This window comes from Myotis myotis, unplaced genomic scaffold (genome assembly GCF_014108235.1).
Source record: "Myotis myotis isolate mMyoMyo1 unplaced genomic scaffold, mMyoMyo1.p scaffold_m19_p_2, whole genome shotgun sequence".
NCBI classification, from domain to species: Eukaryota; Metazoa; Chordata; class Mammalia; order Chiroptera; family Vespertilionidae; genus Myotis; species Myotis myotis.
Window position 1 is genome coordinate 84,296,998 of NW_023416324.1, and position 261,610 is coordinate 84,558,607.

The 261,610-nt window shown below is 41.7% G+C and overlaps 1 protein-coding gene and 1 non-coding gene across 11 annotated transcripts; one reads left to right on the forward strand and one right to left on the reverse strand.

Annotated features, from left to right (window-relative positions):
- The first annotated feature begins 36,369 nt into the window (after positions 1–36,369).
- Positions 36,370–149,806, forward strand: LOC118676466 (androgen dependent TFPI regulating protein). 10 transcript variants are annotated; one of them, XM_036350448.1, is made up of 9 exons: positions 36,374–36,582; positions 56,026–56,118; positions 56,785–57,034; positions 68,305–68,439; positions 69,908–70,009; positions 98,322–98,437; positions 112,374–112,525; positions 148,467–148,504; positions 149,626–149,806. In XM_036350448.1, the coding sequence occupies exons 3-9, from the start codon at positions 56,882–56,884 to the stop codon at positions 149,665–149,667; spliced, it is 738 nt and encodes a 245-aa protein (XP_036206341.1). In that variant the 5' UTR covers positions 36,374–36,582; positions 56,026–56,118; positions 56,785–56,881; the 3' UTR covers positions 149,668–149,806. The 10 variants fall into 10 exon arrangements, with proteins under 10 accessions (XP_036206348.1, XP_036206347.1, XP_036206341.1 ...); XM_036350447.1 differs by lacking the exon at positions 56,026–56,118 and having other exon boundaries at positions 36,374–36,615; XM_036350446.1 differs by lacking the exon at positions 56,026–56,118 and having other exon boundaries at positions 56,770–57,034.
- LOC118677975 lies at positions 96,977–97,096 on the reverse strand. The gene has a single exon (XR_004974674.1). It is a non-coding gene; the product is annotated as a small nucleolar RNA SNORA28 (small nucleolar RNA).
- Positions 149,807–261,610: the final 111,804 nt, after the last annotated feature.

Sequence of the window (261,610 nt, forward strand, 5' to 3'; positions counted from 1 at the left end):
AGTACACAACTAACTCTAACTAGAGTTAAGTAGTATTTAACAATGATAGTCATTCTTTTTAGGCAGAATTTTTGATGTTGTTTTGCTTTCAATATGTTTAAATTAAGTAGATCAACTTATAGAAGATGAACATCCACATGACAATATGAATGAGTAGTGTCAGTTTAGTTTGATAATTTATGAGTCAATCAACTAAGAATCCCATGACAATTTATGTTACTTAACCATGAGCACTGTGACCCCTGTTCTTGTTCTTCCAATTATCTCTTCCAGACACAGACACATATAGTCTGCTCCTACATCCACTTGCAGAAGGAATGTTTGGCTGTGTGCAATCGAGGGAGGTAGAATGTGCATACCATTGCCATTTTGGCTGCACCCATTTATCCATTCTGAGTAGCTATTATGAGTAGTGCAGAACAGCCAAGGGCAGAAAAGGCACTGGGGACTCAGACCACATCCCTCTGTCATCTCTTGCCACATACAGAATGCTGTAGGCAGGGACCTCCATGACACTTTCACCTTTGTATCAGCCACACCTTACTTTGTGGAGTAGAGGTCCTTGTCCTTTTGTCTGTTTGATTTCAGAGACCTTCAGTGGGATCACTCTCCTCAATACAATGAAAATCTTGGTTTACTGAAATATCCAGATCACCAACTCACACTCCCCCTCCACACCCATTCTTCTGAACTACACAAGGACAGTTTCTTTCTTGTCTAAACTGCATCCTCAGCACCCAGTCCAATACTTGCCGCAGAACAGCATTGGGTGAACAGGTTTCAACTGGATGATTTGCATGAGCTGTTAGGTAGGGGCAAAAAACCTGCTGTATCTTATTTCTACAACTGCTAAAGTTCACAGTTGCCAGGCTCTTAAGCTTCAAGGTCAGTCCTGGAAGGGCAGCTGGTGGAGGCTGCAGTATTCCCTGAGGCTTATACTTAATCTTTGGCCATTCCCTCTAAGCCCATTGCTAAACGCAGTTCCTTCTGGTATCTTTCACGGACATCAGTGCAGTTAGACTTGCCCAGTGCTTTCTGGATTGATGCCTGTGCCTAATGTGAAAACATGGCTAAATGTCAGCTCACATTTACTTTTCATTTTAACATGACTCAGGACCCTCGTGGGAGTTTACTATTCTGTGACTTTGCTAAAGTTAATTGATTTTGATTTTCCTCTCTCTTTCCTACTATACTACATTAGTGGTGAGTGGGAGATATTTGCTCATTCATACCACTCAGGCCAGGCTAAAAAACTCACTTTGATTGTGTATAAAGCTACACTACTAGTACAAATCCTGAAAAATTAAAGTCAAAATGTGTCTTTTACTATGTACAAGTATTTATGTGTAATTTATATGAGAAATACTATGGAGCATCTCTCTAGTGGTTAAATTGGAGAACGGAAATGAGAGAACTATTCAGTATGGGCTCCAACCCATAGAACTCTATGAAGAGCACTCTGTCCTGTTGCTAAGTGAGAACACAGTGCCTTGCACAACGCCTGGCCCATAACAGATGCTCAGGGAATCAGTTAATGGGTGCTTGGGATGCTCAATATGCCTGACAAACCTTCCCTTACTCTAGACCAGCGGTTCACAACCTGTGGGTAGCGACCCCTTTGGCAGTCCAACAACCCTTTCACAGGGGCCGACTAAGACCATCCTGCATATCAGATATTTACATTACGATTCATAACAGTAGCAACATTACAGTTATGAAGTAGCAACGAAAATAATTTTATGGTTGGGTCACAACATGAAGAACTGTATTTAAACTGTGTTTAAACTGTATTTAAAGGTCACAACATGACCCAACTGTATGGTTGGGTCACAAGATGAGGAACTGTATTTAAAGGGCCAGGAGGTTGAGAACCACTGCTCTAGACAGAGCTCAGAGTTTGTTTACTCAAACAAGTTTTTATATACATACATATGTCTGTCCAACACTTTTCCCCCCTTGTGAATAAGAAAAAAAATTGAAGTAGTGTAAATAGGCAAACATAGACATCAAACAATAAATAACAGATTCAATTGTTTTTAATTGAGTGCAATCAAATTGTTTCTCACTGAAATCGGAGAATGTTTCTTACCTACTTGGCAGTCACTTTTAACATTTCAGAAGAAATGCCTGGATTGACAGAAAGCATTTTAGAGAAATGCATATGGAAATTAAATAACTGAACACCGTCATATCAAATTGACTTAAGAAACCTAAGTGCCCATTCTTTCCTGTGCTCTGTTAATTTACTGTTCTAATTGTCTAGAGTGTGGCATCCAGCAAATATCAAATACCTGCATGTGTCACAGGCTTCATTTTCCCCCACACTGACCTTGGATTAACCCTTCATCTTTCATTCTACAGCTAATTAAACTCAGCGACATTTCAGTGAGACATTCTTCACTGAAATATTTAGTGAGGGTCTTAAATTCCTTCCTACTTGTCCCAGCAGCTATGCCTGTCTTCCCATCATACATCTGCTTCAGTGTCACAATATTTTGTCAAAAGACTACAGCACTGCCATGGTAACATTATAAACCCGTCCCTTGCCCAACTATTCCAGGAGTTTATAAAAATCCAACTGTAAAAAATGGCCATAGGCTGTATGAGCTGGTTGTTTTATGTGTGGTAGTTAACCTTTTTCCCCCTTTCTTTCCTCATCGCTCCCACTCCAAAACCAGTCATTCAAAAATATTTACAAAGTAATTTAACATTTATTTAGCCATCAAAGAGGAAATTGGAGTTGAGCTCAAGTTGACTTTTCTTACTTCTCTGCTGCTTTCTAAGGTCAAAATTGTCACTTATTTTTTTTCTTTTTGCCATCTGGGTGAGTTCAGCTGAAATCAGAACTTCACTTTTCATCCCCATCTCATTTCCTCCAGCTTGGAAGTCTTCACTTCCCTTTTGAATTTAGTAAGAACCCCATATAGAGGGAAAATGCACAGGCATTCAGGAGGAAGGGGAGGGACAAATCATTTCAGCACAGTTAATCTCCTTTTTCAACTGGAACCCACTTAACTCCACTTGAAATGGGGTGAAGTTGTTTATTTTTTTCTTCAAAGATAAGTTACATAAGGTATCTGTCTCCATTTTTTCCTAATGGTTAGAGTTGTGTTTCCCCCCTCTCCCCCGCCACCCCTTTTCACTGGTTTGGGTGCTTGTGCTGAAAACCCATATATCTTTATCCTAAAGATTTAGATAAGGTTGGGTGAGGTGACATCACTCATGTAGATGGTGGAATTGACACAGGATGAAGGAACTCTGCATCATGTGAGGAAAGGGAGATTTTCAAGTTTGCTTTTTTAAAAAATAAAATTAAATTTGTTAGCCCAAAAGGGAGAAATCAAGAATCCAAGAAAGAGCCAATCCATATATATTGGAACTATTTTGAGTTAGAGTCTCTGACAGAATGTAAATATATAAGTACAGATATGTTAATTGTGTGACATTTGATAAGTTAGATGTCCTTGAGCAAAATTCGTATGGAGGTTTTGATACAATTATCACTTATGCTAATTTACCTCAGGACAAACGCAATCTGTGTGTTATTATATAATTCCTGGTGAAAGGAACCTGATGGTCAGAATTGTATATCTAAGTTGAAAGTGGAGTTAGTCTGATTCTGGATGAACATGCACAGGGTCTGTTCTGAGGTTGACAAGCTCAGGTGTGTGTGTCCAGGACGCACATGGAGTGATTCTGAGTGGAATGAACAGGCTCGCCCAGGCATACTCATTACACTGGTGAGGCCAAGGACTTCTCTTTGGAACCTTTCTATCTTTCAGTAGCTCTCTCTCTCTCTCTTTCTCTCTCTCATCTCTCTCTCAGGTACCGATATTCAATCTATATGTCCTATATACATGATTTGATTTTACTCCTTTCATTTATTTTTTTAAGTGTGTTTTCCTTTTTATTAAATTTATTGGGGCGATGTTGGTTAATAAACTTATATAGGTTTCAAGTGTACAATAATGTATCACCTGCATATTGTATTGTGTGCTACCACTCCAGATTAAGTCTCCTTCCATCACCATTTATCCCTCCTTTAACCTCATCTACCTCCTTTCTCTCTGGTAATCACCTACTGTTGTTTGTGTCTCTGAGTGTGTTTTTTTCCCCTTAATTCCTCCATCTTTATCACCCAGCCCCACAACCTCCCTCTCACCCCTTTCATTTCTAATTAGTAATAATTAGTAATGTATTACCTCCTGAACTGTGTAATTATAGCTAAAATCTAGAAAGTTATGGTATCTTGAAACTGTTCACCACAGCCCAGCAAATGAACAATTCAGCTCAACCTAAAAAAAAAATCCCCTCTTCCACATTGGCAGTGTGTGGTCTAATGGTCTCAGAGTCCTTAGCCCTACATACTAGTCACAGAATGTTTGCACTGTAGATGGTTATCAGTTAACTTTTAAAATTATTTTCATGCACTCTGCAACTTGGAATTTCCCTCTTTCCCTGACACCTTGATGTCAAGAGGAGCTACACATGTGGGTGACTTCTCTAAGGGCCACACAAGTTCATCTGAGGTCACCCTGGAAATTCCCTCCTGTGAGTGTAATGGTACGAGAATAAGCGGTGAATTTACAGGGTAAATGTGTTTCAATACAGCAGCTATTCTGAACAGAAAAATGGATAGCACTAAGACTGTTTTTCTCAAAGTCTAATATGTTCCAGGGAGGGACAAATACATGGAGAGATCAAGTCAACAGTTCTGATCTACAGATAAAAAACTGAGTTTTCTCTGTACAATTGGGATGAAGCCATGTGGATGGATGAGCTCACCTCGGAGTACAGTATAAAGTGAGAAGTGAAGGACTCAAGGTTAAAGTCTTAAGGAACTCCAAGATTTCATTGTTAGAGAGTGAAAATGAGACTCCAAGAAGTGGTCCAAGGAAAAAAAGAAAAACACTAGGAGCCTGTGGGGGTTCTGAAAACCCAGAGAAGAGAAGGTTTCAAGAAGGTAAGTGTGGAATAAACTTTTGAATTTTTATGTAAGGTCAAGTAAAATAAGCAAAGAGAAATATTACTTAGCATATTATGGACTGAATTATACCCCTCAAAATTCATATGTTGAAGCCCTAATGCCTTTATGTAACTGTTTTTGGAGATAGGGCCTTTAAAGAGGTCATTAAGGTTAAATGAGGTCATAAGGGTGGAGCCCTATTCCAATACGACTGGGGTCCTTATAAGAAGAGACACCAGGGATGCATGCATGGAGCGGAAGGGCCATGTAACAGCACAGGGAGAAGGTGGCCAAGGAGAGAAACTAACCTCAGAGAAACCAACCTTGCTTGTACCTTGATCTTGGCCTTCCAGCCTCCAGTACTGTAAGAAAACAAATTTCTATTGTTTAAGCCATTTAGTCTGTGGTATTTTGTTATGGCAGCAGTAGCTGGCTAATACAAGCAACAAGGGGTCATAAATAACCAGTGATGAAGTTGTTTTGAGGAGTGATGGGAGGTGAAAAACTGTAATGGAGCATGTTGAGGAATAAATGGGAGATGAGTAGAGACAGGGAGTACAGCTAACTCGAGAAATTTGAATGTGAAGAGTGAAAGATAGAGTGATAAGCTGGAGAAAATGTGGGATTTCAGGATTATGAGGATTCAATTAGAAAATTAGCAAATAATGAATGAGATAATATATGCAAAAGCCACATTGAAAAGACAAAACAGCCCTACCTGGTTTAGCTCAGTGGATAGAGCACCAGCCTGTGGACTGAAGAGTCCTGGGTTCGATTCCAGTCAAGGGCACATGCCCAGGTTGTAGGCTGGATCCCCAGTGTGGGGTATGCAGGAGGCAGCCAATCAATGATTCTCTCTCATCATTGATGTTTCTATCTCTCCCACTCTCTTTCTCTCTGAAATAAATAAAAATATATTTTAAAAAGAAGACAAAACATCTCTCAGAATAAAGAACAGAATTAGAATTCCATCCTAACATCAACAATAATAAAAATAATAATATCATTTTTTTGAGCAACTAATATAAACCAAGTTATGAGTGTCATACTTTATATATTTTACCTAATTTTATTTTCACAACATCGTGCCTGGAAACAACCAGCTTTTCAATACATATTTACTTACTAAATAATGAATGACTCTACAATATAGATACTATTATCCCCAATTTATATATGAGGAATTTAAGATTCACATAGTTGTTTTTGTTGTTGTTAATCCCCACCCAAGGATATTTTTCCATTAATTTTTAGGGAGAGTGGAAGAGAGAGGGAAAGACAGAGAGAAACATCGATGTGAGAGAAACACATCGATTGGTTGCCTCCTGCACGAGCCCTGACCAGGGCCAGGGCCCAAGGACCCTGCAACCAAGGCAAGTGACCTTGACCAGAATCTAACCTGAGACCCTTTGGTCTGCAGGTGATGATCTATCCACTGAGCCAAATGATTCACATAGTTTAAATAACTTATCTGAGGTTTATGTGGCTCTAAAGCAGCAGTTCTCAACCTGTGGGTCACGACCCCTTTGGGGGTCGAATGACCCTTTCACTGGGGTCGCCTAGGACCATCGGAAAACACATATATAATTACATATTGTTTTTATGATTAATCACTATGCTTTAATTATGTTCAATTTGTAACAATGAAAATACATCCTGCATATCAGATATTTACATTATGATTCATAACAGTAGCAAAATTACAGTTATGAAATAGCAACAAAAATAATTTTATGGTTGGGGGTCACCACAACATGAGGAACTGTATTAAAGGGTCGCGGCATTAGGAAGGTTGAGAACCACTGCTCTAAAGCCTTATCAATCCTGTAGACACATCTAAAGACAGAATGTGTTAACCAAAGGAAAATTCCCTAAATGAAAATACAAAATGAGAAGTTACAAAGGCAAAAAGGAAGTGCACTTTTATATTACTGTCCAATGGAATGCATATATCAGGTCAGTGGCACTATTGGCCTTGGAGAGTACAACTAGCCCTTGAAAAAAGGTATAGGCGGCTTTAGTAATTAAAGTCTTTCCAGCACTCACCCCCACCCACACACTTGGGATCTGGGCATCCGATTGTGGACCTTGTAGACCCTGTAAGAACTCTCAGGAAGATGGAGAGAGATAGGAGAGTTCTAAGCAGAGGAATTTTATCACTTCATATATTAGGTTGCTAGGGCTGTCATAACAAAATACCACAGACTGGGTGCCTTAAACAACAGGGATTTATTTTCTTATAATTCTGGAGGCTGGAAGTCCAAGGTCAAGCCACCAGCAGGGTAGGTTTCTCCTGAGGCCTTTCTCCTTCTTGCTGTGTGCTCACATGGTCATCCCTCAGTCTCTGTATTGTCTGTGTCCTGATTGCTTCTTCAAGGAAACCAGTAATATTGGATTTACCAGAAAAACTCTTTATATCTTAATTACGTCTTTAAATGTCCTATCTCCAAATACATGCATTTAGTCACATTCTGAAGTACTGAGGGCTATAACTTCAATTTATGATTTTTTTTGGAGGATGTAATTCAGTCACTAACATTCCTCCCAAATCTGTGCTTTTCTCACATGAAAAAAAAAATTATCTCATTCCAATAGCCCCCAAAATCTTAACTCTTAACTTGTTCCAGCACCAACTTTAAGTCCAAAGTCTCATCTCAATATCATCTAAATCAGGTATGGGTAAGACTCAAGATATGATTCATCCTAAAGCACAGTTCCTCTCCAGCTGTGGACCTGTGGAACCAGACAAGTTATTTGCTTTCAAAACACATATGGGACAGGTGTAGGATAGACATTCCCCTTCCAAGAGAGAGAAATTAGAAAGAAGGGTGATGGGTCTAAAGTAATTCCAAAACCTAGCAAGAATTCCATTAGATTTTTAAGTCTCAAGAATAATCCTCTTTGGCTCCATTCACTGTCCTCTGAGCCCAAAAGGGGAATGGCCCACCTTATGGCCCCACTGTAATTGTTACCCTTCTCCTCTGGTCCTGGGCAGCAGCAGCCTGTTCTGCTGAAACTGAGGAGGTGGCCCCGGCCTCTGGAATTGAGGAGGAGACAGTCTCACCACCCCCTAACCCCAGTGCCCTCTGGGTATGTGGTGGCAGTTGCAGCCTTGCCTATCTCTGAGTTACCTTCAGGGTCATTTTTCCACTCTCTTGAAGGATAATACATGTTTGCAACTGGATAGCTCTATTGGCCTGTCCTGTAAATTCCAGAAGTCCAATAGCCTTCCTCTATTTCCTTTTGCCCTTATCCCTGTAGTCCAAGCTGGCAGTGTTCTACTGACATGTTTGATGGGATTCATGAGTCACACCTGTAGTCTCTTTAACAAATGTATGTTCAGCCAAACTGTTGGTGCTCTCTACACAACACACTTTTATTTATTTTTTAAAAATATGTCTGAGAATTTTCCGAATCTTCAAGTTCTGGTTATTTTTTACTTAACAATTCCTTCTTCAATTTATCTCTCTTTCCTCCCATTTTTAAAAATATATATATTTTATTGATTTTTTTACAAAGAGGAAGGGAAAGGGATAGTTAGAAACATCGATGAGAGAGAAACTTCGATTAGCTGCCTCCTGCACACCTCCTACTGGGGAGCTGCCCGCAACCAAGGTACATGCCCTTGACCGGAATCGAACCTGGGACCTTTCAGTCTGCAGGCCGATGCTCTATCCACTGAGCCAAACCGGGTAGGGCTCTTGTCTCACATTTTACTATAAACGGATACCAGGCCAGACCTTCAACATTTTGCTTAGAAATCTCCACAGCTAAACATCCAAGTTTATCATTCACAGGTTCTACCTTCCACAAAATTTTAGAATAGAATGTGGCCCAGTTCTCCGCCAGTTTGTAACAAGGATTGCCTTTTCTCCAATATTCAGTAACATGTTCCTCATTTCCATCTGAGACTTCACCAAAAGCATCTTTAACATCCTTATTTCTACCAATAATCTCTTCAAGGTAATCTAGGCTTTTTCTAACATGTACCTCCAAACTCTTCCAGTCTCTCCCCACTTCCAAAGCCACTTTCCACTTTAGCTGTTTGTTATAGCAGCACCCTACTTCTAGGTACTAAAATCCGTATTAGTTTTCTATGGTGGTCATAACAAAACGAAGGCCTCTCTCCTTGGCTTGTAGATGGCCATCTTCTCTCTGACCTCACATGGTCTTCCCCTCTGTACATGTCTGTGTCCTAATCTCCTCTTCTTATAAGGACACCAGCCACAATGGATTAGGGCCCACCCTACTTACTTCATCTTAACTTAATTAGGTTGTATAATTAAGCTAACCTATATAAGAAACACATCTTTCTGAAGGACTGAGGGTTAAGGTTTCAACATATGAATTTTGGGAGCATACAACTCAGCTCATAACACTTCACTTAGTTTTTGACATGATCACTGAGCTGCTGTTATAGGAACAGATTGTGGGGCTGTAGGGATACCAAGGCATAAGAAGAGAGAGCAATTAGGAGGCTTTTGCAACAATTAGGTGGCTCAGTCCAAGATGACAGTATGCTTGAGGTGGTTATAAGAATTTATACTTGGGAAATATGCTTAAAGTTGAGCTTCAAAAAAATTGCCTTAGAATTGAGTACAGGCCACAAAAGGGAAAACTTCAACAATAACTCAAGGGGTTTTTTTGGCCTGAGCACCTGAAAGGATGGAGTTGATATTACCAGAGATGAGCAGATTATGAGACAAGCAGATTAAGCTGAATTGATTAGAATCCTGTTTAGGACACATTGTTTGAGATGCCTATTAGACATCTAAATAGAGATGCCAGGTAGGCATGTGAACATGAGTCTAGAATTCGGGGTAGAGGGATGGACATTTAAATTTTAGAGTCATTATTATATAGATACTAGAGGTCCAATGCACAAAATTCGTGCAAGAGTAGGCCTTCCACTAGGTAGAAGGGGTCAATGGGGATAAAAGGGGATATCTGTAATACTTTCAATGCTAAAGATAAATTTAAAAAAAAAAAGAGTAGGCCTTCCTTCCCCTGGTTGCCAGCACTGGCTTCCCTCTGGCACCTGGCACCCTGGCTTCCCTCACAGCCCTGGCTTCGTCCGGAATATCATCTGGAAGGACATCCGGTCTAATTAGCATATTATGCTTTTATTATTATAGACTAATAATGCATGAAAATTTGTGCAAAGTAGGCCTTCCTTCCCCCGACTGCCAGCACTGGCTTCCCTCTGGCACCTGGGACCCAGGCTGGCTTCCCTCCAGCCCCGGCTTTGTCTGGAAGGACGTCTGGAATGACGTCCAGAAGGCTATCCAGTCCAATTAGCATATTACCCTTTTATTATTATAGATTATTAAGAGGCTGTTGCCTGACCAGTGTGGATCAGTGGTTGAGTGTCAACCTATGAACCAGGAGGTCACAGTTCAATTCCCTATCAAAACACATGCCCAGGTTGTGGGGTCGGTCCCCAGTGGGGGGCATGCAGGAAGCAGCTGATCAATGATTCTCTCTTATCATTAATATTTCTATCTCTTTCTCCCTCTCTCTTCCTTTCTGAAAGCAATAAAAATATATTTAAAAACCAAACAAACAGAAAACAAGAAGCTGCATAAAACAGCTGAGTGGAGGGTATATAGAGAAAAAAATGTCCAAGGCTTAAGATCTGGAGTGCTGCAATGATAAGAAGTCAAATGCATGAGAAAAAAACCAGCAAGAGACAATAATGAGTGGCCAGGGAGGTAAGAGGAAGTAAGTGTGGTTCTTGGAAGTCAGGTGATGATGTTGTTTCAGGGCAGAGAGCATAATCAATTGTGTTTGCCAAATGCTATAGATAGTTCAGTAAGATGGGGGCTGAAATCTGGTTATCAGGTTTAGTAATGTGGAGATCACTGGTGACCTTGAATATATGAATCAGTTATTAAGAACCTGATCAATTTTGAGGCACTGAAAAGTTGAGTTCATGGATTAAACTGTAGAGGGAGCAATGCCAAGAAAAATATTTCCTTCATGCCTAAGTGTCTAGCTACCTTCTTTAGGTAACCTGCTGCCTCTTTACTGATCAAACCACAAACAACCTATCCTTATCTCAATGATAAGGTTAGAAATGCAATCAACACAACTTGGCCTTTGAGTCTCTGTAAACCTCAAGTTTTGTTGTCATTAAATGCTACCAAAGTAGAAAACCAATAAATATCAAATGAATAGATTACAAATGAATGTTGTTGGGTAAGTAGGTATCAGTAGTTTCCTTCTTCTATTCTGTGTTAGTCTGAACACTCCAAGAAAGAGACCCCAAGAGATTAGCTATGCAAGAGGTTCATTAGGGGAAATGTCTTTGGGGGAAAGATAATAAGGGAAGCAGAAGGCATTGGAAGAGTCATTAGACCTTGGGGAAGATAGGGAAGGGTAGTTAAGTGGAATCATCTTAGACTGAAGTACAGTTAAAAATGTATTGGCAAAGCTGATAGGGAGTCCTTGAGTCCAGGAAAAGGCCTGCTTTATAACCCTGCCACACTCAGTCACTGACTGGGGGCAGCCCATAGGAAGCATGGCTTTGGAACCAATGTGGTAGAGTTTTTCAGAGTGCAATAGCTGGCGCTGTTGTTCAGTTATACCACCGGTGGCCAAGATCTGGGAGGCACTTTTCACAGCCACCTCATCTCTCATGTCTATTTTAGCTTCCTATTCAATAGTTTATATAAATGAGTGAATATAAATAAAAGTGCCAAAAGAAACCTGAAAAATGTCTTTTTCAGACTCTAATTAACTACCTGAATATCCATAACACTACTTAGTTAACTAAGTCAACCAATGGCAACAAACCATAGTCCAGGCAACTTAGAAATGTTAGAAGATAAATCTTTTATTATAAAAGTCTAACACATTATCACTATCTCATAAAATGGTTTCATATCTTTTAACAGACAAGATAAGTAAAAAAGACAACACTCTCTCTGTTCTGCTTCCCCTTCATTCTCTTGAATCTGCCCAGACCCCAGCTTGTCCCCTCCTCTTCCATTCCAGTCCTCTCCTTACAAAGTTCATATCAAGATTACTCCTTAGGTTGCTGGTTAGCATCTACCCCAGAAAGCCAAATAAAGTCACTTGCCCTCAATATATTTTTCAAAGGAGCCATTCCATCCATGAATGGATACTTGTGTTTTTATTAAAATGTGACTCAACAGCCATGTTCCAAGAACACAGTTTTTGCAAAGATGGGTATCGTTGAGTCAAAAGTTAATAATTTTTAATAAAGGAAAGCCTGAAGGGAAACATCTGGCTTGCTCTTCTCAACACTGTGTGCTAAGATTTTCATAATATAATGTGTTCATTTTCCATAGCAAACTGAGTCATGAGATAAAGAATTGCTATAATTTTATACTTCTTTGTGAGTTGATGCCAAAGTCAGAAATCTTATATTAAATTCTCTAATCCTGCACCACACTCAGTCACTTACCTTAAGATTGCACTACTAGAGGCTGAGCAAAACAGTACCTGAAAATCATGCATTGTGTGTGCATGAGAGGATAAATAACTACTTTTGAACCTGAATATTGACTCTTCAGTGGTCTGTCCTATTAGACAAACCATTTTACTTGAATGAAGCAATTTATTTCCAGTATTGCAGAGGGGGAAAATAATAGCTACAGGACATATTTTCCTGACTCTTAGTAAATAGTTACTTAATGAGAACTTCTGTTTTTAATTTATCAGTAATCACATTAGTCCTTGCTTTTATCATTCTCCCCAGTGATATCTATGCCTTTAGGGTTTAGTGTAGGTGTGGGAAAGAGAATCTTAGATGAAAAGAAAATGGGGTTCTTTTTTTTTTCCCCAGGGTGAAGAAAGCAAGAGATTAATACATATATAGTGATGGATTTTGTAATTGTCCCCTTTCTCCCAAGGATTGAGAGCTCAACTGCTCTATCCATGTAGCACATCTTCTACTGTTTCTGAAGACAAAAAAAAAAAAAACTCTGTAGATGCTTATTCATCTTACTTAAAACATTCATTTATTGGGGGTTTTAATTATTCCATGCTATGAAGTTGAACAAAACAATTTTCTCAGGTCTCCCAAAGACCATTCCTATTTTGGAGCCTCAAGGTCAGTTGTAAACTCAGAGTCCTAGAAAGGTCCCTAAGATGTGTCACCTACTATTTTGTTCAATACAGAAAAGGTCAAAACTCAGCTTGAAGATAGCAACAGGAGGAAAATGGCTACTCTAAATTCTGGTGATTAGATGTAATACTATGTTCCTTAAATGACTTGATATGAAACCACTACTCTTAGATCTATGAATACTGGAAGCACCTGTCAATTTTATTTTATAGAATCAATTACTATTTTTTTAAAGTTTGGTTTTGGTCAGTAATGCTATTGAACTCTGGTTCCCACCCTTAATAGGTTTGGTTACACTCACTGAAATGCTATATTCAGAGTTGGACCAAGACTTCATGTATAAAGGAAAATCTATATAATCTTTGGACTAGTTTACAAAGACCTCGGAAAAAGAGGTTATGCGAGTTTTGTTCCAGAGAGTTCTTTCCCCATTTTTTTTCTTTTTTTCCCCTCAATGATTCTTAGTCCTTAAAAGCTTTTGTTCTGCTTTTTAAAAAATACTCATGAGTACTGGGAGTAGCTTCTCCTCCACCATTCCAGGCTACAACCATCATGGTTGTCTTATGCTTTACTCAAAGGTCTTATATCACAGGCTTAAATAACCCAAAAGTATTTCTTTCCATTTATTCATGTCATAAATTATTTGGGCCCACACTGAGTGCAGTTGACACAGATCTGGAGTCTCCAGGGCAGTGGCACATGGCCCCAAACTATGTAGGACACTCCTCTGTGCTTGTTTCAGCTTGGCTTCCCCTCTTATGTGCCTTTAATCCTTATATTGTTAGCAAAGTAGAGAAAGAAGGGGTGGGGGAGGGCTGCCTCCACCACTTTCTCCAACCCTCCTCCTCCTTCTCCTTCTCTTCCTCTTCCTCCTCCTCCTTCTTTTTATTTTATTTTTAAATATATTTCTATTGATTTCAGAGAGGAAGGGAGAGGGAGAGATAGAAACATCAATGATGAGAGAGAATCATTGATCCGCTGCCTCCTGCACGCCCCCCACTGGGCATCAAGCCCGCAGCCCAGGCATGTGCCCTTGATTGCAATCGAACCTCGGACCCTGCAGTTTGCAGGCCGGCCCTCTATCCACTGAGCCAGACCAGCTAGGGACTTCTTTTTCTTTGTAGAAGCAAGTAAATTTTTTTCTAGCAATCCTCCAGAGCTTTCCCCTATTTTTTCACTAGTTAGGATTTAGCTCTAAGACCATTTCTAAAACTATCACTAATAAAAGATTGGGATTACTGTGATTGGCTTAAGCTAACTATTTCGGATGGACTAGATATTGAAAAATCAACCAGAAAAGTTATAAGAGCAGACAGGTAAACAAATCACAAAGCACAAGATAGGAACTGTTGAACATAAAGAGACATAACTGTGTTTTGGGTGTTAAACCTAAATAACTTATTTCCAGCTGGGGATTAAGAAAGAACTGACTTCTGAGTTAAAGACTGGACTTATGTGCAAGATGAAAAAGGGCTTTTGAATTTGCCAGTCAAGAAAATGAAAAAGAATGGGACATATATAATGTTAACAGCTACATTTGGCTGAGATAAAGATATATGAAGATATACCAATTAGCTTTTGCTGTTACTCTAAGCCCAAATATCAGAGGTTTATAGTAGTTCCCCTTATCTGTGATTTTACTTTCCATGGTTTCAGTTACCCTGTGGTCAACCCTGCTCCAAAAATATTAAGTGAAAAATTCTAGAAATAAGCAATTCAAGTTTTAAATTGTGTGCTGTTTTGAGAAAAATGATGAAATCTCATGCAGTCCTTCTCCATCCCACTTGTAACTACAAGAAAGAAATAGTTCAATAATATATTTTGAGAGAAAGAGAGACCACATTCATACAACTTTTATTACAATATCTTCTATAATAATAAAAACATAATATGCTAATTAGACCGAACGTCCTTCTGGGTGTCCTTCCAGACAATCTTCCAGATGAAGCCACGGTGGCTGGGGCTGAGGTAGAGGCAGCCCCCGCGGCAGGTAGGGCCAAGCCCCTTGCACAAATTTCATGCATCGGGCCTCTAGTATTGATATAATTGCTCTGTTTTATATGTAGTTATTGTTAATCTCTTACTATGTCTAAGTTATAAGTTAAACTTTATCACAGGTATGTGTGTATAGGGAAAACATAGTATATATAGGATTTGGTACTATCCAGTTTCAGGTCTCCAACCGGGGGTCTTGGAAAGTATTCCCTGCAGGTAAGAGGCGACTACTGTAAACACAACTACTATCCTGCTCAAAAATCTGCTGATTGTCTGCAGCTCTGTTTGGCCCTATTCTACCTGTCTTCTTATTCTGGAGCACCAGGCTGGAGGAGCAGCTTCTGTCTGGGATATGCTCCTCGTGTGGCAGAGAGCAGAAGCCCAAACCCATGGTGAAGTTTCTAGGAGCCCAGTGGTCTGGGGAATGTTGAGGTATTCCTTCTGAGATAAATCCAAAGTTGTATCATCTTGCACCTCTTGCCACTAAGGAAGAGGCACAGAGGCTGGTGAGACTCTGGATTCTGGAAGCATCACATGTCATAGTTAAGCGTGCTGTTCTATTCGCTTTACCAAGTTATCTTTATGTTGTAAAGTTTTGCAAGGTGTTGAGATTAAAAGAAGGATCTGCAACAGGTCCAGGCTGCTACATAAACTGCTCTACAACTTGGGCGCTTTGATCTAGAAGATCAGAGGGTGAGTGAAGTCTTTGAAAGCCTCAGGAAGAGAATCACTATGCAGACTTTTGAGATTTGGATACATTGTTGTGCCCTCTTCTGAACACTAACTACTGTTCTCCTTGTGAATATCGCCTCTGCATTTGCTACTGGTAGAGAATCCATCATAGACCATGGGAACCAAATTACCACCAGTCGGACTACAACTGCCTCCACAAAATAATGGCTTTTCCTTCTCTCTTCCAAATCTTGTGCAAGGAGCTCATGTTGACAAATTCTAACCTGGAGCGATATGGACGAAGGGATTGGGGAAATGTAATCCCTGGCTTCTCTGCAATAGAGAACCTAGAAGAGGTAGTGATGCCAAGTTGGCAAAGGAAAATGAGATTGGAAAGAGAGACAAGGACTCACTCATGGAGGGCCTTCAATGCTACCCCAAGAAAAAGGCCAGAGGGAGTCATTTAAGGTTTTAGGTAGAAGAGTTGCATGATCAGGGATTAACCCTGAAGCTCTTTCAAGTGCTCTCTCTATAGGTAGAAAGGTCACAGGTGGGCCCAGCAGTTAAACACTCTTTAACTATTTTCCTTTGTGCCTGGTACCGAAATATATCCTTTTGTTTAATTTTCATACTTAAATCCTCCCTCCCCCCTTTTAATCCTTTATATGTTATCCTTGCAAGGTAGATTTTAACAACTCTATTTTTTAGGTAAGGAAACTGAAATTTAGAGAGATTAAGAAATTTACTCAACTTCCTCCAGCTAAGAAGGTGTAGGAGCTATTCCTAAGTAGGTTTTCCTAATTCCAGGCTCCAAACACTTTGACTTTGTTAGGCTGTCAATCCTTGTGAACTAAGGCACAGTGATAGGAGCTCTATAGCTAGAGACGATGTACGGGATGCACACTTCTGAAGGGCTGAAATCTCTTTGCACTCAGTCATTTATTTACTTCTCTATTCAACAAAAAACTAAAAGTTAGAAGTTAGGTAATTCTGAAGAGATCTGAGGGGCATTATTTTAGCATGTCTTTTTTTTTTTTTAAATTACCATTTTTTTCTTTAATAAAGTAAAAACTGTTAATGATTATATACATATAGATTGAATACTGTTGTTGTTGTCTCCAGTATACCAGTTTTCTCCAATAAACCACTTGGCTTTCTTCTTCTCTGATTTTTTTTTCTTTTTTTATTATTAGTTAAGGTATTACAAATGTGTCCTCATCCCCCCCATTAACCCCCAACCTCCCCCCCACACACACTCATGCTACCATCCCCCTGTTGTCCATGTCCATTGGTATGGCTTATATACATGTATACAAGTCCTTCGGTTGATCTCTTCCCCTTACCCCCGCCCTCCCCTACTTTCCTTCTGGGGATTGATAGCCTGATTGCTGTTTCTCAGTCTTTGAGTCTGTCCCTTTTCATCAGTCTATGTTGTTCTCTATAATCCACAAATGAGTGAGATCATGTGGTATTTATCTTTCTCTGACTGGCTTATTTCACTTAGCATAATGCTCTCCAGTTCCATCCATGCTGTTGCAAAAGGCAAGAGTTCCTTTTTTTTTTTACCGCAGCATAGTATTCCATTGTGTATATGTACCACAGTTTTCTAATCCACTCATCTGCTGACGGGCACTTAGGCTGTTTCCAAATCTTAGCTATGGTGAATTGTGCTGCTATGAACATAGGGGTGCATATATCCTTTCTGATTGGCGTTTCTGGTTTCTTGGGATATATTCCTAGTAGTGGGATCACTGGGTCAAATGGGAGTTCCATTTTTAGTCTTCTGAGGTAGCTCCATACTGTTCTCCACAGTGGCTGCACCAGTCTGCATTCCCACCAGCAGTGCAGAAGGGTTCCTTTTTCTCCACATCCTCTCCAACACTTGTTGTTTGTTGATTTGTTGATGATAGCCATTCTGACAAGTGTGAGATGATAACGCATTGTCGTTTTGATTTGCATCTCTCGTATAATTAGTGACTTTGAGCAGGTTTTCATATGTCTTTCGGCCTTCTGTATGTCCTCTTTCGAAAAGTGTCTATCTAGGTCCGTTGCCCATTTTTTTATTGGATTGTTTATCTTCCTTTTGTTAAGTCTCATGAGATCCCTGTAAATGTTGGAAATTAAACCCTTATCGGTGGTATCATTGGCAAATATGTTCTCCCATGTAGTGGGTCTTCTTGTTGTTTTGTTGATGGTTTCCTTTGCTGTGCAAAAGCTTTTTATTTTGATGTAGTCCCATTTGTTTATTTTCTCTTTAGTTTCCATTGCCCTAGGAGCATTATCAGAGAAGAAATTTCTTTGGCATATGTTTGCGATTTCGCTGCCTATGGATTCCTCTAGTATTTTTATGGTTTCCCGTCTTACGTTTAAGTCTTTTATCCATTTTGAGTTTATTTTTGTGTATGGTGTGAGTTGGTGATCTAGTTTCATCCTTTTGCATGTATCTGTCCAATTTTCCCAACACCATTTATTGAAAAGACTGTCTTGACTCCATTGTATGCTCTTGCCTCCTTTGTCGAATATTAATTGGGCATAGTGGTTTGGGTTGATTTCTGGGGTCTCTATTCTATTCCATTGATCTATATGTCTGTTCTTGTGCCAGTACCAAGCTGTTTTAAGAACAGTGGCTTTGTAATACAGTTTGATATCTGGTATTGAGATCCCACCTACTTTGTTCTTTCTCAGGATTGCTGCAGCTATTCGGGGTCTTTTTTTATTCCAGATGAATTTTTGGAACGTTCGTTCTAGATCTGTGAAATATGCTGTTGGTAATTTAATGGGGATTGCATTGAATCTATAAATTGCTTTGGGTAGTATGGACATTTTGATGATGTTGACTCTACCAATCCATGAACACGGTATATTCTTCCATCTGTTTATGTCTTCCTCTATCTCTTTTTTCAGTGTCCTGTAGTTTTCAGCATATAAGTCTTTTACCTCCTTAGTTAAGTTTATTCCTAGGTATTTTAATTTTTTTGGTGCAATGGTAAATGGGATTGCTTCTGTAGTTTCACTTTCTGTAAGTTCACTATTGGTGTAAAGAAATGCCATGGATTTCTTAGCATTAATTTTGTATCCTGCTACATTGCCGAATTCATTTATTAAGTCTAATAATTTTTTGATGGAGTCTTTAGGGTTCTGTATGTACAGTATCATGTCATCTGCAAATAAGGACAGTTTTACTTCTTCTTTTCCAATCTGGATGCCTTTTATTTCTTCTTCGTGTCTGATCACAATGGCTAGTACTTCCAGTACTATGTTGAACAGGAGTGGTGAGAGGGGGCATCCCTGTCTTGTTCCTGTTTTTAGGGGGAATGGTTTTAGTTTTTGCCCATTGATTATGATGTTGGCTGTGGGTTTGTCATATATGGCTTTTATTATGTTGAGGTATGATCCCTCAATTCCTATCTTGCTGAGAGTTTTTATCAAGAAAGGGTGTTGGATTTTGTCAAATGCTTTTTTCCGCATCAATTGATATGACTATGTGGTTTTTCTCTCTCAATTTGTTTATGTGATGTGTCACATTTATTGATTTGCGGATATTGTACCATCCTTGCATCCCTGGGATAAATCCTACTTGGTCATGGTGTATGATCTTTTTGATGTACTGCTGGATCCGATTTGCTAGGATTTTGTTGAGGATTTTGGCATCTATGTTCATGAGGGATATTGGCCTGTAATTCTCTTTCATTGTATTGTCTTTATCTGGTTTTGGGATTAGGGTGATGTTGGCTTCATAGAATGAGCTGGGAAGTGCTCCTTCCTCTTGGATCTTTTGACATAGTCTGAGGAGGATAGGTTTTAGGTCTTCCTTGAATGTTTGGTAAAACTCCCCTGTGAAGCCATCTGGCCCCGGGCTTTTGTTTGCTGGAAGCTTTTTGATTACTGCTTTGATTTCCTCCATAGTTATTGGCCTATTGAGATTTTTAGATTCTTCCTGGTTAAGTTTTGGAAGGTTGTATTTATCTAGGAATATGTCCATTTCCTCCAGGTTGTCTAGTGTGTTGGAGTAGAGTTGTTCATAGTATTTTCTAACAATCCTTTATATTTCTATGGGGTCTGTTGTTATTTCTCCTCTTTCATTTCTGATTTTGTTTATTTGGGTCCTCTCTCTTTGTTTCTTGGTGAGCCTGGCTAGAGGTGTATCAATCTTGTTTATCCTTTCAAAGAACCAGCTCTTGGTTTTGTTGATCTTTTGTATTGTTTTTTTGGTCTCTATGTCGTTTATCTCCACTCTGATCTTTGTTATTTCCTTCCTTCTGCTTACAGTGGGCTTTTTTTGTTGCTCTCTTTCTAATTCTTCGAGTTGTAGAGTTAGGTCATTTATTCTCATTGTTTCTTGTTTCTTGCAGTAGGCTTGTAGAGCTATGAACTTCCCTCTCAAGACTGCTTTTGCTGTGTCCCATAGGTTTTGGATTGTTGTGTTTTCATTGTCATTTGTTGCCATGATGTTTTTTATTTCTTCTTTGATCTCACTGGTGACCCAGTCGTTGTTTAATAGCATGCTATTTAGTCTCCATGTGTTTGATTTTTTTGGATTGTTTTTGTTGTAGTTGATTTCCAGTTTTATGCCTTTGTGGTCTGAGAAGATACTTGATATGATTTCAATTTTCTTGAATTTGAAGAGACTTTGTCTGTGACCCAATATATGGTCTATCTTTGAAGATGACAAATGTGCACCCGAGGAGAATGTATATTCTGTGACTTTGGGGTGAAATGTTCTGAAGATGTCAATTAATTCCATCTGATCTAGTGAGTCATTTAGGATTGATGTTTATTTGCTGAGTTTCTGTTTAGAGGATTTGTCCAGTGGAGATAATGGGGTGTTAAGATCCCCTACTATGATTGTATTGCTGTCAATCTCTCCCTTGATCTTCTCCAGAAGATTTCTTACGTATTTGGGTGCTCCTATATTGGGTGCATATATATTTACCAGAGTTATTTCTTCTTGTTGGACTGCTCCCTTTAGTATTATGAAGTGGCCTTCTTGATCTCTTTTTATGTCCTTCACTTTGAGATCTAATTTGTCAGATATAAGTATTGCTACCCCGGCTTTTTTTTCACTTCCATTGGCCTGAAAAACCTTTTTCCATCCCTTCACCCTCAGTCTGTGTGCATCTTTTTTTGTGAGGTGGGTTTCCTGTAGACAGCAGATATATGGGTCATGTTTTCTTATCCACTCATTTACCCTATGCCTTTTGACTGGGGAATTTAATCCATTTACATTTAAAGTTATTATTGATAGAAACTTGTTAGTCGCCATTTTTGTTCTTTACCGCTGCGTTCCTTCTTTGTTTCCTGTTTTTTCTATTTACAGCAGACCCTGTAGCATTTCTTGCATTGCTGGTTTGGTTGTAATAAACTCCCGTAGACCGTTTTTGTCTGTGAAGCTCCTGATTTGACCCTCAATTTTGATTGATAGCCTCGCTGGGTATAGTATTCTTGGATTCAGACCCTTCCTTTGCATGACTTTGTATATTTCATTCCATTCCCTTCTTGCCTGATGTGTTTCTGTTGAGAAATCGGTCGCTAGTCTGATGCGGGATCCTTTGTAGGTAACTTTCTGTCTCTCTCTGGCTGCTTTTAAGATTCTTGCTTTGTCGTTGGTGTTTGCCAATTTAATTATTATGTGCCTTGGTGTCGGTCTTTTCGGGTTCATTTTGTTTGGGACTCTGTGAGCTTCTTGGATTTGTGTGAGTTTTTTCCTCCCTATATCAGGGAAATTTTCTGTTACTATTTTTTCAAACAGGTTTTCTATTCCTTGCTCAGTTTCCTCTCCTTCTGGCACCCCTATTATTCGGATGTTGTTTCGTTTAGCATTGTCCCAGAGTTCTCTTAGGCTCTCCTCCTGCTTTTTAATTTTTTTTTCTAGAAGCTGTTCTGTTTGGGTATTTTTTTCTACCTTGTCTTCTAGCTCGCTGATGCGGTCCTCTGCTTCTTCTAGTCTACTGTTGATGCTTTCTATTGAGTTCTTTATGGCAGTGATGTCGTTTTTCATTTCTTCTTGGTTTCTCTTCATTTCCTCTTGGTTCTTCTTCATTTCCTCTTGGGTCCTACACATATTGTTGAATTGGTCTTCCATTTTTTTCATCCACCTTATGGCCATTACTCTGAATTCTTTCTCTGACAGGTTGCTTGCCTCCATTGCCTCCATTTCGTTTACTTCCTTTTCTGATGATGCCTGTTTTTCTTTCATATTTGGGTTGGTTCTTTGTTTCACCATGATTTCTCTTCTCAAGGTGTTTGGTTATGTAGTTCTCTCTCTGCTGCGCTGATTCAAAGGCACAAAATACAACACAACAAGGCACAACGTACAAGGCAACAAACTAAATGCATTCACGATATTAATAACCCCAAAAAAAGGTGACCCCCCGAGCGAAGAGAATTAGGGGATATAGAAGAAAAAAGAGAAAAAGATTAAAGAGAAAAATAAAAAACAAAAAGGAGTGCCGAAATGAGATTGGGAAAAGGGAGAGAAGAAAAAAAACAAAAATACAAAAAAAAAAAAAAAAAAAAAAGTAAGAGAATGAAATAGAGGTGGGGAAGAGGCTATTTGTATGGGGAGAGCGAGGGATTGGAAATTAGATATATAAGTAGGGTGAAATTTAGACAGTGGTTAGAGAGAAGGAATAGGTAAAATCCAAAGCAGGAATAGGGTAAGAGAAACAGGACAACAAAAGGGGAAAAGTGAGGAAGAGAGTTTTGGCTTAAGGGTAAATGTGAGCTAGAGAGAAATGATGCTAAAGGAACGATGAAAATAGTGTGTATAACACTAATCCCAAAATAAAATAAAGAAAAATTAAAAAAATAATAAAAAATAAAATGACACTTGAAAAAATGGTAAAAGGATAGCAATAATACTGGTTAAAAAAATGTAGTAATTAAAAAGGTAAAATCAAGTGATGAAAAAAATAAAAAATAAAATAAAATAAATAAAATAGGTTCTTAATGAAATGGTGAAAGAAGAATTTAAAAAAAAATATATATATATATATATATAAAAATATTCGGAAGTGAAGGTGCTTCAGATCTTCCACTCTTCTTTTTGGCACGCCTCAGTCCTGCCAGGCATTCAGGGGAGTGTTGAACTTCCCTGTGATACACTGTCCCTCCATGCAGTAAACCACAGACCTGATTTTAAGGCAGCTTGTATTTGTTTACCAGACTGCCTTTATTTGTGATCGCAGAAGAGACAGTTCGTGGCTCTGCCTCTGGGTGGCAGTGTGTCTGGATTGACCTCCGAGGCTATAAGTCCTCTCTATCAGTAGGGTTTTTTGTCTTTTTTTTTTTCCCTCTGTGGTATTGGGAACTGATTCAGGAAAGACCACTGCCCAGAGCTGGTTCCTTGCCACTGCCCGCTGTTTCCCAGGCTCCCCAAAAAGAACTTTCCCCTACAAGCTCTGTGAATGACCCCAACTGGGGAATCCCATGCACTGGGTTTAATAATCAAATGCACGGATCTAAGGGGAACTGTAACAAGAGCCTGATAGTTGTGCGAATTCGCAAGCCTCCACCTTCCAGGTCAGCGCACAGTCTCTGCACGCAGTCTCCGCGCGCGCTCACTCGCCCCTGGCACCAAGCAGCCAGCAGATTGGCAAAGTCCAAGGCTGCTCCCTTACATCCAGTCCAGCTATGGGCTCATTTTTCGTGTTCCCTTCTGCCAGCAGCCCTGTGGGGCCCCTTCCCCACTCGCGGGTCACGCTGGTCCCAACGGCTGCAGACTCTGTGGGGCGCAGATTCCGCCCCGCGCGCGCGCGCGCGAGCTCGGTCCTCCCTCCAACCCGAACTTCAAACCGCACCTTTAGGGGATGTCCAACCTTTCCGTGAGAAGAAGCAGAAGCAGTGCTCGTCTGAGTTCAGGCAGTCACGCAGCTTGAATCCCTTGTTTCCAGGTTAGTAGCTGGTCTCTGGATGCCGGCAACAACCACCCAAGATGGCGCAGTCTCCGCTGCTTAGCTGGCGCACCAGGAGAGGCTTCAGCCGCAGTCTCCAACTGTCCTTTTTTTCCTGGGGGTTCTCGGTCTTTCCTAGCTGCAGACAGTCTCTCAGCTGAAAATCCTCTGCCTATTCGGGCTGCATGTTACCCGTTTCAGCTGCTCACCCTTATCTGCTCCAGGACAAGGCACAGGACACGTCCGTTTATACCGCCGCCATTTTTTTCTTTAGCATGTCTTAAACTGTGGATCTCTGATGTTGTGTTTAACTTGGGTCCAGGTGAATTAAACTCAATTATAATTACTGACTTAATTGTCATGTTCTCTATTACCATCTAAACTCCAAGAAGGAAGAACTAGGTCTGTTTTGTATTTCCAGTGTTTAGCATATAGTAATTGCTCAATAAAGATTTGATGAGAAATGTTGGGATGACTGAGTGACTGGCTGATAGAATGAGAAGATCCACACAGAATTTACTTCTACTATGGTAATAAGAATTAGCCTGTAGGTTTTTATTGCTGATGGACAGGTCCTTTAAACCTGCAGCATGAGCTCTCCCTCACACATTCTCCAGGTTGAGAGCAAATCACTTAATAACTTTCTTTCCACCTCTGTCTCACTTCCTGCTATCCTTTGCTACAAGGTTAAGCATCTAAAACAGACATGTTATTCTCCCAATGATGAACCTCCAAAGAGCCTCCATTTGACTTCAAAGTTTAGCGTAATATGTAAGGCTCCTTTGAGAGTCTTTCTTCAGCCAATCTTCTCAGCTTTCTAGCCATCATTTACCACCAGCTCCATCCCCACCTCCTATCCAACCCTCAAGACCCTACACTCTATCCATACACAAGACTATTTGCAATTCCTTAAATACTCTAAGCCCTCCTCCACTTCTCCACCAGAACTCCAACTAACCCTTCAAGGTTTTTTGACAGTCACACCTCATCCAGAGTTAGTCAGACCTTCTGCTGAGATCAATGACACTTTGTTTAAAGCTCTTCCATAGCTCTTCCCATTCTTTATTCTCATTATGTATTTCCATATCTAGCTCTTCCCAGACTTAGGAAGAACTCAGAAGTAAGGTTTTTTTTTTTTTTTAAATATAATTTATTGATTTTTTACAGAGAGGAGGGGAGAGGACTAGAGAGTTAAAAACATCGATGAGAGAGAAACACTGATCAGCTGCCTCTTGCACGCCCCCTACTGGGGATGTGCCCACAACCAAGGTACATGCCCTTGACCCGAATCGAACCTGGGACCCTTGAGTACGCAGGCTGATGCTCTATCCGCTGAGCCAAACCGGTTAGGGCAGAAGTAAGGTTTTATTTGGCTTTGCTTGGATGGTTCCCGGAGAGGTGGCCAGTAAGCCACAGGTGTTCAGATGTTCAACAAATGGTGGTTGGGTGAATAAGCCTGCATAGTGAGCGACTAAGATGCTTCCCCATTGGCTACAAGGCTTTGATCCAGGCTTCTTTGCCTGGGTGTTCATTCTGGCTACAGAGGCTCCATGGCCCTGTGTCTGCCACCACAAGCAAAGGAGAAACTTTCCATACATGCTCGGCGGTGAATAGGTCATGTCTTCACAATCACAAAGCCATCCTCCATGGGTGGGAGGAACCTGGGTGGTGTCTGTAACCAGGGAAGGACCCAGGACATTTTCTAACAAAAGAAACTGAGAGGTTGAAATCTGAGATGCTAGCCTTTGCATCAGCCTGACCCACTTTCCCCCTGGCTCTGTTCTGATTAATTTGCCTTGTAGTGCAGGCTACTTTATGAAAAGAGAAAACACACTTTTGGTGATTTTGTGAAGCTGGTTCATGTGTGCATTTCATCAAGGCATTTTCTCAAAAAGGGGCAGATATAATGTGTGTGTGTGTGTGTGCGTGTGTTTAGTTTGGTAATGTTGAAGATATGACCAAACATGCTCCCTTTCAGCTGAAAAATATTCCCTTTTCATTTGTAGCAAGTATGAGGATGGCGGCAAACTTTCATCTTTTCTGACAAGATAACTCAGACATTTTCCTCAGGGAAAGACGATTGATCATTTGGTTCTGCTCAAGAACAACGTGGAGTGTATAAAAGCACTCACAGGGCTTCATTTTTTCTAGCCACCTCCTTTGAAAACACATGAGAACACAAAGGCTGTTCTTCATTACACAAGGAGCCCACTTGTGATTTTTATTTCTAAAGACTCTTGAGTACTGGGAGCTGCAACAAGAGGCCATTTCTGCTCCATAATGCAAACCAAAGAGCTCCTCTCAGCTCCCCAAACATGCCCCTAACCTAACTACTTTTGTCGATATTCATCTTGCCACTCTCTGAACTCCTAAAAGCTATTTCTGCCCGAAGCTTTCTGCAGAACATTTATTATGGATTACATTGGGTCATGTGCTCTCCTCTCATGCTTTATATTGCTTTAGGTAGATTTAAAACTTCTGAAGGACAGGGGACCTACCATATGCTTCTCTGGCAATCCCTAGAATGCTGAGCACAACGCTGAGTACATAATTCATGCTCAACAGTAATTTGATTGATATGCTCCCCTGAGGAAGAGGGTAAAAGTGAACTGTGAGAGAAGAGTGATCATATATGTCATCTTCTTTTTAGGCAACTCCATAAGAAGCCATCATCAGTTTGTAACTGAACATTATTTCTTTTTGTGACCTGGGTAACAGTGCTCCATGGCCAGTGACACACACAGTTCCCTGTCATCATGGAGCTGCTTCCGTAGCTCCTGCTAACTTGGGGCTGGTTTTTAGAGACAGGATTACTAACTCCTATCCTAACCAAGATACATCTACCTGAGGAAGTCCGAGACGCATTCTGTTCTCATACCTTAAAAATGGTAATTGAGAGCTACAGAGACCTGCGGGAAAGCATTTCAAAGAGGAAAGTAATTGGCTGCATTTTAGGAAAATCAATTGACATACCAGAATTACTTTAGACTCCAGAAAGGCTGGTAAGAAATATAAAGTTTATAAAATAATGAAGATAAAAATAGATTGACCATGGAACTGCCTGCTAAATCCTGTAATTCTACCACCTAAAGACACTTGGCAAACAGCAGGCTTGGAGAACTTGTTTACTGATCTTATAATTAAAGATATAAATATATAGGACTAGAATGAATTAATGGTGCACAGAGCCATAATACATTATTAAGTAAATCAGGAACATTTGGGGTTCTTGTGCTGAAAGGCAAACTACCAAGCCTTCTGGCAAAACTCTTGACAGATTGCTTTATCAGACCCACACTACTGAGAGCATGAGGGTACTGGGCTTCCCTATTATTATATGTGTTAAATGCTCATCTACAGTCTGAAATTATTTTTTCCTGTCTTTGGATTCCTTCAGACTTTTATCAGCACCAATAACATAATCTGTGTACTTTCTGCCTTCTATTACAAATATGTGCATGCCATTTCTCTTACTGGGTTTAAGCGTCCTTAACTAATGACAGAAATAATGATAAGGATGATAATGATGATAATAAGAGCTAACATTTATTATGTTCATAGCATGTGCATGCTTTACTGGTCTTCATTGATTTATAGTCACTTAATCACATTGCATATTCATCTTTGCATGTTCATTAGGCCTAATGGCATTTGAAATAAAGTTATCTGTGAAATTAATAAATGATCAGCAAGTTCAATGGTTACTTTTCCCCTTGAGTAACCTGGGAACATAAGCAGATCAAGATCCAAATACATGGCTGATTTTTCTTTCCCTTTATCATTTTTCAGAAGCCTCTTTACCAGGCAGGGAGTCATACCTTCTGATGATGTATTCCCTTGCAGTCCCTAGGGCGGTGTTATCTACCTCATAGGTTCTCAGAAAATGTCCGTTGACTTCTATATATTCCACAGCCACAATTATGAAAAGTGATTTGGCATAAGTAATGACATAGGTTGGGGACATCCCCGTGGGTCACATACAATGAACACAATACTTAATTTGAAATGGAATAAACATGCTGTGTCTCATGAAGATCACAGAGTATATGTGTGTATGTGTGTGTGTATGATATTTATATATAATCCTAGGAGAAAATTTCTCCATCTGTCCCATAAATCCATTGATTCCAATTTTCAGTAAAAAATTCTATTTTCTCTTTAATAAGATATTCTATCTATCTATCATCTATCATCTATCTCACATATTCCAGATAAGTTCTGTAATGATTTTGAGAGGTCCCGGTGTGTTTCTAACTACATCTAAGAAAGTGGGTAGGCTCTAAAATGCCTAGGATTGAAACATTTGAAAACCATCCTATCTAATAGAAGAGAAACATGGTAATTAGCCATACATCTGCTACCCTTCCCATTGGCTAATCAGGGCGATATGCAAATTAACTGCCAGCCAAGATGGTGGCCGGCAGCCAGGCAGCTTGAAACTAACATGAGGCTTGCTTGCTTCAGTGACGGAGGAAACCAACGTTCCCCGCCTGCCTTGCCGGCCTCTGAGCTTGAAGTTTGAAACATAGTGACAAATATAGAAGCTAAACAAAACCCCAGAAACCTGCTTTCAGCGAGCTGAGCCGGGATCTCAGAGCTGGAGTTGATACAGTGTTTCGATTATAGAACACAAACAAACCAGATACCTGCTTTCAGCAGCAGCGGCCTCAGAGCTGGAGTCAGAGCTAAAGCTGGCCCAGAATAAAAAGAAAAAAGAAAAAAAGGAGCAGTTGGGAGCTTCAGTCACTCGCCAGCCTGAAAACAGCCCTCAGCCCCTCACCCAGACTGGCCAGGCACCCCAGTGGGGACCCCCACCCTGAAGGGTATGTGACCAGCTGCAAACAGCCATCATCCCTTCACCCAGGCTGGCCAGGCACCCCAGTGGGGACCCCCACCCTGAAGGGTGTGTGACCAGCTGCAAACAGCCATCATCCCCTCATCCAGGCTGGCCAGGCACCCCAATGGGGACCCCCACCCTGATCCAGGACACCCTGCAGGGCAAACCAGCTGGCCTCCACCCAGGCACCAGGCCTCTATCCTATATAGTAAAAGGGTAATATGCCTCCCAGCACCAGGATCAGCGGAGCCGGGAGGCCTCCTGGCACCGGGATCAGCATGACAGGGGGCAGTGCCCAAACCCCCTGATCGCCCTGTGGCTCTGTGTGTGACAGGGGGCAGGGCCACAACCTCCCTATTCGCCCTGCTCTGTTCGTGACAGGGGAAGGTGCCCCAACCCCCTGATCAGCCCTGCTCTGTGACTGATAGGGGGGGGGCTCCCCAACCCCCTGATCGCCCTGCGGCTCTGTGTGTCAGAGGGTGCGGCGCCCCAACCTCCCCCCCCACACACACACGGGCCCTGCTCTGTGTGTGACGGGGTAGAGCCATAACCTCCCCATTGGCCCTGCCCTGAGTGTGAGAGTGGCAGCGCCCCAATCCCCTGATCCGCCCTGCTCTGTGTGTGACAGGGGGCGGTGCCCCAACTCCCCTATCGGCCCTACCCTGAGTGTGACTGAGGGTGGCATCACAACCTCCCAATCTGCCCTGCTCTGTGCATGACAGGGGGAGGCGCCCCAACTCCCCAATCGGCCCTGCTCTGAGCCCGACCAGGGGCTGCACCTAGGGATTGGGCCTGCCCTCTGCCACCCGGGAGCAGGCCTAAACCAGGAGGTCGTTATTTCCCGAGGGGTCCCAGACTGCGAGAGGGCACAGGCCAGGCTGAGGGACCCCCCTCCCCCCCGAGTGCACAAATTTTTGTGCACCGAGCCTCTAGTGAAAATAATAAAAGAGAAATTGCAAGTGTTATTCTAAGGCACTAAAAGGCTTAAAAATAAATTGCAAACATCCTCAAGAAACTCCCACTCTTGGGAAAATTATTAACTTGTGAGTAATGTGAAGACGTTCTCAGTAGATTCCCAGTTACATTTTCGTGGTCTTAATTGTTTACTCTTTAATTAGAGTGAGACTGTCTCATATTTCTTGTGGGCTCCTCAAAACATAAAATAGCACAACTAAAATCCTTTTTTTACTCCCCTTTCTGTACTTCCCTCATATCCCTTCTAGTTCTAATTTGGAATTTTCCTGAAGTTACAGTCTTCTGAGGGAGGTTGCCCTGGGGAAATGAAGGTTGGGAGGAAAGGGGCGAGGAGGGTCTGAGAGTAGGAAACTCTGGCAACTTTGAGCTCCCTCATTACCCTGAAGAGTTCCGAAATGGCCTGTCTTTGTAAAAATCTATGGAATTTGTCCCAAAAAGAAAGTTGGATCCTGTAGAATTTTCTTCTTTTCTGATTAAAGGAATATTAGATTCTGGCTCTTAAAATTTGCTAAGTTTCTTCTCGGTGGTGGGCGGTTAGTCAAGATGGCGAAATTCCCAAGCTTTCTGGATCTATGTGAAAGTGTTCAGCCTCTACCCAAGCCTTTTTCCTTGCCAAGTGGTACAATAAAACTTGCGAGAACAGGTTTTCCTTGTGAGGTAGCTAATGCATCTGCATCTATTTCTGGCAGAAAACCAAAGTTAAAAAAGGATTTGGAGAAGCTTTACAGAGCGTCATAAGGGGGTTGATATAAATTGGTTTTAGGAGTTTAATAATTGTTTAATAATAAGGGAATATTATTTTTGTTTGACCTTTACCCAAGCAGGTTTTCCCAAGCACAGTACTGATAATCAGCTAGAACCCAGCCTAACCAGCCAGGACACAGGTAAGCCACTTTTACTTGAATGAACTATAAGACTTTTACCAATTAAACATGATCAGCATATGGTCTAGCTCTAGCAGGTCTTTCTCAACAATGAAACTCCACAGTAATAGAGCTGGCTTAGAATTTTGTACGTATGAGAGAGTTCAAACACTTTTTACATGAGTTATAACTTTTTTTTGAGTTATCACTTTTATTTCTAGGAGAGAATTGCTCCATCTGTCCCATAAATTCCTTGATTCCAATATTTCAGTAAAAAAAGTATATTTTCCATGCTTTCTCTTTAATAAGATATAAAATGAAAGGGGAAATGTGTCCTTGGCTTTCCTTCAGAAATGAAGAGGGGACACAACTAACTGTTGCTCTCTGTAAGGGGCTGAGGTCTCAACTAACTGGCCCCTGGTGGTGTCACTAGAATCAGTTTTATCTTTGCTAATCCCTCCACTTAGACCCAAGGGAGCAGCCATGGGGACTATCAGTCACCTAGAAGCTGGGCTCCCCCTACCTTTTGCTGATGTGAGAAGCTCAGAGATGTTCACTACACACTTGGTGGAGAATCCAAGCAGGTCTCAAGATCACCAACTGTCCAGCTAGTGTGGCTCAGAAGTTGAGCATTGACCTATAAACCAGGAGGTCATGGTTCGATTCCTGGTCATGGCACATACCCGGGTTGTGGGCTCAGGGGCGTGCAGGAGGCAGCTGATCAATGACTCTCTCTCACCATTGATGTTTCTATCTCTCTTTCCCATTCCCTTTCTCTCCGAAATCAATAAAAAATATTTTTTTAAAAGATCACCAACCAATATAGATTTATAAAATGCTGTACTGGATATCCCATTGAATGTTTAAAACAGTACTTTGGGGCAGATATTATTACTTGTCATTTCATAGATATAAAATCAGAATTTTAGTGTGATTAAGTAACTCACACAGTCAGGCAGAACTTGAATTGAACCCATGTCTTTTGACTCATTGACAATTTACCACATCCTTGTTATTCAAAGCATGTTCTGCAGACCAGCAGCATCAGCATCACCTGTGATATTGTTAGAAATGCAGAATCTCAGGCACTCTCAGACCGACTGAATCTGCATTTTTATCCAGATCCCAAGTAGTTTGCATGAGCCTTGAAGCAGGAGAAATGCTGATCTCTAGCCAACGGGAAGTTCAGCTGAGGCCTCACATGCAGAGATGGACATGTCCCTAGGAGAAACATTATGTCAAGTTTACTCCAATTTTGTGTTATTCATCTGCAGTTAATATCCAAATTTAAATCTCTTCGGTTCTTCCAACTCTAAAGAAACAGACTCCCAACATCCATGGGCCAGACAGATCTCTGCTCAGTACCTCTTGGGGGGTGATCATTATTTTCATGTGAAACTTTTTGAAATTTCCTAATGAAAATGGAATCATCATTCCCATTATGTTGGGAGTCTTAGCTGATGTGGCTTGTGAGAAAGCCTATTTAGCTTGGACACTACTGTATGTACTCATAGGTAAGCAATATTGATTTTTGCTTGAACAAAAGATAACTGGTAATTATAGGGGATGGGAATGGGTTGGGGAAGAGTGTGCTGAGCCAGCTCAGCCAAAGGTTCAAAAGCCTGAGTGAGGGCGGTGAAAGGATGAAGAAATGACAGACAGAGAGAATAAGCTGGGTCTAGGTGAATCTTCCTGTGCCTGGCTGAGGCCACAGAGAGAGATCCAGAGGCAAGCTGAGCCTTTATTTTATAGCCAGAGGTAAACAAGGTAGTGGTCACCATAGTTACAATGTTCTTGTGAGTTTCACTTGTTTTGGCAGCACTTGCTACATCTCCCTCAGCCCATTGGCTACCCAGATAAGATCTAGGGAGAATCATAAGGTCAAGCCGAATTATGCTAAAAGGACTGTGCCCTCTAAGCTGGGACTTGTTTGTGGCTTTGCCAACAGGTCAGTCCGAGGCTTAACCCTATAGCCGCGCCCAACAGAGGAGAAAACTATAAAGACCCCCAGAATAATATGGAGGAAATCTGCTTCTTATTTCAATACCCTGCCCACAAAGCCACTCCGACAAGGAGGAGTGAATAGGCCACTCAGAGCTTGTCTTTAAGATGCCATTATTCAAATTCTGGATTCTTTTCACCTTCCATCCTTCCCAATTTTCCATAAGAGTGGTCAGGAAACCAAATTACACGATTTCAAAGACTGGGAAAGTCTAGTAATCCAAGATACACCTCATCCCCCTCCCAGCATCTGCCCTCCAATACCAACAATTTCATTAATTAGTTATTCTGTTCAACGGATGCTCATTCATGTTCTAGAAACCTGAGGCAGTTGATTAAGAGCCACAAGTCCTACTGCATATAAATGATACCTTTGGAAAAAGATTATATCCCCCAAACTTAACCTGTTTGGTTTGAACACTGAGACTCAGAAATCCAGACTCTTCTTGAGAAAATGATTTCTGTTTCTGTCTCCCATCTTGAATCCCCTAGGTCTAAGTGAAACCTAACCTTATACACAGATGCAATTCTTCTCTTTTTGCACGGGCTAAACATCTGGGATTTATGGCATGATTTAGGCCACTTATATAACCCTATTGTTAAACAAGTGTGTGATAATTTTAGTGTCATCTTTCTCATCTTTATTTAATTTGATGAATTGTACATGAGTTTAAGTCCCACATACATTATTTCACTTTTCTGTTCTAGAACAAATATAATACCTTTAACCACAGTCTGTCTAGACTCTAGTCCAACTTGGCCTGTAAGAATCCAAATCAAAAGTGTCTGTTACACTGTTCAAAACTCATTGCACCCCTTGGATTTTCCATTATGAGTCTCTAAATGTTCCAAATCTTCTATGTTAATCTAAAGATTAACTCTCTGGCTTTTAATTTCTAGTTCTGCTTCTGGGACCAGTGGCCTCAGCATCTCCACGGTAATGATAATTTTGTTCCAGCAAACCTCTACTCTGAAAAGCATCTTTGTTTTGAAAAGCATTTATTAAGGTAAGGAGTTTATTATGTAAGCAATGTGGAACAATTGGTGGTTTTAAAACAAGAGATATATGACTTGACCTGTATTTTAGAAAGCTCACTTTGAAACAGCATGTAGAAAAGAGCAGAAGAGATGATTATGGAAACAGATTTCAACCTCAGAATTAATTATATCTCTCTCTCTCTCTTTATTCTAGCCATGAAATTTACTAGAAGTTATCAAGTCAGTAGTAAAGGTAAAGGATTAGATAAATGAGTGGTGTGATCAAATTAAAACTGGAGTCTCTCTGGAGAGTGGGGGGCACATTTCTCAGATGGAGAAGACAGAATCTTGAGGATGTTATTCACGCCTCTGATTCCCAATTGTCTGTCTTCTTGTCATAGCTTAATGTAGGATTAGTTTTGTTGGATCTGAACCTGGACAGAAAGAACCTTTTCAAGCATCTTATTACAATGAATTCTAGAAAAAAAAAAAAAAAAAAAAAAAAAAAAAAAAAAAAGCCGGGCACAATGTAAAACAGACTGGGGGCCTTATTGGAGTGAGAGGCAATAATGTGATTTGTCTGTTGACATAATATAAAATTTATTTATTTATTTTTCCTTTAAAAAATTCTTAATTATGTAAGCATCTTCTGGTAAGCTTTTTTTCAAGATAGGGAAATGTTCAATGTCTCCAAATTTCTGGATAGGGCTTATATCTTACATAAATTGTGACAATGATGAAGTCTGGTCTCTTGCCCTCCATGACATAGAGTGTCTAACACAAGCTTTCTACTTGGATTCAATGGTCACCTTTTGGGGATTACTTGACCAGGAGTAGCAAACACATAGTAGGCATTCAGCAATTGTTGTTGAGTGACTAATTGCATGATTGCAATAGACATGACAAATCAATTGGATATTCCAAGTCTCCCCATCTACCCCCAGCTCCCACCTTACACACACATACCTACCATTTGAGTTGCCTTCAAGAATCCAAGAGACTATAACCTGCTCTGATTCCAGGGCATTTCAGACCAAAAGCTGAATGTTTCCTAAATCAAAACCACACAGGCTGTGTTCATTCAGTCTACTGCTTTGGAACAGTTGCTTTTCATAGCAAGACACTTAGCAGTTGTAAGTAAGAAATAGGGCTCAAGTGGAAAATATTTATAAAGGGAACAAAAGCAAATGGTGTTGTGTTTGCCAATGACATCTTAGAGAACCAGTGGGTATTAAAAGGGAAAACAAAGAGGCCTGATATTATAACATGCCTTTCTTTCAAGCACACACATACAACCAAAATAAGGCAAGCCCCTTTCAGGGGAAACATTTCTGGCAGAAATAATTACTCTATACTTATTGCTGCTGGAGTTGTGGCCCAACAGGGGAATAGAAGGTACAAGGCAATGAAGTAGAACTGCTGGGGCAGGGGCGGGGACTAACGGGCATTGAGCAATTTACAAAGAGCTCGGGTTGTTCTACCTGGAAAGAGGCGTGTATATTTTAAAATATCACATTTAATTAATTAACACTTGAAGAGAGGAACCTAATGGCTCACACCAGTGATTCCAGGCAGTTTTTTTATGAAACAGATGAAAGGGAAAAAAACCTGATTAGGCACTGGCCTTAAGCACAGTTTCCTTGGATTTCCTTTTTTCTCTTTATCGTATAATAACATGGATGAGAATTAGTTCTGACAGTTAATCAGAGTGAGTGGCTCTTTTTATTTCTTGAGTGGTTAGCAAGTGCTATGCATTGTGCCAACACATTATAGGATATAGGAAGGGAAGAACCGATTACTTATTTCATGGCAGGCAGCGCTGTACCTCCCTTCAGGTGAGTTAGAGGGATTCTGCGGTCCTGGGGCCTGTTATGTGCTGCGGACAGCCTCTCAGAATGTCAGAATCCAGCTCTGCTAATATGATGACTTCTCCTTCTCCCTACTGGCCCTCATGTGCCTCCCTTCCCCCCAGCCCCCAGTACCTCTCTAATGCCTCCCACTCACAGTTACTTTTGCTTTCATGGCACATTGGAAATCTGGGCTGTAAAGATGGAGTGTGGAGCTAAATTTAGGCTGTTGAATAATAAAGCAGGAAATAGCTAGAGACAGAAAAACAAAATAAAATCCAATTCTCTAAAAGAATTGCTTGGGACCCAGGGGGTTGGCTCAGAACAGGAAAGTATTGGTGTATAATGGGCAGATGTGAGTTAAGGTCATCCCAGGTGAATAGGTATGTGCTTTCCTCCCCAAAGGGTGTTCTTTACTTGGTTGAAGGGAGTTAGTTTGCCTCAGCAAGAATTTTGTTTTTCTAGTATGGGATGCAAGAGAATGGTCATTGCTAAAAGGCCTGTGATGGAATGGAATGGATGCAAAGATCTTTAAGACTCTCCATGTAAAGGCTGTGCAAAGGGATATAATAATTGCCCCACCAATTGAAAATCATAGCACCATCCAAAGTGGCCAAAGGGATGGTATCTGGGCCAAACATAGCCCACGAGATTCTAAACTTGCCCTAGAGCTGGGTTTCATTTGAAATTCTAAGGAATATCCCTGAGACTACAGCTCCTGACATGTCCCCTTTAGAGGGTAGAAAACTTGGGGGAAGGATTCTGGATAATAGGGCAACATGACAAGCCACAACCTGAAGTGTGGCAGCTCCCACTTAGCTGAGAGTAGCCCTGTCCAAGCCAATGCACTGGGGCACTGGTGGTGCCCCAGCAGACCCTTGGCTGGGCGCCTGGAAAATCTCCTTTTTAAGTTGTCCTTTGAGGGAAGAGTGGACACTCAGATTCTCCAGGCAAATTTTCCTCTGTTCTTTGGAGAGATATACCTCAACAAAGCTATTTAAATAAAATAGAAAGGAAAACTGGTTCTCCGCTTCATTGATAGAAATCCACTGTGCTGCGTTCACACACCATACCCTCACATTTTTCCTCTATGCCCTATTCCTACACACTCCTGCCAGGCGGTTGATGCCAGTGTGGAGGGAGTGAGGCAACTCCCTCTCACAAAAAAAAAAAAAAAAAAAAAAAAAAAAAAAAAAAAAGAGTGCCTCTTGCCAGCTACCACTCCCACACTTTCTGGCAGTCATGACTATCAATTCATCAGTCAAGTATGCTGCCTGCTCACCTTTGATAGCATTCTCACAGTCTGCCAGCCTGAGAGATCTTCCAAACCAAGCCTTTTTTGTTCTTTTCTTTTTCAATCAACAAAATGAATTACCACCAACAAGCAAGGGAGACCTTAGCTCTTCATCATCTTCAGTCACAATGACCATATTCAGGCAGAGGGTCATTCTGCAGAAACCACAGGTGAGGCCAAATCTTAAGGAAAATAGCTTGCAGGTAAGTGTCTGCTCAGCCTGATGATTACTTGGAGAAGTGGCTGTGTGGCCAGGTGAGAGGGCAATTGGGTGAGAGGGCAATGGGGTGAGAGGGCAATGAGGCTTCTGCGTCCTCATAACATGTCTGATCTTGACACAGGGGGTCTCACTCAGCAGGGCTGTGAGTCGGCATCTGAGGTTCATCACTGTGTGAAGGTGAACAACAGTTACAGAGAGGGAGTGTGTGGGCAGGGACATAGACTTGTGTTGCTTCTCAGAATTGGGTTTCTGAACATGGATCCTGTGTGTCAACAGACTGTCGCTAGTGTGAAATCAGATGAAGAGGTCTAATGTCGTTTATTGCTTTGGTCAGAGAAAACGAGGGGATGATGGGAAAACTTCCTACCCACTTGGTAAAATGGGATCAGAGAGCAGAATGTCTTTTAACCACTTCTAGTTTCCTCCAACCTCAGCACCACATGGGACATTTTGTTTTCTTTTGTTCTCAAGAAATAGCCAGCTGACGGTGGGTATTTAGCATCCAGATTCCTATAGTGTAAATGGTGCTTCCTGGCCCTATTAGACACTGACTATGACAATTTGGCCCTAAACAACCTGCAGAGAGAAACTGCAGAGAAGGCAGGTTTCAGCAGGATATATTTTCCAAAGCACTAAAAGGCCCTTCCCAGTGACTTGCCCAGGTACCACTCCCCTTCTCTAATCTAGCCAAAACTTCCCTAAACTTTAAACAGTTAACGTCACTAGTATGTTAGCCAACCACTATGGGCTCATGCCGCCAGAGGCCCTGGTAAGATACATATGGCACCACAGGCTCAGCTGCTGAGTGACCCCTCTCTGGAAGACTCAGACCACACAATTTCAACAAAACAGAGATAAAAGCAAGCCCAGGTGTGTCCTGCCACTTGCTGCTTAGGTGTGCACACCCAGGCTGGGCAACACCCAACTCACCTATCCAGAAAAGCAGCAACGGGTCCCCAGGCACCAGCCGTTTCAGCACACAGTGAATCATCGAACATTTGGTGCCCTTTCCCCCATCCTTTTTCCTTTCAAAACCTAAGGTTTCTTTAAAAAATAAAAAATAAAAAACAACACTTAGGAGTTTAGCTGTCATTTGCTCTCCCGCCCTTTTTTTTTTTATGACTGGGAAAACTTTCCTATGTCCTGAGAAAGAAAACAAACTCAGAGGAGTTAAGTCCTGCCCAGCCTGCATTATTTCCTAGCATCTCAGACATATATATATATATTGGTGATGAAATTTCCAGCTAGGGAAGGCAGAAGGAAAAAGGGCATCCCTACACACACTACAGGCTGATGGGAAAATCACTGGCCAGTGTGTTGTGCCACTCAGTCAAGCTTAGTAACTATCTGCTACCCCCATCACAGTTCCCTGGCCTCTCCGCTTACCAGGAATTCGTTGATAGATACTTGGTAAACACTGAAAACCATCCTGAAGAGAGGGGAGATGGATTTGGTGGGGAAGCACGATAGCCCTGGAAGGAAAGCAGTAGAATGAGGTGCTGAATGTAAAGCCTCTGTAACATGCTGTGTCCTTACTGTTAAGGGGTGCCTTGGCTGTTGGATCTTCCTATTGAGCCCAACTAGCAAATGTCAGGGATTCTGGGTCAGAAATCCCATGGATTTTATTTCAAATTATCTCCAGGATACTTTTCTCTCAGAACTGACAAGATTTCAATGAGCAGCAAATGGATTTACACTTGAGGCTACGCCTTCTGTGAAATCAAAAAAACAAGAAACCCTCCTTTCTCACACCAGGGGGGTCTCCCTAAAGCCCTCCTGCAGCTCTGAACTTTCATAACATGGGCTGTAGGCAGCATTTTGAAGGGACCACAGTGCACAATTGTATACAATGGGTCAGATATATAAACTATGTTTAGTGCAAACATGCTCGCTAAATTACCTATGGCTTACGAAATTAATTCCTAGAAGCAAAGAGAAAGAAATTCAATAAGTCTAATTATGCTTATTGATTTAAGGTCATGACTCAAAACAAAGAAATGAAAATGGTGAAGGTTTAAAAATTATAATAAAACTTAATGAAGAAACTGAATTTGAAATTATGCTTTCCTTCTATATATACAGCAACTATCATTCTCTTTATCAATATCTAGGGTCCTATCTTCAGAACAATGTCGTGTGTTCATGCTGGGAAATAGACAGGTCTAGACATGATTAGGATCTGAGACACAGGCTCACCAATTTAGGGCCTATTTGCTGAGGCTTCTTGTTTCTAGGAAATAAATTATACATCTACCATCCCAACCCAACTACATAACTAATCTGTGACAAAGAGCAAAATGTACAGTTGGATGTCATATGATGCTAGTATTCTTTTGATGCTCCAGTAATAGGTTTACTTGAGGACCAAGATTCACACCTGACCTAATTTTCATTGTTAACTATGCACCCAAGACATTCTGTGATCTTACTTCTGAGCAGTGGTCACCATGTAATACAATCAAGATTGTTTTACCCAATATGAGGTTGCATTAGTGATCATTCATTCCTGCTCTCTCCTCCAGTATTCCTGGGGAGAAGAGTACAGCTTGATCATGGACTGCTTGCATGGAAGTGGGGGAAAGCTGATTCTTGACCTTTCCCCACATCTATTGAAGCAGAATCTTTTGTGGGGAGAAATGAGGAATTGTTGGGATTTTGTTAAGAGCCCCAAGTAATTCTTATGCACAATAAAGTTTTGTACTGCCAAAAAGATTGCAAATAAATTGGTTCATAAAGGAACCAGAACTAAGACTTGACTTCATTCTCATATTTATCTCAGCAACTATAACTCTAGTCTCTACCACTATCCTTCAATGAGCCAATGACAGAAAAAGAAATGTATGAGAAGAGATTAAGTGAAAAGTAACCAAATATGAGAAATAAAAATTTAAATAATAAATGCTAGAATGATGAAATAGAGTGATTTTCAGCTCTCCTTAATGATGCAAAGACATCATTACTCATAGAGCTGTTATAACTCAGGTAACTAATATTATTGAATTACATGTGTGCATTTTTATATGGATATTGATTTAAGTCAAATGAACCAGAGATGTGAGAATAGCAAAGCAAAATAAAACAAAATAAAAAGTAACAGTGGGATTCTTCTTCAAAATGTATTCTAAAAATTCTTTATTAAAATGTATGAATTGACAGTGATTATCTCTCCATACTGCATGTCCCCCCCAAAAGTATACACACTTTAACAGTTGATAGCTCAGTTTTGAAGATGAAATATATTTAAATAAACACTGCCTTTATAATTATTCAGTGTATATATACATTTTTGGGGACAACTTATATAGGGTGTACCAAAATTCATGCAAGATTTGAATTTTGCGTGAGCATTAACAACAACAACAACAAAAAATAAAAGCCAAATTATACTTGGTTTATTGAATCAGATTCTAATATCTGTTACCCTTTGATTTCAATCCCTTCAATTTGATAAGCATTACCAAGTACCAATTATGGCCCAGGAGCAGGGACAATGAAGACCAATGAGGACCATGGCTTTGTGTATGTGCCAACAAAGCCGTGGAGGACATTTACCCGATGTGCTATTCCATACATACCCCTATACTGTATACTTTATGAATCAATAAAAAATTTACAATTTTTAATCATAAACCTGTATTTTCTATCAAAATTACTTCTTGCATGAATTTTGGGACACCCTATATTTTTGGTCATATATGACTTATCTTAGAAAATGTCTGTATTTTAATAAAGGGCAATGCTTAACCTGGAGGAATTCGATGCTGGCAGGGAGTTTCAGGTTCTCTGGTTGGCAAGTCGATGAGAGTTGGGGTAGAGAAGCCTTTTCCAGGAGAAACATATCTGAATTCACCTATTGCCTTCCACTTTCCCATGAGAATCAATATATAGTCAAGTAGGTTACTGGTGGGTTCTGCAGGTAGTTTGAGGATGAGTGTCTTATGTTTTCTATATTCTTATTTTTACTGCAGTTTTAAATAGACTATTTCAGTTAAAGGATCAACCCTGTGGTCTCATCAATTCATTAATTTTTTTTTTTTTAGAAAAAAATTCATTGTATTTTGCTTTGGAAGAAAAACTATCAGTTACATATCTGTCTTTGAGTTTCCTTCCCTTTTACTTGACACGGTAGCTGGAACATATCCAATTCTCACTTCCAAAATTGCCAAACGTATTTTACAAAGAGATGTGGTTTAGAGTGACCAACTGGCCTACTTTGCTTGGCACTGTCACAGTTTTAGCACTGAAAGTCCTGCATCCCAGGAAGCCCCTCAGTCCTGGGTCAAGTGGGGCAGTTGGTCAACCAAGAGCTGCACTGTCCGACATGGTAGCCATTAGTCACATGGGACTAGTTAAATATCAATCAACTTAAATAGAATTAAAAAATTCAGTTCCCCTGTTGTACTAGCCATATTTCAAGGGCTCAATAACTCCATATGGCTAGAGGTTACTTTAATGGAAAGTACAGAGATAAAAATCTCCATCATTGCAGAAAGTCTGTTGGATGGTGCTGAGCTGGAGGGTATTTCCTGCAATTACGTAGAACTAATATCTTTTAAAATAATACCCTAATCAAGTGTCACCATTTGGTTGAGCAAACTCATGTGATGGGGCCTGCTATCTCAGTGAACACAGAGTGTGCTAACTCAGCAAAGCCACAGTGAAAACTTTTGTTTTTTAGAGTTCACATTTCCTGATGCATAAGCTGCTGGAACTAGGCCCTCAACCTTTCTAGATGCCAGGAATTTATAAACATTTGTTGGTATTTAGTGGAAATGGGAACATGGGCTAAGAAACATTTGACATGACAGCAGAAAAAGATGATTTGACCCCTTTAAATTGCCCATAAGGCATGAGAATTGCTCTGTCTTGTTCTCATTTGGAGATTTTCCCCCTGATGCGCAGCACAGAAGAGCGGATAGCTCGATCTAGTTGAGTTACAGCTGAAGGAGGATATGCACGAGAGAAGCCACCTTTGGAATGGGTGGGTTTAAGTCTATCATATCCTCACCCCTAGCATCAGTTGGATGAAACAATGGGGCTTCTCCTTGGAAACAGTGGCCAAGAGTCAAGGAGAAGGCACCAATTTGGCCACATCTCTCTTCCCTCAGGGCATAGGTAAATTAGAAACAGAAACAGAAACAAACTGCCTATAAGTTTGTGTGTGTGTGTTTATATGTATTTTTTATTGATTTCAGAGAGAAAGAAAGAGGGAGAGAGAGATAGAAACATGAATGAGAGAGAATCACTGATTGGCTGCCTCTTACACGCCCCACACTGGAGATTGAGCTGGAAACCCGGGCATGTTTGCTGCTGACCGGGAATCAAACCATGACCTCCTGGTTCATAGGTCAACACTCAACCACTGAGTCACGCTGGCCAGGCCTGCCTATGGATTTGAAGATACATTGCTATGAGATCTAATTGTGAGCACAGGGATTTACTGGCATACCTCAGAGATATTGTAGGTTTGGTTCCAGACCACCGCAATACAGTGAATAGTGCAATAAAGTCACACAGATTTTTTTTGTTTGTTTTCCAGTGCATATCAAAGTTATGTTTCAGTGTGGAATAGCATTAGGTCTAAAAAATTTACAGACCTTAATTAAAAAAATACTTGATTGCTAAAAAATGCTAACCATCTTTTAAACCTTCAGAGAATCATAATTTTTTTGTTGGTGGAGGGTCTTGCCTTGATTTGGATGAAACTCAGTATCTGGAAAGATCAATAAAGCAAAGCACAATAAGTGAGGCATGGCTGTATTTGTTTTAGAAAATGTTATTTAGAATCTACAAAGTTCCTACTCTTGAACCATTCACAGTCCAGTGAGGGAGTCTAAGATGTTCACTGGCTTTAAAGATATAATGTAACAAATGATTATTTGTTAAGACAGTGACGATGATGATGACAATGCCTAACATTTATTGGAAGCTTTCCTGATGGCAAGCTCTATTGCCAAGTGCTTTACATAAAAAAAAGTACAAGACAACACTTTGGGAATATAGATGCTAAAAAGATCGTCAGGTGAAAATAAAGCACATTATTTTTCAAAATTTCCAAGAAATTTCACATATAAACAAAGCAAAACTCTCATAAGTTATTTAGTGAGATAACATAGTAGAGCAATTTAGATATTGGATTTTATTTGTAATAATTTTCTTTTATATTGGAAACATTTTAGATTTATGGAGTAGTTGCAAAGCATGTACATAGAGTCTCCATATGATAAGGGGTTTCTAAGTCAGAGAGCAATGGCTTCAAGTCCCGGTTCTGTTATTTATTATTGTGTCCTTGGACAAGTTATTTAGCCACTCATATCATCAGATGTGGCTTCTTAAATTGAAAAATGGCACAATACAATGGGGGGGGGGGGAAGGAGACATATGTAATACTTTCAACAATAAAGAATTAAAAAAAAAGAAAAATGGCACAATAATACTTGCTTTAGAAAATCATATGTTAAAATAGTTTCAAGTGGCCACTGTATAATGATTATAGTTTTAGCTCTTCAAAGGATAAGTTCCATGTCCTCCCTTATCTTGCTGCTTTTCTTAGGCAGTGGAAGAAGCTCTCTTCTAACTTCCACCCAGGCTCAGTCCGCACCAAGCCAAATGGACCCATCATCTTTTTGTGTCACATTGTCAACAAGTCTCTTCCCACCTAAAGAAATGGAGGGAAGATGTAATGGCTATACTCATTGTCTTACTATAGATCTTACTATAGATCAGCGATTTTCAACCTTTTCCATCTCATGGCACACATAAATTAATTACTAAAATTCTGTGGCACAGCAAAAAATGTACTTTTTGCTGATCTGACAAAAAAATAGATATAATTTTGATTCATTCACATCAAATGGTTATTGTTATGTTGGCTGCTGTCATTTTTTTCATTTGACAACCTAGAGAGAAAAAAGGTCCATGCCCTGACTAAATAGTCAGGTACTGCATGTTTTAAAAATTCTTGCCACACACCACTGTGCCACAGCACACAGGTTGAAAATCACTGTCTTAGGCTGTTTAGGCTGCTGTAACAAAAGACCATAGACTGGGTTTCTTAAGCAACATAAACGCATTTCTCACAGGTTTGGGGCAGGAAGTCCAAGATTGAGGTACCAGCAGATCCAGTGTTTGGTAAGGGCCCACCTCCTCGTTTGTAGATAGCCATCTTATGTGAAGAGCAGAGAGAGGAAGCAAACTCTGTCATGCATCTTCTTATAAGAGCACTAGTCCCATCTCGAGGGCTTTGCCCTCATGACCTAATTACCTCCCCAAAGCCCCCTTCTCCAAATACCATCAAATTGGAGACTAGGGTTTCCACATGTGAATTTTGAGAGGAACAAACATTTAGTCCACAGCACCCATCCAGGATAGGAAGTTGAAACATTCTGCCCGGGGGTGTTCAGTGTGGGTTCACTGAGAGGGCTCCCTGAGCACCCTCTTAGCGCTCTGAGCATGGGTATAAGGACTCCTTCTCTGTGGACCTGGTGAACAGTTTACAACTCAGCCTCCCATGTCTTTCTGCTGAACGGGGGATGGGACTCAAAGGCCCAGGAAACTGGGGGATCAAGCAACTTCTTCCCTTTCTATGATCTTTGAGGTATTGAGGGCTGTTTCTCTACTTCTCAAACACAGAAAACTCCCAGGATTCACCAGGCCTCTGCATGGCCCATTTGGGCCATGCACATTCACTTCCATCATCAATTAACAGTCACTCCTATGATATGATTTCTTAAGAAGGAAATACTTCTAACTATACAGTATTTGGGCAATGGATTCAAAAGCAATTTTCTGGCTTCATAATTTGGCAAACAATTGAGCACACTTGAATTTTTCTATACTTCTCTCTGCTACCTAGGAGACATTTATAATTATCACTTACTATCCCCCTTCATTAAAACAAAGTCAAATTGAGTGTTTTCGTTTATCTAACTCCCTTATCTATATGAACTTGCCCCTCTGTTCTCTCTCTCTCTTCTCTTTCTCTTCTCTCTTTTTCTCTCTTTCTCTCTTTCAGAGGGAGGTGATGATAACTCATAAACCTTAGACTGTAGGTCAATTTCAGTTGTTCTTTTCAATTCCTAAGAAACTTATCAGGGGCATTGGGAAATTCTGGTTCATTATAGTCTTAATGGAAAGCCCCAGGTCAAGAGTTACAACATTTTTCCAGTTTAAAAGCTAATGCTGATCTTAAGACGACTCTGTAATATGTCTGAGAATTATTCTTATCAAATGTTTTCTGGAAAGAATTCAGGCTTGCAGTGGAGAGCCTATTGATGGATTTAGCACTTCTACTATGCCACTCACTGAAGACACACTGCAAAAGTTATTCCTGCAAACACACTTCCTAGTGGCGAGATACTTCTTGTGCCCCAGATGGGCATTCTGATCAGGTGATGACCATGAGGACAGACATTCTCCCAGTACCTTCGCTATCATAAAACCTAATGCTTATTGAGCACTTACCATCTTAAGGGCTTTATCCTTGGCATACCACACGTACTGTTTTGTTCAGCCTGCATAGCAATACTATGAGTTGGGCACTATTATTATCCTCATTTTACAGTTGAAGAAACTGAGACATAGAGAGTTTTATCTGCTTGCCCATAGCCACACAGGTAGGAAGAAGTGAAACCAGAGCTGAACTAGGGCACACTGACCTTAGAGCCCACACACTTGGCCTCTGTGTAAAAACGTTTTACCTCACTTCACGTTGGAGTCCATGCTTTGTTAGAAGCCAACATTTAACTGCGGGCTGAGAGCCTTATCAAAACAACAGAAAGCAAATTGAGAGCCACTCAAATCATCCAGCAGCTTGCAAACATTTCCTCAGTCATCCTCTTCCTCTCAGTGTCCCCACAGTTATGTCACTGATGGTAGACCGACAACAATGTCGGGGCTGAGGGCTGCATTTTCCTACTTGGCCACTTAGCTCAGTGGCTTTGAGGCCCAGTGTGCTCTCTTTTCGCTCCTGAGCCAGTGCTTCCTTTGAAAGTTAAAGCCAGATTGATGGAACACTAATTCAACTAAAGAGCCAAAAACTACATAAAAACTGTTTTATGTTATTACAACTATGGGGGAGGGTGTTTTTAGGCCTGTAGCGCAGAAATCATTGTTTCCAGAATGGGGGGGGGGGGGGGGGATCAGTTCTCTCGCACAATTAAGTTCATTGACAAAGAAGCCTCATGGTTTGAGAACAATCTTGAGGTCAAGTGGGTAAGCTTCATAGAGTCCCTATGTAGGCCTTTTCTGAATCATTTTAACTTGTCTGCCTCTGCATCTTGGAAGGTGGACACAGAAGGGGAAATGTCAGGCTATCATGAAAAAAAAGTTTTGACATCTTTGAAGAGTAGTATACAAAGGGTTGGTACTGGAGTAGAGGGTTAGGAGGAGACATTTCTTCTAACCAGCTGATAATCGGCTGTACTTCTGTCTCCAGGAGCTCACAACCTGTAAAGCATTCTTATCCTAAGCAGGCCAAGGTTCAAAGAAGTTGAGTTTGTTGAAAATACAGAGAGAGAAAAGCTGATTTTATTCTGCATTGGCATGTGATTTATTTTAGGCCACAACAAAAACTGGAATCACTTCTAGTAGCCCCAGAGAGCATGAATGTTGTAGAGGGGACTGTTGGAAAATGCTTAGTGATCATGGATACTCATCAACCATGGAGATAAGTGAAGTAATTCCAGATGAATAATTAATATGTACTAATTTAGATTTGCTTGGTAGGCAGAAATGCCAAGGAAGCCAACACATTTGACCTTCAACTTCAAAGTAAACAAAGGTACTGAGAAGTTTTGTTTCATTTTCATATAATTTGAGAATATCATTTTTATTCAGAGGGCAGTAAACAATTAACCAAAACAACTCCTTTTGACCAAAGAAGTCAACTCTGTAATGAACAATCTCACAGCTTCTGCTACTGCTTCTTCTGCTTTTTTTTTTTTTTTTTTTTTTTTTTTTTTTTAAGTTAAGGGGATTTTTTATTTAAAGCCCAGCAAACGTTTCCTTGCTTTTATGAAACACTGCCCTATGTTTCCAGGCAGAAAAGCAAACACTTTCAAAGGTCATGTGATGTAATTCTAGAAATGTAGAAATAAGAAAACCAACTAACAAGCAAAAAGGATGTATCTGATAAAAATCTTTGGCAGATGTCTGAAAGCAGAATCCATAAATATGCATGCATATATGTGTAATACTAAGAGGATTTCACCTTGAAAGTTGATAGCTGTAATTCCTTAATAAAGACCACTTGTTTGACAAGGGCTCAATTAGTCTCTGAGCTGGGTTACACAGGAAATCAAATTCTGTTCCATTATAGGAGCCCTTCTCAGTAACCTCTCTGAGTACACATATGGGCAGAGGTGGAAAGAGGCAAATAAAGCCTTTTTCTCTTCCAAGACCAAAGAAGTTGGTGCATATAAACACAGATTAAAGTGCTTCCATAAGGCTTTGGGGGAAGAATACACCCCCCTCTCCCCACAGGATCATGGCCTGTCCTACAGAAGGGGCACTGAATTCTTCTGGTTTCTATTGAGCAATTGGGGATGATTTCCTTCTCAGAAAATGAGGAAAATGGTACTACTGCCTCAGAAGGATCATGTTATGTACTACTTTTTATAATCAGGGCAAAAAAATGTAGCTGCCCATACAACAGCAAGATGCTTATCACCTGTATGAAAAGTATGGTCACTGGTACATGCAGCATCCAGGATTGTGAGAGGGATGTACAACTGTTTGTTTAGGCCCGACATCCCCCAAAGGGTCCTGGATTGTGAAAGGGTGCAGGCCAGGCTGAGGGGATCTCCCCCCGCCTGTCCCCCCATGCATAAATTTCATGCACCGGGCCTCTAGTACCAATTAAAAGACAGATATGGGCATAGTGAATTTAAAAAAGCAACATACTCAACTATATTGTTTACCAGACACTCACTTTAATGTCAATGATATAGGTAGCTTGACAGTAAAAAGATGAAAAATACATACCAATAAACATAGAAGGAATAGCAATATAAATATCAGGTAAAGTAAACTTTGAGCAAAGAAAGTTAACAGAGACAGAGACATTACATAATGATACAAAGACCCATCAATAGGAAAGCATAGCAATCCTAAAGATATTGCACCAAACAATAGAGTCTCAAATGCACAAAGCAAAAGCTGATGGAGCTGAAAGGAAAAATAGACAAATTCATAATTATTAGGGGTTGCAACAGCCCCTTTCCAGCAAATGAAACAATTATTAGATAGAAAATCAGCAAACAGAGTGCAGTTCATGTATATGAGTACCCATGACTCAGACATGTGTCTCTATAGACTGCTAAAACAAGGTAATCAGAGCCTAACTGCTGTTGTACTTGTAGTGAATTTCCCAGGAAAGCAGGAATTCACATGAGACACTCAAAACTTGAAAATGAATGTGCTTATGATCAGCATTGAATATGTTTCTTAATCTTGCTGATTAATTTAATATATAAAACTCTATATTAAATATCTAAGTTTTCTTGTGAGAAAATGTATGCATTTCTATAAACAGGAATATTTGCAAAATAGTGAAATTTGAGAGTGTAAAAAAGGTGTTCCTTTTTAATTAGATAGTTTCTCTTTAATAACATCATCAGACCTCACATAATCAAGTAACATGCAAGAGAAACTCACTTGAAAATTCTAGAATTTGGGTACAAAACAAAGTAATTCCAGAAACAGTGGAAGACTCCTGTACTGGTTGTTAAGAGACCTGTATTCTGGTCATTACTCCCCCATAGTTGTGAAACTTTGAGAAAGTCCCTTAACCTCCCTGAACTTTCATTTTCTCACCTGAAAGATAAAAATGTTGAACCAACTGTCCTCAAATGGATCTTTACAGCTCTAAACTTTTAAAATAATGTGAGTCAATTTCATGCTTGTAAACAGGAAGCATTCTTTGGGTTCCCAACTGAAAATCTACCTTCAAAACTATCAACAGAGAACGTCTAAGTGAATCAGAAGATCACAGAACGCTGCATTTCATTGTAAAAGCAAAGCTAGAGATCAAGGAGTAAGGCAGTTCTGAATCAGGTTTCCCAATGCAACAAACTAAAGTGGTGGGCCAAGAAAGTTCTCACAGTAAAAAAAAAAAAAAAAAAAAAAAAAAGTTCCAGTGCCTTTCAGAGTTGGTTTGTTTAGTGATTGAAAACCAAAACATGTTCTCATCAAACAGACTTCAGATGGGGGCCTTTAATAAATGTTCTAGTTTTTAAAAAGGAGGTCACTCACAGTGACCTCTGGGAAAAACAAATATTCTTAAATGTGGTATAATGGGTGAGCTTCATCCTCGGTTCTCAGCTGCATGTACAGCAGATGGACAGGGACTTCTAGGGATGCAAAGTCCACTGGAAGGAAGATCCCAGTCTCCCTTCACCTTGGTTTCAACGGGGCAACACACATATTTAATTATTTCCAACATCACCCACCTTTAATCAGCGAGGGGGCTTTAGAAGACAGGGTGATATTGGCTCAGAGGCAGGAGGGGCTCCAGGGAAATACAAGCAGCACTGCATGAATGAGGAATAATAGGAATCCCAAGGGTTAGAGATCCTGGCTTCAGGAAACAATCAGCACTCCAGAATCCTTGGGCCCCATTTCACTTGAGGAAACTAACACCCCAATGAGGCTGATAGTTGACAAGTCCAAGGTTACACAGTAGATTCCAGCCCAGGTTTGGTCCCCTGCTCTTTGTACCGCATCACTCTGTGACTGGCCTAGGAATGAGTTATAAGCCCTATCAGTCAAAATCGTTATGTTTGCTAGTGGCCATGAACACTTCGCTCAGAGGGATTACTTTAATCCTCCTCTCCGCTTACATGATGTCTGAAGTTTCCCGGGATTTACTCAATGCATTCATCTTTAACTCAGACTTCTGTATATTCAGAATGACAGAATAATGTGCAGGATAATTTAGGTTCCATTAGTACATTATACATGCCTCTATTATAGTACTCATCGCACCGTGCTGTAATTTTTTGTTTATGCATCTGTCTCTGCAATTTGACTATGAGTTCCTCCAGGTTTAGGCTATGTCTTACTCATCTTAGTATTCTACCTGCTTCCCAGAACCCAGCAGCTAAACATTTTGAGGATAGTAGATTTTACATGAATGGGCCGGCGTTATAGTAAGGCTCTGTAGACAAGTATGCCTGATACGCACACATTCCTTTATTTAATAGATATTTATTAATTTCTTATTGTGCGCCCAGCACTATGCTAAGCTCTAGGAATCCAAACACAACCACTTTAAGCCCTGGGAGATAACGGCACATTAAGAGATTAATTCCTAATTGTTATAGACTAGATGTTTTTGTTTCTCCAAAATTCACATCTTGAAATCATAACTGCCAAAGTAATGGTATTAGGAGGTTAGACTTTTGAAAGATGATTAGATCATGAGGGTGGAGCCCCCATGAATAGGATTAGTGTCTTTACAAAAGAAATGCCAAAGAAATCCTCAGCTCCTTCTGATATGTAAGGATACAGTGAGAAGACGACTGTCAAAGAAGTGAGCTCTCACTAGACACCGAATCTGCTGGTGCCTGGATGTTGGACTTCCCAGCCTCCTGAACTGTGAGAAATAATAAGTTTTTGTTGTTCATACCCATGTGTGGTATTTTTGTTATAGCACCCCAAGTAGACTAATACACTAGTTAATTATCATGCAATTTCCATATGCACAAGGTATTAAGAAAAATTAGAAGGGGTTATTTAATATGGCCTGGTTGAGGAGAGGCTTATGTAAGAGTTCCTAGAGAAGAAAACTGCTGAGCTGCATTTTGGAGGATGGATATGAGAGAATCAGTCAAAGTTATGTTGAAAGAAGGCATCAGGAAGAGGAGAAAGTGGGAATAAAGGCATTGGACATGACATAGTGAGGTGTGGGTGGAAACCTCTGCCAATTTGGTGGTGTTGGAGGAACATCAAGTGTGAGGTGAGATAAGGCTGGGAAGAGTAACAAAGCCATAGGGAAGTGGGAAGTTTTATTAAAAGCTATGGAACTTGGATGTTATGTTGCAGGTGATATTGATTCAGTAAAGGGACTTAAGCTGGAGAGGGATGTGTTAAGATTAGAACTCCTGATAAAATTCTCCCTGGTCTTGTGAAGAACAGAGTTGGAGAATAAGACTGGAATCAGGAAAACCAATTAGAAGACAGTTGCTGTAGCACTGGAAAGAAATAAAGAAAAGTTGAACTAGGACAGTTGTAGAAGGGATGAAAAGAAGAGGACTGATTTGAGCTTGGTTTGGGAGATGAACTTGGCAAAATTTGGTGGTTAATTGGAATTGGGGTGAGAGAGGAGGCAAGGAAGATAAGAGGTTAATGAGGGCATTCTCAGAAGACAGAGAATAAAAAGCCCAAGTTTGGGGAAATGCAGTGAGTTCATTTTAGACTTCTTGAGTTTGAGGTATAACCGGCACATTCAGATGTCCAAAAGTAGTTGGGTATGTCTGAAGTTTTATGGGGATGAGGAGAAGGCTGGGACTAGAGGTATATAATTTGTGGTCACAAACTGTAAAGCAGTGGTAGAAGCTAATAGTTGGCAAAATCACCAGGATAAGTATGTTGTGTGAAATGGGCAGTGGCTGGCCCAGCTCCCTGGGAAATAGAACATGTAAGGAGCTGGTAAAAAAAAAAAAAAAAAAAAAAAAAAAAAAAAAAAAGGATAATCAGAGCATGCTAGGAGTGTTGGGAGGACCAGTCCCGCTCACATGTGGCTTCCTCGGGGCCAGCTTTTCCCTGACCTCCTGTCTACCCCAAGTCTGGTACTATATTATCCCTTTAATAAGTCCTCTGTGTTTGCCCTTCACAAAAGCTACTATAATTATAAATTATACCCAATTGTGTTATTATTTAATTTCTAGATCTTCTGTTAAAATATGAGTTCCATGAGAGCAGGGATTGGATTTCTTATTCCCTAGGGAATCCGCAGAGCCTTCATTGCTCAATAAGTATTTGTGAAATTAAAAAAAATTGTTTTCCAGCCTTGGTTGGGTGACTCAGTTGGAACATCATCCCATACACCAATAGTCTGAGGATTCCATTCCCAGTCAGGGCACATACTGTTGTGGCAGAACCATCAGCCAGCACTCTGACGGAGGAAAGTTTAGCCTTTATTTCACAGATCTGCTAGTCCAGGGGAGTTCCGGATCCAAAGCCTGAACTGAACTCGCGGGGAGGCTCTGACCTATATACCTGCTCCTGTGGTGGGCCCCTGAGGGGCCCCGCAGCTCTGCCCAAGTCAGTTTTGGCGGGGCCTTGGGGTTAGGCTCTGCAGCTCCACCCACATCAGTCAGAGTGGGCAAGTAAGACTACAGTTTTAACCAGATACTGAACTAGGTTGCAAGCCCCCGCCCCGCCCCATTTTCCTTTTCACATACTTCTTTTACATTGGAGGGTATAGTATATTTAACACAGTAAATAGGAATGTTTACAGGCAACAAGTTCATGTGCTCCCTTCAGTCTGGTTAAACCTCCAGGGGTCTAAACTAATCCAGAGGATTATTCTGACATTTCAAAGGTGTGTTAACCTATAAGCACAAAACAATGGACAGGCTGCTTAAGGCAAAAATAAAACTCTTACTAAAGAAGTTATAGTCAACCATGACCTGCCCAAGTAGGAATTTATAATCAGATCACCCTGTGAAGTTACTTTTGGCCACTGCTGAGCTTCTCTGATTTATTACATAGTCCTCTTTTTGTCCATACAGTCAACAGCAGACTACATATATAATGGTGGTCCCATAGGATTAAAATGGAGCTGAAAAATTCCCATCACCTAGTAATGTCATGGCCATAATGCACACCATAAAGTCACACCGTAATGCAATATACAAATTGCCTACAGTATTCAGTATAGTAACACGCAGTACAGGTTTGAATCTTAGGAGATGTAAGGGAACAGAATTCATCATCCCAAAATATGTCTATTTGGTGTAAAGATTATTTTAGGCTGGTTAATTTAAAAAAAGAGCAGACATGGGAGAAACTGAAAATGGAATAGAGGTTACCCTTTGTAAGATAAGAGAGGAATTACCTTATCTCTAGAAACTCTTACCAAAGCAGAAGACAACTCCCAGTTAAATCTGCGTAACAACCTTACCCTTGCTTGCTGTGCTTTTCCTGGTAACCTCCCTTCACTGACTCCCTACGCCCCCAGCATCTTTTGTCTTCTGCTGGAGATGTTATTTAAGGTGTTGGCTTTAGACATTTTGGCAAGTTACTCAGCTTTCCTGGGTCTCTCCATGTTTACAGGACATAAATATTATGTTATACGTGCTATTAGACTTTCATTTTTTTTCTCCTGTTAACCTGTGTTTTATTTCAAGGATAACTTAACCAAGAACCCAGAAGGGAAAATTATTTTTCCTCCCTTAAAGAGAAATAGGCTATACTGTAAAGCCTCGGTGTGTAGTAGGCTATATCATCTAGATTTGCGTTAAGTGCACTCTGATGTTTGCACAACAACGAAATTGCCTAGTGGCACATTTTTCAGAATGTATTCCATTGTTAAGCAGTACATGACTGTTTATATTACGTTACATCATTTATTAAAATGCTAAAAATTGAATTTCAATGTTAAATGCCAAACTTCTTACAAATAAATTTAAATAATTTTATCAATATTTATGAAAGGCCTCATCTGTGGGCACTGAGGCTAATGCAGGGAAAAAAGGCCAGGTGTTAAAAGGTCAGTCTCCAGGTTTGAACAGACACACTTCAGAGATTTGGGTCTTTTCCTCTTTTCCTGCTTGTGCCTCAAATCCTTACCCATCTGCAGACTTATACTTGAGATGTTTGCATGAAGGAGTAAAATCCCTACATCTACAGTAGTATTTACCATGATAATGCCCTGGGAGATGTAACACAACAATTCATATGTGCACCAAGTTACAAAACATGTTACAGAGAATTTTCTGGTGGGAAAGGAAGAGAATTTAAGGGGTAAGCAGAAAGTGAATAAATGCAAAGGGAGCCTGAGGGTGTGCAGAGCAAACCTTGTTTCTTTAGGGTCAGACACCCCCGTTAAAGTGCAGATTGCAGCTCTGCCTCTTAAGTTTCTGCAAGCTCTATTTTAGCGCCTGGGCTTCAAGTTCCTCATCTGAAAATGAGGATCATAATTGTTCTAGAATAGTAAGAAACTAGGAAAATTGCAGGACAAGCAGAATAGGGAAACTAAGACAGAGAGTTAAACAGCATTTTGTAGTCACCTAGTACAGTGGTCGGCAAACTCATTAGTCAACTGAGCCAAATATCAACAGTACAACGATCGAAATTTCTTTTGAGAGCCAAATTTTTTAAACTTAAACTATATAGGTAGGTACATTGTTATTAACTTAATTAGGGTACTCATAAGGCTTAGGAAGAGCCACACTCAAGGAGCCAAAGAGCCGCATGTGGCTCGAGAGATCCGCAGTTTGCTGACCACGGACCTAGTAAATCCTATCTTCTCTAAACCAAGGGCACTTGAGAGTAAATGGTTTGCATTTCGCCTCCCCAACCAGAGGGTAAATAGCTAAACACACAGAGAGACAAATAACAGAAATTCAATTAGGTGCCCTTTGCCAACCACACCCAAGGACAGATAAATTAAGAAAATAAATCTCATTTTGGTACATCAGCATAAAGCTGATGAATATTCTATTGATTCACCACTAAGATCTGCCCCAAACACCCAATCTTTAACACCCCTGAAAATGAAGGTCCCAAGGTGTTCTCTCGCTCTTTTTTTGGGAGCACTCCCATTCCATCCCCTTCCTTCTGTCCTTTCCCCATGGCATGCATCCCCAGCCTCTAAGGGACCCCATGAGACTTGCAACCAGGGGAGCAATGGGCAGCAGCATGTGGTCCCGGACTAACCCCCTGGACCTGTCTCCAAGGCCCCCTATTCTCTGACTTCCCAGTGAGGTAAGGCAGCCCAGCCTAGCCTCTCCTCTTACTTCTATGCCCTTCCTTGTTTCACTGTCCTAAGTATATTTTTGCTGCAGTCAATAAATTCTTGCTTGCTTTTCTACACTTTGTCTCTTGATTGAAATATTTCCCTCAAGAAGTCAGGAACTGAGGTTTCCTTGTCTCACCAATAACAATAATAGTACTTAATTCATAGTCGTGTTTAGAGGGTAAATGAATTAATGTGTGTGTAAAGCACTTGGAACAATGCCTGTCATGTACTAAGTACTGGAAAATTATTAGATGCTATTGTTGAGAAGGTTAACTTGAAGTGCAGGCAGATAGGGCAGGGGTGCAGTAGAAAACAAAGACGGCTGGAACATAGGCAGGGGCAGCAGACACGGCAGTTTCAACCAGCCTAACCACAGGAACCAACCAAGCAGAAAAAATGAAATGCTTCTGGACTCAAAGCGGGAGGCATGGGAACCCAAGAGAGGGCCTGCAGTAAACAAGACGTACAAACACAGAAACAGAAAAAGTTCAGGATAGGAACATACTAACAACACATAGAGACAGGGAAAGTTTAGGTCCATTACTGGGCAAAAACAATGGAGGGAATCAATCAGGTGATGACCCAGGTAGACATAGAGCAGGCTTGTAGCAAATATACACCCCTGGACTACAAGGCTTTAACGGGCAGCCCATTCTTGGGTCCCCCTCCCCTTGCAGGGAGTCTGAATCTGCTTGTAATAAATTTTCCACACTTTGCTTAAATCTTCTGGTCCGCGAAGCTCATTCTTTGGCGTTGAGAGACACGACCCGGGGAAAACACCTCGTCTCACCAATCTGGTCATCATTGTTATTTGTAATTTTAACCTAGGCCATGGAATTGTGTACAGTTTTATGTCACCCATTTCCCAGATCACCTCTTCTTTGGGAATGTTTACAGTGCAGACCCTTTATTGCTAGTTCAGATTTGCTCTACACCCATATGCAGTGTCTAAGATTTGGGATCCTATGACTGACTCTTGGATGGTAGCTTTGTTTGGTTTTGTCCTACATGTACAGCCTGAAGTTCCTTTTAAAAAAATGTGTTTTTTTTTTATTGATTTCAGAGAGGAAGAGAGAGATAGAGATACCAATGATGAGAGACAATCATTGATTGGCTGCCTCTTGCACACCCCCTACTGGGGATTGAGCCCACAACTCTAATATGTGCCCTTGACCGGAATCAAACCTGGGACCTTCAGTCGCAGGCTGACACTCTATCCACTGAGCCAAACCAGCTAGGGCATGCCTGAAGCTCTTTCTCCCAGTACTTGTAAACCCTGGTTAAATTATTGAACAGCGCCAACTACATACTTACACAACTACGCTGAGAGCATTTCCCTGAGGGATTTGCTCAGAACCCTCTTAGTGAGTTGCTCAGGGAAACAAGCTGGTGATGGCACAAGGTATGACACTTTCAGCTCTCTCTCAGGTCCCTTCCGTCCAGCTCGAGGCAGGATTCAGTTCCTCAAACTGCCCAGCCTGAGCATATTCTCGTTCTCGCCAAGGAAATGTCTAAACTCAGGTATGATGGGGTCACATTTCGGCTTATTTATGCTTCTTTAGCCACAGATGACTTGCTCTGCTTCTGTCCTCCCAGGGTACAGAAAAACCTATGCAAATAAAAGTGTCTGGGACAGCCTTGGGCAACCCTCGGTTCTCCAGGGAGTAGATACAAAATTAAAAAAACAAAAACAAAAAACCCTTAGAACTGCTCTCTGGAGGTCCAAGTGTTGTTTCAGATTTCATGGGGCCTCAGAGACCTCAGCAGCAAGATTACAATACCTTTTCCCTTTTTACTCACCTCCCTCCATGTCCTAAACATGCCCACAATCTCTCCCTGCTGGTTTACCAACCTGCCCCTTATTCTCTCAAAAGATATTATTGCAACTTCCTTGTTCTGCTCAAATGAAAAGGAAAGAAGAGAGAATGCAACCATGACAGGATTTCATCAGTTTAGTGGTAATTCTCAATAAGGTCACTTAACCACGCCCCCGCTCAGCCTGATAGAGCAAAGTGCAGCTCTTGCATTGATCCTTGCCTGTATGCAAATCTGCACACTACCTGTTATCTAACTGGGACATCTGAAAATAAACAATAATCCTGTCACAAATTTTATCAGGAGGGAGCTTATGAGGGAGGCAAAATTCAACCTTGTTGGAACTCTCACCCGGAGGGGTGTGTTTTACAGCTTCCCGGCCGGCTTGCAGGACTTCAGCTCTTACCCAACACAAGACGCCAGACGAAAGCCACTTCAGACGTTCACAGCTTCCCGGCCAGAGTGAGCCATGACGAGGACTTCTACATGCGTATACCACTTCCTTGTTTTGAGCTGGTATATTTTTCTCAATTATCACATCTCACAAAAAGGAAGGAATACGCAGATGTCCAAAGTCTTTCAAAATGGTGGACAGTGGAAATACTTGACACTCCTTAATCTGGTAAGTCTGTATGACCGTTTCAGGGAGCAATCTATCTATAGTAAAGTATATCACCTTTAAATTTTATTAAATACAAAACTCCATTATTTCTCTTCCTTCTTCATTGCTTTTGAGTTTTGGCTTTCTCTTTTACCTAACAGTTTGCTTTGAGAAACTCAATTTAGAAGTCACCCAGAGCTACATTTTTGTGCTGGCTAATTGTTAAATGCTTTTTGGAAAAGACTTCTCTTGGGGCACTTCTCAGTTGACCCCAAATGGGGGGGCTAGATTGACTACAAATGCAAGAGGGATTTTGAACTTTATTTGGGGAAGTCTGTGAGGAAGGCAGAATGGCATATGTTGCATAGGAAGTGGAATTTTCAATGGAGGAAAATGCCATTTTACAGCACATGCAGACTAACAGATTTATCTGAGAAAAGCAAACACATTTTGCCATGTTCAGATCCCACTTCAATTTTTTACAGGCTCAAGGCTCTATCATAAAGGTTAAAATCACCCAACCAAAAAACAAATAAAGATTTTCAACTATTTACAAACCAATCATAATACTTGATCCCTTCTTGTCTTTCTAGCCCTGTTGACCTCATTCTGATGAATGAAGTGTGAATGAATGGGAGAAAAGCAGACTTTTAAAAAATATTTTGGGAACATGTAAACATATTTTTAGAGTTAAAAGCTAAAATTGGCGCATCCTTTGGGGATGCTAATTAATATTTGATATTTTTAACTAAAATGTAGAGTGCCAATGTCAACATCTGATTTCAGAAGCTGGACAAAACATGCCACTCCTTGGAATCATACTCCTAAGCAGAGGCTACACATGGTCAGAAAGAGTGACACTCTGAAATGCTGAGGATTGGAAATTCAGAAAGTTCAAATCAAACAAGCCTGAAGGTTCTGCTTCTCCTTCTCTGGTCAATTTCTGGCCTTTGATTTTGGCCTGAAAAATCTGAGGCCTGAACACAGCTTCAGTGTTCTTGAAAACATCAAGGTGACAGTTTATTTTAATCCTAGAAAACAACAAAAGAAATGCTTTTGTGGAGCTAGAATAATATAGTAAAAATCTCAGCTTTGTGTATTTGTTGACTTTATATTAAACACTAGTGGCCTGGTGCACAAAATTTGTGCATGGGGGTGTATGTCCCTCAGCCCTGCCTGCACCCTCTCCAATCTGGGAACCCTTGGGGGATGTCTGACACAGGATTGGGCCTAAACCAGCAGTCAGACATCCCTCTTGCAACCTGGGACCACTGGCTCCTAACCACTCACCTGCCCACCTGCCCGATTGCCCCTAACCACTCTGCCTGCCAGCCTGCTCGCCCTAAACTGCCCTCCCCACAGGCCTTCTTGCCCCCAACTGCCCCCTCTGCTGGCCTGTTTGCCCAAAACTGCCCCTCCCTGCTGGCTTGCTTGCCCCTAACTGCCCTCCCCACTGTCCTTCTTGCCCCCACGGCCCCCCTGCCAGCCTGTTCGCCCCCAACTGCCCCTCCCCGCTGGCCTGCTCACCCGCACTGCTCCCTTCCCCCGCTGGCCTGCTCCCCCGCACTGCTCCCTCCCCCCCGGCCTAATCATCCCCAACTTCCCACCCCCGGCTGGCCTGCTCACCCCCAACTTTGCCCCCCTGCTGGCATGCTCACCCCCAACTGCCCTTGCCTGCCATACTTCCCTCCCCTGCTGGCCTCATGGACCTCAACTGCTGGGCTGTTTGCCCCCAGCAGCCCCCCACTGCCGGCCTGCTCGACCCCAACTGCCCTCCCCCACTGGCTTGATTACCCCCAACTGCCCTCCCCCACTGGCTTGATTACCCCCAACTGCCCTCCCACCTGGCCTGATTGCCCCTAACTGCTTCTGCCTTGGCCCCATCACCATGGCTTTGTCTGGAAGGATGTCCGGAAGGTCTCCTGGTCTAATTAGTATATTACCCTTTTATTAGTATAGATGGTCAACCTAAAGAGAGGTGTGTATGTAGCCAGAATTAATGGTCTAATCAAATTCAATTTCCAGTGTCTCATCTAATGCTAGGCATGGCTAAGAACAGATTTATCACCTATTCCCACAAAACAACTCCCTGACTTCTTAATTCTACATTGGTTTCATGCCCCAGAGACCCCACATTTCTAAAAGTGGAAAAAAGACACCACACTTATTTTGTCAGACATGTTTTTTTTCCTAATGTTAATCCCCTTTTTGCTTTCCTAACACTGAATCCTATGTTTTCCATTTCCCCCAGTCTTTCTATCTCTCTCATGATAGGCTCTTATTACCTGGGTGACCAGATCATCTGATTGTCCTCCCCTTATCAATCCATCCATCTACCACTCAGATTCCAGATTAATCTTCCTAAAGTGCTGTTTTTGTGTTTTGTTTGTTTGTTTGTTTTGTTTTAAACGTAAGCCTGCTTAAGAAGTGTGGTCTATGCCGTAACTGGTTTGGCTCAGTGGATAGAGCATCAGCCTGTGGACTGAAGGGTCCCAGGTTCGATTCCGGTCAAGGGCATATACCTTGGTTGCGGGCACATCCCAAGTAGAGGGTGTGCAGGAGGCAGCTGATCGATGTTTCTCTCTCATTGATGCTTCTAACTCTCTATCCCTCTCCCTTCTTCTCTGTAAAAAATCAATAAAATATATTAAAAAAAAAAAAAAAAGAAGTGTGGTCTACTACTTAAGAAGCTATAGTAGCTCCCATTGACCTTATGGAACCAATTTCAAATTCCTGCATTAAAAGCTCACTACCTCTTCCTTGCCAAATAATTAAAATAAAATAAAATAAAATAATAATAAAAGTTCACTACCCAGCCTTCAGCCTCCCCACTCCCCCCTTCCCCACTTCTCCCACTGCAAGGAAGGCTGCTCTCTTTTTCAGGAATGCCCAAGTCTTCTCCAGGGTTGGTTCCCAGACTTCTTGCTATCATTACTCTACCCATGTTCACACTATCCTTCAATGAAAGGCCTACCTACCTCTCTACTTTGTTACTTTCATAGGTCACCTGAAATCCCATATTCTCTTTAAAATCTCTACTGACCGACTCCAGTCCCAATTTGTTTTTACTTCTCCTAAGTTTTTATAGCATCTCTCAGTGTCTGCTTATTTATGTTTAGTATTGTTTTCTAATTTCCACCCATATGTGAGTCTTAATATTCCAATCAAATTGTAAGTGGCTCCATAACAGAAATTTTGTCCCCTAGGTCCTTGCCAGTCTTAACAGTCTATGATTCTAAGTTGCATTTGCTACAATGGCTGGCACAGAGTACCTCCATAATAAAAGCTGGGTGACTTGATGTGCTGACTGAATTTGACCTTAGTCTTGTCTGCATTCCTAACAATTAGTCTCTTCTGACATCTTCTGGCCCTTGAAATGAGCAGAGAGGCTCACCTATGGCTATTTTCCTTCTGAGCTCTAGTATGTGTCATCTTGAAAGTGTGACAATGCGAAGTTTTTCAGTTGGTGAAGATGGGTTGAATGTGTTTCAGAGAATTAATTTAAGGACGGATTTCAAATATGTTACTTAAGGTAAAATCTTGAGCCTTAAAATGTCTAGCTCTTGAGGTCTTGTGGTTGTGTTTCCTAAAGATTAATTAGTGTTAACTAATGATTAATTAGTTAATGGTTTTGCTTATAAAGTTATAGAGGTCTCATAGCTTCCTATAACATTTTAAAGTTTATTTCTTGTAAGTTTGTGGAAGTCTGTGCCCCATTCTGCTTTCCAGGAAATCTACACCCCTCCCCTCTAAATAGCTTTACTTTCTAGTTGGCTGAATATCAGTTATGCCCCCCCCCTTTTTTTTAAATCCTCACCCTAGGATATTTTTCCATTGATTTTTAGAGAGAGCGGAAGAGAGAGGGAAAAACAGAGGGAAATATCAATGTGAGATAAACACATTGATTGGTTACCTCCAGCACGCACCAATACCAGGGCCCGGTTGTGGCAGGAGCCTGCAACCAGGGTACCTGCCCTTGACCAGAATCAAACCAGGGACCCTTAGGTCTGCAGGCCAATATTCTATGCATTGAGCCAAACTGGCTAGGGCAGGTATGCCCGGTTTTAAGAGCAAAGTCCACCACAGTGGAAGTCAGCATTCTGAGTGTTCCTGGTTTCCTCCTGGAGCTATACCAGGGGACTCGAAGGGAAGAAACAGGATTGGGGGCAGGCACAGGGGTAAGTTGAGCTGTGAGGGGGTACCACTGAAAATTGGTCATGGTGACCAGTTCATGCCTAGTGCCTAAGGAGAGTAAAGAAAGGAGAGGAGAGACCTGTGTTTCTGCCTAATGAGGGAGTAAAGTGACTCCTGGGAAGAGGCAGCCAATTCTCTCTTGGGAGGTAGAGGCAGTGTTGCCTCATGGTTACAAGCGGAGTTTTAGGTCGTGAGCTCTCTGAGATGTACTTCAGTTTCACCACCTACTAGCTCTGTGACCCTGAGCTAGGTATTTCTTTATATCTTCATTTCCAAATCTGTCAAATAGAAATAAAAATAATTCATAATCACAGAGTGACCATGAGGGATAAATAAGATGGCATGTGGAAAGCACTCAGAATGGTGTAAGCAGTGGGTGAGGGAGAGAGAAGATGGGAGGGTGGTGGTGAGCTTCTAGTCATCTCATCTTTGAGTAGTGGTGCAACAGAGGGAAGGGTGATTTAGTGAAACATGGGTCTCCTCACTGACCATGTTGGGTGGGTCATGTTTCCAGGCAAGGGTCACTCCTCATTGCTCAATATCTCTTTCTGCAGGCTGCAGGCTCTGGCTCCCCAGGGAGCCACTGCTTTCCCTGATGCAGCTGCCGAGGTGGAGGCCCTCAGCCCTGGGACAGTCCTGGAGGCTGAGTTTGCAGGCTCAAGCAGGCAGCAATGACTAGTGCTAAACGGGGAAGTTCCCAAAGCTGGGTGTGGAAACAAAGCTGTGCTGTGGACATCCTCAGGGTGCTGATGTCAGCTCAGGCTTCCAGCGCCTCAGTCTTCCACCACCGATGTGGCCCTCCTCGCCATCTACTCCACTTCAACCCATTGACTGTCTCTGACCCCAGGGAAGGCAAGCTGAGGAGTTGTGGGATGGAGGGCACTTTTTAGCTATAATTTGGCTTGCAGAGTTTACCCAGTTTTCTGGGTTTTCCTCTTTTTGAAAATAATAGTCCTTCTGAAACATTGTTAGGGGTGTTGCCATGTAACTGGGCTGTCCAGGGGCGATTCTGGGTGGACCCCACTGTTTCTCCCACCCCCACTTCAACAGAGACACAACCTTTCCCTCCCCTCTTCATTAATTTGCCCAAGCCTCAGGCAGCTCTGACCTCATTCTCCTCGAGCTCTCAGATGACTACAGTGACCTCATCACATAGGTCCCCAGGGATAGCAAAGGAGGGCTTGGGGAACAGAGGTCCTTGAGGATGCTCAATTGGTCCAGACTCCAAGGCAGCCCACAAACAGTGAGAAGACAAAGATCCATTTATGTTACAGAAGTCAGTTCAATACTTGGGGCACCCCTTTAATGTCTATCATCAGGTTAATCTATTAATCTGTGGGACTCTTAAATTCAACCATCAAAAATATACTTAACTGTGTATTTAACAAAAATACACTTAACTGTGTATTTAACAAAAATACTTAAGGCTGCTATTCTTAGCTCTGAGGAAGCTGCAAAGGATGAGGGCTGATAGAAGGGAATAGTAACCACTAACATCCAAAACAAAAGAGATGTAATTAATTGAGCAACCATGACAGCATTTTGGTAGATTCTCTGCACACAGTTTAGAGATGAGTGAGGCTTAGCTTTTGGAGTCAGCCTGCCTGGGTGTGATTGCTGGCTCTGCCATTTATTTGCTGTGGGATCTTAAGTGAGTTATCTAACTTCTCTGTGCCTTAGTTTCCTTATATGTAGTGGATACTGAGGGGTGTTACTCAGATCCCCCACCTCGCCAGCACAGAGGTACTCATCCCCCAGCTCTTGGGAGAAGTGTTGGCTGTTGATGACTCACAGCTGAGCGCCTGTCCCAGACCTGGGCTCAGCTGAAGGAGCTGCCTAGGGACCAAGGCTCAGGGACCTCCCTGGGGTTGCTGTATCCAATGACTGGTTGATTTGGGGTACAAAGGCTCCAGGACAATTCTGAAGGGCCACTTCAGCTCCAGGGCTCCTTCAGGGATTAGCTGATTCCATGCAGCCATGTTGCCTCTTAGCTTTTCTTGCTGCTCAGTCCTGTTTCCTACTTCCTTCCCTCACTCTCACAGAAGGTCTACGAGCACCCTCAATGAACACTCTGCAGGCTGACCTTGGAGTCTCAGGTTGTGTTTCCCAAGGAACCTGACCTACATAATGTAAAAGAGTAAACGTACAGAAAGGTTCCTCCTCCTCTTTCTCCTTCTCCTCCGCCTCGAACTCCTCCTCCTCCTCCTCCTGCTCTATTTATTTCTTCTTCTTCCTAATAAAAACATATTAATATAGAGCCTTCCCTGGCCTGGATACCCAATAGGCACTCTGTGAATGTTGGTTGCATGCAGAAATGACAAGAACATGTTTCTAACTAATAAGAGCCATTTTCTAGGGACCGACTTGTAAGACAGTCTACCCTACAGCCATCCTACTACTGAGGATCGTGGTCATCAGCTATGCAACTCTGGCCAAGCATTCTTATAATTCTTCTTTCCAACCTGTCCCTCAGTGTTCTTGGTTTCTTCTCTCTTCCCCCCCCTCCCCCCTCATCATTCCAGTTTGTATTCTTCCTTTGTGTTCTTTTCCTTGTTCTGTATTTCAAATTCTTACTTACTAGTAAACTAAATGCATTAATTATTATTGAAATAGTATATGCATATAATTCAAATATATCTATACTTGACAAAGGCTTCCTCTACCTGCTCCTCGTGCCACCACCCTAACCACTACACTACAATTAGTCCCTGTTGGCTTTTATTCTGAAATAGTCTCTCATTGCAAGTATTGCATCATTTCCAAAGCGAGACCTAAGAAAGTCCCGGCCTGTCCAAGTCAGGCATGGAGTGCTGAGCTGGGCATTGGATTACTTGACTCATCTAATAAGAGTTATAATGTCTTGCTCAGGAAACTTGTGGAATCTCCCTCTCTGGAATAATTTTTTGCATACAAAAATTCTCATTTCCTGCAATGGTTTAATTTTGGCTTAAAGGCAAAGCCATAAACTTGATGACTTAGAGAGACTAAGTTTCTGTGATTTCAAGATTTTTTGTGAATTTTGTGAAGACACATGAATATAAAAATTAAATATCCTTTAGCTATGGTTTCTTATATTGCACTAGTTATAAAAATGTATATTCAGCTCTCCCAGGTGATAAGTTTGTCAGCAAGCAACAAAAATGGAAGACATCTACCAAACTAGGACCAGCGGCATTTCAGAAAAAGGCACAAAAAATAAACAAACAGAATTTGAGGAGGACTGGTAGAAAAGATAAATCAGAGAGCACCTCTGAAGTGGGTCTTGATCAAGAGGATACCATTAGCTCTGCTTTCCTGGGAAGTCAAAGTAGTTGAAAAATGTAAAAGACAGTAATATTAAGACAAAGCCAGTTGTTGCTGTCTTATTTTAAGGCTGCTGTGTTATTCTGCTTGGGCTACCACAGACTGGGTGCCTTAAACAACAGAAATTTATTTCTCTCAGTTCTAGAGGCTAAAAGTCCAAGATCAAGGTGCTGGTAGGGCTGGTTTCTCCTGAGACTTTTCTTTGGCTTGCAGATGGCCACCTTCTTCCTATGTTTTCGCATGGTCTTCCCTCTAGATTTCTGTGCCCTGATCTCCTCTTATGAAGGCCCCAGTCATAATTTAATTACCTCTTTAAAGACCCTATATCCAAATGCAGTCCCACTCTGAGTACTGGGGGGTTATAACTTCAACATACCAGTAGCAACTTTGCGTCAGGGGACACAGTTCACCCCATAACAACTACCATTTTCTCCCATGACTATTCTTTCCATGCATGTTTTGTAAAACCTTCCATTGTACTCTCCTTAGAGAAAGAGCAGGCCATTGTGCTCTTCGGTGAGCTGATCCAAACCTGTCCTTGAAGCCCCCGGAAGCCTCCTCACTGAGTGAGGCCATGGTGCCTCCCTCTCCTTGCCCTCCAGCTCTGCTGTGTGGTTCCTCTTTGCCCAGTTCTTGCCTATTTACTTCTCTTGGGTACACCCTAGCTCCTCCCTCCCGAGCTCCTGTGTGAGGGCTCCATAATGTTCCTTGTTGATGATGGCACATCAGTGCAGATTAAAATCACTGGGGAGTTGGTATCTTTACACTGTGGCGTATGCCTGTGAAATAATATGTGAGCTGAGGGTGGAGGGGGAGGAGTGATTGGCATGTTTATGGTGTGGAGGCAATTTTTATTGATGAAGGAGAAGCCGTGGAAGTTCTGAGTAATGTGTTCTTTCCCCCAATTCAATTTCCACATTCTGCAACTGGGGAAGGAAAGAGAAAGTCAGGAGGAGCTTGACTCATGATGATCCAGGGAGGCTCTCGCTAAGGAAAGTGGTCACGTGGACTTCACATGCTGGGTGGAGGCAGCCTCTCCCCGAAGAGGGAAAACTGGCAAGCACTCAGTGCTCAGTACGTGATTAATTGCTGTGTTGATAGAACAGTGCAGGCCTTCTCACCCAGAGCCCAGGCCCCAGGCCTGCCTTTCCTAACGAAAGCAGCTGCCTGCTCTGGCCTAAATAGCTGGGGTGGGGGTGGGAGTAGGGTGGAGGAGTGACTTTTTCTCATATCCATGTGCAAAAGACTGCACTTCAAATTCTATAGCCCTAAGGGCCAAATGTCAAAAGTAAGTGACAAGTATTGGGATGGCAACATCTTCATGGCATTTAAAATTGTTGCCCGCTCTTCCCTGAAATGCCCCCTTCTTGCTTGAAGCTTTCTCCTTCTGGGACCATGAGTTTCTGGTACATTCCTGGTTTTCCACCATGTGATCATTCTTTAGTGTTTTGCTGGCCCCTTACCCCTCTGTCCCTTAGATGATGGCATTTCCTTGCATTCACTTCCCATTTCTCTCTTTTCTTCTCTCTTCTCCTCCCTCTCTCTAGCAATCTCATCTCACCAATAGGGTTTAACTCCCTACATCTCTACAACTCCACCTCTCCTGAGAAGACCAGGTCTGATTTTCAAAGTGGAAGCTCCTCTAGGCAAGTGGTTCTCAATCTTAGCTGCCCTGAATAGAATCACTTGGGATAATTTTATTTTTTTAAATTCTGAAGCCTGGGCTACACCCCCCAGACCCATTAAATTAGAATCTCTGGGTCAGAAAAAATCAGGTATCAGTATTTTTTAAAATATATATTTATTGATTTCAGAGAGGAAGGGAGAGAGAGAAAGAGAGAGAGAGAGAGAGAGAGAGAGAGAGAGAAACATCAATGATGAGAGAGAATCAATAATTGGCTGCCTCATACATGCCCCACACTGGGGATGGAACCTGAAACCTTGGGTATATACCCTGACTGGGAATCAAACTGTGACCTCCTGGTTCATAAATCGATGCTCAACCACTGAACCATGCCAGCTGGGCAGTATTTTTGAAGTCATTTTTAATTCTCTCACCTATGGATAATTGGCTTTCTTCTGACCTCCTGCAGTTCTTTATCTGAACTGTTCTTAGAAATCTGATACTTTTTTAAAAAAAAGTCTAGCTCAAGTACTAGACTCTGGGTCTCAAATCCTGTCCTTGACACTTACCAGCTATGAGACTTTAGGGAACTTTGTTCATCTCTCTATGCCTCAGTTTCCTCATCTGTAAAATGGGTTAAGAGAGGGAATAATAATAGGACTTACCTCATAAGGTTGTTAATTAGAAATTAAAAGCCTAGATCAGTACCTGGTATATAACAAGACATCGTTAAAAACCAGCTATTATAGCTTTGAGTAGTCACTAGGATTTTAAGTGATACATTTATGCCTGATCCAGTGGTTCTAGAACTTTAGCTTATATAGAGACCTACCTGAGAGTAACCCTGACCTAATTCACCTCTGGATCCTCTCCACCCACACCTTCAGCCTAAGGACTGTCAGGAGGTCAACCCTGCTAGAACTTTCCTAGAGTTCAGACCCAGAAGTCATTCCCCAACAGCCCACTAGATCCATCAAGTTCCCAGGTTCCAGAACTTGCCTGATGCACACTCTCAGAGCAGAGTCCTGACCCTTTCGTACCAATCCAGAGTTTTTAAGTAATATGATGGATTCTGATGCAAGCATAATTCAAAAACAACCCCAACTCTGTATGAGAAGTCACAGGTTGGTACAAAAAAATTAAGAGTGGGCAAAATGCCTTTATGTGATCTTCCTTCGAAAAGGCCCTCTTCTCTTTTAACTGACATTAAGGATTTCACAGGAGTTAGTGACTGACCAGAGCCCTTGGCTTGCTGTATCTCTGTAGATTTAAATCACTTTCTCAGACAGATTTTCTCTTTAAGGCCTTCAGGCACTAACCCCACCCCTCTTTTTTTTTTTTGTTAATCCTCACCTAAGGACATTTTTTTCCATTGATTTTAGAGAGAGTGGAAGGGGGGGGAGGGAGGAAGAAGGAGAGAGAGAGAAAGAGAGAGGAAGAGAAACATCGAAACATCAGTGTGAGAGAGACACATCAACCGGTTGCCTCCTGCATGAGCTCTGGTTGGGGCCGGGGATCAAAACTACAATGCAGGTACATGTTTGACCGGGAATCAAACCTGTGACCCTCCGATGTGCAGGACAATGCTCTAACCATTGGGAAACACAGTTCAGGGCTCAGGTACCACCTGTTAATGAAGGAAGAATACTGTCTTCTCCCTCAAATAAGCTAGATGCATTTCCTCCAAGAGAGAAAAAAGCTCCTTTATGGTGCTCTTGACCCCGATTCTGGCTTCTCTAATTAGGTTGCAGCACTAGGCATTTTTCTTAATTTTTCTTCCTAGGAAGAACATGTCCACCATTGTATCTGGCTCTCTGCCCTTGTGCTGTTCATTTTTTTTCCACCTCTGTGCAGCCAAGCTATCTAGCTCATTGCATTCTCCTTTTAAGCTGACTCTTTTTGTTTGTTTCCATTTTTGCTCAAGTCCATTACACTAAATACTGTACACATTATTATCCCCTAAACAATTTTACTCCATCAGTTTTATCGAGCAAGGTCAGGGCCCAGCGAACTGGAAGAACAGCCGTTGAATTGGCTTTCAACCAAAATAGCCAACATCACCCTTCCTTCTCAAATCCACATTGCTCCCAGAGGGATGGAGCTTTACGTCGGTGAATAATGTATTAATTAAAGCAAATGAAAACGCCCTCATTTGTTGTAATGAATTTAGCTCTTGCAGGCCATTTTCTATGGGGTCGCTTGCCTGGAAGATGTGCTGAAGAGAATGAAAGGGAAAAAAGACATTAAGTTCATAACTGCCTTCAGAGACCTGCTTTTCACCACACTGGCTTTTCCTATATCCACAGTGAGTTCCAAAGATGTATATGCAATGTAATACACATGTGCATATGGACGAACGGGTCTCCTGGGTGGCAAGGCTGTTTCGAGTCCATTATTTTAGACCAGAGCAGCTGCATTTGCATAAATGTCCTGAGATCTGCATCAGGAGCACAATACTGACAGAATTCTCATTAGCTTTTGAGTCTTTGTGAATGTCTGATGCAAGATCCTTATTGTTGTTCTAATAGGGAAGTTTAAAGGGCCTTGCTTAATCAAAATACAACTGAGATAACCTTGGTTCCAGCATGGTGATGGGAATGAAGAGTGCTAGGGAGAAAGATAACTCATTTTCCCTTTTATACATCTTGTTTCACTTGCTGCAATTAGCACGTGTTACTTCTACAATTAGAAACCATACAAAAGAGATATGGGAAATTTCAAAGTTGGCACACGAAAACGGCAATTGAAGTGAGAGACAATCTGTCTGAAACACCTGGTGTGGGGCACAAAATGGGTGCCTCATTCATTTTGTTGTGTGAATGGACATTGGAAAGAAGCAAGACTAATGCAAGGGAGAGTCAGCTTGTTTGCTGACACTGTCCACACTTCTATGACACTGCTTATGTTTTCATTCATTAGTTAGAATGGAAACAAACAGATCAAGCCAGGCAGCTGCCCAGCAGGACCTATAATTAGACATGACTACCTCCTTCCACTTGCCGTTGTCCTGCTTCCTAAAGTATTGAGACTTCAAACTTAAATGCAAAATGAAGCTCCCCAAACTCTGAGTTCTCAGATTACAGAGCAAGTCCTGGTATTCCAGCTTCACTTTTCAGGACACCTCCTCCGTCACCCCCATAAATCTAAAGGCCAAGTTTTATTTAACAATGGAAGTTATTCATTTTTTAAGGCTTAGAAATTGAAGCTTTGGAATTTAAGAAGATAAGAAAGTTGGAAAATTAATAGTTTCTCCCTCCCGCCCCCATTTTTTCATTGACTTTGATATAGAGCACAGACAGTCAAGGGCTATGAGAGAATGGGGATGAACTTAAACCTCTGAGCAATGGAGAGATCCAGCTCTTAGTTAACTAGCTTGGGAGTTTGTCACTACTCCTCCCTCCCCTTCCTACTTCCCCTTGCCATGTCTATGTAGGGGGTGGGCAAGGAAAGTGTAAGACTCAAGGCACTCCATGTGGTGGCTCTCAACACTTCCTGGTGAGCTTAAGGAAGAGAGGTCATTGGTTAAAATGAAATGACTTAATGGTCTGCAAATCCTGTTTATCTTTATCCTCTCTGCCTGCCACAGTGACAAATAATTGATCCCTAACTCTCCAGACTCCCCAGAGAATTGATATTACAATTCTACAATATGGAATTATTTTCATTTTACATTTTTATAATGTTTTTAAAACTGGTATTTTTATTTTGCTATGTTTTTTAAAAATCTCTGATTGAAAACAAACCTAATGCTATTTTTGTGTTTTATTTTCCAGTTTGTATTTTTGTCATTCTGGCTACTCTTTTTCTATGACCGAGAACTTGTTTACCCTAAGGCCGTAGATGGTATCTTTCCAGTGTGGCTCAATCATGCAATGGTGAGTGAGGGGAAAATTTAGTGAATATAGAAAGGCAACAGCCTCTGGATTGAACTCCAAAGTGCCTTGTTTGTTTCCTTTTCCTCAATCTCCAACATCCTGTTCTCTCCTCCCTCTCTGTCATGTCACTATTTATTTAAAGAGCTCATTGAGGATATAACATGAACAAAAACTGGTACTGTGATTGCAGTCACTGAGAGCAGAGGGGTGTCCAGGAAAGACTCTGCCAAGTTACATATGAAGTCATTAAAAAGACACGCAACCATAAGGGCAGGCAACTTCTGGGTGGCTGCCGTCCTGAGAGAGAAGTGACTTCAATAAGTAACATGTAATGAAAATTCTGGTCCAGGAATGGAAGTAAGCAAGCTTAAGAAAATCCACCCGACATCCAAAGACTATCTCAGAGCTCAACAGCAGCTTCTTAGCTAACACCCGATCAGGACTATTCATCACAAGTGAAATTATTATTTACATGTTTCTATGAATACATCCCCATTTGTTTTTTTATTCATGCATGTATTTTTAAAGGGCTAAATAGTAAACCTGACTTACTCTGAGATATTCAGGATAGTAGTGTCTGAACACCAGTGACAGTGACCTGGACAAGCGGACTGGGAGCGAGGCTGTCCAGGTCTTGGTTGAAGGATGGCCCTGAGCCACTGGCATGAAGAAATCGTTCAAGGTCTAGCTTAGCTGTTTCACACAAATGTATTTCACATTAGTTAGGAGTTCAGAATGAGGTTTCAGAGTCTGTGAAGCAAATGACATTTAAAAGCCAGCGAAAATCACAAGGGACTGGCATTATTAACGCGCCCCAAGATCACAGACTTTCTTTGACCTACACCCTTCCATTGTCCTAACACTCACATGGTTACCAATCCAGAAAGGCAGCTCAGTCCACTGGCTCTGCCCTTCCACATACCTCATTCCTCAGTAAAAACGTAGTTTCAGTTTCAAACATGTGTTCAGTGAGGTACTGATTACTGACTAAGATATCCAAGTTCTAAACTAATTTAGAGTTTAGGACCAAAACTATATATTAAAAAAATCTCACTTCTCAGGGACCCTCTCCTACCACCTTCTTTTTGTCTGACCACCTTTCTAATTCCCATTAATGTTAATCTGAGACTCCTATGTAGGGAATATTCCTGCTTTTTCATGGTACTTTACGAAGCATGTTCCTCAAATATGAGTTCATTTAATTCATGCAACCTTCTTTTGATAACAACTATAATCCTGATTTTTACAAATTAGGGAAAAAAGCTCAGAGAAGTTAAGTGATTTGCCCGGAGCCACAGAGTTGGTAAGTGGCGACATTAGGATTTAAATCCAAGACTAATTCTGGTCCCCTTTATCTTTTGCTTCAGTGAGGGCAGAAGTGAGGTTTGATCTGGTTTCATAATTCACCAGGCAAGAAAAGATTGCTTGATTAACACAGCAAAGTGAGAATTCTCACTTAAAAAATCCGGAATCCCCATCTGTATGCTAATAAGACCAAACTTGATTTACAAAAAATGAAGTGATTTGGGATAACTGACTGAGCTAGATGTTGCTAAACTAAAAAAAAAAAAAAAAAAAAAAAAAAAAAAAAAAAAAAAAGCAGACTCTTGAAAGTGTCTTTTATTTGGGGCCAACCACATATATCACACCTTTTCCAGGCTTGGTGAGCTCATGTAGTGTTTTCCTGCAACTGTTCCAAGCTTCCCAGCTCTTTAGGTTCATTTTCCAGTGGAAGTAAGGTTGGGTTTCTTTCAAATACTTGCTTTGGTGACACCCAGCTTCTGTGACCTTGCTAAACAGCCATGTGGATTTTTAGATGGCTGTACAATGTACATCATATCCAAGAGCAAAGAGGACACTGTACAGCAGAATTCCTAATATGTTTTTATGCCTTCACAACGTGGGGTTTCTGTTTGTTCCTAGTCCTTTAGTCAATGAAGTAACCTGAATATCTCAGAGAGAGGGGGCTAGGGACAAAGGAGGTGGGGCAATGGTGATAAAGAGAAAAGAGGAGGTGGCCACCTGTCTTCCATCAGACACAGACTCTGTGATTCTGTTCATTTAAATGGAGGAACTCCCAGCAGAGCATTTCTAGGGGAAAAGGTTGGCGTCCGCAAAATCAGCTTTGGGTATCCCTAATGTGGTCATCAAACTTCCATGCTTCCTTTTGGTGTCTGCTTCAAGTCCAGTGTCCTCATGACTGCACCTCATCCCTCTCTCCACGTGTCTCCTATTCTGGACATTTTCTGTACTCATCATTAAGTCCTCCTGGCCTATTGTGTCAAGGAATGCTTTCTGCTAACTTCTTAAATACTAGTATAAACACATATGGAAATGGCTGTTACCCGGTCACTTGTTAACACTGCCTACATTTTCACAGTGTCCTTCCATGACACCCCAAAAGAATGAATACCCAGAAGCCACCACGGTGGCAGCCAGAATGATGACGGGCAGTCAGGCCAGACATTCAGTACTAGCGGCCTACACAGTATGGGAAATTGCTTCCTGTACTGCTCCTTTTTCGTTCTCCTCCACAATGTAAGAATTACGGGCACACATAGCCGGTGTCAAACTTTCCTGCAAGGTTCCTTCATTTCACAGCAGTTACGTTTTCGATTTTGTCCTTAGCTTGGAAATATTTTCCCTATTGCCATTTGTGATGATGCCCTGCATTTTATGAGTAATATTTGTCAAATTAATAAATACCACTCTCTCCTTTGGCACAGTGAAGTTCTAAAACTTCCATGATTTATCAAGTCTTTGGAATCCTCTCAGTGCAAGCTTTTTAGCTCACTGGAGACTTGTCATTGCAGTAGGACCATTCAAAGCTGACTATCATCTCTAATGGACATTTTTCTACCTTTGTCTTATATTTAAATCAAATAGTAACATCAGTGAAATATTTGCACCAATCATGGACAGTCTGCCATTCACTGGTCCCCTAAGAACTCCCATTTGAACCAGCTACCTTATTTAAAGTACATCAACCTGATGATTTTACTGCTAACAGTTCTCCAGTCTTCATGAAAGAAGGGAAAGTATCCCTCCAGGTTTGCCAGGAAAACATTAGCTCCTCAGGACTTATCAAATGACTACTAAAGCTAGAATGAGAGCAGGCAGCTTTAAATAGCAGGAAGAGGAATCGGCAACTGAGGAAACCATCAGATGCTAACCCGAAGGGAGCTGAGACACATATTTCTCAGGAAATCAATCTAAATTGCTCAAGTTTCCCCCAAAGAGGGGGGCGATAGGTCAAGGAACCTATTCAGAGCCTCCTCTACATTTGAAAATAGTACACAGTTGTTGAGAACGTGGTGTAAGTGTTGCTGTGGAAGTGAGGTCTATGGGGTGTCGCAAGAAAAGGCATGTTTGGAGGCCCACAGGGGAGGATGAGGTCTGGTGGGAAGATGTATTTGGTGAAAATAGAAGGCTGCCTCCTGGTTCCCAATGTCCCATCTCCATCTGTCCTGCCGTGGACTACCAGTGCCAGAAATACTGCTATTGTCCAGAGTTCCTGTGCCATAATAAAGCTCGTCTAGTCCAGCCTTTCTCTCCATCCAGCTAGCTTAGCCGGCATTCCCATCTATGATCCACTGCTGTGCTGTATACAGGCTCCTCCCTGACTGCACAGCTGCTAAGGCCATGTGGCTATAGAGAGAGAAAACGCTAGTTCAAGGGGTGAGCATGGGTTAGTGGGTGAGAGAGAGTTCTTCTTTGTTCCCTGGAATTATATCATCTCAGGCTTGGGAAGGATCAGGCACTTTTTCAAAATAGCCAATCAACTTCCCAAGCTTTTGATGACTTCTAATGAATGGGTCCACCTCCCAACCAATCCCTTCTTTCCCCAGGCTAGATTGACAGGCCTCTATGGTCAAGCACCTCCCCCTGTGCCATTTTGACTTCTATTGTGTATGCGCTTACCTCCCCCTGTACCCCCTTCTTAATCCAGTACCAGAGGGGGGAAGGGAGGGGTGTTAAACCTTGTGGGGCAATAATGTGATCCCCTGGAGTGTGTGAAGCTATAGTTTCCTGGTGTAACAATAATGTTTGATTTCTTTTGATTCCTTTCTTATTAATATCTAGCTACATACACTAACACAATACTTTGTAAACTATCAAGGACTGCATAAATGTTATTATCATGTAAAAGTCTTAAACCATGATCAGAGTTTTAGAAGTAAAAGACTTCATTCACAAACAATCTGCTTTTAAGAGTTGGGCCTCCCTATGGCTGTGTAAAACATCCAAAAAACAGCTACTTTTTTACTTAATGTGTTGTCATTTATCACTTGAAAAAATATTATGTGGGTCATGACTGAGGGAACTGAAAGACCGCTGAGAGCTCTCCAGGACTCAAAATGTCAAGGGAGGGAAACTCTAACCTTCCAGTTTATTCCTCCCTCATAGCATGCCACATGTTATCTATCATTACATTCAGACATCATTTCAGATTTCTCTCTCCCACCTTCATGTAAAATTGTTGGGCTGCTACGTTGAGATAGGTGAGTCCTGGTGAGTGAAGAAGGTTGACTGCAGGCATTTCAGCACCAAATGGCCACCTTTTGTCCACCAACATTATAGAGCCCTCCTGCACGCCTTCCTGGTTATTCACCCAGCCCTTCCTCTGGGCAGAGGAGACCCGCAATCGATATATGTCTGGATAGCTCAGTTGTTTTCAACCTTCAGAGAATAGACCCCTTTGTGAACCTAAGGAAATCTATGGATCCTTTCCCAAAGAAAACACAAATACCCTTAAATTTTGTGTAGTATTTTAGAAGGTTCATGGACCTACAGAATTCCATTTATGGGCCTTGTGTTAAGATCTCCTGACATAACCAAGCATATACTTGAAAAGAAGGACCCCAGATGATTTCTAATGCTGAGTTCCTATCAAAAAGACAAAATTAAGAATACTCATTTTCCAAAGTCATTATTATATGCTTAGTGCTGTTTCATTTCTATGGAGTGATAAGAGAAATATGAGATATGGTTTCTAACCTCAAAAAGCTTCAATCATAGACATTATATATCTAATCATATATATGTATATGTATATTTCCCCCACAAACACTCAGCTTTTTAACTTGCTAAAAGCAGAGGCTGTGTTCTGAAGAATATTCAGGATGACATTTGTATGGTTAAAAACAAAACCCCTATTAGTCCCCTGTAAGTCCATGTCTGAAAAGAAAGAGGGACCTGGTCAGGGTACCCATGAGGGACTCCACCTCCCATCCACTTCCGTTTCCACATGATATAAGACAGGAGCCAGAGTATGTTCTGCTGATACAGTGCCCAGCCCATGTCACTCACAGGATGGTAAGTGAGATCCTTTGGAGGACATGTGAAGCTTGGTCCAAACTTAATGAAACCATGCAGATCTTATACAGTGAGTTGGCCCAAAGTAAAACCCTACATAAATATCTTTGTAAGCCACACCTTTATTGACATCAGTGTTAATAAAGTTTTACCTCACGATAGGGAGTCTGCTTATTGTATTCATACATATACACACACATATATAATCTTACTTATAGAGTGCTTACTATGAGCCAAACTGTTTTCTAGGAGCTGAGGATGCAGAAATAAGCAAGGCACCCCCCAAAAATCTGTCCCTATGGAGAACACATACACCCTAGTGGGGAAGACAGCAATAAACATGTAAACAATAAATAAATAATACAATGCACACACATGCACAGGTTTAATCGGGTACAGGGCAATCAGAGTGGTCAGGGAAACCCTCTATGATGAACTGATATTTAAACAGAAATTTGGGTAATGTGAGGGAGGCACCACAGGAAGTTCTGGCAGAAAGGCTCAGGCAGACAGAACAGCAAGGACAAAGACCCCGGGAGGAACCACCACCATCTTTAGGAAACAGCAAAAAAGGACAGTGTGGCTGGTTCAGGCTGAATAAAGAAGCAAATGATAGAACTGCAGCCAGGGTTGGGATTAGGCCTCACATGATTTACAAGGAGTTATGATTTTATTCTGAGTATGTTGGGAAGGGGATCTTTTCAGGGAGGCCTTGCCTGCTGAGGAAGCACTTTCAATGTTTAAACTATATAAAGACTGAAGATCAGGCCTTACCTGTTTCTTCCCATTATATATATAATAGTGCTTAGGGTTATGTAAATCCCTCTTTCTTCCCCAGCACTTACCTCTGTATCCATCTCTCTGTTTGTCTATCTATCTATCTATCTATCTATCTATCTATCTACCTACCTATCTATCTATCTATCTATCTATCTATCTATCTATCTATCTATCTATTTATCTATCTATCATCCATCTATTTGCATTTTACTTATTCATCTTGCTGAGATTTTAAGAGCATCACATTCACTGTTGTGTAGAAGATGCACACTAAGAATAGACACAATGGAGGAGGTATGATGGGGAAGGGAGGAGTGAAGACCAGTTAGGAGGTATTTATAAAGTACAGTAGAAAATGATGACTTGGGTTAGGGGCATGGCAGTAGAGTTGATGAGATACGATTTTTACCTTGAGACACAGGGAAGTGGTATGGACAGAGATGCTAGGAGAGGTAAAAGGATTGTAGCAGATGAAAATATTTCTGAGATGCCTATTAGACAACAAAATCTAGATGCAGGATATGTAGTTGGATCTATAAGCCTAGGGGAGAGTTCTGGGCAGGTGACATAAATTTGGTTGTCTTCATCATAAAGATTGTTTTTAAAGTAAAATAAGATCACCTAGGGAGTAAGAGTGGTTAGAAACTATATCCCAGGACTAAGCCTTAGAACTTTCAGTACTCAGGAGGAAAAGCAGGGAAATTCAACAAAGGCAGTTGGGAAAAAGGTGCCAATGACTTAGGAGGAAACCCAATGTAGTGTAGTCTCCTGGAAGTCAAGTATAAAAATGTTTCAAGAAAGAGGAAGTATTTTATGCCAAAAGCTGTTGAGTGGTCAAGTAAGATGACACTGTAAAATGACTTGTTAAAATTTTCCATTGGATTTGGCAATATTTAACTCCCTGGTATGAGAGCAGTTTGTGAAGTGGTGGAGAGAGATAGAGCCTTAATGTTGTATGTATTAGTTTCCTTTGCTATGGTAACAAATGAACATAACCTTATGGCTTAAAACGAGACAATTTATTAACTTACTAGAGGCCCAGTGCATGGATTCGTGCACTGGTGGGGTCCCTCAGCCTTGCCTGCAGCCTCTCGTAATCCGGGACCCCTTGGAAGATGTCAGACTGCTGGTTTCAGCCCAATCCCCACAGGCCTGGTTGAGGGGCTGAAACTGGCAGTCTGACATCCCCAAAGGGATGTAGTAATGCACAAAGCAACAGGTGGCCGGGGAGGAGTCTGAGCCCAGGCCAGCTGCCATGCTGCTCCAGCTCATCTCTGTCTGCTGTGCTTGCCACTCCCACCATGTGGTAGCGCTGCCATGGAGGCGGGAGAGGTTCACGCCACCACAGCTGCACTCGCTAGCCATGGGCCCAGCATCTGGCACCCATAAGTCAGCTGAGCAGCGCTCCCGCTGTGGGAGTGCACTGACCACCAGGAGGCAGTTCCTATGTTGAGCATCTGCCCTCTGGTGGTCAGTGTGCATCATAGCGACCGGTTGACTGGTCGTTTGGTCACTTAGGCTTTTATATATATAGATAGTTCTGGAGGTCAGAAGTTCAAAATGTGACTTATGAGATAAAATCAAGGTATCAGCAGAACTGCATTCCTTCTGGAGACTCTAGAAGGGAAGTTGTTTCCTTGCCTTTTCAACCTTCAGTCTGCCTATATTCCTTGATTCATGGCCTCTTCCTCCTTCAAATTTGTTGTACCATTAAATTCTAAAATCTTCTCTGGCAATTCTCTACTCTATACCATGTCCACATTAGAAAGAAAAAACATGATGGCCCACAATGACCAGAAAATGGTAATGGTAAATAACTTGTCATGTGGCTCTGGCAAGGGTAGAGATACACTAGTTAAGACAATGAATGGATGCTTCAATATTGTACCACTGGAAAGACCCTTTTTCAGAGCATTGTTCTGAAGCTCCTGAGCAAGAATGAAAATGGAATCATTTGCAGCACACAGATATTTACTTGGATATTTTTTCAGGTTAATCACTACAGTGTTATTTATGGATTCCCCTCTTGGTTAAAATACTTTCTAGCTGTCCTTTTATTCATTCCATTCATTTCTTACTCTAAGATGGGCTAGGCTCCCCAAAGGCATTCACCTAGGAAACAAGGAGAAGATAAATGAATGCTTAAAGCTCAGCAATGAAACTAGAAGCTAACCTGGAATTAAGAAGCAGAATTAGCTGAGTAAGGACAATAAAGGCATCTTGCCCCTCAGGAAGTCTTAAGGTAAATAGAGGAGATTCTGATAATGAGCTGCCAGAGGATTACCAACCCATTTAAGATTTTATATAACTAGAACCAAGCATGCACAGTGCCTGCTTTCTTCAGCTCTTGAGAACAAGAACCAAAATGAAAGTATATCTTCTATTTTTTAAAAAAAAATTCCAATTCAGAGAACTTTCAATGTGTGCTGAAGAGTAGCTTGCTTTTATAATTCCATTATCCCAATATCCAGTGAGTCTCTATCCACTGCTTTCTTTTTAAATAGGAGAATAACAGTAAAAAATACATCCCAACTTCAAAATCAAGGCAAAAAATGTTTAATGATCAAAAATATATTCTGTCTTCTAAGAACTTACTAGGAATTTGAAAAGTTGAAATCATTTGGTGCCCTAGAGGGTTTGCTAGTGGGTCTCCTCCCCTCCTTTGTGATGTAATTAATCCTCACTTCTATGGCAACCATGTGTAATACTACCAACGGCAAGAATGACGTTATGCTGGAGAATAACCAGGATGGAGAAACTCATTACAGAAGATCCCAAACCCCTCTGAAATACCAAGAGAAAAAAAATCAAATCTAAGTGCATAGGAAAGGGCTAAAGTCCCGTGATCTCAGAGCAGAAGTGAAAATGTCCAAGAGCTGCCCAGTGGGCGGGTGGGTGGGAGAGCCTTTCTGTAAGACTCAAACGGACATCATCCTCTTCCTGATTAGAGAGCAGCACCGGAGAGCCCCTATTGTGCCTCTCATTGCCACACAACCCAGACACTGACTGACAGCTGTGAAGTCCTGCCTTTGCCTTGAACAAGGAGCTGCTGACAGGCTTTCGACCAGACCCCACATCTCTTTCCCTGGTCTCTTCATCTTCTCTGCCTACAGAGCAGTCTTGTGGTTAAATGGGAATTTGAGTTTGTCCAAATCCTCTTTCCCCCTCTCACCTCCAGGTCCTTGTGTTATCAGCCAGTAGAATATTTCTGCAGGGCCTTATCTGGTCATCTTGATGGTGATTCCACTTGCCCCAAAACTATACACGTGGATTCCTACCTTTCGGATGATTTATGTCTAGTATTTTTAATCCTGAGCCCTGCCTTTATTCCTCTCTCCCAATCCAATGGGCATGTTCATTTACACAGAGGTACTTGCTTCGCCAACTTCATCCTAAATTTCACCAACTCTTCCAATCTATCACCAGCCTTACTTACCAGCTTCATCCTGTTTCTGTCTCCTTCACATATTTGCTAGATTCATCCATTTTCTCTAAAATTTTACACTACAGCAAAGCTAAAGCAAAGTGAGGAAGGAATGTGAATAAAAGGTTTGTTCAAAGTGGAGATCCTATTTTTATGCTCAGTGCTTCTACACTGAGTGCCAAGTATATATCCACAGTGGACTAATAACTAGAAGTGCTCCATATGCCACTAAAGAGCATCTCCATTAACACAAAAATCTATAAGCAGGTTGCTTCACACTCCATCCATCCACTCAAAAAATCAGTCATTTAATTACGAATGTTTAAAACAGAATGAAAACCTGGTGGTAGATAACAGGTCTCCATCAGGGGCAAGATGTCCTGGCCAGTGCTTAAAAATGCTGTTTTTGCTGGTATCTTAAGAACATACAGCAGTAACAGACAATAATATACTAATATTTCCCCTTTTCACCCATTTCAGGCTTGACAATAAATGTTCTTTTGTAGCAATGATTGGCAGAGATATTAAAATACTTAACCTATCAAATCGTATTTAATAAAAGTCTTTTGTCTCTAATCAGCTCAGGGAGTTTAGTTTAAGGCTTTTATGTAGGAACATTTTAATTAATATGCATACTTTTACTGACATATTTTAAAATACTTTGCTAACCTAATAATCTCAGAGTTAATAACATGGAAATATCATGATGATCACAGGAATTGTAATCCTGGCAAAGAATAAAAAAAGGTGCTTGAGAAGTACTTGTCAAATAATATTTGACAGTTGGAATATTGAGTGCATGTCCAATGGAAATGACACTTAATTGTGATGGCTTTTTTTGAGGTAGTGACTCTTAGAGCATGGTGCAGATAGTCCAAGACATCCCCAGATACAGGTCACCAGGAAATGAACCATCTTGGAATCATATTCTACCTTCACAAATGTCCTTTCACATCTGCTAAGTTTCTCTTGGGACTAAAAAGTTGAAATGGATAGATTACCAGGAAGAAAGGTGTTAGAGCTTGATTTCTAAAAGTCAGATTGGTGTGAATGGAAGCAAAATGTCTTAGTTCTTTGTCTAAGTTGCATAAATTATAATCTTGGATATTTTCTTCAAGTTAATATTTTATTTCATGAAAATAGTTTATTTCAGTACTAGGAAAACCTCGATTCTGGCCCCATTTCTGCCATTATCTCCTATGTGGTTTTGGAAAAGTTAATAGACCTCTCTGGATATTGGGTCCCTTAAAATGGGTGTGTTAGCCTGGCAGGTGGGCTTAGCTGTTGAGCATCAACCTATGAACCAGTTTGATTCATAGGTCAGAGCACATGCTCAGGTTGCGGGCTCAACCCCCAGTAGGGGGCATGCAGGAGGCAGCCGAACAATGATTCTCTCTCATCATTGATATTTCCACCTCTTTCTTCCTCTCCCTTTCTCTCTGAAATAAAAACAAAATGGGTCTGTTAGTTCTTCATTTTTAGCCATGTTATTAGGAGAAAATAATATATGTACAACATGAAGTTGTATCAGTAATACTTAAGGACCTATGCCAAATTGTTGTCAACTTGAAATCACTATCACCCCTTCTCCATTCTGCTCTGTGTAGCAAGGGATAAGCCTGGAACCACACACAGCTCCTAGAAGCCCTTTCTGCATGTGGTTCCAGGTTAGAGTTACCCAGTGAGAGGCATTCCCATGAGCTGTTAAAGGAATGGAAGAATCCATTTGTCTCTAGGGGGATGTATAGCTGTGTGGGAAGATTTCAGACACAGGGTTAGCAGCGGCTGCTGGACACCTAGGCGCCACACACTTTATACTACAAGTTGCTGAGATCCCAATGTTGGCAGCTCCCAGAGACCTGAGATTTGCTCCAGCTTCTGGGCCAGTTCCCTGGAATCCCCCTTTTCCAGCAGAACTTTTCTGACTTTTACTGTCCTACCCTTTCCAACAGCTAGCTTCTTACACTCTAAGACCTTCCTCCTTGGAATGCCTTGATGGACTTCTGTGTTCCTGAGGCAATTATGACTGATACATGACCATAAAATTCCTGCTTCCTTCTAAATCATGCCCACAAACCCTAACAAAAGAATCAAAATTCTGAGTGACTTCTGTTTCAGGCTGCAGAGTGGAACAATAGCCTGAAATAAACAAACATTATAAGGCATCTACAATGTTTCAAATGTATGACTTACTGACAAGAAAGTAATGGAAATTCCCCAAAACTAAAAGAAAACAGAACAGTATCCAACAAAGATAATGAGGTAGAGGCAATATTTAAAGAGAGAATCACTGATTATTTCTTGGAATTTATGAAAAATTAATCCTCAAATTTAAGAAGAGCCTGAAAAATGTCACACAGAACAAAAGGCAGACATCTAGCCACTTGTATGACACCACATACATTAGTACAAAAAAAAAAAAAAAAAAAGATCCAAGAAGCAACCAGTAGTAAGATGGTTTCCCAAAAAGAAATTACTGTTAGACTGATAGCTGATATTTCAATAGCAACAAAGAAGCCAGGAGATGATAGAATAATAGCTTCCAAGTATTAAACAAAAAAACCTGCCAAGCTATTTACTCACTGAAAGTATATAAAGACATTTTCTGACACAGGAAAACAGACTTGACTACCCACCAACCCTTGGTAAAGGGGAATGCTGGAGGGTGTACTTCAAAAAGATCTCAGAAGAGAGAGCCAAGATATCAAAAGCAGTAGCAAGCAATTTGTTCAAAGTATGGTGATTAGAAAAAGAATGAATTAAAATACTGGATGAAAATAGAATGTAAGTCGGGAGAGGCATTCTAAAGCCTCTTTGGATTGCTGGTGGGGAGAGGCTACAGACAATGACATATTAGCCACTACCAAGTTAAATAAGCATGTTAAAATGTCTAAAATAACCACATAGAGCTGGAGTGTATGACTTCTGCATTAGTAGAAGAGGAAAAACTGACGAGAATTTGAGTCCAAGGTCAGAGGCTGTTCTAAGGTGTAGAGAAAAGCATGGGAACAGGCCCTGGTGTGGGGTGGATACAAATCCACGAATACAGGAAGGCCTTTTGTGCAGGATTATGTTTCCTCCCCCTAGAAATATTTATACTATTCTCGAAGGCACAAAGCTCTTAAGTTATATGATAATCCCTAATTGGGCTATTCCAGTGACTCATGTAGTCCAAGCATGTCAAACTCAAAGGCTAACACGGGCCAAAAAAACAAGGTTTAAGTTTATGTGGACTACAAAATACAAAAGCTTTAATTTTCATAGAAACATAGGTTTATTTTGATAGAGACATGCTGAATACAAAAGGCTGAAATAAATGAGTAATTGTTAACATAAAATAATAGAACATTTTAATAAAAATTAATATTTTTTCTTGAACATTAACTCACCGGACACTGAAGAACTGCACAAATTAATAAGCATAATGCAAATAAACCTATTTTTCTTGTTCTCTGAAAGCGAAATATTTCCTGTTGCTCACACCAAACAAGTCAGTCCAAGACTAATGACATGGCAATCAGCTGCTAAAATATTCGCTGCTAGTAAAGGGTGTCCCAAAATTCACTCAAGGAGCAACTTTGATAGAAAACACAGGTTTATAATGAAAAATTATAAAGTTTTTATTGATTCATAAAGCATACAGCATAGGGTTATGTATGGAACAGCACATCGGGCAAATGGTCTCCATGGCTTTGCTAGCACATACGCACTCTTTTGTTGAAACTTTCCATGACCGTTTTTGCATAAATGTGGCTAAATTTCGATGAGGCTCATTTTCATCTTGATGGCTTGGTTAATTGACAAAATTATTGCATTTGGGGTTCAGAAAATCCACGAGTGATTGTTGAGAAACAAATGCATACACAATGTGTCACTGTTTGGTGCGGATTTTGGGCTAGAGGCATCATCGGACCATTTTTCGAAAATGCGGCTGCTCAGGCAGTAACAGTTAATGGTGCTCGCTATCGCGACATGATAATCCAGTTTACCCGATATGCTATTCCACACACAACCCCACACTGTATACTTTATGAATCAATACAATAAAAAATTTACAATTTCTCACCACAAACCTGCGCTGTCCATCAAAACTACTTCTTGCGTGAACCTTGGGACACCCTTTACTAGTGGGGAGAAATGGAGCACTTGCCTGTAAGTCGCATAAGGAAAATGAATGCAAAATGATTATAGTAATTACGAATGTTGTAGTTTGTTATTAATAATTATGTGTGCCAGGATATTATAAAAATTAAGTTACAAAATTTTTATTAAAACATTTCTTACATACAGTTATATTGGCTGGGTGGCAAAAATATTAATTGTGAGCCACATGTGGCCCGCAGGCCACGAGTTTGACATGCTTGATGTAGTCAGACATGTGGGGCAGGTAGTAATATGGTAAGGTCAGAAAACATGAGAGAGGAAAATGTGAAGTTTCTAAAGTACTAATTGAAAAGGAGTAGGCATAAACAAAGAGAACTAATGATTAAGTAATCCATTTTGTTCATCCCTTTGTTCACACAAGAGCCCTGTTTCCTAAGGTTTATCCCACAGGCTACTATTGAATAATACTAAATTGCGATTATAGATGAATTGGGTGATATGTTCTCTTTTCTAATCCTGACAGCTGTCCCCGATGAGAACATTGTTAGAGTTTTCTGGCAATTAAGAAAAGGCTCTTAATCATAAAGGGATCTCTTGAGGTGATCAAATTGCCTGCCTTCCATGATAAGCAATGTAGCAATTAAGCACACGTTGGTATTTCTTTATATTCTGATGCATAGTGTTTATATGTTTATATATAATTAAAGTTTCAGGGTTGGGTTTTAATGTCCCCAGGATTGCTTGATTTACTTTCTGGTTAATGTCAACATGGGTATTCGGCACACAAACCTACAGAACAGCCTGGGCCTACTGGCCAGGGGAGGTGTGAAGTGCAAGTCCTAATTGTTAACTGGGATTTCCCCCACTGAGAGATTTAACCAAACTCTCAGCTCTCCCCCAAGAAGCCTAATGACCCAAGATGGAGACTTTGCTAACATAGGCACTACTCCCTACCCCCACCCCAATTTCCTGCTCCCTTCAATTCTAGTAAGTTAGATTGAGCCATCTTGTCTCTTTCACTTAGAGCCTCTCTAGAAGCAGGAAGGCAGCTTGCTGCTAGGTTGCTTTTTTGGCACCTCTTCTCTGGCATCGTCTTCTGAACTGCCTACACTATGAGAAGATGAAAGGAAAGACATAAAAAAGAGCATCCCTTCTTTCTATCACCTGAAACAGAGGTGAACCTCAAGTTATAACTTTATTTTTTCTGAGCTCTGCCCTGAATGTCACCAGGATTTTGGGGCTGAGATGGGAGGTAGTTGTGGAGTTGGCTGGTTAGTTTCCTTCAGGGCAGATATTGCCATTCAATCCACAAGAAAAAGAATGCATGTGTCTCTGAATGGAACAGAGCCTGAGGCACTGCCCCGGACCCATGTGTATGATCCACACCTACTCCGTGCATTCCTCTTATTCTAGTCATCAGCTGTTCCACATTGCCAATCCATGGCTCCTATTTTGCACCCATGTTACTTAACTCTCAACAGCATTCATCACAGTAGATCTCTCTGTCCTTGAAACTCTGCTTTTTTGGCTCTATTGATAGCACATCTCTAACTGTCTACCTGATATTGCTGTTATTGGCCCATCTCTGAGTCAGCTTGTCCAGACGTGGACATATGATACTTACTGCCAACCCTGTCCTGGCATGCTCCTCCTCAGGAAATGGAGCCACCATCCTCCCAATTGCTCAAGACGGAAACCAGCATTGGCCTTGTCACCTCCATCCATCCACCACCATTATATTCAATGTATTAGCTAATCTTGTTCCTTTCACCTAAAAAATATGGAGCAAATTTGTTCACTTTCTAGTTCCACTGCTAATACCCTGGAGTCCACCTTTGCTTCTACGACACAACACCTCCACACTGATCTTCCTACTTCCATTCTCAGCCTTCTCCATACAGCAAAAATATACAGTTGTCCCTGGAACAACATGGGTTTGAACTGCACCAGGCCACCTATACACAATTTTTTTTTTCAAAAAATACCTATACTGTTCCAATCCATGGCTGCAGAGGGCTGACTGTATGCACTGACTTACACCTTTTTATATGGGGCACTTGAGCATCCACAAATTTTGCTATCTATAGGGGTCCTGGAACCAATCCCCCATGGACAATAGGGGCAAATAAGTTATTGGGGCATCAAAAATTATATATGAACTTTTGACAATGGAGTATGGGGGAAGGTGTTGCGTCCCTAAACCCATGTTGTTTGAGGGTCAACTGTAAATAGGAAAATAGTCCTCCTCCATAATATTCTGCACTTTTAAAAAATCACCAGCATAAAAAATGACCTCTTTAGACTGGCCTTCCCTGACTACCTTACTTAATGTCTCTCCACTTTTCTTTTGAAACATGGATTCCTGTTTGTGTCTTTCATAGCATATGCCATGATTGGTATCTAAGTCAGTTTTTACTTGTTTACATAAAATCTTGCTGATTAAACAATAGGCCTACAAGGGCAGAGACCATAATTGTTTGCCATTTAATCCCCAGTACCTAACACAGACTGGCATGGGACAGGCACTTACTGAAGACTACTGTGTACAAGAATGAATGAAGTCTTTATCTCCTACCTCTGGACGTTTCTCTGCACCCTTGACTCACCCCAGAGTTCCTCATTAGGGGTACAGTGGGGTGTGCTGGGGCCAGGGAACATTGAAGGTGAAGAGAAAGACTTTATCAGCCCTATCTCTAGAATCTGTGGCTGACAGTATATGCTTTGATATTTTGAGGTGCTCTTTTGCATAGAAAGTTGTAAGTGAGGAAATTTCAGGGAGAGTGTTGGTATCTTGAAATATCTATGGGCTTTTAGTTGTTACATCAAAAACATGACATATTAGTGACTGATTTATGTTGAAAAAGAGGCAGAATCATAGTGATACCATTGTAACTAGCTAGTTATTAATAGTAAGAAAGGAGCAAAGATAGAAGAACAGACATAGGCATGTCATTTGGGCAGCTTCACCAGGAAGCTGCAACTTTTCACTACCCAGGGAACCACCGGCCTATTCCCTGAAACTCTCGGGGAAAGAATCCAACAAAGGGAAGATAGATGCATGCCCAGTAAAGCTGGGGTGACATGGAGTGTTAGTCACACCTGGGAATGAAGATCATTGGGCAAAATGGGCATAGTCACTGCAAGCATGCAAAAATTTGGGAACACATAATCTCCTAAACAAAAGAGTTCTCTTGGCTCTCTTATGCTCTTGGCTTGCTCTAGGCTTCCTTGCATTTGCCCATGTTTCCCTGCAGTCCCCACATGCAATGGACTGATGGATTGCATTGGGGAAACAAAATTAAGCTGGCCTGATGCTAGATTGGGCTATGCAAGACAGAATGGAAACTCTGGATTCTGGCTCTGATTTTAGCTCTACTAAAGGCCCAGCTACACTTCTTCTGGGGGGGGAGGGGGGGGGGCGGGACAAAGAGAAATAGAACTTGGAAACTCCTCCAGTGCGAAAGTCTCAGAAAATTCTTTTTCTCAGGATATCATAAGAAATCTACCCCCATTAACAACTGGGGAGGCAAGACCCTCTCCCCTCTGTTAGCAATAGTAGTGGCAGGTATTTTGTTAAGGAAGAAGTGATGTTTGTTTTGATTTGTACTGTGTCTCAAGGATGGATGCTCTTTGGCAGAACCATTTTCAGGCTCACACTTGCCTCTGTTACTACCATTCCTAGATCTTAATTAGGTAACTGGGTACTCATGTAACCAAAGAGAGTTCTAAAATGCCACTGAATCAAGGAAGAAGGGTGGCAAAGGCTGCAATGAAGAAGGAATGAAGACAGCACCTCAGAGGCAACCAGATGAAAGAAAGGTGGTCAAAGGAAAAAGGGGAGTCCGTTAAAAACAGTCTCTTTCTATCTCTGTGAAATGTGTGAAAGGCCAATTACCCCCATTCTCTTCATTGCTGGGCTAGCATTGGCCCTGAGAGAGATACTTGATAATATCCAACCCAGGACTCCTACTGATGGACAAAGAGGCTTGTATGGGGTTCATTAGTGTATGTATGTGAAAAGTGAATCCAGGAATGGAACTCCATCAGTATTCTTTGGTGGCTGCCGTAGAAACTAACATTTTAACAGTAAAATAGTAATCAAGAGTCTTCTTATTATGAGGGCAGAATAAAAAACTCATAAAGGCAGGGGGGATTTCATTTCCCTTAATTGGAACAGATTTTACCAGTGAAAATTCAGATTTGAAAGCTGAAAACAAAACAAAACCTTTGTGCTCCTCCCCTCCTTCCCTTCCCCACCACTGAGTTTGGAAACTAAAAAGTGCATCATTTCAAAGAGGTCTTCTGGAGAGCCCGCCTAGCACAAATTGGTTGGGAATAAAGCATGTGTGTTTTCGGTGTCTCTCTGAAAACACATCTAGGAACTCATAAAGACCACATTTACTATACTGTGGTGGGAAGGAATTTTTTGACCTTTCAAGAAATTTTGTTTTGTTTTTCTTAAGAAGACCACGATAAGGAAGCGAGCCAGATTTCTTGGCAATGGGAAGGTTGTCTTAATGCCACAGGTTTGCATTCCCTGAAGTGTAGAGGGCTCTGAGCAAGCCAACTTGTCATCGACTTGTCCTGCATGTTGGTTCCTCACTTTCACACTTACAAACTCGTCCAGATTTCCGCCCACCCTTAGGTTTTATGGAACAGGTGGCAATGGTAGCCATGGAGACATATCCATGTTAACCTCCTAGCTTCAAGGGGCTCCATGGTCCAAGTCCAAGAATATTAGGAACAGGGTTTTGGAATCCAAAGATGCAGAGGACTGGATGAAGAATATGAGTGTCACCCTAGAGGTTCTAGGGCCTAGAAGGAAGAACGAGCAATGTGGGACACGAAGAGCAAACTCCTGTGTGCTCACTACAGTGTGCTTACCTCTAAAACAGCTGGGTGGTTGGTACTTATGTCCCTCAGGATGGCCTGTGGGAATCTGGCCCCAGCTCACACCCCCAGCTTTGCAGCCCAGCAGCCCAGCCTGGCACCCCGCCTTGGCCTGGCCTTGCCCCCTCACCAGGATGCTCCACTATCCTGCCTGCGGGGAAATCAGTCAGGTCCAGGGTCTCCAGCCCGGCTCCCTTAATGCCTGGAAGCCCAGCGGCAGCCCCGCCCTGCCCCTCTCCTCCATCACCACTGGTCGCCATCTGCAGGGCAATCGGTGGGGCAATCAGGCCCTGGCTCACACTGGCTGTGGCCTGGTGCCACCCACTCACCTGCTCCACCATCTCTCTGAGGTCCCACTCCCACTGGAGCCCATGGGGGCTGGCAGCGCCTCCACTGCTGTCTGCTGCCAGTGCCGCATCCTCAATGACCATCATGTTCTGTGCTACCCCCTGGTGGTCAGCACCCATTATAGCAAGCTGTCGAACTCCCAGTTAGACAATTTGCATATTAGGCTTTTATTATATAGGATACCTTTCCTTGATATTTGATTACATTTTTCTCAAAATATTCTCTTTCCTTATTTACCTTACTGCCAGATTTTATGACTACTCCTTGTCAATTATATTTGCAACATATTCTTTTGCCCATCACTTAAATGAGAGATTCTCAACTGGGATTGATTTTGCTCTCCAGGAGACACTTGGAAATAATCTGGAGACAGTTCTGATTGTCACAACTGAGGGTGAGTGGATGTTTTTGGCATCTAATAAGCAGAAGCCAAGGATGCTCTAAACATCCTACAATGCACAGGTAGCTCCCACAACAAAGAATTATCTATTCTACAACATCGGTAGTGTGGAGGTTGAGAAACTGGCTTAACTATTGCTGTTCCATAGTGTTTACTCTGAGATCCTTTATTCTTAACTCATACAATCTCTTAGGGTCCTCTCATCTACTGCCATAAAAAAAGAAAAGTCATATTTATACTCTGTTGGCTCCCAAATCTCTATCTTCAGATAAATTTATCTTCTGAACACCAAACTCATATCTACTATCCCAAGTGGCATCTTCAGTGTTATAGCCTACAGGAAGCCTTTGGTTTTATTTATTCCAGCAAGGAAAGAAAAAGGGGTTCATAATTGAAAAATTAATCTGTAATATATAGTGATCTTTTTTTAATAAAGTGGAATTACAATTAACTTTTATTTTGAGAGAACAAAACACAACTTAGTGACACTCTATGAGATAATAAGACACAGTTTGAGATGACACAAAAGCTGTTGAAGAGAAAGTCTTTTCGGTCAGAGAGATTTTACCTAGTGAGTGAAAGAGAAGTTGGTCTTTGCATTAAACAAGACCTTGTTCTCTTTCATTGTGGACTCCCAAATGCTTAACCCAGTGCCACCTGTTGATGTCTATCACTTCCAGAGCTTCCATTATAATGCTTTAAAACTAACTAGTCCTACTTCTGTAAGGCTACACCTAAGTTCAAATTCAATATTTTTTGAGTTCCAGGAACATATCTTACATACCTTTTAATTGCCTGGAGTGCTGAAACATAACCGCTTCTCATGAGATATGTGATGGATATTGAAGGGGGACATTTTTTCCTTTACATCTAGGTCCCTCTCTCAGCCATTTCCTCATCTAGTGTTAAGACCCACATGGTGAGCTCATGTGTTCCTCATATAGCCTGACCTATAGACTAACTCTGAATCAACCAATTATTTGCATTTGGGAAACTCACCAGTGAGTACCTGTCATTTCAGCACAGCAGTGGGTGAGTCCCTTTAGGAACTCCCTGGTGGGTCAGCAAGGGAAAGCTGGAGGCAGGAAGGAGAAAGGGTGGAAACTGGTCCATCATGGGATCGTCATGTGGGGAGTTTGGAACTTTTCCCCAGAGCTTATGCTTACAGGATGCTTTCCTAAAATACTGTTATCTCCCGGGGAAACCAGCTGTCTACACATTCTGAGTCCTTTATTCACATTGTAGTAAGATATCTGAGAGGAAGGGATGGTGCCCTGAGAGATGGTAGCTCTAAAGCAAGAACAGATTTCCTAGCTTCCCAAACTATCTCTTTCTTGAAAAGAACAGTCTTCGTCCTCCAACTTGAAGCAGTTTTCTAAAGAGCTGCCCATCTGTCTATGTCTTAAAAACAAGCCTCCTGTGTGCTATGTGCAGCCAGGCACAGAAGCACAGAGGAAGGGCGAATGACAGATTAATACAGGGGAGGGATATAAGAAGATATAAGAAGAGTAAAGCCTGGGGGTTTTCCACCTGGCCAAGTTCAGAAGGAAGGGTCAGAGGCCAGTGGGTCCCAAGATTAACAAAGAACAGCCTTTACTGGCTACATATCTTCCAGCTTCTGCAGAGTTGTTGGCTCCTGGATGCTGAAACCCCTTTATTGAGTCTGCAATTTAGTTGCCATGACATGGGCACCCAAGGGGTATTCCCAGTAGTCACATTTTCTTGCAAGTTTTCTGTGACCCACAACACCCCCTTTTCAGAATGTTAGAAGCAGAAATCTATAGCCATGACAAAGGGTAAATATGACCAGCCTGAAGTGGAACTGACTCTGTGACCCTGCTACTATGGATACAGCTGATGCATGGCTGCCCATCCCATTTGAATCTGGACTGCAGCTGTTGTCTCCTCATACCAGGATACTGGGTTATCTTCCCCAGCTATGCAGAAGAGCTCTCTATTCTTCCTCTTGTGCCCATTCTATTGTTTCATTGATTCATTCACTAATGCTACAGATATTAAGTGGCCAGAGTAGGTTAAGCACCATGCTAGGCACTGAGATGAAATGGTGATAGCCCTAAGCTTTTTTGAATTGTTTCCATTTAAAGTTTGTCCAATATTAGGTGAATGCAGTTATGTAATGCTGTGAGGGGGATGAGCACAGGGAGGTCCGGCCATGCCAGGGAAGGGCACCTGCTGGATGTTTCAGATTCTGTCCCAGAGTCAGTGATATGTGCTTATCCCTATAAGGTGAGAAGAAGGTAGTGAGGGGAGGGATAAGAGTCTATGTATCAGTGGTGAGAGAGGGTACTATGGATGGAGTGCAGATTAATCAGGAGGTAAGGGTGGGGTGAAGGCTGTAGGTGGGGTGTGGGCATGAAAGTAAGACAGGGCAGTTTACTAGTTCACTAGGGGCTCTGTAAACCATAGTAAAGGCTTAATTCTACTTTGCAATATAAAGGTTCAAATGAAGAAAATCAGTCAAAGAGCATTTATAAATCTGAGTTGGGAGGATGTCCTGAAAAAGTAAAGGAGAACTTCGACCTCAAATTGTTGATAATTTAATTCGGAATAGAAGAAAAATTACATGAACTTCATACGGTGAAAAATAAAACTGAATATAATTAAGCACTGAAGAGTCTAATGTAGACCAAAGGAGCTGTGGGAAGAACAGGAGAGTGAGCATCTCATACGAAGGAAGACAGGATGTGATGTGGGTATAATGTGGATGCAACATGGGCCTCAGAGGTAGCCGAAAGGGCTGGCACTCAGCTCCAAGAGGCAGGATGGTTTCTTTGATGAGAGTCTTTATCTGCAGTAAAAGGTTGTGACCATTACCACAGATTCTCTGGCTTCCTCCAAGCATTCAACAGCATCATCAACAGTGTGTAATACCTACACTCCCAGCTCCAAACACAGAATAAAATAATGGCTGTTGTCTGACTCACAAATGGGATAAACACTAAAAACGCTTGTGAAGGAAATAGTATTTCTCAAGTCCATCTACTGCTCTGATCATTACAAGGCTACATAAGTATACAATATTATCTCCCATTCAATAGATTGTGTTTAATTATTTTGTCTTGAGATTTTACAGCTTGTGGAACCAAGACCTCTGTGCTTGCTATGGGGACACAGTTGAGAGCACTGCCTACAATGACTTAATGTCCCTAAATGAAATACAATGGTAGAAATTTATTTGAGGCTTAATTAGGGGTAGAAAAAATTAGTTTCCCTTACAAAAAAAGAACTGTGTGCATTCCATCTCTCTCTTTTACTTTGGCTGTCGGGAAAGGTATTGTTAAATTTGAATCTCAATAATAGTGGACCGGCAGGTCTCTGGTTGGTGTATTTGTGTTTCAGTGCTCTCCTAGGTCTTGATATTCTTAAATATCTTCTCATGTTAATGTATGTGCTTTTGATTATAAGATGTGTCAAAGCTGAGACATATGGGAGAGAAGAATTACAGAATTGATGGGTGAAAAAAGGGAATTCTAGGGAAGGAAATAGGATAAAACACAAAGATTAAAGAGAAGACTGGTTTGAGTTGAAAAGAGGGAGTCTGTGAAGATACTGTGGAAGCTGAGAGAGAGATGGGATTAGAGAAGGAGTATAGGCAGAGGACAGAGGCAACAGGGAGCCACAGGAAGTTTTGGAGCAGGGAGTAGCAACATGAAACTTGCTTTAGGAGGTTGGTCAAATTGCAATGTTGAGTTTGTACCAAAATAGGGGAAAACTAGGGAGGTGGTTTTGGGGAAGGTTAAAGAATAGACAGTTATGAGAAGAATTTGAAGGAAAAAGTGAACCACATTTGGTTATAAGAAGTAAAGGAATGAGTTAGTGATTATATAAGGTGTCTAAGGCTGTTATTATTGCCAAGGAATCATTACTACTCCTCTGCAGTAAATGAAACTATTGGTTTTTAACTTCTGTTTTTGAATATTTAGCAGGCTGGGCTGAGTCAGCTACGTACATAGACTATGGAGATCAAAGAGAAGCCTGTCACTTTTCTGTAGTTGGTTTATCTTCCCAATCCCTCCTCCCAGGCATTTGAACATTGGCTCTTTAATTATAGTGGTGCCCAGCCTATGCACTTGAGTTCCTAGAAAGTGGAAAAGGGAATTTTTACAAATTCAATTATCTTCTAAACTCTAGCATTTAAGTTAAAAAAAAGAGCCCCCTGCAGGTAGTGTAAGAGAGAGAGAGAGAGAGAGAGAGAGAGAGAGAGAGAGAGAGAGAGAGAGAGAAATCCCCCCTAGAGATATAAGCAATTTAGCTTATATTTACATTCAGGGTTGCCATATTTCAGATTGAAAGCAAAATTGTACCTTTAATAACATAGGAACTATAGAGAATATACTAGTAGATGGCTGGAGGCAGAAACTACAGTAAGATAAGGTGCTAAGGAGTGAGGTAAAAGTTTTTAGCTGGCAAAAGGACGGTATTATGAAAAGCAGAGATTGTGTTACAAGGATTTACAAAACAACTATTACTGCATGTAGTTTTCAGGCTTAAGGAACATGATCCACAGTGTAATGACAAGCCTGGTAAAATAGCATTCTATTAAGGTTGGTTTTGCCTTTGTTTTCATGCCTGTTGTATTTACGTTTAAGTTTTAATTGATGTTTTGACCATGTGTCTGGCCCTGAGGAGATTGTGAAGGCTTTCATTTTTAAAATAAATTAAAAAGTGACATATTTAATATACACTAAGCAAAAATACCCTCCTTAACATACCCAGAAATCAGATCTTGTTGGTGCAATAAAACTTGATTTAAAACTTTCTACCCATGAGCACCATAAACCTAAGACATTATCGTAGAGACTTGGGGAAAGGACATCAATTTGGGAAGAGGCAATGGGAGAAATTAATTCTCAGATCCAAGTGTTGCCTGAACAGGGGAAGGAAGAAGACAGATGCAAATATGAAGTGGGCAACATGTAAGTTCGTTAGAAACAGTAATGAATGAGAAAGTCTCTCAATGACCAGTCCAAGAAGGTATAAACTGTTTTGTTTATCTTAGTCAACTCAACCCAATAGCTAGTTCAGTAAAGAAATGAAATAGAGGAAAGAGACAGAAATCATATTTTAAATGTTACCTGATTTTTAAAGTGTGGAGGCTCCTGAATTTCTCCCACTGGCGAAAATCAGGTGCTTTTGTTCCCCCAAGAATCTTAGAGATAAGAGTGTGACCATCCTAGCCTATTGATTCAATACTGGAGCCTGGATGACAATGATGAGCTGTCGGCTCCATGGGTTATCTCAGTGATTAAGCCTGGCCTCTTGCAGAAGAGCCAGGCAAATGCATCCTATTGTAAGTTTAGCTTCATATACCGGGAAGCTGTTTATAGCAGCTACTTACCTACTGGTATGAGTTGAGTCAAAGTAAGTGCTCGTTCTTTTCCATGTTGCCACTCCTGTAACCTTGTAAGAATTTTCTATGGGCTGGTAAATTTTAGTACTTATCTACAAAGCTATTTTGCAACCAGGGACTCTAAATGGCAATTATTATACTAATGCTTAAATCAATATTTCATGCTTATAATTCTGTCTCTAATATATCCAAATGGAAGCAGGCATTACACCAAGGACGGGAGAAAAGACATACTTTAGTAAAGAAGGATGGGAAAAGAACAACACTGTCCTTTGAACCGATGCTTTTAAAATGAGATATTTAAAGAAAAATCTACCAAAATGATGTCTTACTTGACAAGGAAAGATAGCTTCCTCCATCCTCTCTGTTTACACACATTATTGTTTCAGCCCATGGTGTTTTGTTTACTTTGGAAAGAAATATTTTACCCCCTCTGAGATAATTAATTTTTGTCAGCTTCACTGTTTATAAGGGAAACTGAGAAACTGTTAATTGAAATACAGAATGAGTCACTGTTTTCAGCAATTTTTGGCAGCATTCTAATTTGTGTCAATCCCAGCCTAATTATTAGATTCTTTTGGAAGTAGAAAGCATATTTGATTTTTCTCTTACTGAATTGTTTCTTCCTCTTTAAAAAAAAATATGCTGCCTGACAAAGGTTATGTAATTTATATCAACATGAGGTGACATACCAGTACATTTGAAATACCACAAGGTTTAGTGCGTCATGCTTGGCTCTTCACAGTAGCTAAATATTTAGAAAGCTCACAGAATGTGGTCTTCCTCCTCCCCTCATTTCTACTCCCTCATTTCTACCTCCAGCCCAGCCAAAAACTGTGGTTCTTTTAAGGACCTTTTAGTAGGTATTAAGCTACAGTATATGGCCCATCACTAATGACATCACTGAAGTAAGCTTCCCAGAGTCATCAGGGAGAATTCACTTGGAAATTCAATTGAATGTCACTTGCAAAGGGCAGGCCCCTTGAAGAGGTGACCAGTCATGCATCCCTGAGTTATCTGTTGTGAAAGCATTAATCACTGTGAACTCATTTTCTCCTAATGCAGACACAGTGCATTGTTTCACAGGAATTCTGTTCCAAATAATCATTAATGTAGAGAGCAGAAGCTGCTGCCAGTGGACAGTGCTAATAAAATCTGTCAGAGCAAAGGCTGGTATAATGGGACTGTTAATGGTTGCTAACAGGAGTTGGATCTTTCCTGGCTGTGGCAGAATGAAGGCAGGTGGAGAGGCAGGGGCTTTGCTGGAAGGACAGCCCTATCTCTCACCTCCTGAGGTGGCCTCTGGGGAAAAAAAACCCAAACAAAACACGTCATGTCTGTCACAGCATTGCCAGGGCTCTGAAGCTGGGAGCACAGGTGTCAGCTGGGGGCTGAGGAGGGAGTCATGGGATGACTGTGGGGATGGCTTTGCTACCACAGCCTCCTCCTATGGGTCAGGGTGCATCCGGGCACCGGGTGCTGTGGGCATCCCAGAACTTTGCCTCTCCCTCTCCACATTGGGTCAGCAATGAGAGAAGAATGATATCACAGTAAGGGCAATCACAGCTAATGTTCACTACAAGTCTCCTGGGCCAAGGGGCCAGTCCTTTCCATGCACGTTTCTCAGTCCTCAGAGCAGCACCCCTAACACGTGTGCATTAGTTATTACCCCATTTCACAGCCGAGGAAGCGGAAGTTCAGAAACCAGTCTGGGGCCAGATTCAAAAGTCGTGCCTTTAAATATCATGTTCCTTTACTGGAGGGAGAGACACAGAAGCTATAGCCTAAAATCAGACTGAAACAGGAGGCAAGGTGTGACAGTGCACCTGGCAGTCTTTCCATTTGCATATCCAACCAGTCAGGAGGTTCAGGACCAGCTTTGGACAGATTATATAAAAGCTATGGCTTGTACCAAAGGCTGTTTCTCTAGGCTTTGCTACTAAAATGTTGGCTCTCAGGTCCTTAAAGAGGCCTGACTGCCCTGTGCCACCCAACAGCAGCCTTGACTGGGGGCCCCCAGGAGGCCCTCTCCGCCCAGTAACACCCTATGCTTAAGACTTGTTCCTTCTCATCCCAACACTTGTCTTGTTTCCTGTCATCTAAATGTCTTTTTAAAATTTATTATTATTTTAAAAATAATAATATCTAATAGTGTTAGCATTTTACAGTTTTTACATTTCTGTCATTCCTCTTTCATCCCTCTTGCATCCATAGCCTTTTCCTGCAAACCCTATCCCATTCCCATTCCTGAGTCCCAAGGCATCGATGTCAGCACCTTGGTTAAAGTAGTCCCTGGGGCTTAGGAAGGCCACAGCGCCTGCATGACCATGCTCCACTGTCTAAGTCTGTATAATGGCTTCTCTCATAGAGGAGAGAGCACTGGAATAGGTTAGACTTTGTTGCTATCGCCAGCTCAAATTGTGTCATCTAAAGGTCTTGATCTGACTGTACCTTAGTTAGGTCAGATAAGGCAAGAGGAAGCTACTGCCTCCTGGGGCTGCCTCTGAGCACAAGCATAATGGGATGGACAGCAAAGGCCTTCCAGAGCATAGCTGGGCATGGAGCATGGTCATGCAGGCGCTTTGGCCTTCCTAAGCCCCAGGGACTACTTTAACCAAGGTGCTGACATCGATGCCTTGGGACTCAGGAATGGGAATGGGATGGAGTTTGCAGGAAAAGGCTATGGATACAAGAGGGATGAAAGAGGAATGACAGAAATGTAAAAACTGTAAAATGCTAACACTATTAGATATTCCCAATAAGCACAGAGTATGGCAGAAGGGCAAATTTAGTTCCCAGATCAGTTCCCACAACCAAGATGGGAGCAGACCTCTGTAGTCTTTCCACCTGAAAACACCACTATTACTAAAGGCTTATTTCCTTGATTGCATTATTTTAAAAACATGTTAAGGGTTTGAAAGATGTGAGAGAAGACAGATGGTTATGAAGGAGAGGGTTAAGCAGGGAAGGAGTGGGGAGGGCATAGCGGGTTTTGGAGGGAGTCTCACACCCCCTCCCCACAACACCTGCCCCATCAATAGGAAGGTTACATGGCGCCAAGTGCAATGAGGAATGCAGAGATGGGCTAAGACGTGTTCTCTGGCCCCCAAGATCTTACAAATACACATCACAAGTGCTAGACTGCATGGCACAGGATATAAATGCAGTTAGATTGGGCGAAAGCAATTAGCAAAAGGAAAATTCAGCGACAGCATCATGGAAAATTGCACTGGCTGTGAGAACATAGATGAATGTGAATACAGTACAGGGAGAGAAGACACGTTTCGCACAGTTGAGGAATGAACGGGAAGTGTGAAGGTGGGAGCAAGCATGCTGGGTACAAAGAATAATGAAGGAAACAGCCTTGTTTCAGTGGAGGAGTGAGTGTGTGTGCATGCATGCACGTGTGTGTATTAGGAGAAGGAAGCAGCAGGCAATAAACAGGACAAGATTGGGCAATGGCACATTAAAAAGAACCTTGGTAGCCAGACAAAGGAGTTTGGATGCATATGATAAGCAAGAGAGAGCCACTGGAGGTCCTTGGGCATCTAAGGAATACGATCTCAGTTTGGGAAAGTTTCGCTGGTAGTTGTGGAAAAAGTAGACGGGAGGGGGAAGAGAGAATTAGAAACACTAGGAAGCTGAGGCACTGCCATGACTGCCATATTTCCTCCTGCAGCACACGTTCATACTCCCCTTTTCCCTGGTTGAAGTCATCCTCAGGCCACACTGCTATCCATTGAAGAAGAATGGACTCACCTTGTTGGCTGCTGCGAGTCTTGCTTACATTTGCAGGTAAGAATTGCAGAGAGAAAACCATCTTCAGCTTGTCATTCAAACTTCTGAGGAATATTCCAGAAGCATACTGTTCTATAAGACTGCCTTTATATTGAGTTAATGGGGGATTTAGCCATCTTTAAGTTTTCAAGTAAAAAGAATTTTGATTGATTTTGATACTCATGGACACATCACAGCAAAAGAATACACAGCTAGCACAATACACACACACATACACACATGCAGCAAGTCACGAATTCCTCTCTCCTCATGAAGAATTAGTCATTGCAAAGCTACTACACATGTTACTTTCCCAAGGAAAACCTTGATCTTTGGTTCCACTTGCAATTAAATGTTTGAATAGCTGAATGACCCAAGGCATCTAAATATATTCTTTCTAAAAAGGCACATGACAGTTGAGCATGCTAGGTGTGTTCCATTCCTGTTGCCTGCATCATTATGGGTTTATTTGCATCAACATCTGGCACTAGAGCTCCTAGAGGGCATTTGGGCAATTGCCCAGGGGCTTGCAGAACAGCCTCATGGAGTCATGCAAGCTCATTTAAGCAGCTGGCCTAGATTTTATCATTCAACCACCTGGCAACACTAATTCTCAGAAATACTGCCCAGTGATCTGTAATCAAGGGGAAGTGCTTGGTCTTCCACCCAGTGAGTGGAAACCCCTTTCCATTTTAGAGCCTTCTCATCCACGCCATGCTTTTACTGAAAGAGGCATGCCAAGCATACTGCCTGCATATCAGAAGCTAATCATGATGTTCTGTCTCTAGTCTAGACTCACATAAACTATTCATATCTGACAAGCTGGGTAATCCCCCAATCCCTATGTTGGGGGAAGTTTAATGGAATACAGTGCCCTGTCAGAAACAGAAGCCAGAAAGAGAACACGTTCCACAGGGGCTTGGGCCCCTCGTGCCTGCTCCATGGGCTTCATGAACCTTTGTCTTAGAGCAAGTAACCTTCATGCCAGAACTACTCAGATAATGGTTCCTTCCTTGCCTTTCTTTCCCTTTTCTGAAGCCTGCTCCTCCCACCCTCGCACCCTCTTTCCCTGAGTGCCCAAAGTCTTCCTTGCTTCCCCTGTCTTAAAGAAAGAACTTGCTCAGTCAATCTAACCCAAGATTCCAGTGATCTACATTGTTCTCCAGCCTGGGGCCTTTGCATTTTAACAAAGGTCATATTAGAGAATAATGCTTAAGTTGGGGACCTACTGGTAGTTGATGTTGGGAGCCCTGTGCTGGGAAGGATTCTCAGGCCCTACCAAAAGAAAATTGTGTTAGCACTTATTGTTATTGGCCAATAGCATGAAAATGGAGAGTAACAAGATATATGCCATGTATTTGCCAAATCTGCCTTAACTCAAAGGAATAAACCCCTAAATAAATCCCGGGTTCCAAGATGGGGTAAGAGTATGTATCCATAATGTTATGTCTGTTGTATGCCTTGGGAAGAAGAAAGGCAGTAGCTGGTTGATTATATACATGCATTTCTATACTCTGTTTTCTTTGGTTTGGTTTGGTGGACTTCAATCTTATTTACTCTTTCTTGCCAACTATAACTTCTGGAGTTCATATATAAGATAATACTTTTGATCTATTAACTTTTTCTACCTAAGAACTTGGAAGCTGATCATTGATCCTCAAATCTGACCCCAGAAACCAAGAACGTGCAAAAGCACCACGGCTACTAGCATTTGGGGGGAAATTGCAGTGGTCGTAAAAGATGAGAAACAGCAGTCAAGACGGCTTGGCTTGTTGGTGCCTGGGCATGTGTTCCGACAATGCAGAGAACTGGGCGGTTGGGGAGAAGAGGTACAACAAGTTGGGGGTGGGGGTTAGGTGTGAGTACGTCATAGGTCCATTCAGTTATTCACTGTGCTGAGTTAACAAGGACACAGGAATGTACAAGATACCATGCTTCCTCTCAGGGCTTTCTGGGAGAGAAGAACGTACACACACAGTGGGAAGACAGGATGATGAGACTGTAATAGGGGTAAGCACAGGGCATTGTGGGATGCTGAGGACTGTCTTCTTAAGAAAAGAATGTGTAAGCTGAGGCCCAAAGAATGAGTAGGAATAAGTCAAAAGAGGAATAGAAAAGACCTTTAGGCAGAGGGATCAGCATCTGTGAAGGGCTGGAGGAGCTGAGGGTGTGGCTGAATTGCAGGACAGGGTAAAGCTAAATCATGAATTCACATCAATGTGTTTGGCCTTTTAAAGTAGAGGGATTTTCTGTGGAAAATTTTTTAAGCAGAGGAATAAAATGATGTGGCTTAGGTAAGAAAGATGATTAAAAAGTTGATTTTGGCTGGAGTGTGAAAATTAAGGAGAAAAGCACGAGAAGACCAGTTGGTGGCATTTGTGAGACTTGGTAGTAGCCAGTTGATGGCATTATCAATTAATTTCAAATATAATTAGAGAAGGTGGGTGGGATAAGGAGACTTAGAGACCACCTAGCATTGGAGACCTGAAGCCTCAGCGGGTTCAATGACATGCCCAAGGGCATAGGGCCAGGGATAATCAAAGCTGTGACTTAAATGCAGGTCTATTTCCAAATCCAGTTCTCTTTCCACTCTATGCACATGGCCAGGTATTTGTTCAGCTCACTGCATGTGCAAAACATATTCTTCTAAGTGCTGCAGGGGTGGGTATGCAAAAAAGCTTAACATGGTTCCTGCTGTCTAAAAGCGTTCATGATGTAGTGTCCAGCGCTGTGCTTGTGATGGGAAAGTGATGCAATGGAGCAAGTGGGAAGCACCAGCAGAAATGTGACTGGGTGCACCCAGTGATTTGGGTTTGGACCTCCTTATTAATGAAGCAGTAAATCAGCATTTGGTCCATCAGGCCCCTTTATTCCTAGACTAAATCAAATGCACCTGTATGTGGCCATGTTATGCTGCACCACTGACTGAAGCTTCCCTATTTCTGTCCATTCCTTGGTTAAGGGAGCGCAGACTCTTTGCTGCCTGCTGTCTCCTCCCTTGCACAATGCTCAGAGGCCCATGAACCTTCATGGCCACAGGTGGCCATCAACAAGCTCCACAAACTGTGGATATCCATGGAGATGTTTTGGGGAAGTGGCTGTGGGTCAGCTGTTAGGCGTGCCTGTTTGGATGGTCAAATAGGGAACCGGTATAGCAGAAATGAGGTCAGGAATATGGGCCCGGGCCAGACAGAGCGTGAGAAACAAACATGAGTCAGAAAAATGGCAATAATTCTGAGCCAGGGAAGCATTTCACCGCAGAAATCACATCACAATGACCTAAAAATAATTGCCGAGACCGTGGGGACTGCCTTACATGTGGAACTTGCTTTTTGTTATTTTTCAGATTGCAAAATTGGAGGCTGGCCCCTAAGTGGGAAAATAAAGCTTTGCAAAGTAGTAATAACTGCAAATCTTTCATTTCCTTTGGAAAGCATTAGTCACCTATAAATGTGGTAGCTCACTCACTCCTCCCTTCTCTCTCACCTCAGAATACCTCACCTAGCTCTCTCTGAGGCCATGGCGAGGAACAGGAAAATACAAATGTTCCTACTGCTGGCTCTTATTCATTCTCTTTTTGAACAAATATTTCCCCTAACACAAGGCTGGTCTTGCTGGGAAAAGCAAAGTTATATAAGGCTAACCCAGCCTGTAGGGGTTTTGTAGTTAATAGGGGGAGATTAGCTGTGCACTCAAATTATAAGACACACAATGGGAAGTGATAAAATGTCAGAACAAAAACAAGGAGCCACAGAAACATGGAGGAAGAAGTGGTTATGTCTTGCTGGCCAGTGTGGAAAAGGTGTGCATTGGGTCTGGGTCCTGAAGGACTGGCTGGATTAGAGCTTCAAAAAATGGGAGAAAGTAGACAACACAGCACAGTCCCAAGGCCAAAGGAGAACAGGGCACAGGACAATGGTCAGCAATTTGCTCTTACTGGAAGAAACTGAAAGGAAATCACACTGGAACTGCCCTCTTAAGGAGGCTTGTGGATGGCAGGCTAAAAGCGAAGACATAGTTTAGGCAATGTGAGATTTGATTGCCACTGTTGTTTATTTCTATGGCATGGAGGTGGGAGTGAGAGGTATTAGTGACATGGCCAGAAAATTATGCTTTCAAAAGGTATCTTGACAAGAGTGATTAAAATGGGTTGGGATGATGAGACATAGGAAGCAAAATAGAATAAACCAATATACAAATAAAAGTTATCTTGAACATTCTTTCCATGTAGCTTAATCACATTGTTTTGTTCTTTGTCCATGGTTTTTTCATAGTCCCAATGTCATACCAGGTCCAAGTGCTCAGAGCACCGACCTTTACGGAGTTCTAATAATCCAATGAATGCCCACACATGCCTGTGTGGTGCACAGTCCTGGAAACTGCTCTCCTGCACAGGCCGTAGAGCCACAACACCTAGTGTTCTGGGCCCAACATCACTTGGCTCCGCTTTAGGGTTAGTACTCCACCCCCATTGCTAACAATGCCACACTACCATTGCCCCTACGATGGTAGAAATAGAACAGTGCTGCTGGCCACTGCCACAGCCCCAGCTGGCCTGGAGGATATCACCACCTTGATATTGGTAGACCAGAAATCTGCTTGTGCCCTAGTATTTCTGCTAGTGTGCAAGGTATTGCATGCCCAGTGCAACTGTTGCACAGATATGCAGCCATAAGTCAGCCTTGGGGAAGATATTTGCAAAATCACTTCTCAATAACAGTTTGTATGAGATGAGATAGATGATTCTTTTCTTCTATACTGTGCTTACTGAGGTGACGACCACACCTGGCAGGGTGCCTGGTACCTGGCAGGTTTAATAGTCCTCTAAATTACTGCACCCATTTACACATACACACTTCTACGTACAGACATCATATCCCCAGAATATCTTAAAAAATGCCAGAGGGCTGGGCTAAGCTGATTTCCAGGGTCAGCCACCTGGCCGTATCTAGCATTGACCATACTCTTCTACTCCCACTAGTGCAGCGGTTCTCAACCTGTGGGTCACGACCCCTTTGGCAGTCGAACGACCTTTCACAGGGGTTGACTAAGACCATCCTGCATATCAGATATTTACATTACGATTCATAACAGTAGCAACATTACAGTTATGAAGTAGCAACGAAAATAATTTTATGGTTGGGTCACAACATGAGGAACTGTATTTAAAGAGCCAGAAGGTTGAGAACCACCACACTAGTGCATTATGTGAATTCTCTCCCAGAGCCAGTTACCCTTTCCTGAAATATGACCTCCTAGGGTCATCTACTAGTAGATACTGCATAGTTTTATAACCTCAGATTTTCATGGGGATCAGAATCCCAGCCCCATTTATCCAAAGGGCTCCTTAGCTCTCTTGTAAATTAATATATGAAAATAAATATAAAAATGCCACACAGCTTCCCTTGTTATCAATGTTTGGGGTCCAGGCTAGCCAGCATGAATATTGAAGAGGGGTGGGAGCGAAGGGCTAGAAGAGGAAATGGCTATCTATGTTTCTTACCCTTTCTGTTCAAGCCTCAGTTCCTACTCACCCAAAATGCCTGTTATAGAAATTAGAAATAAGGACAACCTGAAGAGGGATACAGCTGTGCAATCAGGAATGAGGGACATGCCTGAGATTCATTGTTGAAGTAACAGAAGGTTCTATGGATTGATTGGATGTAGCAGGCAAATAAAAAGGAAAATATCAAAGATAATTCTTAGAATTTTCAGCCAGCAGTCTGGAAAGACAGTGATTCCATTAATAGATGTAGAGAAGTTAGGAAAGAAATAGTTTTGGGTATAGGTAAAAAACTCAGTTTAAAAATCCCATATCTATGTCTCATTTCAAAAGATTCTGATTAAATTGGTTCAGGATATGTTCTGGGCATCAGAATCTTAAAGCCCCCAAGGCAACTTAATCATCAGTCAAGGCTGAGAACCACCTACTCAGAGGAACTTCCATCTGGTTAATCAAACCTGGCTGCAGAGATCCAAAGAGTTTAACCCTCCTGGTGAGATGAGATTGCTGGAGTAGTGAGAGGAGGGGGGAAGGGAGGAGGAGGAGGGAAGAGAGGGAGAGAAAGAGAAGGAAAGGGAAGAAACATGGGAAGAGAATGCTAGGGAAATGCCCTCATCTAAGGGACAGGAGGTGTAAGGGATCAGCAAAGTAGCAAAGAATAATCAGATGGTAGAAAATCAGGAATATACAAGAACCTCATAGCCAGAAGGGAATGTTCCAGGGAGGGGTTGGTAACAGTTTTAGATACTATAAAGAGCTTGCCATCCCAACTCTCATTATTGCCAGCACTTTCAACATCCAAGTAAACTGACAGTTCAGCATCAGAATTTCTTTTCATTCTATCTATCTATCTATCTATCTATCTATCTATCTATCTATCTATCTATCTATCTATCTATCTATCTATCTATTATCATCTGTATATATATATATATATATATATATATATATATATTTATATATCTATTTATCTACTTACTTTTGCTTCACCTAAAATTTATTGAACATAACGTAACTCATTACAGGAATTTATTTTTTGAGACAATGGTAGAAATTCACAACTTAATGTTAAAAATCAGATTGAATTTTTGTAGCTATTAAAGCTAGAGGTTGTTTTTAATATGTCATTATTTATATTTGGCTAAGAGCATTTTGTATGGGATGAATAGAAAGCCTGGGAAGGTCGGTGAATTGAGGTGTGACAAGGGGGTGGGGTTCATTGGCTGCAATAGACTAAAGCTCCATGCTGTGGAATCCCTAGGTCACCCATTCTCAGGGATATTCTCATTGTGAGAATTCTTCTGCTAATTTGTTGAATTCATTTGCAAATGTAAATGCAGGCTGTGCTTGCCTCTGGCCTTAGATGCAGACATGACCCTCTCACATGTTTATGTATAAAGTCAGCATGAAACGTGAGACAAGAGGGTCTTTATTCTATTTATTCTGCTGGGCTAGAAAGATATGACATGAGGGTTAACACTTTAAGAATGAAGATACTCAAAGCCCACAAAATTCCTAGCTATCTAGTAATCTCTAACTCACAGACTTCCACTATTTCTCTATTGATAAGACACAGAAAATATGCATTTCATGATAATCATTTGACGCTACAAGATGAAGGATGAGAAGACTGTAAGATTGACTTTGGCTACCAATGTGTGCTGCCCACCCTGGCTCACATAGAATCGCATGGCAGACAGTTCCAGAAGGACATATATTATTGATATCTCAACTGAGGGTCAGAGCCATTGGCCTCTGCAAAGTATTAATAAAGTAAACATCAGATTAACTAATTTGGAAGGCTCCTGGGTACATTTTCCAGTTTCAAAGGCTGTGGAGCTCTTGTTGGGTTGGGCGGCTGATAGCTGTCTAGAGCAGCCACAGTGGACAGCAGTTGAAAGGGAGATGCTAATAGGGCCATCCAAACAGCCATTCATTTAAAAACATAAAGAACTTGCTGTGTTCCGGCATTTAGGAAGCTGATGTGTATAACAGACATGACCCCTGTCTCACTAGCTTCCAGGCTCGTGAGAAAGAGTCAAATAAGCAAAACGGCTAAGTTCATGGTAGAGGAAGCATGTGGCATAAGAACCTAATAGAAGGGAGTTAAAGGATATTCAGGAAATCTTTTCTAGAGAAATTGAATTTTAAGCTGAGCCTTGAAGCATGAGTATGATTCAGCCAAACCCAGAGCAAGGAGAAGTATGTCCCAGGAGGTGAAAAGGTCAGAGGTGTTCCAAGCAGAGACAGCAGCACAGGTGAAGGTCTAGAAGCTGCAGACCTTGGTTAGTTCAAGAAACAGAGAGGGCCCTTCTGGCATGGCTCAGTGGTTGAGTGTTGACCTATGATCCAGGAGGTCATGGTTCGATTCCCAGTCAGGGTACATGCCTGGGTTGCAGGCTCGATCCCCAATGTGGGGTGTGCAGGAGGCAGAGCATCTCTCATCATTGATGTTTCTTTCAATCTTTCCTCTCTCTGTCTCTCTGAAATCAATTTAAAACATAGAAATAATAATAATAATAATAATAATAATAATAATAATAATAAAACAGAAAGAGATTCAATATGGATGGACTGCAGATCTGAGAGTGGATGGGTAAGCAGGGCAAGGCCAGGTAGGCTGGGTGAAGGAGCTTGGATATTTTCCTAAAGCAGCAGGGATCCACTGGAATCGGGGGTCTGCCATGAACACATCTCTCTTTTAGAAAGAGTATTGGATTACTGGTGGCCTAGGGTGTGGAAAGTGAATTAAAGGGAGCAAGAAAGCACAGTGAGAAGACAATTACAGAAACCCAGGTGGGATGAAGGAGCCTAGACTGAAATCATGGAATGAGTGCACTGGAGAAACATTTAGATGTGGTTTGATGGGATCAAACCTGAGGCTCAGGAAAAGCTGACACTGACTGAGATAGAGAACAATGACATTCAGTTTTGGACCTGCTAAGCTAGTTCTTCCTCCCTCCCTCCCTCCCTTCCTCTCTCCCTCCCTTCCTCCTTCCCTCCTTCCCTCTCTGTCCCCTTCTCACCTCATCCTTCCCTTCCTTCTTGCCTCTCTTTCGCCCACCCTTCTTCTCTCCCTCCCTCCCTTTCTTTCCTTCCTTCTTTCCTCTCCTCTTCTCTCTTATGCCCCTCCTCCTCTCCTCCTCTTCCTGTTCTCTCCCAGCTTCTCTCCATCTCCATTTCTCTCTCCCTCTCTCTCCTTTGAACATATATTCAGGCAAGCCATAAAGAAGCAATACCAACTGAGTGACATCTCCTCACTCAGGCCTCTCTGCTCACTGCCCTTCCTTAAACAACTGCATTCTTGCCTGATATTCTATTTGTGTTCTCATTACTTTTCTCACTGTCAGTTAATACACCTATAACTTTCTTTGTGCTTTTTCTGTGAAAGTACAGACTTCCTTATCTTACTTCAGAAACTTTCCTTCCAGAACTTTATGCTGAAGGAAACAAAAATGAAGTAAATAAACAGAAACTTTCCAGGCCTGTAGGGCAATGTCCTTGTTTGTAGACTATCTTATGTAAATGTGCATGGGAACTAGCAAGCCCGAATTTCAAGTATATAAAGTAAACAAAGTGAACTAATTCTAATGATTAGAATATATTCAGATGTCCTATTAAGCCCAAACTCCTAACCCTAGTTCCGCGGGGCTATCTACTTCTTGTCCCTTACACCTTCCAACAGTGGAATCCTGTGAATGTGCATCCCATTGACATGTGTTTCAGAAGGATATTCGTAGCACTCCTTTCCTCCAGGAATCGAACCATGACCTCCTGGTTCATAGGTTGACGCTCAGCTACCGAGCCACACTGCCAGGCCTGATGCCTCCTTTAAAATTTTCTTTTTATTGTGGTAAAATACACATAACATAAAATTTTTCATTTTTAACCATTTTTATGTATATAGTTTGGTGGAATCAAGTACATTCTCATTGTTGTGCAGCCATCACCACCATCCATCGCCAGAACATTTTTCTTCCCAAACTGAAAATTCTGTCCCCATTAAACAGTAACTCTCCATTTCCCCCTCCCCCAACCAGCCACTGGCAACCACCATTCTGCTTTGTGTCTCTATGAATTTATGACTTTAGGTACCTCATAAGTGGAATCATACAATATTTGTCCTTTTGTGACTGGCTTGTTTCACTTAATATTCTCAAGGTTCATTCATGTTGTAGGATGTGTCAGAATCTCCTTCCTTCTCAAGGCCAAATAATATTCCATTGTGTGTAAATGTACCACATTTCATTTATCTGTCCATAGTTGGACTCCTGGGCTGCTTCTATGTTCTAGCTGTTGTGAATAATACTGCTAGGAGCATAAGTGTACAAGTATCAATTTGAGTCCTTGCTTTCAATTCTTTTGGGTATATACCCAGAAGTGGAATTGCTGGATCATACAGTAAATCTATGTTTAATTTTTTTGAGCAGCTATCATATTGTTTTCCACAGCAGTTATACCATTTTACATACTCATCAATAGTGCACAAGGGTTCTAGCTTCTCCACATCCTCTACAACACTAACATTTTCTGCTGTTTTGATAGTAGCCATTCTAATGGGTGTGAAGTGGTATCTCATTGCAGTTTTGATTTGCATTTCCCAAATGATTAATAATGTTATAGAGAAATGCAAATCTTTTCATGTGATTGTTAGCCATTTACATATCTTTTTTGGAGAAGTGTCTATTCAAATCCCATGTCCATTTTTAATTAGGTTGTTTGTTGAGTTGTAGGAGTTTTTTATGTATTCTGGATATTTTTTTTTAATAATTAAATCTTTATTGTTCAGATTATTACATTTGTTCCTCTTTCCCCCCCCCCCCATAACTCCTCTCCTTCCAGTTCCCACCCCACCCTCTGCCCTCACTCCCCAACCACTGTCCTCATCCATAGCTGCACGATTTTTTTCCAGTCTCTTCCCATATCCCCCACACCCCTTTTCCCCCCAAGAATAGTCAGTCCATTCCCTTTCTATGCCCCTGATTCTATTATAATCAACAGTTCATCCTGTTCATCCGATTATTCATTCACTTGATTCTTAGATTCACTTGTTGATAGATGCATATTTGTTGTTCATAATTTGTATCTTTACCTTTTTCTTCTTCTTCCTCTTCTTAAAGGATACCTTTCAGCATTTCATATAATACTGGTTTGGTGGTGATGAACTCCTTTAGCTATTCCTTATCTGTGAAGCTCTTTATCTGACCTTCAATTCTGAATGATAGCTTTGCTGGATAAAGTAATCTTGGTTGTAGGTTCTTGGCATTCATCACTTTGAATATTTCTTGCCATTCCCTTCTCGCCTGCAAAGTTTCTGTTGAGAAATCCATTGATAGTCGTATGGGTATTCCTTTGTAGGTAACTGATTTTCTTTCTCTTGCTGCTTTTAAGATTCTCTCTTTGTCTTTTGCTCTTGGCATTTTAATTATGATGTGTCTTGGTGTGGTCCTCTTTGGATTCCTTTAGTTTGGGGTTCTCTGCGCTTCCTGGAGTTGTAAGTCTATTTCTTTCACTAGGTAGGGGAAGTTTTCTGTCATTATTTCTTCAAATAGGTTTTCAATATCTTGCTCTCTCTCATCTTCTGGAACCCCTATAATTCTGATGTTGGTACGCTTGAAGCTGTCCCAGAGGCACCTTACACTATCTTCATATTTTCGGATTCTTTTTTCATTTTGCTTTTCCGGTTGGGTGTTTTTTGCTTCTTTGCATTTCAAATCTTTGACTTGATTCTTGCGCTCCTCTGGTCTGCTGTTGGGAGTCTGTATAATATTCTTTATTTCAGTCGGTGTATGCTTAATTTCTAGTTGGTTCTTTATCATAGCATCAAGGGTCTCATTAGATTTCTTGTAGATCTCATTAAGTTTATCGGCGGCTTTTAGACAGTTCTTGAGAGCCCTTGAAAGTGTGGTTCTGAACTCTATATCCTCCATGGACAATTTTGTCCTGTTTCTTTGTCTCCACATTTTTTATGCTTTCTTGGTGCACCCCCTAGTGGTCTTTGTGCGCAGTCTTGTTGTAGTTAAGCCTTGATTGTTGTAGTTGATACTGGGGGGATTTGACCTCCAGGCCAACTGGCTGTGAGAATCAGCTGTGTCTGCAGTGGGAAAACTTCTGTCCTCTGGGGAGGTGCTAATCTAGCCTTTGCCTGAGGCTATCTGGCAAATGGCTCTGTGCAGGGCTTGGGCGGGGCGGGTCACATGGGATCAAACAGGGCGGTGGAGGGAGCAGTTATGGCTGCTCTCAGTCCCGTTCCCAGAGGCTCTGCCTCTTAGAGTCCCAGCAACTGCTGCAAACCTCGGAGAGAAAGCTGCCCTCACGTTCTGACCGATGCCAGACAGTCCCGCTTCTCCTGTTTGAGTCTGGGTCCCTAGAGACTGGCCCAGAACTGGAGCTCAGAGCCTGAGCCTCCCTCCTGATTGAAAACGACAACCGCGCCCTCAGCCACCAGCCTGCTCTGCACGCACCTCCGCACCTTTGTATTTTCTGCACTGCGCCTCCTCTGAGCCTCAGTATGCTGTTCTCTTTCCTTCTAGTGAAGAATTTCCCCTCAGCCAGCTTTCCTGTGGTTCTGGGTGATGTCCGTTCCGTCTTTTAGTTGTATTTTTGAAGTGGTTGTTCGAGGCAGCAAACTCCGGTGTTTACCTATGCCGCCATCTTGGTTCTCCCCAAGCTACATAATCTTTCTATTCTGGATATTAATTCCTTATCAGATATATGATTTGCCAACATTTTCCCCATTCCATAGTTCCATTTTCACTCTGCTGTGCCCTTTGATGCACAGAGATGGGCCCTGAAATTTAATACCATGGGTACCTCATCCTAGTCTTGGCCCTGATATTAGTTCTTGTCTCATCCACACGCATTTGACAAACTTCAAGTTTTGAAACAATCAAGATGACACTTGGGTTTCTGAAAGTTTAATTAAGCACAGAATTTCATTCTTCCACCCTTTGATAACTTGAAGTATCCAATTTTAAACATTGTTTATGAAGCATAACCTAGCCTATCCTAGGTTGTAGGAGATGAACAGCCTCAAAAGAAAGGTTGCTGAGAAGACTCCCACTGTGCCATCCCCAGAGGAGATAAGCTTTTAAATGTTATTAAATTACTGCAATATGCTAGGCAATGTTCTATTTTACATGTTAACTCCCTTAATCATTACAATGGCCTTATAAGGTGCATGATATTTGCACCCCCATTTTATACATGAGGGCAGGGACAGAGGTTGAATAAATTGTTGAAGGCAATGTGACTAATAGGTGGCTTAAATAGGATTTGAATGATGGAAGCCTGGTTCCAGATTCTGTACTTTAACCACTTAAAAACTGTAGCTGATGCATCATCTTCCCCATATTTAATTTTATGAGACTGATGCACTGCCTACTGCACTAAGAGAGCAACCTCCCCATATTTAATTTTAAGAGTTATTTCAGACTTTGGCATCTTCCAGTGTAGTTGATTTTCAGAGAACTGCATTTACAGGCTTCACTTAAGACATTGTATCTCCTCTCCTAGCATATTTTTCCTTCTCTTGGCTTACAGAAATGATTTATATTCTATCCTCACCTGAGCGAGATCTGAGCCTCCTGTAATTCCATCCATTCCTACTTAACACTCTATCCATGGCTATATCCAGGAGGTAAAATCAGGGCTGACAATGAAACCCCAGGCATATTGTGTTAGAGTAATAATGTTCAATCTCTGTCCCTCCTACCTCAAAAGACTTGGAGAGCTAATAGAAAGCTACACGTGACTCAAGTACAGAAATACAAAGCCCACTTGTCTGGCTGGGTGCCATCTTAGTAGGCTCAAATTTTCAGCAGGTTATACCTCTCAGGGAAAAAAATGACTCATGTTCTCCCATATTGTCTTTGACTAAGGATGTATTCAATGTCTTCCCATATTTTTCACCATCATTGAATTTGATAGATTAGGTAAAATAGCCAAGCCCAGCCCAGGAAATAGGACGTCTCATTGAATCAAGTCTATCTAGAAAAGACTCACTTTTGTAGGTTTTCGGAACACCTGAGCTATTGAAAAATATCCCCCATGAGTTCTTTTTGTTTGCCTGGGCTCTAGTATTCATTGATAATGAACAACATAAACTGATGAGCAAAAACAGATCCAGAGACAGAGAAGCATAGATCAGACCATCAAACCTCAGAGGAAAGGCAGGGGCGGGTGGGGGGAAGGGAGAGATCAACCAAAGGACTTGTATGAATGCATATAAGCATAACCAATGGACACAGACACAAGGGGAGTGAGGGCATAAGCAGGGAGATAGGGAGGGACAATGGGGGGTTAAGGACCCATATGTCATACCTTAATCACTAAAGAAAATGAAAGAAAGAAAGAAAGAAAGAAAGAAAGAAAGAAAGAAAGAAAGAAAGAAAGAAAGAAAAAGTTTTTCTTCCTACTGTCCTAATCATTGTGGCTTGTCATTTTCTGCAGGGTCCTATGGATCTACTCTGAGACTGGTACGTGGGTGTATCCTGTGTTTGCCAAACTCAGCCCAGTGGGTCTAGCAGCCTTCTTCTCTCTCAGCTACATCTTTATTGCCAGCATCTACCTACTTGGAGAGAAGCTCAACCATTGTCAATGGGGTCAGTTTATTTCTATTTTACCTCCACTCTTCTTCCTTGCCCTCTCCCCATTCCTCCTAGAAACAAGAGAAACTAATTCAAAGCAGAAAGCAGTGACCTTGATGCCTTTGCCAAAGACTCAGATGGGTCTTATCAAGATAAGCAAAGGAGCCCTGACTGGTTTGGCTCAGTGGATAGAGCGTCGACCTATGGACTGAAGGGTCTGGGTTCGATTCTGGTCAAGGGCATGTACTTTGGTTGTGGGCGCATCCCCACTGGGGGGTTGTGCAGGAGGCAGCTGATCGTGTTTCTCTCTCATCGATGTTTCAAACTCTCTATCCCTCTCCCTTCCTCTCTGTAAAAAATCAATAAAATATATATTTTTTAAAAAAGATAAGCAAAGGAAAAGCCTGGGGGAAGTTCACACTTCCTCAAAGAACCCCATCAAATTATCTCCCCTCCTCCCATAAACTTTTAAGGCTAGAAATTATCTTTAGAGAATTTAGGACCCAGAGAACAAGGTGTCACCATGCCTGGCATGAAAAAATGGATTCAGGGTCTTCCTCCCTTAAGTAAGGGCTTGAAGGATACAATATGTTTAAATGTCAAGGTTTTTTGTTGTTTGTTTTGCTTTGGTTTGGTTTGAAGGAAATGACCCTTTAAGCTCTTCCAACCTCAGCAGTGCTTTCCGGGATGAGTTCCCATCCCTTTCCCATTAGGTTGCTTTTCAACCTTTAGTGAAGCATTTACCAGATAAGATCACATCCTGTACTTGAGATTGAAATTCTCATTTAGACAGGGTCTTGAGCAATGTGAATATGTCAGCAAGCTAAGCTTTCTAATTATAGGTGGGTAGAACCATGTTGCTTCTTCATAAGAAAAAATAATCTTAACTTAGTTGATTTTAAAATGGAAAGTTTTATTCTCCTCCCTGCTTCTCCTACCACCCCAATGCCCAAAATATTATTTTGTTGGAAAATTAACCACCAAAAAGTCAAATTGCACAATACCCATGATTTTTTTCCTACCCAAAGAGAAGTACAGGCACTCTACCCTGATTTTGTATGTAAGGAAGGCAAGAGTCACAAACAGTCCCCCACGTCACACACCCACATGCCATTCTGTTCTATCAAAATAGAAGTGGCATCTTCCACCCAATTTATGAACTGGTGTGAAAACATCAGCCGTGTATGAAAAAAAGCCACAACAGTTTCAGAAGGCTCAGTACAAAAGAGTATGTTTCTGAGAGGATATTGGGATCCTGGATAAGCAATTTGTCTTTTTCACATGTTTTCTACTTGTGAAGAATTTAACTGGTTAAGAAAGTCCCAAAGGTAATAACCTCCTTGAAGGCACTTAAAAAATGGAATACTAAAAATTAATCCCAAAAGCAGGACTCCAAATCACAGGAAACTCCAGGAAAAAAAATGTGTTGACATTTCAAATGTGTTGATAGCTAATTCTAACTTATTTTGGCTCCTTGAAAATAAGGATAAAGATTTCTGATGCCTTCCCCAATCTATCTTTATAAAAGAAAAGAAAAGAAAAGAAAAGAAAGAAAGAAAGAAAGAAAGAAAGAAAGAAAGAAAGAAAGAAAGAAAGAAATCCATCTAAAATTTGGCAGATAAAAATGTGCAGATATAAAAATATTGAGCTTAGAGAGCAATAACTTTTTTAATCAAATGTATTTAGTTCAATAACAATTAATTTTTAAATTGTTAAACAGTGACTTTGAAACATCCATTGAATTAAAAAATGAAATTTTCACAATATTTAATATTACTGAGTCATTATTTTCAACACCAAGCTCTTTTTAATCAGCCTTGTTGTTTAAGTACTATATCCAATTTTTCACTACAATTAGGTCCCAATGAGCAAACAGGCCAGCATCACCATGTGGGCCTTCATTTACATGTGCATATGTGAATGTTTATATGAGGGATAAACTATTGTAAATGGATAGAGACTACTGCGTCTCTCCTCTCTCTAGATTTTAACTCAAAAATCAAATGAGAGAAAACTCATTCATGCTAGATGGCATCAGAATAGGATCATAATGTGTTAAATTCAGAACAGATCTTAATTATAAATGGTTGAATAGACATTAAAAGAGTAGATCACTTAAAATTCCAATGGCAGTGAACACTTTTAAATTGTATACAACTAAACAGAGCTATCTGTACAAACACATGTTCCCATGTCCTAGTGGGCTTAAAACACTCTAAGGCTTCCCTCTACTATATGACTTGTGTCAATACCATTATATGTCCTCTAATGAGGGCAAGTGCATATCTCAGTTGGGTTCTGGTTAATGCTTGCTGTGCCAATGGGCACATAGTATAGCATTGTCTAGGCTTGGATAGTCAATTGTGTGGATCCTCTAACTTGGGTTCCTCTCCAAGCCTTCTGTTCTGGATCTATGGGAACACTTCCTAAGTAGCCACCTACTCTGTCCAAATCCAGGGCTAACCCTACTTTCTCACCTCCTTTCACAGTCTGAGATTCCTTGAATGAGAACAGAAATTCAAAGGAGTGCATTGGTGACGTGGTGGGAAGCACTGGTTGGGGAAAAGGCGCCAGACTGCCTGGATTCCTATTTTGTTCTTACCACTCACAGACCTGTGACACTGCAAAAAGACTTGATGTCTTTTTATTTCAGTTTTCTCTTGAGCATCATGGAGAGAATATTAGTACCCACCTCCTAGGATCCTGGAGAACTCTAAATGACTTGGGTAGTGTCAAGGGCCAAGAACAGGGCCTGGCACATAGAGTTGGTCACTATTGCTGTTAATCTCATTCTCCTCTAGCAAAAATCAGAAATCTTCTTGTCTATGTAGATGTTCCAATCCTCCCCTTCTATTTTTTTTTTATAAATTACCAATTTCCCCAGCCAAGGCAATTAAAAATAACAACCACCTCACTGAATGCAAATTGACAGGGATGGTGCAGTTCCTGAAGAACTTAATGAGTGAAATAGGAGATCAAGCTAATTCAAGCTAGAATTGTTGGAATCTCTGCTTCTGAAATCCTGAGGCCCAGTGTGGCCCAATTGGGAGTCCTGGACAATAAGCTGACTGACGATCTGGCCACACCTATTACATATGGGAGACCTGCCATTTTGGCTTGGAAGCCCATGACCATGCTCCTTACATCCTTGAGGGATATGTTCTGAGGCCTGAGACCACAGATCCTTTCCCTTCTAAGGATAGTTTAGGAGCTGAAAATTCCAATCTGGCCAAGTGACATGGTGATGGTGTCTTGGGCAGAATGACATTAAAACCTTTCTTTAATACTATTTGCTCTTGAGCAATTTGTGGGGTTTTTTGTTTGTTTTTAAAGGAGATTTTCATTGATAAAAGCTGTTTAAAGGCCATATAGTCTACCTTCTTGGTTTTATCCATGAAGAAATCATTTATAAAGTCTGCCTTGCATGTTGTCCCTGATCATTTAATAACAAAAGGATATTATCATGAGATTACTCTTTAGGTATTTCTAAAGCTTTTTTTGTCTTTCTTGTCCTAACTTCTTCTCCCTAAGCAGTCCACTCTAGATTATTCCTTATCCCTCTTCCTCTGCCTCTTTACCCTCAAGGTTTCTCCAGCCAGTCCTCAGCTCCACCTGCTTCCTGCTACTTTTGCACTGTGATGGTACTCATTGGTGCTTAAATCTCATTCCTCTAACACCTCATATCCTCCTAACATCTGCCTTCTTGCCCTTTTCCAAGCCAACCTGCTGAAACTAGGCAAATATTCTTCAAATTTTCAATTTGAAGTCTAGCAGTAGCTTTTGTGGTTGTAGATACATAGGTGTAAATCTTTGTGAACAGTATTTTTTTTTTTTTTTACTTAGCCCGTGTCCTGACTACTGGAATAATAAGATGTATAATTACATATACTATCCATAGTGATATTTATTAAAAGAATGGTTCCTTTACCATGCCAGTAGAAAATGTTTGGATCTTGCCGAAGAAGAACATTAAAGGTTTGGCCTAAAATATCTCCACTCCTTGGTACTATCTAACTAGGATAAAGAAAGGACTAAAGTCAGGAGTGGACCTAACTCCCTAACTGCCAACTAGGAACTGCTCCACTCAGAAAAACTCCCATCAATGAAGAAAAGGGTGATAACAAACAACATAATTTCCCAATTATGTTGGGAATTCAGAGTTTGAAATCCATTTTGTGAACTTTGTTTGAGTAAGATTATATGATCTATTATTAAGTCAACAGTTTCCTTATCTCTGGCACTATGGAAACATGGTAAGAGAGGAATTCTGAAGAAGCCTAGAAACTGCTCAGAACCATGAGAATGCAAGACTAAGGACACACCCCTACTTGTAGAAACAAAAAGAAAACATTGTTTCTGTTACATTCACATCATGTAAGTCTCTACAGAATGAAATGACTACTGGAACTCCACACTTTTGGGGCCCGTGCCTTCTCTAGCACAGTGGTAGGTTTGTGAGAATTTCTTTGTGCTCCAGCCAGCTGCTTGGAGTTGGATGTGGGAGACTCTGGTCCAGTGGAAGGAGCCACCTGCTCTCTTCCCCCAGAGAAACTCCCACCACTATTTCCACTCCTGCTTCTGCTGCTTTTCTCTAAGCCTTCATGCTCTGTGTGTTTCTTAAATGGAGATGGAGTCTCCAATCCTTGCCACCTGGGGTTGAAGGAGTGAGGTTATGATTATAGTTAGACTCAAAGCACTGGGGGTTGGTAAACAACATGGGTAATGAAAGCTTTAGGAGCCCTCAGAATGACTACAAGGGGAACAAATTTGAAAAGTTTATATTGGCTAAGCTCTTGACCCTGAGGAAATAAATGTGTTATTTAGCTGAAAAAATTATTCATTAACGGCCCAAAGTATATACTTCAGAAAAGAGATTGTGTTTGTACTTATAGACCTAATATAGATGACCTAATTGGGGAGGAGAAAATTCACATAAAAAATAAATAATAAGTAGAAACATAAATGAAAAGAACATGAACCCTGTAAAGCTGGATAAATTTGTAAGGCTTTGCTGGAGGGACTGGAAGTGGTTTGAACTGATGAGGATGACAAGAACAAGGACGAGGACTGCCCTTAAGAATGTAGAGAGACACGAATGCTCGCTGGCCATGAGAGCTGTTGTGATTAGGAGCTGGCTGTCCTAGAAAATCAGTGTGATGGCTGGGCCACAGCAGGACTTCAAGTTATCAGTCACTAAAGCCTCTGAGAAGGGGAGTTCCAGTGACATAAATTAGGAAAAGATTTAGAGATTACTGTTAGGGATATAATTTAAGGGGGGTGGGGGGAGTCATGGTTTAAAAAGTAAAGCCTGAAATTAGGAGCATGAGGCTGCTGTGGTCCTACAGAACCAGATCTAACAGGGCTCTAACTTCCAGAAGGAGACTGAGTTGAAAAAATTTTCAAAGTAGGATTGGTAGCATTTGCCAATAGACAAGATAATGAATTAGTAAAGTTTCAAAGCTTATGCAAAGATTTATGATCATTACATATGGAGGTAACAACTTGTTGGGTGAATGGAAGTCATTCTAGTAGTCTAAGGCTATAATTTCAGCTGAATAAAGACCTTTAATGAGCTTATTAAAAACTAATCAATATGCAAGTACTTTTATTCCCAGGCTGATAAGTTGATTTAGTGAGAGGTCACAGAATGACCCCTAATTAGGTGAACATCCACTCTTTTATTTCCTCTCTAATTTGATGTCTCTTTGTCTCCATATGCAAAGTCTCCAAGTTTGTTGATGGGTTGTGTACAGCCCTGCGAACAAGTGGCCAAAAGCAACAGCAATCAGTGGCTCATGTTAGATATATAGAACCACACGAAGTCCAAGGGCATCATTGGTCAACTGGCTGGCTATGAGCTAAGCACCAACAGGGGACAGCAGAATGGTTTCTTGCTGTTGTGATAGTGGTGGTATTTTTTTTAGAACTCCTTGAAGGACATCCTTTTGCCTTGGGAAAAGTCCTTGACTTTCCACTGCCTGAAGTCAGGGTGAATGTCAACCTACAGGGAAACCCTGAAATCTCTCTCTGTTCTTGTTTGCACAGGTGAAATGAGGCAGCCAAAGAAGAAGAAGTGATTATATGCTGTTTTCCAAAAACTAAAAAGGAAGAAAACACAAGAGGGTGTTCTTTTCCCATCTTTTGGGGTTTTTTTTTGTTGTTGTTTGTTTTTTGTTTTTTGTTTTGGTGTGGGGAGGTGGTGGAGAAACATAAGAAAGTAAAAAGGACAGGAAACAATATTTAAATTAAAAATAGGGTTATGCAGGTAGCTCAATTTGAGGACTCTTGGGTTTTAAAAGGCCATGCAAAATTAACTCCTGCTGTCTCAGAATTTGTGACCTTTGTCTGAACTCTGAAGAGTATTGTCTGTGGTCAAAATCTGACCATAACCCCCCTCCCCCAAAACAAAACACACACACACACACACACACACACACGAACACCTCATAAACTCAGAGTTAGAGAATGTTTAGACAGAGAAAGAAGTTCGGATCATTCAACATCTTCACTTTACAGAAGAGGTTGGCGAGAATGTAGATGAGAAGTTACCTGCATGAGGCCAAAGAGTTCGTGTCAGAACTAAGCCAGGAGCTTTTGTCTCCCAGATCTCTTAATTTCCAATCCTGTGCCATGTTTTTAATAATGCCAACTTTCCTAAAAACAAGCATTTTCATAAGCTAGTTATTTTCATGGATTTCTCATCTATTTTTCCCCCTCAATCTAGACAGAAGTGTAGGGAGATTCTACCTGGTATGGTATAATGGCAAATTATTTGGGAAAATGAGAAAATCAGTTATAAAAATATTAGGAAATCTTTCCCCCTTGTGAGCAAGCATTCAGGGCAAGTATAAACACTGAACATAATGACATTGTCAAAATCTCTTCCGTTCAAGTATTGATTAACTTGTCAAATAAATGTTGTACGTTTTACTTGGGGGACAGTCTAAGTGGGAAGTGATATGATTATGAGGACTGCTGAGATTGCTTTGGTACAAAGTACTTTGCTAAGTTAGTTTATGATTTAACAAAGCTGATTGTCAGCAAGCACATTCATGAACCCTGCTTCGATTTTCCTAATGGAATTTTCCAGGTCTGTTTTTGTAAAGAAATATGTGGTGGGTAAAGATAGTCAAATCTATTGGTGTGTCAAAGGCCCAGGGGCGTTGGGGTGTGGGCACCAGAATAAATTGTACTTGAGCTTCCCAACCAAACATGATACAGGAGAAATTTGGTAAAAATGGGTAAAACCTGGTAACACTGTGCCTAGGACCAAATTAAATCTTGATTGCTACATAACTGACCATTGTGCAATATCTGTTCCAACTCCAGAAATACCCCAAAAATACCTAGAGTGGTCTTGCAGGGTTAGGGAAGAGAGCAGACTATACAGTAAGGCAGCAGTAGAAGGGAAGACTAGGACAGACACCAGGAAACCTGCCTGATCCCTACTCCTCTACTCTCATATAAATAGGAGACTCAAGTCCTTCTGGATTGAGCTGGGACACCCCCTCTTTTCCGGTACCTGCTGCTTCTTGACTGCTCCAAGCACCTGGTCTCAGCAGGAGCCCAGAGCAGTTGTCACAGTGGAAATTCCCCAGATCTGAAGCCTGCAGGGGATCACCCAAATTTTCCACACCCTAAAGATGACTCTGGCTGCATACTTCTCACAGTCATAGTAAGCTCTTGGCTAGAATGAGCCTGCAGATTTCTATTTGTGGCTTTACTGTCCCTAGGACCAAATTAAGCCTTGATTGCTACATGACTGGCCGTTGTGCAGTGTCTATTCCAACACCAGAACTACCTCAGATTCATTTCCCATTGAGCACACAATGCTTCCTTGGTGCTGCTGTAGCTTTGAAAAAGAGAAGCAACAAAACACCCATGAAGAACATTGATTAAACATTCATTAAAGGGTATGCAGTGCCCATATCAGGCTGTGTTAAGCTATTAGTGCGTAAAAAACATACAAATGATTACATACCAGCAATAATATTTTTTTAATTTAATTTTATTGTTTAAAGGATTACAAATAGTAGTACATATGTCTCCTTTTTTTTCCCCCATTGACCTCCCCCCCGGTCTTCCCTACCCCCCAGCACATGACTTCACCCCCACTCCCCAGTATCTTGTATCCATTGGTTATGCTTATATGCATGCATACAAGTCCTTTGGTTGATCTCTTACCGCCCACCCCCAACCCTCCCCTGCCCTCCTGCTGTAGTTTGACAGTCTCTTTGGTGCTTCTTTGCCTCTGTATCTATTTTTTGTTCATCAGTTTATAATGTTCTTTATTATCCACAAATGAGTGAGATCATGTGGTATTTATCTTTCACTGACTGACTTATTTCACTTAGCATAATACTCTCCAGTTCCATCCATGCTGTTGCAAATGGTAAGAATTCCTTCTTTTTTATTGCTGTGTAGTATTCCATTGTGTAGATGTACCACAGTTTTCTAATCCACTCATCTGCTGATGGGCATTTAGGCTGTTTCCAAATCTTAGCTATTGTAAATTGTGCTGCTATGAACACAGGGGTGCATATATCCAGCAATAGTGTTTGTATCATGTCATGTAATTTACAACCACATTCACCTCCATGATCTCATTTTATCCTCACAAAAATCTTAAGTAGAAAATGCATTATTGTTCTTATTTTACAAGTGAATATACTGAGTTTCTGATATTGGTATCCCGATAAATGTTTTAAAATCAACTTTCTAGCCCTGGCTAGTGTGGCTCAGTTGGTTGGCTATTGTCCTGTGCACCAGGAGGTTGCCAGTTTGATTCCCAGTCAAGGGCATATGCCAGGGGTTTCGGGCTTCATCCCCAGTGGGGGGTATGCAGGAGGCAGCCGATTGATGTTGTGCTCTCACATCAATGTCTCTCTCCCTCTTCCTTCCTCTTTTTCTAAAAATCAATCAACTATTCTTAAAGAAAAAAAAAACCACAACTATCTGGAAAAAAAATTAAGGTTTTTTTTAAAATAGTGTTTGCCCATTTTCCTGGTGTAAATACTCCACCATGGCCTTTTCAAGCTACCAACAGGTCACTGAATGCAGAGTTGGGAAGAGATATGAACCAACGCTTGGTCCTTGTAAGCCTGTACAAGCTGACTCCAGTTCAGCACTAGGTTCAGAGAAGGGAAAAGACTGGGCCAAGGTCACAAAGATGGTTGATTCCTGAGCCAACCTTCCTTTTTATCACAGAGCAAAGCAATAAATGGTCATCTGAAAGCCTTTATTTAAAAAAGCAAAAATGTTTGTATATCTGTAAGGCTGGACAAATAAAAAAAGATCAGGGGTCCCCAACTTGGTGGAAACTCTCACCCATGCATGCAGGTAGAGGGAGGAATGCCCCCCCCCCCCCCCCCCGCCTTAGGGACCTCACTGCTCCATCCCCCTATGCATGTTTTGGAGGCCTGTCTCACATGTGACATGAATTTTGAATTTGGGGAGATTTATCTTGTTTACCTAAACAAAACATTAGCTCTACCCACCCGCCTCCCAAAAGAGTCATACATTTCTCAAGCTATTTCCAGCTCCTCTGCACCTCCTCGCCATATTTGTCATAACAGGAAGTCAGTTTCATATACTGTAATAATCCCCAAACATGTTACGCCTGCACATGGGGAGTGTGTGTGTGTGTGGAGGGGGGGGGGGGTTGGGGGGTCGGGGGGGGGGAGGGTCAAGGAAGGAGCGAGGTGAGGCCAGGTCCCCCATCCCTAACCTGGTGTGTCCCCTCAGAGGGCCAAGAGTTAGAAACTAGAATCCACATCCAGACATTGCTCTCCTTTCTCATGCAGTTGGCAGTTCTTTTTTTTTTTTTTTTTTTTTAATAAAGCATTTGAGTAGGCAGCAAAGCCAGCCAGAACTGTTTATTTATAGCTGTGGATTTTCAATGCTGTATAAATTAGAAATCGTTGCTGAATGAGGCCTGCGCCCACTCACACACGCGGGGCCGCTATCGGTGAGTCCTTTCATAGAGCTTGACTATACACAGTCTAAAATGGGAGAAAATGACATGCTCGGAGTCAAATGACAGAGTCACAGCTAAACTGCAAGGCAGAAAACCAGCAATTATTTTTCCTCAACACAATATGGGGAGGACGACAGGTGCAATTATCCAATATTATTTAACAGCACTGGTTTGCGGTATGGGGAGAAAATAAAGGTTTCTGTGTCTCGGAGAGGAAAATAAGGGACAGAACCTGCCTCCTGGCTCCTGCCCCCGTGGGTTAAGCTGTGTTATGTAAATGGAAACTGGCCAGGATTTCCAAAAGAAAACACAACCCCCTGGCTCCCTCACCTTCCCCCCGGAAGTGTGCAACCTGTGCCATTGGGGACTTCTGAGAAGTTCGCAGCCCTGAACACCCTCCTGAGGCTGCGGCTCCTGGCAGGCCTGTGAGGAAGCTGGGTTTGCTCAGTTCCTGTCCCCAAGGGGGAACCCTCTCCTGCGTTGGGTCTCCCTCCCTCCGTTGAATTAGGATGAGGCAAAAGAGAAGGGGGCCCCCAAGGAATAATTTTCATTTCCTGAATCAAGTCTCTGGCTTTGGCTGCCAGCACACTTTTCTTCCTACTCCTAAGCCTCTCCTTAAACTCTACCTGGAAATGCCTCCTTCTTTCAGCTACTATGGAATAAATATGTTGTTCTTCATGGCTTCAGGACTTATTGGAACACCACTTCCCAGTTCTCCTAAAAAGTGTCTTCTTCCTTCTCAGACCCTGGGCTAATGACATTATTTAACCATCCCCCCCACGTCCCCCCACCACCACCACCCCCAGTCGCAGGCCACATCAGTCCTACACAGCATCCCAACCCTCTCTCCTTTATCTCTCCTCTTGGCTTCAGTTTCCATAAGAGTATGGAATGCCGGAAGAGCATAAGCTTCAGAAGCCAACCAGATGTGAATCCAAATCCTGACTCCACACTCACAATTTATAAGAACTTGGGGAAAATAGTTGACTTTTCTGAGCCTTGAAGTCATATGATAATACCTACCATAATAAAATACCATTATTTAAAGTGGTGGATACACGTGCTTGGCATCCTAGATTCCCCATCCCACCCTGCTTAACTGCAAATTCTTTGAGGCCATGGTCATGTTGAGTTGTCTATATCCTCCACAACGCCTGACCCAGCACCAGGAGAACATACAGAAAATACTTACAGACGGCCTCAAGGATACTTCCAGCTTCTTTCCTATAAGCTTCCTCACCAAATATCTTCCTGCTCTCCTAAAAGTCGATATTCCCAGTGTGAGACTCCCTATCTCATTGAAGATACTCTCCCATCTTAAATCCTGGAGCCCTGTTAACAACAGTGGTGATCAAGTTAGAGTCCATGTGGCCTAGCATGGAAAGCACCTTGGCACAATGGGACACGGAACGAATACATTTTGATAAAGAGGAAAAGCACATGTGGACTGGCCTGGGGAATGATGGCTGCCTGCAGGTGAAGGGCTAGACGGTTACCCCAAGGACAGCGTATGGGGTTTGAGGTTCCAAGTCAGGGAGACTGATCTTTAAAAGAGAAATGGAGCAGGGGGAGCACTGAAGACAAGCCTTCTTTACATCATCATTTATTATTCTTCAGGCGCCTGCTCATCCCTTCCTTACAGATGACATCTGCTCTCATTAAGACCTGGTCTAGTCTAACCCTTGTTTTGTCATAACGGAGACTTCCTCAGCCACTTTTATGGTGTGATTCTTTAGGGACATGAGAAGGGTCTCTGCTTTTACTGCCATCCTGTGTATCTTGCTAATGTACAATATCTATATATCTATATCTATATCTATATCTATATCTATATCTATATCTATCTATATCTATATCTCTATATCTATATATCTATATCTATATCTTTCACTAGGGGTAAAGCCTTCCATGTGACATGGAGAGACAAATTTAACATGTAAATGCTTATGAGAGGGGTGACCTATTTATTCATGTTCAATTTCCAACGAAAGATAGTTCATGATTTGAAAGCAAGTATTAGTATGGGAGGGGGCATGCTTGGCAGAGTGAAAATGGGGATATTATAAGGAAAAGAACAGCTACAGAAAGGGTGAGCTGCAGACTTTGAGGACAGACCTTGCCTCATTCACATTTTACCATGTAAGCTGCCAAGAGAAGGCTAGGTATGTATCTTGGCTCTCCACACCTCCCTGGAGAGCTAATCTGTGGTTGCCGTGCCCCAAAATAGAGCTAGACAGTGATCTTGGCCACTTGGGTCAATAAAATCCTGGATGCCTTTGGAGGAGTAGAAAGAGGAGGCACAGCTGTGACATGTCACTCTTTGTTTCCAGTCTCGATTGCCTGCCTGGCACCACAGGAATTTAAACTCATTTTTTGGCTGGGGAGAGAAGTCAGTATTGGGCTGTCATCATTCTTGAGGAGAGGCAACAGAGCAAAGAAAGAAGTTTGGATTCCATTGGCTCATGAAGAGATTTAGGACTGAACTTCCCCAAGATTCCTTCTTACCCGAACATCTTACTAACCAGTCCCAGAGTTACTGAAGTGTTGAAGAGAGACTGACACTTATTAAAGTCACACCGTGTGCTGCCTTGAAGGCAAAGAGTATATCTTATTCACCACTGTTTCCTCTACGCACAGCACAATGCATAATACACAGTAGACTTTAAATGGTCCATGTTTGATGCTCAGGCAGATTTAAGTAACATGCTCCAGTGTCTCATGCTGACACTAGAACTCAAACCTAGATCTATCTGACCCCAGTAGCTTCTACTCCACCAATGGCTTTTAATATTTCCTGATACCCTCAGAAATACATTTTACTTCTAGGCCTAGTAGAAACACACATACATATTTTTAATGTGTATGATATACCCCTTTATTTTCTTCCCTATTTTCTTCTATTATTTGAAGTATATTGTGACAATTACATTGATTTTTTTAATCCAATGATAGGGTTGCAACCATTAAGTTGAACAACACTGCGCTCCACCATACCATAGGATTCATTAAACAGGTAATTATAAAGTGCCTACTATGTGTTTGGCCCTGGCCATGTACATGCCATAACGTAAGGATAGGGACATGGTGGTCATCATCCAGTCCATCTGTGTTAGGATTTGAGATTTACATCCTTTTACCCTGCAGCACTTTTGGGAATGCAGAACCGAGCCTTGATTTCCAGCTCACTCCTTAGCAGCTGCTCTGCTAGACTGAGCTCCTTTGAGATGCTGACAGGAAGAACAGAAAAAAAACACTTCCTCTACAAGAGCTTGCAAACCTTCCGCTGAGGCTTAAGTCTGGTCTGAGCAGGTAGATTTGGTTACATTTTAGGGATTTGTTTTCACTCAACACTTAATTTCATTATAACTTGAATTATGAAGTTAAGATGATGGAGAGTTAGGAAAACAAATACTGTATGATTTTACCTTGCCAGATATCTGGCACACAATTCTGAAAACTCTCAATCTAGGCATGTTTTATTCCATTTGAAAAAATTTTTAACTACATGCTAAAATGTACTCACATCATCACTTTATGTGCATGCATTAACTCAACTTTGCCAATTTTTAAAGTCATGGGATTAAATAAAATTCTTTTTACTATAAAATAGATTGTATTGGCACTGCATGTTTTTCCTCTGCTAGACTTCCCGCCATCACAACCTTTTAGTGCCCTCACATATTGCCACACTAAAAGCAAGAGGCCAGGGGGTCTATCTGTACTCAATCGGTCAGTCTTCTGCAAAGTAATGTGGCTTTCTTACATCAAGAGAAAGAAGAGACCTGTTGCATATTACCCTTCCAACTCACAGATGAACTTCTCTCGGGCCCACTGGGGAGCCATCTGAGACTCCGCATGGAATCCAGAGATTACTTGAGTGATTGTCTAAACAATGGTGAAGGGAGACTTCTCTGGGCACTCTAGTGGGTTTAATAAATGTGCACATGGATCTCAGTTCAGTGGTTGCTTTTTGGGAAAAAGATTGAAAGCACCACTCCAGGGTGGGTCCCCAAGGATGAGAGCCAGCAAAGCTCTAAGCCAGCGGTTCTCAACCTGTGGGTCGCGACCCCTTTGGCAGTCAAATGACCCTTTCACAGGGGTCTCCTAAGACCATCCTGCATATCAGATATTTACATTACAATTCATAACAGTAGCAACATTACAGTTATGAAGTAGCAACGAAAATAATTTTATGGTTGGGGCACAACATGAGGAACTATATTTAAAGGGCCAGAAGGTTGAGAACCACTGCAAAGCTATTTGTGTATGTGTCTGTGTGTGTTACAAAGGGTTGTGCTTGTGCACCTGAGATCAAAAAGCAGTCAGCCCTTTTTCCCTGGTTGGTGGGTGAAGGTACCCATGGAGGGCAGCTCTTTGATTTTGACTTATTGCCTTATTGCACCTCTCCTTGTCCCCTTTTATACTCAACACTTGTCATTTCCCTTTATCTCACACGGTCTTCCTTGAAAGACCCTGCAAGTGCCAGTGGCCTTGGCTCTTATTACAGATTTGTGTGCCAGATATCTGGCAAGGTAAAAACATACAGTATTTGTTCTCCTAACTCTCCATCATCTTAACTTCATAATCATCATAATATTGTTCACCCAATATCTAAATAATCCCACTAAACATTGAACTAAAACTTGACCATTACTAAATTTAATTATATTTACAATGTAAATTAATTTGTTATTGCAGTAACCTATAAGTAGTATAGCTTTTATGATCTGTATTGGTTTCCTAGGGCTACCATAACAAAAGGCCACAAACCAGGTGGCTTAAAAACAGCAGTTTATCCTCTCACAGTTCTGGAGGCTGACAGTATGAATCAAGGTGTCAGCAGCACCATGCTCCCTCTGAAGGTCTAGGAAAGAATTCTTCCTCCTGATTGCTCATGATAATCCTTGGTTTGTGCACACCACGCTGATCTCTGCCTTTATCTTCATATGGATTCTACCATGTGGGCCTCTGTATCTCTTACCACAGAGGGAATCTGAGTCCAAATCTCCCTCTCCGTTCTCTTATAAAGACACCAGTCATTGGTTTTAAAGCCCAACTGTAGTCCAGAATGTTTCATTCAAACCTCTCTACCAGAGAGGTCTCCCCACCCCCTGTGCACCTTTCTGGCTACAGGGGCAGTGGACAGTGCCTGTGGGAGAAGGACAAGGGGCCCCAGACTTAAATCCACCCACACAATGGAGACACCAGTTTCTCTTCCTATGATGGCGGAGCAGAAGGAGAAGTGGCTTTCTGGGCCAGGCCCTTCAGTTGAATGAAGGAAAAGAAGGTTCAATTCCAGTATACTTGCCAGGACTCCTAGGGCAGGAACTCATGCAAGCCCATCTGTTTCCAGGCTTCTGTGATCTCTTGTGTCCCCTTTCTTGGGGGTCACCCTTGATTTATGAAACTAGGGAAGATGATCACCTCTTGTTGAAATTACTGTGAAAATGATAAACTGACTCACTGATCACATATGCAAAGACTCTATTTCTAAATAAAAGTCACATTCTGACTTTCTAGGTCATAAATATTGGGGAGATGCTATTCAATTCAGCATAATTACCCCTATTTTACAAATGAGGATATTGAGGGTCAGAGGTCACTAAATATCAAATTTCAGCTTTTCATTCTTCTCACTTATCTGTCTTAATTCAAACAGTCACCAATAATTTATACTACTGAGTGCCTACTATGAAGGGCCACCTACATTAATTATCGCTAGACCTCTCCACATCCCTGAAAGGTAGATATTATTATTCCAAAGTTAAGGATGAAGAAACCGAGGCTCAGCGAGATTAGTGGATTTTCTGAGGGAGAATTACCCAAGAAGAATGGAGCCCATGCCCAGCATGGTCAGCTGGGGTGTGTGTTCCCTTTCCGTTATGCCACATGATTTCTACAAATTTCTGCTTCTGTTTCCTTCATAATGTCTAGAAAATAAACCCTTCCTTCTGCCTCCTCAAGGTCAAAATGTTAAACATTTTCATTTTAAGCCTTCTGAGGAAATATGGAAAGGGAACAGGCCCTGAAAAAAAGAAAACTCATTATTGTGGAAAACCCTCTTTCTTGATTTCGAAAGAGGACATGCAGAAGGCTGAGAGACATAAGAAAACATACTCTAAGTCACTAATCATCCAAGAGATGCAAATCAAAATGACAATGAGGTACCATCTCACACTTGTCAGATTGGCTCTCATCAACAAGTCAACAAACGACAAGTACTGGCAAGGATGTGGAGAAAAAGGAGCCCTCGTGCACTGCTGGTGGGAAAGCAGACTGGTGCAGCCATTGTGGAAGACAGTATGGAGTTTCCTCAAAGTTAAAAATGCAACTCCCATTTGACCCAGTAATACCACTTCTAGGAATATAACACCAATCAGAAAGGATATATGCACTCCTATGTTCATAGCAGCACAATTTACAATAGATAAGATTTGGAAACAACCTAAGTGCCCATCAGCAGATGAGTGAATTTAAAAACAGTGGTACATCTACACAGTGGAATACTACACTACTATAAAAAAGAAGGAACTTTTACCACTTGCAACAACATGGGCAGAACTGGAGAGTATTATGCTAAGCAAAATAAGCCAGTCGGAGAAAGATAAATATCACATGATCTCACTCATATGTGGGATATAATGATCAACATATACTGATGAACAAAAATAGATCCAGAGACAAATGGCAGGGGAGGTGGGCAGTTAGAGATCAACCAAAGGACTTGCATGCATGCATATTAGTATGACCAATGGACATAAACACTGGGGTGGTGGGGGCTTGCCCTTGTGGGTGGGAATGGCTGGTGGGAGGGAGTCAATCGAGGAAAAAGGAGACATATGTAAAACTTTAGACAATAAAAACAAACAAACAAAAATCCTCTTTCTTGAGCCCTTGCAGCTTGAATGGACAAGAAAATGGGTTAAAGGGACATTGGGGGATGATAATGCAAAGGGTTGCTGGAGGGGTGCCTGGCAGAGCTATTCGGCCTTGCCTGCATATTCAGAGTCACCCGGGGAGCTTATGAAAATACTCCTGCTCAGATCCTTCCTGCAGAAAGTTTGGATTTGGCTACAGATTAGGCACTGGGAGATTAAAAGCACCTCTAATGTGCAGCCAACCTGGGAGAGCTACAACTTTCTTTCTCAGTTGCCTTCTCAAGCCCGGCCATCCTGATGCTTGGCATATTTGCTGGCATGATTGATGCCTGGTCCTTTTGGCTGCAACACCAGAGGTGACTTTAAGGCAGAGTGCAGAGCCAGGCTCTGGGCATGCTCAGAGACCTTACAAAGCCTTCTGACTGGGTATTCTCACATCTACCTACACACCTCAATTCACTTCCTAAGCAGATAAAGAGCCCGGACTGCTGAAACACGGTGGGAGCTCCTTGTGGCTATTCTCAGCTCTCCTGAGTCTCCAGCCTGTAGCCCACCCTGCAAACCCTGGACTTGCCAGCCTCTTCAATACCATGAGTCCATTCCTTAAGTTAAATCTATCCATCATACACATATGTGCATGTGTGTGCGCGCGCGCGCGCGCGCGCACACACACACACTCACACACACATACACACACCCTGTGGGTTCTGTTTCTCTGGAGCACCCTGACTAATGCACTCCTCTACCTTCCCCTGGGTTTGCCCTCCAGCCCTGCTTGGCACCTGCCTTCACTCACTGGTCCTCTGGATCATTTGCCTGCAGTCCCTGTGACTCATAGGCCTATAATAAGCCCTCTGCTTCCATTTGCCAAAGTCTCTCTTCCCTTCATTCAAGAGTCTCCCGAAATCCCACATGTTCCAATCAAGGAAACAACAGTCTGCCCTCCCTCAGATGAGCTCATTCAGTGAACAGATTTCAGGAAGAAAACACTAATGTGTGAGTGTTGCTTCAAAACTGTTCCGCTCGTGACCGTGAGGGAACTTGGTGTTTCAAAATGCTGTGCCTTAGCGATCGGGTTGCCCAGCGCATTCATGTTTGGCAAATGTGCTAATGAGGCTTATAAGGCCATGGTCTTGGGTGGGACTTTCTGATTGAGGTGCTAGAGACCACTGCCCTCTAAGGTTACAGACTTTACAAACATCCTCAACTATCATCCTGCTCAGGTAACACTGCCTACCAGGTGAATTGGATGAGAAGGTGTGAAGGAGTCACTGCAAATCCATAAGCATATGTCCTTTTGACCATGGGTCACTGTGCCTTACTCCTGGGAGCAAGAGCCATTATTATATAAGCTCAAAACAAATGATCAATACATAAAGTCCACAGCAAGGCACACAATCACTGATCTGTTGGCTCATTAACCTCATCTGTGTTTACCTGCGGGCCATCTCAGAGTCAGAGGCCATTAGTAGATCAGAGAGGTTACTGCAAAAGAATTGCAAGGATCTAATCACTGTCCCGTGCACTGTGGTTGATGGAGAGTTGGGGGGATACTACCTCCCCTTCCTACTGCACCTAGGGAGCAGCCCTGTGATGTTTCTGCAACCACCATTACATCACATTCCCAGTAGGCATTGCAGGGGCTACAGAACACACTGCCTTAAAGCTCCATCAATGAGCCACAGTTCAAAAGACCCCTGAATGGCTTGGAGAGAGAGTGGTAGCCAGAGGATGAAGAAGGCTTACAGTATAAGCCAGGGGTGGGCAAACTTTTTGACTCGAGGGCCACAATGGGTTCTTAAACTGGACCGGAGGGCCGGAACAAAAGCATGGATGGAGTGTTTGTGTGAACTAATATAAATTCAAAGTAAACATCATTACATAAAAGGGTACGGTCTTTTTTTTCAATAGTTTTATTCATTTCAAACGGGCCAGACCAGATCCGGCCTGCGGGCCGTAGTTTGCCCACGGCTGGTATAAGCTCATAATATAGGGGCTACTGCAACATCAAAAAGAGGATGAGCTTTATAGGCAGGAAAAATTCAGTTAGTCCCATTTCCACAGCCTTGGATAACTCATTCAACCTTTCAGAGCTGGTTTTCTCATATATATATATAAATTTGGTGTGAAATACTTGCCTTGTATTAGTGTAAATGGAATGTATGGATGGAATGTCAGAATGGATCTGGAGCACACCAGGATCTGGCAGTCAGTAAACATCACTTCCCTTGTCTGCTCTCTTAACTCAAGAGCTCTATTAATCCAATGAGGGGTATTTATAGGTTATCCTTTGTGAACCTGGTAGATTTAGCGTTAAATCACAATGGACAAAGCAGCCAATGGTGCACAAAGGATCAGAATAACTTATTGTCTATGTGACTTTACAGAATCAGCAAGAGGGTCCCAATCATTCCCTGACTTGAAGTATAATTATGAGATCATTACTTATGACCCAACAGAATAAAAATGGGGAGAAGGCAATGAAAACTTGTAAATGCCATCGACTCCAGGAATCCTAGATTTTAGAACCCTCTAAGTCTTCATAAAGCACTAAAATTTCAACAAACATCGCATCAGGTAGGCTTACATTAAGGGAAGGAGCCCATTGCAAATTCCTCTTTCTGGCCACCTAATATAGGAGAATACCTCCCGAGCAGTCTTGGCATTACAAGGCACTAGAGATACATTCATTTTTTTAATTAACAAAAGATAAGGAGGCCATTCTTGGCATTTGGAAATAGAGTATTTAAAGCACATTTGCTGACTTTAAATTTTCTCATCGTGTAATAAGATAACTTGGCAGAATGGCCTTACAATGGTAGCATACATTTAATGGGGTGGGAGAGAGTATGTATTCTCTTCTAGTCTTCAACTGCATTTTCTATTTCATGAATAATTCTAGGCCTACAATAAATGGAATGATGAGAGCCCTCTAGTGGCTAAACTGACTCTTCCCTTTACTTAGAGATATTAAAACAAATGATCTTATGTTTTGCAAGTCCTATGCCTTGTTCCAATTAGCAACTTGCTGCAAGAACTACATCTTTTCTCCACCTGTGCCTGTCACCCTCTGGTAAAAAGATGATGAAATATTTTATTTTATTTTCAGTCTCTTTGATGCTCATGCTCAGAAAATATCAGGGCAAGTATTTAGTCCACTTTCTGGGGGGAAAAAACACCCCACATTTTTAGAAATTTAATTTTCAGACATTTATGTAACAAATATCTATTGGGCATCTATTACAAGTCAAACACCATACAAGGTTCTGTAAGAAATACAAGGAAAATTAAAATATAATCTAATTGCAAGTGGTTTATGGTAGTTCAGTACAGAAAGGAACAGCCTTGAATTTTATAAAATGTGGTTTTTCTATAAACCTAATTGTTTTATCATGTACACTAGAGGCCAGGTGCCCCAAATTCATACACTCAGGGGGTCCCTCAGCCCAGCCTGCACCCTCTCGCAATCCTGGACCCCTCGGTGGACATCCCTCTCGCAGTCCGGGGGCTCTCACAGTTTGGGACCCCTCACTCCTTACTGCCTACCTGCAGCAGAGGCGGGAGAGGCTCCTGCCACCGCCCCTGTGCTCACCAGCCTTGAGCCCGGCTTCTGGCTGAACGGTGCTCCCCCTGTGGGAGTGCACTGACCACCAGGGGGCAGCTCCTGTGTTGAGTGTCTTCTTCCTGGTGGTCAGTGCAAGTCATAGTGACCTGTCATTCTGTCATTCGGTTGATTTGCATGTTAGGGTTTTATTATATAGGGTTAAATTTTCTTTGAAGCAATATGCTCTTAGGTTCTCTGTCTTCTATCCACTAAGAATCTGAGCATCATTCTGGACTCTTCCTTCTCCCACTTGCCAATCCAGTTATTTATCATGTCCTGCCAATTCTCTTTTCCTTGTTTCTATTGACACCAGTTTAGCTTAAGGTACCATCATTTTGGGTTCTTACCAATATACTTTAAAAAATATTTTAAAATTATTTTGAGTGGTTAATACATGCACACACCATAAAATTCAAAGTGTACAACAATGCCTGCATAAAAAATAAGTCTTTCTCATATTCTACCCCCTAGCCACCCAGTTCCCCTCTTCAAAAGCAACTACAATTCCAATCTATGGCAGATGCTTTCACATATACTGTATTCGTGTCCAGATCCATACATATTTTTTCCACAAATGATGATATACTGTTCTGAACCTTGCCTTCACATCTTTCTATACATGTTGGAAAAAATCTAAATCAGTGTAAAGAGGGCTGCCTCACTCTTTTTTAAAAAAATTTTATTTATTGTCTAAAGATTTCCATATGTCTCCTTTTTCCCCACTTGAGCCTCTCTACCCTCCAGCCATTCCCACCCCGGGCAAGCCCCCACCGCCCCAGTGTCTGTGTCCATTGGTTATGCTAATATGCATGCATACACGTCCTTTGGTTGCTCTCTAATCCCCCTCCCCTGCCATTTGTCTCTGGATCTATTCTTGTTCATCAAATTATGTTGATCATTATATCCCACATATGAGTGAGATCATGTGATATTTATCTTTCTCTGACTGGTTTATTTCACTTAGCATAATGATCTCCAGTTCCATCCATGCTGTTACAAATGGTAAAAGTTCCTTCTTCTTTATAGCGGCGTAGTATTCCATTGTGTAGATGTACCACAGTTTTTTAATCCACTCATCTGCTGATGGGCACTTAGGTTGTTTCCAAATCTTAGCTATTGTAAATTGTACTGCTATGAGCATAGGAGTGCATATATCCTTTCTGATTGGTGTTTCTGGTTTGTTGGGATATATTCCTAGAAGTGGTATTACTTGGTCAAATGGGAGTTCCATTTTTAACTTTTTGAGGAAACTCCATACTGTCTTCCACAATGGCTGCACCAGTCTGCATTCTCACCAGCAGTGCACGAGGGTTCCTTTTTCTCCACATCCTCTCCAGCACTTGTCATTTGTTGATTTGTTGATGATAGCCATTCTGACAGGTGTGAGATGGTATCTCATTGTTGCTTTGATTTGCGTCTCTCAGATGATTAGTGACTTTGAGCATGTTTTCTTATGTCTCTGGGCCTTCTGTATGTCCTCTTTCAAAAAGTGTCTATTTAGGTCCTTTGCCCATTCTTTGATTGGATCATTTATCTTCCTTTTGTTAAGTTGTGTGAGTTCTCTGTAAATTTTGGAAATTAAACCATTATGGGAAATATCATTGGCAATATGTTCTCCCATGCAGTGGGCTTTCTTGTTGTTTTCTTGATGGTTTCTTTTGCTTTGCAGAAGCTTTTTATTTTGATGTAGTCCCATTTGTTTATTTTCTCCTTATTCTCCATTGCCCTAGGAGCTGTGTTGGTAAAGATATTGCTATGACATATGTCTGCTATTTTGCTGCCTATGGAGTCTTGTAGTATTTTTATGGTTTCCCATCTTACATTTAAGTCCTTTAGCCATTTTGATTTTGTTTTTGTGTAGTGTAAGTTGATGATCTAGTTTCATTTTTTTGCATGTATCTGACCAATTTTCCCAACACCATTTATTGAAGAGACTGTCTTGACTCCATTGTATGTTCTTGCCTCTTTTGTCAAATAATTGAACATAATGGCTTAGGTCGATTTCTGGGTTCTCTCTTCTGTTCCACTGGTCTATATGTCTGTTCTTGTGCCAGTACCAGGCAGGTTTGAGAACCGTAGCTTGGAAATATAGCTTGATATCTGGTATTGTGATCCCTCCAACTTTGTTCTTCTTTCTCAGGATTGCTGTGGCTATTTGTTTTGTTTTGTTTTTATTCCAGCTGAATTTTTGGAGAGTTTGTTCTAGATCTTTGTAGTATGCCATAGGTAGTTTAATGAAGATTGTATTGAATTTGTAGATTGCTTTGGGTAGTATGCACATTTTAATGATGTTGCTTCTACAAATCCATAAACATAGTATGTTCTTTAATTTTTTTATGTCTTCTTCTATCTCTTTTTTCAATGTCCTGTAGTTTTCTGAGCACAGGTCTTTTACCTTATTAGTTAAGATTATTCCTAGGTATCTTAATTTTTTGGTGCAATGGTAAATGGTATTGTTTTTCATTTCTCTTTCTGTGAATTCATTATTGATGTATAAAAAAGTCATAGATTTCTTGGTGTTAATTTTGTATCCTGCTACATTGCCAAATTCATTTATTAGGTCTAGTAGTTTTTTGATGGTGTCTTTGGGGTTTTCTATGTATAGTATCATGTCATCTGTGAATAAGGACAGTTTTACTTCTTTTTTTCCAATTTGGATGCCTTTTATTTCTTCTTCTTGTCTGATCACTATGGTCAGCACTACCACTACTATATCAAACAGGAATGGTAAATGTGGGCACCCCTGTCTTGTTCCCATTCTCAGGGTAATGAGTTTAGTTTTTGCCCATTGAGTATGATGTTGGCTGTAGGTTTGTCATATAAGGCTTTCATTATGTTGAGGTATGATCCCTCTATTACCGCTTTGCTGAAAGTTTTTATCAAGAAAGGGTGTTGGATTTTGTCAAATGCTTTTTCTGCATCGATCAATATGATTACGTGATTTTTGTCTCTCAGTTTGTTTATGTGATATGTCACATTTATTTATTTGTGGATATTGTACCATCTTTGCATCCCTGGAATAAATCCCACTTGGTCATGGTGTATGATCTTTCTAATGTAATGCTGAATCTGACTTGCTAGAATTTTGTTGAGGATTTTAGCATCTATGTTCATCAAGGATATTGGCCTATGGTTCTCCTTTTTTTGTGGTATCTTTATCTGGTTTTGGGATTAGGATGATGCTGGCTTCACAGAAAGTGCTTGGAATTGTTCCTTCCTCTTGAATTTTTTTTGAATAGTCTGAGGAGGATAGGTTTTAGTTCTTCTTTGAATGCTTGGTAGAACACCCCTGTAATGCTTCCCAGAACAGGGCTTTTGTTTGCTGGAAGATTTTTGATCATTGCTTCAATTTCTTTAGTAGTTATCAGCCTATTCAAGTTCTCTTACTCTTCCTGATTGAGTTTTGGGAGCTTGTATTTTTCTAAAAATATGTCCATTTCACCTAGGTTGTCCATTTTGTTGGAATAGATTTGTTCATAGTATTTTTTCATAATCCTTTGTATGTCTGTGGGATCGGTTGTTATTTCACCTCTTTCATTTCTGATTTTGTTTATTTGGAGCCTCTCTCTTTGCTTCTTGGTGAGCCTGGCTAGAGGTTCATCAATCTTGTTTATCCTTTCAAAGAACCAGCCCTTAGTTTTGTTGATCTTTAATATTGTATTTTTGGTTTCTATGTCATTTATTTCCACTCTGCTCTTTATTAGTTCATTCTTTCTGCTTACACTGCGCTTTTCTTGTCACTCTCTAACTCTTTGAGTTGTAGAATTAGATAATTTATTACCATTTTTTCTTGTTTTTTGAGGTAGCCTTGTAGAGCTATGAACTTCCCTCTCAAGACTGCTTTTACTGTGTCCCATAGATTTTGGATTGTTGTGTTTTCATTGTCGTTTGTTGCCTTGATGCTTTTTATTTCTTTGATCTCTTTGGTAACCCAATCATTGTTTAATAGCATGCTATTTAGCTTCCAGGTGTTTGATTTTTTTCATTGTTTTTATTGTAGTTCGTTTCTAATTTTATGCCATTGTGATCTGAGAAGATGCTTGATATGATTTCTATCTTCTTGAATTTGAAGAGACTTTGCCTGTGACCCAATATGTGGTCTATCTTTGAGAATGGCCCATGTGCACTTGAGAAGAATGTATATTCTGTGGCTTAGGGTGAAATGTTCTGAAGATGTTAATTAATTCCATCTGATCTAGAGAGTCATTTAGGATGGCTGTTTGTTGGCTGATTTTTGTTTAGAGGATTTATCCAGTGGTGTTAGTGGGGTATTAAAGTCTCCTACTATGACTGTATTGCTGTCAATCTCTCCCTTGATATCCTCCAGAAGTTTTTTATGTATTTTAGTGCTCCTGTATTGGGTGCATATATGTTTGCCAGAGTTATATATTCTTTAGTATTATGAAGTGGCCTTCCTTATCTCTTGTTATGGGCTTCACATTGAGGTCTTATTTGTCAGGTATAAGTGTTGCTATCCCAGAGGTGAGTCTCCTATAGACACCAGATATATTTATCCACTCAGCTACCCTATGTCTTTTGATTGTGGAGTTTAATACATTTACATTTAAAGTTATTATTGATAGGTACTTGTTTGTCACCATTCTTATTCTTTATACCTGTGTTCCTTCTTCCTTTCCTATTTCTTCTTTTTACAGCAGTCCCTTTAGCATGCTGGTTTGGTGGTAATAAACCCCCTTAGTCCTTTTTTTTTGTGAGTCTCCTGATTTCACCCTCAACTTTGATTGATAGCCTTGCTGGGTACAGTATTCTTGAATTCAGACCCTTACTTTGCATGACTTTGTGTATTTCATTTCATTTCCTTCTGGCTTGATGTGTTTCTGTTGATAAATCAGTTGATAGTCTGATGGGACATCCTATGTAGGTAACTTTCTGTCTCTCCATAGCAGCCTTTAAGATTCTTACTTTGTCATTGCATTTGCCAACTTAATTATAATGTGTCTTGGTATCGGTCTTTTTGGGTTCATCTTGTTTGGGTCTCTGTGAGCTTGGACTTGTGTGAGTTTTTTCTTCTTCCCAACATCAGGGAAATTTTCTGTCATTATTTCTTCAAACAGGTTTTCTATTCCTTGCTCAGTTGCCTCTCCTTCTGGCATCCTTATTATGTGGATGTTGTTTCTTTTCGTGTTGTCCCAAAGTTCCCTTAGGCTCCCCTTCTGTTTTTTAAGGTTTTTTTTCCAGTTGCTGTTCTGCTTGGGTATTTTTTCCTACCTTGTCTTCTAGCTCAATGCTGTCCTCCACTTCCTCTAGTCTACTCTTGATGCTTTATAATGTGTTCTTTATTGCAGCAATGTCATTTTTATTTCTTCTTGCTTCATTTCCTCTTGGTTCTTTTTTTTTTTAATATATTTTATTGATTTTTTACAGAGAGGAAGGGAGAGGGATAGAGAGTTAGAAACATCGATGGGAAAGAAACATCGATCAGCTGCCTCCTGCACATCTCCTACTGGGGATGTGCCCGCAACCCAGGTACATGCCCTTGACTGGAATCGAACCTGGGACCTCTCAGTCCGCAGGCTGACGCTCTATCCACTGAGCCAAACCGGTTTTTGCTCCTCTTGGTTCTTACACATATTGTTGAATTTGTCTTCCATCCTTTTCAGCATCCTTATGACCATTGCTCTGAATTCTTTCTTTGACATATTGCCTGCCTCCATTTCATTTACTTCCTTTACTGGTGAGTCCTCCTTTTCTTTTGTATGCAGGCTGTTTCTTTGTCTCCCCATGTTCCCACCTCTCAGGGTGTCTGGTTATGTAGCTCTCTCTCTCTCCTGTGTTTATTCTCTCTAGGCGATCTCTGACCTTTCTGTCCATGGATTGCCTCACCAGCTGTGTTTAATTAGCCAATTCTGGGTGGATGTTATTTGATTCAGCTATTCCTACTATCTGCTGTGTGAGAAGGTGCAGGAACCGTCCGCATATTCAGCGCCACTTTGTCTCCCCTTGGACAAACTTTTTAGGCACCCATGGAGGCTGGAGTCTCAGTGTTTGTGGGTTTGCAGCTGAGGCAGCTGGTCCCTGGGCATTGTGGTTGTAGAGTCTCGTGAGGTATCTGAGGTCTCCCCAGTTGAAGGTAAGGCTGGGCGTATGATCACAGCTGCTCTCCACTTCAAGATCGTGCAGTCTCTGTGGTAGAGCCAACCACTCCAGGGGAGATTTCAGCGGTAGTAGAGGCTTCCTAGCCAGGGGAGCCTGGTCCGCCAGTCCCCAACAGTCCTGTGGAATATAGCAGTCCCTCACTCACAAATACAGACACTCCCTGCACATCCATGTACTCTCCTTTATCTCTCTTACTCACACACTACCTTGCAGCCTGCCATCCCATCGGCTGCCATCTTCTGCCTCATTCTTTTTTAAGAGATGCATAGAATTCTATTATATGTATATTACCATAATTTATGTAATCAGTTCCCTATTGATGGAAATTCAGATGGTTTCCAATCTTTTGCTGTTATAAGTTGAGGCTCCAATAAAGATAATCATTCAGACATCATTATGCCTATGTGCCAGAATGTACTTGGGATAAATTCCTAGAAGTGGAATTGTTGGATCAAAGAAAATGTGTATTTTTACTTTTGATAGTTATTGCCAAATTATTCTTCATAGATGTTTTACTAATACCTATGCTCCCTGACAAAATATGCTCCCTAAATACAGAGAGTTGTAAAATTCTATGGGTAGAAATGGTATCTCAATATAGTTTCAATTTACATTGTTCTAATTTTGAGTGAAGTTGAACATCTGTTTATGTTTAAGATATAACTTAATGTGTGTTATTTATATATATTTTCTATGAACATATTTTTATGCTTTTTTCTATTTTTCTGTTTTGAGAGTTGTTTCTTTTTCTTTTTTTCTTATTGAACTATATGAGCTTATAGTTGGCAGCCTCTAAGATACCAGAGATGACCCTTACCTCCTGGTATACACACCGTTTCAGTCCCCTCTCACATTGTATCAGGGTTGGTCTGAGTGACCAAGGGTATATGGCAGAAGTAATGGTATGTCATTTTCAAGATTCACTGGTAAAAGGCCTCTGGCTTCTCTCTTGGTAGCTCTCTCTCTTTTGCTCTTGAGTCACTTGCTCTGGGGAAAACCAGCTGCCATGTCAGGCAACTACTGATGAAGAAGGCCACATGGTGAGGGACTGAAGATTCTTGCTAAGAGTCACATATGTAATCCTCAAAGTGGATTCTCCAGTCCCAGGTGAGCCTTCAGATGAGACTGTAACCCCAGCTGACAGCATAACAGGAATCTCATGAGAGATTCTGAGTCAGAACTGCCCGGCTTAGCTTTCCTCAGATTCCTGGCTCTAAAACTGAGAGGTAATAAACATTTGTTGTTCTAAGCTGCTAAATGTTGGGGCAATCTGTGATGCATCAATCAACAATACTATATAGATCTAAATACATTAAAAAATAAATACTCTCTCTTTAGTTACAGCCTCTTTATAAAAATTTCAAATAGCTCTCACTATTTGTTGAATGTCTATTGGTTTTCTGTATGATTTTTTTTTTCCTTTCTTGCCACAACAATTTTTCTGGTTTCATAGGATATAATTCTAGAAGTGGGTTGACTGGGTCAAATTTAACTGTTTGAGGGAACTCCATACAGTTTTCCATAATGGCTGTACCAGTCTGTAATCCCACCAGCAGTGTACTAGGATTCCCTTTTCTCCATATTTTCGCCAGCACCTATCATTTGATTTGTTGATGGGAGTCATTCTGACAGGTGTGAAGTGATCATTTTAATATTCATCGCTCTGATGATCAGTGACTTTGAGCATTTTTTCATATGTCTCTTGGCCATCTGTATGTCCTCTTTGGAGAGGTGTCTATTTAGGTCCTTTGCCCTTTGCCCATTTTAAAAATGGATTATTTGTCTTCCTTTTGTTAAGTTGTATGAGTTCCTTATATATTTTGGGTATTAACCCTTTATCAGATGTATCATTGCCAAATATGTTCTCCCATGGAGTGGGTTCCTTTTTATTTTGTTGATGGTTTCTTTTGCTGTACAGAAGCTTTTTATTTTAATGTAGTCTTATTTGTTCATTTTATCCTTAGTTTCCTTTGCCCTAAGAGATGTATCTACAAATATTACTACAAGAGATGTCTGAGATTTTGTTGCCTATGGTTTCTTCTAGGATATTTATGGTTTCACAATACAATTAAGTCTTCTTTGAGTTATTCTTGTGTATGGTGTAAGTTGGTCGTCTAGTTTCATTTTTTTTTTTGCATGTATCTGTCAATTTTCCCAACAACCTTTATTGAAGAGACTGTCTTGACTTCATTGTATGCTCTTGCCTCCTTTGTCGAATATTAATTGAGCATAATAGCTTGGGTCAATATCTAGGTTCTCTGTTCTGTTCCATTGATCTCTATGCTTATTCTTATGCTAGTACCAGGCTTTTTTATTACAGTGGCTTTGTAGTATAACTTGATATCTGCTACTGTGATCCCTCCAACTTTGTTCTTCTTTCTCAAGATGGCTGTGGCTATTCAGGGTCTTATTTGGTTCCATATAAAATTTTGGAGTATTTGTTCTATCTATAACAAATTTGTAATTTGTTGGGGTCCAGCCCCAGCAGGTCCAGGGGTTCCCCAAGGTGTGGACAGAGTCGGCAAAGAATGGATGACACGGAAGCAGCATTCAGGTGATCATCATAGCCAGGTTCCTCTTACATCTGTATTTATACTATTTGATTTTAATCCTATCCATTCTATTCCAAAGGTTAGGGCGTTTCTTATCTCCATTCCAAGGTTACTCTATTGCTCTATTAAGCTACAAGGAAGTAACTGAAGGATGTTATTCTAAGTAAAGATTATGTAACTTAAGCGTGATTGTTCGTAGTTAAAGTGATTAACGACCCATCTGGCACTTAGTTAAGGGGTTTTACTGATAAAAATCCTCACCTGGGGAAACAACCTTTCTCAGAGAGGTGGTCCTGTTTAAAACACATAGCTTTAAGAGGGGGAGCAAACATATTAAGAACAGTATGCCATATACGCCAGGTCCCTTGAAACAGATGTTTCTTTCCTGCAGTGACTGCGTCAAGCAGCAAGGGTAGGTCTGCTTCCAGCAGTAATTTAATAGGGATTACATTGAATCTATAGATTGCTTTGGTTAGTATGGACATTTTAATGATGTTAATTCTACCAGTCCATGAACATGGATATTATTCCACTTATTAATATCTTCCTCTATCTTTTTTCAACACTCTATAATTTTCTGAGTACAAGTCTTTTAGCTGCTTTGTTAAGTTTATTCCTAGGTATCTTATTATTTATTTATTTTTTTGCAGTGGTAAAGGGAATTGTTTGTTTAGTTTCTTTTACTGAGAATTCATTATTGATATATAAAAATGCCATCGATTCTGGGTGTTAATTTTGTATCCTGCTACATTGCCAAATTTATTTATTAAATCTAGTAGTTTTTTGGTGGAGTCTTTAGAGTTTTCTATGTAAAATATCTTGTCATCTGTGAGTAATGAGAGTTTTACTTTTTCCTTTCCAATTTGGATGCCTTTTAATTTTTCTTCTTGTCTGATTACTGTTGCTAGCACTTATGGTACTAAGTTGAATAACAGTGGTGAAAGCAGACTTCCCCATTTTTTCCTGTACTTAGGGGAAATGGTTTTAGTTTTTGCCCATTGAGTATAATGTTGGCTGTAAGTTTGTCATATATGGCCTTTATGTTGAGGTATGATCCCTGTATTCCCAGTTTGCTGAAAGTTTTTATAAAAAATGGGTATTAGATTTTGTCAAATGCTTTTTCTGTGCTATTAATATGATCATGGGATTTTTGTCTTTCAACTGGTTTATGTGATGTATCACATTTATTGATTTGTGAGTACTATACCAGCCTTGAATCCCTGGAATAAATCCAACTTGGTCATGGTGTTATGATCTCTTTAATATATTGCTGGATCTCATTTGCTGATATTTTGTTGAGGATTTTAGCATCTATGTTCATCAGGGATATTTGCCTGTAATTCTCTTTCTTTGTAGTGTCTTTATCTGGTTTTTGGAATTAGGATAATGCTGGCCTCATAAAAAGAACTTGGAAGTGTTCCTTCTTCTTGGATTCTTTTGGAATAGTTTGAGGAGGATAGCCGTTAGTTCTTTTTTGAATGTTTGGTAAAATTCCCCTGTGAAGCTGTTTGGACCAGGACTTCTTATTTATTTATTTATTTATTTATTTATTTATTTATTTATTTATTTTTGCTGGAAATTTTTTTATTAATGCTTTAATTTCCTCATTTGTTATTGGCCTATTCAGGTTTTCTGATTCTTCCTGAATCAGTTTTGGAAGATTGTATTTTTCTGGGAATTTGTCTCTTTCTTCCACATTGTCCAGTTTGTTGATATATAGTTGCTCATAGTATTTTCTTACAATTCTTTGTATTTCTGTGATGAAAGTTGTTAGCTCACCACTTTTGTTTCTGATTTTAATTACTTAGGTTCTCTCTGTTTGTTGATGAGTCTGGCAAAAGGTTCACCAATCTTGTTTATCTTTTCAAAAAATCATGTAGTGACCTTACAGTCTCTTGTGATGGCCTTCATTTTGAAGTCTTTTGGCCAGATATGAGTATTACAACCCAGTGGTTTGTTTGATTATTTGTTTGTTTTCATTTCTATTTGCCTGGAAATTTTTTTTTTCATCCCTTCACTCTCAGCCTGTGTGAGTCTTTGTTCTGAGGTGGGTCTCTTGTAGAAAGCATATATTTGGGTCTTTTTGTATCCATTTAGCTACCCTATGTCTTTTGATTGGAACATTTAATTCATTTACATTTAAGGTTATTATTGATAGGTCCTTATTTATCGCAATTTTAATTCTTTATGAATATGTTTCTCTCTATTTATATTTCTTCTTCTCCTTACTGCAGTCCTTTTCGCATTTCTGGCAGTGCTGGTTGGGTGGTGATAAACTCCCTTAGCCTTTTTTTTTTTTTTTTTTTTTTCTGGGAAGCTCTTCATTTCACCCTCTATTTTGAATGATAGCCTTGCTGGATAGAGTAGTCTTTGTTTCAGTTCCTTGCTTTTCATTACCTTGAATATTTCATACCATTTCCTCTGGCTTATAGAGTTTCTGATGAGAAATCAGCTGACAGCATTATGGGGGATCTCCTTTATAGGTAACTAATTGATTTTCTCTTGCTGCCTTTAAGATTCTTTGTCTTTAATTGTTGGCATTTTAATTATGATATGTCTGGGCATGGGCCTATTTGGGTTCTTCTTGCTTTGGACTCTCTGTGATCTTGTGTTACTTTTTCCTTCACCAGTTTAGGGGAGTTTTCTGCCATTATTTCTTCAAACACGTTCTCTATCCCTTGCTCACATTTTTCCCTTCTGGTACTTCTATGATGTGAATATTGCTATGTTTCATTGTCCCACAGCTCCCTTGAGCTGTCTTCTTATTTTTTAATTGTTTTTTTCCTTTTTGGTTCTCTGATTGAATGATTTTTTTCTACTACTCTCTCTTCTAATTCACTGATCCAATCTTTGGCTTTCCCTAATTTGCTGTATATTCTGTATACTGTGTATTTTATTAATGCTGTGTCATTCTTTATAGTTATTGTCTCTTTTCTCAGGCTGTTGAGCATCTTTGCCATAATTATTCTGAACTCTATGTCTGGTAAATTTCTTATCTCCATTTCATTTAGCTCTTCTTCTGCAGAATTCTCTTGTTTTTTCATTTGGGGGTTATTTTTTTGTCTCCCCATTTTGGCTGCCTCTTTGGGTTTGTGTCTATATATTAGCTATGACTCTCAATATCTAGTGCTGGACAGTGTCAGATGCTGTTCTTACTGGCCCTGAGTACCCTGTTTGGAGCTATCAGAAATCCACAGCTTTTGGGTCCCTCTGTTTGGAAAGGACCAAGATGTACACCAAGGTCTCTTTGCCTAGTCTCAGCTAGTAGAGTACTTTTATTTATTTATTTTTATTATGTATAGGTTTTGTGTGTATAGCTTAGTACAGGAGTCCTCAAACTTTTTAAACAGGGGGCCAGTTCACTGTCCCTCAGACCGTTGGAGGGCCGGACTATAGTTTAAGAAAAAAAACTATGAACAAATTCCTATGCACATTGCACATATCTTATTTTGAAGTAAAAAAAAACAAAACGGGAACAAATACAATATTTGTATTTGCATGTGGCCAGTGGGCCGTAGTTTGAGGACCCCTGGCTTAGTGGTTAGACAATCATGTACTTTATGTAGTGTTCCCCTCAATATTTCCAGCACCCCAACTGGCACCCTACATAGTTATCACAATATTATTGGCTATATATCCTGTGCTTTACTGACTTTCCTGTGACTATATTGTAACTATCAATTTGTGCTTCTCAGTTCCTTCACCTCTTTCTACCAGTGGCCCCCCCCCCCATTTAAAACAATATATGCACCCCTATGTTCATTGCAGAATTATTTACAATAAAAAAGCTATGGAAGTAACTCAGTACCTAGAATTGATGAGTGGATTTAAAAAAAGCAGTGGAATATTGCTCAGCCATAAAAAGAATGAAATCTTACAATTTGAGACCTACCTAGTATTATGCTCAGTAAAATAAATTAGTCACAGAAAGACAAATACTATATGATTTCAGTTATATCTGGAATCTAAAGAACACAATAAATAAGCAAACAAAATTGAAACAGACTCAAAGATACAGAGAGAACTGGTGGTTGCCAGAAGAAATTACTTTTTAACTAAGAAATGATGAAACAGAGATACCTCGCTTTATTGCAGTTCACTTTATTATGCTTCACAATATTGCATTTTCATCGACATCAAGGCAAGACCCACCATCAGCAAAATGATTATGACTCACTGAAGGCTTAGTTGATGGCTAGCATTTTTAGCAATAAAATATTTTTTAATTAAGCTGTGCACATTGATTTTTTTATACATAATGCTATTGCACACTTAATAGGTTACAGTATAGTGTAAATACAACTTTTATATGCATTGGGAAGCCAAAAAATACATATAATTCACTTTATTGCAATATTCACTTTATTGTGGTCATCTGAAACTAAACCACAATATCTCTGAGGTATGCCTATATTAAACAATATTGAAATTTCATTTTAGTTTATTTCTAATAATAAAGAACTAGGCTTTTTAACCAGTCCTCCTGCTAAAATTAACTAAAAATAATGAATAATTTTTTTTCTAATCTCCTTAAAATCATCAAAGAAATGACAAGATAATAAATTACTAGACCAAGGTTTAGGAGACTGTAAGAAGCCATAAAGGCAAGAAAAGCCACCAAATCCTTTTGCCCTGAGGCCATATGCTAGTGGACTTGTATTACTATTTTGAAGACCTCACAAGAATAAGAAGGATAGAAATCAAAACCCAGGGTCCACCAAGCTGAAAGGTTAATATTAGTTTTTTTAAAATAAATAAATAAATAAATGAATGAATATATATATATATATATATATATATATATATATATATTATTGATTTCAGAGAGGAAGGGAGAGGTAGAGAGATATAGAAATATCAATGGTGAGAGAGAATCATTGACCAGCTGCCTCCTATATGCCCCACACTGGGGATTGCACCCACAACCCCAACATATGCCCTGACAGAGATTCAAACCATGGTCTCCTCATTCATAGGTCATTCCTCAGCCACTGAGCCATGCTGGCTGGGCAATATTAGTCTTTTGTTAACCTAGAAACCCAAATGAAGACCCCTTAGAATGAATATAAACAAGAAATAAAACAACCCACCCTTCACCCTCTAAAAACAGTCCCAAGATTGAGGTGTTTTAATGCTGAAGAGAGCAAAGAAGGAGAAAAAACACATACACATAATCTGTTACTGAGTAGTTCTCCCCAGAGCCCAGCCCCCTGGGTTTTAAATTACAGACTAAATTTAAACCTAGGAGTGGCTCAGAAAACATCAAGCCATGGCTTCAATTTGAATTGGTTACAGAGAGGCAGCGCCCCAAACACCTGGAAGAGGCAAATGCAGAGCTGTCTGGAGAAGGGCTCCTTCACCCAACTCACAAGAATCACCAAAACTCATGCCTCATGGACAATGAACAGTGCCAAAGTCAATGGTAACCAAGTTACAAGAAACTACGTAAGTTATAATGAGAAAGGAAAAGTAGCAAAAACAAAACAGAATTATCTAAACAGGTCCTGAAAGAATCCAGATCCTGGAATAATCGGAGGCAAATTATAGAGTGGCTATATTTAAAGAAATAAAGATTTAAAATATCTGGAGTAAACAGAAACTGGGAGGGGGGGGCGGGGTGAGGGGGAGTGACCTAGCAGTTTTGAAGAACCAATTAGAATATCTAGAAATAAAAAATATAAAAACATAAATTGAAAACTCATATGATTTTACTCATATGTAAAATAGAAAATTGAAAACAACAAGTGAACAAACAAGACAAACAAGCAAAATCTCATAGACATAGAAAACATTACAGTGGTTACCAGTAGGAAGGGGTGGGAGGTAGTAAAGGGTAAACTGGGTCAAATATATGGTGATGGAATGATATTTGACTTTGGCTGGTAAACACACAATGCAATATACAGATGATGTATTATAGGATTATATACTTGAAACCTACATAATTTTATTAACCAATGCCACCCAAATAAATTTAATAAAGTATTTTTAAAACAATTAAATAAAAATAAATAAAATACAAGAGAAACACCTCAAAAGATGTGTTTAAGAGAAGATACAACAAAGCTGGAGAGAACTAGAATATAGAACAAAATAACTTATCCCAACTACAGCATAAATAGAAAAAAAAAATGGGAAACATAAGGGGGTAATTAAAAGAAATGGAAGATTGGAAAAGGTCTACAAAAGTCCATTGTTTTGCTATTATTGATAGCAAACATTTGGAAGGTAAGATTTTCAAAAATACCATTTATAATAAACAGTATAAAAACAAAAGACTGTCCATTTTGTCTAGGTTGTCCACTTTGTTGGCATGTAGTTGTTCGTTTGTAATGTTTTCTTTTTTATCTCTATGTCATTTATTTCCACTTTGTAGTGCTATGAATTTCCCCCTCAGGACTGTTTTCATTATGTCCCATAGATTTGGGGTTGTTGTGTGTCCACAACTTGTGGCTCCCTCTGCTGAGGCTGAATGCATGTGGGAAGGACTGAGGTGTGCATCAAGGTCTGTTTTTCCTCTCCCAGGGCCAAGAGGCAGGTCAGGCAAAGACTCACAGCAGTCAGAGATCCACCTCTGCCTGCAAGCTGATTGTTAGTCTCAATCGCTTAATGAGCCTCCGGCTGTAGAGCTCCGTTGGATATACTGTAGTAAACTCTGCAGGGTGGGAGGGTTTCCAATGAGTGGGGAAATTTCTTCCCACCCAGGCAAAAGCTCAATTGATGAGAAAGCTCTGAATGAAAAAGATGATTTCTGCCTTTTGGGGGAATGACTCAGCACATGGATCCTGAAGTTTGTCCTCTCTGCTCTCTCCCCTTCTCGCTCATGCAGCTATAGTCCACTCTGCTCTCCCACTGTTGGAGCCCAAGGTAAGTGGCTAAAAATAAAAATTAGTCTGTTGGCCCTTTAAGGGGGTGTCTGCATATCTAGCCATCTGTCCCTGCCAAACAGAATCCCAGGTGATTTTCACAGCCAGATGTTATGCAGGCACCTTTTCCAGTTCTGGTGCCCTGGGCTGGGGAGCCTGGTTTAGGGTTTAGACCCCAGACTTCTCTGGGAGAACCACCTACAGCTGAGATATCTCTCCAGGACTTCAGCTGCTGCCTGAGAAAGATGGGACCCTGACCAGCCCTCTCATGACTCCACACTTCCTACCAGGCTCAGTGCAATCTCCCCTTTAAGCCCTTGGTTATAAGGGTTCTCTCCAGCTAGTCTTCAGTTGGTTATTCAAGATGATTTTTCTATATCTTAGTTTTAATTCCAGTTTGGTCCTGGGAGAATGTCAGTGTAGCTTCTCCTTAACATGCTGCCATCTTCCTTCCTCCTCCTCTCTCATCTTTAGATGGGAGGATGTTAGTTGACATTAATCACAAGCGACCATGAACTTGATTACATTTTGGATTATATTCAAACAAGAACGATATCCAGCCCTTTTGGTTATTTAGGGATATTTGCCTACTGTAGAACTACTTACCATAGCTATACATCATGCTAGAATTACACACACACACACACACACCAGAAATTCACAGACAATACATATAGTGACCATGGCTAACAGAGAGGAATGGCTAACAATATCTCTGAGGTATGCCTATATTAAGAGGAAGAGAGAAGCAGCCTGTATGAGGAGAGAAGCATAAAAGAAACAGTATACTGACACAGCTTTCTTAAATTGACATTATCCATATGTATCATCATTAATTACAATGATCATCTCCTACAGTGAGCACGCTGCTTGACCCTACACCCATATTTTAAATTTTTAGCACATATTTTCTTCTTAATTTTCTCCCAGGATTTTAATAAACTGCAGTGAAAGATAAGAGAGGTCTCCATTACATGCTCTTTTGGCCTGTCCCTGCTCCCAACTATCTTAAAATACACTCAACACTTTCAAAAACAACAGTACATTTTATCACGACCAACAAGATAGCTGGCTCTCTTCTCTTCTCTTAATCCATTGCTCTCTATTTCTTTTGCAGAACAGCAAGGAACAGGAATGCTAGAACAGAGTCCAGACCTTATCTGAAACCCAAGTGGAATATCTGGGACACAAGCCCATTTTATTTTTCCAATATGCAAAAGGAATGCATATTCTTGCAATGACCTTAAAAGCCAAATGTATTCTTTTCCAGAGAGATATAAAATAACATTTTTAAGGAAAAAAACCACCTGTTTACTTCATTGCCTTTCTGCTTCACATATTCCTCGAAATTACACAAATTGGGCATCCTATAAAGCCTTATTACCAAGGTAACTTCCTCACTTTACATATAGTATCTCAACTTTGTTATCCACCATTCAAATTTTATTGACTCCCTACTTATTCACTACCTTAAACTATTTTCTTTACAATTTCCTATAAATCGCCTTACTCAATGGGCATGGTCAGGTTATTGTTAAGAACTCCCTCTTTTGTGAAACCCTCTCCTTCTTTGGTTTCTATGCCTTCTCTCCTTGTTTCTATCCTACCACTCTGATAATCCCTTTTCTGTAATCTTTGCAGACTTCTTCCTCAACCTGTCCCTAAAATGTACATGTTCTTCATAGCTCCATCCACAGCCTTTCACTCCTCTCATTCTTTATACTTTTCAGAATGCTTCCATACAAATTCATGGTTTCACTTACCACTCACTCAAAGACTACTCCTAAATCTCCTCCAGCAAAGCTCTCCCCCTTCTGGAATCCAGATTTATGCATTATTATCCTATGTAATAATAGACAAACATGGTAATTAACCATACCTCTGACACGCTTCCCATTGGCTAATCAGGGCGATATGCAAATTAACTTCCAACCAAGATGGCGGCCGGCAGCCAGGCAGCTGAAGTGAACAGGAGGCTTGCTTGCTCCAGTGATGGAGGAAGGCAAGGTTCCCCACCTGCCGCTGCCGGCCTCTGAGCTGCAGTCTAAGAAACAATGTTGCAATTATAGAAGCTAAATAAGCTCCAGAAACTTGATTTCAGCCAGCCAGGCTTCAGCCAGCAGGACTGCAACAGTGTTACAATTATAGAACCCAAACAAACCCAGATCCCTGCTTTCAGCAGCCAAGGTCTCAGAGCTGGAGCCGAACCTCAGAGCTAAAGCCGGCTCTTGGTTCCAGTGATAGCCATAGAAGGTAAATAAATCCCAGAATAAAAAAAAAGAAAAAAGGAGAGGTTGGGAGCTTCAGTCACCTGCCAGCCTGAAAATGGCCATCAGCCCCTCACCCAGACTGGCCAGGCACCCCAGTGGGGACCCCCACCCTGAAGGGGGTGTGACCAGCTGGAAACAGCCATCATCCCCTCATCCAGGCTGGCCAGGCACCCAAGCGGGACCCCCACCCTGAAGCAACAAGATGGCGGCTAATTTGCATACTGAAGGTGGGCAGCAGCGGGCAAAGCTGTCCAAGGTCTGGGACCAGATCTGTGACCCTGCCATGTTGGGGGCAGTGCAGGAGGCTGTCCGCTGTCCCGGGACCCGGATCTGTGACCCTGCTGGGCAGGGGGCAGTGCTTGAGGCTCTCCGTGGTCTGAGACCCAGATCTGTGACCTGGCCGGCGGGGGGCAGTGCTTGAGGCTGTCTGTGGTCCCGGGACCTGGATCTGTGACCATGCCGGGCAGGGGGCAGCGCTTGAGTCTGTCCATGGTCCTGGAACCCGGATCTGTAACCTGGCAGGTGGGGGCAGTGCTTGAGGCTGTCCGCGGTCTGGGACCCGGATCTGTGACCCTGCCAGGCGGGGGGCAGTGCTTGAGGCTGTCCGCAGTCTGGGACCCGGATCTGTGACCTGGCAGGTGAAGGGCAGCGCTTGAGGCTGTCCGCAGTCCCAGGACCTGAATCTGGGACCCTGCCGGGGGGGGGGGGGGGGGGGGGCAGTGCTTGAGGCTGTCTGCGTTCCCGGGCCCCGGATCCCTGACCCTTCCCAGCGGGGCGGCATCTTGCACAGGGGCGGATCGGCCGGAGTTGGGAAGGGCAGGATGCCTGGCTTCCGCCCAACCCCAGTCACTCTGGGCAGGTGAGCAGCGGAGAGAGCCTCTGGACAGGGGAGGCAGGCCGGCGGAGGGCGGCCTGTACTCCCATGGCAGTGGTGACAGCTGTGAGCTCGTCAAGCGGAGCCTGCAGGTTGAGCTGAAGTAGTGCCTGCAGGCCATCAGTGCCCAGGAGTGGCTGCACAAGATCCGCCTCCTGGCCCAGAAGGTGCAGGATCACAGGGACAACCACTGTGGCGGGCCAGACTGACGTCCTCCAGGCCACACCACGGGGGTTTGCGGATCTGCAAAGCCAGAGGCCTCTGGTGTGCACATCCCCCCCAGCGTTCGGACATCCCCCAGCACACTGTCACCCTCCCACGCCTGCAACAGTTGCAAACCAAGGCGTGCACAAGTTTCCCCTGCCTCTCCACCGCACTTCCATCAACCCAGCATGCCTAACACCCCCACAGGATGTGCACACATCCCCTCTGATGCGCCCACGTCCTTTGGAGAGTGTCTGGGTGTTCTGGGTGCTGAGGGTGGGTGCCTGTGAGATGACAGTGAGAGGGCGGAGTGGTGATGCTCTGTTCCCACAGAGGCCAGTGCAGCTACAAGATCACCTCTAGGGGGTTAATGAAGGTGCTCAGGCAGGAGCAGGTGCAGACAGACACACCTGGTGGGCGCGGGCAGCCCTCGCTGAGGTGCCTTCGGTCAGCATTCAAGATCAGGAACCCAGAGGCGGAGAGGAATTCTGTCCTCTCAGTGAAACAGTGGGATAGTCGGGGCAACTGTAGAGGAGGAATGTGCACTTTGGGTGCCAGCACCCATGAGGAAGGCTGCCCTGACTGAGCCTCGCTTGCTTCGGGCCTAGCGCACTCCTGCCAGGCAGCAGGTGACAGGACGTGCTTTTCCAAATTAATGAGAGAAAATGTTGATTCTCCTGCTGCCCACGAAGGTGGAAAGTGAAGTGGGGAGACATATGGGAAGTGAGCGAGGTTCCCTGTCTGGGGGTTCCAAATCTGCTGTTGGTTTCTTTCACCGCTGACTAGAGATATACAGGGTGTCCCCCAAAATGTATACACACTTTGAATACATACTAATTCCAATGGTTTTAAGCATAAGAAAGAAACAACAATGGAGCTGTTATCTGTTAAAAGTGTGGGCACAAACAGGCAGTTGGACATTCCCTGAGGGGTCTCAGGTTGGAGAGGGTGAAGGCCAGACTGAGGGGCCCCTTTCCTCCCCTCCCCTCGCAGTGCACGAATTTCATGCACTGGGCTACTAGTACCTACTATAAACACCATTAAGATGTTCCCCAGACACCTTGTACTCAATTGGGTTGTCTTTTCTTGGGATGACATAACAAAATAATACAGAAAGGATGGCTTAAAAAACAGAAATTTAATATGACAGTGGAAATAAATTAGACTTTGGGTGGGGAGTACACAATAGAGGACACAGATGTCAAATTATAATCTTGTACATCTGAAAGTTGTATGATGTGTGAAGTAAAGCCAAGGTAGGGGTGTGGAAAGTTGGCAAGTCCAAGGATATTATTTAAGTTAAGATCTAAAGAATATTTGTGCAGTTATTAAAAAGAAGAAATTTAATACAATTTTAATAGGTAATATTACTGATAATTTATTTTGTGCCCATATTTTATTAGCATTTTATATGTTCTACCTCCTTTAGTCTCATTTTCCAGGGTCCAGCCCCAGCAGTCCAGGGGTTCCCAAAGGTGAGGATGGAGTCGGCGAAGAATGAAAGTCAACAGGAGACAGCGTTCAGATGATCAGCATAGCCAGGTTCTCTCTCTATTGTCCTGTTACAGCTGTATTTATACTACTTGATTCTATAAGCATGCCTCTATATGTTTTGGGTCCTCCCTTGACCTTCTACAGTTCCTTGTTCTATGTTTATAGTTTCTTATCTGACCTTTGATAAAAATCTTATCTCTAGCTCTGTTGATTTTAATCTTGTCTAGGTTAGTCTCTGTGTTCCATTATAAGGGCTAGTTTGTTGTCTCTATTCCAAGGTCATTATCCCATTGCTATAAGGAGATTTTAGTAAGGGTTATGTAGCTTAAGCGTGATTGTTCATAGTTAAGGTGATTAACTACCTGTCTGGCACTTAGTTAAGGAGTTTTACCGATTTATTCCCTTCCCTAGCCCCATTAATCCCTAACTCCAGGGAAACATTCCCACCTGGGGAAACAACCTTTCTCGGGGAGGTGGCTCTGGTTATAACATATAGCGCTAAAAATGGGGAGCAAACATATTAAGAACAGTATGCCATATTCGCCAGGTCCCTTGGAACATATGCTGTGCAGATATTTCTTCCCTTCAGCAACTGTGTCAATCAGCAAGGATGGACTGGCTTCCGGCACTCATTCTCTGTAAAGTAGATACTATTAATATTCTTATTTACAGATGAGAAAATAGATGCAGAGAACTTAGAAGGTGGCCTCCCAGTTACCAGTTAGGCATAGACTATTGGAATTACCTGCTAACTAGTTTTTCTGCATTATCTTAGTTATCTGTCTAATTCTTTTCATTACATACCTATCGGAATAATCTTTTCTAGTTGTCATCATCACATTTCTTTGGTCAAAAGTCTTCAGTGGCCCAGCAAGTGTGGCCCAGTGGTTGAGCATCAACCCATGAACCAGGAGGTCATGGTTTGATTCCCCATCAGGGCCCGTGCCCAGGTTACGGTAGGGGGTGTGCAGGAGGCAGCCAGTCAATGATTCTCTCTCATCATTGATGTTCCTATCTCTCTTTCCCTCTCCATCCCTCTCTCTGAAATTAAAAAAAAAAAAAAACATTAAAAAAAAGTTTTAAAAAGTTTTCAGTGGTTCCTCATGCTTTTGGACAACATTCAATTCCTTGGCATTGCCTAAAATGCCCTTCATGACATAGCCCCTGCTTACCTCTCCAGGCCCTGTGGGGAGAGGAACTTCACCATAGCATTAAGTGTCTCTGAACTTTACTTGCTGAGTGCACCAGACTGAAAAACTTATTCATCTCCTAACACTGAGCAGTCCCTTTAGCTAGCCACATAGGTTTCTAACTAGATCAAGGCAAGACTACTGTGTAACTACTTGGTCTATCAGAGAGGGGGACTGGATAATGGGTTGTTTGCTTAAAAAGTATTGTGCCCTTGGCTTTGGGTTCTTTAGCTGCAATGCAAATCCACTGAATGTGTAGCAATATCTGGGTCTATTACATCACTCATGTGGGACTTTGGGAAGAAGGGAACTCATGAAAATATGCTGATACTCATGCTGCTTGCTATACCATCCTATATAATAAAAGCCTAATATGCAAATTGTTTGACCAGGAGTTCGACCTTGAGTTTGACCGCTAGCTATGATGTGTGCTGATCACCAGGGGTCTGTGCAGAACATGGCAGGTGTTGGTGATGCAGTGCTGGCAGTGGGCAGCAGTGGAGGCACTGCTGGCCCCGATGGGAGTGGGACCATGGTGAGATGGTGGACCAGGTGAGCAGGGAGCTCCAGGCCAATGCAGGTGTGAGTGGGGGCCCAATTGCCCCACCAATCACCCTGCAGAGTCAGACAGCGACTGGCAGCAGCGGCGGGGGGTGGGGCCACTGCCTGGCTCCCAGGTGCTGAAGGAGCCAGGTGGGGGCCTGGCCCTGAACAATCGTCCTGCAGATGGCAACCAGTAGCCATCATGCCCTGATCACCCAATCTGGCCTCAGGCTGGAATGGGGAACTGGGGGTGGATGGTGGCGACCAACCTCCGCAGCGCCTGGGCATGGGACTGCGATCTCTCACCAGCTACCTGGGGATGGTGGTGATGGAGACAGAGATGCAGTGAGAATGCGGGGTGTCTGCTGAGCTTGCTCTCACTCCCTCTGCTACCCTCACCTGGGATGCCAGGACTCGTATTCCGGGTAAGCCTCCACACTCAGGTGCCAGGCACCCATAAGGAACCTGCCCCGCACCCACACAGAGTATTCCGGGTGAGCCAAGCTGCAGCCGCCAGGACCACAGGGGCTGGTCGGGCTCCTTGTGGGTTCACGCAGGAACTGGTCTGCGAGGCTGGCCAGGAGAGAGCGCGCTGCCAGCCCAGATTTCATGTGGCATTGCTGGACAGCCCAAAGGCCCATGCTACGCCTTGGCCTACAGCATCTGGTCATGTTCACCGCATCTCCATGCGGGGATTCGGGCACGGTGACTCAGGTGGAGGAGGGCACGTGGGGGCCCAGGAGCCCAGGTGCTGCCCAGGGCCCAGAGGTCAGCTGGGACCTGCCCTTCCATGCCAGATGCTCATGCTTCAATCACCTGCCAGGCCCAGGGACTGCACCTGTGCACGAATTTCATGCACCAGTCCTCTAGTTAATAATAAAGTCCTTTGTCTCTGATCTAGGAGTCTCATGTCTGCCAGCACCCATAATACTGTGCCACAATAACTTACTAGTTTGAAAATAGGGGGAAATTCCATACCCTTGTCAGTTTTTAATAGATCCATCTCCTCCTATCTCTTGTTCTATCTCTCATCTTATGGTCTGGTTGTACTGAACTGTTTCTTGTTCCTGTGCCTTTAAAAATACTCATATCTCTTATCAAAATGTTATTTCCTTTGTTTTCAGTAGCTGAAAGTACTTCTCTTCAAAATACCTTCCAGATTTTTAGTGTGATTTGATGTTCTCTGTTTCTTTTTCCATAACACCATGTGCACACCTCTATAGAGCTCTTGACAGTGTGACTTATTTCATCCCTGCAGCTTCTCCATCAGACAGAAAGCTTCTTGAAGGTACAGTTCATGTTTTATATGTCTTTGTATGCCTGGCGTCTAGAGACTTGTATCCTGCAATGCTTGGCATGGAAATGTTCACTAAATATTATATTATTGAATGAATGACTAAACCTTAATAGGTTTGATTCCTTTGAAGGATGAGCTTAGAAATAAATTATTCTGTCTCCCTCTTTGTCCTCCAGATATTTTCTCTTTTTACCTGCCCATCTCTCTCTATGTTTCCTATTCTAAGATACACCCTACTGTGTGTGCTTAGCTAGATGCAAACAGACTTCAGTGAGGCAGAAGGAGGACTGCACAGCACTGAGGTGGATTCCAGGCCCCATATGGGAAAGTTAATCTCACCATATATAATCCGTGTCTAAAGAGAGAGACTAAACTTCCTTCCCTCTCTCAAACTTCCTGAGGAATTGCAAAAATGGATTGAGTAGCAGGGATGAGGTAGTGTGTACATTATTTTAATATTTTAAAATGTACACACCTGCACAGAGCCCCCCTGGTGATAACGAATCGACTGTGTAAAAGAAAATTGCCTAGTTCAGCCGGCGTGGCTCAGTGGTTGAATGTTGACCTATGAACCAGGAGGCCACAGTTCAATTCCCAGTCAGGGCACATGCCCAGGTTGTGGGCTTGATCCCCAGTGTGGAGTGTGCAGGAAGCAGCTGATCAATAATTCTCTCTTATCATTGATGTTTCTGTCTCCCTCTCCCTTTCTCTCTGAAATCAATAAAAATATATTTTAAAAATATTGCCTAAGACTCTGGCTGACTTCAGACATATTTTCTACTGCCACAGTGGAAAGTTCAGCTTTAAATGAGCCCTCTTTTCCATCTACAGAATCACCATAAACCCAGAAGGTATATCCTGACATGTGTTAAATAAACGCATGTGCTAATAACTAATGTTCATGGTATGAATGAGTAACCCCACAGAGGCTGTTAAAAAGAAACATTTTCATAAGGAAAGTAGCAATTTCTTTCCTAGGGAAAGTATGTGTCCTCTCCTACTTTCTTAATTACTGTCCTGATTCTGAGTCAGTGTACTAAATGTCTAAGTGGCTAAGACTTCATACTAGGGGACTTTATTTGTGAGCCAGTTATTGAGTGATTCTCTCTCAGCTCCATTCTCATCCTTCCATATTCAGCATTGTAATTCCAGCACTGAGTGCAGACTCCAGTTCTTTCCAGGTTTGCCTCTTCCCAATTGAGCTGATAGAAGAAGAGGGGGCTTGCTTCTTGTCCATGTACTTTGCTGTCAGGGTCACCCAGCCTCACTTCTTCATAATTTCCAAGAACCTCAGTCTTCTCCCATCAATGGCAGAGAGCCCGTCACCATGGGGCAGCATCTTCACAGAGCTGCTTCTGCTCTCTTTCCCTCCCAGTTCTACTTGCTAACAGCACTCGTGGCAGGCTCTCCACTCTCCTAGTTGTGTCATCATGCTGCCTTTTCTTTCACTCTCCCTCTTTTACAGCACCCTGTGGGATCACAGCTCTGTCCATTTTTAGGACAATTGCTAAAGTAGCAACTGAGATGAGTCCAAAAACTAGCAGCCAAGACATAAATATTTGTGCGTATGTGCTTAAAAATAACCAATCTGGAATGAGATAATAGGAAAAGTCCGGATAGAACATTTGCCTCCGTATGAGGTCATAAGTGGTTTTACTGCTGGGTGCACTTTTCCCCATTTGTACCATAAATGTTTAAAAGCAAAAATAATCTCCTGTATTTCTTAATCTTTTTTCCCTCCAAAACATACTAAGGAATTAATTTTTTTTGTTCAGTGTCCAGTATTACTTTTTCCATTTTAAAGAGGAATAAATTAAGGTGATTGCAGTTTTAGTAATATCTCATAATTTTCAGCTCAACTAAAAGCTTAAAGCCTCATTAAATTCTTAAAGACGTTATGCAGCCTTGGTGCGAGGAGGAGGGGAGAATAAGAAAGAAGGAAAAGGAAAAGCAGCAGCAGTAACTGCCACTGCTGCCACCCCCACCTCCATGGCTGCAGTCCCTTATCACACAGTTCCCCACCTGGCTTTGTGCCCCTCCCGGTCACCGCCCTTCTGTTCTAGAAATATTCAGGAAACTGGATGAACAACCTTAAGAAAGCTGATCAGCAGCCTGGTTGCTGCTCTGAGTCATCTGCAAAATCTATCCTAGGGCTCTTATCAATTTTTCGAGGGTAAATGATTTGAATAAAGATGTCAATAATCTCCTAAGTGAACTGAAATGGCATGTTGGTTGGTAGCAATGTTAGCTAAACTTTTCATGGGAAAATCTAAGTCCAAAAAGATTTCAATAAGCAGGCCAATGGGGTTAATTAGGACATTTCGAGCCAAACTACTGTATAAGATAAGGGAAGATTAGCACAAGTGATAGAGATGAGGTAGTTTTATTGATTGAAGATTCAATATCAATCATTCATATGACTGGTTATTTATATGATCACACAGGATCTCTTGGCGCCCTTTACTGAATCCTATTACAATGCTCATCACACAGTATCTTCCCTACTACATTTTAAGTTCTCTGAGGGACAGGACAGTTTCCTTTCCTTTCCTTTCCTTTCCTTTCCTTTCCTTTCCTTTCCTTTCCTTTCCTTTCCTTTCTTTTCCTTTTCTTTCCTTCCTTTCCTTTTCCCCTTCCCCTTCTCTTTCTTAGAATATAACCCATTGTGGGAGCTTAATGCCAACTATCAAAATGAAGTAGACTATACCTTTTAACTATAAAACTCAATACCATTTACATTATACCAAAATGAAATTATTTGAAGACTGTAGTACTATTTGTGTTGTATTAAGGTAAAGTTATATGGGATGGTACAATAATTAAGAATGAGTGCTTGGGAATTAGACTCCCTCAGTGCTGGTCTTGCTGCTGCCACTTACTAGGTGAACAATCATGACCAATTTCCTTAGGCCTTTCTATACTTCAGTTTCCATATCTATAATAAGCGCCTATTCATAGGGCTATTGTGAGAATTAAATGAGGTAATATACATAAAATACTTAAATAGATCTGGCACAAGGGTAAGTACTCAATATTATTTCATTATTAGAGACCCGGTGCACAAAATTCATGCACTGGGGGGGGGGGGTGATCCCTCAGCCTGGCCTGTACCCTCTGGGAGCCCTTGGGGGGTGTCTGACTGCTGGCTTAGGCCTTCTCCCCATGGGCAGTTGGACATTCTTAGTGCTGCCACGGAGGTGGGAGAGGCTCCTGCCTCCACTGTTGTGCTCGCCAGCTGTGAGCCTGGTTTCTGGCTGAGCGGCGCTCCCCCTATGGGAGCACACTGACCACCAGGGGGCAGCTCCTGCATTGAGCGTCTGTCCCCTGGTGGTCAGTGTATGTCCTAGCAAGCAGTTGAGCAACCTTAGCATATCATTAGCATATTATGCTTTGATTGGTTGAATGAACGACCAGACGCTGGATGACCGGACTCTTAGCATATTAGGCTTTTATTATATAGGATATTATTATTAGTAGTATTAAAATGACAACAACTCTATAATTGAAATTATAAGACAGTGACAGACTAGAAGACAATATTCACAATATATGAAAGAGATAAATAATTAGCATACAGAATATATAAAGAACTTCAATTTCAGAAAATAACATTAAGATGAGGAAAAGAAACAAAATGCTATTAATTGCAGGAGAAACTCATTAATAATTTGAAAAATGCAAAGTGAGATCCATGAAATAACATTTCTTCCTTACTGAGTTGGCAGACATTTCAGTCTGATGATATCAAATGTTGAGTATCTAGAGTGATGAGAACTCTCCTGCACAGGTAGTGAAAGTGTAACTGGCACAAGCACGTTGGGACAACTTGGGAATATTTATTAAAATTGGGCATGTGAAGATCCAAGAATCTGGTGGTTTTCACATCAGGGTCATTCAAGGGGTTCACAAACATACAGAGTTACTGGATTGACCTAAGAGCCTGCCTGTGTTCACAAAACCGTTTCCACATCCATCCCAGATCTGACTTCAGTGCATTGCTCCTGAGTTCCAAACCTTTAGTAACCAAACAAAATAGAAACTTTCTTTAATGATTACTAAAAGAACCATAAAGCCTTTGGTCTTCTAGTCTTTCCTGTATTACATTTCTGTTAAGAGTGAAGCTTTATGTTAAAATGGAATGTTCAGTTACATGGTAAAGGGTGATGAAAGTGATAACAATGTTCATTTAACCATTTGCCTCTATTATTTCCAGACTAATGTTGAAAATCACAATCTATTGTGGAGGAAGGGAAGAGCACATGAGAATAAAGAGTAGGCAAAATACTCTTTTAATACTCTATGATTTTTATGTATGTATTAGTAGGTGTAGGTAATTCTGGAATGCTATCCTCGATATTTATGCCTAAAATGTATTATTAGCTGGAAAGGAAAGCACCTTGAATAATCAGAGGAGTATATGTTAGTGATACTAGTTTTTTAAATGCACCTGAAATGTTTTTTTATGGTTCTTTTTTATATATATTCTTTTTATTATTTTTTCTTTATTGATTAAAGTTTTACATATGTGTCCTTATCCCCCCTAGCCCCCCACCCCACCCCTGAAATGTTTTTCTGAGATTACCAAACTGCCCAAAGTAAGTTGGATAAAAATCCACCAATAAAAAATTTTCATAATTTCTTTCTGATATGGGGAGTGTTCTTCAATAAAGCAGTTAAAAAACACATGATAAAACCATATTATTAAACATCTATTCCAGTTGAAGTTAATGTTAATCTAATTATATTTATGAAACACTTAATGGTTTCTACTTCCATTAATAAAATAAAATTATATGCTTGTTTCTAGACCAGAGTATTAGCACTAGGTAGCATTCTCTTTCCTTTTTAATTCTCATCCAAGGATATGTTTTGTTTGTTTGTTTGCTTGTGTTAGATAGAGGAAGGGGGAGAGAGAGAGACAGAGAGAGAAACATCGATGTGAGAGAGAAACCTTGACTGGTTGCCTCCTGTACTCACTCTGACAGGGGATTGAGCCTTAACCTTTTTGGTGTATGGGATGATGTTCCAATCAACTGAGCCACCCAGCCAGGGCTCATTCTCTTTGTTTAAATAACAGGAAAATTTCATCCTCAGGTCTATAAACTAATGGCATTATTTATACTTGGTTTAATTTAATTATTCCCCATAGCAGAAAACCAACAATCAATATATGCACACCAACACATGCCAAAGAAATACCATGCTTTTTAAATTACATATCTCACTTCAGAAATAACTTATAATTATAGCTAATAGTACACTACATTATTATAAATTAATGAGAAACATCTCAATTAATTTTCTTGTTTGCATAACTTATTATAAAGTGAATAAATTAGTTATATCTATATCATTTAAATCACTACAATATGCATTCTGCAATTTACTTCTCTATAGTTCTAGTAGTACTTAATATTTATTCAATATTAAATTCAACTTAAATTTAAGAAATACTTAATGAGATTTTTGGCTCCTATATTGCCATTTATTTGAATTAAAAATTAAGGTAAACTATTTGTGTCAGATTTAATATGGATATTAATTTTGTCAATTTAGGGAGGATAATTTTATAAATTAAAATAGATAAATCTGCAGCTTCAATGTTTTCATAAAAATATTTTTAAAACATAATAAAATAAATATTTTTATCAGTAATAAAATTAACAATGTTTCTATTTTTCAGCTATCACAGACCCTATTGGTATCTCACTGCATATCCCAAATGGCCCACCTTTGACTTTATGGCACCTTCTAGTCTTAAGGGCCCAAGTCTTTCTGCTTCTTCACTTGAGAAGGGCTCTCTCTGGTGCTCAGCCATGTACAGGGGCAGGCAATGAAAGTGCATGAATTCTCAACTTCCCTATCCTTTGCTGGGACAGTTCTGAGGTGCATTCTACATGATACTTAGAAGGTCCTCATTGAGATACGGTTTGTGAGTTCAACTCTCATGTAAACTTCTTGAACTTAAGGCAACCTCATCTTAATGTTTGCTTTTGGGAGAACACAAATGAAGACACCAACCTGATCTACAGGTGCTTCAGGGAGAGAGCAACAAGCATAACTAAAAGTTATTTAGTAAATCTATCTTCCAGAACTTGAGACTTAATAACTCTCCTAATTGCATGTTGTGTGGTTTTCAACTTTTACCAATTTGAAAAATTTAATAGAATTTTTTAGCAGAGAGAAAACTAAATATAGTTTTTTATGATAAATTACTAAGTGGTGTTTGGCATATAATTTGGATGGAATTGAAAGAATTGGATGAAATTGTAATAACAAATGCCTTTCATTCCTATTTATTTACTATCATAAATAAGTTTTCTCAGCAGTTGCCTTTATTAAAAAGGTGGGGGACAGGAACAAAATCAATGCAGAAATCTGTACTGTTCTAGCATTAAACCATTCATCAATGGATACATGAGCTAATTAAGAGAGACGCATCATTCATATTAAAAAAACATTTTCAATGACATTTTAATTTTTTTGCTTAATAAATTACAAAATATTATAATTATTTTATAATAGTTTTGTTGTCTTGATCAGTTGTGTAACAATAACAATTGCAACAACTCAATCCAGGAGGTTTGTCAAAGAGGGGTTTAATAGGGTGGTCAGAAAAGGGACTTTTTGGCATGAAAATATATTACATGAAGATAAAATTCTGTGGGAGAATTAGAATGGAAAGAACAAAAAGGAAAAATATAAAATTTTTATAGGAAATTATTCATGCTTTTCTAATAAATTATTAAATCAAATCATAATGGTATTTAGATTCCTTTAGATACACTTAAAAGTATAATCATTTTGTTTTAGTGTCAATATTTACAGAATACCACTTTATCTTTTTTAACTTATTTAATCCATATTTTAAATTGTTAAATGTCTATGTTCAACAGTGTGAGGGAGACACAGTTTTTCCGGATTCTTTTAGGGGTTATACAGAAATAAATTTGATGACTTATAGGTTAAGTTATGTCCACCCAAACCTCAGATTGTGACCTTATTTGGTGATAAAGCGTTTACAGAGGTAATCAAGTTAAAATGAGGCCTTTATGGTAGGCTCAAGAAGTGTCCTTAAGAAAAGAGAAACTTAGGCACAGAGACAAGACGGAGGTAAGATGATATAAAGAGATATAGGGAGAAGATGGCTATCTACAAGTCAAGGAGACAGACCTGGAACAGACTCTTCTTCACAGTCCTGAAAAGGAACCATCCCTGCAAACATCCTGATCCAGACTTCTAGCCTCCAGAACTGTGAGAAACAAGTTTCTGTTTGTTAAGCCCACAAGTCTGTGGTACTTTCTTTTGGCAGCTAGAGCAAGTTAACACAAAGGCCATTCTCCTTGGAAAACTCTCACACCATTCATTGCCTCATTCTTTGCATGTGGGCAATTAAGTAAAATGTAGTATTCCAGGCACTCCCTGTTGAATGCTGGGGATGGGATCGTATAAATGGGCATGTAATCCCAGGTCTTACTGATATAATCCTTTTGTAGACATACTCCTGGCATCCCCATTAGCAAATGGTCTTCCCTGGTATTTTCAAATGGCCTCCGGTCATTCATGCATGACTTGGGCCATAGTTTCCTTTAGCTTTTTTCAATGCAATTGTTTGACAGTCCTTGAGGCCACAGTGATATTTTTGACATACTTCATAATGTTTAAGGACTCCTACCAGCTCCTAAATTGCAGGCTAATTTTTACCTTTTACTATATTATTAAATGTGCCCCTTTTCCACATCTATAAAACTTGGATTTTAAAATCCAACATGATTCTCTTCCTTTGTTTCATTGCAGCAAGTCCAGGTCTATTTCCTCATATGTTGGGGGCAAAATTGGCAGACTCTAAAATAAATGACAGAATAAAATATAAATACATGGATTGAAGTGATTAATGCCAGAATGGATAGACAGAGGTAAGTGATAAAGTGAGAGTAGTGAAAGACCAATTATAGAATCTATGTTGGGGATATATATATATAAAGTATTATAATAGAAATTTAAACTTCAATTTGGCTATATGTATTTTAAATTCTTATAATAAAATGTTGGCAAAAATGGAAAACTAAATTGCAGAGTGGCTACAACATAAACAGCACACATTGCAGAACACATCTAACTCAGGTGACCAAGATCCCAATGAAGGGACCTTAAAATTCTCAAAGTCATCAAAAACAAGAAAAGTCTGAGAAACCTTCACAGATAACAGGACCCTAAGGAGACATGGTGACCAAATACAATGTGGTATCATGGATGGGGTCCTGGAACACAAAGAAATATTGGGAAAAATTAAGAAAATCTGAATGAAATCTGATCTTCATTAATAATAATGTATCAATACTGATTCATTAATTTTAACATATACCATATTACTGTAAGATGTTAACAATAGGGTGTAGAATACATGGGAACTCTGTTATATCTTCACGATATTTCTGTAATTCTAAAACTGTTCTATAATATATTTATTTAAGAAACACATAGCCCAACCAGTGTGGCTCCATGGTTGAGTGTCGACCCATGAACCAGGAGGTCATAGTTCATTCCCCATGCCCTGGTTTTGGGCTTGATCCCCAGTAGGGGGTGTGGAGGAGGCAACCAATAGATGATTCTCTCTCATCATTGATGTTTCCATATCTCTCTCCCTCTCCCTTCCTCTCTCTGAAATCAATAAAACAATTTTTTTTAAAGAACATAGCAAATAATTACCTAAAGTAATTAATGTTACTTTATAATTACATGGCTAAGTGCTGATACAGATGTAACTCTCTAAATGCAGTTGTACCTTCATTATCTGTGTGTCGCTATGAAATAAATGCTTTTATTTTAAACTAGAGGTCTGGTGCATGGATTAGCAATCTGGGACCCCCTTAGGGGATGTTGGAGAGCTGGTTTCGGCCTGATCCTCACAGGCCAGGCCAAGGGACCCCACCGGTGCATGAATCTGTGCACCAGGCCTCTAGTATGCATATAAGATCTTTGGTTAATCTCTTCCTGCCCTCCCCTCTCCCACTTCCCTCTGAGATTCATCAGTCTGTTCCATGCTTCCATGCCTGTGGTTTCTGCTCCTGCATTGAGTGTCTGCCCTGTGGTGGTCAGTGCATGTCATAGCTACCAGACAGTTGGGGAAGTTGGCTGGTCAGCCAGTCAGCTGGTTATTTAGGCTTTTAAATATATAGATGTTGACCACTGTAGTACAAACTAAAAGCAAAGCCAAGGCATAAGAGTTATGTATGGAATAAAATTATCTAGTTAGTTCAATTGATTATCAAAATTTGTGGGTTTGGAGTGGGGTTTTTTGAGGATGAACATGCAAAATGGTTCAGTAGAATGATGAAGAACAAACTGATAGGGTGAAACTGATATCATTTTCCCAGATTTGAATTGGTAATATATTATATGGATGCAAAACACAGAATATTTTTATTCAACTTATTTGTAATAGGCACGTACAAGAATTTAAAGTGTATAAATGTATTAACTTTAATGCTTTGGTAAGACACCATCAGTGTTGTATTTTAAAGCTACAAAAATAGCTACAGAAAGAATGTCCTTCAGGGAGTCGGTTTCCTGTCCTTTCCCTCTTTGGGCCCTCTGCTGGTTGCTTCTCAACCTGGCATGGAGGCCTTTCCCTGTCTCCCAGAATCTCATGCAGTTTGCTCACTGGGCCTTCTCCCTCAGCTGTTTGACTCTTGCTTTTTCTTTAAGGTTTTAGTTGGCCAAAAAAATTTTTCCAGTTCCAAGTTTTACGGGTTTTAAAAATGACATTTTACATTTACACTAAAAATTGCCAAGTATTTCCACATTCGGAATCTCATTTGTCACAAAAAAATCTTAAAAAATACACCTTTCTTAGCTAAAGAAAGCAGGATATCCAGGGTAAGCTGAAGGGCAGCCCTGACTCCTGATGTTGGTTGTTTTTCTTCATCTTGACAGCACAGCATCGGATTATTCTTGTAGCACTTGGAGAATTCTCCATCTTATGAGGCAGGCATACACGTTCCCAGCCTCTATTTCAGCTACAACATAGCACAGGGCTCAGGACCCACCTCTGAAACAGCTCTGGCCCCGGCTTGAACCAGAAATTAGAGGAATGAAAGAGCAGGATCCATGCTGGAGCAGAGAAAGGGCAGCTACATCAAAAGTTTCAGAAGGCAGCAACAAGAGCAATTCAAACAGAAGCATCTCTGGTCCAACTACCCTGGTGCTGGGAGCACAAGACCCAACAGTTAGTGCCCAGCAGTGCAGTGCTTGCCAGACACTTTTGCAGGACATTTTGGGGCACTGTTTCTTGCTGTGCTGCCTGCAGATGTAGTAACCTTCTGGGAGATTATCTGAGCTACTCATACTCCATCTCCCCACCGCACCCTTTAAAAACATTTATTAAAGTATAGTTGACATTCGAATATTTAAAGTATATAATTTTATAACTTTTGATATGCATCTACACATGCAAAACTATCACCACAGTCACATTAGTGACTATATCCATCATTTCCATGAGATTTTTATGCTCCAAACCCACTTATTCTCACTCTCTCTCCCCAGGCAACAACTGATCTGTTTTCTGTCATTATGGATTAGTCGGCATTTCCCAGAAATTTTTATATAAATAGAGTCATACAAAGTATACATTTTTGTCTTTTTTGTCTGTTTTTTTTTTTTTCACCCAGTACAATTACTTTGAAATTCAGCTTTTTGCAATAGTTAACTATCAATAGTTAATTTCTTTTTATTGTTAGGTAGTATTCCAGGATATAGCTAGACCACAATTTATCTACTCATCTACTGATGGGCATTTGGCTTGTTTCCAGGTTTTGGCTATTACAAATAAAGCTGCTATGAAGATCCATGTATATGTCTTTGTATGGATATATACTTCCATTTCTTCTGAGCAAAAACCTAGGGTGGCGTGGCTGCATAATAGGGTAGGTGATGTTTAACTCAAGAAACTGCCAAGAATTTTCCAAAATGATTGTTCCATTTTTACCAGCAATATGAGATATCTAGTTCCTTCATATTCTCTGCAACTTTTGGTGTGGTAATTTTAGCCTTTCTAATAGTAATTAAGTAATATCTCATTTAATTTGTATTTCCCTAATAACTAATGATGTTGAGCATCTTTTCATGTTCTTATTTGCCCACCATACATATTATTTGCTAAAGTATCTGTTCAAATATTTTGTCCATTTTTAATTGGGTTGTTTGCTTTCATTTATTAATTTTGGAGAGCACTTTATATATTCAAGATAAAATATTTCCTCATTTCATCCATCCTGTGACTTGCCATTTTATTCTCTTAATGTCTATTAAAAGGCAGAATTTAATTTTGATGAAATCCACTTTATGTTTTTTCTGTTATGAATTGCTTTTAGTACCACATTAAAGAAATATTTGCCTAACTCAAGGTCTCAAAGATTTTCTCCTATATTTTCTTCTAAAAGTTTTATAATCTTATGTTTTACATTTAGCTCTATGATTCATGAGTCAACCTTTGTATATGGTATGAGATATGGATTGAAGTTCTTGTGTGTGTGTGTTCATATATTGAGGTATTAATTATTCTAGTACCATTTATTGAAAATACATTCTTTCTTTTGTGTACCTTCATTAAAAGTCAAGTTCTAAATATATGTGGGTCAATTTCTGGACTCTATTTTGTTCCATTGACATTTTAATCTTTCTTTATGTAAATTTTTATTGGACTAGCTTTAAAGTAAGGCCTTTCATCTTTATCTACACAGGTATTTAACACTGTAAATCTCCCTTCCAGTAAAACTTTAGTGGCATTCTACACATTTTGACATATTGTGTTTTCATTTTCAGATCGTTTAACACACTTTATATTTTCCCTTTTGATTTTTTAATTTGGCTCATGAGTTACTTAGAAGTATTATTTTTATTTCCAAATATTTGGACACTTTTCAGATATCATTTTCTTGTTGATTCTTAATTTAACTCTGCTAAGTTCAAGTGACATACTTTGCCTGACTTGAATCCTTTAAAATTTAGTAGCACTTGTTTTATAGTCCAGAATGTTGTCTAGCTTAGTATTTACTCCATATACCTATTAAAAAATCATCTATTCTCTGTTGTGTAGTGCTTAAGTGTTGTTAATTTAGTGGGTTTCTGACTTTCTATATCCTTACAGATTATCTGTCTTCTTGTTCCATCAAATATTGAGAGATAGATACTGAAATCTGCAACTAAAAATGCGGATTTGTCTTTTTCTCTTTGCTTATGTATTTTGAAACTTTGTCATTATATACATAAAAGTTGACGATTATTATGTCCTCTTGATAAACTAATATCTTTTTCATTATAAAATGACTATGTGTCCTTTGTAATATTCTTTTCTTTGAATATACTTTATCTAATATTAATATTGTCATTCTAGCTTTCTTTTTAATTAGTGTTAGCATGGTAGATCTTTTTCCATGATTTTATTTTTAATCTATTTGTATCATTATATTTGATGTAGGTTTCTTGTGGGCAGTATATAGTTGGACAATTTCTGCTTTTAAACTGAGGTATTTAGACAGCTAATGTGATAATTGTTATGGTTAGGTTTAAAGCTGCCATCTTGCTATTTGTTTTTCTACCTGTCCTTTGTTACATAGTTCCTCTTTTTCTGTATTCTTTTGCATTAATTGAACATTTTTATGATTTCACATTATCTGCTTTGTTGACTACTTAGCTAGATCTCTGTTTTGCTATTTTTGCATTGCGTTAGCATTTATAGTTTATAGTATACATCTTTAACTTACCATAGTCTCCTTTTTAGCAATTTAGTCTAAGGCTAATTTCCCCCCGACTATTAAGGTAAAATCCTTCTAAGCAATCTATTCAGTGACTCCATGTACCTTCCAGGTGTGCATTCTCTGTTCAGTACTCATCTGAATACTCAAGGAGCCCAGCAATGTCTCCAGTTATCTGTCTACGTAGCTCTGGTACCGCATCCTGAAAACTCTTCCTATCTTGAACTCCTTGGAAACTCCACCTCCTCAACTCAGGGTGTCCAGCAGGCTCTTTCTGGGTTCACCTTCCCTGCACTACAACCTAGAAACTTTTTAAAGGCGGTAAGCTTGGCCATTTCTAAGGCTTTTCCAATATTTTCTTTCTATCACCTCTTAGGGATAATTGTCCTTCATTGCTTCATGTCTAATGTATTAAAATCTATTACTTCACATATATTGCCTAATTTCTTAGTTGTTTCAGGCAGGAGAGTAAATCTGGTCTCTTTTACTTCATTTTATCTGGAAGTAGACCTTCTACCTGCCAAAACCCTTGTTATCAATGCCTTTCAACTTAACTAAGACAGAGTAAATATCAATGTTTTGCAAATATTTCTAACAGATATACATCTACTCTCCCTATCTCATATACTCTATCTCCTAGTCCTGTCAGTTTTATCACTTAAACATCTTTTTAATAATAATAATAATAATGTAAGTTCATATGTGTGTTTATGTATATATGTATGTATGCATACACATATGAGTAGTATGTTTATTATGGAGTTTAATAAAAGTATTAGATACTTTTCTAATTATTTTATTTCTATTAATTTAATTCAACCCTCTCAACAACCTTATGATGTAGGAACCGTTACTAAAACCATTTTACAGATGAGAAACCGGAAGCAGATGCCACAGAAGCACTGCCGCCTCTCCTCACTTCCTATGTCTCCACCTCATCACCCTTGTTCAAACTATTATCATCCTTGTCTGAGCTACATAGCTAGTATGCCTATTTCTAAACTTGTTTTCATTGTAGTAAGAGTGACCCTTCAAAACCCAAACCTGGCCTGGCCAGTGTGGCTCAGTGGTTGAGTGTTGACCCATGCACCAAAAGGTCACCAGTTTGATTCCTGGTTGGGGCACATGCCTGGGTTGCAGGCTGGATCCCCAGTAGAGAATGTGCAGGAGGCAACTGATTGGTGTTTCTCTCTCATCGATGTTTCTATCTCTCCCTTTTCTTTCCTCTATTTAAAAATTAACAAAAACATTAAAAACACCCAAAGCAGATTATATCATTGTAGTGGTACTCGTGGGTTTGTCCTGATATTAGGATGAGCCAAAACTCTTTAAAGTGCCTGCATAGCAACCTGATATCTCACCTTTCCCCACCCCACCCCTTCTGCTACAGTGGTCTTTTTTTTTTTTTTTTTTTTTTTTTTTAGAAGTCTTGCTCTCTTCTGTCAAAGGCTCTTGTTCCCACTGTTCCCACCCACCCTCCCAACTAGACCACCATTCCTTTGGGTCAATAGATCCCATAACTATTTTGACTCAGCATAAGATATCAAGTACCTGGCACAGAGTTGGACAGAGAAGAAACCCCATAATTTTCAAAAATGAATGAATGAATGAGATTAAGTTCTTGACTTAGGTGACACAGTAATAAATAGGGAAACTGGAATTAAGCTATGATTCCTGGTCCAGTTATAGTTTTCATGTGAATCAAAAGCTTGAAAGAACTTCCTGACTACTGTCAGTTTCCATGTTCATTGTGGAGATGTTAATAATAAGAACCAGCCTGTGAATCTCTGGAAGAGTCAGTTCTGCTGCATTTGGAGCTGTAATGCTATGAAGTTATTTATGGGTGATTCTAGTCTTCAGGAATTTTTATTGATTCAGTAATTGATCTAAATATTAGTTTTTGAAGACTTAGCTCTGTTCCTTGTGAATTAATTATGACTAATGGTAGGGATTTAGAATTGACACCCCCAGGTATTTACTTGTTTTAAAAAGCACATTAAACAGTATAACACCTAAAGTTCATGTGCCTTAAATAATATTTCATGAAAACTCAGAGGGTGAGCCATAGTGTTGTATGAGTTGCACCAAGGACTAATTTTATACCTCCAGAGATGGCGCCAGAAGCAGATTCCTTTTCCTGTGAATGAATGTGCCTTTCACGAAGAACACAGGCTCGTGAGGGATTAGTAGTATACAAATTCCAGCACCCAGACTTCCATGACTTGGTGCTTAAAAGGAAGAAGGATACAAAACTGAATTTAACCATGAGAAACCATCAGATAAACCCAAATTGAAAGGCAGGTCTCAAAGTGTCAAGGTCGTGAAAGACAAGATCGAAGACGTGACTATTAAAGGCAATTGGGAGATGCTAGGTTGGGTCCCAGAACACAGAAAGAACCTTAGTGTGACAACTGGAAAAGTCTGAATAAGGGCTGTCAACTAATTAAAGGTACTGTGGTCCTAGCCGGTTTGGCTCAGTGGATAGAGTGTCAGCCTGTGGACCAAAGGGTTCCAGGTTCAATTCTGGTCAAGGGCACATACCTTGGTTACAGGCTGCTCCTCGGCTCAGGCCCTGGTTAGGGTTCGTGCAGGAGGCAACAAATCTATGCGTTTCTCTCACATCAATGTTTCTTTCTGTCCCTCCCACTCTCCCTAAAAATCAATGGAAAAATATCCTCAGGTGAGGATTAACAAAAATAAATAAATAAATAAATAAATAAATAAATAAATAAATAAATAAATATATTGTGTACACAGTTTTTACCTTTTTGGTTATTTTTTAAAGTATATTTTTATTGATTTCAGAGAGAAGAATGGAGAGGGAAAGGAAGAGAGAGAAAGAAAATCAATAATGAGAGAGAATCATTGGGAATCAAACCAACCCTTCCTGGTTCATAGGTCGATGCTCAACCACTGAGCCCCTCCAGCTGGGCTGCTTTCTTGCTTTTGATCATTGTATTATGGATATATTTGTGGGAGCAAGAAAAATATATGAAAACTTTTGGGACTACTTTACAGCTTGGTTATAAGACTGAAATTATTTCATAATAAAATGTTTAAGACATCCCTAAACTACATAAATAGACAAGCAAAAAAAACACAAACAGACAAATACATAAAATCAGATGGAAATAATTTCTATGCAAAGAAAGTTGTAAGGATTTAAAATTTCAGGCAGGGTTGGTTCAAAGCAAGAAAATGAGATGAGTGGAAAAACAGAACTGATCCTATTGAGCCTGGCTTCTCAAGAAAACAGAGTTCTTTATACAACTGGAGAAGAGCAGACCACCACCCTGGTTTCAGCAGATGCCACAGAGGTAGCACAGGACAGACACCAGCTCTGCAGATGGACCCCGAGGCCTTCATTCTTATGGAGACTATTGGGTATAGGCCTAAGGAAACTGAGGGTCCTTATGACTTTGATTAAGTTTAGTTGAAATCCCAGCTTTAGAAATCATATAACAAACCTCATAGAGACCTGGCCTTTACCCTCATAATCAGCAACCCCGAGGCAACAGAAGACAGGAGCCTGGACCTGACTAATGGTCACAGGGTCAGGCCCTCTGGCAGGCTAAAGATAACATCTTGACCTAAGTTATGTTTCAATTCCTGAGCCCTAAGGTGGAACAACCCCCTGGCTACTTTCCCATGAGACCAGACCTCAGAACTGTCCTGAGACCTGAGGAATGATTCATTACCACCCTAACTGGTTTGGCTCAGTGGATAGAGCATCAGCCTGCGGACTGAAAGGTCCCAGGTTGAATTCCGGTCAAGTGCATGTACCTTGGTTGCAGGCACATGCCCAGTAGGAGATGTGCAGGAGGCAGCTGATCGATGTTTCTCTCTCATCGATGTTTCTAACTCTCTATCCGTCTCCCGTCCTCTCTGTAAAAAATCAATAAAATATATTTAAACAAACAAAAAAACAAACAAACAAAAAAAGAAAGATGCATTACCCTTACCTCACCTCTGATCAATCAGCTCCCAGCACAACCATGAACCCCTAACTCATGGTGTCTTGTGATTTTGCCCAATATAATCTGTAACCTACATGTCATCAAGGAGTTCGAGCTTTTGAGCATTAGTTTCCAGTTCTCCTGGGTGGTGCCTTTCATAATAAAACAGCCACTACTTCCCACTGCAATTCTCTTCTTGATGCCTAGTGTTTGCTCTGCCAGCGCTGGTTTGTGGAATCTTTCTGTTCTGTAACACTAAGTCTTAGCCGAAGTGGCTGAGGGATCAGGGCTACTCTGTCCAAATACAAGTAAGTTACCAACCCTTAAACAGAAACCTACAAACCAGTCACATGCTTATGTTTCAAATACAGCCCTAGTGCACAACCAGAACTACTGTACTGCATTCAAGTTGTCTCTCCAGTTTTACCTGTAAGGCCTCTGAGCTTCAAACAGAGAAGCTGATGACCAGAGAAATAAAATCTTTTTTTCAAAATGGTATCAACCAAAAAGCAGTCCCCTCTTTAAAACAATTATGATCCATGTTGTACATGAAGAAACCTGGGCCCGAAGGAGTTGACTGGCCTGCTGAAAATGAAAGGGGCAGAAGGAGGTCCCAGTGACTTAAGCTTAAATCCAGGTCTCAGTGTTCTAATGGGTGAAAGTAGGTATCTGAGCTAGGTCACTTCCAATGTCTCTTCTAACTTCAATAAGCTATCATTTAATGAAGAATAGCTATTCAGACAAAAGAATACAGACTAAAACCAGTTGCCGCAATTACCATTACAACCAGAAGCTCAGCATTGCTGACTGAGGGTGAGAAAAATAACCTGTCGTGCCTCTACCTGTGTGCTCTGGAACCTGTGGCCTCTTCGTTCACCATATCCTCGTACTTGGTCATTTTCAGTCCTCCACTGGCATGGATGCATCTTCACATCTCTTCTACTTCAAAACAAATGAAAACCTCCTTTCATAGTCCTCTCTACTCCTTCACAGACAAACTTCAAGAAAAGTAATATACACTTTGCTATATGTAACTTTTCTTCCCTTCTCCTGGCCCCTTAGTCGACTCTGCCATGCTGTGGGGCAGGGAGAGACATTCAATAAGGCCACCAATAGCTTCTGTATCATAAAACCCAAGGGTCATTTTCAGGTCTAATCTAACTACACTCCTCCGACATTGAGTGCTGTGAATCACTCTTTCCTTGCAATAGTTTCTGTTCTCAGCTTCGTTGATACTGTCCTCTCCCGGCTTTTCTCCTATTGCTCTGGCAACTCCGTCAGTGTCCTTTGTCTACCTGTCCTTCTCTGCCAAGCCTATTAAATGTTGCAATGTCTGAAGACTGAAACCTAGGATCTCAATTTTTCTACTTGTTATTCATTCCCTAAGCAATCTCATCCATCACTTAAATATTATTTATATGTTCTGGACTTTCACCTACTTAACTCTGAGTTCCTGACCATTAATTTAACAGGTCCACTTTGCTATCTCAAAAGCACCCAAGCCTGGCTGGCACACACACAAACACACTCCTTATTTTTTCTCCATTGAATTGTTTTTACAGCTTTGTCAAATGTCAGTTGGTGTACTTTCCATATTTCTGAGTCATCTAATCTATTTCATTGACCCTCCACTAATATGACTAGTCTTGGTAATTGTAGCTGTATAGTTAATCCTGAAATTAGGTAGAATGGATGCTTCTACTTTATTTTTTTCTTTTTAGAATTGCTTGAGCTATTCTTATTCCTTTGCCTTCCTATGAATATTTTAGAATAATAGTATGTATATCAACAGATTGGATTTTCATAGGAATTTTATTAAGTCCTGTAGCAATTGACATCTTTATTATTTTGAATCTTCCAAGTCATGAGACAGAATACCTCTTCATTTATTCAGATATTCTTTGATTTCTTTCATCAGTGTCTGGAAGTTTTTAGCATATAAATTCTATACATATCCTGTTAGATTGACACCTATGTACTTTATTCTTTTGTGACTGTAAATAGCATTGTATTTCAATTTCAGCTTCCACATGTCGATTGCTAGTATATAGAAATACAATTGATTTTTGTATGTTGATCTTGTATCCTTACTGAACTCAATAGCTGTAGTAGTAATTTTGTACACTCCTTGGGATTTTTATGTGGAACATCATGGGATCTGCACATAGGGACAGTTTTAGATGTCTTCCTTCCCAATTTATATTCCTCTTAGCTCCTTTTCTTCCTTATTGTACTGGCTAGAATTCCTTTATTTATTTATTTATTTGTTTATTTATTTATTTATTTATTTATTTATTTATTTATTTATTTATTTTTGCTGAATGGCAACTGTGAGAGTGGATATCCTTGCTTATTCTCAAAGTATTTAGTTTTTCACCATTAAGTTTAATGTTAATTTTAGTTGTTTTTTTATGAACACTTGAGGAAGTTTCCCTCTATTCCTATTTCGCTGATAAGTTTTTATCATGAATGGGTGTTGAACTTTGTGAAGTGCTTATCTTGCATTAACTATTATGATCATGTACTAGTAGTTCTTTATTAACCAGTTAGATATGGTGGATTACACTGACTGATTTTCAAATATTGACCTAGGCTTGAATCCTCACAATAAATCCCAGTTGGTCATGGGGTAATTATTTTTAGTTTCATTCTTGTTGTTGCTATATAACAATAATTTTTATTCACATATATTACCCCAGGATGATCTTTTATAACATTAATATGAGTGTGTAATTCCTCTGCTTATATCTGTCAGTTGTTTTCAATTACCTGTAAGAAAAAAATCAAAGCCTTTATCTGGCCCAGGTCATGACACAATCTGGTCTATCTCACCATCTTGTGCTAATTTATTCCTATTTCCTGGGCCTCAGGCTCCCTTAAATTTTTTTAATTAATTAATTTTCTTTCTTAATATATTTGTACTGATTTCAGAGAGGAAAGGAGAGGGAAAGAGAGATAGAAACATCAATGATGAGAGACAATCATTGATTGGCTGCCTCTTGCACTCCCCCCACTGGAGGGAATTGAACCTGCAACCCGGGCATGTGCCCTTGGCTGAAATCAAACCTGGGACCCTTTAGTCCACAGGCCAATGCTCTATCCACTGAGCCAAACCACTAGGACTAAGGAATAGAGAGAGAAAAACATCAATTTCTTATTCCACTTATTTATGCATTCATTGTTTGTTTTGTGTGTGTGTGTGTGTGTGTGTGTGTGTGTGTGTGTTTGTGTGTGTATGCCCTGACCAGGGATTGAAACTGTAACCTTGGTATATCTGGCCAATGCTCTAACCAACTAAGCTACCCAGCCAGGGGCCCCAGGCTCCCTTTATAGCCATCACATTGTTCTCTCTGCCTCTGACACTTTCCCCACCTTCTACCAAATTAACTACTATATACCCTTCAGATCTTGGCTTAGGGATATCCCAATTTGGGCCCAACCCTTTTCATTTAACCTTCTTGTTTTTATATCAATTTCTTCTGCACACAGCTTATAGTTACATAATTACATGTGTTATTATTTATGTCTTCCTCCCACACAAGATGTCAAGTTTCACAGTGGACAGGGACCATGGCCCTCTTAGTTTCCATAGTAATTCCCTTATCTGGTAAACTGAAGGGGTGTAAATACTTGTTGAATTAATGCATCAAAACAGTGGAGGGGTAGGCAATGGCACACAGTTGAGAAGAATAGTGAGCTCAGGGTTGTTGCCTACTTTGGGAATGTATAGAGTCCTGGGAGACAAAGGGAAGAAGGAGGCTTTGGCTCATACACAAAGAGGAGCCATTGGCTTCTGGACAAAGGAAGCATTTGAACTTGTTATCAGTTGTTATAAATGTATACATGCCTTCATGTTTAACATATTTTCCTTCATGTTTATCTATGTAAATTGATCTTTAGGCAATAACTGTTTATTTCTCATTTATTTGTATGTGTAGAAATTGGTTGATCTTCAGGATCAGCTCCCAGAAACAGAGAAGGCTTACAAGGCACCTTGGTGATCTTAGAAAGTTAAGATCAGAAACTATATTCCGAAATTTTGCTAATGACTTTCAAAAGCAAAATCTAAGACCCTTTTTAAAATGGTTTTGCTCTTTCACTCAGCTGTATTGGATTCTGGTGGAATCCCCTTTCCTCATCTTCAGTGATTCAATGCTTTCTTGAGACTGCTCTCATCTTTGTTCCACTCCTTTTTTATGTCTCTCCCACCCCCTAACCACAGGCCTTCCCTGGGGTTTGACTCTGGACTTTGTCTTTCCTCACTTTTTCTCTCCCCACTGAACATCTCTTCACCCAGCATCTCTATGGGGACAAGTCCCTCTCTGGATGCTCTTAATGATAATGACCTTCAGGACCGCTGGGTAGGGATCATGTTTCTGCTTTTAGGGCCCAGGATTTCCCAGCCCTTTAATATAGGATTGGATAAAGAATTCTCTGTGGTATGTATATGTGGATGTTAAAATTTTTATTGCTATTAATTCCCCCACAAAATCTTTGTCTTCCAGAAGGAATGGAGATGAATCCCAAACACAGCGAATAAAATTCAGCTCTACCTCTGGGAATGAGCTATTTCCATCTATGCCAAGACTGAGGGTCCTGAGGAAATAATCCATATTTCCCTGAGAAAATAAAACTCGATTCTAGCCCAGAAGCATTTAACCACAGGGTTATCTTGTCATAAGCATTAAAAAGATATTGATTACTTATATAATACGGACATTCGTTTCTTCACAGTTACACATTACTCCACTGATCCATGGGAATGTGCATATTGTCATATAACCACTCTGCGGCCTCGAGATAAGTTTTCTCATTACCCCCTTATTGCAATAAAAGGTGTGTGTGTGTGGGTGTGTGTGTGTGTGTGTGTGTGTGTGTGTACATGTGTACAACTCAGAACTTTTTAAAAGGTTCCAATCATTCTTGGTTGCTCTCTTAAATCTTGCTTCTGTTTTTCTTTTTAGAAAATGCACAGGTTAAAAAAAGAAAGAAAGAATGAAGATGCACCGGTTCCCTGGGCACAAGTCAACAACTCCAAAATTTACATTTTTAGCTTTGACTTCTCTCAGACCTCTATCCCCAAATTTCTACCCACTTGTCAGAACCTCTCACTTGAAAATTAACTATGAATTCCTTGAAAGCAGGGGCAATATCAGATTTAATTTCATGTCCTCCATGCCTAGTACAATGCCTAGCACAATGTCTACTTCAGACTAAACACTCACTAATATTAAAGAAATAAATGAATGTTATATAAAATTATGAGATTATGGAATAATATCTCTGAAAAGCAAAGTAACAAGAATAACAGCCAATGCTTGCATTACACTTGAAGGTATGTTAAAACTGAAATAATGGATTAACTCCTTAAACATAATTTATCATCATCATAATGTGGCTGCAACCTTTTATTCTATTCATATAAACTTGCAAAATTAGTTTAATGACTCTCTTTGGAATACATTTATCTTTATTTCTTTGATTCTATAATTGCCTTCTTGCTAAAATTCGATTCACTCATATTTAAATTTTCTTTGAGATCCATCTCAACTCCCACCTCCTGTAGAAAGTGTTCCCTCAGCTTTCAAGCCAACACATCTCTCTTTGTCCTCCTAATTCATAAACTTGTGGTGTAGCTTCTTAATGGAGAATCAATATTCAACTGTGTGTCTAAATTCCAGCTTGATTATATTCTATATAAGCTTTCTCACTTAACCTTCCTGAAACTTGTTTCCTGATCTATAGAGAAGAGATACTAATCTACCTCTCAAGATTCTTTTAAGGGCTAAAAGAAATAATGTTCATAAAAAACTTACCTAGTGTGTTCTATATATTCAATGAAGAGTATCTATGATATTACTATATGGCATATATTACTTGCCATCTTATTTTGTTGTGGGCTTTTGTTGTATAAGTCATAGCTCTCTCGGTTGGAGGTATTTTTTTGTACTTCTTTAATTACCAAGAGTTGTGCCTTTCAGAAGGTGTTGTTGACTTATTTAATAATGACTGTTACTGCTCTTATCTTATTCTTATACCTCAGGTTTGTATAATACTTTACAGTTTACAAAGCACTTTTATGTACAGTGGGGCCTTGACTTATGAGTTTAATTTGTTCTGAGACCGAGCTCGTTAAGGAGCTCATTAAGGAGCTTGTTAACTCAAATTACTCTATCAACTCAATGCAAAAAATCGGCCGAGAGACAGCTGGTATCTCAAAAAACTCGTTAGTCAGGATACTCGTAAGTCAAGGCCCCACTGTACATTATTTCATTTTACCTTCATAACCACTTAGTGAAATAGGCCAGGAAATATTGTTAGAACCTGCAATACAATTTATTGAATAGGAAACAGACTCAGAGGACTTCCACTTCCATCCAAATTGAATTATCTAGTAATAGACTGTTCTTCCACTGTAAACAAATATAAACCTAGACAAAATGTATGAAAAATAAGCACTGAAAAACTGAAATCATTAAACGAACAAAAAACAAGTATGTGAGCACTACAATTTTTCCAGCTTTCTTTTTGCAGGAAGTTTCTGGACTTGCACATAACCAGGGAGCCCAAGCAGCACATGACCGTCTTACTGAATTACGAATACATGCATTTGATTCCAGGGAAGCTGAGGTAGTCAGAATTCATGGGACAGAATATTGGAGAAGAGAGAGCCACACAGAGAAAATGTTTTCGAAATCTGAATAGGGCTATCCTTAGGTTTTTGCTGAATATTAAGTTGTATTCATGTAGGGTAAATTTCCACAAAGCCACAGGCATACAGGAACTACCATAGATTATAATATGAACAATTCCTAGAGCTCATCATCAGGGGTACATTCCAAAACTTACACTGGATGCCTGAAATGCCAATAGTACTGAGCCTTATACACACAAACCATTTCACTTACAGGAAGCACTTGGTGGCTTCTCTTTGGCATATCCGAATTGCCAGCAGTACTAATCTTGCATGTTGGAGCCATTATTAAGTAAAATAAGAGCTACTTGAACACAAGCACTATGATACCTCAACAGTGCATCTGACAACCAAGACAGCTACTAAGTGCCTAATGGGAGGGGAACATATAAAGTACGGATGAGCTGGACGAAGGGATGATTCTCAGGGCAGGACAGGAGGGCAGCATGAGATTTCATCTGGCTACTGAGAATGGCCCAAGTTCCCTTTAGTAGATGAGTAGATAAATCAGCTATGGTACATTTACATGATGGAATACTACTCTGCCTTAAAAAGGAAGAAATTTTACCCTTTGCGATAGCATGGATGGACCTGGAGAACATTATGTTAAGTGAAATAATTCAGTCAGAGAAAGACAAGTACCACATAATTTCACTTAATGAACAAAGTGAATAGACATAGACTCATAGATAGAGAGCAGGTAGACTGCTCTGGTGGCAGGAGGGTGTTAGAGTGGGTGGGTGGAGGGATTGAGCAAAAAAGAAAAAAAAGAGAAAGAACTCATGGACACAGACAGCAGTGTGGAGATTTCAGGATGGGGAGTGAAGGTAGAAGAGGCTATAAATGGTGATGGAAAAAAATAAAATAAAGAAAAATATTTTAAAAATATATCTTAAAAGCTCCTAGAAAGTATTAAAAGCTATATTTTGAGGGGGGAAATAAAATAAAATAAAATTTATGAACTGTTTAGTTCTGGAATTTTTCATGTAATATTTTCAGACCGCAGTTGACTGCAGGTAACTGAAAGCAAGAAAAGCAAAATTGTGGATAAGGGGGTCAACTGACCTGTGAGTTTGTGGTGTTCAGCCCTGAACTAATAATTTATATGGATGTACGCTTTGGAGTTATTGGGTTGAAAGGAACATCAAATTCACTCCACACCTTCAAGGCAGAAAGACCTTCTGCGGCTTTATCCTCCTCCAATTAACATACAGATTTACCAGACTAGCAAGCTATCAGCACTCAGCCCTGAGAGCCTGGGAGGTTCATTCAGAGCATTTCACAGTCTCTTAACTGCATTTCAGTGGGAGCAAGAAATGCTGAAAATAGAGGAGGAAAGAGAGTGATTGTAAGGCACTGGTAAGAACATGTATACCAGGACGAGATAGCTCAGGACCTGAGCAACATGGAGACTCTCAGGCATCTAAGAGAGGGTACCCACAGCCAGGGAAGGAAAAACACCTAAAGCATACCATCGCTGACTCTAATATTTCCCCCACAGCACAGTGGTTTGGTGGAAACTACATGACTTTTAGAGCCAGACAGATACTGGTTTGAATGCCCTTTCGATTATGGGAGAACTTGGGCAAATGACTTAACCTCTCTGAACTTCCACTTCCTCACCATGCAATGAAAATAAAAAAGTCTTCCCTTTGGTATTATTAGAAAAATTGAAGGGTCATCACACATGGTCACAATAAATTTTGTGTTCCTCCCTCCCTTCCTTTCTTCCTTCTTTTCCTCTATCCTCTCTTTCTACCTCACTTGACATATAAAATAGGAGAAATTAAAAAAGAGCCTAAAACCCTTTAGTTTGATGCCTTCCTCATACAGGCAAGAGACTTGCTTGTAATCCTACCGCTGGCCCACGGCAACGCTGAGATCTCCTTAGTAGTGTAATCTTCCTGCCATGCCATGAGGCTGGAGAATTAGTGATTCTAAGCTCCACCTCCCAAGATGTGCACACGCATGCACTTAAAGGTCCAGATCCCAGGGAACATCAAAAAGGGCAACTCTCTTATCTCACATTTTTCACTCAAAAACACCAAATTAGACTGTATTCAATTTTAAAATAGCTCACAAGCACCTCTGAGTACATTCTATGTTCTGGAAGGAGGCAGTGCCAGGAGTTCCCAAGATAGAGCCCTCAAACTCCTCAAGGTCCACAGTTGTTCAAAGGTGAATAGTTATAATTTGGAGGTTGGCCCATATCTAGGCTTCCTTCAAATTTTGAAAGAAATTCCTTACAATTTTAGAGAACCTCCTTATTTTGTGAGTCTTTTGGAAAAGCTGGAATTTGCCAGCTACAACAGAAGGAGAAGTAAGCAGATGTCCCTTCTCCCCATTCCTACAGCTAAAACTGGGTCATGTCTTTTGCCAATCAGATAGTCTCATCAGACCATGATCATTAAGTTTAAAATTCAAGGCAGCACCATTAGGGGCAGCAATACAACATTTATGGCATAGTGTTTTGAGACGTGTTTCTCAACCTTTTTATCATTATTGCTTTCCTACGGAGACATTTTAGAAATTTGCCCCTATATTGCCCTCCCATGAAATCTTAAGACAAGAGGTACATTACATATGTATTTGCTTATGAACTGTATGTACGCCCATGCTTTATACATAAAGAGTAGGATGTGTATATTGCTCCCATGGATGGAGCTGATATCACCCTGTTGAGAATGCGTGATCTAGAACAGGGGTTGGAATAATTTTTCTGCCAAGGGCCATTTGGATATTTACAACATCATTCACTTAATATAATTCACTTAATTTGGATATTTACAACATCATTCACTTAATATAAATGTGTGTTGCTATGAGAAAAAAAAAACACCCTAGATTTACTGAATTTCAAGTCCCACCTGCAGTTGCCTTGGCAGGGCCAGACCAAATGATTTCACGTTAGACAGCCCACAGGCCAGACGTTCCCCATCCTGGTCTAGAAGATGTGGGGTGCAGCAGGGGAATATCCAAACCAGGTGTTTCTGTGTAGTAATAATGGCAGTATATCTTATTCCCTAGTGTCTCTTGCCCCCTACCCATTCTCATAGCCCGGATCTTAATTCATCTGTGACTTACCTGATATTTTTCCAACAAGGTCCTATCTTAGTTTGGATTTGCCTGGAAACAGACCCTGGACAAGGATTTAAATTCCAGTAGTTTGTTTGGGAGGTGATCCCAACAAAAACCAGCAGGAGAGTGGGAGAGTGAAACAGGCAGGAGAAGAAATCCAAACAATGGATGCATTTCCAAGCCAATTACCACCATGGGCAACTAGAGCTCAAGCCCATGGAGATGCTATAGGAAAGAGAGAAAGGCATGCACCGATATCATCCTACCCAAGGGACAAGGCAGCTGGAGAGTTTGTACACTAATTCCCACCAGTCACTGGCTGAGTGCTGCTGCCAAGGGGCTACGTCATTGCCTTCCTGGTCTGCTGTGCATAAGCAGAGCAGAGGAAGTTGTCAGGTGATGAGATATAAATGCTGGCAGCCAGAAGTCTGGAGTGTGTATTCTGAAGTGAAAAGGGTCAGAGGGACATGGTTAGGACACTGACATTGAGAGGCAGATGAAAGCGTAAATCATGGACTTTAACCAAGTATTTCTATGACTCCATCAAAAGAATGGGCTGAGGTAGCTGGAAAACAAAGACAGGGTTTGATCTAAGGTTAGTGAATTACATTATCAGTTGAATTCATATAATTATGATGTCTCTTTTGTATGTATGAGAAGATTTAGAGACCTCCAGTTTTCCCAACCCTCAACCCACTCTTAGCCTCCCCACCTCTTGCCTTCCTTGACATTCTCTTCTTGTCTAATTAGGCTCTTCGTGTCTGACCTAAAGACACTGCTACCTTCTCCCAGAGGCCATTAGTTACCTTGGGAGAGGGAACAGATTCTCTTCATTCTCTATCCACCCCCTCCCACCACCACTCATACACAATGATCCCAGATATCCTCAGAACCATAACTAAAGTCCAAGCCCAGCATTTCTTGGGGGAAAGAGACATTTACAAAGTCAAACCCAGTAGAATATTTACCCACCGAAATACTTACAGGACTTCACTCAAGTATATGGGAATGCATGAAGAAAGGGATCCTGAGGCTATTGATCAAGGAGAAACAAACATCAGGATAAATATGGGAACACTCACCAATGATTCTGAATCTAGTGATGCTAGCTCAGAGTGGTTCTGATAGTTCATTTGCTGGCTAAGGAAGAAATGGGTTCAACTGGAAGTATAGTCTAGGGAAAGTTGAGGTGCCAGAAATGGTGAGGTTCAATAGAAGAAAACAATTTAGAGACACTGAGAGATAGGGAGGTGGCTGTAGATATGATGGTGGGCACTCCATCATATAGATGATCTCATCATTAAGGCCTGAAATATACACTGGTGAGGAAACACCAGCGTCTCTGGAAAGCAGCACAGTGCCTATTCTCTGTGGGCTGGGGATACTGGTAGGAGATGCTGCCATTGAAAAGGGCTCCTTGATTATGATGAACATGATAAAGTTCCAAAGTGGCAAAGGACAAGTAGTTACACTTAAGCAGTCAGATATAAATGGGTGTGGTTTCACGCGTAGACATTTAGGGCTCATCAGAATACATTGACCTGCAGGACCATAGGTTGTGGTAATTTAATCACGGGTTTCCTCACCCAGCTTGATGTATGTAACCAAAAAAATTCCAGCTCTGATGAGTCAAGGCTGCCACTGGACCAGAAAGTTAGGGCCATTTCTAAATCCCAGTCAGTTTACAGGTCCACATCCCCTTTTGAAGGAAAAGAGTTGATTAAGGAATCACTTCTTACTAATATTACAAGTGTGTTCTGTGACTTTTCCTCCTAGCCCCAACTATATTTATGTCCATTTATATGGGTTGCTGTACTGAGGAAAGGAAAACTCCCAAACTTTTCAGCAATATTTAGACACTAGCTTCAAGCCAACAATACTGTAAAAGCAGGAGACTAGTAGAGATCGGGTGATTAATAAAATTTTGGAGTGTGTGTGTTTGGCCTTTTTCTTTCTTTCTTTCTTTTTTGCCCAGGGGAAATATAATAAACATGGAGAAAAGTGCAAAAATCATGGTGAATTTTTGTTCATGTAACAACACCTGTTCTCTCCTTCTATCACTGAGTTCCTTGTCCACCTGTATCTCATTGTCTCAAACTCTCCATTCTCTCTCCCATCCCAGGGTCTTTGAACTTGCTATTCCCTGATCTGAACATTCTCCCTACTGCTTCCCACTTCTTCACATAATTAATTCCTCCTTATCCTCCCAATCTCAGCTCCAAGCAGGGTCACTTCCTTAGTGACCCATCCCCCTGGAATCTAGGCATCAAGGTGCGCTTTCTTTGGTTCATCATGTGACAGCGCTGCTTTCCTTCAAAGCTCTTTCCTCAGTTTGGCGCTGTGCATTCGCATGGAAGACCCGATTAGTTTCTGGGTCTTCCACAGAAGCTTGAGCTTGAGCTTGAGCTTCCATGTTTTTCTTCATTCCTGTATTCCTGGCTCCTAAGTACAATCAATGCCTGACATGGTGGGCACTCCATAAATATTTGTCAGATGAATGAATAAGTAAATGAATCACATGTTTGTTTGTTTCTTTCTTTTTAAAAAGTGCTGTGCGAATGAAAATTTGGCATACATGGATCAATATTTTTCAGGATCTTTTGTATGGCAGCACTTTCTTCTGGTAACTGTGAGCAGAGGCAGGAAAAAAAATCCTCCTCAGCACACAAGGGTCACAGCAAGTCATAAAAAGGGAAAAGCAAGCCATCCACCATCTTGCTGGTCTTTGTTTCAGCATCCCTTGTACTTGCAGGCCTGGGAGCTATGGGAGGGTTTGTGGCCTGACAGACTGGATTTTAATTGGTCTACGAAACTCAAATAAAGCTTGCAAGTCTTTAATTTCGCCATACTTCCCTTTTTAACAAACTTCAAGGAAATAACTCACCCTGAACAGCAGTGTACTGCCAACGAGCCACCAAATAAGAAAGGCACATGTTTCCTGACTGTGGGTGAATGAACCACAACACTATCTTAAAAGGCTTTTTTACTAGCAGAGAGGATGCTAAGGAGGTTTTCCTTCGCACTATTTTCCTAATGAAAACATTTAGTGCCACCTGCTGGCAAAATTCATGCTGACTTCTTAGCATTCCTGGAGTTTAACTCTCTCAAATGAGATATAAAAAACCCAGATACAACTAATTTGGTAAAGAGTAGAGAGCATTTAAATTTCTTATTTTTTATTGAAAAAATCCCCTTTGAGATACTCTGCCACTTGAGGCAATTTATGTTTCTGCACAGGTGTCTTTCAGCGAACATTTTCTTTAAAGTAAAATGTTTTATGATTGATCATTTTTGAGCTTCAAGAAGGACAACTGAGAGAAGGAGAAGGACTTGCCCAGACATTCTTAGGCCCCTTTCATCTCTAACATTCCAGGATTCTAAGAAGGTTCAAAAATGTCTCTGATGCAAACGTTTGGCCCCCGCAAACTTACCCAGTTGGTCACCTTTCACTTTGAGAAAAGTCTCACATTTCACATCTTTAGGTAAAACGTAAGTAGACCCAGTTAGTTCCTCTGATGTTTTTCAAACTGGGATTGTACTTCTTAACCTACCATTCATTCGAAGTATGGGAAAAACTAGAGGAGAGATATTTAACGACTGAAAAAGTTCATGCTATAATACCAATTTTAACTAGCTGACATACACAAATTATGTTTCAGTGTAAGTCACCCCTTATAAATCAACTGTGTTTAAAGATCTACATATAAGCAAGCCATGTATATGCAGAGCAAGGAGAAAAATTAATTTCCCTGGAAATGAGTAGGTTGGTTGGCCTCGTACTCCAGAGGAACATTTACAGGAAAGGTGTTAGGTAGTGTGCTGGCCTCACTTGTGCTGATTGTAGGAAATTTGGTTCTAAGTATCAGCCAGAGAAGAAATACATCTATAAGACTCAGCAAAGTGGTAGTCTCGGAAAGATATCTTAGTTCAAGCCCCTCTAAGTGGAGGCACTAAAAGTTTAGGTAACTGTTCCATAGGCCGTTATCGAGTTAGAGCAGAGCCAGAGAGAAATAGATGACAGATAGATGATAGATAGATAGGTGATAGATAGATAGATGATAGCACTTTCCGATTCTCTCTCACTGTCATGCTTGCTATAACCAATGTCCTCCTGCAGGGTGATGCAAAATACAAAGGTGATGGGAGTTGTGGCAAAAGCCACTATGAGCATATGTAATATACATTACTCAGACTGGATGTCTTTCTCCTTTAAAGAAATAAATAAAGCCCTTAATGTAACATAAAGGGATAAGGGATAAGGGAGAAAACAATAACTCAGCTAAGTAAATGGCATGGAGCAAAGCAAATACTGATGCCCATGCCATTGAGCATCTACTTGATGCCCAGGTACTCTGCACACACTGTCTTCAAATATCATGGGCATTTGGATGCAATGTAGCAGAAATATGACCGTTTCAAAGGTGACAGACTAATTATGTTCAGAAGGGTGCATTGCCCACCACTGTGCAGTAATAAAGGGAAGAAGCACAGATGAAACCAGGACTCCCTGACTCCAAACCTCATTACCGGTCACTTCACCAGGCTTCCTTCTCTTCACCTACAACGAAACCCACTCTTACAGACAGGAAAAGGGGCAGAGTCCACTTAAGTGTGCTCTACTTCAAGAACCTAAGAAGATGCTGTTTCTAATAAACCAAATTAATGCACAGAACTCCTCTAGGCAGTGTCACTTGGTTAGATGTTGAGCTCAGCATTTGCCTTTAAAATGTGAATTATTAGCTCAGGGTAAAGACTTCATCAAACATGAGTCATGCAGCCTTGCAGACCTGTTTGTTTTTAACCAAATGGAGGGTGTGTGTTTCACCAGCAAAGCATGTCACAGAGGATGTGAACATATACACTCATCTGCTTATTACAGCTGCCCCAGGCATCTCTCGCCTGACAGAATAGGGTCTGTTTCCAACCTCCACACATCCTTAAGGAATGCGATCTGTGCAGAGATCAAGGACAGGAAATTATCTTGAAAAAAATTACTTGATGTCATTCTTTGAATGTTCTGCTGTCAGCTCCCCAAACTGTCAGGAATGAGGTCATGAGTGTCTCCTTCAGCTGCACAAACAGGCTACCAAAGGATTCCAGGAAAGAAAAAAAAAAAATCTGTAATCACGGACATTCACATTTGGACCAAATATGGCAGCACCGGGAGGCAGCTGCTTGGGATTGTGATTCAGACACATTCAAGATCAAACTCCACAGTTGCCCTTCTCCAGGGGTAGGATATCGAACAGTGCATCTAATGCCTCCGTGTTGCCATCTGCTTGGTGGGCCTCAGAGCATGATATAAACAGCCATCCCTTGACAAAAGCTGCTCCTCATTCTTTGTTTCTCCCACCCCCATGATGAGCTTAGAGATCCTCAGTGCCCACCTGAAACAAAAACTGTGGCCCATGCAAAGGGCTCACCAGCCTAGCTTCCCTGCCATTAAGGTCACACTGATGCTAAAATGGAGCAAATCTTGAATTTAGTATAAAACTTTTTGCATCAGATTCTCAAAGGGGTCCATTTTGCCCTAAACATTTAAGAATAAGTATTATAAATTCTTCTACCTCACAGCTCCCAGAAGCTCCCTCTTCACCACTTCAGTTCAAGGCCTCACTGTCCTGCTCCAAAGACTGCAGCACCTCCTCACTGTCTCCCATCTTCCATCTGCCCCCACCCCCCATTCTCCACACTGTTGCCAGAGGGAGCTCTTTGACATGTCACTCAAAGAAAATGGATATTTTTAGTTGTCTCCCAGCGTCACTCCCCTGTCTCCTCTCAAACAGCTGGATTTTATTCAGTTCCCATAACTCCCTCCTTTGCCTGTTCCTAGAGGAAATCTGTCCTAGCTCCTAGCTTCTTGGCTACGAGTCAGTCCATTTGCCTTACCAGGGGCTGGTTTAGTAATGGTCCACATCTTAACTCTGATCAATGGTATGTGAGGAATATTTTCAGCTACCTTTGGGGGAAAATGTTCTTCATCATTCTTACCTGTAGATCATGAAACATGTATAACTGTCATAAACCATCCCAATGCCTTATTCATTGACATGTTTTGGTCCCTATTGAGACTGTAAGTTCATAAGTAGAGTTTGTTGTTGTTTTTTGGCTACTTTTCATCCCATTCCTAATTCAATACCTAGGATATAATAGGCCCTCAAATAATATTTGTTGAATGAATAAACAAATAATGTTATAAACTATCTAAAGTGGTGAGTTTTCCCAATGTGCTTCCTAATAGACAAAGAGACAAAGATCCAATCTCACAAAGAATATCCATGTGGTGATTATGTTCGGCTATCGATTCTCATCTGTTATAGATGTCTTTTTTTCCAAATCATATAGCAAGGCCAGATTTCAACCTTTTCCCTAATTAGGAAATGGTTTCTAAGTGACACAAGAATACTTTCCTGCATGATGTTATAATCAGAACCAATCAAGGTTTTAGGACACCAAAGACAAAGACTTTCAACGCCCTGTCCTCTCAACACAGACAATACCGTGTACTGGCATGAACCATCAAAATCAATGAGACAGGTAGTCCAGAAGGGATCCTAGTATCACCTGGACATGAATAGATCAGATATGAGGTTTACTCCCCTAATCACCAAAAACATTAAATTAAAATCCTGTCTATCCCTATACTGTGCAGAGGACCAATTAGCAGCGGGATACAGACCACTATGGTATCATTTGCAAGTAAGAGCAGTAACTTAGCTTCTGTTCCTGTAATTACAACTTGCCCTGTGTGGACAGACAGATCCCTCATTGTGTTTGGAACAATCACAGCATTGTTCCAAACACAAAGCAAGCCAAAGCAGCATACCCCAGGGCTGGCCCTTTCAACAATCTATCGCTCAACAGCTCCTGGCAGCAGCCGGCTGGAGGACCCAGTTTCCTGCCATTGTTAGTATGTTGAGCCTGGAATTCCATCCAAATGCATTTAACCCCTTTACTAAACAGCAGTACATATTTCCCTGATTAGTATATTCCTGTGTTTAGATAGGAAGTGGCAGGATTGGGGGAGGTGAAGGGAGAAAGACAAGTAAAATAACAAAGAAAAAAACACCTTCATTTCTATTTATGCTATAATGCTAACAACCTGGAATTCTGGCTTCATCTAAAAGTGTAATAAAAATGATTGCCTATACATAAAGACACATATGTCTATCAAAAATCCCATGTTATACTTTATGTAACTGAACACATGGCTTCATTACTAAGCAGTTATTGCTATGGGGACTCTGTTTATTACAAACAGGACATAGACAATTATAAACAACTAGAGGCCCAGTGCACAAATTTGTGCATGGGTGGGGTCCCTCAGGGTGGCCTGCAGAGATCGGCCCCAGCTTGCACCCCCAGCCTCGCAGCCCTGCAGCCCCACAGCCCCCCCCCCCCCCGCACCCTGCCTTGGACTGGCGCTGCCCCCTCACCTGCTCTACCATCTCACCTGCAGGGCGATCGATCAGGCTGGGTCCCCTGCCCGGCTTCCTCAGCTCCTGGGAACCGGGAAGAAGCCCCGCCCCCCACTGCCACCACTGGTGGCCATCTGCAGGGCGATTGGCAGGGCGATTGGGCCCCCACTGGCACTCACCTTGGTCTGGCACTGCCCACTCACCTGTTCCACCATCCCACCATGGTCCAGCTCTCGTTGAGGCTCATCAGGGCCAGCAGCGCCTCCACTGCTGCCCGTGTTGCTGATGCCTGCCATGGTTCACGCCGCCCCTGGTGGTCAGTGCACATCATAGCGAGCAGTCGAACGCCTGGTTGAACAACTGCCCAAAGGGACAATTTGCATTTTAGGCTTTTATTATAGAGGATAATCTCTTGTGATTGTCCTTATCTACATAAGTTCTGATCCTTAAAGATATTATTTCTTCTCTTAGTGACACTGAATGGGTACCTTTTGATATTAGATAACCAGGGTAGTTCCTAGACATGCAAGACTACTAGGGCCCTTCTCCACACAACACTTTCTGGCATCACACTCTATTTTTCTGCAGTTTTTTTTAATGTTACTGCTTCTATCCATTTTTACTGCCCTTCATATCAAGCTGAAACTACCTCATATACATCAATCCACAGATGTTCTATAGCAAATATTTCATGACCACATATATATTAAGGTCTATTTATAAATGACCCAAAGGCAGAGAAAAAATTTACCATTTAAAAAATTATGAAGTTATCAAAATTTAAAATGTATCTGCTTTAAAAGACATCGTCAGGAAATTAAAAAGACAAACCAAAGAGTGGGAGAAAAGTTTTTCATATCATATATTATAAGGGTCTCGTTTCTACAATACATAGGACACTATTACAACTCAAGACAACCCAATTAAAAGTAGGCAAGAATCTGAATAGACATTTCTCCAAAGAAGACACACAAATGGCCAACAAGCACACATAAAGATGCTCAGCATTGCTAGCCATCAGAGGAATGCAAACCCAAAACACAGTGTGATGCCCCTGCACAGCCACTAGTATGGCTATAATAAGAAAGACAGGTAATAAGAATGTGGAGAAGTGGGAACCCTCATACATTGCTTATGGAAATGTAAAATGGTACAGCTGCTTTGGAATATAGTCTAGCAGTTCCTGAAGCAGTTAAACATAGACTTACCATATGGTTCAACAATTCTACTCCCAGAATTGTATATACCCAAGAGAAATGAAAACATTTGTCCACACAAAAACTCTTGCACATGAATGTGCATAGCAGCATTATTCATAATAATCAAAAAAGGAGAAACAATTCAATGTCCAACAACTGATGAATGGATAAGTAAAATATGATATAGCCATACAATGGAATATTATTCAGCAATAAAAAAATAAATGAAGTATAGTCATGCACTGCAAAATGGCATTTGGGTCAATGATGGACCACATACATGACAGTGGCATACCATCTAGCCTAGGTGTGCAGTAGGCTACACCGTCTAGATTTGTGTAAATACACTCTATAATATTTACACAACCACAAAATTCCTAACAACACATTTCTCAGAACATAGCCCCATTATTAAGCAGTACATAACTGTACAGAAACATGCTACAACATGGATAAAGCTTGAAAACATACTAACTAAAAGAAGCCAGTCAATATTTTCTTATTGTTTTATGAAATTCCCAAAATTGACAAACCATGGCAACAAAAAGTAGATTAGTGGTTTTCTAGGGCTGAGGGAACAAAGTATTTGAATGGAAATGCAACAAAAATCAAGAAATAGCCAATGGGGGTACTTGGGGCTGAGAGCTAAGGGGTGCAGGGTTTCTTTTTTACTGTAATGAAAATGTTCTAAAATTGGTTGTGGTGATGAATGCACACCTCTGTGAACATATTAGAGGCCATTGATATGTAAACTTAAATGAGTAAATTGTATGTTATGTGAATATCTCAACAAAACTTCTTTTTCAAAAATTGTAAGGTTAATTAAATACTCATAATTTGCTGGAAAATTTCATTAAAAGAACATAGGACTTAAACTCACAATCTTTGCAGTCTTGTCCTAATGTTGACCCTGCTCTAAACAGCGAAGTAACCAGGGTAAGTCTCTTAAGTCTCTGACCTCTGTGTCCTCACCTACAAATGAGGAGGGTACACAGATGCTCTCTGAGGACCTTCCTACCCCTAATTCTTTCAGATAACAGTGACCTCCTGAACAACTGTGCTGGTAAAATTGTCTGACTGTTCTTTGAACTCTATGAAGTTTTCATAATTTTTTTCTTTCGTTTTTAAAATTCTACCACAAACTCCCTTGGGTAGTTAAAATAATAAGTTAATTGTGTTTGATTTCAATGAAAGAGACATGTTTTCGAATTAGCAGGATCTGTTTATTTGCTGATAACAGCCTATTTCTGTGTAATGGGTTGGGGGGTTGACTAGTGAAATCTGCCCATTTAGAACCAGGTTCTGGGAGGTGCCCAACTGAGGGCCTGGGTAGCCCTTCCTACTCACTCTAAATAGAAACCATCAGTCCTCCTGTCCCACCAGTGCTAATGGTTATTTCTCAGTGTCCTTCCTGCATGATTTTGAGTCTCTTAGGTGGCTAGCCCAGCACCACATAGACATACAGATTAATCCTGGCCTATGGGTGAATTATCTCAGGGCCTAACTTATTTTTTGAACATAAGTTTTGTTTGTGATAGTCTTAACTTTTTTTGGCTTAATGGTAGTAAGTATAGGTGCTATCTCCACCAAACTGCCACATAAATCACCGGCTAGATGCCTGCTTAACACAATGTAATTCAGCTGACACTGGCCCCAGAGAGTAGGGGACAGGGCCACTGATCTCCCAAGTCCTCATGCTGCATTGATGTAGCGACTGCTTATTTTCTCTCCTCCCCATGCCCAGCCCCTTGGCACTGTTCCAAAGATCCTCCCTTCCCCATCAAAACAAATATGTATGCCTTTAAACTACAACTTCAATTCAAATCCTATCTTCTCAAATTCTATCTTCTTGTCTATATACACTGATATCTTCTTTCTCTAAACTCCATTATAATAATGATCATGAGCATAAAATGCACAGAATGGGTCACTAGTTAATTAATCTCTGTGAAATCAGCATCTAAAACCAGTTGTTGAGGTCAGAATGTTTCTCTGCTATCCCCCTAAGTACCTAGAACAGTCTCAACAGACATTCAATAAGCATTCTTTATTGGCTTTGCTAAAAACTAAACTCAGAGAACATCTATAAAGATGTGGTCAACACCAATATTATGAGACAGGTAAAATGCTGACAGTTCTCAAACAGATTTCTGAAAATGGAGGTAGGAAATTCCTAGAAATATTTTGGTGATGAATACAATTAGAATTTTTCTCAAAGTACATTTGAGTGTCTCTGGAAATAATGAAGTCATCACGTTCTCTAACTTATCTACTGGGGGTGGGGAGAGGTACCATGCTTCTGTCCAACATTTCCATTCATTCTGTCCAGAAATAAAGTCTTCATCTGTCTGTGCCCCCCTTCCTCCGTTGCTTTAGAGCAGGTCTTCATGTACAGTGGGGCCTTGACTTAGGAGTGTCCCGACTAACGAGTTTTTTGAGATACCAGCTGTCTCTCTGCCGATTTTTTGCATTGAGTTGATAGAGTAATTTGAGTTAACGAGCTCCTTAACGAGCTCGGTCTCAGAACAAATTAAACTTGTAAGTCAAGGCCCCACTGTACACTCTGAAAACCTCCTCTAAGCTTTCTTCTTAGATTTGTCTTGTTATCCCTTCTATGTCTCACCAAACCCTCTCATATAGTAGCCTTTTTTCTCACACTATTTTTTGGAGTAATAAAAATGTTCAGATCCATGTAGGTAAATTCCACATTATAGATACAATCCTCTGAAAATTAGGATTATTGCAAATTACTTCATTCAATTTGGTCATGGTCAACTTTTAGAGTTTGGTTTAGTTTGGTTGATCACGGTAGCTTTTAAGAACATTTGAATGGGCAATACTTAGCTTTCCTCTGCAACCTTGTTAGCAAGTCATAATGAAAGCAAGTCTCAGGCCAAACTTTCATACACATACAGACATCTATTTGATACACATTTATTAATAAAGCAGGCTCAGAACAATTTACCAACCGGTTCTCTAAATGTGATAAAGTCCCAGCTCTCTGACCCTTTAGATGCTCTAAACATGCCCTGTAAAAGGTTTGCTCAGCAAACACAGCAATACTCTTGGGCTATCTCATTACTTAAACCAGTGATTGGACATGGGACCAACTGGGGCTCAAGTTAAGAAAATATCCCCAAACAGGACAGGTCCATAGTTGAGTGGATTTATAGGCCCTGTTCATTCAGAGAAAAAGTACTTGTAAGTTTTATTTCCACATCTTAAATCCCTTTATTTTCACCAATGAGAGCTAACTAACAAGACACTACTTTCATCAATGAAACCATGCTGTTGGTACCTAATGTAATAAAAGCAAAGCAATGGTAGTTGAATAAGGAGGCCTTGTAAAAGATGTGTCTGGCCTTTCTGATATAACCCTGGCTGGTCACTTCCTTACTAGTCATTCTTGATTAGCACCTGGAATTGACCTAAGCTAAAGTAACACACTCTTTTTACTCAACTGTTTCTAGGTAACATGTAGGCATCATAACAAGACTGAGAATTAACATTTTATAAATTAAACCTCTTTGAAAAAATAATGTGCATCATTTTGTAAAGAATTAGCCCACCCCATATTTATCTTTTAAGTGATTTTTAATGATATAATTTTCATTTCTTTTTCATTTTAAAAGTGAATATTTAATTCAACATTGCAATCATATTTTAACAATATTAAAATCAGAAGCATATTGTTAGGGTCACCAAAGGAGGTAAACACGAGGCCGAAAGTGGTAAAAAATTATAAATTTATTAGGTCATCTAGAAACCCAGATGGGCTGAGCCCCAAAATGGAGACAGCATTCAGGGTGGGGAACTCTCTGGGCAGGTCAGATCCTGAAAAAGTCCAGGGGAAAAATGGTGTTAGCAAGTAGAATGTGGTCTAAGCAAAAGGGAATGTTGGTTGTGAAGTGGTCTAAACGTCAGTTCCCAGGGGAGAGGGCATTGATTCAATTATTTGATCAGACCTAACACATATGAGTGGCTTAGAAATGTACATTAATTTTAGTTTCCTTTGGAGGGTTTTTTTTTATTACTAGTTCTCTACAACAAAATGATGCTAGGAAAATGTCATTAGAAGACAGAAATTCTCTCTGAATGTGTCTAAAATGCTTTAAGGAGATTAAAGGTTTTAAAGACCCAAATCAAATATTAGTGATATCTCATTTGAATCCTACAAGTTTGACATAATAAACTTTACATTTTTTTTAGAAAGATGGCCAACAAATTAAGCATTGTCTAGGGCAGTGATGGCGAACCTATGACACGCGTGTCAGAGGTGACACACGAACTCATTTTTTTGGTTGATTTTTCTTTTTTAAATGGCATTTAAATATATAAAATCAATATCAAAAATATAAGTCTTTGTTTTACTATGGTTGCAAATATCAAAAAAATTCTATATGTGACAAGGCACCAGAGTTAAGTTAGGGTTTTTCAAAATGCTGACATGCCGAGCTCAAAAGGTTCGCCATCACTGGTCTAGAGACTGGCATCCCAGATCATCCTGAGTATTACATGAGCACCTGGCTGTGGTGCATCCACTACCACCTTCATTGTTCTTCTAGATTCTTCCTAGTTTCCATCTGGGCAGCTCAAAGGGCACTATGAGAAAAACAGATGCAGAGATGGATGTCCATTTCTCCTCCTGTCCCTCTCACCTCTGCTCCCTGTCCCTCCCTCTTGCCCCTCCTCTCTCCTTCCCTCCCCACCTTGCCCTTTCTGCGTGTGGGTTCAGTCCACCAAATGCTTTGGATTTTTTCTCCTTCCGCTCTCTGAAATCTGAGACTCGTAGCCAGGTCTGGGAGATTTGAATCTGGAGACTGAGTTACTCCCTGGTTTCTTGTTTTGCTCTAAATCTGGTTTTCTTAAAATTGGTTTACAGATGACAAAATGCCTATACTGTCCAAGGCAGGCCTTCTAGCATATGGAAGGCTTTCTGGATAAGTAATGAAGATGGAAGGTGTGCATCCACCTAGCGGCATAGCCCACTGCCTGAGGAAAGGTCCTTTAAGCAATGCTGGGAGCAGAGGGACTATGACTGCACAGTCTGGACCCACTTCACTTGTGGGACCCAATCTCTTAGCAAAAGGGCTGTACTTGGCAAATTTTTTCCCATACCACTCCGGCTACACACTGAAAAGCCAGAAGGTCTTAAACTTTTGTGGTTCAAGGAGCACTTTAAGAATGTAGTGGAATCCCTTCAATAAAAATGCATACTAGTATATGCACATGCTAAACATAATCCTTAAATAGCATTTCAAAGAGTTTACAGTTCCCATAATTACCACAACTACCACCAGTTTCATCCTTCAATTTTCCAGGAACCCACTGAGGTGATCAATAGACCACCTCTGATATTATGACATCAGGAAAACCAGTTAACCTCCCTGAGCCACCAAGTTTCATCTCTTTGAAAATCTGCTCTCACAGTACTCCATCGTACTCCATCGCAGTACTCTGAGGAGGAAGTGAAATATGGATCATGGAAGCACATTGGAATTGTGGATTACTGTGTAAATACGCAGTGACCTGTTAATGAAATTAACCCCAAATCAGGACAGCCTTCCTTCTGTGCCTTTCTTGGACCCTACAATGTTACCTGATACTGAGTCTGCTCATAATCTTCCGTGTTTTATCAGAACCAGATAAACAACACTTTACAAAAACTACTCTCTGCAATGATGGAAAATAAGTAAACCTTTCCCCTCTTAAAACATTGCCCTTTGCTTCTAATCTCTCAATTTTTCTCCCTTACCCATCCTGACTCAGAACTGTCATAGGGCCCCGAGTCCCTGAACTTCTGAATTAATTCACACTGAAGCCAGTGACTTAATGTGGTGTTTATCTCCAGCAGTATTTCACATTTTAAAAGCATGCTTCACTGTTAGGGCTGCAGTCGATGCTAAAGAATGAATCTCTAATATTGGAATTCCAATAACAATTGCCCTGGTCTGAAGCTATTTTTTTAAGGAAAATCCTCAAGTCAATCATGTAAGTTATCACATATTTCTTATAAGTCAGAAGACTAAGTTTGCCACTTGCTTGACATTTTTAGAGATGAGAAGATTCTCCCATATTCAGGCTGTATTTTGAAAGAAATACTGATGAATTCTGCCTCTTCTTGCTATAAAGAGAACAACTTTTCTCTAAAAAGAAGGGGAGTGGAGGGTCTGTTTCAATACCTGTACTGTCAGTACCCAAGTTGAATGACATTGGTTATCCCAAGGGCTTCTACTTCCATTAGTCCTGACCACCCTGAGCTCATGTTCTGGGAAGGTGTATGAGGATCACCAAGGGATCACATTGGGATGGAAGACCTACCCCTTACCCCATCTTTTAACTGAGAAGCACATAAAGACTCAAGTCCATTTACCTGCTCCCACCTGACTCTTTCTCACTTATCCCCCCCCCCCCCCCACACACACACACACACACTAGAGCAAATCTAGGTCCAGACCCCTCTGTTACAGCTCTTGCCTCACCCAGTTATCTAGGCTGACTTCTAATAACCTGACCTTTGCCATTCTTGCTCCCCTGTGACATTTTCCCCATCCATGATGTCTCCCTGACCAGGACCCTGCTTGCCTAATCAAGTTTTGGCTTGAATCAGTTGAAAGCTTTTAGATCCAACTATGTCCCCTGACAAGTCTGAGCCCACCCCAGTCCTGCAGGAGGAGCAGGGCCTCCTGCTCAGGTTGCCCAATTCTCTAAACCTACAGCCAATTTCTCACCACAAACTGAAACTCCAAAGGAGAAACTTGTAACTTCATACAATATTCTAGAAGCCAGTGACAATGGTGGAAAAGCCTCTGAAACAAACATGTCTTTAAAAATCACACACCTGAATCTGTATTAATTTCATTTTTCATGTAATTCATGCATGAATCCCAGATCCCGTATTTCTTATCTCCTTCTTTTTCTATTTTCCCTTGCTTCCTGTCCAAATTTTAATGGTTTAGCTGGAGCAAAGGCCATATTTGCTACTCCTGTTTATATGAACACTTAGGTTCTGTTAAAGTATTTGCCTCCTAAATTCCCAGTGATAGACAGTTGTCCTAGCTCATTGCTATTGTTTTTTAAGTATCTTGGCAGGGAGAGAATTGTCCTTGTATTTCAAAGAATCCCTTTTCTATTAAAAAGTTCTTGTATCGCCACACATTAACCCTTATAATGTGCACTCAGGTAGTGGAGCCACCAGGACCTGCTTAACAACAACAAAAAAAGAAAACTCTATTTTTCTCTCAAAGCCTACTAATTAGCTCAGTGACCTGGGGCTTAACCTCTCCAGGCCTTGATTTCCTCGTTTGTAAATGAGGGGATTTGTTTGATGTCCAAAGTTTCTTCTTGCCGTGACTTTCTACAATTCTATCAAAACAGGTCACAGCAAAGGAAATTCTAATTTTACTCCGAGCACAGGGATTTTCAGGAGATTAGGAATCTGCAAATAGAGTTTAAGATGTCATCAATCTCCCTTTGCTAACAAAATGCATTTCCATTTGCTCCCACTGTACTCTTTCACCGAGTACATAATTGGAAATGTTCTCGAGGGGTAAGGATTTGATGGGCTTCTATTAGAGCAGGGTTCATTCTCTTGGCTTCAGATTCTAAAGTTAAAGAACTATTGAAGCCAACTCCTCTCACTGCCATGCATCCAGCAGTAGCCATCTAAATTGGGTACATCTCAATGTCAAATAAAACGAATAAAAACACATTTTTATAGATGGAACACAGACAAGAAGGACTCTTCGCTCAGCTCTTTTAATTGTTGTTTGTTTCATCAACAAGGTAAGGTTTCCCCTTCTGGAATTAAAAAAAAAAAAGTACATAAAATTTATGGTCTGTAGCAGCTACCTTTGACATGCATCCACCCAATCATTATTTCATTGAGTCAGGTTCCCCTGGTCCCTTAAGTTGTCGAGTTGAGAGTGTGCGGGGATAAAGGGTGAGGAAACAGTTGCCTGTCATCTGATGATTTCTCCTAGCTAGGTTCTTAATTGATTAACACAGCTAAAACTGTCACTTTGCTTCCACAGCCCCTAACTTCCCAGCACAGTTCTGAAATACCTCTGCATAGAAAAGGGCAACTCAGTAAGAATGCCCCTGATCATTTTAACAACATCATGAGTCTAATAAATGCCAAGGGATGAGCTATGAAGTAGTTAGCTGCAGAAACTTGGCCTGCTGCCTGAACATTATTCGGTCTTTTCTCTCCTTATTCCCTGGACACTGTCTCTGTCACTTGACTGTTCCTTTGGGTTCTTATTCAAACCCATGGGCTGTGTTTCTATGTACACGAAGTAAATGAAGATCTAGGTGGTCCGTTTCATGCAACACTCAAAAGAAATGGCCCCTATTAGCCCTGCCCTCTTACAGAGCTACAGTCACATGGGAATATTTTTGGCTCACAATTCAGTCCTCAACCTCCACTTTCCCACTTATCTCTTTTCTAATGAAAAACAGTCTGGAGGGGAGAAAACTAGCTGCATCTTCATTTTGTTTATTGTTTTCTGTGAACAAAAATATAGTTTTTCATTTTTCCCCATTAAGCACATGGTTGGGTAGGGGGAATGTAGCGGAAAAGGTTATAGCATGCCCTGGCCAGGTGACTCAGTTGGTTGAGCATCATCCTATACACCAAAAAGGTTATGGGTTCAATTCCAAGTCAGGGAACATACCTAGGTTTCCCGTTTGATCCCCAGTTCAGGTGTGTATGGGAGGCAATTGATTAATTGATGTTTCTCTCTCACATCAATGTTTCTCCACCCCATCCCCCCATCCAACCCCTCCCCCCCCCACACACACACACACACACACTTTCTCTCTCTCTGAAATCAATAAACATATGCTTGGTTGGGGATTTTTTAAAAAGAAAGAAAGAAAAGGCTGTGTAATGCTCAAGATTTCATATATTAAAAATATTTGCTGTTAGAATTTAGAATTCGTTCTTTCAACTATGAGTTTAAAGGGGTTAGGAAAAATTAACTTCCAATTATCCTATCTAATAATAGAGAAACATGGTAATTAACTGTAACTTCACTACCCTTCCCATTGGCTAATCAGCGAGATATGCAAATTAACTGCCAACCAAGATGGTGGCTGACAGCCAGACAGCTGAAGCGAATAGGAGGCTTGCTTGCTCCAGTGACGGAGGAAGCCAAGGTTCCCCACCTGCCACTGCTGGCCTCTGAGCTTGCACTCTAAGCAACTATGTTGCAATTATAGAAGTTAAACAATCCCCAGAAACCTGCTTTCAGCCATCAGAGCTAGAGCTAGCAGGACTGCAACAGTGTTACAATTATAGAACCCAAACAAACCCAAATACCTGCTTTCAGCAGCCGAGGTCTCAGAGCCGGAGCCGAGCCACAGAGCTAAAGCCGGCTCTCAGCTCCAGTGACAGCCATAGAAGGTAAATAAATCCCAGAATTAAAAAAGAGAAAAAGAAAAAAAGGAGAGGTTGAGAGCTTCAATTACCCACCAGCCTGAAAACACTCCTCAGCCCCTCATCCAGACTGGCCAGGCACCCCAGTGGGGACCCCCACCCTAAAGGGGGTGGACCAGCTGCAAACAGCCATCAGTCCCTCACCCAGGCTGGCCAGGCACCCAAGTGGGACCCCCACCCTGATCTGGGACACCCTTCAGGGCAAACCAGCTGGCCCCCACCCATGCACCAGGCCTCTATCCTATATAGTAAAAGGGTAATATGCAAACTGACCCTAACAGCAGAAAGACTGGGAATGACTGATCACTATGACACACACTGACCACCAGGGGGCAGACTCTCAATGCAGGAGCTGCCCTCTGGTGGTCAGGTCACTCTCACGTAGGAGGAGCTCTGCTCAGCCACAAGCCAGGCTGATGGCTGCCAGTACAGCAGTGGTGGTGGGTGCCTCTCCTGCCTCCTCAGCAGCGCTAAGGATTTCCAACTTCAGTTTAGGCCTGCTCCCCGCTGGCAAGTGGACATCACCCGAGGGCTGCTGGGCTGCCAGAGGGATGTCTGATTGCCATCTTAGGCCCAATCCCCCGGGGAGCGGGCCTAAGCCAGCAGGTGATCATCCCCTGAGGGGTCCCAGACTGCGAGAGGGCACAGGCCAGGCTGAGGGATTCCCCTCCCCCCGAGTGCACAAATTTTTGTGCACCAGGCCTCTAGTTTGGTTTATAAAGGTCTAGAGAAATAGTCCACATGGGGTAAAATAAGGACAGGTAAAGAGAAAAATGAAAGCTTCCACTACTAGAAAGATGAAAAGGACCCTGGGACAAACCAAGTGGCAAGAGCATCTCAAAAGAAAAGCATTCCCAGGGAGCCAAAGGCACTTGCATTCTTTTTTGTCTATACCGTAACAACTCTTCCTCTCCTTCTTTGAACAATCATTGCCATCATGCTGGTTCCCTCATTAATGAAATATATCTTTGTCACACACACACACACACATTCACATGTATAAATGGACACAACGGAATGGTGCAACCATGCTCATGGGCTTTTTTTGTTCTTTGTTCATGATAGTTTCTAAATTCTGCTGCAGAAGCAAAGTTCAGTAAAGTTAAAACATGATTCTATACTTTTTTAAACATAGAAATCTCCGACTATCTCTTTTGACATCCTACCAGAAATGACCTTTCATCTATACAACATATGTGTTTTCTGTGTGTGAACATTGGTAATAGTGTAGGCCATGGGTGGGCAACCTTTTTGTGAGTGTGTGCCAAAACCAGCAAAATCTCTGACTCAAAATTCTTCTGTGTGCCAACCCTAATTTTTTGAGAACATGTTACACCTACTTGATATCTCTTAAGGTGTACATATGTGAAAAACCTTGAAGAAATAATAAAATTCATTCGAGCAACAAAAACACAGCATATGATGATGAAAAATACATTTATTTTTTAATGTATACATGTACACTGATTGTCTGACAGAAAACTTTATGACTCCATTTGATATTATCAGTGGGACTTTTGCTGCTGCATCACTGATGACAGAGATTTTACATCAGGTTTATATTTTGTGGCCTTCAGAGATATGCAGGAGCTACAACTTTCATCCATCAGGCTACTCCTATTACGAGACTTAACAAAATTCATCACTGAAAACAAAGATTCACAAGCGTATGTGGATGAAACCAAAACACTGGTCGGATCTAGGAAGGCAGGGAGAGTTAAGGCAGAGGCATAGAAATTGCTCTTCCCCTCTCTCGTCAATCCATGTCTATGGTCTTCAAGATAACTTGTTATGCAAAATTATTTATTTATCTAAGATACACCTACACTGAATTTATCTGAAAAAATAAAAAAGTCAATATTAAGAAAAAAATTGTAAATGGAAGATTATAAGAGAGGGTTTCACGTGCCAGCAAAAGTTACTGGTGCGCCATGTTTGGCGCACGTGCCAGGGGTTGCCCACCCCTGCTCTAGGCACTGTGGACACAGCATCATAGAACACTGGCCTTGACTATGGCACTCCTTTCTGGTGAGCGAGATGGGCATAGAAAGAGACAATTCGAATAAAAACACTTGGTATGAAGGAGTATGTGCAAACCATATAAGGAAGCACAAATATTTCTTCTTGGAGTATGGAGATTTAGAGTATGGAGAACTCAGTTGGTCTTCTCAGGAACAAGGAAACCTTCAGTTTGGCTCACTTTTAAAATCAGTTTTAAAAATAAAGAATCAATTTTCTGGGTCATCAGAAGCAGCTTAGTACTGAGGATGAAAGATGAAATTAGTTTTTCATTGCTCTGCCATCTCACATCAGAATCTCTCTTGCCTTGAATATTAACTGTCAATTCAGTTTCCGACAAGGTGACCTAGTTATGGACGGATGAGAAAATACCCAGACAGATTGTCCCACAATCATAAACGAGATGGCAGTAGGGATGAGGAGTCTTTCGTGAGAGTGAGTCTGGGGGAGGGTTGAGGTTTCTTATACCTCTGAAGGCATCAGGAAAATCAGCCAGATTCAGCAAAGGAAAGTGAATGGTGCAAACCACCTCCTCCCCACCTTCACCGATGGAGGGCCACCACATCCCAAGCAACCTTCAGACATGGAAGCATAGTTAAAGCAGAAATCAACAAGCATGTCTGACTTTCCATATTTAGTTTTCCTTTTAAGCTCTGCTCAGAAACAGCATATTGTTGATGTTCAATAAATGCTTTTGGAATAAATAAGAGGGTTGGATTATACAAATGGTTTTTGAATTAGGCTTTCTACCAAGGCCCACAGTTTTCCCAGAGAAGCTCTGGGACCTGCTGTAGGAAAATGAGTCCTGGGGCCCACAGAACTGCTTCATCTGTAGCCCCGGGACTATCTATAGCTTCTTTATTTTAAGGATAGTTTCCACAATTAAGACTAGGTAATTGCTAAAATCCTTCCATTCCTAAACTATTGTTTGGATTCCAATACAGAGGTAAGACCAATGTTCCATGTGCTCTAGCCAGTCATGTTTAGTGTATTTTTAATTTGATAACAAATAAAATCCAGCTCTCTTCCCTCATATTTTGGAAAAAAGGAATTCTAGAAGTGGTTTTGGTTTGGGAGGAATGAGGCTGCCATCATGGGGTTTGCCCAGTTTACTTTATAAACATCATCCTACCCTGGTCTCCAGTTTCCTCAACAGTTGTTGATACTACTGTGGCTTAAAATGAAGAACGCTTGGTTGCTCCCTGACCCTTGCTGGTCACCCCTAAACCTCTGTAGGGAAGCTGGACTCTCAAATCAGAATGACTTCATCACCCACCAAGGAAGGAGGGAGGCCCAGATTTTTTTCCTCTTTCTAACTTGTTATTTCCATAATTAGCTTTAATTACTCTCCTCCTCCCCCTCTTCTCTTTCTTTCCAAACAACATGCTATTTTCATTCTTTGCAGGGGTGGCAGACCTTCAAGCTTTTGGCTTCTCTCCCTTTGACCGAGGTCCCAGGGAAGAATTTCAGATGGCTAGCTGAGGGCATCCAGGAAAACTGCATGAAGAATGAGGCTTAGATGACAGTGAGGAGGTTGGGGAAGGGAACCTGAGAAGAAAAGAGAACTTTACAAGGGAAAAGAGCTCAAAGCATATTTATTGCAAGTCCCATTTCACATATGAGAAATCTGAGACCTAATGAGGTGAATCAACTCACCATTGGTGATCTTAGGGGACATGAAACTATCAAAGTGAGAGGACAGGCTTGAAACTGAGACTGTCCATGGTTGGCTTAGGGCATGACCTGAACGGCTTGTACTTTTCCAAGTGAAATGTGGCAGCAGCAGGGGTCAGATTTTTCTGGAAACTCCAGTTCATGTCTTAACATTGACAGCATTTAGCTGGCAAAACCTCTTTTGTAGATGCAGCTACACCTTCCTACTGGCTGTTTCTCAACTCTCTCGGCCAGGTTGTTCAGGGTCTCCAGACCCTCAAGAAATGAGGAACCTTCATGTAGAGACTGGGGTTTACCAACAGAGCAGACAGCCCCACACCCTCCTCCCATGGCCTCCTCTCTCCTGCTATAGGAGTCTACTATGTTTCACACATGTGTTTTTGAACATGATCTCTCATACACTCATTGGTGAGTCTTAATTTACCGGGACAAAGACACATGAGCACCATTTCCTGTGTGCTGCCCAAGAGCCTTGATCCTGCAGCCTCCCCAGCCTGGGACCTGCTCCCCACATAGCCCCGCTGAAGGACAGCAACAGGATACACTAACTCGGGCTATGAGCCCCAAACTGGATCCCCGCAGTTCAGAAAGGAAAAGATGGAGTGAGACAGGGCAACTGGCAGAGTGGGTCCTGGGGAAAGGAAGGGTCTTGTTACAAAGCTTAATGTAATGAGATCCTGTAAGATTTCCCTGGAGAACAGAAAGGTTAGTTGAGGTCTGCAATTTAGAAAGAAGAATTTAGAAGATGTGACTCCATAAAACTAAAGACAAAGGAAGAGAAAGAATAAAGCAATCTGTCTTCTGGAAGCCAATGGTATTGATGAGGGACCCTGGGAAGCACCAAGTCCAGGGAGACAGGGAGCTCTGCACCAAGACCCTCCCTGCCTGATGTGGGGGCTGCCCAGTGCAGTGCCAACCCAGAGAGAGGTGTTCTTCTGGCAAACCTGTTTCACGCAACTACTCTTAAACTCAACCTTAGACCCAAGAAAATCGTACACTCAGACACACGGGCGGGTACAAACACACATATGCACAGACATCACAAATGAACCTAGAAAACAATGGGGAAGGGTTTATTTTCTTCTCTTTGTTTATCTCCTAAATTTTTCTCAAGTTCGAATTGCTAATTCAAATTGATTACCTAGGAATAACTGTTATTTTTAAAGTGTCTATGAAAAGTGAATTAAATAGGCAGAGTCTCTCCTTCACATATACTTCATTCATTCAAGAAACGTTGGTTTTCACCTCCTTGTCAGACACTGCACAATTAACGCCAAGGATAAGAAGAGGACTGATAGATTATTTCTTTTCTCAATCTATCACTTATCAAGGAAAGAAGAATACATTAAAAACATTGTTTGAATAAACTGTATAAGCTCAATCCTGATATTAAATATGATTACAAAGACTTCTTAGCATCAGTTAATGATCAGTGTTACAGACTGAAACATTATCTCACAAAAGAAGTTTCTGGCTCAACCAAAATGTCCCTCAGGGCACATAGGTCAAGGGGCTTGCCCTTTACAAGGTGTGACTGGGAAGGTAATGAGGCTCAGCTTTCATTTTGTTTATTCTCCAACACGCCAGAACTCCTGTCTCCAAATAAACGGTGTCCTTCAACAGAGTCACCACGGAAGGCTCTGTTCATTCTAACCAGAGCTGTTCTTTGGAACTTCGCTTATAACCAGTTTATGGGTCACATGGGAAAATCAGTCACTGTTTTTATAGTTTGCTTTATAATTCATTTGAAAAGAAAGGGGGAGATCAAGTGTTGGGACTGAAAATAGGAATTAGTACACACAAAATGTCAAGTGTAAGGGAGAAAAGGGAGGCCAGCCGTGAACTCTCCAAAGGCAACCACAGTACCTGACCTTCCCTGGTGCCTAGCACAATGCCTGGCATACAGTTGGCAATTAATAGATACAGGTTGACAGAAAAAATAATTGAGTGAAGGAAGAAACGAGGCAACATTATGGTCAAAGTGGTAATCTTAGTGTGCCATGCTTACAAGTTGTCTGGACCAACGAAGGCTCCTCCCCTAGGACATGAGCTGCCAAGATTGAAAGTCAAAGGAAAGCGCAGTTTCAAGCCCCTTTTGTTTCTTTTCATTTTAATTTCTAATGAAGGCATAGGGCAAGGCTTTAACTAAAAATATTCTAGGTCTCGATGTTCATAACCACGTATTTTGACACAATTCAAAGGGATACCAGAATCATCATAATAGCCAAAGGCATACAATTTCAAGGCCAAATGTTTCACATTTGAGCCAAAGCCCACAAGTCAAGACAGGCTCTCCTGGTGGCTAGAGGCCTTGCTGATCCTGCCTGTCATGCCTGCCCCCTGTCCAGGGTCAGGGCCTTGGGGTGGGGTGTCAGCCAGTAACAGCCAGGTCACTGTGCGCTGGCCCTGCCCCTGGGCAAAGCAGACATCTGTTTGTGGAAGGGCCCTGCTTTGCTCCTGTCTGAGCCTGAGAAGCCTGACATTCCTTGAATCTAGTCAAAGCCGAAGGAAGCCCCCTTGGTACCCTGTCCATCAGGGCACTCTGGAGTGCACTCCAACTTTTTCTCTAAAATTAAAGGGATTTCACCTCCTTGTCAGACACTGCACAATTAACATCCCTCTCTGGGTGGAGTCAGGAGTGTTGGGAATAGATAAGAGGTGAGCTTTGTCCAGACAATCAAAATCTGCTAGTTTTCTGGGAACATGAATAAGAAAAGCTTTTTTCCCCCTCCATTCAAATTGCAAATACCTCAAAGAAAACAATGGCCTGCAAGTGCCCTGGAAATCCCTGAAATGAGCAAGCCAGGCAGTCCTATCTGGTCACATCAAGAAAACCTTACATCATTTCAGAAATTCCTTGTGTGGCCTTTCCCTTCAAAATGGCCTTCCTTGGGCATATTGCAATTTTTATTAGTAATAAGATCAAATAAAATTATCATATTATTGACTACATTCTATTAAGGATTTACAATATGTTGAGCCCCATGCTTACAGTCAATTATCCAATCCTCATGAAAATGTTGTGCATTAGGGTTTATTCCAATTTTACAGAAATAAAAATAAGGTATATAGGTGATACCCCAAATCCACAATATGATGGTGTTCCTTATGTAACTAGTATGTATTGCTATGGGTTATTTCTCTGGGAATCATTTTGTTACTCTGTGTTGTGATAGTTGAAAGACAATAGTGCTCTGCAAGCAGAAAACAAGACTTGTGGTGGCACAGGGTATAGAATTGTGATCAAATGAACTTCAGAAACCAGGTTAATCTGACACTTGAGGCCGGTCACAGCCAGAGCTTGGCTGCCAGGTAATTAGTGTGTATTGTTTATGAGGTGAGTAGACACACATAGTCTTCCTCTGCTTTAACTTTAGTTCATTCTGACCTCCAGCCCAACTGTCCAAGTTTGCCTTGTCTGACTCTGGCCTGTCTGACGCTGACTCCAAGGCATCCTGTTGATCTATGAAGCCAGAAGAGCCAGGGAAAGTGATTCACAGTCTGATTCACTAAAACCTAGCTTATGTCTCACACATAATAGGTGCTCAACAAATACTTGCTGAATTACGGGTTCTTTGCCAGAGACTCTGATTAGCCACGGGAGAGCAGACCCACTTCACCTCCCTGTGCTCCTCAGCTGGGCTTTCTCAAAGAGATCCATGGCACTGTAGGTATCAAACGGTTACTGAGTTGTCATTTTCAGCTGGGTCCACCAGAAAAGCAAGCATGGTGTGCAGGGGTCTGTGTGCTGACCTCCACTGGCTTTCCCCAACCCCAGGCCTCATCTCTGCTTTTGCCAGGGGTGGGGGTTCTCAGGGTATGTGCCTGGGCCTCTCAACTTAGACACCATTCAGGAATGCTCCAGGTCACTAATGGAGCAAGCATTTGTCTTTGCTGCTGCCTCCCCTCCACTTTATCCCTAACTTTCTTGATGTCCAGTTAATCATTTCTTTAAATATCCCACTAAAGCATTAATTAATAGCCAAGGTAAGATATTTACATTTTAGAACTCAAGTCTGAAAAATTCTCATACCCAAAGGAAGACAGTTATGATGGGGAGAGATAATCAGTGAAGATGGACTAGTTGAGATCAGGAATCCTTGCCTGGTTTCCCCAAAAAATCATACACTCCCAATAATTACTTGGAGCAGCTTCTAAGTTGAGGCTGTACCACACTCTACAAAGGACTGTGTACAGAAGATCCCCATTATAATAGCCTCACCAGAGAAATGCTGGAGAGAGTCGGTGTCCTTTTTATAAACCACCACCTGTTTGAGGAGAAGAGGGTAGGAGACAGGGGAGGAGAAAGAGAGATTGATTTAGCAAATAGTTTCAGGACCAACTATTTACTAGCCATTCTGCTGAGCCACAGTCCCGGCCATAGAGAAGATACAAGGGGAATATCCTCAAAGAGCTCACGAGTTAGCATGGAGATGAAATATATAAGCAGACACTGCAACATGATATACCAGGTGTTACAAAGCCAATAGGATCCCGGAACACATGGACAGGATTATTCACCCCTAGCCTGGGGTTTCAGAGTTTTCCCAGAAGGATTTCGCTCATGTTAATGATATGTATTTGGCCTGGTTTCCGATAATTTAGTGGGGATGATATCCTCCACCTGGCTTTCCTCTGTCAACACTCTTCACTGAGAAGCTGTCTGTTCATGCCCCTGTAGCTGAAAAGCACCTAATTCAACCTGTGATCACAGCCTGCCTATCCTGCCTGGCCAGCAAACTTCAGGCCCATGAAAGAGAGGAATGCCATGTGTTGGTGGGCCACAGGTATAGGAGGAAGAAAGACACATGTTTGAATTCCCAGAAATGTTTGTCAACAAAGTCATTCCAGAGGCAAGAGCAGATCCAGGTTTAGTGGACCCTGGAATTTAGACAATTTGGGGCACAATTTTTAAGAAAAAGAATTTGAACTGATTCCTGCTATCAATGTCCAAAAACATGACTTCTGAACACATTGCTAGGGTGCTTTGCAGAAGGTGGGCCCTTGCAAGTGCAGTACCCTAAAGATTAAGCTTCATAGATTTCATGGAAAACTGCCTTTGCTCAGAGCAACAAATGTCTTTCTCTGGAGAAAAGAATTGGGATGCACTGTACCTCCCATTGCTTAATCATCCTGAACTACAAGGGCAGAGGGGCAGGGAGTCACTGATAGAGGAACATGTGCCAGAACAGGGCTTCCTCTACCTGTTCCTGTGGAGCTCCAAAAAGACACAATGTTATTTTTGGAATACAAACTTGTTTTAGCATTTCAGCTTGGACTCTCAAATTTTCATAGCAAAGCAAATTATAATACTTTGTGCATTAGGGTTTATTCTGGGTGGAAACAAAGCTTTTACATTGCTTTTTGTTGCTGTTATTATAATGAACCAATGGCAGAAGGTAATTAGTTTTAAAACAATGTATCAAAAGTAGTTTTTCTTAATACTTAAAATTTTTTTAAAATTTTATTGATTTCAGAGAGGAAGGGGAAAGGAGAGAGAGATAGAAATATCAATGATGAGGGAGGATCATTGATTGGCTGCTTCCTGCATGCCCCCTACTGGAGATCTTGCCTGCAACCCAGGCATGTTCCCTGACTGGGAATCAAATAGTGACCTCAAAAATTTTATATAACATTTTTTTGGAGATTATAAAGGTCAGAGGTTCAAACACCTCACATTAATGGCAGTAGCATTTATTGCCTCTTTTCCCATCTAATATACAGAGTTGCTAAAGCTTAAGAAAAAAGAGTCTAAAGAAAATCAACCTAGACCCACATTGTTTCACTCTTTTTTTAAAAAAAATCTGGTCAAGCCTTAGCTGATTTGGCTCACTGGATAGAGTGTCAGCCTGTGGACTGAAGGGTCCCCAGTTGGATTCTGGTCAAGTTCATGTACCTGGTCGCTGACTCAATCCCCAGGGGCAGGGGCATGCAGAAGGCACCTGATTGATGATTCTCTTATCATTGATGTTTCTGTCTCTCCCTCTCCTTTCCTCTCTGAAATCAATAAAAAACAAAACAAAACAAAAAAACAACCTGGGGTCAAACTTTGGAGATGTGTGTGGGGTGCTTAGACAAACAGAAACTGAGTTGTATGATTTCAGGGCAAGGGCTGGAGGTGTGTTGAGCCCTCCCCTGTCACAGCCAAACCTGATTCCACATGAGCCTGGTGAACACTATTAACTCCACCCTGATGACTCCCTGAGACACTGCTTCACTCAACTTGTGTTCTGCCCGAGGCTCAGCAGCTGAGCCTCATGGGTAGTGGCAGTTCTCAGGGTGCCTTGGGATGACATACCCCAGGCCAAGTGCTCGTGGCAGCTAGCCTTGGTTCACAGCATGGCCCCTCACATATGCATCCAGGCCCAGCACAGGCAGCTATACACTATGGATCGCTTTGTAGCTCTAAACTGGCAACCCTGGTCTGGTTATAGGCAGTGTCTGACATTGACCTGCACCCGAGTCTCTCCCAAGAGGCTGTAGAACCAACACACACTGGTGGCCAGCTTCAGACCATGACAGAACACCATTTGATTAGTTCTACAAGTGGCACAACCAAAAGCAGTTTTAGCGGGCATCAGAACCCCTGGGCAAAATCCCAGGCAGCTGGAGTCATGAGCAATCCTCACAGCCAGTTGGCCTGAGGGTCAATACCACCCACTGCCATGCCAATGGCAATCAAGGATCAACTATAATAAGAGGGCACAAACAACCCACACAAGGGACACTCCCAGAGCGCAGATGATCAGGGAGACTGCAACACTGGTCGCAATAGGATACTTACTACATAAGGCCACCTTGGCAAGACTTAGAAACGTACTAGAGCCTACTAATACATAGAGAGAGAAAAAACACAGAGAGGCAGCCAAAATGGAGAGACAAAGAAATATGTCCAAATGAAATAACAGGAAAAATCTCCAAAAAAATAAATGAAATGAAGGCAAGAAGTCTACCAGATACAGAATTCAAAACACTGGTTATAAGGATATTCAAGGAAATTAGTGAGAACTTCAACAAAAAGATAGTCATCATTAAAAAAGGACATAGAAACCATAAAAAAGACACAGTAATAAATGAAGAATACAATAACTAAAAGGAAGAATACACTAGAAGGAATCAACAGAAAATTAGATGAAGCAGAGGATCAAATCAGCTATTAGGAATACATGGTAGCAGAAAATACCCATCCAGAACAGCAAAAAGAAAAAAAGAATTTTTAAAAATGGGGCTACTTTAAGGGACTTCTAGGAAAACATCAAGCACAACAACATTTGCATCATAGGGGTAACAGAAGGAGAATAAGGAGAGCAAGGGATTGAGAATCTATTTGAAGAAATAATGGCAGAAATCTTCCCTTGTCTGGCAAGGTATTAGACAAACAAATTCTGAAAGTGCAGAGTCCCCAAAAAGATGAACCCAAAGAGGCCCACAACAAGACACACAATTAAAATAGCAAAGGTTAAAGACAAAGACAATATCTTAAAAGCAGGAAGAGAAAGACAGTTGCCTACAAGGGAACTCCCATAAGACCAGCTTATTTATCAATAGAAACTTTTCAGACCAGAAAGGATTGGCACAAAATAGTCAAAGTGATGAAAAGCAAGGATCTCTGACCAAGACTACTCTACCCAGCAAGGCTATCATTTCAAATGAAGGAGAAATGAAGATCTTTCAAGACAAGAAAAAGCAAAAGGAGTTTATGACCACCAAACTAGTATTGCAAAAAATATTAAAGGGACTTATTTTTTAAAAAGGGGGGGGGAAGGGACATCCTATCTAATAAAAGAGAAACATGGTAATTAGTGTACGACCGCTACCCTTCCCATTGGCTAATCAGCGAGATATGCAAATTAACTGCCAGCCAAGATGGCGGCCCGCAGCCAGGCAGCTTGAAACTAACATGAGGCTTGCTTGCTTCAGTGACGGAGGACTCCAACGTTCCCCGCCTGCCGCTGCAGGCCTCTGAGCTGCAACTCTAAGCAACTATGTTACAAATATAGAAGCTAAACAAAACCCCAGAAACCTGCTTTAGTCCACCAGGCTTCAGCCAGCAGGATCACAATATTGTTTCAAATACAGAAGGTAAACAAAGGCCAGAAACCTGCTTTCAGCAGCAGAGGCCTAAGAGCTGGAGCCAAGCCTCAAAGCTAAAGCTGGCCCAGAATAAAAAAAGAAAAAAAGGAGCAGTTGGGAGCTTCAGTCACCCGCCAGCCTGAAAACAGCCCTCAGCCCCTCATCCAGGCTGGCCAGGCACCCCAGTGGTGACCCCCACCCTGATCTAGGACACCATTCAGGCAAACCAGCCGGCACCCACCCGTGCACCAGGCCTCTGTCCTATATAGTAAAAGGGTAATATGCCTCCCAGCACTGGGATCAGCAGAGCCACGAGGCCTCCCGGCACCGGGATCAGTGTGACAGGGGGCAGCGCCCAAACCCCCTGATCGCCCTGCGGCTCTGTGTGTGACAGGGGGCGGGGGCCACAACCTCCGTATCCACCCTGCTCTGTTCGTGACAGGGGAAGGTGCCCGAACCCCCTGATCAGCCCTGCTCTGTGCCTGATAGCGGGGAGCTCCCCAAACCCCTGATCGCCCTGTGGCACTGTGTGTGACAGGGTGCGGCGCCCCAACCCCCTGATCGCCCTGCTCTGTGTGTGACGGGGTAGAGCCGTAACCTCCCCATCGGCCCTGCCCTGAGTGTGACAGTGGCGGCGCCCCAACCCCCTGATCCGCCCTGCTCTGTGTGTGACAGGGGGCGGTGCCCCAACTCCCCTATCAGCCCTACTCTGTGAGTGACAGGGGGGAGCTCCTCAACCACCTGATCGGCCCTGCTCTGTGTGTGATGGGGAGAGCTCCCCAACCCCCTGATGGGCCCTGCTCTGTGCATGACAAGGGGTGGCGCCGCAACCTCCCCATCGACCCTGCCTTGAGTGTGACAGGGAGCAGTGCCCCAACCCCCCAATTGGCCCTACCCTGAGCGTGACTGAGGGTGGCATCGCAACCTCCCAATCCGCCCTGCTCTGTGCATGACAGGGGCCGGCACCCCAACTCCCCAATCGGCCCTGCTCTGAGCCCGACCAGGGGCTGCACCTAGGGATTGGGCCTGCCCTCTGCCACCCGGGAGCAGTCCTAAGCCAGCAGGTCGTTATCTCCCTAGGGGTCCCAGATTGTGAGAGGGCACAGGCCGGGCTGAGGGACCCTCCCCCCCGAGTGCACAAATTTTTGTGCATCGGGCCTCCAGTAAACCTATATATATAAAAGCCAAGTGACTGGAATGCCAGAACGACTGGAATGACTAGTTGCTTTGATGAGCACTGTGGCCCTGATCACCCCCACACACAATCGGGGTGGGACCAGCTGGGGAGAGGGGCCAAGAGCGGTTGGCTGGCCACCCCCACCCCCCAGTTAGTCCTCCCACCCCGATAGGGGGTGGGGCCAGCCAGCTAACCTCCCGTGGCCCCCACCCAGCCCCAATCAGCCCCAATCAGGGTGGGCCAGACGGACCCCACCCATGCACGAATTCATGTACCTGGCCTCTAGTATAAATAATAAAATGGTAATGACTACATTGCTATCAATAATCACTTTAAATGTAAACAGATTGCAGTGGTTCTCAACTTTCTGGCCCTTTAAATACAGTTCCTCATGTTGTGACCCAACCATAAAATTATTTGTTGCTACTTCATAACTGTAATGTTGCTACTGTTATGAATCATAATGTAAATATCTGATATGCAGGATGGTCTTAGGTGACCCCTGTGAAAGGGTCATTCGACCGCCAAAGGGGTCATGACCCACAGGTTGAGAACCACTGGATTAAAGGCTCCAATCAAAAGATATAGTGTAGCTGAATGAATAAGAACACAAGACCCATACAAGAGACCCACTTCAGATAGAAAGACACACAGACTGAAAGGAAGGGGATGAAAAAAGACATTCCATGTAAATGGAAACAAAAAAGCTGGAGTAGCAATTCTTATATAAAAAAATTGACTTTAAACCAAAGGCTATAATACAACACAAAGAAGGACATTACGTAATGATAAAAGAATCAATCCAATAAGAGCATATAACCCTTGTAAACATTTATACACACAATATAGGAACACCAAAATATATAAAGCAAACATTGATGGGCATAAAAGGAGATATTGACAGTAATACAGTCATAGTAGGGGACTTTAATATCCTATTGACATCAATGGATAGATCTTTAAGAAAGAAATCAATAAGAAAACACGGCCTAAATACCACATTAGACTAGATGAATTTAATTGATATTTTTAGAGCATTTCACCTCAAAACAGAGGAATATACAATCTTTTCAAGTGCACATGAAACATTTTCCAGGATAGACTACATGTTAGGCCACACAACAAGTCTCAATAAATTTAAAAAGATTGAGATAATATTAAGCATATTCTCTGACCACAATGGCATGAAACTATAAGTCAATTTCAAAAAGAAAACTGAAAAAGCTCATGTACCATGACCAAGTGGGATTTATTTCTGGGTTGTAAGTTTGATTCAATATACACAAATCAATTAACATGATAGACCACATAAGTAAAATGAAGTATACAAATTGTATAATCATATTAATAGATGCATATAAAGCATTTGACAAAATCTACTATCTATTTTTGATAAACACCCTCAGCAAAATGGGAATAGAGAAAACATACTTCAACACAATAAAGCCACACACAACAAACCAACAGCTGACATATGCAATGGGAAAAAGATAAAAGTATTTTACATAACTTTACAGGAAAAAAAGAAGATTGTTCACTTTCATCACTTTTATTCAACAGTAATCAGACAGTAATCAGACAGGGGAAAAAAATTAAAATAAAGACATCCAAACTTGAAAGGAAGAAGTAAAACTGTCATTATTTGCAGATAGCATGATACTATATAGAGAGAACTCTAAAGATTCCACTGAAAAACTACTAGAACTGATAAATGAATTCAGCAAAGTAGCAGAATACAAAATTAATATTTAGAAATGGTTTGCATTTTTATATACCAATAATAAACTATAGAAAGGAGAAACTAAGGAAACAATTCCATTTATAATTACATCAAAAGAATACTTAGGCCCTAGCCAGTTTGGCTCAGTGTATAAAGCGTCAGTCTGCAGACTGATGGGTCCCTGTTCAATTCCTGTCAAGAGCACATGCCCAGGTTGTGAGCTCAATCCCTAGTAGGGGAGCATGCAGGAGGCAGCTGATCTATTATCCTATCTCTCTCTCCCTCTCCCTTCTTCTCAGGAATCAATAAAAATATTTACACCCCCCCTGCCCCCCCCCCAAAAGAATAGGAATAAATCTAACCAAGGAGATAAAAAACCGGTACTCAAAAAATTATAAGACATTGAGAAAGATACAAATAAATAAAAGCATATATTGTACTCATGGATAGAAAGAATTAACATAATTAAAATGTCCATACTATCCAAAGCAATCTATAGATTCAATGCAATCTCTATAAAAATTCCAATGGCATTTTTCACAGAACTAGAACAAAAAATCCAAAAATTTATATGGAACCACAAAAGATCTTGAATATCCATAGCAATCTTGAGAAATAAGAACAAAGTTGGAAGTATCACGCTGTCTGATATCTAATATCTGATATTGTTACAAGGCCACGGTAATCAAAACATCATGGTACTGGCATAAAAAAAGACATATAGATCAATGTAACAGACTAGAGAGCCCAGAAATAAACCCACATCTATATGGTCAATTAATATATGAAAATGGAAGCAAGAATAAACAATGGGGTAAAGACAATCTATTAAATAAATGGTGTTGGGCCTTGACCGGGGACTTAGAGCATTTCACCTCAAAACAGAGGAATATACAATCTTTTCAAGTGCACATGAAACATTTTCCAGGATAGACTACATGTTAGGCCACACAACAAGTCTCAATAAATTTTAAAAGATTGAGATAATATTAAGCATATTATCTGACCACAATGGCATGAAACTATAAATCAATGTCAAAAAGAAAACTGGAAAAGATCATGCACCATGACCAAGTGGGATTTATTTCTGGGTTCTAAGTTTGATTCAATATACACAAATCAATTAACATGATAAACCACATAAGTAAAATGAAATATACAAATTATATAATCATATTAATAGATGCATATAAAGCATTTGAAAAAATCCACTAAGTTGGTTGAAGCATTTCAGGTTCCATCCCCATGCAAGTGGGAGGCAACCAATTGATGTGCCTCTCTCATATTGATGTTTCTCTTTCTCTCCTCCAGCCCCCTTCCACTCTCTCTCTAAAAATCAATGGAAAAAAAAGGGGAAAAAGTATCCCCAGGTGAGAATTAACAAAAGTAAATAATAAATAAATAAATAAATAAATAAATAAATTAGTAGATAGATAGATAGATAGATAGATAGATAGATAGATAGATAGATAATAAATGCTGTTGGGAAAATTGGATAGATACATGCACAAAAAAGATATGGAATTAGAGCACATTCTTACATCATATAGAAGAAACACTAAGAATGGATTAAAGACACTTAAGTGTAAGACCCCCAAACCATAAAACTTATAGAAAAATAAATAGGCTTTAAAAGCTTTGACATTTCTCCTAGCAATATTTTTTTTGATATATCTCCTTGGGCAAGAGAAACAAAAGAAAAAAAAATAAACAAATGGGACTACATCAAACTAAAAAGTTTTAGCACAGCAAAGGAAATCATTAACAAAATGAAAGACAGCCTAATGAATAGAAGAAGATAATTGGCAATGATACATCGGATAAGGGGTTAATATCCAAAATTTATAATGAACTTATATAACTCAACACCAAAAAATAACAACAAACAATCCAATTAAAAAATGGGCAGAAGGTCTGAATAGACATTTTTCCAGAGAGGACATACAGGTGGCCAATAGACATATGAAAAGATGATCAACATCACTAATCACCAGAGAATGCAAATTAAAACCACAATAAGATAGTACTTCACACCTGTCAGAATGGCTATTTATTGTCTATAAAGAAACCAACAAGTGTTGGTGAGGATGTGGAAAAAAGCAAACCCTCATTCACTGTTGGTGGGATTGCAAATTGGTGTAGGTACTATGGAAACAATATGCAGGTTCCTCAAAAAAATGAAAAATAGAATTACCTTATGACCCAGCAATTCCATTTCTGGGAATATATTCTAAAAAATCCAAAAACACTAATCCAAAAAGATATATTACCCTTATGTTTGTTGCAGTTTTATTTATTACTAGAGGCCCTTATTAATTATTAATTAATAAAATATAAAATTAATAATCATAAAAATTATTAATTTTTGTGCACTTGGTGAGGATGGGGGTCCCTCAGCCCGGCCTGTGCCCTCTCGCAGTCTGGGACCCCTCAGGGGATGACCACCTGCTGGCTTAGGCCCGCTCCCCAGGGGATTGGGTCTAAGATGGCAATCAGACATCTCTCTGGCAGTCCAGCAGCCCTTGGGGGATGTCCACTTGCCAGCGGGGAGCAGGCCTAAACTGCAGTAGGACATCCTTAGCGCTGCTGAGGAGGCAGGAGAGGCTCCCAACACCACTGCTATACTGGCAGCCATCAGCCTGGCTTGTGGCTGAGCAGAGCTCCTCCCATGTGAGAGCGCCCTGACCACCAGAGGGCAGCTCCTGCATTGAGTGTCTGCCCCCTGGTGGTCAGTGTGTGTCATAGTGACCAGTCATTCCCAGTCGATCTGCTGTTAGGGTCAGTTTGCATATTATCCTTTTACTATATAGGATAGAGACCTGTTGCACAGGTGGGGGCCGACTAGTTTGCCCTGAAGGGTGTCCCGGATCAGGGTGGGGGTCCTGATGGGGTGCCTAGCCAGCCTGGATGAGGGGATGATGGCTGTTTGCAGCTGGTCACACCCCCTTCAGGGTGGGGGTCCTGATGGGGTGCCTGGCCAGCCTGGATTAGGGGATGATGGCTGTTTGCAGCTGGTCACACCCCCTTCAGGGTGGGGGTCCCCGCTGGGGTGCCTGGCCAGCCTGGATGAGGGGATGATGGCTGTTTGCAGCTGGTTACACCCCCTTCAGGGTGGGGGTCCCCACTGGGGTGCCTGGCCAGTCTGGGTGAGGGGCTGAGGGCCGTTTTCAGGCTGGCAGGCAACTGAAGCTCCCAGCCTCTCCTTTTTTTCTGTTTTTTTTTTTTGTTTGTTTTTTTAATTCTGGGATTTATTTACCTTCTATAGCTGTCACTGGAGCTGAGAGCTGGCTCCAGCTCTGAGGCTGCAGCTGGCTGAAAGCAGGTATCGGCATTTGTTTAGCTTCTATAATTGAAACTCTGTTACCATCACTGCTGCTCTAAGCTCTGAGGCCGAAGCTGGCTGAAAGCAGGTTTCTGGATCTTTTTTAGCTTCTATAATTGCAAAATTGTTTCTTATACTGCAGCTCAGAGGCCAGCAGCGGCAGGCGGGGAACGTTGGCTTCCTCCATCACTGGAGCAAGCAAGCCTCCTGTTCGCTTCAGCTGCCTGGCTGCCGGCCGCCATCTTGGTTGGCAGTTAATTTGCATATCGCCCTGATTAGCCAATGGGAAGGGTAGCGAAGTTACGGTTAATTACCATGTTTGTCTATTATTAGACAGGATAGCCAAGATACAGAAGCAGTGCCCATTAATAAATGATTTGATAAAAACGATGTAGAACATATGTACAATGGACTATAGAATATTCCTCAGCTATACAAAAAAGAATGAAATCTTACCATTTGTGACAACATGGATGGACCTATAGGATAGTATGCAAAGTGAAATAAGACAAAGACAAATACCAAATGATTTCAGTAATATGTGGGTTCTAAAGAACAAAATAAATGAACCAACAAAACAGAGAGAGACTCAGTAAACAAATTGAGGGTTGCCAAATGGCAAGAATGAGTGGAAAAGGTGAAGGGAGTAAGAAGTTATAAAACAGTCATGGGGATGTAGAATTCAGAATAGAGAATAGAGTTAATAATCTATACTAATAAAAGGGTAATATGCCAATTAGATCAGGAGACCTTCCAGACATCCTTCTGGACAAAGCCATGGTGGCAGGGCCGAGGCAGAGGCAGTTAGGGGCAATCAGGCCAGGAGGGGAGGGCAGTTGGGGGCAAGCAGGCCAGCAGTGGGGGAGAGTTGAGGGTGATCAGGCTGGCAAGGGGGGCACTTGGTGGCGAACAGGCCAGCAGGTGGGGACTGTGGGAGCAAGAAGGCTGGCGGCGGGGGGAAGTTGGGGGCGATCAGACTGACCAAGGAGGGTAGTTGGGGGCCATCAGGCCAGCAGGGGAGGGCAATTGGGGGCCATGAGGCCAGCATGGGAGGGCAGTTGGGGGTGATCAGGCCGGCAGGGGGGCGGCAGTTGGGGGCAAGCAGGCCAGCAAGGGGGGGGGGGCAGTTTGAAGCCAGCAGGCCAGCAAGCAGAGTGGTTAGGGGCAATCAGGCAGGCAGGTGAGCAGTTAGGAGCCAGCAGTCCCAGATTAAGAGAGAGACATCCCCAGATTGGAGAGGGTGCAGGCCAGGCTGAGGGACAACCCCCCCCCCGCCCCCCCCCCCCCACACGAATTTTGTGCACCAGGCCACTAGTATTGTGATAACTATGTATGGTGCTAGGTGGGTACTAGAAATATCAGGGGAATCACTTTGTTAATTATAAAATCGTCTAACCACTATGATGAAACAAATATAACATTTAAAAAAAGGAAGAGAAAAAAACAAATGCACATAAAGCAAAATGTTAAAAAAAAAAATGTCTAATGAGCAGATGGTTACTGAAAACTATGCCATCATTATTATTATTGTTACCATGAATTTTACTAATAGTAATTATTAATCATAGTAACCAGCTCTCCCTAAGCTTTCACAGGTAAAATAAAAAGTGAATGAATTCATCAAGTACCAACCTACCTGACCACCCTTCCCCCAGTCATTCCAACCTGATAGGCCTGGAAATCTCATCACTCTCCCTTTTAGCCTAACCCGGGAAACCCTGAGCCCCTGAGATGACCTTAGTTACAGCTTCTTCCCATAGTCATCTCAACAATGATCCTTCTGGTCCCCAAAACTTTTTAAACAATGTCCTCATCTTGAGTCCACCATGCACTTCAGGCCACTGAGCTTCTCTTCATGCTGCTTCTGAGTCCTGTCTTGTCGTCTGATGGAGCTCTCCAAAAGTCCTATGGAGACCCCGTCTTGCACTTGTCAGGCTTCTCAGATTCCACCCCTTCCCTTGCTGAGAGACAATAAACAAAGCTCAGAGAATGCTGAGAGGAATGGAGGCACAAGGAAAGAAGGTTTATGAAATTGTTGATGTTGACCCACCAAGTATCAAGGCCTCAAATAACCATGGAGCTCAAGTGACTTGGGACGAAAAGGAATCCATACTACTGATAGAAGTCTGTGGCCAGTGTCAAGTGGGTGGGACAGACATGAAATCCCTAAGAGGAAGCTCTGAGAAGGGTGTGACCACCTCAGGTTTGGGGAAGCTAGAATTTGATTTAATAAAGAAAATGATCTCTGAGAGTTCTGACTGTCTTTTCTTCTCACACTTCTACAATGTCTTACCCAATTACATGGCTGATGACCTCCTGGTCTGTGTCTCTAGCCCTGAGCTTTCTTCTCAGTTTTGCACCGGTTGTCCACATCTCTACCTGGATCACCTGGATATCCCACAGGACTGCAACGTCAATATGGACAGACCTGAGCTCCTTGTCTTTCTCCTTGGCCTTCCCAAAGCAAAAATCTATGAATCACCGTCAACAACTTTCTCTCCTTTACCCTCTTATCCAGTCAAATAGGCACAGAATAAATATGTTTAAAGGGTGGAAGGAAGGAAAGAAGAAAGGAGGGGAGGAAGAGTGGAAGGGAGGAAGGGAGGAAAGAAGTTCAGGTTCTTTAACTAAGTTCTGAATTAATGCAGAGGCTCAATTTGCCCCAGGGGCCTTAGAGCCAACCATGCTCGTTGCCTGCCTGATAATAATGCTTTCTTTCTTCCCTGTTAACAGAATCATGATTTTTCTTGAGGAAAGCAATGCACCCAGCTAAGATTACTATATTGATTAACCTCCCTCAAAGCTGGGAGTGGCCATGTGACATAATGCTGGCTAATACGCTGTAAAGTGTGTGAAAGTCACCAAGAAGAATGTCCCTTCTCAAATTAAAAAAATAAAGCAACGTCTAGATAGAAGAAAGAAAGCCCTTTGCCTTTCCCTTATTCCTGCTTAGAAGGAATCAGCCATTTGCTTGCAACAACGAGGGGACAAGCACGAGTGGTGGGTAGCCAGAAAATGGTAACATGGAAAGATAGAGCCCACGTGCCTGATACTGCCGATGCCCCATTGGACCGTTGTTGTGTGCCCACCTGCAGACTTCTTGTTGCATAACACAAAATGAGCCACTCTGTTTACTCAGTAGTCAGGCCTTCTGCTATTTGTGTTCCTGGTATCTGCCATTATTTTATCATCTGTATTCCTTTTTCTGTCTTTTTTTTTAATCTGAAAATTCCTTGATTATCTCGCACAAGACATAAGAGAATGTCATGAATACTGTTCTACTGTCCAATGCTGTCAGTCCTCTTTGGGAATTAGCTTTGCTGAAAGAGACACTTACCAGTGGTCACTCCTCCTGGGTCAGCACACATAGGTGGCTGATGCCAGTGGGAAGGCGTGGCCTCTCTCCCCAGCTCAGGACATTTCTGCATGGGCAACCCTGCTCCAGAGCCCCTCCCACCCTCAGGGTACTCTGAGACCTTGTGGTGACTGCATTGAGCCCAACTTCTCCTTGTGTCCCCGCAGAAAACAATCTGAGAGCACCCCTCAGTCAAACCCCTATAGCAGTGATGGCAAACCTTTTGAGCTCGGCGTGTCAGCATTTTGAAAAACCCTAACTTAACTCTGGTGCCGTGTCACATATAGAAAATTTTTGATATTTTGCAACCATAGTAAAACAAAGACTTATAGTTTTGATATTTATTTTATATATTTAAATGCCATTTAACAAAGAAAAATCAACCAAAAGAATGAGTTCACATGTCACCTCTGACACACGTGTCATAGGTTCGCCATCATTGCCCTATTGGCAAATGCTTCCAGGGAAGCCAACACACAGCAGTTGTCCTAATTCTAAAATGTCAGAAGCAGAAAGCTCAGCCTGCACTTAAGGCAATCTACAGTGCTCACATTACGGCATTCTCAATCTTTTAGGAAAGGATTTTTTTCCCTTTTAAACAATCAAGATATAAAGCAGTTTTGTATAAAAAGCATCGACACTAAGCCAGTCTTAAGCAGCATTCATACTTGCTTGGTAACAGAGTCCATGGTGACTTCTTAGCCTTTCATGGGCTCTTTCAACTTTATACCACTTGGCTTAAATGTTAACACCTATTGTCTGGATTTTATGGACTTTTAAACACTATTGCCAGCCCTCCTGGAAAAGAGCTGGGTTATTTTTTTCAGCAATTCAGGCATGAATATTGGAATTTGAAAGCAAATAGAAAAGGTCTAGTAAGCTCATGAGACTTAACCTTCCAGAAGAAAATAGTTCTTAAGTCTACACACTCTCACACAAGCATGTGTGCCCACCCTGCAATCACAGGTATACCCACAACGGATGTATTCTGCTTGGGGCTGGAGTAATCATGTATAATTTAGATTAAATAACTTTGTGCCAATATTTGTCCGAGACATGGAGCCATAATTTTGAATTCCATGTTGCCCAGGTAGTAGCAAAGAATTGTAGCGATGTTTAAGAGCTTTACAAAGAACTGTGAGCTCAGAGGAAAATGAGGAAATGTTAAGTGAGTTCAGTACATAGGACTGGAGCCTGGGAAATGTGATCAGAGGAGAGAGAGGCAAACTTAATTCAGGGACACTCCATGAGCTCAGTCCTGAGAGGTCCCAGAGTCTCAGGTCAGATAACTGACACAGTGGAGACATTCCAAAAGAGGGGTTTGGTATCACAAGAAAGTCTGGAAAAATTTTAAGAGAAAGATTTTGTTGTCATGCTAAACAGAACTGGAAACAGCTTTTAAAAAGTTGGAGCTTTAAGTTAATATTGAGATTTTTCTCAGAGAAAACAGTAAAGAATAATGACTGAAGAGGACAAAATGGGCAAGTGAGCAGGGGCCTGATCAGAGACAGAGAAAGGTTTAGACCTGGTGTGTTGGGGGAAAGAGCGCCTCAGTGTCTCTGAGATGGAGAGAGGGCCACAGGGTAGGTGTCTTATTTCAAGTCAGTGGTTCTTCCCTCCCATGCACATTGTCACAGCTCACCAAGCACTTCATTTGTATGAACAAAATGCCCAGTTCTGTCCATAAATTTCTACAAAGAAACAAGAGATTCAGATCCCTGTGCAGAGGGACAGGCCTTTCCATGCCACAGATGGGTTTTCTTCCTGGTCAGGGGGTCTTCATAGCTCAGTCAGACATGCTGGCTTCCCGTGTCCATGCAATGGCCTCCCTCAGGATTAGTAGGTGGGCTGGGGCTGTGGTTACACAGCATCTGACAGAAAAATTCCTGGCAAGGAGGGCGGTTAGAGAACAATCTGTTATGGGCTGAATCGTATTCCCCCAAACCCCAAAGGTTGAAGTCCTAACACCTAGTGCCTCAGAATGTGACTGCATTTGGAGACAGTGTCATTCAAGGGGTACCTAAGACAAAAGGAGGTTGTATGGGTGGGACCTAACTGAATAGGAATGGTATCCTTATAAGATGAGAACAGGATGCAGACACACAGAGGGGAGATGATGTGAGGGCATAGAGAGAAGACAGACATCTGCAAGCCATGGGGAGAGGCCTCAGAAGGAACTAATACTGCTCACACCCAGACCAGGGACTTCCAGACTCGAGCACTATGGAGAAATAAATTTCTACTGTTTAAGCCTCCCCCCCAATCTGCAGACAAATACACTGTCTATGGAGACCAAAGTCTTAAGAGGCCTCTGAGTGCTCATGGTGGAGGGACTGTATCTGTCTTGTATACCCTGTGCTCCCAGGGCATAGCCCAGTGCCTCGCCTATAGGGCACTCAATTAGTGTTTGTGGAATATGTGAATCACTCAGAATAAATCTTCCTGGCATTGAAACTTTCCAGGTGGTCTCACTTCCCTAGAGAATCTTATCGGGAGTGGCTGCCAGGAATCTTGCTGTGTCCCAAAAGGCTATAAAATGCATAGCAGTAGGAACCTGTCAATGACAACAAGCCTCTGGGGGCAGGGGAGAGGGACTCAACCCCTTTTTAATTTACTTTCTTCTGGCCTCAGCACAATAGCCTTAGGCAGGTCAATGATTAATTAATATTTCTTTTCATGAAAGTAACTTAGTAGTGTCCCATGGGCTAGTACCACAAAATCCATGTGTAGTAATACAAGACTTTTCCCTTATGCATTCATTGCTCCAGTCCTGACCCCACCTTACTTCTCTCCACTTTTGTCTGTGGTATTCCCCTCCCTCATTCTCCCATGGCTCAGGTTCCGGCCCTTGGAATCATAGTTGATTGTTTCTTATGCTTGAATCCTTGAATCCAATCAGTAGCACACTTTCCATCTTTCCTTTCACTTGCCTCCCCTATCTCATCCTCGCTAGGCCCATCAGCACCACAGTCCAGCCATGGCTCACGACCTGGGAACCCTGAGTGGCTTCCAACCTCTGACCTTTCCACTCCATCGCATGGTATGTTCTGCTGCCAGACTCGCCTTCATCAGGCCTCCACAACTCTTTCCAAGGCACCTGGATTGATAGCAAAGGTTAGTCTTAATTATTTTGTGCCTACATGCAATGGCTAAGAAGTTTGCAGGAGGAGGGAGAGTAAGAAGCTAGTAAATGCTGACAACATCTGCTACACTAATCTACAGCCATTTACTGTGGGCTCTTCTGGACTCAGAAACTCCATTTCCAGTTGCTACTATATAAAATACACACAATCAGATTCACCTTAGGTTGCTGGACACACGCATTCAGCTTTTACAACATACCAGAGATCATATGTAAACTGTTAATTACACCATCTTTCCTGTTCATTTATTTTCACAAGGATTGTTATAAAATAGGATAGGGTTAGGGGTGGGAACTGACACGTGGAGGCCAGAGGGACATGGGGAGAGAAGACTGCTCCCAGAATCACAGAGTGATAGCCAAGAACTATAATTCTAACCTTTGCCCTACATGGCTCAGTGGCTTGTGGGCTGGAAGAAGAAAAGTGACATGTGTGATTTAGTCCATATGAGATGCTTGACCTCCCCAACTTCATGCTCCGACAGGCTCAGTGTGGGGCTGAGGCCAGCAAATAGAGCAGGAAGTACAGAGCAGGGGCATGCTGACAGAAGAAACATTCACATGTTCTTCTCTGGATATTAATTACAAAGAGCCTTCCTTCCTACAGTCTATTTTTGTGGTAAATTTTCTGCTTACATAAAATTTTAAAACAAAGTAATCTGTTTGGTTAAACATAGAAGGATGACTTCTTGAACAACATTGGCACAATAAAAAGCATGGACACATGGAACAGATTGGTGGGTCCCAGAGGGGAGGGGGTGGGGGGACAGGGTAAAGAAGGTGAAGGGATTAGCAAAAAAAACATATATGCATATCCCATGGTTACAGACAATAATGTGGTGAAGGCCAAGGGAGGGGGAGGTGGGCAAAGGGAGGGAAAATGGGGGAAGTTTGCAATTATGTCAACATTAAATTTTTTTTTTTAAATATATTTTATTGATTTTTTACAGAGAAGAAGGGAGAGGGATAGAAAGTCAGAAACATCGATGAGAGAGATCGATCAGCTGCCTCCTGCATGCCCCCCAGTGGGGACATGCCTGCAACCAAGGTACATGCCCTTGATCGGAATCGAACCCGGGACCCTTGAGTCCGCAGGCCGACGCTCTATCCACTGAGCCAAACCGGTTCGGCTTTTTTTTTTTTTTTTTTTTAATATATTTTATTGATTTTTCAAAGAGAGGAAGGGAGAGAGATAGAGAGATTTAGAAACATCGATGAGAGAGAAACATCGATCAGCTGCCTCTTGCAACATTAAATTTTTTAAAAAAACAAAAACACCTTCCTCTGGCCTGGATTTCTCCTGAGATCATGTCCATGCATGTGTTGTAGGAGTTCCTGTAGCTGAGAGTCAAGTAATGGTCAGTGGCTGACCCAGCTCTGGGCCTAGGATCTCCATATTTGACATGCAAATGTGGTTGAGAATTAAAAAAACAAACTTGTGAAAAACAAAATTTTTTTTTTCTTGCGAATCATGACAGGTCTAGGCGGAGATAAACCATCCCTGACATGTCCACCAAAACTCCCCATCATGGATTTACTCCCTTACTCTGCCTTCCCAATCCTACCAAGTAACACTTTGAAAACCCTGTCCTTACAGATACCTGAGACCTATGAATCCCAGGAGCTGAAAATTTGGGTAAAATCACAGAAAGACATCTCCAGAGGATCTGGCGTGGATCATCCAAGGAGAAGGGCACAGAGCTCCTCTTATACAGGGTCAACTCCACTTCCTCATCCGGCAAACGGAAAACATTCTGGCTAATTTCCAGCACTTCATTCATCACTCAGATCTATGATTGTAAAATAATGCTCTTTTAAGCATTGTTAAACTATTAATGTTAACAAGTATTAATATTTCCTTATCTGATTAATTGATTATTTCCTTTAAGTGACTATGGTTAGCAGTCACACAAACTGTATGTGTTGGGTACATGTATGTGTTGTTGTATGCTGGCAAACTTGCTTTTCAGAAAGAAAGAAAGAAAGAAAGAAAGAAAGAAAGAAAGAAAGAAAGAAAGAAAGAAAGAAAGAAAGAAAGAAAGAAAGAAGGAAGGAAGGAAGGAAGGAGGGAGGGAAGGAGGAAGGAAGGAAGGAGGAAGGAAGGGAGAGAGAGAGAGAGAGAAAGAAAGAAAGAAAGAAAGAAAGAAAGAAAGAAAGAAAGAAAGAAAGAAAGAAAGAGAGAGAGAGGAGAGAGGGAGGGAGGAAGGAAGGAAGGGAGGGAGGGAGGGAGGGAGGGAGGAAGGAAGAAAGAAAGAAAGGAAGAAAGAAAGAAAGGCAGGCCTGATTTTGTAGTATTTTCAGATTCTCCTGGTTTAAATAGCCCTATCTTGGCCAATTTCAAGATAAAACCTGTCATTACTGAACCACCGAACAGGGACTTAGGAAGACATGCATACAATTGGCTCTTGAGAGTTAGCTCCAACTGGCTCTGGCAAACCACCAGTTGGATATAATCTAAAAATGTCAAAATTGGCTGAAAAAAATTAAATTTCTATATTATGTTTTTGTTTTTTAATTTCTCCTTAAGACACACAAAGCTTGACAATAGACAGCCACACATTTTTAAACTGAATTTCCATGGAATTGGATGAGAAGAGGTGAAAATACTGAAGCCAGATTGGGATCCAGTCACCCAGCTCTTCTCCCACAGGTTAGAGAATAATGGAAGTAGCCAGACCATGAAGTTCTCCTCATCACTTTCAGCCACTTGACCTTATAACTACTGGAATAGCAAATGTTGGCACAGCACCATTATCACCAAACTCATATTGAGCTATGTGCCAGGAACCCAACTCAACCCAAAGCCCATGACAGGTATTCCATAAATATTAATCAAATATTAATGTATTATTTAACAGGGTCTCAAATTCCAACAATTAGGACACTCCACAGTTTCTGTTCTGATCAAAGTCAAGCAGATCTGGTCACTTGAGTGGGGAAGAAAACTAATGAGCAATACACCAGAAAGCAAGATAAATAAGATAAATACTATCCTCTCTAGTGATGGCTGTACTTGTTCTGTAGATGCCCTAGGTTTAGGCCAACAGCATAGAATTTCTTGGAAATATATATATATATATATATATATATATATATATATATATATATATATTAGAGGCCCGATGCACAAAAATTTGTGCACTGGCAAGGGGGGGTCCCTCAGCCCGGCCTGTGCCCTCTCACAGTCTGGGACCCCTCGGGAGATAATGACCTGCTGGCTTAAGCCTGCTCCCAGGTGGCAGAGGGCAAGCCCAATCCCTAGGTGCCTGCCCTGCAGCCCCTGGTCTGGCTCAGAGCAGGGCCGATTGGGGAGTTGGGGTGCCGTCCCCTGTCATGCACAGAGCAGGGCGGATCAGGAGGTTGCGATGCCACCTTCAGTCACGCTCAGGGTAGGGCCGATTGGGGGGTTGGGGCGCCGCCCCCTGTCATACTCAAGGTAGGGTTGATGGGCAGGTTGTGGTGCCACTCCTGTCACACACAGAGCAGGGCCGATCAGGGAGTTGGGGAGCTCCCCCCTATCACGCACAGAGCAGGGCCGATCAGGAGGTTGTGATGCCACCCTCAGTCACACTCAGGGTAGGGCCAATTGGAGGGTTGGGGCGCCGCTCCCTGTCACACTCAAGGCATGGTCGATGGGGAGGTTGGGGCGCCGCCCCGTCACCCACAGAGCAGGGCCGATCAGGGGGTTGGGACACTCCCCCCTGTCACACTCAGGGCAGGGCCGATGGGGAGGTTGCGGCTCCACCATGTCACGCACAGAGCAGGGCCCATGGGGTGGTTGGGGGGCCGCACCCTGTCACACACAGAGCCACAGGCAATCAGGGGGTTGGGGAGCTCCCCCCATCAGGCACAGAGCAGGGCTGATCAGGGGGTTGGGGCGCTGCCCCCTGTCACACTGCTCCAGGGGCCAGGCGGCCTTGGGGCTCCACTGATCCTGGTGCTGGGAGGCATATTACCCTTTTACTATATAGGATAGAGGCCTGGTGCACGGGTGGGGGCCAGCTGGTTTGCCCTGAAGGGTGTCCTGGATCAGGGTGGGGGTCCCACTTGGGTGCCTGGCCAGCCTGGATGAGGCGATGATGGCTGTTTGCATCTTGTCATACCCCCTTCAGGGTTGGGGTCCCCACTGGGGTGCCTGGCCAGTCTGGGTGAGGGGCTGAGGGCCGTTTTCAGGCTGGCGGGTGACTGAAGCTCCCAACCACTCCTTTTTTCCTTTTTTTTTTTTTATTCTTGGATTTATGGCTGTCACTGGAGCTTAGAGTCGGCTTTAACTGTGAGACCTCGCTGCTGAAAGCAGGTTTCTGGCTTTGTTTACTTTCTGTATTTGAAACTTTGTTGCGACTCCAGGTCTGAGATCCTGGCTGACTGGAAACAGGTTTCTGGGGTTTTGTTTAGCTTCTATATTTGTAACAATGTTTCTTAGCAGCTCAGAGCCCAGCAGCGGCAGGCGGGGAATGTTGGAGTCCTCCGTCACTGAAGCAAGCAAGCCTCCTGTTCATGTCAATAGCCTGGCTGCCGGCCGCCATCTTGGCTGGCAGTTAATTTGCATATCGCCCTGATTAGCCAGTGGGAAGGGTAGCGGATGTACGGCTAATTACCATGTATCTCTTTTATTAGATAGGATATATATATTTTAGAGGCCTGGTGCACGAAATTCATGCACAGGGGGATGTGTGTGTCCCTCAGCCCAGCCTGCACCCTCTCCAATCTGGGACCCCTAGAGGGATGTCCAACTGCCCATTTAGGCCCGATCCCAGACTGCTGGCTCCCAACTGCTTGCCTGCCTGCTGGCCTGATCACCCCCTAACCACTCCCCTGCCAGCCTGATTGATGACTAACTGCTCCCCTGCCAGCCCAATTGCCCCCAACTGCCCTCCCCTGCTGGCCCAGTCACCCCTAGCTGCCCTCTCCTGCCAGCCCGGTCACCCCCAACTGCCCTCCCTTGCCTGCCCGGTCACCCCTAACTGCCCTCCCCTGCAGGCCTGATTGCCTCCAACTGCCCTCCCTTGCAGGCCTGGTCCCTCCCAACTGTCCTCCCCTGCTGGCCATCTTGTGGTGGCCATCTTGTGTATTGGAGTGATGGTCACTTTGCATATTACCTCTTTATTAGGGAAGGTAACTCTAGTTATTAAAATCCACTTCAAAAATATCATCTCTACCGACAAGTAATAGTCCCTGGGCACCCACCTAGAACAGAAGCTGTACAAACAGCCCATAATATGTGTACAATTCAGTTTCCTTATCTTTAAAACAAAAACACTAATGCCTGCTTTTCTGGCTAGTTGAGCAGATTAAAGAAGATAATGTGTACAGATTACTTGGCACCGTGCCTGGTTATGATGATTATTACATTATTTTAAGATTCCACATTCCTTTTTTATATCTTCCCACTTTTTCTCATTGATTCCATTCTAGTAAAAACACATCTCTAATGTTTATTAAAAATATGGGTCTGCCTCCTCATCTCTGTGGAGATTTCAAGCAGCTCACGCTATTGGCAATAAGTAAAATTTCACCTTAGCTGGTGAAATACGTTGAAAGGTCACAATTTCCATATTTTTGCCTTTTAGGTTATGGTTGACAGAATAATAACCCCTAAAGATGCACACATCCTCAGAACCCAAGACTATGTCACCTCACATGCCGAAAGGGACTTTTGCAAATGTGATGAAGTGAAGGGTCTTTAGATGGGTGGACTACCTTGAATTATGGTGATCCCAATGTAAGGAGAAAGGAGAATCAGACCCAGAGGAGCTTTGATGATGGAGGTAGCTATGAGCCAAGGAATGCTGGCAGCCTCTAGAAGCTGAACAAGACAAGGAATGATTTTCTCATAGAGCCTCCAGGAGGAGCCAGCCGGCTCAGAGTTTGGTCTTTGAGACAGGTTTTGGACTTCTGATCTTTAAACCACTAATTTGGTGATAATTTGTTATAGCAACAACAGGAGACAAATAAATAAATAGACTAACAAGGAAATGTGGATTCATGGCTCCCAGAAGGGGGAGGGGATTCTTTCTCTCCAAAACCCACATGTGAGAAGAAAGGATACAGTCTCCTTGGCCTATGACTATGTCAAGTCCTCAGAGCAGGAAAGTACTAGTCACTACAGGGCCCCAGACCTTCCTTCCAAGACAACTCAAGTCTGGGCATCTAAAAAGAAGAGAGCAAGCAGGTGGAGGTTTAGTGCATAAAAAATTATGTTAAATTATATGAAAAGTTGTAAGCCATAAGTATTATTAAACTGAGGGGGCAATGTAATATATATATATATATATATATATATATATATATATATATACACACACATATATATATATACACATACATATATATATATGTATATATATATATATATATATATATATATATATATATATATATATATATCAGAAAGATTCGAAGCAATGGCATTGTAAGTGGATCAAGGAAGTTAACTAAAGAGTTTTTCAAACAAATATTGGAGAGGAATTGGAAAATGATGACTTCAACTGAATTATGGCCTGGTCTTCCAAGAAGAATACAAACTTCAGCTTAAAACACATTAGAGATGTTTTAGAGCAATTGGAAACTATTTGTTAAGACAATAGTCCCCTCCCCTCAGCAGTCTAGAGTTCTTTCATGACCCCACTGGGAGCATAGCCTGAGCCTATCTCAGCTGGCCCCGCCCACCTTGTGTGAGCCACCTTCATAAACTCTAGAAGGACGTGGGTCACTTGAGAGTGCCCTAGTGTTATATGGAGTTGGCAGAGAGACCTGCATAAGCAGAAAGGAAAGCAGAGCAGAAAATAGATGAAGTCCTGATGGTCTCCCATTTGGTTCGTGTTGTCCCATTTTGCAAAAGGCCCCCTGCCTTCCTTTCTTTCAGCAAAATGTTTTCAAACAGAGCTGCTAATAGATTTTAAACAAAGACTTAAACAAAAGTCTTAGAGTAGGCTCCCTCTAAGACTTTGCGTTAGCTCAGAAAGCATATGGGAAAATAATCACTAAGAATGATTGTGTGTGTGTGTGTGTGTGTGTGTGTGTGTGTGTACCCAAGCATATAAGCACAGGGGTCTTGCGTGAGATACAAGTGAAGTTGGCTAACTGTGGATACTTTTGTGGGTGGGATTAGAAAAGCAGCAGGGAAACAGACATTTACTTATTTATGTAATTTTAAGTGGTGGTATTAAGGGTGTTTTTCCTTTTTTGTGTGTGTATCATTTCAGCTATTTCCTTTTTTGCAAATATATTTTTTAACAGAAAAGAAATTTTTCTTTTTGGCTGAAAAAGTGGTAACGCCTCAAAGCAGAAAACAGATGAAGTCCTGATGGTGCCCATTGAGTTTCCTGAATGAATTCCTTTCTTCTTATAACTGAAATACCCTGGACCAGGGCGTGAATGGCTCACCTACCTCATGGAGGTACACGGTGGTACAGCTACATTTCAGGTAGTCTAGCCCAGGGCTCCTCAAACTAAAATGTGCAAATGAATTATCTTGGGATTTTGTTACAAAGCATGTTCAGGTTTGGTCCTTCAAGGAGGGTCTGAGGTTCTGCATTTCTAGCCAGCTCCCAGGGGGTGCTAATGCTGCCGGTCTGGGGACCACCTGTGGGTCTAAAGAGCCCAGACCATTGTCAGACAAAGTATCACGTCACATGTCCTATTTAGGGATCAGAGCCAAGAGGCCCCACGACTGTGCGGACCTTAAGCCAGTAAGTCAGATGCTTCCCAAAGCTAAGATTAAGGTCTGCCTAAGATCAGACAGTGGACTCCAAACCAGGTTCAATAGCTGATGGTCAAGGTCTCAGGGCCTCCGGAGCTTAAGGCAGTTCCCCCAGTCTCAACACTGGAACACCTAGGAGGCACTGCCAGAAGCACAGACCATCTGGTTTCAGTATCAGCGCCCCCTTCTTTACTGCCTGTTTCCATACATGGAAGGCTTCTCCTGGGCCCCCAGGGGCCTACTGCAGCGAGGTCACTGCTGTTATCCTGTAAGGGCTGCAATGCCAACCAGCTGGAATGTTTGTTCCAAACACCAGGACGTCCAATTCTTTGTGATTACCTTTCAACAAGAACCTCTGGTATTTTGAAACTAACACACTTATTTTAAAAAAAAAAAATCAAATACTACGTGATCAGCCAGAATCTGAGGGAATTTCCCGCCCTGAACTGCACATGCCAAAACTAACCAAACCACCTGGCTACGTTTTCCTTTTTATTGCTGGCATGCAAACAATACAAGCGTCGTCGTTTATGCTGGAGATACGGTATCACCCCTAACCAAGACAAACGTTCAAAACAGGCTTTGTTCTAGGACTCTCTGTTCTGTGGCCAGGGAGATCATGAAGGATTTCTACTTTCAGGTCCTTGGAGTACAAATTAGATTCCTTCAAGTCCCCAGTAGACTTGTTCCTGTAACCAAGACATTAATAAGGACTTGGCTGCCTGATGTTATCTGTGCTGTTGTTTCTCCAGTTCCAGCCAAGAAAAGCATTGCCCACGGCGAGGGTTCCCTTCCTGCTGAGATGACGGGGCAAATCTCTGCCTCCATATGTCTCTGGACTTTTCACCAGTGTTTTAGGGCCAGTCAGAGATTCAGAATCACAGAATCAAATTATCAAAGATTCCAGAAATCATCAAGCACACAATCTTTAACTTGCAGATAAGAAACCTAAGCCCAGGAGATGTTAAGTGCTGGGAGCATCTGGCCCCAGAGCCAGAACTCTGTCTTCTGCCACCCCAAACCCATGCTGTGTCCACTGTCCTCCCGCTGCCCTCAGATTACGCTGACACCGAGGAGTCTTCCATCCCACACAAGAAAAGTGGCCTTTCTAAACCTCCTTCAAGGTCACATCCACCCACAGTGCGTGGACAGCATCTTCAGAGCCTGAATATGTAAACCGTCTCTAAGCACCTAATTATCAGATTAATAACAGAAACCTCACTGAGTTCAAGAACTGACTATGTGTGTCAAGAACATTGAGTACATATGTTGATGATTCGGTATTTCCTGGGTCATATTTCCTAATACATGAGATGGTCCTCTCCTGCTTCCTAGGAGTATTCGGAGGGTCACTGGAAGCAGGCGTTATTCTAACAGTCATGTGGAGAGGGGCTTGAAGTCCATGCACCTGGGTTTGACTCTGGCTCCCTGGCAGCGGACTTTGGACGAATCCTTTAACCACTCTGGCTATCGTTTTCTCATATTTGAGAATGAGGTGAAGACTGCTATCTCAGAACTTTGTGGAGAATTGAAATGAGATCGACATTAAGTCAAATGCACAACAGTGTGCTTGGCACATAGTGAGTCCTCAAAGATGCAACCTGCGTTTTCCCTCCTCATGTTCTTTGTGCATCTGTTTTTTTCCTAAACAGATTTCAACTTCCCCACAGGCTCGGTCCCTTGAAGTGAAAGGCTGGCACACAGGAAACAATAAATGCTTCCAGTTTATTTCAAAAGCAGAAGAGAACATGATGCTGACCCTTGAGGAGCTCTTATTGTCCGCCAAGCACAAGAGAGTGAACTAACATGTCCAGCCCTTAGCATGTGCTGAGCGCTTTGCAAGTGTTTTTTCATTTAATCCTCATCCCTATAACATGCATTCAATCATGAAACTCATCTTACACTTGCAGATTAACTTACCCACCGTCACAAAACTTGGACTTCCACAGTCGAGAACTTCCACATGGAACAGCTGAAATCCTCTACTAAATGGCAGAGCTGATCTTCAGAACTCTTCCCACTGAGAGCCAGGTTTGCAGACTTGCCACCTTTTTACGCCTCTCAGGGTCATCTTGCAGCTGGTCACCGTGAGAAATGAGGCAACACCTCTCCCTGAGAATGGGGCAGGCTAGCTCACTGTTCGCTGTAAAAGCAGCAGATCCCCAAGGTCACCGTTGCAAACCCACTGAGTGGGTGGCATCCATCCGGGCCACATGCATTTCTGTGGTAAGAGGTAACATACACTGTTTGCCGTGCTGTGATTAATAGTCCTTATTCTCCAATGCAAGAGTCTTGTGGCTTCTGCAGCATCTATGAAATGGTAAGGGGCTAACATATTAGCTTGTATATTTGTTAAAATCAAACCCCAGGCCTAGCAGAATACAACAGTGAAAACTGAATAAAACAGTAAAAATGGTCTGGTCTTCTAAACAAAGTCTCAGGCGAAGCTCAGGTGAGTGCATGCACACATACTCTCCCACTTTGTTTACATAATGTAAACTCTTAAAGAGAAATGGATTCCAAATAGCATCTTCCCTCCAATGCATTGTTTGAGCCACCATTATTTTACATGTCCCTGTACATTACAAAAAGCAAATCATGAAATTTTTTTATGTACCTATCCACACGTATTTTCTATGTTAACTCTCTGTACAAGTTTATTTCATACCCCCAAATAAATCCCCCAATTACCAAGGCATTCTGGAAACCCTAGTGTTAGTGATTCAGGCCCGGAGAGCAGCTGTATCACAGCCGCAGGGCCCAATGAGCCGGAGAAGCCTGAAGAAGCTGCAGAGGGAAATCTGGAAAAAGATACTGATGGTCAGTAGCCTGACAGGGCAGGAAACAAAGAGGAAAATGAGACAGATGGAGGTGATAAAGCACAGGATGGAGAAAATAAAACAATTGTGAGAAGGAACGGGACAGTGAAGTTAGGGAGGACACCAACTCAAAAGAAAAGGAGGCTGAGGAGAACAAGAGGGTCACCGGTACCAGTAAAGAAAGAACGTCACATTGGGAAGAAGGAAGTAGAACAGGAGATCTCCCAAGGAAGTGGAGCCACAGCCACAGCTGCTCTGCCTCAGCCACAGCCAAAGCCAAACACCTGGCTGCCAGGAAAGGGAGAGTTCAGGTCTCCGGTCGCTTTCATGATTGAGGCACAAATGGAGAAACTGGCCATCACACTTGGACATTTTGAGGAGCTGGACACTGTGATGGACAGAGAGAAACAGAGAGAGTAGTTGCTTCCTGAAGTCTAGGACTTCCACATGGAACAGCTGAAATCCTGAATGGTGAGGCTGGCAGCAAATGGAGCAGGAGCACCAGCACCTGGCACAATGCTCATCAGGTCCCCTTCCTACCCTCTGATGAGCCATCACACGTCCCTACCCCAGGTCAAACACCAGGCCCAGGGTACCTGTGCCTAGACAGCCCCTGCCAGGCTGCCTGATTCCCACTATTGCAGCCACCGTCCGCTCTCTGGGAGGGGCCCTGCCCTCCTGGTATGCCTCTAATTCCAGGAAACATCTTAGGACCCCAGGTGCCCCTCAAGGCATCTAAGGGCATAAGACAATGGTTCTCAACCTTGGCTGCACATTAGAATCACCTGGGAGTCTTTTTAAAATCCTGGTTTCTGGGTCTCATCCTCCGGGAATTCTGTTTCTTTGTTACTAATGTTGTGGCCCCACCCCATAACAAAGAAACAGAATTTCCGGAGGATGGGGCCCAGAAATCAGGATTTTAAAAAGATTCCCAGGTGATTCTAATGTGCAGCCAAGGTTGAGAACCACTGGCATAAGACCTGACTTGGTTCAGCCTCCCAGACTGTCCACCTTGGCAGCGGCTGCCTCCAGTGAAGCTCTCTGGCTCTGGTGGAGAGAGATAATCAACAAGAAGTTGTTGATCATCTATTTTATGCCCAGCTAGGCTAGGCACTCTGAGAAAGAAGGAAGGAAAGAAAGAAAGAAAGAAAGAAAGAAAGAAAGAAAGAAAGAAAGAAAGAAAGAAGGAAGGAAGGAAGGAAGGAAGGAAGGAAGGAAGGAAGGAAGGAAGGAAGGAAGGAAGAAAGAAAGAAAGAAAGAAAGAAAGAAAGAAAGAAAGAAAGAAAGAAAGAAAGAAAGAAAGAAAGAAGAAAGAAAGAAAGAAGAAAGAAGAAAGAAAGAAAGAAAGAAAGAAGAAAGAAAGAAAGAAAGAAAGAAAGAAAGAAAGAAAGAAAGAAAGAAAGAAAGAAAGAAGAAAGAAAGAAAGAAAGAAAGAAGAAAGAAAGAAAGAAGAAAGAAAGAAGAAAGAAAGAAGAAAGAAAGAGGGAAAAAAAAGACACAGAACTTGCCCAGGAAGGAGCGTGTTATTTAACTGAAGAAATAAAATTAATGAGAGAAAAATAAAAATATAACGAAATCAAAATGTAAATTTAAAGTTCTGAAAAGAATTTTAAAAGTTAAAAAGCAAATGCAGCCTGGAGCTGGATATACATTGAATTCTCGTCAGGCATATGCCCTCATGGGAATTTGCAGGGGACTGGGCAGTGCATCTGCGATCCCTGGATAACTGGGCATTAGGAAATCAAAGCCAGGCCAAAGGCGGCAATGACTAAGCTCACCATAAGGTCTGAAGCTGGCCTTTGGCGAGCAGCACTGGTATAAGGTTCTCTTTATGGGTCTACTGATGGACTGTAGGCTCTCCTTAGCATTCCTGTGTTAGCTGCAGACTCCCGTGGCGGCCCCATCAGACCCTGTATTTCTTTCTGTTCCAAAAGGTTCACTTTGCACAAATAGATGTGATGCCACCATTCAGAACACTTATCTATAAGGGCCCTAATGATCATGTTTTCCAGGTCTTCCCCAGGAGGAGCAAACGTTCATCATGGGCCCTGACGGGTTTGGCTCAGTGGCTAGAGCGTCAGCCTGCGGACTGAAGGGTCCCAGGTTCAATTCCAGTCAAGGGCATGTACCTTGGTTGCGGGCACATCCCCAGTGGGAGGTGTGTAGGAGGCAGCTGATCGATGTTTCTCTCTCATTGATGTTTCTAACTCTCTATCCCTCTCTCTTGCTCTCTGTAAAAAATCAATAAAATATATCTTTAAAAAAAAAAGTTCATCATGGTTTTATGTCTCTATGGGTCTCACTAGTCTGCATAACATCTTTTATTGCTTGACTAATGCAGCCGACGTTATTGGTACCCTGCCCTCCATACCTGTGATGCTCTCCCTTAGTCTATCTTTCTGTCTATGGTAACCATAAGCAGAACAAGCCAGAGATGATGAAAAATTAATGCTCCCAGGATGAATAAGGAAGGACTGCCCTATTTTTTCCTTTCCTTCTATCTTCCCTTTCAGCATAAATGTTTGGTTAACACAGGGACATAACAAGAGGAAAACAAAGACATGATAGGGCTCCTTGGACATTTGTGTTTCTTAGAAAACCATTGCCTTCTTTCTACGTTCACAGCAAGTTCTAGTTCAAATGTATAGTGTGCCCTCTTGGGGCTGTCAGTGACCCTTGCATCCCCCCGCCTTCCCCCCCCCTCGCCCCCCCGCCCCATGCTCAGTCATAGACAGGCTTACCTGTGTTTGCTTGAGCCTCCCCTGGACTCCGACACCTCCTGGGTTGTCTGGAATGCTGTGCTCATGAGCATCTGGAACACTACATGTGAGTGGACCCCTACTGTGTGTAACTGCTCAGCTCACATGCTGCAGCACTGCTCCGTCAGGCTCCAATTACAACCCACAAGTTCGAAGATAACACCGGGATTTCAAGATGGTAATGGCAGAGCATTAAACCAGGTGTGGGCCCCTTCTGAGAGCAGGGCCGGTGCCACTGCTCAGCTCACCACCCCTGACACTAGCCCTCATCACCAGGTACCCTTGTCACTTTTTAAGGGGCTCCCGTGGAAACAGGGGAACCTGGCATGGGAACCCCTGAATTGGAAATTGGGGTTCTACATTACAACCAAAGGGATGACCAGGGGCAGGACACCGAACTCTTTGGTCATCCGAGTCCTTACGCAATGGTTGTCTTGAACGTACTACTTACAAAGGTTTTGTTTCTGAAAGTGTATCATTCTACCAGAGTGAGTTTCTTATCATGTTCAAGTAGATCTATTTAAGACCTAGAGTGAGTTTAAAGAACACACCTATACCTTTCTCTGGGGTTCCCCTGCTTTCACCGGTGCCCCTTAAAAAGTGAAGAAAAAAAAAAAGCCTGACAGCTTTGGAACATATCTGGTAAGAGCAAAATTCTTTCTGTATGTTAAGATAAATTCCATGGTTATTTTTCTTTAAATGCTGAGAGCTTTGCAGACTTTCCATTGGGTAGCTTGTAAGTCCGAGTGTGCACACAGACACACACACAGTCACACACACACAGACACACACAAAGGAGTGCATGCTCTCACCTTGCCTCAGTGCCCACGTCCCCCTGGCTGACCTCGACAGCTGCTGGGCCTGTGGACATGACGCTTGTTGTGTTCTCTGGTTTCCAGCTGTGTTCCCTGCACCTGCCTTCACCCCTGTTCTGTATGTTGCTGGGGTGTCTGCTGGATTTCCGTAGCAGGCCTGTGGAGGAACATAAACATTTTGTTTCTTTCTGAACAAGACTTCCAGTGCATGTGAGTGTGTGTGTGCGCGCGCCTAACTTCCTAGAAACCAGAGCTGTTTTCTCGTGCCAGGCGCCACAGCGGACAGAGGACCTTCCTGTGCAGGAGGTCATTTCAATGAGGACTCGGGGCTTAGTAAGTGAAGAAAAGAAGGTCATTCTCAGACAGGATGTTGGGAAGACGCCCTGAATGAGCCTTGCTGGGCAAGAGACGCCAAAGGAACCAAGAATGTGGGCCAGTCCCCCAGGAAGTTATTCATGAGCCTGCACTGCATGATAAACAGGCAACCAAAGCCTTTTCTATACAACAAAAATCACAATGTTCAAATTCCAGAAAATCCTCGAACAATGACTGCACATTCCTCATCTCCCATTTGCTTATTTGTGTACCAAGTACTTTCAAAGAAACTAGAGTTCTGACTTGGGTTTCTGAGCAGGAATACAGTGTGCAAACAGATGTGTGGTGATGGCTGTGTTCCCCCGTGACAGTCTTCCTTTAAGGGGGTATGAGCCTCCTGTCGCTGTGCCAGCCCCGCTGTCCTGAATCCCTTCTGCTCCCATTAGCCACGGTGAAGGCCAGCGTGAAGTAGTGTTAAGCCTGTCGGCAGGATGGGGGCAAAAGGTGGGAAGACACTTCTGCGGTTCATGTTACCAAGAGATGAAAATTGGTCAGCTTAGAATGTTCTCCCGAATAAACAAAAAGATCATTTGGGGGACTTAGAAATTATCTATACACCTACCTGATTTGAAAGAGATATATCAAAGCTCCTTTGGGGTGCATATTTTTTCTTAAATTGTATTATTTGTTATTATGCATATGTGTGCATACATGTATAACGTATATATAATTATAGCAATATTCTGAATAGTGTTTTATAAATAAATGTAAATGTCTGAAGAATATAAAATTTAATTCTGAAGATAGTATTATGTGTCTCACTATCCCAAATACTTGTTCATTGCCAAGACCAATTCTTCATAAGAAGAAATAGCAATTCTCATTTGTCCTTGTTCCTCACTTGTTCAGTAAAGTTGCACTTGAAAATTTTATTACAATCTTCCCCTCCCCAATCCATCTACAACTAATATCCTTCTTTACCTGCTCTATTTTCTCTATAGCAATTTCAATGTCTAATGTGCCATGCAATTTACTGAATGTTTGTTTATCTCTCCCACACTCCCCTCACTCCCTTATAATGTAAGTTTTCAAGGCAATAAGTTTTTTTAAAAAATATTTTTGATGATTTCAGAGAGGAAGAGAGAGGGAGAGAGAGATAGAAACATCAATGATGAGAGAGAATTATTGATTCGCTGCCTCCTGCATGGCCCCCCACCAGGGATCAAGCCCACAACCTGGGCATGTGCTCTGACTGGGAATCAAAACCATGACCTCCTGGTTCATAGGTTGATGCTCAACCACTGAGCCATGCTGGTTGGGCAAGGAAACAATTTTTGTTGTTGTTTCTTTATATATCCCAAGTACACAGAACAGTGACTGACATGTACCACATGCTCAAAATTAAAGGCATCTGCCTTATTTCCAAAACTCAAAAGGAGCAGCTAATTACATGGCATCAATGAACGTCTGGTCAGTGTGGATTTAAATGAAGGCTGTGTTGGTATTGGGGATGAAGGGGTACTTTCTGGAGAATGGGTGTCTCAAACTCAAAGGTGCATAATTAAGATTTGACAAAAGAGGTGCCAAACGGGATCGATTTCAATAGGACCAACAGAGAACCTAACCCACCAGGAACAAAACCCAGCCGAGCCCCCGAGGATGCCTATGGGGTGATCACTGTCAGGCATCTTTAAAGTCGGTTATCTGGAGGGAACAGTTTCCATTTTGCCTGCTCGTAGGTTCTTTCTAACCTTCCCAGGCTCTTTTTTTTTTGGAGGTTCTGTGAATTTTTCAGTCCATTTCCTGGGGCAGGAATTCACACCACATCAAACCTCCTGCCAGTGCTGGCAACACTGGCTCCTGTGAAAGGAGACTCTGGATCAAGGAGAGATGGCAAGGGTGAGCTGAAGGTCAAAAACCTAGCTGCACAGCCCAGGGGGGGGGGGGGGGGGAAGCAGGAAGGGCACAAGTGGCTTTGCTCACTTGCACTGGTTTCTACCAGATGCACTTTAATCCTTGCAGAGCTTTAGCAAACCTTTTCCTGGCAACATTCAGGTTATTTCAAAAATCAACATATCTCATTTTGCAGCTCACTCTGTAGACTCTGATGTCCAGGTGAAGGCCTTGGGCATGGCACAGGACTCAAGAGCTGGAGCCAAGTTATGGGGTTGGGTCCATGAGGAACAAGACAGATGACTCCATTCCATTTACTAAACCCCATCCCACTTGCCCACCTGCCCAGCTCGGAGCTGGTGCTAACTAGCCTCACTTCTCACCATTCTGCTGACTGTCTGCTTTAATGAGGCTGCGAGAGCCTCAATGTACTTTTGGGTTCTCTAAATAAGATGTTCCTCCCTGGACTGTGGACGTGGATTTCTCTTTGTCACAGAAAACCATGGGGGGGCCGGCTCCTTTGACATTGGGTAGGGCAGAACATGCTGTATATTTCATGTCTTTAAGACAGTAATCTTAAGAAAAAGGACCACTCTTAATTAAATCGTAAATCCCCATCCTCACCAACAGCAACGAAAGTCAATACAAAGCTAATTATTGTCAGAGATAGCTTGGAATTAAATGTGGAATCGAATTTGAGGAGGAGGGTCATTTCTGGCTTTCGAAGGCAAACTCGGATGAGGCAACCCTGCTTCCTGTTGGGAGCACTTTCCACCTTGAAAATAAACACGAAGCAGAGGCAGGTAGATGACAGGTGTTCAAAATTTAAACCATGTTGCCCTGGCGGGGGAACCGATCCTGGCATTCAACCCTGGCACGCTTATAAAGAGGCACTTGAATCTAGCAGAGGGCGTTTGTTTAGGTAAGTGAACAGCAAACCCAAAGACCCGCCTACTAGGCATAATGGCTTTTTATTCTTTTAATTAGAAGGTTGGGGTTTCTTAAAGGACAGCTTTTTTTCCTTATTTTTTTTTTCCTTCCAACTCTGCACTCACAGCGACTGTTCTTCACACAGTTCAGTAGCCATCTCCCTCATGCGAGGTCAAGAGCCAATTGGATCTTAAACTGGCCGGTGGCCTGTAAACAAGATGTGCCCTATGACAGGAGGTTGATGAGAGTGCCTGTGAGGGGAGGGTGCTGAACGTGGGTACAAAGTTGGTTGACTCAAAGGTTAACTACCCATTGAAAGAGAGTCTAAAACAAGGAACAACCTTTCTTTCCCCTAGTTTTACGTTAGCTGCTAAGGAATAGAGATCCTGCACAAGGTAAGGGTGAGACAGTGTGACTTGGTTCACTGGGTCTTAGCAAGCTTGCCAAAAGACTGAAAGGGGGAGGGGAGGAGAGCATCTGCTTTTAAAAAAGAGTTTTAAATGCAAGATTAATGTACCATATCTTGTTGTAGAAACATGCCCTCCACGGCAGCTCCACTGCCATCTTTCTGTTGACCTGTTAGCATGGCTCACTTCAAAGACCTACCCTACTCTCGCCACCTGCCTCAGCTACACTGCATTCGACCGGGGCAGCTTCTAATTAAGCCCTTTGCCTGAGTCCAGCGTGCCTTGCTCAGGACAAACACTGGAAGGCAGGGCTTCTCCGTGGCTGTGCAGTGGCGTGACCCAACATGGATTTTCAAGTTTCCATTTCACCCACTCTCCCTAGGTTTTGTATTCCTGGGGGAGGGGAGGTCCCCGAAGGCCTGGACTATTTCCCCACGCCTAACAGCTTTACATTCTATTTTCAGTGTCCCTGCATGAAAACCCTTCGTTTTCTTCAGATCCCTCATGCTGACAGGTCATCCTTCCTCCTTTATAACCTGTCTGTCTTCCTGTATATTTATCCCTACAGGAATGTGGCTCCAAAGAAAGAAAAGGCAGCTATGGTTTCTTCCCCGCAGCCTAGTTTGCTGTTTATGTTTACAGAAAGCTTTGGCCCCAGAAAGGAACATGTACAGCTTTAAGCATCCCAGAGAACAAACCATCCCAATGTCAGGTAATCAAGTCAGGCAATGGGGAACTCACAACAGAGTTATTTTTTCCTCTGTATGAGAACAAATGGTGCCCTTGAGTGTCCAGCCTCGAGTGGGAAAAGAGGAGGGTGTTAGGAGGAACAAGTGGTGGTGTTGCAATCCTGTTTTCTTCCTTTCCCAGGGCTCCACACACCCCTCCCTCTGGGCAGCCAGGCCAAGGAAGGAGGTGATTCTTTACAGGAAGGCTCTAAATGAGACCCCTGAAGGTCAGCCTGGGGTTCCTGGGGTGGAGTGAGGGATCCTGTGTACTTTCCCCATTGACCTAGAAGTCCTACCTGATGAGTCCTTTGTAGTGATATTATCCATTTCAAGTTCCTAAAATAAAGATAATTAACAGATTATTCAAAAAGGAAACTTCTGGAAGCTGGTAAAAACTGCTGAAAGCTCAGAGGTAGCATGGGTTAAGCTTGTACTAGAGGCCTGGTGCACCAGTGGGGTCCCTCGGCCTGGCCTGCGGGATTGGGCCAAAACTGGCTCTCCGACATTCCCTGAGGGTTCCCAGATTGCAGAGGGCACAGGCCAGGCCGAGGGACCCCATCAGTGCATGATAGGGGCCGGGGAGGGCCCCGGGCATGTCTGGCCCTTCTTGCTCAGTCCCAATCGGCTGGACCCCAGCAGCAAGCTAACCTACTGGTCAGAGTGTCTGCCCCCTGGTGGTCAGTGCACATCATAGCGAGCAGTTGAGCATCCTTAGCATATCATTAGCATATTATGCTTTGATTGGTTGAATGGACGACCAGACACTTAGCATATTAGGCTTTTATTATATAGGATTCTTCCACGGAGACTTCTAAAGATACATAACAATAACTTTAAAGGCAAGGCAAGGTCTGGGGAGTGTAATAGTGAAATATGGGGGACATTCCTGCCTTGAGCCATCTCTAACCACAACAAAAATCCAAGGAAGCACTGAGCCATTTGCCCTCCCCTTCCACACTTTCTTTCCCAGCTAGCTTAAGCCATTCTGCTATTACTCCTTTTTCTAGGGGCTAAATTTCTCACTGCAAATGAAAGCTTTCTCTCTCACGGCTACCCTGTGGGAAAGTACTGAACTCAACTTTACAGTCAGTCCCTGCAAACTGGGTGCCATCCTGAACCATCAGCTATCTTATGTAGACAGTTTCCCCATACTTATAGTCTGTCCAACCACAGATAGAGTATCTGATGCATTCAGTTCCACCACAATACATTACAGGTCATTTGTCTGGCCACTGCCTCCATTTAGGAGGGTGAATTCTGGATTATTCTGTTACTTTTCTCTGTCACTCGATGCTCTGCAATCTTTTTTTAAAGTATATTTTATTGATTTTTTACAGAGAGGAAGGGAGAGGGATAGAGAGTCAGAAACATCGATGAGAGAGAAACATCTATCAGCTGCCTCCTGCACACGCCCCACTGGGGATGTGCCTGCAACCAAGGAACATGCCCTTGACCTGAATCCAACCTGGGACCCTTCAGTCCGCAGGCCAACACTCTATCCACTAAGCCAGTGGTCGGCAAACTGCGGCTTGATAAACTGCGGCTCACGAGCCACATGTGGCTCTTTGGCCCCTTGAGTGTGGCTCTTCCACAAAATACCAACTTCTGCGCATGGGCCACAAAGTTTCAATCGCACTGTACATGTGCACTCACACATGGTATTTTGTGGTATTTTGTGGAAGAGCCACAGTCAAGGGGCCAAAGAGCCGCATGTGGCTCACGAGCCGCAGTTTGCCGACCACTGCACTAAGCCAAACCGGTCAGGACTGCAATCTTAATTAACTGATATATGCTGCAGCCCAGCTCTCCAGAGTAGGATTCTGGCGTGTCCCTTATCTATGTGTGTCTCAGGCAACTTCCTGCCAGGATGGGGAGCCCAAGGTTGGAGGAATTCAAGGCCTGGACACTCATAACCCATGTATGCCTGGCTGTGAGGTCACAAGCTAGAACCGCAGGGATCTGAATTCTAACGAGGATTGTTGGGCCTCAAGCTCAGGGAGGTCTTGGTGATGGGACTAAATGGGAATAATCTCAAAAGAAACCAGATTCCTTCATCACCATTTCCTCTCCGGACCGTTTCCCCTCCTGGGCTCCCTCTGTAGAAAGGCCCAGTCCCAGGAAGTGACTTTGATGGAGAGGGGCTCCAAGAAGCAACCCTCAGTGTCATTTCTAGAACATAAGTCCAGATTCAGAGTCCCAGTCAGCCTCTTCTTCAGAGAAAATGTCAGAACTCATACAGGCGTCCTGGGAATAGCGCAACACTGCACATGTGTTCAAGTGCAGGCAGTGGTGCAATCGCCAGTGCCTCCCATAGAAAGAAGTCTCAATGCAGTTGGACTTGTTAACATATATCTTATGCCTGATACATGCAGGGTATTTTGGCCATTACAAAAGGCAGTGGAAAACCAATTCCAAGGATGAATATAAATATATGCACAAAACTATAATAAAGGTCAGAGTGGTTAATAATAATAATAATAACAATAATAATGTATAATTGAAGATCCAAATAAAGTGCTATGGGAACACAAAGAAACAAATGACTTCCATTGGGTGGGGGAGTAGGAAGACAGTGAGGAGTGAGGCTTCTTTCACCTGGGCCTGGTGGGCAGGGTCTTGAAGACCATCAGGGTGGTCTTCCCCAGGCTCTTAGTCGCTGACCCTGAACTTCTCCTCTCTTACCCTGCTGTGAGGTTTCCAGGAGGAAGGACTCCTAGGCAGGACTGATATTCTAAATATTAAAAAAAAATAGTAAGGGCCTGGCTAGTGTGGTTCAGTGTATGAGCATTGACCCATGATCCAGGAGGTCATAGTTCAATTCCCAGTCAGGGTACATGCCTCGTTTGCGGGCACAATCTTCTGTAGGGGGTGTGCAGAAGGCAGCTGATCGATGATTCTCTCTCACCACTGATGTTTCTCTCTCTCCCTCTCTCTCTCTCTGAAATCAATAAAAACAAATTTAAAACAAAAGAAGAAGCAGTAAAGTATAAGAAATAACCAGTGAGAATGGACACACATTAACCAACCAGGTTGGTGTGCACCCATTAATATATCCCCACTTCCAGGGGTACAACTGGTGTGGAAGGTGAGAGCAAGCCATCAAAAGAATTTGGGGGTAAGGAGAGGTTTGGGGGAGGGGGCCATGGTAATGTTACAACCACTCTTGTGGCTGGTTGTTTTCCTTTCATTTTTTAAAAAATGGGAAACTTTAAATGAGTTCTAATGAGTATGCCTTTTTTTATTATGAAGTATCCATTTACAAACTTTAAAATAATATAAAGGCTCAAAAGGAGACTGTGGACCCACCTCACACTATTAGGATGGCTACTATACTATAAGAAAGAAGGAATGGAAGAAGAAAGAGAGAGAGAGAGAGAGAGAGAGAGAGAGAGAGAGAGGAGGGAGAAAGGGAGGAAGAGAGGAAGAAAAACAAATCCTATATAATAAAAGCCTACTATGCTAAGTGTCCAGTCATCTGTTCAACCAATCAAAGCATAATATGCTAATGGTATGCTAAGGCCGCTCAACCACTCGCTATGACATGCACTGACCACCAGGGGGCAGACGCTCTGACTGGTAGGTTAGCTTGCGGCTGGGGTCCAGCCAATCGGGACTGAGTGACAGGCTGGACATGCCCTGGAGCCCCCCTGCAGTCCCTCCCCGGCTGGCCAATCTCCCGCGTCCCTCCCTGGCCCCGATCATGCATCGGTGGGGTCCCTGGGCCTGGCCTGCACCCTTTTACAATCGAGGACCCCTCAGGGAATATCGGAGAGCTGGTTTTGGCCCCATCCCTCAGACCAGTCCGAGGGACCCTACTGGTGCATGAATTTGTGCACCAGGCCTCTAGTCAAGGATACAAGAAAGGAGGGGGGGAAAAAGAAGTATTGGTGAAATTGTGGAGAAATTGGAACCATTATGCACTGTTGTTAGGAATGTAAAATGGTATGGTTACTGTGGTAATGTTATATGGTGGTTCCTAAAAATAATTAAAAATTGAATTACTATGTGATCCAGCATTTCTACTTTTGGGCACAAACCAAAAGGAATTGAAAGCAGGAGCTGGAACAGATATTTGAAACTTCATGTTCATAACAGCATTATTCACAATAGCTCAAAGGTAGAATCAGTTCAATTATCCACCAAGGATGAATGTATGAACAAAATGTGGTGTATGCACACAATGAAATATTATTCAGCCTTAACAAGGAATGAAATTTTGGCACATGCTACAACATGGATGAACCTTGAGGATATCATGCTAAGTGAAATAAGCCAGCCACAAAAGGACAAATACTGAATGATTCCACTCATATGAGGCATCTAAAGGAGACAAATTCACAGAGACAGAAAATAGAATGGTAGTTTCCAGAGGATGGGGGAGGGAGGAATGGGAAGGTAGTGCTTAATGGATATGGATTTTCAGCTCGGAGGAGTGAAAAGAGTTCTGTGGATGATGGTGGTGATGGTTGCATAATAATGTGAAGGTGCTTAATGCCACTGAATGGTACATTTAAAATTATTAAGATGGTAAATTTTATGTTATATGTATTTTATCAAAACATTTTTAAAGGGCCATGGAAAAGAAAGCTCTTAGGAGGGAGATTGCTTGTATAAATCCTGAAAGTGGAAAGGCAGAGTGCACGTCAGCTATGTGACAGTGCCTGTACTGTACTTTGAGAATGAACTGTGAGAGGAAAAGTTGAAAAATCTGGTTGTGTTAAATAGTCAACGTGCATGACATCAGAGTTGGGTACTTTACAGTGAATTGACAGTTTTGAAGGAAGAGAGTGACATGATTCAATATGTATTTCAGGAAAATATCTGTAAGTAGAACCATGTGGGTTCATTGAATGAGAAGAGACTAGAGGTCTTAGCTAAGAAAGAAGGGCTAGTAGAACTAGGATTTTTTTTAATGGGAATGGCAGAAGGAGAAGGTGGGAAAGACGTTGCAGAGGTAAAACCAATGTGAAGGGTGAGCAAACAAGAGGCATTAGATATGATGTTGTGTGGATGTGGGGAAAAGATGCTGCTGTCACTTCCAGAGATGGCAGCATGGAAGAAGTCAGAAGAGAGAATAACTGCATTTTGAAACCTGTCCAAGCGTTTGTTACCTAAATAAGGTGGAGATCTGGTTACAAGAATGAATGAGAGGTGGCTGAAACGTACCAGGCTCCATAGCTTTATCCTCTAGATCTGAGAACATCCTCCCCACCCTGCAGATCTCTAGTAACTCTTCCTCCTCCTCCTCTTCCTCCTCCTCCTGATCCTGCTCTTCCTCTTCTTGCTCCTCCTCCTCCCTCCGCCACCTTCTCCTCCTCACATCTGCTACTTAATGAAAGTAAATAGGGAAAGACTTTCCTCACCCTCCTCACTCCAATTGTGATTTAGGTGCTCCTTCTAGGTGCTCCCATAATACCCTGTGCCTCCCACATCACAACACTTACCACCTTTTATTGTAATTGCTATTGTAATTTTGTGGTACAGTAGCTGGCCCACAGAAGATACTCAATAAATACTTATTGAATAGGTGGGAGTAGTAGGAGGAGGTGGAGAAGGAAAAAATATGGAAAGAAGGAAGGAAGGAAGGAAGGAAGGAAGGAAGGAAGGAAGGAAGGAAGGAAGGAAGGGAGGGAAGGAGGGAGGGAGGGAGGGAGGGAGGAAGGAAGGAAGGAAGGAAGGAAGGAAGGAAGGAAGGAAGGAAGGAAGGAAGGAGAAAGGAGACAGGAAAAACCTGGAATTCAGAAAAGCAGAAAGGCCTGCAAGTGCCAATTTAGATGTCAACCACAAATGAAGTCGGAAGATAAAAATAAATAAGAAAAAATATGATAGAAGAGTGTATAGACATAGGTGGATTATAGGCCAGGACAGAGCCTATACATTTGGAATGGAGGGGAATGGGGATGAAGGGAGAAGAGGATGGACTAAAGGAAACAGAATGGTTTCAAGGGTTAAAAAATATATATATCAAAACAGACACGTGCCACTGAAATGAGGAAACAGGAATTTTCATGAAAGGGATGCTACAGTGGAGCAGAGAGGATGAGAACTGTGACCAAGAAAGTGTTTGGGGCTGGCACCCAGGAAGCCTGTGGTGGGAGATGTCAGAGTGAGAGAATGGGAATGAAAACTATCAAGAGGGGCTGTGAGTGGAGATGCCACTGGAAGGGAAGATAAAGATTTTGCTGGCAGCTCAAAGGAAGAATGGGGGTTAGATATATTTTGCACTCAAGGAGGCCAGAGAGATGTGAGACTATTCATAGCCCAAAGAGAGAGAGTCAAAATACAAGAAAGAGAAGACACAAGCAATGGCACAGGTCAATGGGGTTGGTAGGTGGACTCAAAGTCAAGATCAGAGACAAAGGGCATTAGCCTTTGAGAGGAAGCAGAATAAATGGTTCTTAAAAGAGGAGGAAGAAAGGAGGAAAGGACAGGTAAAGATAGCAAACAGGTGACAGAAGCTAAGGGGCCTCTCCTCTTGGATGAACTGAGGTCATTTGCTGAGTGAGGGGATCACGTAGAAGGGCAGTAGAGGTGGGACTGGGTCTTGGCAGGAGTGTAAGTTTTGGAAATCCCTCACTGGTTACATAGGAAGGAATGTTAATATTCACAGGAGGTCTGGACCCCACAGGACCCTTAAAATAACAGCATGATGGGCCTGGAGACACACTCCTTTCCAATAGCCCAACCCTGAGTGTGCAGGGGAGACTGAGTCCAACAGAACTTTCTGAGAAAAGGAAAAGACTCTGTATCCATTCCAATCATTGTTCTAGGCTGTGAAGTGGGGCTAATCGGAGAGCTGGGACAGCATATTGCTGCCTGCAGGGATGGCCTGCCCACTCCCCACCTCTGCTTTACGACCTGTCTGGCTTTCAACCTGTTCCCCCATCCAACTGTGAATCTCTTGGGAGTCATGACCCCAGTCATGGCTGGACCCTACCTAATAGCAAGCAAGAGCAGGGAACTCCCCACATGACAGGTACAGGTAAGTGTGGTGGGAGGTTTGTTATGGCTCTGGAACTGTTGCCTACCTCATCATTAGAGATGTGCTTTTGAAATCAAAATGAGAATAGGAGTCTGGTAGAGAAGGCCATTCATGGTGCTCACCTGTGGATTGGCTTAGCCCTTTGCTTATTCTTAAAAATTAGCTAATATCAGCTATCCCAGGAAATGAGAGTAGGTAGCAACTCCAGACTCAGATGGAGGCCAATATGACAATAAGTCTGTGCTCTTTACAGGAAGCTATATTACCTCCCAGGTGCTGCTTTTCCCTGGATACAGTAAGAAAAACAAGAAGGAAGAAAGGATGAAGGGAGGAGAAAAGGAAGGCGAGAGGAAGGGGGGCAGGGAGCTGTATGGGAACATTTTGAGAATCAAGAAATGGTTCTACAGACACATTCCAACAGACAAGGGATGTTGCTATACCAGATGCAGGAGCAAAGTTCCAGTGCCATTTGGTTCAGAAAGATGAGCTGCCAGGGGCACCCAAGCCCCAAAAGTGTGCACCACAAACTTGGATATTTTTACCTCTGGCTTATCCCCCCTCCTGCCTCCCTTCCAAGTATTAGTATCTTAACATTCTTCTGATTATGTTTCCTTTTAAAGGAGATGCTACTCTTACTAAAAGGTCAACCAGCTAAAAATATTTTGTTTGAATTTTCCATGCTCTTTCCACATGATTTCTTTGCTTCAAGTCTTGCTTAGGAGAGAGGACTGGAACATTTTCTACTCACATGGAGCCTTTCTCCAGGCACCAGCACCAAGGTTTCTTTCCTCCTCTTCCTTCCCTGATTCATCCCCTTTAGTCTTATCAGTAACTTGCAGAAGAACCAAAATAAATATTTTATTTGTAAAGACAAGAGAAACATTCCTTTGACATTTAAAGCCAAAAGGCCAATGTTAATTTTTAGAAAACTCTTTGCAATAGTAAAGGCAGGGTGCCCCTATACGTTAGCTACTAAAATGAGAGTTTTCCTTGGGGCAGCGACTCCAGCGATCTGATTGCCTGGCAGGCACACCCCAGTTACCTGACCATCCTATTAGCAGACTCACTACTTTGGGCTGAGACATGGAAAGTCCCTATTTAAAGTTCTCTTCTTGGAGTCTCTTTCCTCCATTTCTCTACCTAGCAAAATTCTATTCATTCTTCAACACACAGCTCAAGGTTAAGTACCTGCACTCAGGGTCAGCTGTTCTGTCTTCCAGATTCTCACTCCTACTACTGTTACAGTCTTTAACTTGTCCTTTGTTTGTCTGCACGACTTCTTTCCACAACACACTCCCTCTACATAGCGCTTTCATCCAGGCCAAGACCAGTCTTATTATCTCTATAAAATAAGGCCAGGGACCTAATGGGTACAGGTAAGGAAAAAAATTGCTCTGACACTTGGTAATGAAGACTTTATTCAAGACTGCTGCAATAGGGGAGAGAGATAGGGCTCAACTATAAACACAGCAAGGGCAAGTAGAGATTTACAGCCAAGAAGCAGGGTGAAGGTGCTCAGGAAATGGACTGTTACTAAGAGGGGACATCAAGAATGGGGAATTCTTGCTAAGTTGACTTGCCAGGACTCTTTGCTAAGACTGAGTTGGCCAGACCAAAGACAGGGCCCATTCCAAGGCCCGTTCTAAAAGAGGGCTCAGAGGAGCCTGACTAAAGCCTGGTCAAGGAGAGAGTCTTAGTTATTACCAAAGAGCTTATAGAATGAAAGCATTTCAGAGGTAATTTATTCTTATGATTCAACCCTATTGACACAATCCCTCTGTAAACACTTACTGGTCTTTGACCAAACTCTAGCCAGGCTCCTCTGAATTCTCTTTTCAACCAGGCACTGGATTTTGGGCTTCTGGGTTTGTTTCTGCATTGTCCAACTTTAGCAAGAATCCTGTTGAGTTGGTTTAGAATCCCTGTTCTTTGTATCTGACCACCCTCGATTTCTGGCCAGGTCCTCATTCTCCACCATCCTCCTGGTGGTGTCTGACATCCTTCCCTGACTTCAACAAGAACCCTGCTGATTGGTTCAGCCAGACTCCCCCTCAACCCTGATGTTTCCACTCAGTAATTTTTCAGCCACTGATCCCCTAGTCTGTTCCTTGGGTATAAATTCCCATTTTTCCTTGTTGTTTCAGAGATGAACCCAATCTCTCTCCCCAACACAAAACCCCACTGCAGTATCCCCATACACATCCTGATAGCTCCCCCTGGAGTAAAATCAGCCTTATGACCCTTTTACTAGTGTCATGAATAATGCTTTCATTAACACATCCTTTTTAACAAACCTGGCTAGAGAGCACTAACAGGAAACTGAGGGGTGGACCTGGATGGGGGTGCACTGGCCAGGCAGCCTGAGATCCATGGGCCCCCAGGGCCAGGGCACTGAAAGCAGGTAGGTCCCTAAAGAACAGTCTCACTTATATCACAATTGTACCTGCAGCTCACCCTTGTCCTCAAGATGTCAAATTCTTCTCATATCCAATTAAACTTTCAAGCTGATTCTATTCCCTGGTCAAAGAGGGTTGTTTTTGCTTTGTTTTTCCCCCATTTCAAAAATTCCAATTTAAATGTGAAAAGCAGCCTGCCCTTTTTGTGTTTAGAATAGCTTTCAGTTCCAAAGCAGTTCCCTTGGGAATTCCTTGTAAGACTATGAAACTTGAGAGACCAGGAGCTAATGGTAGAAAGTGGAGGTGCCTGGGGGACGGTGAAAGTAAAAGATGAGTTCTGTTTGTTTTCAGCCTGATTCCCTCAGGATCATCTCCTCCCATAAGGAGCTTCCTGTTAGCACAACACTGTCCTCAGAGTTTTTAGAACGAGGCCAAGATCAGTAACCTAGACCTGACATGTCAGAGCTTAACACGCAAAAGGCCAGAGGCTAAGATGGAAGTGATGGTATTTGCTGAAGGTCTCAGCCCTTTGGAGGAACAGAATGAGGACAGGAATCTCTACATCTTACTGTCCCTCATTGCCCCCAACCCCCACCACCACCCTGAGCCCTCTGAGCAGAGGCTCCTGAGCAGGAGCTGTTCACTCGTCAAAGGACTTTATATCAGCTCATTAATGTGAATCTGGAAGGTTTTGAAGCCTTGTTGACACAGGAATTTTTGTGTAGAAATAACCGAGTGGTTGTCCTTGGCAATTTGCAGCTAAGCTCCTTAGCTTGCATTTTGCAGAGCCTGGGCAGGAGCCCTTGCATGTTCTCTCTCCATGATAATCAGGTAGCTCAATAAACAAGGAAACCAAACTTCAGCTCCCAGTGAGAAACTCAGGTTGTCATTCTCAAGGCTGCAGCATTTACTGGACGCCTGGTGGGGAAGCAGCCACCCAACACAGGCTACAGATTGCAAATGCACCTGAAACTAGTCATCCAACTCAACCTTTTCCATGGAAATATCAACCTCAATCTAAAGGTTAATTTCAAAACAAGGGTAAATTTTATACTATAGCTATATTATATTCTATATATACTATACTATACTATACACACACATATATATTACATACTATAGGTATATGCATTATAAATACATATTTTAAGCTTCTTATTTGAGATCACTTCAGTTTCATAAAGTTGCTAAAATAATACAAATAACTCATATACTCTTTACTCAGATTTTAATGTTGGTCCACATGTATTTTCTCATCTCTCTCTCTCTCTCTCCATGTATATGTTTGCCCCTAAATTATTTGAGAGTAGGTTATATACAACTAGAGGCCTGAAATTTGTGCAAGGGGCTAGGCCCTCACAGCCCCACCTGCCTCGGCTGGGCCTCATAGCCCCGGCTTCATAGGGAAGGTCATCAGGACTTGCTCTGCTGTTCGGTCTAATTAGCATATTACTTCTTTATTATATAGGATTATTCCCCTTTACCCCTGAATGCACCAGTGTTTGCTTGAGATAAAGATGCCCTCTTACATAGCCACAGTAAAGTTATCAAGTTCAAGAAATTTAACAATGATGTGATAGTTACCTAATCTACCATTCATTAACTATTGCTGTAATGTACCCAAAAGTCTTAGTGCAGCTTTAAGCTGTTTAATGTTTTTCATAAAACAAAGAAAAATGTTTTACTCACTGCGGAGATAATTCATGAGAACCCTCCTATCAATTTATATGAAGAGCACATTATTTGCTCCATAAATTATTTATTGATGTAGCTATTTTTAGTTTGCTTATTGCCTAGCACTAAAGCCTCTGAAGACCTAGCGGTAAATCCAGGCAGATAGTCTGGGTACCCTGCTGGTATCGAGTTGATTGGAAAGATCTGATATTTTATTATAAAAGCAATTAATCAGCAGGGAAGTTGAAGAGGTAAAATACAGCCTTTAAAATTTTAGCAGCACTTGGCCTTCTGGGACATACAAGAATTAAAACATGGATGAGAAATGTTCTTTGTGAAAATTACCCCACTCTCCATAAGACCAGGATGCACACAATTAATAGTCACACCAGGAGCCAACAGCAAGAATCATTAAACCAAGCACAGAACCATCCTGACTCTATGCTTTTACTTCTTAAAGAGAAGGGGAGACATTAGATGATGGCTAGATAGATAGATAGATAGATAGATAAAATAGATAGATAGATGATAGATGTAATCTATACTAATAAAAGACAAACATGCAAATTGACCGTACCTTCTCTATGCCTTAAGCCATGCCCACCAGCCAATCAGAGCGATTATATGCAAATTAGCCCAACCAAGATGGCGGCCAGCAGCCACGGAACTGGAGCAAGCAGGAGGCTTGGTTGCCCCAATGATGGAGGAAGCTAAGCTTCCTGCTTGCCCCAGTGGGCTCTGAGCTCCACTCAAAGCAACAAAGTTTTAATTATAGAAGGTAAATAAACCCCAGATACCTGCTTTCAGCTGGCCATGGCCACGGAGCTGTAGCGAGCAGGAGGCTTCCCTCCCACCCACCCTGGCCGGCTCTAGCTCCTCTCAAGGCTACAAAGTTTCAATTATAGAAGGTAAATAAATCCCAGAATAAAAAATTTAAAAAAAAAAAGGAGAGGCTGGGAGCTTCCGTCGCCGGGGGGGCTTGGCCAACCTCAAAACGGCCCTCAACCCCTCACCCGGACTGGCCACGCACCCCAGTGGGGACCCCCCACCCTAAAGACGGTATGGCCAGCCTGTAAACAGCCATCAGCCCCTCACCCAGACTGGTCAAACCTTCATGGGGTGAGGGTCCCCACTGGGGGGTTGGCCTGTGACCAGCCTGCAAACAGCCATCAGCCCCTCACCCAGACTGGCCAGGCCAGTGGGAACCCCCACCCTGAAGGGGGTGTGACCAGCTTCAAATAGCCATCAGCCCCTCACCCAGGCTGGCCAGGCACCCCAGCGGGATGCTCACCCTGATCCGGGACACCCTTCAGGGCAAACCAGCCAGCCCCCACCCATGCACCAGGCCTCTATCCTATATAATAAAAGGATAATATGCAAACTGACCCTAACAGCAGAACGACTGGGAATGACTGGTCACTATGACACACACTGACCACCAGGGGGCAGACGCTCAATGCAGGAGGTGCCCCCTGGTGATCAGCGCACTCCCACAGGAGGAGCTCTGCTCAGCCACAAACCAGGCTGATGGCTGCCAGCACAGTGGTGGTGGTGGGAGCCTCTCCTGCCTCCTCAGCAGCACTAAGAATGTCACTGCAGCTTAGGCCTGCTCCCCGCTGGCAAGTGGACATCCCCCAAGGGCTCCTGGGCTGCCAGAGGGATGTCTGATTGCCAGATTAGGCCCAATCTCCCCGGGGAACAGGCGTAAGCCAGCAGGTGGTCATCCCCCGAGGGGTCCCAGACTGCAAGAGGGCACAGGCTGGGCTGAGGTACGCCCCCCTGCCCGAGTGCACAAACTTTTGTGCACTGGGCCTCTAGTCCTATATAATAAAAGCCTAATATGCAAATCGATCGAACGGCAGAATGACCGGTCACTATGATGCAAACTGACCCCAGGGGGCAGATGCTTAATGCAGGAGCTGCCCCCAGCCCGCAGGCCCCAGGCCAGCCAAGGCAGGTGCCAGCAGGGGGCTTCCCCAATCGCCCCCCTGGTCGCCCCACAGATTGGCCCTGATTGCTGGCCAGGCCTAGGGACCCTACCCATGCATGAATTTTGTGCATCAGGCCTCTAGTTTCATTATAATATGAAGATTATACCACTTACCTTCAGCCACACTCAATCTTATTCTCAACCACCTACCGTGTCATTAGAAGAGATGTCCTATCAGGTCATTCCCTGTCCCAAAACCTAGGTGACCTTCTTGAGGTTATTTTCTCTCCTTGAGACTTTGCCACAACAATCAGCCCCTCTCTCTCTCTCTCTCTCTCTCTCTCTCTCTCTCTCTCTCTCTCTCTCCTTCCCCTTTTCTCCCTCCTTTGCCTCCTTCTCCACTGGCTTTTTTCCCTATGACTGGGAGTCTTTCCCCAGGAATGAAGTCCAAGTGCATCTGGAGTAGCTGTGAGGTGGGTGCTGTGCCTGTGGGGAGGTGGGATGTGTGGAAGCAGAGTCAGAGACAAGGAACCACCTGGACACATGATCAAGTGAGATAAGGCCTTTATTCTGGAGAGTCTGGGTTGAGGGGAGGAAGTAAATTAAAGATCCTGACAGGTAGCAATAGGGTATGGAGAAAAACAGAAAATCAAAAAACATAAATAAATTTGGGGCTAGTAAGAACTATTTGCTAAGAGTCTTATAGTTGAAAATAAATGCTCACATATAAGAATTTACTTTTACTTATTTATCTTGCCTTGGGCACCAAGTAGTATCCAGATAAGAGATTTTGCAGTGGATTCTCATCAGGCATTCCCTTCCCCAACTAACAGACTTTAAAAGAAGAAAGGGAGGCCCTAACCGGTTTGGCTTAGTGGATAGAGCGTCGGCTTGTGGACTGAAAGGTCCCAGGTTTGATTCTGGTCAAGGGCATGTACCTTGGTTGCAGGCACATCCCCAGTAGGAGGTGTGCAGGAGGCAGTTGATTGATGTTTCTAACTCTCTATCCCTCTCCCTTCCTCTCTGTAAAAAATCAATAAAATATATTTTTTTTAAAAAAGAAAGAAGAAAGGGAGATGCTACAAAGGGAATTTTAGTTTTCCAGCTGCAGGCAAAACCTGCCAGGTTGGGATCAGTTGGTTTCACCTCCCCCTGAAGGCCTCTTTACAGGGAAGGTAATGGGTCAGGTTGGCTTTCAAGAAGTCAGTACACCAGAGCCAGCCCAGGTGGCTGCTTCTGTCTGTTGACAGCTAACACTAATGCTAATGAAGAAAACAGAGAGATAAGCACTCAACAGCAACCCAAAGCAGCAACTCAAGTGAATAAGAAAAAATGCATTAGCAGCATGATTCTCTCTGTTGTGGGCCATTAGGGCCATGTGGGCTCAGGGGTCCTGCCAAGGGCAAGTGGATGGCCAGGTGGTGTGCCTGCCTGTCATTGTCCCAGGAAAACGGTGCTTCGTGTATTGCAGGTCAGAATGACTCCAGTGCAGGCTTTAGTAGTACGTCTGTAGCCACGTCTCATTCCCACAGCACAGCTCTTTACATGTTTAAGCCTTACAACAACCTAACAAGATGGCTTTGAAAATCATTTCATACACGAGGAAACCAAGCTTCTGCGAGATTCAGAAACTTTCTCAAGATCATAAAGTAAGTGGCAGTAAAAAGTGGCAAAGGCGGGTTATCATAAGGGATCTGACCCAGGGCTCCTGTTCTCTCTGCTAATACCAGGAAGCAGACACTAAAACGATGTGAGAGCAGGTGATGGCACCCCATCACCTGCTTTTCCTCTAATTTCAGGTGGAAGTGGACTTCCCTTTCAATGGGTTTCCTCTGCCTAGAGAATAAAATTCAAGTTTATATGCTTGGGGCAGGGCTCTCATATTGAGTGTCCATTTACCTTTCAGTCCTGTCTCCCCCTTCAGCCTCGCCTGTCTGACTCACATGGCATACCCCCATCCCTGACCTGGCTTTCTGTTGTTCTCCATCCTGAAGTATGGCCTTTCACTTTCCTTGTCCAGATAGGCTTTTTGTAATAACCTCCAAGGCCTGTCCTATTGCCAAGTCACCCGTGCAGCTGTCCCTGACCTTTCCAGCCCCCAGGGGCCTCTCCCTTTGCTAAAATGCTGTGGCATTTAGTCTGCAGCTCTCATTTGATATTTGCCAGATGCTACCTTGGATTTTATATGAGGGTCCCATTGAATATGACCAACTTGAGCCTGGGCCATGAGCAGTGATTGCCCTCAGGGGAATTAGGTCTGGGAAGCCCCAGAAGGACATGCAAGTTCGGAAGTGCCTGGTGCCTGGCAAAGATCTGCCAAACATGACATCATAGGGTGGGAGAAGGGCAGCATACACTGGAGGCTAGAGAGGAATTAAAAACAAATTAAAATTGAGATATTAAAACCTTGGTTCAGGCTTAGTGTGATAATCCAGAGATCTTTGGAATGGGGACACTGGGAAGAACCTGAAAATATGCTTAGAAATGCTTTCCGGGGACAACAGGATTAGCTAGCGAGATTTCTCATATTACTATATACTGTACACATTTTCTGAGAATTCATGGTCATTAAACAAAGTCAATTAGGGTTCTTTTTCAAAAATACTTTTTATTTTTAGAGAGAGAGGCAGGGAGAAGAGGAGGGAGAGAGAGAGGGAGAGGGAGAGGGAGAGGGAAACACTAACGTGTTTCAATTGGCTGCCTCCTACATGAAGCTGGGGCATGTGCCCTGACCTGGAATTGAACTGGCAACCTTTTGGTGCACTAGACGATGTTCAACCAACTGAGTCACACTGGCCAGGACAATTAGGTTCTTAACTCAAAGCTTTTCAAAGACTTCGATAAGTTTGTGTGGATTGTGACTCTCTAAGACAGAAATATAAAAGGCAAGTTTTTTCAAAATTATTTGTTTAGGAATTTCTTTTTTTTTCTCAAGAGCCTCTCCCAGTTGGTGACCTTCAGAACACACTTTATAAATGCTACTTACATTTAGTCTAACCCCTGTTTCGTTGTGGCTTAAAAAGTGCTAAGATTAGGAAAATTTACAGTGATTAGGCCTTACTTTTAGCAAATTTATCACTGTCTTAAAAGCAACAATTATTGGTAGCTTTGGACCAAATAATGAGTCCAGTCTGGGTTAGTAACAGCCAAGATACCATAAAATTCCTTGAGGTGGATATCATAAAACTGGAACCCTACCAAATGATTTGATACACTTCTCAAGTTAACAGCTGATGTCTTCCAATATTAAAGACACTGCATGGATATTTAAGAAAAATAATAATTTTTAGTTATTTTTAGCTTGATTGTCCTCATTTTAGCTTATGAAAAAAGCCCTGCTTTCATAACAAAGCCTATTTCAAGAGCTTATTTTGTTAACTTTTTGGAGTGTTCTTTTGGAAACAACCCAAATCTACTTGATCCATCTTAATTCTTCATCTACTCTGCATGCAAAGAAGTCCCTGGACATGTGACCACCTCTACCGCCTTCCAGATATGGTGAGTGAAGACAAAGCTTATATATATTTCAGAAAGAAGTGCTTTAAACAAAGAAAGCGAATTTATAAGGCGGCACAAATTTCAATGTCAGGCAAAAATTCTTGAGGGGTTATTCACCAATTTGTTATCTGCCTTTTGTTTCTCCCATTGTGGAGGGGTTGACCCATGTTGACCTCGTCTTTATTTATGGGCACTATTGTAATCTAAATTTCAGTTCAAGCTTTTAAAAGTTTCCCCAATACAGTTTCAGATACTGCAGAGTTCTGATGTCATGGGTGGATGTGTTTTAACTTGATCCTGATTCTGAGGTTAATCAGCAGGTTGTTCATTTTTTCCACTATGGCCGACAAACCTGCTGCTGACATACTGCAGGCCCGCGTCTGCAGACGTCTCTAAAACACCGCTTCCCATTTCTATGTCCAGGAACACTGAAATGTTTTCTTTGACTTGGCAACTTTTCCTGTCCAGATAATTAACGGTGTACATTAAACCAGTTAAGGTAAAGGAAGAGTCTCTGAAAATCATGCTATTTTATTTATGAAATAAATAATCTGCTGAGTTAAGCTAAATCTTGAAAAACCTCAATTAAGTATGATGGCACTCCCATTGATATGAGCATTCTGTCAACAATGGCATGTAAATCTTAGGACTGAAGGCATCCATCACAAGGGAAATATTCCTGGTAGGAGAAAACAGGTTAACTCCCCAATAAGATCTCATGTGAACACATCTGGGCCTTTCTGTGTCCTTTCATAAGAAGTCTTAAGTCGAAGCACAATGGCAGGAGAATCAGCTGGTCATGGGTTACCCAGGAAGCGGTCAGTTTCCAAGGAGATCTCTTCAGGCTTCCGGAGACTACCTGGGTCCAGGTTCTAAGCTGCTGAGTCTCTTTTAGGTCTGTTTTTAATTATTAACATTTGTCCAAACAGCTGCCCTGGTCTCATAAAAGACTTGTGTTTAGCCAGGTAAGTGGCTTTGTAAAGGGGGAAAAAAAAATGGACATTTTCCCTCAAATAAGTACAAATTGTGAAGATAAAATGAGACAATAGATGTGAAAATGGTTTGAGAGTAAAAGTTCAATATCAACATTGTTTCAAGCATGACCCTGTCAATAACATAGGCTTTGCATATTTCCTAAAGATACTCATTTTAAAAACCCAGAAGTTTTGGTTGAGATTTGAAATTCTCGTCCCTTTTCATTCATCTTGCAAAAGCTCAAGCAAGAAATCTGAAGGCAACAGTAGGTTTGGCAAATGTCAAGTTCCTGATGCCACACTGGCCCTGGCCCAGGAAAGTACGAACATAACAGACCTATATTGATGTTGTCCCATTAAAAGTTTCAGTCTACATTTAAGAGAAGACA

Bases quoted from the DNA above. Each gene is read 5' to 3' on its own strand.
- LOC118676466 (XM_036350447.1), top strand. From the start codon at position 56,882: ATGACGAGGACTTCTACATGCGTATACCACTTCCTTGTTTTGAGCTGG. The intron at 68,440-69,907 runs GTGAGTTCCAAA...TTTATTTTCCAG, and splicing joins TGGCTTTTCCTATATCCACA to TTTGTATTTTTGTCATTCTG. The intron at 148,505-149,625 runs GTAAGTGGCTAA...TTTGCAGAACAG, and splicing joins TCCCACTGTTGGAGCCCAAG to CAAGGAACAGGAATGCTAGA.